The following is a 276452-nucleotide window of genomic DNA, read 5'->3' on the forward strand; positions in this document are numbered from 1 at the left end:
GGAACTGACCCTCAGGATCATTGAGTCCAACCATAATCTCACTCTGGCACTAAACCATGTCCCTAAGAACCTCATGTAAACACCTTTTAAACCTCTTCAGGGATGGTGACTCCACCACTGCCCTGGGCACCGTGTTCCAATGCCCAACAACCCTTTCTGTGAAGAATTTTTTCCTAATATCCAATCTGAACCTCCCCTGGTGCAACCTGAGGCCATTTCCTCTTGTCCTATCACTTGGGAGAAGAGACCAACCCCCTCCATGCTCCAATCTCCTTTCAGGCAGTTGCAGACAGCAATAAGGTCTCCCCTCAGCTCCTGTTCTCCAGGCTGAACAGCACCAGTTCTCTCAGCTGCTCCTCGTCACACTTATGCTCCAGCCCCTCACCAGCTTTGTCGCCTCCTCTGCACTCTCTCTAGTACCTCCATGTCCTCCTTATGATGAGGGGCCCAAAACTGAACACAGCACTGCTGTTAAGCTGGATCTTCCCTGGTGCAGACCCACGGGCCTGAGTGTCCTGTCCGTCCCTGCTGGAACCAAAGCAGGAGCCAAATGACCCCACACTCCTCCACAACTGCGGCAGCGTCAGGTACACAAGGGCATGGGAGATCTGGGCACAGCCCTGTGCCTGCAAACAAAGCAAAGGCTGGGAAAAGTATTTGGTGAGGGGCTGCTAGGTGCACCTGTACAGCTTCCTCACAAGGGGAGCAGGAGGGGCAGGCGCAAACTCTTCAGTGTCCCAACGACGGAACCCGAAGGAATGGCAGGAAGATGTCCCAGAGGTTTAGGTTGGACATTAGGAAAAGGTTCTTCACCCAGAGGGTGCTGGACACTGGAACAGGCTCGCCAGGGAGGTGTCACAGCCCCAAGCCTGACAGTGTTCAAGAAGAGGCAACGACGTCCTCAGACACATGGTGTGAACTGTGGGGTTGTCCTGTGCAGGGACAGGAGTTGGACTCGATGGTCCATGTGGGTCCGTTCCAACTCAGGACATTCTATCTACAGGCGCTTCCCTTTCTAAGGGAAGATGGGTGCGGGTGAGGCCTTTCCCCACAGCTGCAAGATGTGTGACAGGCCCTGGGGTCCAGGGGGTCGGCCTGCAAGACCGAGTGAAGCCCTGCGGGCTCGGTGTGAGGTCTGCGGAGTGTGCGGGGTTGGCGGGGAGCCCGTGGGTCCCGTGTGGGGTCCCGTGTGGGGTCCCGTATGGTGCTGGGAGTGACGGGAGCCGGGGAAGAAGCACACGGAGCAGGGAGGCCCCGGAAGGCACAGCTGTCCCGCTCGCGCCTGGCTCCTTCTCCGCCTCCTCGCGCAGGCGATCACCACGGGCAGCTTCGCCGGGAGCTGCGAGGTCCTGCCGGAAGGGGCCCTTCGCGGCACTTCCGGGCCGGGCGGCGACGGAGCGGTAGCGGCGCGGATCGGATACCGGGCGGTACCGGCAACACCGCAGCTGGGCCGCAGCGGCCGGACCGCAACCCCACCGGACCCCACCTCCCTCCGCGGGCCGGCCGGGCGGCACCATGATCACCTCAGCCGGTGAGGGAACGGCGCGGGGCAGCGTTGCCCGCCGGGGTTTCGCTGAGTCAGGGCCGTGACTGGGCACCGCCACAGGCCGCAGCGCTCCGCGGGGCCGCCCGTCATCGGGGCTCCCAGCCTCCCTGGGGACCCCCGGCCGGCAACCGCCGTGCGCGCTGGCGGGAGCAAAAGGGCCGCCCCGGTGCTTTGCTACAACCGGCACGTTAAGGCTGAGCCGCGGGAGGCGGCGGCGCTGCCCCGTGCCCGCCCGTCCCCGGGTGCTGCGGCGGCCTGAGCGGGGCCGACTCCTCGGCAGGCTCGGGGGGGACAGGCGGGGGGTAGAGGCGGCAGCTGCCCACCCGGGGGCCGTGTCCTCCTGCCGGCTCTGTGCGAGGGCTCCCGTGGCTTCGCCGGCACCTGGCGGACACGGGGCTGCTCCTGTGCCGCGGTTGTGAACGGGGGGTTTTCACTTCCTTAACGTGAATAACGCATAACAGGTATAAGCCGGTGGGCAGGAGGGCTCTGTAGGAGGCACAGTGGGAATAAGAAAAGGGGAAGAGGCAAACTTGAACTTGGAGGGGGTTGGAAATGCAAATGCCTTGCAGAGGAAGAGCCACCCTAAAGAGTCCAGGCTCATCAAGCGTGTGAGCAATTAAAAGTTAAACACTGTTTCTGGATCTAATGAGAGCTTCATAGTGTGAGAAGATATGAGGAGTGTTTACGAAAAGTACTCAGGCCAGAAACTAATATGTGACAGTGGCTGAGGATAATAACCCGCAAGTAGCTTTATTTTTCTGAACCCTTTGCATTATGTTTCAGCCTTATTTTGAGAAGTAGGAATTAATTTTAGAGGGTTTTTAAAAGATGAAACTAATATGTTGGATAGTAGTGAGATTGCTTCCTCCTGATAGATCAGGTAAATGCAGGAGCTTATTTAAAAAAAAAAAAATTACACATTTGGAGTATAGTTTCAGAAAACAGCTGGAAGGAGCCACAGTGGGGAAGCTGCTGAACCTGCTTTCCTTGCTGAAGGGCCACATCAGTGCTCCTTCAGTTGTTACTGATGGACATGTGTCTAACCTGGTTTTAAAAAATCTTTGATAATGGATGTTCTACAACCTTGTCAGGCAAAGTGAATATCTATCTTACTGTCAGAAAACTTTTCTTATCATCAAACCTCAATCTTTGACGCTCCAAATAAAGCTTGGTTCTACTGTTTCTGTTCATATCTGACACAAAGATCAGGTTATTTGCCTTCTGCTGGCAGCTGCCCTGTACAGGTATGAACTGTGTACCCTTCCCAGATTTCTGTAAACTAACCAATTACAGACCGCCAGTCAAACTTGTAAGTCCCGGTTGCTCGACCTCTTTGTTCATATTGCTCAGTTCTGAGCACCCTGGTTTGCTCATAACTCTTAAAACTCGGTGCCCAGCGCTGGGCACTGCAGTCTGGCTCAGGTGCCAAGCAGAGGGGAGGATTTGCCTCATCCGTCTGCCAAGAAACACTCTCCCTTACACATCTCAGTGTGAAGTTTGGGTTCTCTGCCTCCCACTGCAGCCACATGATATTATTGATTGTGTTTCATCTTATTCCACTGTACTCTTCGGATTCCTTTCTATATTTTTACATTATAGTTTGGAGCTGCACGTTCGCCTTTTAGATTTGTCAGGATCATTTGAAAGTCCAGTTCTGGCCTTTCTAATTTGATTTAGATTTTAAAAGGTTATCAATCTATACAACAGATGAAAGATTAAAAGCAGTGAATTGTGTTGGACCTATATCAAATCCTATTCCAGCCCTTACAGTTGTGTCCTTGCAGTCTGACAATGAAACACCCTACAACCACACTTCAGACTGGTCTCACCAAAAAACTGTGAAAATCTTGGTTATGTCAGTGGAACAATATTTCTGTAGCTGTTTGTAAAAATGTTCTGGTACAGTGTCAGGAGTCCTGCTAAAGCTGCAAGATAGGGTGTCTTTTCTCAGCCATGAGGTCTGTTTCCTTGGCATGAAAGTAGGATGTTTTGACATGATCTTGGTGCTCCTTGGGGAAGTGGGAAGTGACTCGCTAGAAGGCTGTCAGCAAACTATTGAGGTACCTGAAGGTAAATCCCAGATTCTCCGAGTTCCATCTCATATGTTTTCCTCTGAGAAGGATCATCTTTTATAAACAATGTACCTTTTCAGTTATAAATTCTGAACTATTTTGTATCATGCTTAATACAAACTTGAATCTGATATTTTAATTTTAATACTGAAGATTTAAAACTGACATTCCAGGGACAGCATTTTTTCCTGTCCTGTTGGCTTTGAACTAAATAACATGTTCACTTTTGAAACAGAGAGGGTCCAAAACTGACTGTGATCTTGTTTTGCAGCTGGAATTATCTCTCTTCTGGATGAAGAAGAGCCACAGCTCAAGGTAAACTCTTACATCAGGGAGCAAATAGCAGCAAATGCATTTTGTTGAGAGCTTAAAATCAGGAATGAATGGATCTCAATAATTAATGGTTGGAGAACAACAGGTGGGCTCTGAATCATATCTAGCCTGAAAACAGAAAGGAAAGGCTTAAATAACATGATACCAGATGGCAAACTTCCTTGTTTTGAATGTGGATCAAACTGGAGCTTCATGAGCCAAGATCTCTGTTCACCAAAGCTCCCAGCTCTCTGATGATAACAGGGCTTTGTCACTTAAAAGTGTTCCAGAGCCTGCATCTTGTTTGTGTAAATTTCAGCTGAAGAACATCTCAAGTGTTTTTTTTAATATTGGTAATCCCCTAAATGTTTTGCTTAGAAACAAACAAAGATGGTGGTAGATCCCAGCGAGCCCTGCTTTTCCTCTGAACTGATTACAAGTGGGCTGGTTCTAGTCCAGATATGGGTTATCTACTAAAGAACTGTGTCCAAAAAAAATAAATAGTGTTGGCTGGCATAGACCACAGGCCAGTTCTATGTGCTACACAAAGGTTGCCACAAAGCCTTCAAGAACTTTGCATTTTAAGGAATTTCACCTGTCAGTCGTTTTAGCCAGTCATTCTACAGAGAGAGGATGGGAAGTAATGTCAGGGTTGTCTTACCTGTTAAGTGAGCAGCCCTTTATTTGCAAAGGACTTCCAAAGATTAGTGAATGCTTGAAGAGATCTTTTAAAGTAGAATTTTCTATTGAAATGGGTCTGTGTTTATAATATCAGTCTTAGGTGATGCTTCATTTTTCTTGGGGAAGGGTAATAAATGCATTTTTTTAATGTAAATAATTTTATTATTTTTGTAGGAGTTTGCTCTTCACAAGTTGAATGCTGTTGTCAATGACTTCTGGGCAGAAATCTCTGAGTCAGTGGACAAAATGTAAGAGAAGACACTTATTGCTTCAGAGTGTGCTACTTAAAAAGAACGTGACATATGAAGTGGATGTAGTTCTGGTTGTTTGATACTTGCTGGTGCAACATCTAGCTGCATATTTTCCGGAACACACTAATACGAGTGAATGTGGAGTTGGAGCTGTAGTGCCAAAGATGCACGTTGTGTCAAGCTGTTATGTGGCCTTGGAGAGGAACGAGCACACAGAGCTGATGCTATTCTTTCTCTTCTTTGCAGTGAAGTTCTCTATGAAGATGAGGGCTTTCGGAGCCGGCAGTTTGCTGCTCTAGTTGCTTCTAAAGTTTTTTACCACTTGGGAGCTTTTGAGGAATCGCTGAACTATGCCCTGGGAGCAGGTGACCTCTTCAATGTCAACGACAACTCAGAATATGTGGAGACGATCATTGGTAAACAACCATTGCTGCAAAAGAAAAGCTCTTGTCAAAACTACTGTAACTTTGGGATTTTACTAGATTTATCTGCGTTTCTCTTCCTCTCCTTGTATTCGCTTAAACTGATGCTGCAGTTGGTTTTACACAGTTTATTTTTGCTTTGTTTCCCCTGCTTTGTGATTCTGTAACAGAACTGACTTAGGAGTTCTGGCAATATTTCCCAGTTCTTAACTGTTATTCCATTGCAAGTTTCTAATAGCAAGATTGCTTTTGTTTTTATTGTCCCTTCTCCCATTTATCTGCTAATGTTATTGCTGATGTCGGCATAACTTTGGAAATAATTGGCTAAGTGTAGGTGCACACCTAACTGAGGTTTTTTTAACCACCCTTAACAAGAAAGCAACTCAGATGTTGAATGCATGTATAACTTAGATGTTTTTTAACAGTTGCATCTGCTGGCATCACCCTGTACAGGATGCAGTGGATCAGAGTTGGCTTTCAGTCTCCCCAGCTACTGCTTTCAGGGGAGCTAATAAGTCTCCTACAGCTGTTTCCTCATTTATGTAAAATATTGTGGCACTTAAAGATCATTTGCTTGGTTCCATTTTAAAAATATGTACTGGCTTTTGGCACGAAAATCGGAGTTTATTACAAGAGAGTATAAGTATCTTCTGCTATTCTCTGTGTAGGACTACACTAATACTTCTTGTGCCTCACCTTTGCGCGGTTACCTATATGCTGTATGTGCTGGTGGAATGTGTATGCACATACTGGTCTTTTCATCTGGAAAAACACCTGCAAATATCTAGAAAGTTGACATTTTTCCCCCCTATATTTGTTCAATATCTTTTCAGCAAAATGTATCGACCACTATACTAAACAGTGTGTGGAGAATGCGGAACTGCCAGAAGGGGAGAAGAAACCTGTTGATGAAAGGCTAGAAGGGATCGTGAACAAAATGTTCCAGCGGTGCTTGGATGATCACAAGTACAAGCAGGCCATTGGCATTGCTCTGGAGACGCGCCGGCTGGACGTCTTTGAGAAAACTATCCTCGAATCGGTATGTGCAAGAGACAGGAGGCACCTGTAGCTCGTCCCTTCCTGGTGTGAATCCAGAAGTGAAGGGCAGGATCCAAGTCGCTCTGGAACTTGCCCCATTTTGTCTGAACAGAATAAAAGATGAAACTTGGGGGCGTTCAGTTCAGTGTGTTCATGGAAGGCAGAGCCACTCAGGGCTATCGAGTGTAGAGTGACCTCCTACATTGTGCCGCCTTCTTTAGGTATTCCCTGTCAACTACGAACAGAGGATTGATACTGGGCTAGGCAGACTTTAGCTCTGGTGTGATATTAGAACAGCTCTTATTTTTTTTTATGCTCTGATACACTGTGGGAAGGGATCCTTAGGGTTAGGTAACCGATTTAGTTATGGGAGGTAAACAATACCTTTGTAAAAAATCCTGTAGTTGGGTGAGCTGCTGTAATTTTCAGTAAGTGGCTGTGTGCAGTGTTAGCCTGCCCTGACTGCAGGGTGGTACCATCTGGCTTCAGCATCTTTCACCGAGGATTTAACTTGGACAGGGCTTTGAGCCACTTTTCTATTGGAAAACGTCCCTGCCCATGGTAGAGGTTGGAACCAACCAACCTCTTCCAACCCAAACATTTCTATTTTAAGTCATGTTACCTAGTAATGACATAAGAGAAACTCGCCTGTAGTCGTTTGCAGCAGCTCAGCAGTTGTGTGTAATCTTGTTGTGCTGCAATATTTCAATTATATACCAGAACACATGGTTTAAATCCTTTAAATTTTACCTCTTTTCAGTTTACAGCTTTCCCACATTTTTGGATGTGTCCCATTTCTGTATATGGGAGTGATAATCAAAAGGCATTCCTCTTTCTCTGTCCTGTTTGCTGTCCTATGAATTTGCAAACTTTGCCCTCTATAAATCCCTCATTTCAAATTACCTTTCCAAAGTCTAGTAGCCAAATCTGGTTGTCAGTCTCTAGCAGAAGGATTTGGGGATCTTTTCTTGGTACACCGTTTGTTTTGCTGACATTGTATGTTCATTAAATTTTGCTGCATTCAAGAATGATTATTCAAACAAGAGAGGTGAAGAAGGGGAAATAAGTATTGAACTTTTAAATTAATCTTTTGTATGTTTTAACTACTGAATTAAATATTTGCCCTGGACAGTTTTGGTAGTATTTTTTCTTTAAACAGCAATACACCTGCCTATAAGCTTTTCTGAAAATGGGAGATGAAACTGTGAAGGTTTTTATGTGCATGTCTTTTGCTCTGCTTTTTAAAATGGAAATGAGGGAGCTTTATTGTAATTTCTAAATCCTGCTTGTCAGTCCAAACCCAGACTTGATATCTCTGAATTTAATTTCAGAACGATGTTCCTGGGATGCTGGCCTACAGCTTGAAGCTCTGTATGTCTTTAATGCAGAATAAACAGTTCCGTAATAAAGTCTTGAGAGTTCTAGTTAAAATCTACATGAATCTGGAGAAACCAGACTTCATCAACGTGTGCCAGGTAAACCTCTCAGAGTGCTCTAAGAATCAATCAAAAGTTGCTCTTCTTCAGATGTATTTGACTTGACATCTACCTGATCTCTGTTATTTATGCAGTTAAGTATTTTTTCCTGGTTGTGTGCTTCAAATATATATCAAAGTAGGATCAACTTGAAAAAGAGATGCAAATATTGCACATTTGGTCAGTTTATAGAAAAAGAAACATGTTCAAAGGCAGTTTAGGAATGTAGGGAACCCTGACAGAATATTTCAAGCCTGTGTAGGGAGTATCAGATGGTAGTTTACAGCTTGGAATTTTGTTTATACCTCCAAAGAACATTTACATTTGTTTATTGGTAAGCCATTTGAACATTTGGTTTATGGTAAGCCATTGGCTGAAAGAGTTTAGACAACAAATTATGAAGTTACTCGGGTGTTCTCAGGCCTTCGCCAGTCTTGCTGTCTTGGGAGTGTTATACCTCTTCCGTTTTAGCTGAGACATCCCTTTGAGATGACTGATGCTTCTTTAATGTGCTCTTGAAATTTCTGTGTTTAGTAGGACATTTTCAGCTTCCAAAGATAAAGCTGCAGAAATAGGAAGACTTGAATATTGTGTCTTGAATTTGTAGTACTTGATCTCATTTATAAACTGACCTATGAAAACTCTTCAAAGATTAGTATTATGTCTTATGGGAGAGAGAGATTTTTTCTTTCTCTGAAGGGATGTTCTGTGGTAGCATCAGATGAGGTAAGAGGGAAAATGGAACATGGCGTGGGTAGTGTTGCTTTTTCATTCTGAAATACGCAATGTCTTCTCACGATTTATTTTTTTTCTGTTTTTCCCTTCCTCCTGCTCAGTGCCTGATATTCCTGGATGACCCACAGGCTGTGAGTGACATCTTAGAAAAACTGGTGAAGGAAGACAACCTTCTCATGGCCTACCAAATTTGTTTTGATCTGTATGAAAGCGCTAGCCAGCAGTTCTTGTCCTCGGTGATCCAGAATCTCCGTACTGTTGGCACTCCCATCGCCTCCGTGCCTGGATCCACCAACACCGGCACTGTCCCTGGATCAGAGAAAGACAGGTGGGAACACTGGGTTGAGAAGAGGTGCAATTGTTTGGTTACAGTTGTGCTCTGAGCCTCCTGTTCTGTGTGTGGATGTTCATTACAGTCGAGTTACTCTCTTTAATTTAAGCCAGGTTAATAGACAAGACATGGTATCTGCTGGGGGCAAAACTGTGTATTACTGGAATCCACTGTTTGAAAGAATGCATTTTCTTTTGCAGCTGAAGTAAGCATGATGCAGTTCCTGTTGCTCAGTTAATGAGCAGTAGTTCATTAAGTCATAGTGTGAATTGCTCAGGAACACTCTGATGTTGTGTCATCTTTGCAGCCACTTGTAAAGCTCAGGAAGGAGTGAGTTCAGGCAGAAAGCTCATCACAGCTCTGTGCAAGGTTGGTTTCATATCACAGCTGTGGTCTGCTGTCTGCTTGTGTGGAGAGTGAGCTCAGGTGATACTGTGTTGGCATAGACCCTTTTGTACTTGGAATTTAAAAGAGCTAATTCAAATCTAGTCTGAGTTTTGTTAAAGTCCTGACATTTAAAACCTGTTCAGTGGTCAACATCACTGGATCTTTGCTGCAGGAAGCTGCTGTTAAGAAAACCAAAGTTGTCACTAACCAGACCATCCTCCTTACTTCTTCTTTTGATGACTTACAGGTAACCGAGACAGTTTTGTTTTAAACCTGTTTTTAGAGGATTGGCCAATCCATGTTAAGGCTGCTGCCCATCTTGGGGGCAGCGTCTAAGAAGTCTGTGCTGCATCTGCTCTTTAATCAGCAGAGCTGTCATATCTGCACACAACCTGATCCCTGCACTGTCTGTGACAGTGTGTGATGGAGAATGCTGCCTGCAGCATGGCCGGCTTATGCAGCTGGGAGAACTGGGTCTGCATCAGTGAGACGGGCATAGCAAGCATTCTCCTTGCTGCTTTTCCAGTGAAGTGAAAGGCACCGAATAATTTGTAAGCCAGGCTGAAGCATTAGGACAAGGTGCTAACAACAGCTTATTATGTTTCATTTCCATTTCAACACTCTAACATCCATCCTGATAGTGAACTCAAGAATTCTGAGTGAGGATATAATTATCCTCACTGCCTTGTTTGTTGACCTTGTTTTCTCACCTATCTATCCCTGTTGATTCCCTAAAAACATCTCTAGTTTTGTTATCTCTAAAGATGGAATAAGAAGATGGGATTTTCTTGACCTTTGTCTTCAATTTCCCTGAAAATTGAATTGTGGAGGAGTTTGCTTTTCAGCAGTGACCTCCAGATAGTCAGCCCTTGTGCTGTCAAAGTCCTGTTTACAGTTGTCACCTCCAAATCCCAGACTATTCTTTCAGGACATAATTACAGCACTTGACTGGTTACAAGTGATGAACTGGGTTGCGTTTTTCATTTTTATTTTAAGTGATGCTATGGAAGCAGAAGAGAAACCAGGAAGCGCTTGTGCGGGGAAGTCTCCAGAAATTGTGAGTGCCATTTTGAAAATACACTTTGCTTAGTTTTTCTGATGTGTTCCATTTGTATCTCTGGGGTTGCTAAATTAGTTTGGTTAGTGAAAAATTGAATTCCACTTCTGTCTGCATTGGAGACAAGACAACAGATGGTCTCTGAGGACCGAATATCTGACAGTGTGAAAGTCCAGCGGTTTGGATACTGGAAGGTGGGGGAGAGTGGGAAGTGAGTACATTTTGGTGGGAATTACTGAGACCTGCAAAAGGGGACAGAAGGATCTGGTTCACATGTTTGCTTTTTGTTGATACTGAAATAATTTACTAATTCCAGAAGAAAAGGGCCTCAAATTTGATTGCTGCCAAGAACCTCAGCTGATGAATTAGCTTGATATATTTTTTTTCTTCTTCTGAAATCTGGCTGTAGTTCTGGCTGGATAGAACTGGTGCTGTTCCGCAAGAATGGCAGGAGGGGATGCTGTAGTGTCTTTTCCATGGAAGAGGAAGGCATTGTCTCTGGATGACATGGTGGCTATGTTGCTGGCTCATCTTTTTGTTTAGCTTCTTTTACCAAGAATCAGAGAAAGCAAGTTCACTTCTAACATGCATAGAAATTGCATTTCAGCATGTTGGATAGCAAATACAATTCTGACGCTTCTAATGCTGAGGAAAGGAAATGCCACTAGAGAAGAGAGTAAAACCCAATACAGTTTAGGGGTTTTCTTTGTGGTTTGTTTTTTGTTTGTTTTTCTTTTTCCCCATGATGCATGTTTGCAAAGTAGACTTGGGAATCTTTGAGGGATTCTTGCAGATCACTTAAAAATAATCAAGCACAAAAAGAAGCATTTTCTTGAAATTCTTTTCCACAAGGAAAACAAAAGGGGTGGAGTTTCTTACCCCATCCAGGAACCTGTAAGTAGTGCCTTTGTGCAGGAATGCAGTCTTGAATCAGTTTCTGCTGCTTTGGCATTGCTGACTGTGCCAAGGGACAAGTACATTAAAGTGATCTATGTGACCAGAAATGTTCTTGAGCTTAATCTTTCACAATTCAGAGAAATAATTGAGGGGATTAGTTTAAGGGCTGAATTACTCAAGCTTGGCTGGTCTCTAACCTGCTAACAAAGAGCTGCACTGTACTTTTCACCCTGTTCAGAAGGGGCTTCAGTTGGAACTTAATTTGTGGAAACTTCCATGGTGAAGAAGGTTTTCTCAAAGGACTTTGGAAGGTGAATGTGTTGGAGATTCCTAGTTCTGCTAGCCATTGTTCTAAATAAAGCCTTTAACTCACGAGAATGATGCTGCAGCTCAGCAGGGTCATGCAAAGTTTTGTGGCTTTGTAGTCCTCTCCATCAAAACTTCCATGGAAATACAGGTTCGCATTTATAAAACTCTTGCAGGATGCTCATTGTATCTGTAAGGCCAAACATAGGAGCTTGCAGAATATCAGATGTCACTCACATTGTTTTGCTTTCAATAAAAGAATGCGTTTATTTTCAAAGAGTCTCCTCTCCCACCCGTGCTGTTGTGCACAAAGGGACGTGGCTATCTGGGAGGTTTGGACTTGTGCAGCGAGGGCAGAAACAATGTCCTTTCAGTCAGTTCTAAAACCTGTCAGATTTTGGAATATGGTGATGGGAATACAGCAGAGTGGCTTCTTGTGAACTGTGTTTTAACAGAGCTGTAGTTGGGTTCTCATGTTTTTTCTTCTTTTTCCTTCTATGTGAAGAACCCAGAGCCTAAGGACCAGATCTCAAAGATGATTAAAATTTTAAGTGGGGAAATGGCCATTGAGTTACATCTGCAGTTTTTAATACGAAACAACAACACAGACCTCATGATTCTCAAAAACACAAAGGTAAGAGGTTTTGTTAGATACGGTTGTCTTGGATTCATCTGATTCATCTTGTGTTTGTTTTGACCACATTGCTGTTATTTTACATCATGTTATGTTTTAACATCGCCTCCTTGGGTTTTGATGATACAAATCTGTGTTTTGATCATGATAAATTAACCCTGTGAGGCTGAACAAGAGCTGATTACACCCAAAGAAGGCCATATAGTCAGATTGTTTCAGCTTAGAGCTGCTGTGACCTAATGACAGGCTACCATTAGTGCATTGATTTTTTTTGTTTGCCGATTGGTTATAGAAACTAATCCATTTATCCCCCTATTTTTTTGTGGGCTTGTTTTCCATCTGGTCAGTGAGATGGACCAATGCACCCTCCACCTTCATGTCTTGATCCAGTGCAAATGATGCTGGTTGGGGAGGGAGGGAAGCAGCCAGAGCTGTAGGTTGGTATCTTGGTTGAGGTGTTATTGAGAGCACACCTTCAGCTTGGCTAAAGAAATCCTGACCTGTGCTTAGGGGTTAGTTTTTCCACACTGAAGACAAGTCTGGTCAGATATTAAAGTGTAGGCAGTGCTAGTGAATTGAGTGACTGTTTTTGTTTTGCAAGATGCTACTCAAGGGTGGGCAAATGAAAACTTACAGGTAAATTAGACTCTCTGAAGCTAAATGACCATTAGAAACCCTAGGAAAAGTTTTTGTGTGTGGAGTGAGATGCAATGCTGGGGGATGCTTGTCAGTGGGCTCATTTATTTCAGGAGGCACTTCAAGTGTATTGGAAAACATTTTCCATCTGCTGCTTAAGTGCTTGGGAATGATGCTGCACAGTGGTCCAGGGATGGCTTGAAGATGTCAGCAGCACATGCTTTGCTGTGCCCAGTTCCTGGAACCAGAAGGGGGTTTCTCCAGTTAAGCTGCAATTCAAGGAATAGCATCTCTGACAGAATCTCCTAGAAAGGATTGTTTTGCACTGGGAAGATGAGTCGAAGATATATTAGAATATCTGAACAATCCATTAACTTTGATTAAAGGGAAATTGCTGGTTAAATTGAGCCTAATTACAACCTGTTTTTCTAGTGTACTGACAAACATGTTAAGTGACCCAGGACATGTCTTTTGCTGGTTGGTGATACCGATTGTTTTTGTTATTTCAGGATGCAGTGCGGAATTCCGTGTGTCATACAGCAACGGTTATAGCAAACTCCTTTATGCATTGTGGTACAACCAGTGACCAGTTCCTTAGGTAAATCTATGGCAAGGAAGCTCCAATGTCATTTTGAGGTGTTTGAACAACATGCTTGCCCTGCTAAGCTCGATACTTCCAAAAGGGTGGCTGCAGAACCCCATGGGCTTAAACAAGAGTAAACAAAAGATCTGAAAACTAATGAGGCACTTGCAGGGTGAGGAATGGGCTGTATGAAAAACTTTGTATAACCTTTCTGGTTTTGTCTTCCAGAGACAATTTGGAGTGGCTGGCCAGGGCCACTAACTGGGCTAAGTTTACTGCTACCGCCAGCTTGGGTGTTATACACAAGGTAATGTTGCATTCATTCCCCTCTGTGCAATATAAATGCTTGACTTGTGAACACTGAAAACATTTGAAGTGAGGGTTTGGAATGATGCCTGCACTCTAGCTGGTCTATTGCAAGGCACAGCTGTAACGTGGTTTGTGTCTTTGCACTGAAGAAATGCTGAGCTTGATCAAGTCCGCCTCATATGATACCCAGTCCAGTTTACAGCACGTTTTGCTGTAGGTGGTAGGATAACAGAGCTCAAGGAGAGTGTCTTCTTGCTAGTTCTTCTCTTCGTTTGTGAGTTGAACACAGTCAATGGTTTCTAGCTATTAAAATTGCAGGTGTGTATTTCCTAAGTGTATTTCCTGGCTTTGAGACAGTACCAAAGTCCTTACTGTACCAAGTTACAGTAAGTTTGAATGATGACCGAAGCCGTGGTCACTTTCTTCAAATTCATTCACAGAGAGGGTGTATTTAGAATCATAGAATCATTTAAACCTGTTTTGAAATAGCAAGAAGTCTTTGTAATTGTTTTGTGTGCCTCAACCCCCATTGAAGTGCTCTAGTGAATAAATCAGTGTGGATTCTGGCCAGATTTGTCCTGGTTTAGATTCTTCACCAAGTGATTGACACTACTTGTGTATTGGGGTTAATAAAACCCTAGTAAAGAAGGATTCTTGGCTGATTTTTGTGGAGAAAGTAATGGCTATAACATGTTTTCTCCTGACTTTTTAAACTATTGTGAAATGTTTGCATCCACTGTGTTTTTCACCTTTCACTTCCCACTGTCGGCCTTTCCTGCTGCGCCCTGGACATACAGGGTCATGAGAAAGAAGCGTTACAGCTCATGGCAACGTACCTACCCAAGGACACTTCTCCGGGGTCAGCCTACCAGGAAGGTGGAGGTCTCTATGCCTTGGGCCTCATTCATGCAAACCATGGTGGGGACATCATTGACTATTTGCTGAACCAGCTGAAGAATGCCAGCAATGATGTACGTACCGAGTTCAGTAATGAGCCTTTGTTTTGTTGGGAATACCCAGAAGGGTACCAGCTGGTGTAGAACTGGGGGTTCTAGGTAACCGAGACTGGCTGTGCCATGATGTTTATACCTTCTGCGAGCTTTAAATATGAAGTCTGGTTGTAACCTGTTGCTTAAGGTTTAAGTAAGATTTTTAGGAAATTCTTGTGTATTTGACAGTGAATCTGGCTTCAGTGTTCTTACTGCTTATATATCTATTTGGTTTTGTTCGTGGACCAGCAGTATTCAGGCACTGTTATTGCTTACACTGTAGCTGTCAAAGGAATAAGTCACAAAATACTTCTGCTGCTCTCTAGTTTTAATGCATCTTATACAAAAAGAAGTGTTTTACTTCACCACTTGATATTTGTAGATCTCTACAAAAAGTCTCTTAAATTTTGGGATAGATTAGTGTTTTTTTCCAGCATGTTCCCTTCTTTGGGTAATTTCTGACTGCATCTTTAAGAATTCTGAGTGCGGATCACCCTCATCTTATTGCAAATATACTGCTTTTCTTGTATCTGTTGTTAGAACAAAAGGGCATGTAGACTGTTTTAAGTGGGTACCGATTTACCTGTCCATTCAAAAGCTATTACTAGGCAGCAATTTTTACATATGGCACAGACTTGCCTTTTATTGCATAAATCACTCCGGGAAAAGGACCTTAAAAATACTAGGAAGTTTATTGTGCTGTTTGAAAAATTTCTGATAGTGCTTATGGGCTTTTGAACTGCTGTTTTTCCTCTATCTTCTGGTGGTTTGGGGCTTAAAGTTTGCAGCTTTATATTGGCAGAAAGATGTTTACTTTGGCTGAAGCCACATTGTTCCCTGTTTCATGGTGACTAAACTTGCATATGCTTCTCTAGATTGTCCGACATGGTGGCAGCCTGGGTCTGGGTCTGGCTGCCATGGGGACAGCACGTCAAGACGTGTACGATCTGCTGAAAACAAATCTATACCAGGATGATGCAGTGACAGGTAAATGTTCTGCTTTCAAAGCAAATAACCATCTGAGGCCTTATCAGGCATCTGGGTTTTTCTGCGTGTGTTTTTTTTTGTGTGTGTGTGGTGGGGTTTTTTTAGGTTTTTTGTTAGCATCATACATTGCTTTTAGGTTGCTTTAGCTGCGTTTTATTTAGTGACCTTATCCTGATCAACACAGTTGTTTTAGTTATGTGACAGTAATGTTCAGAGGTCCTATCAGGCCTGGTCTGTGGCACTAAGCCTAATATTGCTAAGACATGCTAGGTCTTTAAACAGTCCCTTATTTTGCTCTATTCTTTCCTTTGTCGTACACTTTTTATTTAGTGTGGTTGATCTCCAGAGCCATGTGCCCTTTTTGGCTGAGAGACAGGCTTGGAGAAGCTTGTGGGGGATACTGCTGCATTTACAGGGGTTTGCAGGAAAATTATCTCAGCAATTCTTGGCCCAAGGAAGAGAAAATTGAACTTGGTAGGGAAGAGGTCTAAGTTGTGGCTGGTAGGTTATCATTTCAAGCATATTTGGCCATGAATAATGGGATTGCTGGGCGTGGTGGTGTCCAAAAGTGATCTGTGAGCCTACATCTTGTGTGATTCTCTAACTAGAACATTTATTGCTTTTAGGAACAGAGTTTGCTTTACTTTTTTTTCTGTGCTGTACAGGTGAGGCAGCCGGGCTGGCGCTGGGACTGGTTATGTTGGGATCTAAAAATGCTCAGGCTATCGAGGACATGGTTGGCTACGCACAGGAAACCCAGCATGAAAAGATTTTGCGAGGCCTTGCGGTTGGAATCGCTCTGGTCATGTACGGGAGGATGGAGGAGGCAGATGCTCTCATTGAGAGTCTCTGCAGAGATAAGGTAAGTTCAGCTGCAACTTAATCCCCAGCCCTTTTGCTACATGGATGACCTTCCTATCTGTTTGTGAAATCTCTAGCTCTGGTGGTCTGGCTGTTTTGAACCAGGTCTGAAGTCGGGCAGTTTCACAGGTTGCTTTACTCTGATCAAAAATACAAGGACAATAGTGCTTACTCATGCATTTCTTTAGCCTTGTACTCAGTCTCCGTAGTCCTATGAGTAGCAACAGGGAACAGAACAGGGTGTAATGGTTAAAAACAGATGAGGCTCTCTGTAATTGGGTCATTCTCAAGGATCTAGTAGTGGTCAACAGCAGAGAGTGAATAAGAAGCAGAATGACACATTTACCAGATCCTCTTTGGCAGCCTGTGGTGTAGCAACTTTCTGCCCGCCTCAAATGGGTAGTTTCAGCCCTGCTTTGGTGATTGACCTCTTCCTCATCCCTAATGAACAATTAAGCACTGAGGCTGTTTGCAGATTCCAGGCCCAAGAATGGAACAGATTTAAAGTCAGAATTACTGAGTCCCTGTTTGGATGGATATTAAAAGTTGGTGTTTTCTCTTCCAGGATCCAATTCTCCGTCGTTCTGGCATGTACACTGTTGCTATGGCATACTGTGGCTCAGGGAACAACAAGGCTATCAGACGCCTGCTGCATGTGGCTGTAAGTAGGAGCACATAGCAAGAAATCTGTGAGAAGAGAGTAAGCATATCACTTTGCCAGGCTTTATGTCTACAGTGTTAATGTTCTGGTCCAAATCACGGACTTTAAAATGATTAAAACTTTCCTTAATACTATGATTGAAATAACAGGATCTTCTGACATTAGGATAAATAGACTTTCAATGAGAGCATATTCAGCCTGGTATCACAAAAAAGGACCTCATTGAAAAATAAAACTTGATCCTAAAGTAACTGCTAACAGGTTTGCATTGAATAGTCTGTGTAACGGTGGGCTGGGGAAAAAACAAGCTGTAAAAGATGAGATCTGCCTGCTTTTCAATAGACTTGCAATGTATGAACAAGGGTGAGGCTGTTTTGGTTAACTATCTTTCTCTGTGATCCCGTCTTCTTGATTAACTCATGTGCCTGACAGCTGGCCTGAGATGTTGCAGAGTCCTCACGTGTTTTAACTACATTCTGAATGTGCTGTTTTCCCTTTGTAGGTGAGTGATGTGAATGATGACGTGAGGCGGGCAGCTGTTGAGTCACTTGGTTTCATTCTGTTCAGGTACAGTATCTTCCTTGGTCACTTCCACAGCCTTCAATTTGATGTCTGTTACATTTTCAGGAAATGTGCATGCTATATGCTATTGCTTTCATAAAATGCCTCAATTGCTAACTGAACAGAGGTGGAAAAGTAAAAAAATTGAGAGAGAATAAAACTTGGTTCAGAATTAGTAGCCTTCCTTAATGTTCAGCAGATGCTTAATGAGCCTTTCTGTAGGTTTCTGGCTAAATTATCTGAATAGAGTTAGATGAACTTGACAAATAGAATGAAAAAATAATATTTGCAGGATGGAGAGTTAATTAAAAATCAAATATATAGTGTTTGTGCCAGGCCTCTTAAAAGCAGCAGTACTGAGACAAATATGTCTGCCTAATTGTTATTTAAAACATTCTAGGAAGTTGTGACTCTCGTAAAAATAACCTGAAGAAGGATGTTGAAAGAGTCTTGTGTTTGAAGTATCCACTGTTAAACCCTGTCAGGTTACTGGGCTTACGCTGTGGTAGTGTAAGCTCATCACAAAATAGTCATTATATTTGCTTTGGTTCTCCAACGTGAAATCTTTCACTGAACTGGTATTTTCTAGTGCTCTATAGTTCTCTAGGTAAGAGATGTTTGTGGGTTTTTTATGAGATTGGGGAATTAGGAGGCTCCCCAAGGACTAAACCTTCATCTGTTAATACAGTGATCTGTGTTCTGAGCACTGAGCCAGGCTGCAGCCTTTGAGTATGTTTGAGACAAGATACCGCCTACTTGGGGACTGTAATTTAAAAATCTTTGTTCTCATCTTCTTTGGGTTAGTGGCAGTCTGTAAGTTCATCCTAAAAGGCAGGATAGGAGATGCTTAAAGCTACTGTTAAAAAACCGGGTTACGGATACAATCAGTTACTTTGACCAAGTTGTTTGTCATGTAGAAATTACTCTGTTCCATTCCATCTTATTTGAAGCATATTCTAACTGCAATTAAATGTAGTTTACAAAGAGAACAAATTCTCGCCATGGGCAGCAGGCGTCTCCCAAGAGCTTCTGCTCTGTTGCTTTCCTGAGCACAGATCATCCCTCCCTGCGCAGGGATCTGTGTCTTTCCTGAAGCCAAAGGGTCTGTTTAACTGCCCTCTGTGTCTGTGTACAGAAGGAAGATTCCACACAGGCCTTCCAGAGTTTCAGGCATCTTCTTTTCCAAACAGGTTGTGAAAAAGCACTTTTGATCTTAGATTTCAATGTAATTTTTCCTTTCATCAAGTGCAAGGCATAATTGGACATTGAGAAACTTTCAGGGCTCTGAGCTAAACCGTTTACCATGTGCTGGTGTCTCGTTGGAGCAACGTAGTTCTTGGCCTGTTCTTTCCATATCCAGCAACAAGGAAATGAGTAACACCATGTTTGAGTATTTCACCTGCTCCGCAGTGGTTCAGATCTTGTCCTGTGTCTTCCCTCTGTGGAGAGGAACAGGCCAAAACCTGTTTGCACGATAGGGAGGAACACGTCATTGTAAATTCCAGTGTCCACCTTACTTGCTAGTATGGACTAAAACTTTTTAGCTGGTTATCGCTGGCTTCTGGAGGCAAAAGTCTCATGTTAGGCTGCTGTAATTGCAAATACTTGTCACTTGATAGCTGTCACAAAATACATGATCAATTGTTTTGCTTTAAGACACAGTTCTGGCAGGAGCCCTTGGTTTATCTGACCCAGAACCCTACGCTCACATGCAGCCATGGGAGGGTTTTCTGCTTAGAGGGCCCCACTCGTTACCCCCTGCAGTACTCTAATTATAAACCAAAAGCTGTGTTTCAATTCCTGGAGGAACTATTGGCCATCAGTGCAGGGATCTAGAAGCTGGTGTTACATTTACCTTCTTGTGTGCTGGTACTGCTTGTTATCGCTAATTGTGTGCTCTGGCCAATCTCAACATTGCAGGTGTCCAGAGACACAAAGAGCAGTGGACTGTGAGTTTGTCACAACTGAAGTGACGTCTCATTCTTAAGACTCTTGTTTGTTGAAGTCTAACTGGATTTACTTGTTTTAAAGGCCATTAATAGAGCACTGAATTCTGGCAAGTCTGTGGTTCCAGAAGGGGTCTACGTTTTTCTCAGGGAATTCATGCCATTACTGTAGGGATGAGCATGCTGGAGGTGTAAGTTCATCTGCTGGGTTGTACATCACAGCACCACAAGTATGCACAGACTTGTGCTTCTGTCTGTTCCTCCTGTAGGAATAATAATATCCATATGAAGGTGGAGGTTACACAGGCAGAGGGTGGTGATTTCAGTAAAGCAGCATTGGTGAATGTGACAGCTCTTGACAGAGCTAGAGCCCACAAATTTACTTTGTGTCATAAATACCTAAGTTTGTTTTCACCTTTTTTTGCAGCTATATGTGAATAAATGTTCTTCCTCTTGGATTTGAACTAAAAATGCCATAAATGTCACAAAGGCAGCTATTTTTAGGCAATACCTTTGCATAGCAGAACATTCTGTAAGGCTTTTCCGTCCTTGTTTACCCCTGTGAGTCTTCCTTGCTAGCGCGTACCTGCAATGCTGTGTACACTCAAGTGCACAGCTTTGTTTTTTAATAGCTAGAGTTAATGAAAGCAGCACAGTAACAGTAAATGTGATAGAACATAATGTAACAAAACATGACATTTGTTTTTAGAGTAACAAGGTTTTACTCTGACTTGAAGTTTAACTTTCTTTTTAAGCACAGATTTATTTTGGTTAGATTTTTTTTTTCACTTTTTAGTTACTGGAAAAGTCTACAGAAGAATGTGTGTGGCTGCTTCATTGTTCAAAGTTCAGGAATCAAGGTTTAGGATGTTCTAGTCTAGATTATTAAGCTTTGCCTGAGAATTGCAAGATGAAAATTTTTCAGTGTGTTATTAAAGATAGCAAATTGTCCAGTTAAACCATTCAGTATTTAGCATATAATTGCTTAAGAGAATTTCTATACTCCTAAACATATCAAGTGAAAACAGTCTATACGTATGACTCTTGTTAAATTAGCATCAGTTGGGGTTTTTTTGTAACTGCAATAGCTGTTATCTTCTCAGATAACTTAAAAAAATGTTAAAATGCACTTGCATGAGTTTTTTTCCTGCATTATTTTCCGAAGTCATCTCGTTTGCCTGGCGCAAAGGGGCAAACTTGGTGAAATTCTTGCTTCTGCAATGGGATCACTACTTGTGTTTGCTCAGCAAGTCCTGCGGTACCTTGGGGGGAAGATGTGTAAGGAGCAACTGATGGACTCTGCCAGTTGTTCAGAGCATCAGCTTTGGAGCTGTGAAGGATCAGGGTGTGGGGTTCATGCCGCTATAGCAATTACACACTTGGCTGTTGGCTGTGAGCTTTCCCGTCGTCTGCAGGGAATTCAATCCAGGGAGCAAAGCAGCAGCAATCGTACTGCTTGAGCTGCAGAGTACATTGGTGATGTTCAGACAGCACAAAACTAACTCCCTTGTTCTATTCAAGTCCGCAAAGCTTTCTAGGGGGCTACAGATATTGAAGCTTGTTGACCAGCAGTGTTGCTGCTGTTAATTGTGGTTTTGCTGACTGTTGAGAAGCAGTTCCACAGGTCTGCTGCCTGGGGATTGAAAGCACAGCTTGCCTGGCTACAGGACATGGGATGGCTCTTTTACCTCTTGGCTTAGTACCTTACAAAAATTAGGCACTAGTTATGTATTTTACAACTGACCATTTTCATGCCACTATATTAAATGACCAGAAAATGCTCTGGGTGCAAGAGAATTGTTTCAAACCTGTCTCATCCTTTCTTCCTCTTTGCAACTAGTAAGACAGTCCAAATAGTCTGACATAAAAACCTGAGGCTTTTCGCACCTTCCTTGTGTTTAAAAATGGGCACCTCTTACAGGAGACACTTTTAAGTTAAATGTTATTGTAAAATGGCGCAGAGGCATGAATAAACTCGAGATGTTGGAGACTGCAGTGTGGGTGCAGGGCTGTGCAAGAAGCTGGGTTGTGAAATAGCAAGAAGTGATGTATTGACTTGGCTACTGTGGCATGTCTCTGTTCTCCCAGTCCTGATACTTTTGCCAGTGATCACAGATAGCAAACTTACCTTATTTTTGATGTTTATACATTAGTCCTGCTTTCTACTCAAGTGCTGTATAAAATATTTATCATGGCTGTTGGAAAACAGCATTTAAGGCATTTGTGATTTCTCGTCAGCCCTTTTTTTTTAAAACTATTATCATGAGATGGAAAACACAATAAAATTCAAGTGTTTTTAAAAATGGAAAGAATTATTTTTATCTTAATTTTTACCACTTTAGATCATGAATTGGTATTTGTTTATATTGCAGAGCGAGATGTGATTGGTTATGTAGTCAGCTTTATTTTTACATTGTTAGAGCAGCACTGCAATGTATCTAAACACTTATACGGAATGAGGAGGTAGATGTTTTATAGATATAACAACACTGGTTAGGGAGAAAGCTTCAATGAGGGATGCAGCAATGCTTGAAAGCATGAACTAAAAAGATTTAATGATCTCACAGTTAAGTCGAGGGGAATAAGAGCCATGGGGATGCAGGACTTAAGTTGTGGGCTCCTGCTTCTGCCCTGGTGCAGTATTGTTGGGATGAGTCTAAGGGCAGAAGAGGGAACAGCGTGGCCTCTAGAATGTCCCAAAGGAAGATGTAGCCTTGTGTGAGCTACCCAAATGTGGCTTATGTTCAGATCTTCATTTGGGATGATGCAAGTGAAACAGTAATGCTTCCTGCTTATGTCTTCTTTGTGTTTACATAGCCTTTGATATTTTAACTCTATATATTTGTTTTAAAGCGAACACAGATCAGATACCAGGCTTTTGTTCCACGGAGGCCTGGGCAGTTTGTTTTCTTTAACTCTGGCAAGCCACCTTTATCCAGCAGGCAGATGGCAGATCTTCTGGGTAACCGATCACGAGGCCAACAGTCACTCTAAGGTGATCTGACCAGTGGCTTTTTCAGTGTGTCAGTTGTGAAGAAGAGGAATTTAGTGAAAATTCTTGTGTGCGAGAGATTAAAACGTTGTTTTTTTACCCTCCAACCCATTTTATCTTTGCCTTATTTAGACTTCCTGGGGGAGGAGAATGAGGGTCCCTTTCAGTGAAAGGTTAATGATAACAGAAATGTTACTATAATCAGGAGAAGCCTTGGACTTTCACTGAGGTTTTGTTGGATTTGAAAATGTCTTTATCTGTGGGTCTGAAACTGGAAGCAGAGCTGTGTGTCTTCACTGACCAAACTGTAGAGCCCTGGAGAAGTCCCTTGGCATCTCTGGCAAAACTAATCCAATTTGTGATGAAAATTGTACTTGTATGTCGTGTCGCACAAATAACATTTGCTGCTTCAAGCAATGCACTGTGACCTCTTGCATTAATTCTTTCCCTGCTACTGTTTTATCTTTGTTCTAGACTATTCGTGTACATGAGATTTTACTTACTTTGGAAAATAGGACTCAGAGCCCTATATCACTTAAGAGCTTTCGAAAATCTCAGCAAACATTTTAACTTCCTACTGTAAAATGGAATGTCTATGCAGATAAGTAAATGAATATCATTGGTTTAAATCTGATATAGTTTCTTCAAAGTTGTAATCAAAAATGCTGAGATTCTTTGAGCCATTAAATGAAGTTGGTGAATGTTTTTTATGGCAAAACCTTCCTGTTGTTTTATTAGGAAATGTTGATATGCATCTTGCAGAATAAAAGGCTCATTTGTTGTGTAGGGCCTAATTAATTTGAAAATGAGTTACTGTCACCTGTCTAGAGCATAAACAGGATCCTTCATAGAGTAAGAAAATTTTCATTTTTAAGAGGATATTGTGGTTTTCCAGAGATTGGGAAGGACCTGAATACCTGGATGCAAGGAATCTTAGGTGTGGCAAATAAGGTTTGATATGAACTATTAAATATAAGAGTAAAAATGGATGCTTCAGCAAACCATCTTTCCTGTTTTTGTAACTAGCTTCCCATTTAAAAATGAGAAAACCTCCTCTCCTGTTCTGCAGGGCAGAAGCCTCTGCAGCTGGAGAAAACTGTGTCTCATGGGAGTGAGCACTGGCAGTAAACACCAGGGTGTCGAATGCCAAAGCACAAGTGTGGAAGTTACTTCTCTCCTGACTGTTGTTTTGTTACCTAGAGAGCCAAAGGGGAGGTGTAAAACAAGGAGTCTCCTTAGCAATGGTACAAAAGCAGCATTATCAATACAATTACAGAAATCTAATACTTCACAGTGATGTTAACTATGTCCTGCGGGCTGGACAGAGTCTGGGACCCTGGCTCCAGCCAGCAGAGCTTTGGGGAGTGTCCTGCTGTTTTGGACTCCGGTGTCCCAGGTTGTGCAATATGCCTTTACAGGGTTTACTGTGCTTGCATTGCTTTACCTTTTAAGGCTGATGTTACATGTGACAACCTAGAAAAAGATGCAGGGGAGTAACGCTTTTGCTTTCTCCTGCCAGCTTGCAGTGCTGTGGATTTTTCCACAGTAAGAAAATGGTGTAGGAAAATGACATTTTCTGTGAAGCACCATGAGAAATCAGTGTGCCTCTTGTATGGTAGTGAACAGCTTTATAGCATCAGTCTCCTCAGTGTCTTGGCTTCTGCTTAACACTGGATTTTTTAAACTGGTTTTTGATGCATTTGATACTAGTATGATGTGGTTAGGAAGAGTTTTGCGCTTGGAGAATACAAAATGGGTGATGAACAGATTTTCCTGACTGCCTAAAAGTTTTCCGATAGGATCTGAACTAAAGGCTTGCAGCTTATAGAACCCCAGCTGGCTTGGGACTGGCTTCACAAAATGTGTTTTGTATCACCGCAGTTGAGATTAGCCGAATTTCTTGCTTCTCTTGTTTCTTAGAGTGGTTAAAGATTGGGATTTTATTTATTTTGCTTGATTTTTGTCCGGGTTTTTTTGTTGTTTTGTGTGTGGTGTTTGTTTTGTTTTGGTTTTTTAAGGTATTCCCTTTATTTGCATTTCAAGGCACTAATTCTGTTAGGCTCCAAACTTCATTATTTTCCTCTCTGCAAGACTACCGAGATGGATTATTTATAGGTAAGTCCTTATGTCCATGTCTGTGCTGTAATTTTTAATTAGATAAGCAGCCAGAACATTGACTAAGTATCTCCTAATGTATTTAAAATAATTAAATGACAAAAAATGCCGTACTTGGCTGTTGTTCCTCTAAAATGTATTTTTTCTCATAGCGCTTGGATGTCGCGGATCAGCTTTGGCTTTTGTGTGTTTTCTCGAGTAGTTTAAAAAGAAATACACTGGATAAAAGTTTCTGTGATAATGGGGAAAGCTGAACTAGGTAACTGTGTGAGTTGTTGTTCTGATTTTCTGTAGTAATTAAAGGCCAAGGAGCTGGCCGGGTGGTTGGTTTGGCATGGACCAGGTTCTGAAAGAGCTGAGAGCGTTTCACTCCAGAGAAAGGAACGTCTTCTTTTGGTTAAAAGGGAAGTGCAGAAAGGTCTTGTGTAAAAAGGTCTTGTGTTCGCTAGCAAGTGACTGCAAACCTTATATCAATTATTTTTTAGGCTGCTATCTTTGTAAAGGAAGCTGGAAGCTATAAAAATACTCTAACTTCACAGCATGTAAAAATACATTTTATATGTTTGCGTTACTTGAAGATGATGCTCGTGGATACAGTCCTGAGCCTCTTATTTCACTTGTCAGCACCACCAGAGCAGTGTTGTCCTTGGTTACCATACAACAAACTTGTGCTTTCTTACAGTAGCTTGCAGTGACTCTCTTATTTTCAGTCGTGTCTTGCTAATGAATGGAATGTCTTTGTTCAGGTCTGTTCTTGTAGATACAGTTGCTAAAACAAGATCTCTGCCGCCCATTATGTTGTCTTTTTATTTCATAGCTCTGCATCTTCTCTTCATCTTTTCTCTCTCTGTGTCCTTATGCTTTCCAAGACTGTTACTTGAATTCTTAGCTTGTTTGCTTTGTCAGCGGACAAGCAATTTCTTTTTACACTTTGTGTGTTAACTAGAATGTGAATGTTTTCTCGATGGTGTATTTCTGTCTATGGAGAAATTTCCTTTCTCTGTAGGAATCCTGGATTTTTGATTACTCACTAGTCCTTTTGATTGAGGTTTATTGTTGCTGACTACATTCAGTAACTGGAACATGTTGAGCTTCTATTTCTGGTTACTAAAATTGAGAAATCTATATGCTGGCTTGACAAAATACAGCTTTGGGTGAGACTTTTTCAAGGGTTGTTTCCTGTTGGTGGAGTGTAACCACTGACTATGAAAGAAGCCTTGGAATCTTTCTCTGTGGGACACTTAGGGCGAGTTTGCAGGCTGACAGTTGCAAAAGAACAGGGTCAGACAGAAGACAACCGAGTTACCTCTTGCTGTTTCCAGAGGCTGAGAACCAGCTGTTCCAGATGTTCCTGCTGGAAAGCAAATAAGTTGTTGCTGCAAGTAGACGACTGCTTCCTGCTGTATAAATGGGTTTTGTTTGATCTGCATGGATTTATTTAAGTAGCAAGATAAGAGTTTTCAAAGATGACTGCTTCTTGCTGTCTGGCTGCTGGGCAGTAACCCCTCAAGAACAGTGTTATTGCTCATCAAGGCTGGTTCCTGCATTGCAGATGACACTTTTAATTTGTTTGTTGTGATCACTCTGTGTATGGATGCGATTGCCCTTTTACCTTGTTCCAGAGCACCTGCTTTGGGCTAAATGATGCACTAGTCTGTGATATTTTCAGCTACATACCTGGAAGTTTTGGGGGGTTTGGAGGTTTGTTTTATTTCTACTTCTTCCCCCCAACCTTGGGCTTCAAAGTAATCCAGCTCTTATTGAAGGGTTTTGATTCTTTAGTACTTTTAGACACAGGCATCTTTCACAGCTATAGCAATCCGTCAATTCTGACTTCTAACTACAGGATTCTCTTAGACAAATTTTTATTGACGAAAGAGGACCAAGAGCAGATAAAGCTCATTCTGACTTAAGTGACTGGTGACTATCACCAAAAAGGGGAGGAAGGAGATAAATGACTGTAAGTCCCACAGAAATATTTTTAATGCTTTCTTCTGGAACTCCCTGGCAGTTGTTACGTTAGGCTCTGTTTCGACCTCGCATATGTTTTAAATTAAATATATAAAAATAAATGTTGGAAGGACATGTTATCTTTAGGACTTTCTGTTCTGTGGGTGAAAAAACCTAAGCCTTTCGCTGTACATAATTTTAGTATGTAGCTATAGAGCTCTGAAAACATTAAAAATGAAAATAAAGCCCAAGCTGAACATTTTACTGTAAACGGAAAGTATTAAAAAAAGTAAAGTGACCTGGCTGCTTATTGTAAGAACTCCAGTACTTTGGGGAAATCTGGTTTCCCTTCCCAAAGAGAAATGGTCTGGAAGTGTCTGAGGTTCCTGATTTCCCAGGTGATAGACTCTGGGAGCTGTTACAGATTGTGAGGAATGGTTCTTTCTATACGTTTCATGCTCTGATGGGAGGCTTGAGCGTGACTGAGAGAGTGAAGATTGGGACCCGTCATCTTACGCCGTTAGTCCAATGAAATTATTTTGAGCTAAGCTAAATTGTGAATGTGTGTGTATGTCTAGATAGTACTGTGGTCTATGCTGTCTCTTAAACACTTGCTTGTATTTTCAAGTGAAATAGCTATTCTATCTGTGATTTTTCTACTTCGTGTGAACTATATTGGCTGAGGGGAGGCTTTCACTGAAGTTCCAATGATCATAAAACAGGAAGTTTGTTCATATAAATTAAAGGGATGTTGCAGGCACTCTGTCCTATTTTGCTCATGATCATTCATGTGGTATTGTCCTATTTTGGTTAAACGCTCTCATTTTCTTAGTATGAAAAGAACAAACAGCAATTTTCTGTGACAAATCTGACAATACCAGGGTTATGTGTATGTGAGAGTAATGGAGATGAAATTTGGGTGGGTAAGAGATTCTGCCCACAAAGGGATGATTTCAGCACATGGAGGTTTTTCTCACCCTGCTAAAAACCAGTCTTACCCCTTGTGGAATGGACACAAACACCTTTTGGTCTCTGGAGCAAGTGATTCCCTCAGAGAAGAGAAGCTTGTACTTGGATACATAGTTTTAGCAGAGGAACCTGTCTGTAGGGAGCAATGCAGTGACCCTGTGTGCTGTTCTGTGTACACAGAGTAAAGGTTTTAATTTAAACCAGCAAGCTTCTGTCTCCTTGCTGACTTCATCACAGAGCATCAACCTGCAGCGTGTTCTGTCTTCCTGCCAGTGTGAACGTTAAATCAGTGTTTGCACAGAGATACTTTTCTTATAAAAATGTACTTTGAAGAGACTGAAGATGATGAGAACTGAAGTCAGATACTCAAACTGCTTTAGCTCTTCTTTATTTCCCTCTTCCTGTAGGCTACAGGCTGTAGATATTGGTAATTTATCATGGAATGAGGTTGTGGTTGCCACCACGGGGTTGGGATTAAAGTAGAGGAGACTTAGGAGGAGAGGAATTAATATAAATTTATAAGATATTGCTTGCATAAATAACAGAAAACAATAGTATTTATACCCTCTTACAGCACAGTTACCTAGAATAATACATACAGTAATACTATGATGGGACATGGCTGCCATTCCACTATACGTAGCTGACTTGTTCTTCTGTTTTATCAACTTCATTCTCTGTGAGCAGCAATGTATCCAGCAGAATGGCCGATGAGGTTTGGATGGGTGAGCTCCTCAGCCTCATTGGGCTCTGGTACATAATGGGGTTAATCCCATTTCTCATCCCATGCATGACAAAGAGCTTGGAATTTTCTGCCACAGAGCTTCTGAAAAAGATCCTGCTGGAGCGCTTCCGAAGGGCCTTGAGAGGCTTTGTGGTCCGATAGTTGCAAGTGATATACCTGCTGAAAGCTTCCCTAAATGTTTTGTTGAAGAGCGTATAGACAAGAGGGTTCACTCCTGAGGATACATATCCTATCCAAACAAATATCTCCATAAGCTTTTGAAAAACCTCCTTGTTGCAGGAGTTGCACAGAACTGAACTTATGTTTGTTATGAAGAACGGGCACCACATCAACAAGAAAAGAAAAAACACAATCCCCAGAACTTTTGATGCCCTTTGTTCATTGGTTATTGTTTGCATGGACTTCCTCCCAATCGTAGATGTTCTGCAGAGGGGCATGTCATTGGACAAAGTCTTGTCCTTTCTGGAGCCATTCAGCATGGCCACCTTTTCTGGCGAGGAGGCAGGTGTTGTGTCACGCTGAAACACTGTGGACACTGTGGACCAAGTGAAACGCTGAGGTGGCTTGTTGATCAGGTAGGCCTTCTTGCGCAGCACTTGGATTGTCAGAAAATAAGTCACTATCATGATAGCGAGGGGAATGAAGAACGCAGCCACTGATCCGTACAGAATGAAGTCAGGAAAACGATCTGGCGCCAGGACACACGTGATGTTCGTAGAGTTGCCATTTCCATCTTCAATGCCTCTGATAGGGACCGGAATAGCAATGCCTACAGGAGAAAAATCAAGTACTTCAGCTTATGGTATTTGCTTGCAATTTCTATTTTGAGGGGGCCTGAAGCCTCAGGGTCTCTAAAGAAAAGTAGTTCCTGAGCCCTGGGGCAGGCACACGGTGACAGAGAACGGGAATTGAGAGCATCATATGGGTAATTGGGCAAGCAGCTCTTTGTGAGACTTGGCAAGCTCCGCTTTAGCAGAGTGTCGTGTCTAAGGAGACTGGACCTAACCCGTAGTGATTGAGGAAGCCCTATGAAGTTGCCAACTTCTCAAGTGTAGAACACATTAATTGCTTTGACTCTAGTTGTTAGAGTTAATACGACTTTTCCTCCCGTGAAATGTGTTTCCCTAATGCTATCTGCTTTTATGTTTTTACCTCTCAGGGTAACCTTTGCACTTTTTGAAGGGCAGTTCTGCAAAAATGTAAAAGTTTTCTTTCCTTCTTATCTTAACCGCATCAAGTGAGTGGTCACAGACAGTTGATTTTTTTTTTCCCTGCTTCACTCTTTCATATATATATAAATAGTTAAACAAATGCCAGAATTATGCAGTGTGTGTTTGAGATAGATTCATTGTTTAAAGTCTCTTGCATATTTAAGAGTGTTTAAATGAGGCCAGCTAGCTCTGTAATTCACCACTCATTTAAAAAAAAAAAACCTTAACAGTCTTGTATTTTAAATGAATTTTTTATAACTGCTGAATTACAGTCAGCACTTCATTTGCCAGCAATCTGACATTACAACGAAAACAAAAGGTTCCTTGCTGTCTGGTGAAGGTTATTTGTGCTCTGTTTCCTGATACCACTTAATGAGGTCTGGGGATTTACCGTATTCCTCTGCTCCCCTGCTTACTGAAGTTGGTTGAGAGCAGCAAGAGGAAAATGGTTTACCCTTCAGCCACTTGATCCCTTTCTTGCTAAGAGGCACGTCAGATACAGCAAACATTTGCAATGAGGCTTGGGCCAAATTAGCCTTTGATTTGGAGAACCCTGGCTCAGCTGCAGAGTACTTTTGTGTTAGATAAAAAAAGAACCTCAAAAGTATAGCGCTGATTAATAACAATAAAATCAAGCATTAAACGGTCAGCTTGTGTCTTATCATGCTAGCAGTTTCCTACTTTTGTGATTAAATAAAGCATCTCTTCTGCTATCATCACAACTCTTCCATAAATTTTTTTCAAGTTGGAATTTCTGAGTGTGGGCACGTGTGCCTTGGCCTCAAAGGTGGATGTACCCGTTATCCTGTGCGTCATTGACCTTTATAATCCAGAATGATTTTGTTCTTTCTCTTGCACACAGAGTGTGCAGCACTATGCCTACGGCTGCCTGCAGCACGCCTTGACTTATTTGAATTAAGTGTTTTCACCTCCTTAGCTCACTTAACAGGTTTATTTTCTTAAGCATTAAAGACAGGTGAGGTGCTACATGCACATCGGAGACGTGCTCATGTCGTCAAAGTTTATACATTGGCATCCTGTATAGAAACCGTTCAGGGTTTGTTGTTTGGTTTATTTTTGCCTAGAAGTTAGCCCTTCTATATGCCATATTGCCTGGGCACCTCCGTCTGCAGTGTGAATGTTACCAGCCACTCATTTGTATTTCAATCTTTGATGTAAGTAATTAACCTTTTTTTTTTTACTTGCTTCGTGGGACAATTGTAAGGCACAGATTTTAGCAGCATCTTCTCAGGGCTTGAAATTGTGCTTGAGACAGAATATACTGCAACAGGAGACCGGCTATGCCTGCAGATATTGCCTTCTGAGTTTTGGACTTTTAGGACCATGAAGAAGAGCGATGATTATCCCTACTTAATCCGTGCCCTCTCTGGTAAACCTGATAAGGAGCAGCAGTTCTTAGGATGTGACCGTGTATGATCCAAGAGGTGGACTTAGGCCAGCCCAAGTGTTAGGGTCTAATAACCAATAGTGCTCTGCCGAATTTTCCATTTTGCCCAGCTTTCACCTATTATTTTGGACACAAAAAGCTTCTGCATTCCTTTTTGACTCTCCAAGTCTCACATACCTATTGAAATGAGCCAAACCACGATGATTTTGATGATTGTTGTAGCCCATGAATTGTACTGACTAGCCTGGATTGGCTTTTTAATGGCAATATAGCGGTCTAGTGAGATGGCACAGAGGTGCATGATGGAAGCTGTGGAAAAGAGGACGTCAAGGAACAGCCAGATGGGACACAAGGCAGTTGGGAGAGGCCAGGCGTTGTCTGAAAGAGAACAGAAAACTCATTAGAATCCAAGCTTTTGGAGAGTTTCCAGTGTGCGGTTTTCCCTCGGCATCAGTATTACAGGAACTGAGCTTTGCTGCCACCTCAGCAGGATTGTCTTATGGTTTAGGTAGCTCCCAAGTGGGATGGTTGCTGCCATCGTATTGATCAGGCTGTTTGTGCATTCTGAGCCTTTCCCAGTTTTTTTGTCCTTTTCAGATCATAAGCTCTTTGTGGCAAGGACTCTGGATACAAAAGTGTTTGAAATATGGGCCGTGACTGTGCTTGTTTCTTGTGCCCTGCTGTTAAACGGTTATTTTCAGCTATGTCTCCAGTGATTCAAGGTTGTATTAAATGAAGGAGATAATGGGTCATAAGCAATGTATATTAATCAATCATAGCAGAATCTCAGTGGTGATCTTGAAGAATCTGGTTCACAGTTTTGAAGTGGGTTTACTGCGTCACTTGGCCAGATACAACTGAGCACTAGTGTGGCAAGGCAGGGCTGTTCTGTCTCTGTAATGATTTTGTAGAAATTGAAGAGTTTTCTTGTGTGTCGTTAGTCGTCATTGTTTTTTCAAGAGGAATGGCTTGGATTTTAAGTCTCACATCCTGTTTCTTACAGTAGTTATCTGTCTTTAACGTTAATCTCTATAGTGAACATAGGTTCTGCCAGCTGCATTGTGTCCAAGATAAAGGGGATTTAATGTTCAGCTTTCCGAAAGGCTCGTATTTTTGAGAGCTGGGTCTCCCCTATCAACATTTACAATACCAAACCAAATGGATTTTAATGAAACAGTAATCATTTTTATTTCTTAGCTGCTTTATTTTCACTCACAAGTAGTTTGTATCGCAATCCAGTTCTAGCAGTGTTCAATTTAAGGTGCCCCTTAGTGTTGTGTGTCTATAAGAATGTGTGAACATTATTTTTTCTGTTTCTAATGGTAGAAGTTGATCTACTAAATATATTTTCCGTCTTTATAGAATTCAACTGTGCTCAGTTGGTAGGCACATTAATAGTATTGTCAGAGCTCTTTGTTGAATGACGATTAAGGAAACAAAATAACTAATCAGATTGGTTTTTATCTCCTCGCTCTGAATACACAGATCTGCGTGCTGAGAATGCCAGGTGAGTCGGGACTGTTGTAATGCCAAGTCTTATCAATGTGGTAATGTTGCGGTAGTTTGAGATTAAAACATTTTTTCATAGTGTAACTGATAGATGGAAGTGATAATGGCGCTGCTTTGACTTGAATTACAAATTCCAGAGGGTGGAAAATTTTATCAGGTCAGACATAGCACATGCTTGTCTGTTCTCCCCTGCATTGGGAAACCTCCCCTGTTAAACGGGTGGATGGAGCCCTGGACTCCAGGTGAGGGTGATGTTACCTCTGAGGCCAAAGGAAAAGAGTTGTTCTCTTTCCAAATCATTAACCAGTACATTTTAATATCTAGCTGCATATTTCCTAGAATAGATACAATGGTTGAAATTATGCTTCAAAAATCATTCAATCAAGTATGAGAAAGTTCTAATTACTCGTATTTAATTTTTCTACCTACACTTCAGCTGTCAGTAAGGTAGGGTGCCTTTCTGAATTTAAAAAAAGAACAGGAAAACCAAGATGTCTTGTGGTTCATGTAACCAGATGTTTAAAAAAAAAAAAAAAAAAAAGTTAAAAGAAATAATTGATTTGATGGGCTTTAAATGTTTTTGCCCACTCCAGAAAAACAAGACGACTTCTTTTGGCTCTGATGAAGGGTTAGTTCAGCTAAAATGTGAGCAATAAAACGTGACCTTTAAATAGTCTTGGAAACTGTTCTTCTGCTGTAAGGGTGCCGAAATGTGTTGCCTGTAAAGGATTTTGTTGCTGTTAGATAATGATGCATTTACGGAGATGGAAATTGGATATTTTTAATCACTGGCCAACTTAACCCTGAGCTTTGGTGTTCAGACTGGGGGTGTGTGGTGTTCACCCTGTGTCTGTGCTGAACTCATTCTATTTGTATTAGAGTTTCTCTGTGAGGAACAAACTTGTGTTTTCTTATTTATCTCTGGATTTGAAATTTTAGCAAGTGGCCCTCAATTAAAGCCTTATTCTCTGGTAGTTTTTACAAGCAATAAGGGAAGATTTGCTGTGGTTTGTCTTCAATAATGGAAGAAGCTTAAGATGGATAGTGCTTGTGATAGATATTTTTTTTTGAATAATGGTTTGCAGCCCAGGCCAATCAGCTTTACCTTCTGATTTTTAAGTGGATGAATATCAGAAACAGAGAACATATTTTAAAATAAGATGGTACACGCACTTTCTCCAAGTATCTCATTGCCCACCAAGCCATGGGCAGCAGAATCCTTCCTGCTGCAGGTTTTGCACCTGAGAGGATCTCTCAAGTTTATTTGCTAATTTCACTATCTGATGAATAGCAACATTTTTCTTTCCTTCTGTAGTTAGAGATGTGGCCAACTCTGACAGCTCGATTTCAGAGAATGCAGTTATTTCCTGTCATGCCCTCCTTCTTTCGGAAGAAATTAGAAGAATTTAGCAAGCAATAAAAGCAATGAACTGTTTGGATATTCTGACACTCGCTCTCCTAAATTAAAATCGCAGTGTGTATTATTACCAGAGTACATTTTGATCCCTGTGCTGAGAATAAATAATCTGCTGCTCGTGCTGTTATACCTGCGAGCGTGTTACAGATGCATTTATTAATTTGTTTGTGAAAGGGGTTGCTCTTTATTGCAGAGACAGTCAATTTCTGCAGATTTTTCTGCAAGCTCTGTCAGGGCACAGAGCCAATATCTGCAGTAGGTTTTGAATTGGAACGCTCTGACACGTTAGGTTTTACAGTCGGAATATTTATTGTGACTGTACTTCAGTTCACACCTTTTCCCTCAAATATCCTCCATGTAATTAGTTATCAGCCCCAAGTCGGAAGCATAATATTTGTGTTCTGTATCTAGAAGCTGCACCCAGCTATTTCATTATTATGGAAACATTCCTGTGTGGAAGTGCCAGGAGGTTGGATTTGTTTGGCTCTCTGGCTATTAATGATTATTCTATGTCCAAGTAGTTATCTGGCTAACGTAGCCTCAAGATTTAGACTTGTATGTATTTAAATATCTGTTCTAGCTACATTCCAGTAACTGCTCGTGTTTTGCTTGTGCTTTGAACTTCTATAAACACCTCAGCATCTTCTCCCAGTCCATGGAGAGGCAAAGCAGTTTTTCTGGTTGGCTGCCAGAGACTTGTATGCAAGAAATCTCAGTTTTAACCACTGCTGTGTGAAAGGTTGGTTGCAGTCTGTCTTAGTTAATTATAGCTAATTTTGCTATTTTCTTGTAAATTTCCTGCAACATGAAAGATGCTTTTGTTTGACTTTTAAATTAAGATTCCTAGCATGCTTTAAACTGTTGTAACCAGGGCTTAGCAGTGGATTGGGAGATTAAGGAGCGGTAGTCTCTTTATAAAGTTAAAAAAGAAAGTTTTATTAGCCTAGCAAAATGAAAGTAATAATAAAATCCAAACCAAAAAAACTCCACCACCACCAGAAAACAGCTCCACGAAATCCAGGATTCGCCTTTACTCGATGCTGATTGCTAGTCCAATGTTAGTACTTTTTATGGTTAGTAGTTTTATTATTAATGAGGCAGTTACAATAAGCAGTTACAATATCTGTGTGTATATATACCTGTTCCTTCCCTCTACACACACGTGCATCTACATGATATACCAAGGTTTTTTATAAGTTACTGTCTTGTTTTCAAGTTAGAAATTGCTGTCCTGGTCATGTATGTTCATTGTTCTTTTTAGAAACTGTTGCTTGAAAAAAGACTTTTATTATATCAGCACTGGATTCTGATCTCGAATTCAATCAGGGAGAAACAGTCTGTAATTGGTAGAAGTTCAGTCTCAAGGCATAAAGTGAATAAACACACTTGTTAATAAAGTGATACCAGGCTTCTGCAGCAAACAAAAGCCACTGATGGCCTTTCTGAAATAAAGTTTATGGTTGTGTTTGCTTGTTGCTCAGACAACTCTTAGAGATCCAGCATAGGAAAAATGAACTGCAACTTTTCGTTAGCTGAGGCCCAGTGGTATCTATACATTGAAGATAATTGTGTAAATCTGTAAGTTTATTGAAAAAACAGCCTCGTGCTGATTGTTGGTTTTTTTTCCATTTGTATGATATGAAAATAGACCATGTAAAATGCATTCGTAAAGATTTTTTAGGCATAAAAGAGAGAGATTTTTTCCCCTGAAGCTGCCTCTGATTAACTGTCAAAAGTAATATCTGAAAGAAAGCTGGGCATGAGAGGATATGAAAGAGTCACGCTTGTTCTGTAATGAGTAATCAGAAAGAAAAGATCTCACACGATGTATGTTCATGTAAAAAAATACCTATTTTATTCCATATGAACCAGGCTAACTGATAAATCTGAGCCTCAAACATTAGGAACAGGGATTGAAGCTCCCTTGGCTTGATTCTTTGGGACACTTTATGAACCTGCTGCTTTCCCAGGGGTGGGAGAGAATCAGTTTGTCTGAAACTGATACTGGTGGAGTTTGTTGTCACGGATGGTGCCCGAGACCATCTCTGGCTGTTCGTGGAGCCTCAATACTGAGGTACAGTCAGGTGCCTGACTCCTAGAAAGTTCAAAATAGTTCAGTGGACTGAACAGATACCTGTTCTTCATTTCACTTTTATTTTTAAGAGAAAACTGCAATTAATGTCATATCCAATAGAACAGATACCAAGATTGTGCTGATGTTGTTAAAAGTAATATTCCACTGTACAAAATGTAATTTCCTATGTCCAGCTCCAACTTAGTGTCAGTTCTAAGCCTCAGGTGATTTTTGAATGGTTAGTTTTAAAGGAAAGAATCTCCCCAGTGAGTATAATTCCCATAAAGACATTAAGCTATATTACAGTGAGAGGGAGAAAAGATTTAGCAGCCCTCATCCAAGTGATTTTTCAGTTTAAATTAGACCTCCCCAAATTTTACCCTGTATGCCAGCCTGATTAAACAGATGCGCTGTACTTACCAAATAATATTATGAGAAGGGCAATCGGCATCACAAACAGACCCACGAGCAAATCTGCCACCGCCAAGGACGTCAAAAAGTAGTTGGTGGCATATTGCAACTTCTTCTCCAGAGACACGGCCAGTATGACAAGTATGTTCCCCCCAATGGTGGGGATTATCACCAGGAGGATCAGTAACGCTGCCCAACACACTTTGTTTCCTTGTTCGTCACTTGGATCGTCCTGCTTGGGTTCTGCTGTTACTGAGAGAGGTGACAAAGATCCATTGCCAGCTCCAGACCCGTTCAAGAAATGTAAAGGATGGGACATTTTTGTGTCCAGCAGAAGGTATTCAGGAGCTGTATTTTGTGCAGGAATCGCGTCCGCTGTAAGAGTTCACTGTTCCTTACTGGTCCAGGATGGTCCTGAAGAAAGGCCAGCATGGTCAGTATGGCAAACTGGTCATCTGCTATTTTGAGATACAGTGACCACGTCCAAGCTGGTATCCAATTTTTTTTTTATCCTGTACCTTGCTGAGCACAATTAGGTCTTAAAACTGAAAGTCCTGTGTTGTGTCCATCTCTGGTTGGTAGGGTTCAGTGGTCTGGTCTCCCCCTTTATAGAGCGGTTCAGATTTCAGAAGATTATAGGACACAAATCAATAGCTGTAAAAAGTAAGCAGTGCATTAGCTTCCTTTTTTTTTCTCTCCCCCCCCCCCACCTTTCTGCAGCTGTAAATGCGATAGATGAATTTAGATCCCAAATGGTTTCCTTTAGATGCAGCGTACCTCATTTGCTCGTTCTAAGTACAAACTGATGCAAAGGCAGATGCTCACGTTATGTATCTGCAACTCCTCCTCTCCCGAGTGTCTCATCTCCAGCAGTGTGTGCGTAGGCAGATGGCAGGTCCCATATTTCCCCTTATTAAGAATCCTATTTCTCCACAGAGGGTCACCCCAAAAATATCTTGAGAAATGACGTATGCGGTTTCCGTTTTAGTGTCTACAGTTCCTAATTTATCAGGTGGGGGTCAGGAAGCTGTAGACAATAAAACACTGGCGACGCTCTCAAGGGTATCGTAAAGATTTATGGAACTGAGACATCTAAATTTACCCATTACTTGGAGGGAGAGGGGTGAGTAAACCGCTTGTTTTTGTAATCTGAGCGGGGCTTTTATTAAGCACAGCCTTTTCTCTCCCGCTCTCTTTCTCTTTCTGTCTCTCTCAACTCTGCCGAAGACTTAACGCTTACATTTTCCTTGCGAGCATAGGCTGAAACAGCTGTCACGGTGCTAATCTGAATGAACACTCTAGTTACTCAGAAGATCTCATGTGTTGCAGTTTTCAGGTGAAGAAAACCTTACCTCTTTCTCTTGCATTTTGGTAGCGTTTACTTTGCATCCAGGGAGATCCTTTGTAATTTTCTTTTTCATCACACAGTGGATTTTAAGATAAGATTTTTCACTGCTTTCTGGAAAACAAGTTGCTCATTTGGTTTTGGTTTTTATAATTTTTCTAAAGCTTGTCTCTTTGTGTGCTTTTGTTTAGCACTTAGGTTTCTTCTAAGACCAAGATGCAGAATTTCTATTTTGAGAAAACTTTATTTCTTACCCAGGTATTTTCTTCAACTCTTGAATGGGGGAGAAGAATCATTCTTGCCACGTTTAAAAAAAATATATAGAAATAAGCTTGTTCTTTTTTGCTGTCCTTTCTCTTCCATTCTTTTGATGACTTAAGTGATTAGCAGAGTCCATGTGCAGTTTTCTCTTTGTTCCTTAGCAAAGCTCTCAGGCTGCTGCTGCCCTCCTTTGCCTGTGGACACATTGCGGCGTATCCAGCTCCAGCGCTCGAAAAACAGGGAAGGGAAGAGTGGGAGTTTGGCTGGAGAGGAGCCAGAGAGGGTTAATTGATTCAGTTCTCCAGTGTGTGCTCTTTGTAGCTGTGTCAGGATGTGCAGATCCTGTAAACGACCCTTGGCTTTTCGAGATTGAAGCTCCACGCACCACAGCCCGTGTGTGCCTGCCGGCTCGCGCCTGCTTGCTTGCTCGCTGGACGGAAGCACAGTTAACCCTGAAAAGTGCTGCTGCCCTGTAAATACTCCAGTTTTTTTCTTGACTGATTTTGTAAAAGTATTGTCTAGCGGACTATTTCAAGTGTTACTTGAAATCTTTCTTCATGCAGCTGCTTTTTATTATCATGTTTTGTTATTTTTTGGTACCTTCCAACTTTCAGTCAGATGTGTGTATGGTCTCTAACTTCATCTTGCGGTTCTGCATTAAAATGAAAATAATGCTCACTTCCAAGGACTTTAGCTGGACAAGTATGTGATCGAGTCCTTCAGTTTAAGGCCAGAAGAGACCATGAGATTATGGTCTGACCCCCTGTATGTCACAGGCCATCACGTTCCATGAGTTGCTGGTGCTCACCAGGCTTGAGCTGGGAGTTGGCTGCTCAGTGACCTGTGAATCAATTTATATGTGTTTTTAAAAAAGGCATTTGTATCTTTAGGGTACAGCTACTTTGGGGCCAAAGAGAGAAAGCTGCTGCCAGAAATTTATAGAAATACTGGAGTTAAAGTGTGTTCAGGTCATACAATAGAGTTCCTAGCAAAGTAGTTTTCACTTGTTCCTTATTTTCCCTGTTTAAAGGAAACCTTTGGTAAGATTCCAGGCTGTGATCATTTGCAATTGACTTTAGATATCTTTATTCTTCAGAAATGTATATAGTAGAAAATCAATATTAATCCAGCTACGGTAATTCTATTTCCTTATCTGACCACCTCCCCATTGTCACCCTGACAGTACTGAGAGAAGAGCCCATGAAAACATGCAAAAAGCAGAAATCACGACAGGGCAATACTGTACTGGGCTAATGAGCATTTGGATTCAGTTTTTCTTAAGCTCATCTATGTCTAATCAGCTTCTGTTTTATTTTATAGATCTTGAAGGCTCTCCTGACATTAATCTAACTGTACTTGAAGTCTTTACCGAAATGTCCATTGGATTAAACGCAGCCAGTGTTCCCTCTTTCCCATTGTATGATGAAGCTTGTTTTCCTTCATCATTGAGCTGGTTTTTTTCCTTGTTGAAAAGCAGCTGGAGTTATTCCTGCTTTATGGAGATGGAGCTATTGGCAGTATATCTGCATCATAAACAACAAAAAAAAGGTTCCAATGTGTAAAAACACCAAAGTATCATAAAAGACAGATTAATCTTTTCATGTCAGTGGTCCGCTTGTGGGTGTGTGCCACATAGATCTTCATGTCTCATCTCTGAATTTAAAGAAGAGAATTAAAACTTGTGGGGGAAAAAAATAGGCAACACATCGAACACAACCATGTGCTAATAATCAGTTGCTGATGCAAGCCTGTGTTGGAACTGAAGCATTATCTTGAAAGAGCAGGGTTGGGGTTTGTTTTGGTTTGGTTTTGTGTTTGGTGGTTGTTTTGTGTTGTTGTTTTCTCTTCACGTTTTCTCTTTCACATGACATAGACACTATCCCTCTATCTCTTCAGTGCGGAGGAAGTGTCAGTGTTGCAGAAGTGGAATTTTGTCAACTCGAGTCCTGTATTGCCTCTTCATAAATTTTCTTTACAGATCTTACCATCTGAGGAGCATCATTGTTGGTTACTCGTGTAAAGACTTGCTTTGGTCAAGTGAAAACCAAGTGTTCCCACTTCTCTGGAATGCCTCAGTGGATGTTATAATGCAATTTATATGACAAAATCATCTCTTTAGCCACTAGAATGGCTAAATTAAATAAATTGGGAGGGAGGAGGCACTTTGACGAAGTACCAGATGAAGACTGTGCTGTTGCGTGCAGATCGCTCTGATGGACGCTCTATAAACGCATTCGTATCTAATTGAGAAGGAAATGATTTTTTAAAATACGGCTGTAAACAGAGTTTTCATAGGAACTTGCAGAGGAAGATGATAGGAGTTTAGTTGCATGTAGGCTTGCATAGCATACATGTCTGCTTGTTTCATTTCAGATGGCTAGAAAACTTACCTGCCTTCTGTGATGTTCTTTGAACTTGGCCAAGTGTGAATAATTTCTGAGGAGCACATCTTCCTGTTGAATATCTGTTCCAGACATGCAGCAGGTTCTTCACCACAAGCTCCTGGCCAGGCTTTTTGCACAGGCCCCTGTCCTGCCCCACGTCCAGATCTTCACCTGTGACAATGAGCGGTCAACCCAAAATCTTGGTAGGCCTCTCTCCTGGTCCACCATAACTGGGATATTTGAACCACACATAGGGTGATTTTTCCCACCCCTTGCTGTTTATTTCTGTTTTCCAATTGAAGGAGGCTGTGTTACATGTGAGATAATTGCAGGAAATTCCCGGCATGGGAATAACTCGGATCCTTTTTGTCTAGAGAGGAGATGGGCCGTACACCCCTGCTTAGTCTACTCTGAAATATGTCCCTTTGTTGCATCCTTTTTCTCTGTGGGTTTTTAATCCTCTGTGTTTTCCCCCCTCTGCCACACGCATCCTCTTCAGAAATGACTTCAAACTGTTCAATTAGATATCTGCATTCCTCCTTTATTAACTCATTCATGGATGAAACTCCTGTTAAGCTTTTTTTTTGTCTGTCACTGTGCTACAAAGCAACTCATGGAAATGGTTCTGTATCAAATGATTAATTAATGTCCAGTAGTTTATAAAGTCCTAAATACTTAGAATCCTTTGAAATAGGACTGGGGAGACTTAATGAAGAATTTAAAATATATATTTGATGATGTGCTTTAATTTTCTGACGTTTCATTTTTCACTGAGTTGTAAAGTCCTTAAATATTTAGACTGAAAAATAAGTGTATGTTAGCGATGCTTCAGACATTTCCATCTTTAGTCTCCGTCACAAAACCAATGTGATGGTTTATTTTCAGTATTCTGTTTATTTATTTATGCTACATTTTATACATATATAGGGTCTCATGTTCAAATATGGCCGAAACATAAACAGAAATGACAATAGTTCTCTAACCTTCAAGATGTCTGATTTACAGAACTGGAGATAAACTGCACAAAGGTATTTGGATGTGATTCAGACTGAGCTGTGATCTAAGAAACTACAGAAATATGTTTCAAGATATGGCAATCTGAGGTTTTAGTTTGTCTTGTGTTGCTGTGTGCCTTTTGGGGAAGAAGATTCAAGTGGATTGTTAAGCAGAGTCAATGTACCTGACTGTGTTCCACAACTTCCAATAGCTCAATAAGCTTTGATAGGCCAAGCCTACTAAGAACTACAAGTTTTTTAATCCGCAGATGTTACAGTTGTCATTACCTTCAGAAAAAGGGTGATTTTCTGTGCCTTACAGAGTCCTAGAAGAGCTGCTGTAAGAAACGGTTTGTGGTGAAAGGAAACACAATTTTGGGTGTCACTGCACACCATGCAGAGCATGGTCAGCATCATGGACTGGCAGGAAAACCAGCCACCTTCTGTGTCCAGCTGATCTGGGTGGGTTTGTTCATATTAGTCTGCGTTAGCAAGAATTGATTTCTTAGGGTTTATTTTGTGAATTTTTGTACTAAAAGTTTAAGAAAAATCTTTCCTCTTTTTATGGAAGTAACGAAGAATGCAAAACTTGTTTTGGTTTCTCAGAAATTCTTGGGCACTTAGAAGCTAAGTATCAGCTTTTATACCTACTATAATACAATACTTATTTTTATATAAATGTCACTTATATTTAATTCTGTCCAGGAGATTAACATCCCCAGGAATGAGATCAGAGCTGAACCTAAGGTTGGGGTCACTGGGTAGGAGTTGGGCAGCTCCTTTGTGTTCTCCCTGGTTCTGGTTTCAGTGAAGATTCAAAACCCTTAACCACATGGTCTGTTTGTCTCTCGTGGAGCTTTTGAGAGGAAACAGTGAGTAAAACTAATAAAATGCTAGCTAGTATGTTTTCCTGGGAATCTCTCATTAATGTTTTGGTTCTTCATGGTTTTCTTAACGACTTCTGAAACAAACAACGTGGATCTTGGATGAAATCCTTCGTCTGCAGCCCATATATCACAGCAGTAAAACTTCTGGCGTAGGGTGGAAACAAAGCAGAAGCCGACTGGCACAAAAGTCATATCAAAGAAACTTAGAGGCTTTTTTGGCTTCTTGATTTATTTAGTTTTCTGGTAACAGAGAGAACAACACTGAAGGTGATTGTGATGCTGTTTTTTTGTATATGGGCCTGGGTTCACTGACATCTGTGTTTTGATGGCTGATGGAGGAGCAGTTGAGCAATTTTCAGATGAAAATGAAGGAAATAATCAGGCTGTTGTTCTGTCATCATTTTGCTGTTGTAGTAAAATGTAATTGCAAAAGCAAACTGCTTGAGCAAAAGCAGTGTTAGGAAAAAAGGAAGGAACCAGTGCATTAAAGATAATTTGGTTTTAAAAAATAGACATTGCCTATCTTTCTAAGCTACACAGCCCCGTGTAGAGACATGCCTTAGGCTTAAAGGAGGAATTTTTGGATGGAATTACTGGACTGTGTTGTGGGAAGGTCAGATTAAGGGACTATGGTACATTGTTTCTCTCCTCAAAATACATTAAATATACTCCAGGTTTAGAATTTTGACTATGACTTTTAAGAGGGGGTGGAAATTGTGTCAGGGGATGAAACTTCTGCCCACTGAATCTCCAGATGTTGTTCTGGTATTTCATGTGATGTTATCTTCTATGTTTAACTTGTAGTAACGACCGATGTCCGTATTAGGACTAAGAGTAGCCTGTTGCTGAGTGTGACTTCTGATCAGCCATTAATCTTTTTTTAGTTGTGCTTTTAACGTTTTCTCATACTTTGCGACTTCTCTCCCTCTCCCACCGGAGGTTTCTCCTCAGTAACCACTTTGATGTAGTAATTTTTCTTTTGATCGCTTGACAGCGTTGTTTTTTGTGTTATTAATTTCATTAAGCACGGGTTGGGGTTTATATGGGCTGCCCTTTGGCAACAGCGTGTAGGACTTTGTCAAGTGTCTCAGCCATATAGCAAGCAAATGTTATTGCTTAAGCATTGGTGCCAGCGGGGCTCTTGAGCACTGAAGTCCTGTGCCTCTGATGAGCATTTTTCCAAGGCTTTTTAGCTTCCTCAACCCACTTGTGCTTTTGCCTTCTAGTTCTCCACTGAGTGGGAAGACACTTTTTGAAGATTGTGCCCTGGAGGAGACTCTGTTACTGGGGAAAGTGGTGGGACCTGTTAACTTCCATAGTGGATTTATGGAGGGCCCCCTTTCAAAATGTTTGACCGTTTTATGGATAGATTTGAGATAAAAACATTTAAGGCAATGGCCACAAGTAATGTAAATCTGGCTCAGAATTCCAGAATCAAATAGTACCCATTAATCTTGATTTTATAATAACAACTGTGTTGGAACTTCCGAACCATCAAACAGAAGGATGTGTCCAAGTTAATGATTCTATAAAATACAGCTTTCCGAACACAAATTTACTTATTAATGCTTCCAAGTGCATAATCACATCTTTGCCAGAAGATGTTTTCCTCTTCTTTGGCTCACAATCCACCTGTTTAATACTTGCTGAAGTAAAGAGAACACAAAGGTGTAAAGTCTTAGTGCAAGAGCTGAAGGGTTCTGTGCAGCTGCATGCTTGGGCTCATTTATTTTAGCATTTGTGACTTCTCATCTCCAATTCAGCTCATTTTTTAAAAACATTGTCAGCATCCAAGCTGTTATTTGAGCAAGAGACTGACAGGTAGTTTCAAATGTGTCTTTTAGTTTATAGTCTTCACTTGTACTGCTCACTTGAAGGACAGAACTGTTTGATTTCCCAGTTATTCCGCCTTTCTTAACATTTATCACCATGGCTGTGGAGTTTCCAGCAACTTTGTGTTTATTGCATGTATTTTTTTCCTGCTGTTTGGCCTTTTTGTTAAGGCGGTGGTAGTGGATGGGATTCTTTCCGCATGCGGGTGTTTTAGGACAACTCCTAAAGAAAGAAACGAGTTTGAGGTCGAAGGTTTGGGTCCTGGCTGTTACTGCTGAGGGGTTGAGGAGCCTCTTGGTGCCCTCAGTGATGGTCGAGGGGACCGGAGCCTGTGCGGTGGTGCTGCCTGTCTGCCAGAAACAGGAGCAGGAGAGAGAGCTGGAAAGAAGAGCTTAGGACTGGTTATCACAGGACACTATGGGAAAGAGTTGAAGAGGGAAGACATAATAGCTAAATAGAAATTAACAGATTTTGTATGTAGAGTATAACTGAAGGACAAGTACGTGGTTATGTGAGCACGTCTTCTGTCCCCATTCGCCGTGAAAGAAGAAAATGAATTTGATTATTGCTTAAGGTCTTTTTACTTCTGTTTTCTATCATTCAGGTATTCCCTTAAATAAAACCAATGCTGGAGCATATGCTATAGTGTTTTTTGCTGATTCTTGAGCTGTTGAGTACATCGACACTTAGCGATCCTGCATGATGCTGGATTTCCTGTGTACAACAGGAGCTGCCACCACCCTCCATCTCTCAGTATAGCAAACCTAAGAAGGGAAGCTAAAACTAAGGTGTTCTTTGCTCTTCCTTTGTACGTTTCAGTCTGAAATCAGTTTGTCGTTGAAGTAAATGGCTTGCAAGGCTGCTTTTAGGATTGTGAATGTGACAACTAAAAAGCTAGCCTGCGCTGCAAGACATAGAGAGATGGAGTGGAAACCAGATGATGAGCACTTTGAAAACAGACATAATTAAATCACTTGCAATTTATAGTTTCCCATTTTTCTTCTTCATGAGCATGTACTTGCCAACCATATTCCTGCATTCCTGTTGTGTTTATGGTGTCCTGAGATTGGGTAAATTTAGCAGATTAGCTGTGATGAATGTGTGTGTGAGTTCAGAATGCAGAGAGGCTTATTTTACAAACAACGTTGCACTGGCTGCATTAGAAATGCTGAAATTGGCAGTGTACGGTATTATGGAGTGGTTTGTATTGTATCAGAATTAACAAAGGGATAAATATGACTCTGAAGACAGGAGGGAAATTAATATATCCACACCTGCATGTGAGATCTGCCCTACTTCAGAAATACTCAAAATTCACAAGACTGGTTGCACTAGCAACATCACAAGACTGTTTGCATTAGCAACACATGCTTCTTGCCATAGGAAATTATGGGGTTCCTTTCCTCTGAGCACTGGGCTACAAGTTCTGTTTCTATAATGACCAACAGGATGCTGGTTCCCAGCTGGGGAGGCGTGGAACATATACTCTCGGATCTCTTAAAAGGCAGCAACATCACAGCATGATATTGTAAGGAGACATTGCTGATAAACTGGCTGGAAATGTGTATTTTATCAGTATTTCCTTGCGTGCTTTGGTTTACAGCTGTAGGTGGGGGCGAGGAGGAGTTGGCAGAAGCAGTGATTGCAAAAGGGAGTTTGGGACCCACCGACATTGAAGGTGATTGAACACTGGAGTTGGGTTGTGTGTCTGCTGATGAGAAATTCAGTACTGTGTCTCTCATGGAGAGCAAACCGCTGATAGTGGAAAGTCTGTCACAACCGCATGATTTCTAGAGATAAAGACCTCAGTCTCAATAGATGCGCCATTCTGCTGGGTAATCTGTTAAAGGCAGAAAATGTGGAATAAAAAGGAAGATTTTAATAGTGGGAACTGTGTGTGATATCTGCAGCGTTTGGGAAGTTTATTCATTTGTGCACCTCACTGTTTTCATCTCCGTCCATTTGTTCCATCCTTCTGGTTACATTTTGAAAAAGGCAAAACACACAATGTGGAAGGACACGTTTAGATTTTCCAGTATGAACAGAGTGAGGTCTCCATATTTTGAAGAACAATGATTCTGACATTCTTTTTTTCTATTTTAACCTCTCTTCAGGACTCCTGAGCAGTGTCCAAGCGTGGTTTCTTTGCTGTCAGAGAGCTACAATCCCCATGTGCGTTATGGGGCTGCCATGGCTTTGGGTATCTGCTGTGCAGGCACTGGAAACAAGGTGAGCACCAGAAGGCATCTGCTGCCAGGACGGTTTGATTTCTCCTTCCGCAGACACATTTGCGCAGAAACATCACACACAGAGATCAGATTTCTCACACACGCAGTTAGCCAGCTGGACCAGGGCACTGCTTTAGATTCCTGAACTGTCCTGGGCACAGAGATTCTTTTCCTGCTTGTGCAGAACAGATAAAGTAGAAGAATGTTTCATACATTATTGCCACATTCTTGGAATTTTGTCTTCAAAGCTTTTCTTAGAGTTTTCTTACTGTCAACGTGCCACGGAACTTTAAATGTATGCTCAGAATGTCAAAATCAATACTCCTTTGCCCTTGGAGTGGATCTTTTACAGATTGCTTTAGCGGGGAGCAAGGGAGTGCCAGTGACAGGAAAACAGCAGGTGTTTTGCATAATTTCTAGCTCCTTTCTTCTTTTCTGCGATACCAAATTCATGGAAGATCTCTGTAATAAAACCAAGAGCAATGAAATTTAATGAATGTTACTGTAGTTCCAGCTGTACAGTTCAGAGCCAGTAAATTTTATTATTGCTTTCTGAATGTCAGTGAAGGATAAGTATCACAGATGATAGCAGGGACCTTTTAGAGTAGAAGGATTCCCGCTTCTGCTGTGGAAGTGGGTGCTCAGTGGAGCAAGCAGCAAGTAAGCTTGGGATGAGCAGTTTCTGCTTCATCCACTTGTGTGTATAATCTGTACAGGTATGGAATCACAGTTCCAAAACTGGTGCACAGGCTGTGCACGTGGAAGCCATATTTCATGCTTCTGAGCCTTTGGTAAATCTCATGCTTATCTGTGTCGTTCCTTCATATGCTGACATTAAGCACTTGTTCTGTGGCTCTTGCACATGAGCGTTCCCCAGCATGTCCCTTGTGTTGTGAAGAGCTCAGATGCTGAGGTGCTCTGCCTGCTGGCTTTAGTATCTGAAGCGTGCAGCCTTGAAAGCAAACCCAAAGCCCTATTTTTATCCAGGTTGCTTTATTGTCAAGCAGAAGGTGGAATCAAGGAGCTAATTATTTTTAACCTGCTGCGTCTAACAATTTGATTTAAGTGGAAATGTTTTTAGTCACACAAAGAAGTCTGTTTTATTTCCAGATACGTTGTGTGATAAAGACCTAAACCATCTGATTATATGTAGACATGTCTCCCAGAGCTTATATTAATGGGTTTTGAAGGCACAAATATATTCAGCTTTGGAGATGGGAACGTTCAGCTCTTTGTCATAGCGGATGTTCCATAGATGGTGTTGAAGGAGTGAGTCACCTTCAGGTGGAGAAGCACGGCCCTCAAGACAGCTCAGTTGGCCAAAGCAGTCTAAGCGAAGGCATGATGTTATTCTAGAATAGTGTTTTGTGTAAGATCAACTGCTTTTTAAAAGCCTCACCCTGACAGAAGTAACACCCTGAGGTGTCTGTGCTGCGAGACTCATGCACTCAGTTGCATTTGCTCATGTCCTCAGTTTAAGTGTGGACAAGCAAGAGCTCAGTACAAGAGATTGCTGAGTGATTCTGTCTGACTTCTGGAATCAGAAGATCACATAATAGATGAAAAGCTCTTGAGTGTCTTGGAGTGGATGGCTGTTACCTCTCCAGTTCGTAGGAGTATCTAACAGCTTGCTTCAGAGTGCTTTTAGCCCCTGTGTTGCCACTGGCCAAATTTATCTGTGCAACCCATGGCTGTACAAACTGCTGTCTGAGGTTTACTCTGCTTAGATCTGAAGAGTGAGGCTGCTGCAGGCTGGCTCAGCCCACCGACAACTTGCTGCCGTTGAAATGAGTCGTCTTGGTCCTTCCTAGCACCTTTTGCTCTCTCTCATGTCCAGCTCCCTAATGCGCAGATTCAGACACAAGCTCGCAGAATGCTGACCCAGATAATGGCAGAAAAAAAGTTGAGTTATTGAGCTGGAAAAGCTCACTGAATGGTGAGGCAAGGACTGCAGCTAGCACAGGAAAATTGAGGAAGGAGAGGAATCTGATTTTAATTCTGTGAGTTTAGATGAGCTCAGTTGTCCTGTGTAACGTGCACTGAGGACTTGCATGGTTAGAAATTAATTGCGTCCATCATAATTCTATGTTTATTTAAGTCACGGCTTGTAAAGTGGCAGAACTGTAAATGGAGATTTAGTCTGAGATACCTGGAAGTTGCACATGCTGGTCTCGAGTTCAGCTAAGCAGCATTTATTACAATAAACTCTCTCACAGCTTTTTATAACCAATAACTGCAGCAGTGCTTATTGGTAGGTCGCAGTGGATCATGTTCCTGTTGCTCTTAGCTGAGAAATTACTGAATTCGAAGAAACAATAGAGTGTTTCAAAATGTTTAGTAACTTAGATGTACTATATGGGTGCTTGGAGGCAGCCTCACTTGGTGTAGGTTTGAAATGAATGCTTTTGTGTCATGCTAAATGTTACAGGTTCTAACAATAAAGTGTAAGGACAAGAATTTGGGGCCTGGATTGTTTTACTATCTCAGTTTATAACCTCCAACATATTGTTTCGTATCTCTGGTTCATTTATTCCTTAAGCAGAAGATGAAGATAACACTGTATTTTGTTGGGAAGAATAGCAAAGAAAATATACAAGTAATTTATGTGTACTATTAAAGACAGGTCAGTAGTTCTGATGTGCTGAATGCTTCTGTTGCTTACAACAGCTGTTGTGTATCTGTTGCCCTATTTCTGCAGGTAGATCTCGTTCCACCCATCATTTGGTTTTGGGGGTCGTTTTCTTCCCAGTTGCTGAAAATCCGTGGAAAAAGATTTCTACTTCATTTACCAAGAATGGACAAAATATGTTAAAAAGTATATTTGAGAGTATCAATCTGATAACCTTGCATTAGAGTACTGAATCCTAGGAAACTGAAAATAGTAGTATTAACTTTGTGACTGCTCATTTCTTTTTTTTTTTCTAGGAAGCAATTAATTTGCTTGAGCCAATGACAAACGATCCCGTGAACTATGTACGTCAGGGTGCTCTGATTGCATCTGCCCTAATCATGATCCAGCAGACTGAGATTACCTGCCCAAAGGTAACATGGTGTACCCTGCATAGTGGTGTGGTTGGCGAAAAATGGTCTTGGATGCCAGATCTTTCGTGCTTGGCAAGAGAGCGTGGGTGGCTTGGGAAGAGCCAGACCTGGATGCCCCGCAGGAAGCTCCTGCGTGGATCAGCACTTTGCAATGAGGGAGCAATGGATGCTGATAGAAACACGCCTGGTAGACGGCGGCATTTTAACTCTTCTTGCTCTTTCTTAAAAGGTCTAAAAGCATCTTGTAATGAAATGGAAGTGACTGTATTCCACCAGCACACACTGATGCCTGTATGCGCAGATTTTTGTGAACACTTACTTAGCAAATAGTGTAGAGTCTTACATCTGGGTAGGAACAACCCCAGGTTCCAGTATAAGTTGGGGAATGATCTATTAGAGAGCAGTCTAGGGGAAAGGGACCTTGGGGTCCTGGGGACAGCAGGGTGACCATGAGCCAGCACTGGGCCCTTGTGGCCAGGAAGGCCAATGGCATCCTGGCATGTATTAGAAGGGGGGTGGTTAATAGGTCGAGAGAGGTTCTCCTGCCCCTCTAATCTGCTGTGGTGAGACCACACCTGGAATATTGTGTCCAGTTGTGGCCTCTCAGTTCCAGAAGGACAGGGAACTGCTGGAGAGAGTCCAGCATAGGGCAACAAAGCTGATTAAGGGAGTGGAGCATCTCCCGTGTGAGTAAAGGCTGAGGGAGCTGGGGCTCTTTTGCTTGGAGGAGACTGAGGAGTGACCTCATTAATGTTTACAGGTATATAAAGGGTGAGTGTCAGGAGGATGGAGCCAGCCTCTTCTCGGTGACAACCAATGATAGGACAAGGGGCAATGGGTTCAAACTGGAACGCAAGAGGTTCCACTTAAATATGAGAAGAAACTTCTTCTCAGTGAGGGTGGCAGAGCCTGGCCCAGGCTGCCCAGGGAGGTTGTGGAGTCTCCTTCTCTGCAGCCATTCAAACCCGCCTGGACACCTTCCTGTGGAACCTCAGCTGGGTGTTCCTGCTCCGGTGGGGGGATTGCACTGGATGAGCTTTCCAGGTCCCTTCCAACCCCTGACACTCTGGGATTCTGGGATTCTGTGAAATAAGTTTTTTATGATAGTAAACTTAATTTAGGATGTGGTTGTAATGCAGGGAAGTCCTGCTATAACTGCATTTCTTTGGTAACTAGTCTTACACCTTTCAGATGAAACAGTTTCTGCTGTCACAACTGGCTTAGCGGCTTTACAGTAAATACATTTTTTAATGGAGTTTTTCTTTCTGCTCAGAAGGCAAAAAGGATTGCACATGCTGTGTTTAGCTTTTAAAAATAGATTGCACTGTGAGTATATGACAGATGATGATATGCAAACATTTGTACAGACTAAAAGTCGGCATTAATAGATGCTCTGAGGTTCCACATTTCATCTGCTCTGGTGAGTGCTGAGGCAGAGCTGTAGCTGGTACTTTACTACTCTGTCACATATGGGTGGCTTTTATTGATGTCAGTTTAGAAACTGAACTGTGGTAAAAACAGCCACTTTTTTACTGCATTTGGATGGGGAGAAAGGAAAAAAAAAACCTTCTTTGTCCAGTGGAAAATTTTACTTGGGAAAGTCAGCAAAGGAGATGCACAAATACAGGTGTTTGGGTATTTCCAAGTCACGGAACATGAAGTTTTACTGGCAGAAAGTTTGTTCCTTTGCATTCTTAAAAAATAATTTATGAAACGTTAGTTTTCACTGAGCAGAATCTGGGAGCATTGTTTATGTTATGAGAATTGTGGCACAACTGAATAAGCCATTGAACACTGAAGTTCTGTTGGATCCCTTCATCTTCCAAGATATGGTGGCTCTGTAATGTGAAACTGAATTATCTTTCTATGGAAAGAAAGTACTTGTTGTTTTTATCGTTTCTTCCTTGGCCAGGTGCTTGGAATGCCAGCCCTCAATACAGGAAATCAGGTTTAATCATTTATTGCTCCTTTAATGTTGGGCAATCCATATAGCTCTCTTGAGCCTCAGTTTCCCACCTGAAAGAAATACGGATTTTACTTTTCTTCTATGAAAGGACATTGTGAGAATAAATTAATTTTAATTTGCAAAGTACCATAATCCTTTTGGGATGAGAATGACAGCTCTGAATCGGTCAGACAGCTGAGACTGTTGTAGATTACTTGCTGAGTCCGTTGGGTTTTGAGCCCTTTTGAGATAAAAGGTGAAGTCATCTGTGTGTGCAGACAGGAGAACAGCCAGAAAAAATACAGATCATTTGAGGTGTGTAAATAAGTCAGATCTCTCTCCTGAAACAGGCCTGGTAACCTTGATTTCAGAAGTACGTGTAATACCCAGACTTGTTAAATGGGTGATTAAAATACTTGGCCAGGATGGGATGTGTATCGCCTGGGGTCAGGGGCTTATTTAAAAATGGGGAGAGGATCTGAAAAAGCTTTATGGCAAAGGCCTCTTTTGAGCCAAAACATGTGTGGCGTTACATAATGTAGATACAGATGCAGTTCTTTACCCGGTCATAGAAACACTGCAGATATTAAACAAACAAAACCCCTCCAAAAAAACTACAGATTATAAACTAATAATGAATCTCTGCAATAGTCTGCTAGTTTAGGAACTAAATACAGAATATATCAATTCTACTTCTTTTAACTCCCCAAATGTTAGAACCGCTGTAGTTTCTTGCGCAAAAGTAAAAGGAATATTTTGAGGAATATGTTACCAATTAAGTTATTTATTATCCATGGGAAAATTTTTTTGAGCTCTCTGCCAGTCTAAAGAAAAATTGTTTGACTCTGATGTGAAAGGGTAGAGCTCAGAAAAAAGCCATTTTTGGATTACAGTGACATATTTTGATGTGATCAGATTCCAAAATGGCACACTGGTGCCAAAGTGTCTGTCTAACCTGGTGTGTTCGCTGGATGAGCAGCGGGGCGGAGGGGCGGGATGGATTTCATATCCCACAAGCCATATTGGTGGTCTTGATGGGATTACAGAGACGCTGCGTTTTACATATCGTCATCACACTGCTGCTAAATATGCTGCTTTGCATGTGAGAGATGGTGATCTCCATAAAGGTTGTGGCTTATAGTCTGACCAACTGCTTCTTGTTATTTTTCACTTTTGTGTTTTCTGGGGTTTTGGTTTGTGGTTGGTTTTGGTTTTTATAGACTTTCTTGTTTGTGTGCTTTGGCTTAGAAAGACTTTAAATTCTCTGGTGATAATTTGTGATGAAGGTGGTAGCAAACAATACTCCTTAAGCAGATAGAGCAGTTCTGTGCTTTGTTTTACTTCCTGAGAGATTTTACATAAATTCTGTCTTAAGAATTTTCTGTTTCTTCCCTCCTTGTGCTTTAAAATCTGAGACATGGAGAATGGACAGTAATCTGCTCTTCAAACTGTTCTGGTAACGTGCTTGGCTTTACAGTTCATGTTCACGTGAGCACAATGAATAAGTGACCATGGAAATGCTCGTGGAAATGGCTCTGTTTCCCATAGGCTTTTCTGCTCAGCATCTGCTGCAGAACCATCAGTGCTGTTGCTGCCGGCTGCCTTCCCTTGGTACTGGTTGGGGTTGTAATTGCAAAGTGCGTTTAGCGCTGCCGCATCAATTTTTCATAGGCTAATAGGTCTGTTTAAAAAGTTTAAATGGGAAACAAGGCTTAAGAGCAATTTTTTTAATGATAAAAGTATTTACAGTTAATTGGAAAAAGGAAACTTTAGATTTTTCAGGAATAAAAAACTCGCTTCAGGGTTTTGAGTGGAGTGTTGCAAGGCTGAAATGCCAGCAATAAACAGAGATTTAACAATCAAACTATTGTGGTCTAAAAGCAACCATTTTTATCAGAGAGAATGCACATCTATGTATTTGAATCACCTTTCCTCTCTTGTTTCCTTTCTATTCATATTCCTCTTTATGCTCACTCTGTAGTTAAATAATTTAAACAGTTTAAATTTAAATAAAAAGTTTAGGAATTGTCATTATATGGAAGTTGCTTAAGTGCCAAAGGGAATAGGGAGTCTTGTGTAAAGCCGATTTGACCTCTTTGGAGTTGAAACGCAATTCCTCCATGTGCAGCCAGCGTGATTTTTCCTGACCCCTGTTGATACATTTAAGAACCATATTAGTGCAGGATATAGAACAGTAACAAGTTTATTTTGTGAAATGGAATCCTAAATTATAGATGTGATGAGATCATTGTAACAGAAATCAATGGCAACTTCATTATGTATTTGTGACCTGCAGGGCAATTAAGACAGCAATTTTGGAGACAACTCCATGTCTAACATCATGAATTGAATTTACTTTTCCCTGGTTTTGTGTTAGGATAGTCATCGTGGCAAAACGAGAAGATAATCAGCAAGGTCAGGGCTTTTCCTTCATCCTCCTTCGATCATCTTGACCTATTATCTTTAGGATACCATGGAAAAAAACAGGACCAGATTGCTTTTTCCCCCTTATTCTAGTAACATCTTTGCATTCCTTCATGTAGGCCCATTACTGTCAGATGCTTCTGCAGACTGGATGCTCTTTCAAGAGAGCCAGTGTACACAGAGTAACTTCAGCTCCTGAAGAAGATCAGTTGCACAAAACGGATTCCTAGATGCTCTTATTCTTAACAACTTGCGTTTGCAAAAAGCATCACGCACATCACCTGCCACTGTTGCCTTAGTTAACCGTTTAATTAAGTCTTATTCTTAAAAATCTCATGGGCTTCATGATGCACATAAATATTGACTGGGGGAGGGAGAAGTTATAAACAACTTGATAAATGACAACTGACGGCCCCTCGGGTTTGTGGTAGGAAGTGGTGCTGTATTATTCTTGGATCTTCAAGCCTGTGTTGCTTCCTCGGGGTTTCCAAGATTGCGCATTCAGCTTCATTTGGAATCGGCGGCATGCACTAATTATCAGAATGCTGTGTGTGTATTGTTGGTAAAGTTGACATGAGTCACTGCTGATGTTTTAGCGTTCCTCCTGGAAGTCGCCCAGATACATTTCTTGATAGCATTTCCAAATGCTATAAAATTGTTATGGTGCTTGAAGATTTCCAGGGAGCAACAGAGCCTGCGGGTTTCATAGCATATTAACTAAGCCTGTTCAGTAGTTTGGGATCTGCTCACTGCTGTGGTTTGCAGGAAAAATAGTAGCAGATTAAAGGGCTCTGCTAGACAAACTCCGGCAGATTTTGTTTCAACAGTTTTAGAAATTAAGCTGTCTGTTGATATTTTGCTCCATTCTGTAGGAGGCGAAGGCTCCAACAGCAAAGGCAGAACTGAGTTTTTGTCTGTACCACTCTTGCTTTCTCCAAAGAGATGGAGCAGCCGCTCCATGCCAGGACGATACCTCCCCGAACCGCTGCGGCTGCCCCAGCAGCAAGGAAGGTTTTACAGTTGGGACCTGGTCCCATCAAAAATCCGTTCTTGTGAAGCATTCGCTTTACAGGAGCAGCCTGAAAAAGCTATAAAATTAACTTGAGCTGTATTGTTGCTCCACTGTATATATTAAAAGACATACATTATTAATTAGTGATAAAGCCTTAGATATTGCTGAATGTGATACTGTTCTATCTCTTCAATGTGAACCAGTGAAAGATGAAGCTTTTTGAAGCAATGACAATAATATAAGCAAAAGTTTAGGTATTTCCCCTACTAATACACGCTTAAGATATTGTGGCGAGCATACCATGGCATAAACTGTTACTTTATTAAATATTTACATGAATGATTTTCACTTAAGAGGTAGGAGCGCAATAGCAAAATGTGCTGATGATGCACCATAGGAGCATTATCAATAGAGCAGAGATACCGTACAGGGAAAACCAAATAGGTTTTCAGCAGTAGGAATTGGAGGGAATTTAATAAGGTGCAGTGTCACGCACCTGAGAATGTACAGTAACTCTTGCTACAAACTCATCAGTCTTTTGTTCCAGGGACGCTCCAGAGGTTCTCAGGCTACTCCTATAAGACCTGCAAAATGTGGTTCAGAAATACATGTCCATCCTGTCTATTTTAAAATCGCTACATGGGTATCTTCAAGTGGGGAAAAACTCTGTAATTAATTATTTGTGGGATGACTTGTAACACCAGTGACTAAAGCTGATGAAAAGACAAATGTTGTCCTTGGATGCAGAAATCTAGGATGCTTCCATGAAAGACAAAATATTCAACTTATGCAGTCAGTTTTATAATCTCTCTTTTTTTCTTATTCTATTTATTTTTTTACCCAGGTCAGCCAGTTCAGACAGCTCTATTCCAAAGTGATCAATGATAAGCATGATGATGTTATGGCGAAGTTTGGAGCAATCCTGGCACAAGGCATTTTGGATGCAGGTAATTCCCCAAACACTTAAAGCAGTCAACATTTCTTAAACTTGTTTGGATACAATAGCTGTAATAGCAAATCTCATTTGGGAGATGAGGTGCTGGCTTTGTGCCTGTCATGTAATGGCAGCAAGAAATCTCAAATTTCAAGTAATTTTAGCTAATTAAAGAAATCCTATTTTGTAGTTTCAGCTTGTATGAGTGTGCTTGTTAGAAGAGACTCAACCCAGCCGTGGGGGCAGAATTCTTGTCCAGAGGTCTGGATTAATATGATCTTTTTGCTGTGTTTTGTCACCCTGAACGTTGATTTATAGCATAATAGGTTATTTTTTTATTTTTCAAAGTAAGTGCCTGCTCCAGAAATTTGAAAACCTTCTGGTATCCAGTCCTTGTATTTTGTGTTTTCTGTTAAAACTTGACATAACCAGTTCAATTATATATATATATATATATATATATATATATATATGTATTAAATATATTCTTAATAACGATGTTTTGCCTCTTTCCTGATTATTAAGAGGGAAGCGTAGTTAACTACATCAGTGTTACTTCAGGAAGACCCACTTAGTTTCACAGGCTACTTACCTTCTCCAGCTGAGGAGACATCATTTAATGATCGTCGATGAGTAAATATTGAGCCAAGGATTCTCGAAAGGAATGAGCCTTTCACAAGGGCCGAATTGCAGGGCCTATTAAGGAAGGTTTCTGTAAGTGAAGAGGACGGACAGTGTTTTGTTTTGAATTTCTCCTTCTGCTGGAGTTCAGGCTCGTGCAGTGCTGTGTGTCACTCGCACCCACCTCCCAAGTTTCCAGTTTCTCCCATCTGGTCTCTCATGCTGTGACCTTTTATTGCCGTGCACCCCCTTCCTCCCCGTGGCAGGCAGAAACAACCTGGTTTAAGGTTAGCCCTGAAGTCACGTAAGTAAAGAAGTCTCATACATTTGTCTCTGTGGCACGGCGTAAGCACAGCAGCGTGCACTGTGGTTACACGGTGTCTGTGTGAAATTATTACTACACCTTCCAGTTGTGTGGTGGGGGGAGAAAAACTTGGGGCTGCCCGCGCCAACCTCCGTGGAATTGTCCTTCAAACGCTCTTCTTGGTGGGCATGTGGCAGTCAGGCTGCCCCGTGCGGCGCGGGAGGAAGCAACAGGAACCACCTCCTCTGTCTTTCTTGCCTCCCCTCCTGGAGCTCAGACTGAGCGATATTCTTGGCACAATGCTGTCCCAATAACTTTCATCATTTCCATACTCGTACTGTGCCGCTGGGAAGGCAGAGCCCAGCTGGCTCGGAGATTTCTCTCCCTGTTTCAAATTCTTGCCTTTAAGACTAAATCATAAAAACCTTATTTGCTTCCCGTGTCACTAATGTATTGTATAATGACTTGAAAACCGGAAGCACCCACTTTGATGAAACTACATGTGAATTTGTGCCAACTTTAACCTCTTTATTTCTTGCCGAACAGCTGGGGGAAGGCTGTGCACTACCCTTTCTTAACCTACTGCTACTTTCATTAGAGCCTCTTAAAAGAATAAATTCTTTTTATCTCTCCCATACAACTACAAGTGCTTATCTGAAACAATGAGCTATAGAATTTAATTATCACTACCAGGAAGAAAAGGTTATTTATGTCATCTGCCACAGTTGGGACAATTGGGTTTGGGTTGTTTTTTTGTTGTTGTCGTTGGGGGTGGGGCAGAGAAAAGTATTTCATTAAAAGTACAAGATTAAAAGGATTTGATTAAAGGTACAAGATTTCCAGTGTGCAACTGGGAGGGGATGCACTGGAGGTGGGTTTTTCACTCTGACAATGATCAGTCATTAGACTGGTGGTGTCATGGAAGGAGCAGGGGACTTCAGGAGCACCGAAGCGGAAATGAAGAATTTGCTCATTTCCTAATTATTAGGCCCCAGCAGCTACATTTTTACTTCTTTAATAAAATAAGAAAAATGTAGACACTCAAAATTTAGCTTAGGTATTTTTTTTCCAAAAAAACCTCTGAACTTTCATAATATTCCCCTCCACGTACAAACATGCTCTCTTATTCCCGGCTGATGACTGCCTTTCTATTATTTGCTGGAGTATGGATTTGTAAGTGTGAGCTACAAAAGGGAGATACTGATCAAATTAGATGTCGGTGTTTTACCTGCTTGGAAACTGTTTTGCCCTCTGGACTCTAGGTATCTTCTCTGGTTCTTAATGCTAAATTTCTCAGTTGGTGAGAAAAAAGGAGGAGCTGCAGTTACTACACAAATATCTGTATAGTACATCTGGAAAATCCTCTCCTCAATATTTAGGAAAGGTTTGGGGGGTCAGTAGTGCAGGGGGTTGGGGACAGGATGTAGCAGAATGAAGCCAAGGAAGCTGTTGACAGCCTGGTGTGAACGGGCTGGATTCTCCACGGTTGTGAAGAAGAGGGATGGAAAAGTATCATCTGAATTAAAACGGAAAGAGTTGCCGGTTTCCTTGTTGCTGTCTCTCCAAACATGTATCTCACATGTTGTGTTACATTTTGAATGTTAAAGGCTTAAGTACAAAGTGTAAACTTAGATGCCTAAATCTGCTTTCTCACGTGTTGAATTTGGTGCCACTGTTTCCCGCCTTCCTCCTGCCTGTCGCTGCTCTTGGGCTCTTCATGTGAAGCTGGGTCTAACTCTGGTAGTTAGGGAAAAAAAGCCATTATGGTGTGCTAATGTTTTTGTCCATTAGGCAAGAGCTACCTTGTAGTTCATTGCTCGCTTTATCTGGGTTGTTGGCACATGCTGAAAGACACACTGCTGGCATTTTGATGGCTCATGCCATTGACTTTGCTGCTACTGCTAACAGTTCAGGTTGTCTTCGTTCACTGCATAGATCAAGTGAATTGTCTTTGCTGACAGCGAAAGAAACAGTATGATATTGTTTGAAAATGTGGTGCTGCCTGAGCCAGGGTTGGAAACTAATTTCCAAGATCCATGAAGCATCTTACCTAATGGTTATTGTCCTGGTGTGTTGACCTTGGCTATGCTGCCACCGTATTACCAAGTGCCACCATGACTATGTAAAGAGTGAGTTCATCCAAGTGTATAAGTCATCAGCATCTGCTTGCTGCAGTCCCCTCTCATTAACTGACATTAAACTTGGGCCAGCAAATCCTCCTAGCCTTCAGAATAGCCACCTGAATTCCAGCAAGCCTTGCCACAGTAGCGGTGTGAATTTTGGGAGATAGACCCTGTAGTACTGCCCAAGGAGCCCTTAACATTTTTCTCTTGTGTTTTTGGATTTTTTTTTTTCCGGGCATCATGTCACAGCTTTCATGCATCCAACCAGAGATCCAGGATGTGTTCCCTTCTGGATTGTCAGGGCTGCTGCTTAATCATGAAGATAAATCACAGTTGTGCAATATCGTGTCTTCCCACCTTTCCTGCTCCCTGCAGAGGGTGGGCTCTGTGTGGGTGTGAAGCAGCAGACAGGAGTAGCATGACAGTGTCTTTGGAATATGAAATCTGTTAGTCATCCAGGAAATTCCAGAGATTGGATAATAAATTTCTAAAGGTTAAAATAAATTCTGAAAATTAAAGTCCAGAAGTTTGATAAAGTCCTGCTAAGCTGCTTGTGCAACATTGAGTGGGCTGCTTGATCCAGAATATCTGCCGATTCCTGACCTGACCCTTGTACAGTGATGCAGTGAAGAAAAGTTCAAAGTAAAGATGGAGGAGAAGACCAGAAGTGTGAGTGTGCGATGTTTGACGTGTTTAAGGGTAGCATAAGACCTCAGGCAGTCCCTTCTTAGTGCTGTGGCAAAGTCAAGTACAAGGGTAGGAGATTGGTATTGGAGAAGATGAGAAGCAGAGCAGACCTAGCAGGAGTAAAAGATGAGACTGTATCATTGCCTTTCTTCAAAGAGAGTTCTCTAGTCAAACAGCAGGAGGTCTATTTGTACCACAGGAGGAGAAGCAAGGAGATTGTATGTATGCAGAGTATCCTACAGGAGAGCATCAAAATCCTCCGTCTTCCACTGCTTCTCCTGGGACTAACACAGACAGATACCTAAGATGACATTGTTGCTGCTTTCAGGACTTTCTTTAGTTTTGGCAGGAAAAATTAATTTTGCTTGTCTTCAGAACTCAGCTCATTGCTGCCTGGCCCTGTCAAGGTGGCTGTTTGTGCCAGAAGAATGTTGTGACAGAAGAATGCTGCTCCAACTTGGGATTTTCAGCTATAAAGTGTCCTGAGGTTGCAATGAGTGGGTGTTTGTATTTTAACAAAGTCAACCTTCCTGCACCTGGTCTTGTCAGCGGTAACGGACTTGTCTGGTGCCCTGTTCAACTCAGTTCACTGTGTTCATCAGAAGACTGGAGATCCGATTAACACTTTCTCACTCTGTCTGCAAGCCCAATCTTTCAATTTGATTTCTAACTGGACGTTTCTGCACTACATCAACGTATGGAGTTGTTTTGGTCTCTGCTTTGCAAGTACAAAGCTAAGACTTGGTTGTCTGGCAGAGATGTAATTTTGCTGCAAGGACTGCAGGAGTTTGTCTCTTTGCTGCTTAGACTGATAGCCTCTAGAAACAGCTTATGAAGTTGCTGCTGTTTACATTTTTTTCTACTGAGATGGTGTAGGATAAAAACCTAGGCGTATTTCTTCTGAATAAATGGTAGTTCAGGGAGGAAGACTCAAAAATAAATGTTTCTGTACACACTGCTTTAAATGCACTGTTTTCCTTGTGAGTCTTGTCTTGCAGATCATCTATATGCTATGTTTTAAAACTGCTTATGGCAAAGGTTTCCTTTTTTCTCCGCTCTCCCTGCCTTCTGCATTGTGCTTTCGTTTAACCTGTATCCTGACAAAATCAGCACTCAGGTGTCTTTGTGGAGTACAGAGGAACGCATTGAGTGATTTCATTTATGACTCTTTACAGGTGGCCATAACGTAACTATTTCACTGCAGTCGAGGACAGGACATACTCACATGCCTTCCGTGGTGGGCGTTCTGGTCTTCACCCAGTTCTGGTTCTGGTTCCCCCTGTCACACTTCTTGTCGCTGGCTTTCACCCCAACCTGTGTCATTGGTCTCAACAAGGATCTGAAGGTACGTCATGAGCAGAGAGGAGAGGAGGCACTGATGGCTGCTTGGAAGACTCGAGTGGTCTGGGAGGGCGTGCATGGATTTGTTGATTGACTTTGTGTGTCTGTGCTTGTTTGTGCCAGAAAAGGCTCTAACTGGAGGAAGTCTGACAAGCAGGCTTAAATTGGAGGTGGGAATAAGGACAAGAAAATGTAGAGAACAGGCTTTGACCTGACTTGGTAAGCTTCAAAGTAGCTTACAAAGAAAGGAACTCTAGTCAGTCTATGTGGGCAGAGACCAGCCCGTTATCTTTCCAGAAGATCAGGATTTTTGTTTTTTAAACTGTCACCTTCCCAAATATATAATAATATATTTTCCCCTAGGATATTTAGCAGTGGGAAAGCAGGATTTGTTTGGATTCCGTGGGGAGTAAAATTAAACCAAGCAGTCACGGGCACTGCACTTTTCATACCCCTCTACCAGCTGATCGGTTGTGGTGTGGTCCCTGCAAGCTGTGTACTGTGCTGGGGCTCCTGTGCTGGAGAACTGAGCTAGTAACTTCCACAAAAAGGCTCTGAATGTGGCAACCCAGGCACATGTAGCCCCCTCCTGTCACTGTTACAGGCTTATTCTGTGATGCGCAGAGCTCGCATTGGGCTGGGCTGCTCTGAGTCCTCCATGGGACTGAGCCAGCTTGCTGGATTGCAGCTTCTGGACCAGAACCTTTTGGCTCCATGTTGCTCTTCTCCACCTGTTTCAGGATGAGCATTGAGTTGATTTACACACAGCTCAAAGTTGTCACTCTGAAGAGAGGGGTTTCCATGAAAATGCCTTTTTTTCCCCCCTCTCTGTCCTGAATACATCACAGAGGCTGCATAGCTGGTTTTCTCTGTGCTCACGATGGGGACAGGCTCAGAACGTTTTTGGCTCCTTGGCTGAACTGCCATTTTGACCCCCTCTCCCCATCCCTTAGTTTCCAGGGAGCCCAAAAGGCTGTAGGTGAGGTTATGCTTTATAACTTACCTTGCACACTAAATGTATGTATGTAAATGTATGTAACGGCTGCACCACACCCACCTTGCATCCTCAGGGCAGTCCCTCTTCTTTTATTGCTCTGTGATGTGTCATAAAGGAAGAGAGCTGAGATACTGCAGAAATTAATTCAGTTTGAGAATATGGATTTGCTGGCCAAAGATGCTCTCTGCCCTTGCTTAATTAGCTGAGAGTACAACAATGTGTGAAATTGGTAAGCCACCCGCAAACTGTGCTGTCCTTTTGCAAGCAGTGGGTGTCAGGCAGTGCTTGGTTTGCCATAGCGTGCGCAGGCAGAGCAGATCTTCACTTAAATCTTAAACCAATTTTGTGGTAATACGAGCAGACGCAGCAACAACATCAAAACCACAAAAGCTTCGAAACTATGAAAACAGAGCATGGTGTGAATAGCGCGGAGTGCATGGAGAAGGCTGGGAGAACTTGCCAGAGTCAAATTATAGAATAATTAAATAACATTGTTCTAGTTGAACTGTTGGCACTGATAACAGTTTCTCAGCTTCCGGAGGGAGAGAAGGGGAAGCTTGTATTCTTTAGAGGATCTGTGTTTGTCTCTGCTGGAAGGAAAATGAAGCTAAAGTAATTACTCTGCTGTGGATTTTTTTCCCCTGTTTTTCTTGTCTCTAACCATTTTTTAACTGTTTATTGTAGATGCCAAAAGTCCAGTACAAGTCCAACTGTAAGCCGTCCACATTTGCCTACCCTCCACCTCTTGAGGTACCAAAGGAAAAGGAGAAAGAAAAGGTATTTAGGCAAGCTTTCTGTGTTCTAAAGACTAATCTCTTCTCCCTCCTAGTATAAACATTGACTTTGGTGGCACTAGCAGGGAATCTAAAGAGCAAAAGCAAAATTGGCAGGCACTATTGTCTCTGAAAGAGAATTCTAGCAATTTTTTCCTACTGTGCCTGGGTCTGTTGCTGATCGTGGCATAAAACTGCTGTGCTACTGAGTCGCTAAAACCTCCCTTGTCTCCAACGGTCAGGCAGAAGCATTGATTAATAAAACTGTTTTCCGTGCTCTACTGATTTGTATGTGTGTATCATCTTTGTGCAGCATCTAGCACAAAGGGCTCCTTGTTCATGACTTGGACTTCAAAATGCTACTGCAGTACAAGCATTGAGCGCATTACGTGTGGCACTTCTCAAATAGTCCCATAGGGAATGGCAGAAGTGTACCTGGGCCCATGTGCTAGAATAATAACTGTCAGGCCTGTGGATTGCAAAAAGGCAAGTGTGGAACTGAGAATATCTAACTATTGAAGAGATAAGACCTATGGGGTGACAAGTGGGACAATAGTGGAAGAAATTTGTCTCCTGGCATAAGATGGTGAAAGCTGTTGAGCAGACCAGAGCAGCCCCTGGGGAGCAACGGCAGCAGTGGAGGCCTCAGACATGTCATGCTGATGAATGGCATTGTATGAAAAATGTAAAACATTTTACCAGAATTGAATGCTGCACAGGGCAGATTTCTGAACCACCAAGAACCCAGAAATGAACTCTGATGAAAGGCAAAGCTCACTGTTCATAGCTGCTTTCTTGCCTTTGACATAGGATGAGAATTAGACAAATTTTTCCTCCTTTTAACTTCCTAGATCAAAATTAAAATGTGCCATGAGCCCACATGTAACCTAGAAAACTTCAGCAGCGATGTGACAAATGTGGTTGCTCCCTCTGAGCAATTTACTGCCTTAGAGAGACAGTTCCTGTGGATAGAGGTGCTTGCTGAAAAGATGATGTGCTGGATTTTTGTGTTTGAGTGCTGCCTCTAGGTATTTCTGGCTCAGAAGTGCCAAAGCCTCCTGAGGGCTGCTCCATGGGGCATTTGGTAAATGCACTTCTTCAGATCAATGAGAAACACAGCTGTCTGATTCACACACTGGAACAGCTTTAGGTCATTCTAAAGAGTATCTATATACATGTTTCTTCACCTTGGAGACTCTGGGAATAAGGTTTCCATTTGTTGCTTTGTTAAAAATAAATAAACCTCTCATATAGAGACCCAGACAGTAATGATTAATCTCTAAATTAAGAATTTTGCTCTCCTCCTGCATATATGGCTGCACACAGTTTGCATTCATGGCATTTTTTTTGTCCCATCTGTGCTGTTTGTTTGCTTTGGTGGTTCTGTAGGTGTCTCTTAAGCAGAGCAGTGGGTAGGAAGTGGAATTGATCTTATTGACACCTGCAGTGCACCTAACCCTGATTTCCCATTGTCCCCTGCCTGGGGAGCTGGGACGCAGCGCCCGGCGCTGCAGTCGCACTGAACGCCTCCTCTGTTGCCATATCCAGGTTTCCACTGCTGTGCTGTCCATCACCGCGAAAGCCAAGAAGAAGGAAAAGGAGAAGGAGAAAGAAAAGAAAGAAGAGGAGAAGATGGAAGTGGTGGGTGCAAACATTGAAACTTAAATGTCTTCATTCACCCCCCTTATAAATGTGGAAGGTGTGTCTGGAAAGCTGGCACCCTCTTAGTGCTGTCCCCCCGTACGAGTTGTGAGCAAAGCGTTAACAGAGGTTTCAATGTGCGGGTTAGCATCTTTACTCTGTGGTGTGTGCATTTTTAAAAGCCAAGTATTATTTGTGAATCTGTTATTTCTGAGAAATAAATCTTCTTCAATATTGTTAAGTAACTGACTTCCTGAAAGGCAGAAGCTTGTTTTGACAAACCTATGTGCCCTTAACTGCCCGCAACCTTTTGTGAATTATTTTGCTGTTTTTAGACCAAGGGAATTTTATTTCTTATCCATGTACTTTTCTTATTAATGTGGAAAAAGTCTTCATAATTCCATGTTGTTGGTACCTCTGACCTTTTAAAAAGGGCTCAGTGTTGTAGTAGTTGCTTGGTGGTGTCTAATTCAGTTGAGAGCACTGAAGAGTTTAAACTTTCCGGTTTTGCACGTGCTTAACTCCCTGTTCTGAAACGTTCACCTTTTTGGCAGCAATCTCTTATGCATTTTGCCCATCTATCAAAATGCCAAACATTTACCCAGACGCACCTTGGAACCAGCTGATCTGAGCGCTGGATCCATCCACTGCGCAGTGGTTATGATAATTGCTTTGGTCCTCTGGTGATTTCTTTCTGCTTAGAGACACTGGCACTTGTCATCCTCATCTGTGAATAGTGTGTCATCCTGGGGCAAGCTGAGGGATAGAGAAATGGCTGGATAATGAATTCTTTGTGGTTGCTGTAATTTGGAAAACATATGGCAGCTAAAATTCTCACTGTGCCCTGACAAAGGACTCTTCCTTTTGTGCTCTGCTAACAGATGCAAATATGCTAAGAGCAATTGTGAGCTGAAAGTGCGTTATGTTGACAAGCTCAGTAGAAACCTTTCTGATTCCACTTTAACATCTGTATGAGAAGAGAAGCCTGGTCAGGGAATTTTTGTTCTCTTTAATTTTAAAAAGAAACACACAAATGCTATGTGAAAGAGCTTGGGGTAGGATCAAAGGTGTATGTGTAAAATTACCTTCCTAGACCTACATGCAACCACGCTGTAGGCACTGACCTTTATACAGTTGGAGCAGAAGAGGAATCATCTTATGCTTTCAAGGTAGAATACCTGATTTTTGTCTTTTTGCTCTTTATCAATGTTTCCTTGTCATCAAACATTGCCTTTCTTTGAATTATTCTTACAACAGTATATACCAAGCAAAATGTGCTGAACAGATGCATGTTTCTTCTAAAATTGCTACAACCTACATTTAAGTACAGGCGTTAGGAGGAAGCGATGTATTAGATGGGATTCATGTGTCGTGTCTGTGTATGCTCCAGATGTCTGAAAAGTTCTTGAGCAGAAAAATGAGGATAGTGAAAAGGGAGCTTGCTGCCACCTGCTGTGTTTGAGTCGAGTGTTTTGCCATTGTCCTAATATTTTAGAGGTATGATTGCTTTCCTGTTTTTCTTTTATGCCTGTTGCAGGACTAGTAATCCATAGCTTCCAAGGGATGTGCACAGCACCAAGCAGCCACCGGGCCAGACAAAGTCCAGTCTGCTGTCACAGAACATGCCGTGCATTTAGTGATGTTCCTGGTCATTTCCTATTGATTTAATCTTTCTACAGTCTCCTTTGTTTGCAGCTCAGATGTTCCCAAGCAAGAGGCAAAACATGATTCATGTTCTTAAATATGTAAAGGATTCTGTGGTTTTTTTCCTTCTGAGCTTTTGCCTCCAGCTGCTGAGTCATCGGTAAAGGAAGGTTTAGCTGCAATTCCCTGGGGAGTCACTGAGACAGAGTCGTTTCAGTGGAGCTGCTGTCACTGACAGCTGTATAGCCCTGAAAATACAAGGGCAGCTTTTGGCAATTTTCATGTGCTTAGTAATGATATTAAAGGATCTTCAGCTGTGAACAAAAAGTGGTGAGTTTACAGAGGAAGTATTAGAAAGGGAAGCCAGAGGTAAACTGTTCTGCTGCCACCTCTTGTTGAACTTTTTTTCAGCTGCAACTGAGAGCAAGGTGTTGCTGTGAGTACTTAGAGTACTTGGATCCACGCTTGCACTGCCTGTGCAGCTGAGAGACACCCGCCAGCTTGTTCCCCAGCAGATTTTACCTTACCCTCCTAAGCTGTGAAAAGGTTAGAGGCTACTGTTAAAATCAGTTTGATGTTCTCCTCCCCTTCCACAGGATGAGACTGAAAAGAAGGATGAAAAAGAAAAGAAAAAGGAACCTGAACCCAACTTCCAGCTTCTGGACAACCCAGCCAGAGTCATGCCCGCTCAGCTCAAAGTTCTCACTATGACAGAGAGCTGCCGATACCAGCCCTTCAAACCAGTAAGCGTCACCTTCCTAGTCTGGGCACCTGACAGTGTCCCCAGTGCTGGGCTTGTGCATGAGGCCCAGAAGCTCAGTGTTTACATCAGAACACCACTCACAGCTGGGGCAGCACTGCAATGTGTTCGAGAGCTTTGCAACTTCACTGTTGTCGTATTTGCTTTTTGATGTCCCTCTCTCCAAATGATCACGTGCAGCTCTAGTTGGGGGAAAGCCAGAGCTTCTGCGAACCTTTTTGCCATGCTTACACATCTTCGTTTTTCTTTCTTCTCCTACTACTTTCTACTACTTTCTTCTTCTACTTCTTCTTTGTTTTTCTATGCCAAACAGTGTAACCTGGAAATCAGTTGGACATACTCTGTGTATTAATTACATTGCTGGGGACATGAAGGCTGAGCTGTGATCTCTACAGTGGGTTGAGAAGTTGTACAGGCTCATTATCAAAGCAATGAAATACGTTAGGACTTGCGCTTTATTATTCTAGAGTGGCATTTATACCTGAATGGAGTATTTTTTTCATTAAACAAATTTCTTAGTCAGTTACATCAGACCTTAGAAAATTGCCTTCATCTCCTGTTAACATAAAGAGATGGCATATAACTGTCAGATGGAGGATTAAAAAGACCTTTTAGCATTAGCCCAAGGGGTTAACTTTTCTCTAAGATGCTCAAATATATTGCAAAGCTAATAAGCTTGCTCCTGACCTCTGAATCTCCTGAGTAAAATTTTTCTGGCCTTTATTTTTGTTCAAGAAATAGCACCCTTGACTTCCCCCTTTTGCAGGATTATGCGTGGGAAAATGGTATTCAGAAGTAGTAATATTTTTTCCAGGAAAATAGTCATGTTTTTAATAAATTGATTTCCTGGAATTCTATCAGCACATTGGAATTCTCTGTGCTTCATCCCCTTTTGAAATTACTTCTTCAGCAAAGCTGTGGAAGGATTATTTCAGTTTCTACCCTTTAAAAAGCAGAGGTGACCCAACTGGTATTTGAATGGGGAAGATCTGCTATGTGGTCCAGTAAGTGTCCACTTGTGCAGCTGAAATGTGGCCATAAGCAGCTGTTTGCTTCGGTTTCCAAAGGAGCCAAGTCCTTGGTGAGGGCAATGCAGTTCATTGCCTTAACCTCAATGAATAGGTTTTGAAGAGAACAGAACAGTGCAGGTTTTTTGCTGGCATTTAGGGTGTGTAACCAAGGAGGCTTTTGAAATGGAGCTGTTGTGGAGCTTCGCTCTGCTTTGGGGAACACCAGAGTAAAAGGCTTCTTTGAAATGCTGTTTATAGCCTGGAATCCAGCTGTGGTCAAAGCTCTGATCCCAGCCAGGCGTGACACAGCGCTGCCACTTTGCACCTCCTGTTTCAGTCCTGGAGACACACCGATTTGCTTTAGCCTGCCAGAATGTTTGGTTATGATCTTTGTAATTAATTCTCCTTTGTTTTACAAGGTTCTGCTAATAGGATTCCTCAGTTGGTGAAAGCTGGTGATCAGATTAGTCTCTGTTTCAGATACTCTCCTGGGAGGTGGCTACACAGAGAAGCTTCACTAAGCTTTGTTACCCTGAAAAGATGAGCCTTATAAAACAATTACAGTTCAATTAGTTTTCATGTGAAAAGCCCTGGACTGGAGTAAAGCTGTGAATCCAGATGCCATTTTCTATCGAACTGAGACTTAGACAGTGGGAATACAACAGGTAGCCTGGCCAGGCTCTGTCTATTCCACCCTGATCAGGCAGGGATGCGGGTGGGTGTCAGACACTTTGCCCTCTGAAACTCACTCCCGCTGCCGTGTCTCGTGTGCTCTAAGATAAACAGTGCAGCCACAAACACTGCACCACGAGGCAGAGGTGAGCAGTTGTAATGCTCACTGCACTTGTCTTGCAGCTTTCCATCGGAGGCATCATCATTCTGAAGGACACCAGTGAGGATACGGAGGAGCTGGTTGAACCTGTGGCAGCTCACGGTCCAAAGATCGAGGAAGAGGAGCAGGAACCTGAACCACCAGAGCCCTTCGAGTACATTGATGATTAAGACCTGAGGTACAGTGTAGTGTGCAGTCACCTTCATTAATCCCAGTGGAGAAGCGTCTTTGGATCAACTGAAGCAGTTACCAGCACCCACCACTCTTGTTTTAGCTCTTTAATGGCTTTTGCACCAGGTTCAGATACATGCTCCATCCAAAGGTGAAGAGTTTGGCAGTAATAAAAGAGAAATCCACTGTGCTGGATCAGGTCTGAACCATTCGTACTGGATATGGTCTCTAATCTCGTAAACTTCATTATTCTTGAGTAGAGCCTCGCTGGGCAGAGTTAGAGCAGTGCACGGGGTCACAGACAGCTGCTGAGCTGGGAATAATCACCTCATGAAATGTGGTCCCAGAGGACAAGTGGTTCATTTAACAAAGTTGTCATCTACTTGACCTCAGTGTGGCAGGATTGGTTGAAAGAGAACTACTCTGCTTTGTGGGGTTGTCTTGTCTTCCCAGCGGTTCTTAGCAGAATTTAAATACACTCCAGTCCTGGGCTCTGTGGTGCTCTCTGAGCTCAGCCTAAGGATACTTACAGATCTGTTCCAGGCAGTTCTCAGGTTCCTCGATTAAAGTGCCTGAACTGATGTGCAAGTTTCTCGCTGAGAGGCAAAAACCCAGTTGCTTTATTTCCAAATATGGGCTGGCATGTCCCAGTGCTCCCAAGAGCAGAGATTATGCACTTGAATTGGTGGATGGGCAGGAAAACAAACTCCTTGCTAAAAACTGTAAATGTTGCGTCAGTGGCAGGCTCGGGTGAGTGTGTGGGGCCAACCACAAGATACCTCAGTTAAATACATTTGCTTTTCTGGTTTCTTCTTCCCCTTCCTCCAGGATCATGTCCTCTAAAGAAGACACTATGCTTAATGTCAGAAAGACAGACATGGAGACCTTCCTGTCAAGATCTGCCGTTCAGTGCATGCAGCCTCAATCTGTACTGAGCTAAAGCCGATAGTCCGCGTTTTATGGCTGAAGAACAGATATATGCTATTTAGTGTACTCTTTCACAAAACCTTTTCAAATAAATATATTAAAAACTCTTGACAGAAAATTTTCTGGTTTAGAAAACAAAAAGGAAGCCTAACAACCTTTTCCACTCACCCCAAATGTTAAAAACTAGACCCAAGTCGTGCGTCTTCCTCCAGCATAGCGTGGCTGACTCTGCTCCTCTGTAGAGTGGTTGGGATCTGTGCACATCTCTGCTTTCTCTAGAGCTCATTTGGGCTGAGCAAGGTCACCAGCTCCAGCCTGGCCCAGCTATAGCTCTGGAGCTGCAGAGAGCGCAGGTCTGTACCTGCCAGCAGCTGTTCGGCTGAGCTCTGCTTCCAAATTGTACCTCTGTGATACTGACTTTGCGCTGATCTTCCCCCTTGCTCATCCTGGTATTCATGTGACACTGTGGATGGAGCTCACAGAAGGGCTCTGGCTGTTAGTGATGGGAAAATGGGGCATGTTTCTCTTTGTTTCACAGAATCCCTTCTCATTTTTATGTGCTTTCACCCAATATGAGGATAATAACTGATGTGAGCAGGCAGCCAGGAAACACATTACAGGCCTAGATGGGGTGAATCCAGACATGCAGGCTGTTAGGCTGCTGTGCATCATTAGCCAAGGAGGGATTTACAGTCAGGGGGATGGAATGAGTTGCAGTCAGAAGGAAAGAATGCAGCCCAACCCTTCACTGTGGGCCCAGCCAGCGCTTCACCTGTTGGGCTGTAACACTTCCCGGTGATCTCTGCTCAGCTGCAAGCCAAATACTGGATGAAGCTCTAGTGTTTGAGACAGCACTTAAACAGAATCAGGTTTTTATTGTATGCATGTTGGGAATTATTTGCTCCGTGTTAACATACCACAAGCTCATGTGCATTGGTAATAGTGGAAGACAAATCTTGCATGCAGAGCCTGGGAGCTTTTCCAGCAGATGGTTTATTTTGGTGAATGTTAATATAGCAACAGAATAGTCTGCCTTTGTTCTCTGCAAAGCTTAATCCAGAGCAGAGGTGTAGGACTGAAAGCCAGTTTTGAGTCCTAGGCTTCAGTCAGAAGTCCCTGAAGGTGAAATGGTGTCTCAGGGTGCTGGTCAGATCTGCTTGCAGTTCTGTGTGATCCGGACCTGTTCTCCCATGGAACAGAGCCAAGAATGAACCTGGAATGGCTACAGACAGTATAACTGTCAGTAGAACTGGAAACAAAGAAGGAATCACTGCTCCACTCCCATGGTCATTCAAAGTGGGACCTGGTGTTACAGTGCAAGAAAGAGAAGCTGGACAAATATCCCTTCCATGGGAATGGGCGCCTGTATCCCTTACCCCTGCCTGTTCTGCTGATGCCAGCCAATGTGGTATGTGATATTTTCCAGGTAAATGGTAATGCCTTGTGTTATGTTAAAAAATACCATGGTGATGTGAGGACAAAAAATGAAAAGATCAGGTCACTCAGTGGGTGGAGATTTCTAGACTCTGAGAAGATCTGCTGGGAATAAGGGCTTAGATCGGATTGATGCCTTGGCGGAGCTGTGAACTGTCTGCTTCTATTCTCAGGACCTTTTGCTGAGCCTTTCGTGCTCTAACAGGCATTTTGGGGTAGCCAGTATATTCCTGACGCTTGCTGTAGGTTTGTTTCTCAGTGCGGCTGTGTAAATTCGTGTGCACAGAGCAGTTCCTGCTGAGCCATGTGCTGTCTGGGGCACCATCCAGGAGACCTGATTCTTGTCCTAAATGATTCCCTTGTGCCTCTAAGACCCCTCCTGCCCCTGGCAGCGATGTTTCCCAGAGCTTCCTTGGCACAAGCGAAAGTAAAAACCTCAGATAACCTTGAACTGATTTCTGATCTACTCTGGTGCCACACAGTAAGGTTACACTTGGGCAGTCAGGTTTTTAGGAGAACTTTTGGTGGATGTGGAAGAAAAAGGCCACGTGTGCCAGGCTGGAGATGCCAGGAGGGACATCTGGGAAGTGGCCCGTCCTTTCTTCCTTGGCTCTGCTGCTGGCTTGACCCACTGTGTAAATGCACATGGGAACTGCATGGTTTAGGATTGAGACCATACACAGAAAAGCATCTGCTGTCTTTGCTTTCCCCTACAGCTGTTCCGTGTTTTCCTGCTCGTGAAAATGTCCTGGACAAGAGTCCTGGGGATGGGGAAGAGGAGCTGGAGGAGCGTTGACAGAGGTGGCTGCTGGTTAGAGAGCGAAGCAAACAGATCAGCAATGTGAAGGAGGAGACGTGGCAGCCAAGCTGCAAATCTGGGTTGCTGTGAGCTGAGCGGGAAGGGGCAGCTCGCTGGGATGGTGCTTGAGGGAGCCCATGCTGCTCTTCTAGGCAGAACAACCATGAGGAGCATTTTTTAGCAGGTGCAAATCGACCATACATACAATACATACACGTGCAATTGTTTTTTTCTACCCTCAGCGTATTTCTTCAGTTTACTAATCAGGCTGGTGAGGATGCTGCTCTGTGAGCACCTGAGGTGTCACACGGTGCTGGGCTCTGTGGGCTTTGCCAAGGTGCCACTTGAGAAATCTGGAAACGTTCAACCTGTGACTTTGTAAAAATGATAGTAATTATGATGATTATAATATTAATAATAGGCAAAGAGGCTGTAACAGGTCCAGGACAGTTCAAGTAAACCTCTCCAAGAGTCTAGAAGTGTTCTGGAGATACAGCAGAAAACCTCTACAAGGCCTAGAAAAAATTCCAAGGAATGGCTAGGAAATCTCCAGAAATGTTCTGGAAAGGTGCTAGGAAACCTCTGAGAAGGCTCTAGAAAGCCTTCTGGGCTGGATCCTGCCCCCTTACTAAGGTGTCTGACCAGTTTCCCTGGGGATGGATGTGGCCAGTACCTGTGGGACTGGCTCAGTGTTGTGCCATTGGGACCGAAACCACCTCTGCCTTTCTGATCTCTGGTTTGGAGAAGGCATGGTGGGAGCCTGGAAAGCTTCACTGCTAATTTAAATCACATTATTTAGCCACAGTGACTAATTAGCCATGATTTCTTAGGAAGTGCTGCTCTCCTGGGCCTGTCTGGGGACGCTGTGGGGGGACCCACCCTGGGGTGTTTGCCAGGGGCTAATTGGACCTGATGCTCCTGGGTTTGCCGAGGGAGAGGCCGAGGTGGCAGGAAGCTACTCCCGTCCCTCCTGACTAATGGGCCTCATCCCCCTTAACCCTGGTGAGAAATAAATCACTTCTACAGCATGCTGCTCTGACAGGCCCCAGAGTCCCTCCAGGAGGCCCCGGACATGTCGTCAGTCTCTCCTTTCCACTCGTTTGCTCAGGTATGAGCCCCCTGCTTGGCACGGCACTGGGGATGGAGATGCTGGAGGCAATGCTCCCGGGGACAGGGGTCTTCAGGGACAGGGCTGACACTGGTGGGCACTCGGCAGATCTCGTCCTCCCACCTCTCTGTATCACAGCAGTGCCACCCTCCCTATCTCTCCCCTTCCTTCCAGGGCCGGGCGAAGCTTTTCCTCCCCACCACTCAACACAAAGGTTGGGCGCTGCTGATAACAATGATGATGTTGGCCATTTATCTGCCAGCGTCCTGGAGGCTGGAGCGTCCCCAACCCTCGCCCCTGCCAGACACCAGCCCACCCCAGGCTCTGCCCCTGCCTGCTGCTCTTGGCATTGGTGACAGGTCGGGTGTTCAGCCCAGCTCTGGGGACACCTTAACTCTGTGGCAGGAGCAGGATGGGGGAGATGGGGAGCACGGACACCACAGGACTGTGAAACGTTTGTGGTGTTTGCTTGCAGCCTTAATGGGACTACTCTGAAGGCCTCCACCCAAGGGCACTGATCTGTCCCCAGGGTGGCTTCACATGAGAGCAAGGCTCTTTGCACCCTCAGCGGAGATAATGGGTTTTGTCAGACCTGGTTCAATGTTTCTCCAGCACTGGTGGGACTGGGCTGGCCTGTGCTCTGTGCCCTAACCCCTGCTGCTGGGCTCCAGCTCAGAACTGGCTTGATTTGACCTCTGAAATCCTGCTCTGTGTGGGCAAATAGTCCAGCTGGCAGCAGCCTGGCTCCAGAGTTTTGTTTTGAGGTCTCTACTCCAGTTCCTGGCACTGGCTGCACAACTGAAGTTCTGCTTTTTGCCCAGAGCAAACACTGGGTGCTCAGGAGAGACATCGTTGTCCCTTCCAGGGCACGGGGAATCGGTGATACCCACATATTGCAGAGAGGTGACTTGAGGCAAATCCTGTTTCTGCCCAAGTCCTTTGGAGACCAGCTCAGCAGAGGTCCTGGAGACCATAACCTCAGACATCCCAACCCCGTGGGCTTGGTCTGACAGACCCTTTGTGTTTGCAAAGCATGTGCAGAAAGTGGACAGTGGAGGGTCTATAGTGTAAGGGTCTGGGTGAAGTGGGTCCTGGCGAGCAGGGCAGGGTGGTGGGGGACAGCCGGGGCTCGCTGGTGTGGGGCTGGCCCAGGGGAAGGGCAGCCATCCGGTGGCAACAGCATCCCTGGCCAAGGGTATAAATAGCTGGTCTGGTGACCCAGGGAAGCATTGCTGCAGAGGCGAGGTTAATTGTCAGCAGAAATTATGGGGACATTGTTCTTCCAAAGATAACCTGCGAGGGATGAGCCATCAAGCAATTTTTTCCCCTTCAGAGTGAAGGAAAAAGACCTGAAATATTGATGCGGTGTCTTTGTTCTCAGCTTTAGGCTGGCTCTCCCATTTAATTGTTTTTCTTCTTTCCTTGTCATTGAGAACCAAGATGGATTAACTTTTTGTTTCCCCACCATGTCCTCCCAGAGGAGAACCTGAGATAGCTCCTGTAGGGCTGGGCAAATTCTCCTTGTACTTGAACTTCACACAGAGATCTCTTATTTTTAGCTTAAGCACGAAATCAGGCTTTCAGGAATGAACAAGAAAGAGCTGGAAATAATTTGCTGGAATCATCTGCATTGGACAGCAGAGTTCATGGGCTCATTCAGAGATCAAACCTACTGCTTGCTCCTCTTGGGGGCCTGGAGGTTTTGCAGATTGTCCCCAAGTGATGGGGCAGGTGGCAATCGGTCTGTGTTGGTGGCATGGGACAGGTTGCCACCGGTCTGTGTCAGTGGCAGCATCAAATCTGTGCCCATGCAATGAAGGCACTGAGGCTCCCAGGCATGATTGCAGGGACTGGGGATGTTTCTCCTGATGATGAAGCTCCCTGTCCTGCTGTTTCTGTTCACCTGTTTTCCCAGGCTATTTTTCCTTTTGTTTGTTGGTTTGGTGGGTTGTTGTTGTGGGTTTTTTCTTTCTTGTTGTTCTTGTTTTTGACAGAGCATCTCTGGCTCTTCCCTCCTCCCAGCCCCCTGCCATTTTTGGCTGGAAACCCTTACTGTCGCTGCAAGCCAAGCTCTCTCACACCTTGGTGTTCACTTTGGCTGGGGGCTTAATGACCCGTGTCTTAGATCCTGTGGGGATCTCTGCCACAGCTGGAAAGGCACCACAGGCTGATCGGGCTTTGAGGGATGTGGGGGCTGACATTGCAGGGCAATATGTTGAGCCCTGAGTGCTCCTGTCCTCATCCACAAAGTCCCGCTGGGAGAAGAAAGCGCTGGCTTCTTCCACAGGGGGCTGCACAGTGCTTGGGAGTCTCCATCATTTTGCAATGGAGCTGAAAGAAGCTTTTTGGGGACCCACCAGCCACTCCCTCCTTCCTCTCTGCTCAGTGCTGAGCAGGGAAGTTGAGTTCACCCTCTTGCCTCCTTCATGCATCCCGTGGCACAAAATCAAAGTCTCCGTTGTGCCTCTCCTGGCCAGGGACTTTGATTACAGGAAATTACAGAAGAAGGGTCTGCATATAAACAGCCTGGCACAGGCTGACCGCATCCTTCTGGGTGAGGTGAAGCTCGAGGCTCGGCAGCAGCTAAACAAGCTCCGTTCGAGGGAGACAGAGCAGCTTTATGATAGCCTGATGCTGGCGGGAGCAGAGAGGTTTTGCAGTTCCTTTGCATGGGTTTTCTTTGCCAAAGGCCCTGGGGAAGCTTTGGTGTGTGACTCGGTATGTGAGCAGCGTCTGAACTGCCGGGCAAGCGCCCTGCCCAGGCGCAGGACGTCGGTCCAAGTAAAACCCCTCTGCCCCCCAGCCAGGTCCAGTAGGAGCCAGTCTGTGTGCCAGATGTGACCAGCAATGTGTCATCAGCTAAAAACTCTAATTAGAGTTCTTATTTATTGTCCAGAATGCTCCTTCAAAGTATTCGTTGAAAATCCAAACCAAGATCTTTTTTGGTGTCTAAAAGCTGAAGTTTGACTCAGAAAATAACAGGATATTTAAGCTTTAACAAATGTTCCCCTCTTGCCTACTTGCTTTTATTTTTAATGCGGACTCTTGGAAAGGCTACGGCAAGAAGGCATTTCCTGCAAAATCTTCCACTTGGGCACAGAGAGTACCCTTCTGTTTTTCAGTCAAGCAACAGGTTATGATCCAGCTCAGGACCTGCAGCTGGCAGAGTCGGTGGCCCAGCCACAGGAATGCTCAGCCCCCAGGGGAGGTGGCGGTGACAAGAAAAACCTCAACTGTGGGGCTGGGGTGATGCCCCAGGTGATGATGAATGTCCTCCCTTGGACACACAGGGCCGTGGAGTCTGGCTTTTCAGGTTTGAGGCGCAAGCTTTGCATCTTCTTGACCTTACCCCAGGTGCTGGTCGGTAGATGGGTGTTCACCCCTGGGCAGCACCTCCCCCAAAAAGGTGTCTCTGCCCAAGTGTCCTGGGAGCACAGCAAAGCCTGTGCAGGGCAGTGTGTGCACAGCAGCCTTGCCTGCCCACTGGAAGGGGACTTGTGCAAGAATGGGAGGAGAAAAAGAGGAAAAAATATGATCAAGCAAAGCCCAGATCCCACACAGCCCTTCCCACCATCCTGCCCACAAAACGATGTCGGTCCTGCTTGGCTGCTCGGAGGAGAAAGCCAGCTGGATGCACGTCTCCCTGAAGATGGGAAAAGGAGAAAATCGACATAAAATCCCTCTCCCTTCCCCAAGGGGCAGTGCCTGATGGCCACCAAATCAAAGCAGGAGAGAGGGAACACTGCGTAGTGCAGCTGCCTTGACAAGGTAGGGCAGCTGCATCTGATCTGCTCCAAAACCTTAGGGCCACTAAGATAATCCTTTGCTCCTTTAGAAAGTTAGAGAGACAGGTGGTAAACAGGAGGAGTTCACAGCCCCATCGCCTTCCTCCAGCTGGAGCAAGGGGCCCAGAGGGCTGCGCACACAGTGGAGATGAGTGGGCTGGAGATGGCCAAGGGACCCTGTCATTCCTCCCGCTGGGGACGGGCTAAATACCCAATAGGCAAAACTCAGCATAAAGATTGGAAGTTTGCTATTGTGGGATATCCATAGAAGTGTGTGCAATAGAAAGAAGAAACCTCTGGCCATAGACATACTCTATATATACGCAGAGTATATCTGCAATTTGTGTTACTAAGTATAGAAGTTTCACATGTATGAATGTTATACTCGCTTATATACGTAAAACTTTGGTATTTAGTATATAAATCACAAAATCCAGGCATTCCAGTTATCGTCTCAATCGCGTACCTACCTGACCATTTACCAGTGCACACAGTGACTACAAAGCCAGTTTGAATGCTGATTGTCACCCTCCTGCTGAGTAACAAGAGCACAACCCAATGCTCAGTTCTGCTTCCTAGGAATTCCCTGGTGCTCTCTAAAAACATTCGTGTACTTTCTAGAAATTTCAGTGGGCTTTCTGTGGGTTTTCAATGGGCTTTCTAGGAATTCAGTCTAGGAATTTTCCCTTTTTGGGAATATTTCTTTTTGCTTTCCAGGAATATCATTGTTCTTTCTAGGAATTGCAGAGATCTTTGTGGGGATTATAGACTTGAATTCCAGGGTGCTTTCTGAACATCACACAAAATGTAAGTAAGTAAAAACTGGGCGGTTTGGCACAACTTTGGCTAAAATTGTGGCTTTGTCGCTTACTGGGACAACCATAATTTGAAGAAGCAAGGCAGGGAGGGGGGTATATATTTGTCAGGCTGCTTGTTCCCTTTATAAGTTATTTAGGGTCCTCCTTTCTTTTCCCAAAAAGCAGCATTCTGCCTCAAATACCAGCACACAGCCGACTGGCCATGGGGCAGGGGTGAGAGAATTCCCATGGGTTATGGATGGAGTGCTAGTGACTGCTCACCATCTGCCATAACTCAGCTTCGCATCACCTCGCTGTTTCCAAACACTTCACTTAGTAAGCTGATAATTTTAGATCTGGCGAGAATATGCAAGGGAGCCTTTTTTATTTTTATTTTTTCTGTTCCTTAAATATATTTTTTTTTGATTGCATAAGAAGAGCAGCCTTAGATCATGAGCCAAAGGAAGGCTGTACCATGAAATGTGTTCACCCACACTGGTGTTGGAAAGTTAAGGTTTGGCTGGAGAGACCTCATCGTTGCCTACAAGTACGTGAAAGGAGGTTGGAGCATGGAGGGTATGGGTCTCTTCTCCCAAGTATCAAGTGATAGGACAAGAGGAAATGGCCTCAAGTTGCGCCAGGGGAGGTTCGGATTGCATATTAGGAAAAAACTCTTCATGGAAAGGGTTATTGGGCATTGGAACAGGCTGCCCAGGGCAGTGGTGGAGTCACCATCCCTTTAGGTGTTTAAAAGTCATTTAGACGAGGTTCTTAGGGATGTGGTTTAGTGCTAGAGTGAGGTTATGGTTGCACTCAATGATCCTGAAGGTCTCTTCCAACTGAAACAATTCTGTGAGTCTATGATTTGATGAAGTGGTCTCGGTGTAGAGCAGTGCCTCTGAGCTGGCTGGTGAGCTTAGCTTTTGGGTTTTGTGAGGTTATTAAGGATCAAAACCCATGTGTTGGGGGCAGACACAAATCTCTGTGTTTATTTTCAGCTGCCCACTTTAGGAACCTTTTGAAGGAAGAAAGGTGGATGTGAGTCTTCTTAGATGTTCATGGTGGAAAACTGCTGCATGGGCTGAGACCAAAACCCCGAGCAGGACATCGCTGATGATGTTTTGCTGCGTCTAGCAAATGCTTGCTGGAAAACTTGGTGTTAATGGCAAGAAGTTCACTAAGATGGCTGTTCATTAAAAATGAGACAAAGCCTGGATAAGGGGCTTGGCCAATCCTCCTGTTTGTTTTGGTCGGGCTTCCAGGAGGTGATGCCCGATCGGACACCTGCCGTGTGTGCACGGCTGGTCTGGGCGCCCCTCGCCCCGGCTGTGTTCATCCTCGCTCCTGGCAAGGCCCTGCCCTCTGTGCCCAACATCTTTTCCAAGATGGGCCGAGCGGAGCCGGCGGCCTCAGCCGCGCGCTGTTCTCACCAGAGCGGGAGTTACGCCCAGCGCCTCCGTCCCCTCAGGGAGCGCAGGGCCCGGTGTGGCAGGGGAAGGTACCGCTGGGTCAGTGTTAAGCTGAAATTAAGAAAATTGTGTTAATTGTGCATCTGGAAGCCACAGGGCTATGGGCAAGCGCATGGAGAAGACAGTGTGCAGAGTTTTTAGGAGACTTCTGGCCTGTACGGGGTGGGAGGAGGCTAAAAAAACGTATGTTAAGACAGTAGATGATTTTTTTTAATAAATGAACTTGATCCCAAACTCTCTTCGGGTGACGTCAGAGACTGGGAACCAGCAAAGAGCGGGAAGCTGCAGAACCCCACGCCGCCCTCCAGGGGGCGCTGCCCGCCGGCACGGTGTGTGTGGGGGGACCACCCCTATGTCACGTGACGCACCTTTCTCCGTCTGGGATTGGCTGGGAGGGATCATGTGGGGGGGGCGCGGTTGCCAAGGCGACGGGCGGCGGCGCGGGGCTGGGGCCAGGTAGGCCGTGCCGCGGCCGGGGGCTCTCGGGGTTTGGTCGCTTCCCTCCGGCTGGTTCGGGAGCCGGCGGGGCCGCGTGTTCTCGGCCCTGAGGGGGCGGCCGCAGCGCCCCGGCCAGGTTGGGGGTGGACGGCGGGCTGCTGTGTGCGGAGCCGGTGTGAGCGCCCCGCGGCCTGGAGAGAATCGCGGCTCGGGGCGGTTCGGGCCGGCTGGGAACTTCCCGGTGGTCGGGATGTCTTCTTCATGTGGTATGTTGGTATGTTGGTAGGTGAGGTGGGCGGTGGGCTGTGTGGACCTCTGTGCTCCCTGCTAACACTCCCTTTCTCTGCAGTTTTCAAGGTTTACTAACGATGAGACGTAACAGTGATGCTTAGCGATGGGTGATGTTCTAGCGTATGAAGCTGAGTTGCTCGGACTAGTGAGAGAGGTTGGTTTTCTCTCTCTTTTTTTTTTCCTTTGTTGCTGAAATGAAGAAGGCAAGATTTCATAATGCTTGTTTTCAGAGCTGGGTGTTGTAATTGTGGTCTAAATTCTGGAGTTCATCAAATCACAGAATAGTTTGGGTTGGAAGAGACCTTTAAAGGTCATCTAGTCCAACCTCCCTGCAATAAGTTGTTTGTCTGGTCAGCTGTTTGCTGCATCCTGAAATCATATTGGCTCCTGTCACGCTCTGTATATTCAAAAGGCTCAATTTTCATTAAATGTCAGCAATCTGACAGCAAATCAATCTAGAATTATCTATTGTTCATTGCAAATGTAGCTTTCCTTAAAGGAACAGTTAAGTTGATGAGATCTACAGACTGCTTTGCGGTTCAGGTTCAACCTGCGATAGTGGTGAGATCTCTAAAACACTGTGTAGCTGCCGCCTTGTTCTGTATGTGTATAAAATCACAGCAGCGTATAAAAACCTTAGAGCTGACAAAGCCCAGGCTGAAGTCCTGAGACCACTGCTCTCCGCGGTTTAATGCCTGAGCAGAAATTCCCACCCAGCCACTCTACCCACCTTGAATCTTCTGTGGACCTCAGAAAATAAATCTAAAAAGAGATTTGAGTACTTAATCATTACTATACTGCTGTTTATGTTAAGAGTGAAGAAAGTAAATGATTCTTGTTTTCTGTGACAATGTTGGGAACCCAGATCAAGTCTGCAAAATGAAGTGTGATGTCTTGCCACTGCAACCAATAACTAAAACTCCGGAGATGGGGGGAGGAGGCAAAAGTTGTGTGCAATATAGCGACTGTACATCGTGGGAGGAGGAGGCAGGGCTGTTCATCTCTTTTGTCAGAAGAACAGTGCTTGATTAGTTGGTTGTTAATTTGGCTTGCACAGCTTCAGGTGAGTGACGTGGCTTAGAATTCAAGCCGTCTGATCGCTGCTGTGGAGATGGGAATGACGTGTGAGAATTCTGCCCTCAGAATATTAATTGCAAGGAAGATATTTACTTGTTTCTTCAACCAAGGTATAGCATTAATGGATTTTAGTTCTTCTTCTTCTTTGGTTGAATGAAATTACTGGCTAAATCGAGGGGCATCGTTCTTCCAGAGAGGATGTACTGGGTTGTCAGTACTGGTCTCTAGGATGCAGGAGGAACTTTAATTGAGAGACAGTATATTCCTACCACATAGGGTACCAGTTCTTGGTTTGTTGCTGTGCACTCTTTCACATTTGTGGACCTTGCTACAGAGAAGGTTTAAAGGATTCTGTCAATTCATGGGTCGCTTATTGAAGCATTAATAATCTAAAAAAATATTCTTTCTGTGTGTTTTTATCTTGCAGTATTTGGATTTTGCTGAATTTGAAGAAACTGTGAAAGTATTTACAAAGGAATGTAAACTAAAAGGGAAGCCACTACCTAAACCAGCAGGTGTTTCCTCAAGAGATTCAAAAGCTTTGCCTGTTCAGGTAATGCATCATTTACACTTGTTTTGAGTAATACTAGAACCAGTTATAGGCCACTAACCGCTGTGTGAATGATTACAGCAGTGAGATTATCTGAACAGATTGTTGATTATTTGAAGAAGTCGCTAGCGGTCTTCTTCCAGAGCAGGAACTTTTTTTTTCAAAACTCCAGTCCTTTTGAACCTGAAACAGTAGCTTTGGTTCACACTATTTTAGGTTTTTAACTTGCCATGCTTTGGTAAGACTGATTTTCACACACCCTAGGCATGTGGTTTTGACTTATGGTAAAGGTGAGTCCGCAGATTAAGATGCTTGAAAATTTAGGCTTTACTTCTTGTACTGATGGTTGGTTCAGGCTCTTAAAGGTATTAAAGGTGGGTGGAGAAAGAATATTTAGATGTTCATTAAATGGTGAGAGATTTTTGGATAAAACTTTTAATTCAAAGCCTTCAGATGGCACTTGAATTTCTCATTCACTAACCAACTGTTGATAAAAATGTAGCTCTTCTGTGTTTAGTTTTTCACTGAATGCTTTTCCCCCTTGCAGAAAGATCTGCTTGCAGCATTTGACAATGGTGAGCAGAAAGTTTTCTTCCAGCTCTGGGAGGAGCATATTTCGTCTTCAGTCGAGGACAACGAACCAGCTGCCCAGAAGCTGGAGTTCTATCTTCACGTACACTTTGCCACCTGCCTCTTGAAACACTCGATGGGAAAGCCTGTAAGTTGAGTTCACACCTCAAACTTCAAATGATTTTTGTTTGTTTTACTTCGTTTATTTGTCTTTAGTGTGGATAAGGGTGGGATGTTTAGTAAGAAGAATTCCCAGAATATTAATCCAGTTTTTGGGTCACAGGCTGCATTTTAGTTGAACCAGACCCCTTGTATTGTCAAGTACAGAGATGAAGTCGGAGGTCTCCTTATCTTGGAGCTACTGAAGTATTTTAACTTGGAAAATACCAGCATACTGATACTTTCCCACCTCTAATTGTAGTCCACGTGAGATTCTTAAAACACTTACTTTGCTTCCAGTTTGGACTGAAGCCGTATGTTGAAATACAAACATTTCTGATAAAATGGCAAAACTGAATCTTGACCAGCTCAATGTATCATATTGAAAACTATAATTCCAAGCTGTCATAAAATAAAATCTGCATTACATGGGGCTTTTATGATGAAGAGGCATTTAAATAGCCTGGATTCATCCAGATCGAGCCTCTAAGGAGCTTTTGGTCTGTTCTGTGTGGGGCTCCCCTTCCTGGTGCTGTGTGAGTAGATCTCACGGTTCTGCACCTATCACTCAAATAAAGCACGTTTGAAGTAGGTGTTTCCTCTCTGCCCTGAGTGGGGAATGGCACTCTGCTTTAGAAATCTAACCTGAAGTGGGCAGGAATCATTTACATTCAAAAAGCAATTGTTCCTCTCTTCTTTTGTTGCACTTAGACAACCAAAACAACATTGGTTTAAATTTTCTCTTTTGAGTGGTGAAAACAGGATATAATGCTCTCTAGTTAAATAAACATTGGTTTTTATATAACAAATATTCTGGGCTTTCAAACTTGATATGAATGCATTTAGGTCTCTGCTTGTATCTGCCAGCTTTACAGTGCATTCAGAGTGGTAGTTTTCTAAACAAATATGCTGCTTTATTTCCTAGGACAAAGCTGAATTCGAGGAAAGGATTTCTCATTTTAAGTCATACCTGGAAACAAAAGGAGCTGCACTGAGCCAGACGACAGAGTTTCTCCCTTTCTATGCTTTGCCTTTTGTTCCGAACCCCATGGTACATCCTTCATTTAAAGAACTTTTCCAGGTCAGTATCTGTATTGCAGAAATGATAGTTATGATGATTTTTCTCATCGAGTAATAGATATTGGATGATGTTTATTTTGGTAATCGCTTTTATCATTTCTTTTAATAGAAACTATACAATAATAAAAGAACATGTATTTGATGGAGGAAGAGTTGTGAGAGTGCTATCAATAACAGAGTACCATCTTAAATATCTATTCTATATTCACTGGAGTCCTAAATGGTACACCAGCTTTGTGTCCATAAATAAGAGTTGCTGCCCCTCTTTGCTTTCCACATAGCCCAGAAGCACACATGCTTCTGGGAGTTGCTATATAGTAGTTCAAGCCCACCTACTTTTTTTGAGGTTGTTACCCAACACGTGTAAATGTGTATATGTAGCTGGATTTAAAATATGATAGCTGGGCATAAGGAGGCTGAAGCAGTTTAATTTGATGTGGAAAAGAGAAAGTCAAGTTTATAAGTGATCCTCCTTTAGCAGAAAATGAGTCAGTGTTGTCTGTGTTCTGAGAAAAGAATGCTGGAGGAGCATAGCTGTGCTTTGTGGTTTGGTGACTCTTGCCACGGACATTTTCCTGGTTAATTTTTTTGTTAAATATGTTTCAGCCTTTGCCTTTTGAATGGCTATTTGAGAGTTCTTAGGCCTGCATGTACAAGGTGAGAAGAGTGCAAAAGTTAGTACTTGAACTTCCAAATAGATCTCATTTGGAGGTGCAGCTTCAATGTGATGATGATCTACAGTTATTCTGTCAGTAGTAAAACACCTTTACTTTAACCCTCACATCAGCTGCTTGCTGGGCACTATGCAGGTAGCTGGTTAGGAAATGATGTCCAGAGCTGTGGTTTGACGTTCCAAAGCATTCGTGGCAATACCTGTGGGGAAAGTGCCCCCACCACTTCACCTGCTGACTGTTCCTATGGTACAAAACTACACCTAAACTTCTTGGTTACGCTGAAAAGAGCTGGTTGTGTGGTTGCACTTGGACTGGATCAAGGAATTGATCTGCATTATTGCCCGTGAATGTGTGTGTATGCAGCTCGCACGTACACACACATACACAAATTTGTTTGTAAAAGATGGATAGCGTTTTGCCCGCTGTACTCTGCACTGGTGTGGCCTCACCTGGAGCACTGTGTGAAGTTCTGGGTGCCACAGGATAAAAAAGATACAAAGCTACTGGAGAGTTGGTGAAGGGTTTGGAGAGGAAGACAGATGAGAAGCAGCGGAAGTAATTTGGTTTGTTCAGCCTGGAGAAAAGGAGACTTAAGGGGAGACCTCCTCATGGTTACAGCTTCCTCACAAGGGGAGCAGGAAGAGTAGGAGCCGATCTCTTCTCTTTAGTGACCAATGACAGAACCTGAGGGAATAGCAGGAAGGTGTCCCAGGGGAGGTTTAGTCTGGACATGAGGAAAAGGTTCTTCACCCAGAGGGTGCTGGAGACTGGAACAGGGAGGTGTCATGGCCCCAAGCCTGACAGTGTTCAAGAAGAGACTGGACAACGCCCTCAGACACATGGTGTGAACTGTGGGGTTGTTCTGTGCAGGGACAGGAGTTGGACTTGATGGTCCATGTGGGTCCCTTCCAACTCAGGACATTCTGTGATTCTATGATGCTGTCCTACCACCTGTACAGCTGTGCTGGCTTATCTAGCCAGCTGTGGCAGTTATTGCAGGGGAGGAGATCTCTTCAGCCTGCAGTGCTGCCACATGCTTTTTGATGTCAAATGCAAACTTAAGTGATACTTGCCCTAGGGCTGGCTTTGGGTGTACCAGCTGATGAGGAGCTCCAGTTTAATGCCAAAAAAAGGCATATACTGCCATTTTCCTATGGGACTGGCTATAAATAATGAGATGTACTGGTTGGCCTCAGAGATGGGATATGACCACTCTTTTTCAATTATACTTAGCAGCTTTTTTTTAATGCCTTATCTAAGATGAAGTCCTCAGGTTTATTCATAGTAACCCAGTGTCCAAGCTCTTAATCCACAATCACTCATATTTTCTTGTGGGAATTGTACAGCTCATTCCATATGAGTGTTGAAACAGAGATTGTTTTACATTTGAGAAAGAACAGCAGTGAGTCACTAGTCTACTAAGCAGTGTTCTTACGGCATTTTTTTTTCTCAGGCGTCTGATGCTTTATATAGCTGGAGTTCCTGTCTGTTTGTGTAATACATCTTGAAAAATAATGTATACTACTCTCTGTAGGAGACATGGTTCCTTTCATAAGATACAGCACACTGTGGTGCACCACTGTCTGGATACTGAATTGGTAAATGCAGCAAGTAAATTCTGTACACTCTCCAGAATGGTGAAATAAGGGGAGATCTGAGCTGTGAGAGCAGCTTACAACATGTACATATACAGCAGTAAATTTAGGAAGCTGCTGCTACTTGTTGCAAGATACTCCTTTTTCATCTGTTAGCTAGCTTTTTGTCAAGCAGAAGCTAACTTAACTGAAGGTTTGAAATAGAAGAAGTGAGTACTCAGTGAATTCTTACATGTAGTTTGACTTTTTTCCTTCACCACTATTTTCTTGTGCTTCTGAGACGCTAAGTCAGGCAGAAGACATCATTCCTGTTAGTGGCTGATCGGTTGGTCTATTTTTCATATGTGAGTTGTTTTTCTCCAAATCCTTGTTTTAGAAATGTTGTACCCTGATGACTGATGTCACATCATGACGTTTGCAATAGTTGTTGACAACATTTACCATTCCCTGATTTTGTTCGGAGTGAAAGCTGACTACAGTGATTACTTTTTGAAAATTGAGCAATGGAAAATGATTAATTCAGTACTCTATTTACTAATTTAAAAGTCATCCTCCTCATTTTGTCTGGTTTCTCAAGTTGCTTTTATTTTAAAGGTGCTTCTAATTTAGGGGAAGTTTTTGTATGTTGTTGCATGCAAGACAACATTACGTGATAGCTCTACACTTGCAATAAGGCTGCATGGTGGTTTTGGAATTCTTTTCTAGGAATAATACTGAACTCTCGTCTAACTTCGTACACTTGTTTACTCGTGGAAGGTTGCTCTGATCCAAACAGTACTTTCCGCAGAGTGTACATATTTGGCGAACAACTGTCATCATTTGTTTTTCTTTTCAAGGATTCTTGGACATTGGATTTAAGGACAAGATTGGAAAAGTTCCTGTCTGTGACTCTCAAAGCCAGACAGACTCCTCGGCTTCTCACTTTATTTGTATCCTTTTGAGAAAACATTTTGAAGATAATTAGAGTTACCATAAAGAAGCAGTAAAACTTATTGGAAGGGTGTGCTGCTAAGATTTATTGCAGTCATGTTGCAGTTCGGTGTTTTTATGGTAGGAAACATTGTTTACATTCCACATTCAAAAAAACCTTCTGAAAAAGTTATAGATAGATGCGTACAAACCTGCATAATTATCATATGTATAAAGTATAGGATACCCAAAGGCACCGACCTGACCTGATTGCTTTCTTATAGTTTTTAAAGTTGTTAGTCTTTTAATTGGCCATTTCAGGGGCTAGCTGAAAGTTTCCCAGGGCTTTTAAGCACTCCAGAAATTATTGTTTTACTCATGGCTTGTGCTTCACACTGTATTGTTCTTCGAACAATATTGTTTAAGCTGTGTTGCCGGGCCTAATTTGCAAACTAACTAGCTAAACGACAAATATTCTTCTGAGTTTTTGGTCAACACAGTTAAAGGCAAGGTAGACAGAACTGGAGTCTTTATTTATGACTTTTTTCTTGTTTTTTTTTTTTTTAAATGGGAGAAGTTGAAAGTCCTTTTCCTGCTATATCTTACTTGATTCTAAAGCAGCACGTTGCCATGGTGGTATTGAATGATGAGCTGGAAATTACATTCCTTCTGATCCATTCCTGCCCATTTGCCAGGATGAGTGATCAGAACAGTGCTTTCAATCACGTGTTATGGATCTCTGTAAGGGATTCTGGCATAGAACAATTGAAGGAAAGCTTTTCCCTGCTTATTCCTCTTAATCAAGTAGTGGGCTGGATCTTAGTTGAGCTCTGAATGTTTCTTAGATATAAAACAGCACTTGCCCTAAAACACTTGCATATGGTGATTTTATATAAAATCAGTGGTTTGACTTTTGATTTTTGTGTTAATACATTTAGACTGGAGTTACTGTATCTTAAATTTCAGAGCTGGATCTAGTATCTTTAAAGGTCAGCAAATGTCTCAAGTCTCCGTGCAACATTGTACATTGTGCACTTACGAGATTTTTATGTATTTATTATTGATTTATTTACTCTTGCTCTTCTGTGAAGCGTCAGGCCTGGGACAGTAGGAATATTTGGCTTGGTTGGGTTTGCCAGTGGCTGAATTTCCCATTCTGTGTCTCTGGGACAGACACGTACTGAAAGGATGCATGTTTTCCTGAACTGCTTCTACTTGTACGACAGAAGGAGAATGGACAGTGCAACAAAGGTAAAAGCTGAGATGTGGTAAGGATATTCCAAAAGATGATAAGGGGCTTTAATAGTAGTGGAAAGCACACCTGCAATGACAGGGAAACAAGTGATGCGTGGCAAAAAGTCCTTTGAATGCTGAGAGCTCCACTGCATTGTGTGCAGGAGCTTGACCTGACCAGTCAGCGCTTCTAACAAAGTGTGTGAGAGTGGGCTGAGATCCGAGACAGACAGAGCACAAGGTCAGGGAGCGTGTCTGAGGTATAGGTGAGTTGTTGTAAACACTAATGACTGATATGTCACTTAGAGAAAAAAACTTATTGTGGAATTACGTATGTATGTGTAACTCCTTGGCTGCTCATAGGAACTGGACTCAAAACATTAAAAAGGCTTGACAATGACTTACATGAGGGGAGAACTTATCGCTATCTACATCTACCTGAAAGGAGGTTGGAGCATGGAGAGTATTGGTCTCTTCTCCTAAGTAGCGAGTGATAGGACAAGAGGAAATGGCCTCAAGTTGTGCCAGGGGAGGTTTAGATTGGATATTGGAAAAAAATTCTTCCCGGAAAGGGTTGTCAGGCGTTGGAACAGGGTGCCCAGGGCAGTGGTGAAGTCGCCATCCCTGGAGGGGTTTAAAAGGCATTTAGACAAGGTTCATGGTTTGGTGCTAGGATTAGGTTATGGTTGAATTTGATTGTATTGAGGGTCTCTTCCAACCAAAATGATTCTGTGATTCTATGAAAGAGGATAATGGTTTCCACGACGATCTTGGGCAAAGTCTGTTCAAAGCCAGGAACAGGAATGAGTTTTTCTAGTTTCCAACTTTGCATTTTAGCTACTTTGGTTTTCTTCCCTTTGGGTCTGTTTGGAATGCTTTACTCTAACCCCCCCAAAAATCTAAATCTGTGAAAACAAATCCTTCTTCTGTCTGAAACTCTGTAGTCAGGCTGATTCCTGCCCATTGTTTAAGAGAAAATCCTATGGTAAATGTTCAGCCTATTTGCAGATGGGCACGATGCCATTTTCACGAGCAATACTGGCTTCTCAGCAAACTAATCGAAAACATCATGTTCTAGCAAAATACATAAACATCGGCAGTAACAATAGAATTATTGTGCCTCCCTTCATGGTTTTGTCCAGCCATGAAGATGTGCTCTGCGGTACCCAGCTCCAGATTCTGTGCTTGACTTCCATGTAGGATGCTAATTTGGCTGGGTCTGAGAGGGGGATAGAGGATACAGATTTTGGTGTGTAGTTTGCTTCTTTCATCTCTGAAGTAATTGAACCTGAAGAAACAAAATGTATCTGGAATGTAACTTTTTAAAAAAATTAGACATAGAGGAAAATGTGAAGTATTTTCAGAAACTGAAGGTACTGAAAGTGAGTAACGTAGCTTACCATCAAACAGTGAATGCTGGAATCACCTGAAAAATTTGGTATAGAAGTATAAAATTGACTGCAACTTGGAAGAATTCGATGAATATTTTAATAGCAGACGAGGAACTGGACAACTTGAATGTTGATTGTTTCTGTTGTACCATTTTCCTTAAAAGATACAAGACTTTGTATTTACTTTCAAATAAGCAAAGCACTACATAACCTAAGTCTCAGTGGTGTATTTCTACAAGTTAACTGGAGAAAACACCCACCCTCACAACATGATCTAACAAACACTGGCATGAATCTCTGGGTACTGTCATTCTGCTGTTCTGTTGTTTTATCTATGAAGTGGCAGCTTGACCTTTCCAGTTGCTCGGTGTGATAATATTTTTTAGCCACTGTTACTTTAATGAATGTAGAAGATAGTGCGTGGATCTCATCTGCAGGGAGCAAGTTCAGTTAACCAAGTCTGACCTTCGTTTTGTCAGATATTCTTCTGATTTGACGCTCACAGCCTCGTTTTGTCTCCGATAGCACAGAACTTGTATTAACAGACCTTTAAAGCAGTATCCTCCTCACAAATATATTCAATGATGTTTACTGTCTAATAGTTGTAGTGCTGCTGTAACTGTGAAGCAATTACTTTGGGCAATTAAGGCAAAATAAACACTTGTAGCTGCTGCGATGCAGTGAAATCACGCTAGTAGTGTAGAGTTATCCTTGCAGTGAAATTCCACCCCTTGGATAAAAGTAGCAGCAGTTGAAGTTGTCCCTTCAGAACAGTAAAAATGCCTGTGGGTTCTTCTGTCCTTTGGGTTGAAAAGGTGATGTTATTTCATTTTTATTATTCTCTTGATAGAAATGTTGCAACATCTTCATCAGCAGTTAGTGGAATCTGAGCACAGGGCCATGGCCTACCTGAAACGATTTAACAAAATGCAGGCGGACTACCGTAATCTCATTGGGGTCACTGCAGAGCTGGTGGATTCCTTGGAGGCCACAGTCAGTGGGAAGATGGTAAGAGATGACTCAGGTGTGTACTTGCTTCCCCACCCCTCAGATAATGGAGAGAGAATGCCACTAAAATGTGAATTAAACCTTGTAGTGATGAGCATTTCTGTAAGTACTGGGTCTCTTTGCTAATGAAACACAGCACTTGGAATGAGCGATTCTTCCGTCACCCTGTGTACAAGGATAAAGGTAGCACAGAGATGGGTTAAACTGTACTGGCTCAGAAATCTTGAAGACACCATCACCACCTCACAAGACATCTTGTATCTCTTGTGAGAGTCCCCTTGTGAGCTTTGAGATCAGCAGAAATTAGAGGACATTTCTGTGATAACTGACTGCAATCCAGCACACCAGAGGTGGTTGTATATTTAAAACTGCTGCCAGGTCTGTTTTAAGTTATGCTGTAGTGGAAACAGTCTTCTCATCCAAAATTTCGGTGGGGAAAAGCTTTGCTCTTTGTTCTACCAAGCAGGAACATCTTGTTGTTTGTTACTCTGCATCGGGGATCACTGCCTGCTAACATCATTACTGCAGGGGAGAGCTTGCCTGTAGGTGTGGATTTGGCTTTACAGCAGACTAGGAAAGGTATCCGCTCACGTGAGCTTTGCTAACAATAAGAAACACGTAGTCATGTATTTGCTGCCTCCCATTTCACACGTCATTGCTGTCCAAGGTGATATCCTCTTACCCTCTGCGGTGAAGGAACCGTGCACGTGTTATTTGTTCTTGCAGATGCTTGTTTAATTTTCCTTGTAAGCTTTGTCCTGGACAGTCATTTGATCCTTCCCAAGTGTGTCCAGCTGAGGGTGCTCTTTCGTTATGCATCTTGGTTACTGATAAAATCAAGTTGAAGTTACAGCATTCAGAATTTGAAGGGTTTTGTTGTCTTGCTACAGGTCTGAGAATATCAGGAGTGTCCCCTTTCCCATTGCTATAATCTGTTTTCTCACCTCTGTTCTGGGGAAGCTAAATTCTGAAATTTGGCAGTTCTACTGTGGTGTAGATTTCCCAAAATAAAACCTAAACCCACTGAGATGTTTTGCACTGAAACATGATGTCCCATGCTGTATAATTCGTATTTATTCTCTCTGCCGTACAAGAGAGTTGTGTAAGTTCTGCTCTTTAGCTGGACAACACATCAGTAAATCATTGCGTAAGTCTAAAGCATAAAACCGCTTCATACTTACTGTTGGAGAACTTACCTTTTGATTGAGGAAAATCTGTATGCCAACACAGGTGACAAATTCCATTTTAATTCTAGACTCTCAGAAAGTGTTCAGTGTTTGTTTTGTGAATAGCATAACTATCCCCAGATGTAGAGATTTTACAGGTTTTAAGTTTCTGAACAGAACTGTAATTACACTGTATACTTTGTGCTTGTGTCAATGAGTCTCAGGTGTGTGGTTTTTGTTTTTTAATCTTAAACAAAACAAAAAACCAAAGAACAACAACAACAAAGAACTTACCGTAGAAAGTGTAACTTTTATTTAATCCTGTTCTCTCTTATGTTTCCTAATTTTTAGATCACACCAGAGTATCTTCAAAGTGTTTGTGTTCGCTTGTTCAGCAATCAGATGAGACAAAGTGTAGCTCACAGTATTGACTTCACAAGGCCTGGAACTGTAAGTATTAATGTTTGGGGGTTTATACATAACTGTCTCAAAAGACAATACCACTTAAGCTCTATATTGAACAGTGAATGTGAGATAGTAAAAGCAAAACATAATGTATCCAAACTTGTGTAAGAATATGGTGATACATAAGGTTTTATTGATCTCAAATGCTGGTGAATAAGTTATGCAGTCATAGCTGCAGAAGTGCCATTAATTCTGTTGTTATGATAACACTAAGTTGTGTATCTGTTAAAATGCTAACTGGATGTTTTAAAAGAAACCCAAACCCTAAAACTAATGTACTGACTGTGGTTTGATGGCACATCTTAGCCATTTAATTTAGCTGAATGGTGTTGCTCTGTTCCTTTCTGCTGTCAGTGGTGCTCCTATAACGCTATGGTGAATTGGCTTAGCCATCAGACAGGATCATGAGAACAAGCAAGGAAAACAGGAGGAAGGGAGGACTTGCCTTTTTTGTAAGAGTTAGTTGTTAGATGCCAGACCTAAGCCACCTTGTTGATGTACATGATGGACTTTAACACCTCATACCTTAGGATCTTTGCTCTTATTGATAAGCAGCTCAGGATGCCCCAGGGATTTTTTTTCCCATTCCACCAGCTTCTTGTTCCTTTTTAGGTGGGTGCCATGCCCATTGATGTTCTGCTCAATCTCTTCTGCTGAAATGGAGAGGGAGCGTTTTGGGTTTTTTCAGCATCAGAACCAGCTTAGGATAGTTTCTAGTGTCTGTGAAATGTGCCTGTGAAATTTTATAGGACTTAATGATGGTATAAGAGCTCTTCAGTGGTACAACCTTTTTTAATACCTAGCTTGTTCAAATTTTTCAGATAAATGTTACATTAAAATGCATTAAAACATTTTAATATTTAAAATATTGTGTGCCACCACTTTACAAAGCCAAGCCAAAGTCACGAACTATGCTTACTATTTTTGCCATGGCAGACATTCACGTGTACTTAACTTTGTAGTAGGAGAGCTTGGTGAAGTGTCAAAGGAAAAGCAGAATAAGATAAGATTCTTGGTCCTTATTCTAGCCAAAGTTTTTCATAACGATGACACCATGGGTACATCTTGTTCCTCTTGAAAGTCTGTTACAGAATGATGAAGAGATAACAAAAATGCTCTCTTTTTTTTTCCTATGTGCTAGTATTTTCAGAGATAAATGTTATTCCTCATTGCTCTTCAAGCTGTTCTAAATGCCCTCATTTCCCTGTTAGTGGTCAGAAGTCCTTTGTCTGACTAGCGGTGGATTTAGGAGGTGCACTCTTAGCAGCTTTTGCCAACTGCATATCCCAGAGTTTTGGGAAGGAACTGTTTGTCTGCTACCTGAACATGAGGGGCTGCCTGGAACTCCTCTCTCCTCAGTTTTACACCACGTCCGTGGTGCATGGTTATACCATCTCCCACCTCATATTGTAGCCCCCCCCTTTTTATTCTAACCAACAATTTTCAGGGGTCTTCCCTTTTACCCTGCCAATGGCTTTCTGAGATAAGGCTTTATATAGCCCCAAAGTCTTCTGCAGTTTTGCCAACTGTGTGTCTCCCAGTTCCCCTTCTCTGTACTGAGAGCATCCATTCTGCACAACCAAGTCCCCTCTTCTGTCTGTTCCTGCTCTCTGCTTGCATCAAGGCTTCTCTTTTTCTCCTGGGCTTTCAAGGTGCTCCACTTGCCCAGGGTTTCACTCCTATTGTTTCTTTTCTTTCATAAGTTGATCCTCTGATCTCTTGAACCTTTTTGGGAAGTGGGCAGAGGGCAGTGTGTCATCCTTGTGCAAGGTGCTGATTCTCTGCAAAGAGCTCAGAAGTGGCACAGAAGTGGCTGAAGCTGTGTCTTCACTGATAAAAGCAGGTGGATTATTGCTAGGCTGCATATGCCTTTCTGCACCCCCATCACATATGCTATTTTAGCATAAGCACCTGTCCTTGTATGGTTTAGCCTTCAGGTATAGGCATCTGTTTCCTTCTCTATGGAAAAAAAAAAGACTTTCAAGAGTTTTAAGAACAATAAGGGATTGTTGAAGAGGTGGGTAAGCAACAGTGTATAAGCACAATATTTCACCCAAAATCTCTGTCACTGGAGGTTTTTAGGAACAAGGTAGACCAACAGTTACCATTTAGCAGGGATGGCTGATGCTTTGGCTGCTCCTCCAGGGCAGGTTAGCTGAGCACTCACAATCTCTTGCAGCCATATTTTCCGTGCTTCCTTCTGCTAAAAGATGCTCAACTGTGGAATTATTGTTCATCTTATGCATTGTGTTTGTTTACTCCTGCTTCTGTAAAAGTGTCGCTAAAAGCATTTCTGTTCCAGAAGCACATTTGCCACTATATTTATGCCACTATAGCCATTTTAGCACCGTTTCCAGCTATGTAGGTAGGTCAGAGAAAGAGGATTTGGTGGTGGTTGATTTTTTTTCTCTCCTGGAAGCAAATTTTTGCCTCCTTTCTGTCCCAAATTAGCCAGGTTAAGCTGAGTAAAGCTGTGTTCTTCTGACACAGTTGTATCTATTTTTATATGGAGGTTTTACTGGCATAACTATTTCTGTGTGCCTTTATGGCTCCTTTACCCGCACTATTTGAGGCAGTTGCTGTGTTAGCAAAGTTGTCCAGCGAAGGACCAGGACAGTTATAGCAGTCATTCTGTTTAGATCAAGGGTTTAGGTCACTCCATGACAGTGAGGTTATAGTAGCTACTGCGGTCAAAATCCGATGTTGTTTCTATAAGCAAACCCACACACTCAGGCTGTCTGAGGCATTAGCCTTATTTTGGAGAGCTAATGGCAGCCTTCACTTATAGACCTTTGCTGCATCACAATCCAGTTTCCTCATCTTATCCTTTTGTCCACACTTGATTGGTTGTATTTCCTTGTTTATTTATCATGTACAGAGTTCTGGTTTTATACATGAACAGCAAACACTTGAGACACGAATGAGTACAAGAAGAAAAAATACAGCTCATCTTCTGAGAAGAAAAATGAGGCTCTTTCCTCATCATCCCAAAATACTTCTAACCACTCCCTGCCTCTTTTGATTCAGGAAGGCAGATACAATAGACTAAAAACCAAATTCTGACTGTTGGCCACTAAGGCATCCCATTACTTTTTCTTCAAGGTTTCCAAGTACCTCATTGTTATACACTTAGATGTTATTGTTCTGTTCTTAAGTGGTTTCAGGTTTTTGCGTAAGTTTTGGAATAAAGCTGGAGGCATCGTGACCCAGACTAAGTAGTAGCATGAGTTTGCAGCATCTGTGCTGGATTTGTGTTGGAAGGTCCCTTCCAGTTTTGCTCAAAACTAATTAGAGACACTGGAGTGTGTTCTTTCCAGCTACTCCATTTCACAAAACTACTCCTGCTGTAAGGGGCAGTCCCCTGTATAATTGCAGAGGGAAGAGACTAGCAGAGGGGCAGCTCTTCTGCTCATCCTTACCATTAGATCACTTTGAAGGCAAGAGAAGTGAGAGGTTTAAAAGTCAACATCTATAGAGTTTCAGCAGGCATTAAATATGGTGGTTTGTTGGGGTTTTTTTCCCCACGAGTATTCAGGATTTGAACCTATCCCACTGACCTCACGAATGTCAGAAGCAAATCCTTAAATAAATTAGTTTTGGCAGATCAGTATCTCTAAATCCAAGAGCAGAAAATAAAATCATTAACAAAGAAATAATTACTTTTTTGTTGTACTGACATGCAGCCTTAAATTTCTACCAGTTTTACTTAGGGGATGAGCGGATGTGCATGACATAGTTTGGAAAGAAGAGGTGCTGGAGTTCACAGTCAGCTATACTGGCACAACTCGGGACAATCCAGGTTTGGGAGCAGGTTCTGAGAGCATAAAATGCTCAAGTGGCATCATTCTCTGAGGTGCCCCTGAAGATGTTTAAAAGGTGTGTGGATGAGGTTCTTAAGGACATGGTTTAGAGGTTGATTTGGCAGCGTTAGCTTAATGGTTGGACTTGATGATCTTAAAGGTCTTTTCCAACCAAAATTATTCTATGTGTACTTGACCTTTACAGTGTATTTTGTTAAATCAGCTACACTACACTGGTACTTTTAAGTTATACTGGGAAGGAGGGCTGTACCAGCATTGTAACCAAAATGGAGTATTGCCCAAGGAAATGAAAGGGTATGCCTTGGATTATATCCCTGGTAGCATTATTTGTCTGCAAACTTGATTTTGTTCCCAGTGCATTGTACTCTGTGCTCAATTTTTAATGTCAGGAAAGTAGTATTGTGTAATATAAAGCCTTGAGGTCTCAGGCTTTGAAATTACAATCAAGGTAGCATGTATCACTTACTAATGTGTGCAGTTATTGTACAAACATCAGCTTCCTGGTTTGCCCTCCTCTGTGGCTGTGTCCTTTCACACTGGAATAAATTGGTGTAGGGAGGACAGATCCCAGAACAAGTCTGTCCTACCAAACTGCCTTTAAGACCTGAGGCAGTGATGTCTCTCAACCAAAATACTTTCCCAGTGTAATCATACCCATGAAATCTTACTTAGCAAGGGCTTCTGGTGCTGACTGGTGCTCCGTGCTCTCTGGTGAGTTGGCTTGGATCTCACTCTTCCACAGAGTAGCTTCGTGTCTCTTGCCAGCTCTGTGACCTCCTGGGTCAGCTCCTGAGCCTGATCTACAACCCACGGACAGGATACATCTGCTGCGTGTAGTCGAGAGAGGCCACACTACTGTGTCACAGTTGGGAGATGTTTCCAAGGCTTCTCTAAAGCCCTGTTTTACCATAAAGCTTTTTTCCTAGCTGCAGTTGAATGTTATCGCCATCTTCCATCATGTCATTTGGCATGTGTGGTCCTGAATTGGGAGATAAGAAACCTGAGAGAATTGTCAGAGCAAAAGGTCTGGATCTAAGAATAGGAGATCAGAGCACCAGGTCCGACAAGTTGAGGAAACATTCATTCGAAGATTTAATTGGATTCCTGACTTTCTAGTGTTAGTTTGGACATAGTCCCCTATATCTTTTAGATGAGAGATAAGTTTTAGTTTGTTGGGTTTTTTTTCCTTTTTTTCTTTCTCATAGTGATTTGTCAGGTGGGTAAGATGGGTGTCTTGTAGTTTTTTGATGCCTGCAATTTTCTGTTTAATACACATGATGAAGCCAAGCGGATTCTGGCTCTTGATCACTGAAGTGTCGTGTATTCATTCCACATCGAAAGCAGCTCTTAAGCACAGGCTCAAGTCTTCAACCCATGAATAAATTTTCTGATTCAAGTAAGATGTACACCTTCCTGGAATTTCTGGAATTAGGGATAATGTAATAAGATTCTTTCAAGTTTGGATTAAAGGGAAGATGGGAACTGCTCGTTCAGGTGCACAGTCTGTCAATAGTCAAGGTGTGTGTTAACTACTGGAGAACCTTTCTGTGACTAGAAAGCTGGATAATTCTTTGCATACATTGCTCCTGTGTCATGGAATAGAGTAAATGCCCATTATGTTTTTACAGCTATTAAGTTTGCTTATATTTACCTGTAGCTACAATTAATTGAATTAATGTCCCTTGCAAGTCGTAGGTCTCTGTTGGCACAACTCCTGAAGGTGTGGAAAAATTACTGGTTTAGTTCTGTCACTGGACAAAAGCAGCAGCTCTTCTGTGAAGTTAAGCTGTAATTTACAAACTGTAAACAATTAGGAGTGTTTTAAACTTGCTGGTCTGTGTTTTTTCCCCTCAAATATGCTTTTTACTGCAAATGTGAACATGCCACCAAACTCTAATAGTTGGTGGCAGGTATTCTGCTTCTTGTGAAAGAGTTTTCTGCACCAGATGACCACGTGAAACCTGGGAGACAGGGTACAGAAGTTTTTCAGAGTAGTCATTCAGAGTAGATTCACCAAGTATTACATGGATGTGCGCTCTTTCTTTTAAAAATGATATGCACATTACAGCAAACAGCGTCTGCCCTAAGCAAGCGTTTTCTTAGGATGACATATATCAGTTTTCTCCATCCCTGTCCATGGGATGATTCTTCTATGTTGCCACTTAGATATGGTAAAGAAGAAATAAACTTACTTCTTTAGTTAAGCAAAGGGAGGTTCTTTTTTTCTGCTGGTGGGGTATGTGATGCCTTTTGCACAAGTTGCTGCAGGTGGTAAAACTGCCTGCGGCAACTTGGGTGAGTTTTTTGTTTGGATGAATTCCTCACCTCTAAAGTGCTGCCATCAGTAGGGGTTCCACAACCTTCTCCTGTTAATGTCATCAAATCATAGAACAGCCCAGGTTGAAAGGGACCTTGAAAGGTCTTCTGGTCCAACCTTTCACGGTTTCCTTTAATGTTAACATTTTCCTTTAGTATCATCTTTGTCTTGATGCCTGTGTACCTTTTCACTGGCTCAGGTCATGTGTGTGTTGAAATGTTCTCTCGTCGTGGTATAGGTGATTTCCTGATTTCTTTGCTCGCTTATCGATCTCTATCAATGTTGTATTTTGTCATAAATTTAAGTTTAAAATGTCTTTGCAAGGAACTGTCATATGTGTGTATAGCACTTTGAAAGCTAAAGTACTCATTCACGTCAGGGAGTTCTGAGTGTGATGGTAATAAAGAGAATAATGTCAGATTTTTAAAATTGGTTAAAGAATAGAAGGAACTTTCTTTTCTGCTCACAGTGAGGAGTGGCAAGTTTTGTATACCTTCTATATAAAGCTGTATATGTCTGTTAAAGAGGAATCTGCTGTATACAGTGTCTATGTGCTTATTCATGTGCGCAAATGTGTCTTCTAAAGTAAGTATTGGCAGGTTTGCACAAAAAGACCAGAAGCAGAGTAATTAATGTTGGTCTTATTTCATTTTGTTGAACTGTGTACTTTTATTTTGAATTAAGACTGTTCTTTTTAAATGTGAAGCTGTTCTAAGTTAAATATTTTAGTCTAAGTGAAGGGAACGTGGCATATTTTGTACTAAACCACTCAAACCATGAATTATCACTTTTTTTTTTTTAAATTATAGTAGCTAAATCTTAGGTTTCCTTCCAGAGACTTTTTCTTAATTTATCCTTGGAGCCTTTGAGGATGGGGAATTGATAACATCGCTAGAACACCTTAATTTCTCCCTCAGCTTTCATTATGTGCTGGTGAGAAACTCCGGCCAAAGCAAGTGTGGAGAACACTTGCAGCTGCTTCCTCGGGAGCTGAGCTCTCCTGATCCACACCACCATTGGTATCTCTGAGCTGCTTCAGTGTAGTGAACAACAGAGGTCACATATTCACGTAAATGTCTCAGTGCTTGGTACACAGCAATTCTCACAGTTATCACGGAATAATGTGCGGACTGGGTGTGCTTGCCAGTTGTTGAAAGGAGAACTCGTAATGTAAATATATAAAGAGAAACATGCTGATTTCAGTTCTAAACATATAGTTACATATATTAGGAGAAGAAGGTGCTTGTACTTGCCAAAGCAAATAGTTTGTTAATTTATAGCTAGTTTTGATTTATTGGTTTGGGGTTTTTTTTAGAACTGTGCATTTCTCTGTGATTTATTTCTGTTAACTTTTTTTTTTAATCTTCTTTATTTTAACGTGTGCCTGTTTGCCCATAAAGGGATATTACTCTATGAGCCCTTGTGATGACGAATATGTAAGTGTCTATATCTTTATATCCTTTCACATTGCCTGCTGCAGTCTGTCACCATCTATATTTCTCTTCATTTCCTACTGTGTAACCATTTTCAGTGCATTTTAACTTGTCGTGACATGAGCTGTATTGTTTATCAAAAGCCAAAAAATGTACAAAGCTTGGGATTTCTGCATGGAGAACACAATAGAAGTTCTAAGTAACCTCATTGCTTCATATTATGTGTAACAGCATGTCAACAAAGGAGTAGCTTTGTCCACAAGTTTTACATGTGCAATAATGTGCAATAATGTGCAAAAAGCAATTATTTCTTCTACATGAACATCAGTATATATAGCATATGCTGTCTCTGAATGTGCCCACACCAGCTGATCCCACGACACCTTTGATAACTATTATTCCTTTAGATAATACAGGAAATTGAGTTGTGCTTTTCAGAGGTGCGTCTTATTTTACACATTTGTATTCTTAATTTGTAAAGTGAAACTGCCTCTCTGTAGCAAAGATTATCAAATCGTTTCATGCAATTAAAACGGATCTTCTTCCATTGAAAACTGAAAAAGCAAGACAGTGTTCTGTATACTGCCTGGGACTTCTGTACCCCAGATGGAGGTTTGTGTTCTGGCCATGTTACAAGTACACCATAAGTATCTAATTTTGCCCGTAGTCAGCTCATTCTTTGCAAAGAGAGGAAATGAGTCCACTTCTAAGTAACTTGGTATGTAATCAATTCATAAGAGTGATTGACACCCATTCTGAAAAATGTCAATCAGTATTCTGCTTTAAAATCATCCATATTTATATTTTTTCAGCTTCCTTAGGTAAAACAAAATTTCACTTTTCAAGAAAAATTGTACCTTTTTTTTCTTTTCCAAATGTGTTCCTCACTGAATTACAGGAACCTCTGTGGGTGCTCAGCTGCCCACTTAAAACAAGATTTTGTTTTGACCGATAGTTATAGGATTAAATGGACTATTCCTTATGTGCTTTCTTTTGTCTTGACGCAGAGAACACTGCCCACATTCACCTGTGTTAAAACATCACCTGTTCCTGTTGACAAGGTGGATGGACATAATGGCCACCTTTTGCTTGATATTCAGCATTCTGCTCCCTAGCACAATGCTCTGGTTTGAGATTGAGGAAAGGTGATTGCAGATAAGAAATTCTGAATGAAATTCTCTGCTAAGCAAAAGTGTTACCTTTATCCAGGTAGCCTTAGTTATATGTAACTTCATATACGATATAGAATGTAAGAACTTGCAAGGCAGAGGTTTTATAAACTTTTTTAAAGCTATCTGACTCTAATTCAGAGGTATTTCTTGACTAGATCGTTTTCCTCTAACCTCCCCTCACTGCTTATATATAGTACTTTATTATTTTTCTGACATTTTTGTTTTGTCATTACATTATCACATAGTATTACAGTGTGACTTCTAGGTACACTTCAGCTGTGTTAGAGAACCTTTTCCATATGCCAAGTGGGAATTTTTCTAACAGGATATCTCTAGTATAAGTAAGGAAAAAAATATTGAAAACATTTGCAGATCTCTTATGAAATAAATTTGCATAGCTCCAGCAGACCTGCCAGCTTACATAAGCTCAGTCTAACCCATCCGGGGCTGCATGTAGCGGTCTTGTTGTCATTAACATATGACAAATGAGCTCAACATAAATTTGTGAGTTCTAATGGTATCTATAAATTTGCTCAAACTTCGGGTTTACTGTTCACATATTCATAATGTATCTTAGATTGTTAATTCTGAATCTGCATTGAATTTACACTGACTTCTTAAAGCACGTTTTCAGAGTGCTAACTTAGGACAGATCCTGGCTTTCAGCATTAGCCTTCAGCATATTATGAATATATACATTAAATAGCAAAGTGGAGCTGGTTTGAATGCAGAGCTACAGCATTTGATAAAATCAGTTGTGGTTTTGGCTTGCACATGCAATGCATCTGTTTTCTTTTATAAATATTGATTTTATTTTCTTTTCCCCTTTGAACTTCTTTGTTTTATTCCATGCTGTTCATATTCATACCTCGCTTGGTTCAGAAATGAAGGGCTGCCATCTGTGGCTAATCTGCATCGTGACAGAATTACTTGACTTAATACGGCACCTGGTTTGGCTTTGGCGAGAACCAGCACAAACAAAAGTCCTGCGCCATGATCCTACCAGAATGAGCTGTGCTTGGGCTGTTGTTTCCTTGTGTTTGCTTCTTTTCCTTCCCTTAAGAGCCCTTGTTTCTGCATGTGTTTCAGTTATGACAAATGATTCTGTCGCAAGATAAGCTTTGCATGAAAAGTACTTACTTTGAGATTAAGTCCACGAATGCCAAGAATCAATTACAGATGAGTCGTAAACACCCCATGTTCTTCCCACTGTTTTATTCACTGGCAATTTAAGGAATACTGTTACTCGAAAGGTTGAATTAATATTTAACCTGTTCCAGGAAAGGTAAGATTGGGGAAAGGGGTTAGGAGAGGGTACTGAGGAAATAAGTGCTTTTTAATCTGATAAAACTAAGAGGAGCTGTGTACGCATGTTGCTTGGGGCATTGTCTAGTGGTTGACATGATGATTGTGTAACGGGAAGTTACCGTTGCTATTGCAAGTACCTTGAACTCTGTTTCCCTTTCGGCCTTGGATTCATCACTTGGAGATGAAGATGATAATGTTTCTACTAGCCTTATAAGACTATTAAGAATTTACTTACTATATAGAGTGCTTTGAGGGCTATGAATGCACAGTGCTAATGGTTTTAATGAGCCCCAACTTCTTGCATCCAAATACTCTCTCAAAAACACAGTACATTTGGAGGTCTTGCACTATTGCCACAGAAATGACAAGATATCAGACTTCAGTATGTAGATTTAAGAGTGAACACTAGGAAAGAGAACAGGTTCTATAAGGATAAAAAAAGGCTGAACTGGGCTCTCTTCTAGATTTCAATATTAACCTTTTCCTCAGTTAAACGTATCCCTTTGTTCCTAAAAATAATTTTTAAAGGTTTCGCGTTTTTGTGTGTATCTGCAACACAGAAGCCCATTTTTCAAAGCACACGGCTGAAGTTTTGCAGATAATTTTAAAAGGGTTTTGTTATTAATTTGGCAGAGGGGCAGGTTTTTGTTCCTGAGAATCTCTTGCTCGTGCTTTCCATGGCAGCAGCGTGTTGAGAGGGGTGAAGGCTGGTTCAGCTGGCAGCCCCACCAGAAGTATTGCTGGGGAAAGCTTGGCTTTGGGTCAGCTGTGTGCAGAGAAGATGGTGAAGATGATCACCTTTTTGCATTGGCTAGAATATATGTCTTAAATGGCTGGAGTGTGCTGATGTAAGTAAGCCCAAGAAGTGATTTGTAGGACCCAGCTGTATTTGAGGTGTGGTTTTCATTTTGCTAAAGCTAATGCACAATTTGACAACTAAAACTTAAGGCAGCTTTGAGGGGTTAGGTTATGTAAAGATATTTAACTTGGTAAATATCCTGAGATTGGGACATCTCAGATCCATCCCAAAGAGGAGAAATGGAAGCAAACAAACAAATACTGCCTAGTGAAATGCAAAAGGAGGCGCTGGGGACAAAGAGTATTTGTTTAGGTGGGCTGACTGATAGGGAATTTATAATGTGCATTTACCCTTCCCTGTGGGGAGGAGGGCAAGGCACCTTGAATAGGAGTTAAACCAAGTTCAAGTGAAATGTTAGGATGGGTTTGTATTTCACTGTTTTAATTAGAAATGTTTATGTAAAGGGAACCATGAAATTTTCAGCAGAGTATGGGTTGTATTCTCCAGGCTTTATCTCCACCGATGTCCGTAACCCAGATATCCCATTGCCGAGAGGTAGCCTGGATGTTAAGTTGAATGGTCAGCGCTCAGTGGCACTGCATTTGGATCACTTGTTTGAAAACTAAACTGATGGAGAACCTCTTCAGACCCATTTAACGATAGATGGAGAGCGATGCTGTCCCTCGGCCCGCTGCTGCACAGAGCGCCTGTCTGACCTGAGGTGGTGTGGACCTTGACATCGTAGCCCTGCGAGCCACAGGAGAGCTGCTGGATTGCATAACTGCCAAAAAATGACCAGAAATAGAATTCTCTAGCAATATTTTACTGAAATTCTCATTCCCAGAATATTACTTAAAATAGAGGCCTAAGTAAGTTCCAAATTGGGAAATACACATACCAGAGTTGTTACTATACTCTATCTACTGTTTTTACCTTATTTTGCAGAATTATTCTCTCATAATCAAACACTGAATCTGTTGGTTTTCTGCTTGTGGTGGTTGTGTTGTGCCATGATAATTTGACTGTTTAATCACAAAATAATACTTTTTAGCTCCTGCAGACTGCCATTCATTGGCAGATCTCAAAAAACCAGCTTATTCAAGACATGGATGCCTGTATCTACTTTCCAGATGAGAAAAATGGAGGCCCAGAGATGTGAAATGACATGTTTCAGTTCTCTCTGCAGTTGGTAGCTGAATCAGGACTAGAAGCTGGTTCCTGAGACCCAGTGTGCTCTGCTGGACCAATACAGATTAGCTTATTTATGACTAATCACAATCATGTAGATGAAGCTGAAGAAAGGAAATCTCTGCCTATCACACAGTTGCATTCTTTCTGCGTATCAGTGGTGCCAACCATAGTCAGATTCAGAAACAAAGGTGCAGTGAAGGACAAACTAGCCCTGAAAAACTTCTCACCATTTCTGTTTTGCTTCATTGAACCTGACACAATATGAACTGTATCCTTATTGCTTTCCCAGAAATACCTGAGAGTGCTTCCTCCCTCCCGTGCACATTCTAGACTGATGAACTTGGGTCTGATCAGTAAAGTGTGTGCTGGACAAGAAGCTTCTCCATCTCGGTGGTCCTGTCCTCCGAGCTCCAGTGCAGGGTCCACCTCACTGTGTGGTGCCTTTTTGGTGTAGGCAAACTGCAGAGCCAAACCCTACTAAACGCTTTGCTGCGCTCTATCTGCCAGCTTGAAAAAGTAATTTGGGAATTAATAGGACTTTGTCCTCCTTGATCTGATTGATTTTTAAAAATCCAAATTTATAAAAGCTTACAAAATCTTGCCCACAAGTTGTATTTGTGTGGAAGGGTGATGCGTGTACCTTTCCCAATTATATATCCTTTGGTTAGACTTCGGTTGGACCACATTTTTCTTTCTAAAATAGCAAAGGAGTGATGGGCAAAAAGGACTTTGCTGAGAAGCAGAGAGCTTTTACATCTACACATAAATATGTCTGTTAGTGACCTGCTCTGTTGCGTTGCTCACCACTGTTCTTTGTCTTTTCATCTTCAAAGGCTCTGTCATTTCTGTAGCTTTAACATACTACAGTCACTTTCTTCCCAGTTTCCTTTAATGGAGAAGAGTGCTGGGGAAGCCAACAGAAATGATTTGCGATTTCATTGCACACTCAGGTACAAGATGATAGATTTTGACTGGAAAAACAGTTTTGTTTAAACAAAAGTTAACTGTTGATACTTATCAAAAATGCTAAGGAAAATGAATAAAAGTAAATGAGGGGAAAACAGTTTAGGTAGATAGGATGCTTTGAAAGATACATCTGTTGTGGAAAATAAACTATGATTTGAACTGCTGTCAAGACAGCTTAATTCTGAAGTGTGTGACCTATTAATTGTTTATTGTGTACAAGTCATTCATTGACTTAAATGTAATATAAATGCTTTCCAGTGTGTGTATAAGCTTATTTCACTTCTAAGAGAACAGTTCCTTGTATTACGGAGGATACCCATGCACTGGTGTGTTCAATAATATGTCAGCTGGGGTAATTCAATATTCTCTATGGTATTTCATGCTTTTTGTCTCCCAAATCCCTGTTTTAAATCTGACAATAGACATCAATTATATAGCTCCCATTGAAAGAGGGTAGGTTAGAAGAGAAGACCAGTTTTAAAGGCATAAGTGGTAATGAGAGCTTTTTTTAGAAAGTGAGCAGGTAGGTCAACACAAAGAGATGACACTGAATATTCTGCGAATATGGCATGTAGATGACATCAGAATGCATGATATGAAGCACTCTTATGCCAGAACTGCTGCTTTTTGGCTGACCCACAATTAGCTCTAGCAAAAAACATTTACTGAGGCAGACAGCTTTTGTATGGAAACTTTATATGGTGTTGACATATTTAAGTTTCATCTTATTCAGCAGTGGTGCTGTCTATGCTCCGTGCCAACTGCAGCAGAGAGGAAATATCCAGGCTTAAACTGGACTTGCCTTGGGCAGAACCACTGAGAAATGCCATGCTGTTCCATATTTGTTTTATCTGTACTAGAATACACAGTCTTATCTTTACATATTAATAGTTACATATAGGGGTACATATTAGTAGCAGCAGGCACTCTGATAACATTAGCATCAAAACAAAGAACTATGGCAAGTTTGGATGCTGTAACGTGTGCCAGGTCTCCCGTGAAATATAATTACAACTTTAAGGTATGAAAGTTTTTGAAGTCAGTAAATGTGTTTAGAAAGTTCTTAATACTCATCAGTGGGCTTTGGATGGTAGTTTCTACTCACTTCTTCTATTTTTTTCTATGCTTCAAGTGTAGGTAATTTTTAGAGTATGACAGTGAAGGTAACATAGCCAGATCATAGCAAAAGAGGTTTTTACCTGTGTGACGCTTTAAGGGAGAAGAAAGATAAACACTGCAATCTTCTCTTCCTTTAGCTGTGTTTCTATTTTGCAACATAGGTTTTATAGTAAAAGAACGCCAAAACCTCAGTGAGAGGATTCACTGTGGACATCAGTAGTAACAGTGTTGGTGTGGAATTTGGACTAATCTAGAATTTGGACTAATCTGTTGTGGTTTCTTTCTTTTCTCTCTTTTTCTGATCCAGGCTTCCACAATGTTAAGAGCATCTTTAGCCCCTGCGTAAGTATTTACTGCTGAGCTTCAGGTACATCTGTAGAGAAGAGGAGGAAGGGTTTCGGAGCTGGAGTGCGCTGCCCCTTGTCTGCAAATGGGAATCGCTCATCCTCTGTGCGCTTCCTCTGATCTCAGTGTAACCCTGCAGGCAGATATTGTGTGATCTGTATTCTTCTGTTGGGCAGGCTCAGTAACATCCAAATTTCAGCAGGATGTTGCTAATCCAGTAAATTTGCTGCTCCACACCTGTGAGCTGGTTGCTGTGTTTTCTTTACAGTTTCCGCACAGCACGGTCCTGTTATTGTAATTGGTTTGCTTCTCACAAATCCAGGAAAAGGGGAATCAATCACGTGGATTTTTGGGTGCCTCAAGTTCAATTTTTTTTGTGACTAACTTAATAATTTTTTTGCTTATAAGATTACATAGAGATGGTATATCTGAGGTGAAGGTTTTATTTTTGAGGTAATGTTTTGATCCTTCTGTTGTTTACAATATATTTAAAGAGACAATTATATGTATAACAGAAAATCTGTTTTGAAAAGTAGTAGGATAGGAAGATAGGAGTAAAAAATGTTTAGTGGAATATATTTAAATATTAAAAGTAGAGCATTGACTGGAAGCAATTTTTTAAAGTGAAACTTCTGTTGCAATGTTAAAACTCAAAATAGAAAGATAGTACTGGTGCATGGAAAGTGGTCTTGTATGAAGTCTTACATTAAGCCAGCATAGCCCAGCCTGTAAAAGTCCGACCTTCCACCTTTGCCTTGGAGAAGACATTTCTGTGTGCACGGGGGCTCAGTGCTGAAGTTGGAGCTGCAGCTTGTTACCGTGTCTTTTTATACCCAAGTGCTAAGAGGCACAACCTCGTGATCCACACAGAGCAAAAAGGATGTTGCTGTACTGTCCTGTGCCACTAAAAAGCTCAGAGCATCAATTGAAAAAGTCTGTTCTCACACGGTAATGGTAATAAAAGCAACAAAGGTGTAAAAAAGTGGAAGCTCTTTTCCTGAAGCAGCCTTCCTGTTTTGGCTCTTCTCACCTCGGTAACATCAACTGTGCTGAATAAGGAGAGTTTTGATTAATGTATCTCCCATTTGCATTGTAGGAAGATGCAGGATGTGCCATTGTTGCCCTCGTTGGATTACGAGAAGCTGAAGAAAGATTTGATTACAGGGAACGATCGTCTCAAGGCCTTCTTGCTGCAGGCTCTGCGCTGGGTAAGGGAGAGGAAGAGGCCTCTGCAGAAATAAAGAAATAGGTCCCTTCCGGAGGGATCCAGTATTAAAATCCATCTTAAGAGCAGGATGATGGTTCTGGTGATCAGTTCAGCATTACAGGCAACTTCTCTCTTTGTCAGTGAAGCTGGCTAAGGCTCTTCAGATGGTGAAGAAAGCCCAGTCAAGTAGGCATCTATTTCTAGCAGTTTTGTTCTTATCTGAGGAAAGCCAGAGAAGAATTCCTGGGATCTTCAGTGAAAGTAATTTCTGATGTTTCTTCAAATAAATTGTTGTTGGTTTAGGCAGTTCATTTTCCCATGTGTTGCCCCATTTTAAATTTATGTAAGTATTGCTGTATCCAAGACATGCCTGACTCTAATCACCAATTGTCCTTTATAATCAAAGTATCCTACAAGAGCATATGATTTGGTTGACTCAGATCATATAACGATATTTCAGAAAAATTAAAGGTGACAACAGGAAGTTACCTTTTCCTGCTGAAAAGGAAGCTGATGGGTCTGAAACGACAGATGTGAAAGATGATCATAGTGGAATTCTGATCAAGCTTCAGTGTTCATTTTCACATAAGAAAACACCTGACCGCTGGTTCTTCTAGCCCGGTACTCTGTCTCAGATGTTTTAGAAAGGACCACATCTGAGCTATTAAAGGGGGTTTTTAACTTTATGGGAAGTAATGCTGCATCCTTCCTGTATGGAGAGAGATGGCAGCTCCCAAGTAGCAGTTTAGTAATGGATCATTGAGCTGAGGTCAGGTCAGTCCATCTCTTTCCCTTAGATCACTGAGGCAGAATTCCTTCTCCCTGTGAGAAGAGGTTTCTCAATTATGGGGTATCGGCACCTTTAAAATCTTGAGTGGTCATCAATTCGCGTTGCCATTTATTCTTTTGACTGGTTGTTATTTATCTTAGCGCTTGACAACATCACATCCTGGAGAGCAGAGAGACACTGTCCTGCAAGCCTACATCAATAACGACCTCCTAGACTGCCACAGCAACTCTCAGGTCAGCTGGAAAGGGTTTTCCCCCAACTTGCCTCTGATATTGCTCATTTGTTTCTGTAAAGTGCTGACCAGAAAAATTTATCACTCTGGAAGGGGGGAAAAAAAAGTAGTAATGCCAGAATTATAGGATATGTTTAACTTCTGCATCCCAGTCTTTAAATGCGATGGGCAGAGCTTTGCATTACAAGAGCTCTCAGTGTGGATACAACTCTTGTAGACAGGTGGAAGTTTGTCACTGTGCTTGATGCCAGTGAGTTGAGCAGAAGCCTCCTGAGCCCCTTACTTAGAAATAAACTCTTGCATATCAGATGCTGTATCTCTTTTTGAGTGATTGTGTATTGTTAGATAATACTTTCAATCCATTCCACTGATCTAGGATAAGAACTAAATTAGGACTTCAGTCTCAATAGCCCTATCAAATATCTGATTATGTGCTTGTAATAACATGTTCAATAGTATTTAAATGAATTTGGAACAAATTGTTACCTTTATTTAGAAGGGGGAATTGCGGGTGTGTTGATTTTGAAAGATTGCTTCGGTCACTTGTAATCCACTACTATTACTAACAAAAGTGCAACTTTTTAATTTGTAATAGTGAATTTTGTGCACAGTTGATTTCCCCAGTTGTTTGAAGCAATGGACCTACTTGTTACATTGTGGGACCCATTGTGGTTGCAACAGTAACTTGTACCACTTTAAAAGTTAAAAGGGTTATTAAACCAATGATCTGTTTTTCTCCCTGTAAATTTCCATAAGAGGGAAGTTATGTGTAGGTAATGCCTGAAGTAAAACAGATTAAAAATCATTTGCAATGTGATGTTCTTGCTAAGTTACTGAGCTGCTTTCCCCTGCTCTTAGTTGTCAAACAAAAGCATTCCTATTCAGGTATCATTACTACATTTAAACTCGTCACAAAATTAGATATTTACTTTTGTCACTGACTAAATATTAATTTTAGATACCAGCTTTAACTGATAACTGTGTTGGTTCATTATAATGCTCACCCTGCACCATGGAGCTTAATAGTGTTTTAACACACAGAACTGAGGAGCTGAAATGTGCTTATTTGTTCATTTTCCATCTCTCCCTCAGCCCCTTGCCAATAAAACAATATATATATATTAAGATAAAAATATATTAAGACAAAAATATATTAAGATATTGATATGCATTCAAAGTTTGTTTAGTGTGAAAATTTAATGAAGCTTTTCAAACATTATAGAAGACTAGCTTTGGTTTTTTCCTCCTTTGAGTTTTTATTAATGTTTGTTTTTTCAGAGAAGTGTTCTCAAATTACTACATTCGAAGAGTGAGGTAGTCAGACAGTATATGGCAAGGCTCATCAATGCTTTTGCTTCACTGGCAGAAGGTAAGAGATTCACTGCAAAGAAAGCGAGCATTTTCATATAATGCAGGGTTATAGATACTTCACAAATACATGTCACTGCATGTGGAGATTTAGAGCCCTATTGGCACCCTTTTCCTAGGGATTCACTGACTTTTGTTACATGCATTCCAGACAGTTTTTCAGTATCTGGAAAGTTTTCATTTTGACACTGTATATTCAGCATTTCTGACTCCTTTTGATGATTTGCGGTCTATGTGGGAATTTACTCAGGTGCTGCCTTTAATATAGTCTTCAGTCTCTTCAGGAGGGTGAAAATAATAATAATTACAAAATCCATGTTAATTAAAGGTCCTATAGGCAGAACTGCTACCAGGCTGTATAACAGTAGTTAGTGCAGCTGCTCTTTTATCTTCCTGGTACTCACCTGAATAAACCTTTGTGTGTCACTGCTATTTGAGATATATACATACATATATATATATATATATGTATGTATGTATATGCAGTTTTGTATCTCTGCCTGTCCCAAATTAGCCCTTGGTCTGGTGCCACTTAAGGAACTAACTATTGCTAGGAGCTGCAATCCCATTTGAAGTCAATAGCAGTAGGGCACTTCACTTTCCCAAGCTCTTGGAACATCTCTGCTTTTTTCCTAGAGCGTACAGAACTGTGACAGGTCAGAAAGCATGTCCTGAAAGAGGAATGGTGGATTCTTTGCGATACTAATTTGGTCTCTAATGCCCCAAGTGGCTGCGTTGAATGCAATTGGTCTGCTAGATTACTTATTCGTACAGGTTTGTTTGGGTCTTGGCACCACATTGTGGCTTGTCAAGAAGACACTGAGGTCAATCCTGCTTGCTTTTCCAAGGAGAGGGAGCTCTTCTGTCATGAGCTGATATCTCAGCATCTGTTCTTTCACTGCTTTTGCACCAGGTCGTGTCTACCTTTCTCAGAACCCCATGTTGCTGCAAATGCTGGAGGAGAGACTGAAAGCTGAAGACAAGGATTCCCTTACATGGGAGAATGTTCTGGGGGCTCTGCAGAAATTCAGCCTCAGGTGATGAAAGCACAGCACACAGTGGTGACAGCAGGAGAGGAAATGCAGGCTATTTGGGCTCTGTTCAGGGAGAAAGAAGAGCACTTGATTTTCCCATAACAATCATCAGAACCTCTGCTGACTGATGAAAGCAGTGTCATTTATTATGGAGGAGAACTCAGTTTTGCTGACTGAATTAACCTGACTTCCTACCAGCTGTCAAGACTCAAGTAAATGTACATCTCCTGCCACAGCCTTCTGTGCTTTATGTGTATTCCTTAACTGAACAAAGTTAAAATCTTAATGGAGAAAGTTCTGAAGACACCACATAGAAAAAAGAGTTACATTACATTCCAAAGCATAAGGTTTTCATTATCCTTTCTGCAAACATTTTTCAGGGATTTCATCCTCATCCTGTTGATCCTCTTTCCTGGAGCTGTCTATGGATGGGCTGTGTTCTCTCTTATTTTTGCCCTAGCAGTCTGTCTCAAGTGCCCACCACAAAAGGAATACACAAAAGCAGTAAAGGGCATGATGTTGCTGTCATTTATCAAATAAATATGATCTAGGAACTCTGTTTTCACCGTACTTGGGAAGACTGTTCAGCACTGAATAGTTAACTAAATGTGAGGAGGTATATGGATGTATTACGCTTTTGTTATTCTCATTCATGCTTCTTCTGAATTAAGACTGCAAGCGTTGGTTTGGGATTCTTTAAAATTATTTGTTTCTTTGGCTGTGTTGAAGAATGAAGGCTGCTTTTGGATTTGCTTCATTTAGAACTTGTCTAGATGAAGCACATGTAAACGTGCTTTGGGTAGAATTCTGCACTGCTTCCTGACACGATACCTTATACTGCTTGAAATCCTAGCCCAGTCTTAGAGAAAATTATGTTTTGATTAAAGCAGTTGTTCGTAGTACAAGTCATTTTGAATTTTGTGGCCTAGACATTAAGCTACTTAAAATCTGAAAGTTTTTTACTTTCTAAAAAATAACAGTTAATCTTATAAAGGTTAATTCCAGATACTTGACATGATGGACTTTCTTGCTTTGAATGTGTGGTGGGATGCTCCCTTGTTTTGCTCAGTCCATCCCATAGACCTGCTGCAAGATCCAGGACTGAGGAAGCATATGAACTTTCAAGAGTAATCCAGATCCCAAGTACCAAAACCAGGAAAATACCTGCTTTGATTTTTGTACCTTAGACTTACTGCCAATTGGAAATAATGTTTTTAAAGATGGTGTTCTTCAGTAAAACCTTTCTACCAGTATATAATTATTTTTTTCTATTGTAAAGTGAGGAATTTCTGCAGTAGGAGAGCACAGTTGACCACCTGGCACTTTATTCAGTGTACTCTTCAATGGCACCTGCAGGTTGAGTTAAAAGAATACATGCTTTAAGAATCTCTAGAGGAAAGAGCAAATAGATTTAAGCAAAAAATCTCATTTGTCAAATCAGCAGTACAAAAGTGCTATAGTGCTACGGGTACCTATGGCAGAAGTAGTAATTAATTTGTTTTATGGGTCTGTTCTGTGTAGCTGGCTTTTTTTACCACTTTGAAGACAATTGAAAATGCAGTTTTAGGTGGTTAGAAGCCTTAGAAAACAATGAAGAAAGCTACCTCAGTAGCCTGCAGGTTTAAAAAAACCCAAAACAAACCACAAAAAAAACAACTCACCCAACAACCTTTTAGTGCTCTAACCCTGCGGGAATCCGCATCTTCCATTTCTTCAGGCTTTGTTAATTCCTTAGTTTAGTTGATTCTGCCAAAATGGATAGTTGGGGGGTGGTTTGTTGACAGGCTAGTGTATAGCGGGTAGATGAAGTAGGGTTTTAATGTGCTTATATTTGCTATAAATGTATTTGCAAGCTTTTTGTCTGATGTTTGTGGGCCTTTTGTTCTTTCGACCGTAGGCGTGCGCTGCAGTCGGCCATGATCAGCGATGGGCTCATCTTCTGGCTGGTCGATGTTCTCAGGGACTCGGATTGCCTGTCGGATTACACGCTGGAGTATTCCGTTGCCTTGCTCATGAATCTTTGTCTGCGCAGTGCAGGTGTCTCACATTTTGAATTACAACCTTATTCCAAGGAATGGATAGGGAAGGTTGTGAATCTTTTTTTTCTGGTATACATGGATTCTTTCAAGTGACTGCAATTAGTAGCAGGGACTTATGTGACCAGAGATATCTGGGTGTTATAACCAATGTTTTTGAGCAGATCTCTTTCCCAATAATCCCAAACAATGGAGGTCAGCTTCACCAAAATCTAAAGAATTAAGTAAGCAGTTAATCAATGGAACCCTCTAAGATTCTTTTTTTGTATCCGTATGTGTGGACTGCCATTCCTGTATGCAAGGCCCACTTTTCAAAGGACGCTTTATACTTGTATTAGAGATTCATCTGTATAAAAGAAGGTCAGAACTGAGTGATGAATAATGGCGAGAAACGTAACCTTCACTTGCATGCTTCACTTCTACAATACAAAGATTACCCCACCCCCAGAAAATAAGGTCCTGTCAACGTCCAAGAGACTTAAAAGGAGCTTAAAGTAAGTTTTGTTTCAAAAACGAAAGTAAGGTAGGGTGAAGAATTAACTGCTTGCCATAAGCAAGATAATGGCTTTGTTAAACTGCTAAAAATCCCTTTGTATTGCATCCTGTCCAAGACTAAAACTGTGTAAATCCAGAGTAACTCCACTGGTTTCAGCTCAGTTATACTGAGCAGCATTTGGCAGGAACAAGGAACAATCTTGCTCCCTGTAAATTATATTTAGTACTGATTTTAAGAAGCAAGTAAGAAGCTTGCTCTGATCATTATATTTTTTTCAAGCACATTTATGTTTTCTCACTTTGCAGGAAAGAAAACGTGTGCAAGGATCGCAAACCATGTGCTCAAAGTTCTCTCTGATCTTCTTGGCCATGAGAATCATGAGGTATTTGTACAGCAAACTCTGGGTTAATGAGAAAGTACAAAGAAAAAATAAAGACAAAGCAAGAAAGGAAGAAATTAAAATAAGTAAATTGTTTTTGTTTCCCTTGTGTAATTAAGTTGTGTGAAGTTTTCCTAAAATTCACAATTATGTAAATTTTATTTCATCGGGCGCTGGTCTTTCTAGGCATAATTATGTCTTCCATCAGCAAATGTTGGCAGCTAAGAATGAAAGTCTTTTAGATGCATAGTTAGAATGCAATCCACGTGCCTTCCTGATTGCAGTTTCTGATGCTGTTTAAATGTCATCTCACACCAAATCATCTCAAGCTTAACTAGTTCATGAGATGAACAATGTGTGGTGCAAGCCCATTATGCAAAACGTCAGGTGCAAAGAAGCAAATTTGCTAGTAGTTTTAAGGAATATTACGAGAAAGCAGTACGCTTGTGACATTGAACCCTTATGATCTTTTTATCTGTCACTTCATTTAACCTGCTATTAACCCTTTTGTGCTTTTTTCTTTTCTGTCTCCAGACACACTTGCAGCTTAGGTGCTAAATTAAACTAGCTCAAAGAAAAATGTTAAAAACTATTAGTTATGTCTACCTTATGCGTTCTGGAACATCACTCTGGTATCCGCTATGTAAAGCATTACTTCAGCTCTCTCTGCAGAGGGGAACTTCTTAACCATGGAGTAAAATTCAAGGCACAAAAAAATGTAGGCAAATATTGTATGAAGCTGAAATCAGGAAGGCAGAATTTTTACTGGAGTATTCTGGAATGATCCTTTGTGCAAGGTGTTTGGGGACTTCTTGTAAAGATGAAATATAAACTCTGGTGTCTTATGTTTATATACAATGATTGTATCATCAGTGGTTTTTTGTTTATAGCTTAAACTGAAAATATACTGTTGAATTCTGTGCCTTAGAATTACCTTGAAATCTCCCTATGCGGGTGCGTTCTTACAACCTAGTTCGCACCAGTGCAGCCGATAGAGGTTTTGTTGTCAATGTCGAAGGCAGAAGGCCGGGAGAGCTTCCTGAGAAGCTGTGTAACCCCCGTGTAAATCCCGGTTCCTTCCCTTTCCTTGCTTGCCCTGCTCCCAGCCCAGCTCACTGTTCATTGTTCCAAGCTTATAGACAGAAGATGAGTCGGAATCTTAGTGCTCCAAAAGTAACTGGCCAATACCAAGGGTCACATAAGTGCTGATGAAACTAGTTTGACAGATCTGGTGGCAGAGCTTTCAGGCTGGGTGTTTTTTTGCCTCTGCTGAGGGACAGTAACACGCTGCAGAGTGAGAGGATGTTTTGAGTAACCTTCTACGGCTTTTATCATCCTGCCTAAGGCTGTAATGCTTGAAGCCTATCTTGAGTTCATGCTGACACAGTCTTGTGCCTGTTCTTTGTCCTATTTTTTGTATTGCCACTAGTGTTTGTCAGAAATTAACCTTCTTCGTCTGCCTTTTTTTTGTTTTAGGGCTAGTTCAATTTGCAAGAATACAGTTTCAGAAGTGGGGGCGGGGAGAGGATCAGCGTGCAGCAGTACTGATTTAAATAAACCATATCACAGGATATTTGCATCCTGAAAGTTCCCTGCTTCCCAAGTGGGCATTTTTGCAAGTGCAGACCAGCCTGACTAAACTCTCTGCAAGTAGTTGTTCTGCACCTTCACTCTGAAATTTTGCTTGTAGTCAGCCAGGGTGTATGTAAGAGTTTTTCTTAGTGGTATGGCTATTTCTTCCTCTTAGATACAACCGTATGTGAACGGAGCACTGTACAGCATTCTGGCCATCCCTTCTGTCCGAGAAGAAGCCAGAGCAATGGTAAGAAGTGCTGCTTTGAACAGCACAGAGATCAACGCGTACAGGTCGCACACAGGTAGCTGGTGAGCAGTGCGCAGCAGGATTGTGAGGTCGGAGCCATGGCATTTTGAGAAGGGAATCCACAAGAGGTCCTACACCTTTGATTTTGAGGCAGATACGAATGTATGTCTCAAACACTTCTGCCGTATTTGCTGGTCTTTTCCCAGAAGTGGAGCCCCAGCAGAGTGAAGGATTCAGTCTAAATTATAAGTTAAATGCGTTACTTTAGAATAGTGTTGTCCATCTAGCATTTCATAGACTGGATGTGGCCCAGGATGTGCTTTCATTTGTCCTGCTGCTTCTTCCCCTTATTTTACTCATTCTGAACCCGTGAATAGCCACTAAGAGGATGAGCTCCTCATGCTGCTTTTGTTTCTACCTGGTGTAGATATGATTTGCTGGGCAAGGCAGCAGGAGGAAGGTTTTAGCAGAACTGGGAGTTGTTCTTCTGTGAAAGTCTGATGGTAATGAAAGTGGTTTAACTTCTGGATTTCAGGAAGCTGTTCCTGGGATAGCTGTGTATCCTTGTATCTTAGAACTAACCTAGTTATATGGCAGGCATAAATTGTTGTCAGATGTTTTACCTCACAGTGCACAGAGGATTGGAAGTCATTTTAAATGATTAAAGACACAATATCCATCCCATAAGGGGCCACAAAGAAAGAAACTGGGTTTAAGGGAAGGTCAAAGTTAGTCCTGCTTTTTGCTTCTCTGAACCTTGCACTGATGTCTCTGCCAATGCAGATTTTCCCTTTTCCGCTGGCTGCTGTGTATTGAGTTCAGAAGGCAGAAGCAGTACATCTATTGTAAAACTTTGCTGTTCATCATGGATACTTCTGTATTCAAACCTAGAAGCAATCTAGACAGCATATTTTTTTGTCTTTGAGAAGTGTATGGACAGAATGGAGTGTTTAGAGCTGGCACAGTGGTTTGTTCCACACCGCCTCTATTTCTCCCAACAAAACAATGACATTTTAGCTAACAAAACTCTGTCACTGTGCTCACATGAAATACTAATCTAGCAATATTTTCCACTACATCCAGGGAATGGAAGAAATTCTGCGCTGCTTTATCAAGGAAGGAAATGCAGAGATGATCCGACAGATTGAATTTATTATCAAGCAGCTCAATTCAGGTCAGAAGAACAGATGCAGCTATCTGAGCTGTAAATCTTTCACAAAAGCCACAAGAAAGCTCGTGTTTTTACTTGGCATTGAAACTCTCAAAGAATAACAATAGTGTGATGGTCTGAGAGAGGGTGAATAGTGAATGTCAGGATTTGAATGTCACATGTATTTTAAAATTTCCTTTTGTGTTACAATCATAAAGAAGTAAAAGGCTGAATAGGTCTTAATCCCAAAGTCTTAGAACTGTAAATATGATGACCTCGACTGTTTTATTTCATGCCTCACAGTAATGAGACACTGCTGTCAACTGCAAAAATAAACAGGTAATACAATTTATAAAGCAGGATTTAGGGAACACGTCTGTCTCTGCTCTTCTTATCTCTTGAGGAGTGTGGCTTTGTTATCTGAAATGGCCCGTCCTAAATAGGGGGCAGAGAAAAGCCTTTTTGGACAGTATGTTGATGGGTCCCAGGAGTTGTAGGTGCAGTGTTAATACAGATAAATATGAGGATGTGGACTATTTATTGTATTTTCTGTTCCTTGTGGCTGCAATGAAGGCTGAAGAAAGAGAAGACAAATAACGAAAAGAAGATGAATTCTGATTAAATCTTTCTGTACCGTAAAAGTAGGACAAGTTTGACTGCTTTCTTTGGCTTTTGGAAAGAGCAGAAGACTGCATCACTTATGGTCTTAGCTTCTAAAAGAAAAAATGAAGTATTTAAACACTATATTGCCACTATGCAATATTTGTTCATCCAGATTATAGAATTGTTCCTCTTCTACCAGTGAATCATATTTTTAAAAGGTTTTGTCTGGTTGGTGAGTAAAAGCTGAGTGTGCACATGTCCAGTACAAGCCTGGCTGCTTTTTCCTACATAAATTAGTTTGTCCAAAAGTTACAATAAGTATTCCACTATCTTTTTACTTATAAAAGCAGTGTAATATTGAAGCGCTTGTAGGGAGAAGTAGCATCTTTTATTTAAAATGAGTTAAAAAAATGCATGAACTTGCAAGTGCACACATTTTCGTTCAAGTCTTGTCAGTAAATACACTGAGAGCTTATAGTGGGATTTATGAGAAAATAAATATTCCACAGTGTTTCTGTTTCTGCCATTTTCCCCGATTTCAGTGGTTTCTAGAATGCTTTATTAGAAGCAAATACTTCCAATAGTTGTCCTTTAAAACACCAGGATGTCTGTGTGAGAAGCAAACTAAATCTTACTGTTGCAAAAGAGAAGCAATAACTAGAGATCCTGTGAAGTTGCACGTGTACTCTTACATCATTTTGTTTTGCTTCTTTCTAGAAGAGCCATTAAATGATAGTATCGTGTCTGATGATGAAGAGGAAGAAGAGGATGAGGAAGTAAGTTTAAAGGCCTTGTGGCACCTTTTAGAAAAATCTTTAACCTTTTAGACGGGAAATGTTTGTGTCAATAAGCCAGACTTTCGTGTTTTGTTTTGTTGGTTGGTTTTAGTTTTCATTTGGGTTTTTTTGGTTTGGGGCTTTTATTTTATTTAATTGCCAAGGTGTATTAATATTAACAAGAAAATTGGATCTGGTTTAATTCCCTTATCTTCACGTGAAGTCCTACTCTTTTATTTGGGCAAGTCACCACCTCTGTGATAAAGGATTATAACTGGAAATAAGTGAAGAGATTAAAAGTTGCTTTTAAGCAGATGCATTTCAGCAGTTAAAAATAAAGGAACCAAATGAACCAGTTTATCACCAGAATATTTTATGAACATGTTGTTACTTTTTCTTAACGTACCATGATCTGTCCAGGGTGTGACTTCTTTTGCTGTTTAGAAACTTAGACAATTTATTAAATATATTTCAATATGTAATGAATGAAAACAGTAATTACAAATTAAGAAATAAATCCCATAAAAGAGAAAAGAAAAAAGAAAGTACTCATGAGAAGCTATGTCATAGTAAATATGGACTGGTTAGCTGGGTATTTGCCTTTGCTAATAAATGCATTTTATACTAATACTTCAGCATTTTTTTAAGAAGCTGTCTGCACAGAATAATGGCATCCCAGGTGTAGACAACCCAGCATATTTGATCCTCTAAATTAACAAGAAAAGCAAGGTGTAAATGATGTGAAGGAAATGTTAAACCCAGTCTTCACTGGTGATGTTGTCATAAGTGCATGGGGGACGTTGAAACTAAACCATACCATACCATACCATACCAGGGAGTTTTATCTCAAATAAGTCTACCACATAATGCTTGTATCTTATTGAAAAATCTTGCTTGAGAAATTTAAAATAACAGCTATAGTAAAAGTTCTTGGAATAGCATTTGTACGTATTTAGGTGGGTGTGTATATGCACAAACATATATATCATGTACCTGCTCTGAAGAAGTCAGTGACGTTGAGAGTGATCTCTGCAAAACATGCTTGTATTATAAATATTACTGGAGAACATAAATTTACTGAAAAACAAGTTTTTAGAGAAAAAGTTTTTGTCCTGAACCAACAAAGAACAAACCACATGAAATTTACCAAGTCAGTTGTATCCATGTTCTACCAGCTTGTTGCACTTCATCGCCAATGCTGCTGAGCAGTGACAACCGTGCGACAGTCTGAGACTTGCCCTGGTCCTGCAGGGGACTGAGTGCATTCTCAAGTGCACGTTGAACCTTTTATGTTTGGAATGCAGAGGAAAAAGCGTGTCCCAATTGTTCGAGGTGTGGTGTGTCCTCAACTGCCAGGGGTGCAGCACCTTGCAGGATCCAGCCTTTGCCTGGCAGTGTCCGGGGAGGTTTATGCACTACTTGCATTATTTAGCAAATTTCTGTGTTGTGGCACAATAGCTGTCGAACACGTGAACTGATTACCCTCGTGACTTTGCCTAAATTTAGAGCTATGTGGAAATTCTAAGTTTAGAGCTACAAGGAAGTTTTATTTAACAATTGACTCTCCCTCTTTTGTTCTAAGGGGGTACAGCAAACTGTTTGGTTTTGTTTTGTTGTTTTTTTCCTAATAGGATTATAGTATTGTAATTGCTTCACCTCCTGCAGTCCTGAAGTGAGTTTTCTATAATCTTTCCACTCCTTCCAGCCCAAACCAATGCTTGATGTACAAGACGTGGGATTAGTCATTATAACTTCCCTTTGTTTAATACGCCGCTTCACACTCTTTGACTGACGTTCCAAGACTTTGAGCATCTTAGGTGTATTGTGAGAATCCAAAGTACTCATATTTTTGCTTGAACTCTAGTATACTTTGTTGGAGGATACTGTGCTCTGTTGGGAAAGCAGAGATAAGGAGCTCCTTCATGAAAGGTGCGACACTGAATTGCCTGATAGTGTTGAACATTTTCATTACTTTACCCCCTCTTGGGAATGAAAGGAAGGTGAGTTCTCCAGTCATACCCCTTCCACAAGCTGCTGCTCGCAATCCCACCCAACACTCTAGGTCAAATAATTTTGTAATGCGTTTTTACCGCTGAACCATCATGTGATTAAAAGAGACTTCTGTCACTTCTTATTATTTGACTCAAAAATAACTGTAGGCATTTGAAACAGAAGTGTCTGATTCCAGCTGCAAGGAGGCCCAGTTTCTTAACCCCCAGTTTAGAAAATATAGCATATAAACAGCATGGCAGCAAAATGCTACACAAAACGCATAAAGTTCTTAGTTGGTTAAATAAGCAAAGATTTGTCGGCTCGCTGCCTCAGTGCTTGGAGCCCTTTTGTATTTTGGAAATGCAGTGAGTTATTGTTCTTTGATGAGGTTCTGTGATAACATCTGATGATGTGATCTGGCAACAGAAAGTTTTGGAAAACTTTATCAGAAGTATTGTCTTTACGTAACTTTGAAAAACTACGGCAGACTGAATGTCTTTCAGAGCATGTCCTTGTACTGGCAATTTAATGATGCGCATTCAGACTGCTTACTGATATTATAATTTGTTGCCGATCTACGTATATATCAATATTTGTGCGTTCACAACTTAGACAACAAAGGGACTCTTATGCAGACTTAGTTTTCAGGTTTTGCCCCAACTTTTCTTGTTTCTAAGAGTGTGTGAAGGTTCCCCATGCTGTTACTATTGCCTTTGATAGCTTTTTTAATTTTATCTGTGTTTAATTTAGCGTTGTTGAATTCTGTCTTGGCTTTGAGCAGACCTTGTGGTGATGACTACTTTCTCCTAAACACAAGCTCCAAGCTGTGGTTTAGCCTGTTGGAGGATAATTCTGGCATTTCTAAGAGCATCATACACTCAGAAACCTAAGATTCTGTAATGTGTGATGACACTGGAGCATATAAACCAAACTAAAAACGTCAACATATATACCATTATTCATAAATAAATCGGCTTTCATGTTTGTCTGCTGTGCTTTAAATTAACTAGTGCAGAGGTCAGGATGCTTCTGGAGTACATACCCACCTTCATTATGTGCCATCTGTGGCGTGTTGACACCCACCGTCACAGTGCATAATATTTTCTGGTTGCTTAGTATTTAACAGAACAGCTGAGAGAATATTAACTTAGCGTATCTTCAGTATTTGATCTTTACATTTGCTTTTTGATTGACTTGGACCGTCTTTAAAAGCTGCTTGTAAAAGTGAGTATGCGATATCGTAGCTCTAATTCAAATAGCTACAAACTTGAGCTACACTATATAACTGAACAGTGACATTTTAACAGATGTCCTCTGATCCCTTGTCAGCACCTGGCAATAAAACCAGTAAACTGCAGTGTGAAAATACACTTCAGCTAGATAAGATATCTAAAGGAAGAGTGCTTAATCCCAGAATGATTGGGGAGACAATCTAGTCCAACACACCTGCTACAGCGGGTTCACCAGAGCAGATCACACAGGAAGGTGTCCAGGCGGGTTTGAATGTCTGCAGAGAAGGAGACTCCACAGCCTCTCTGGGCAGCCTGGGCCAGGCTCTGCCACCCTCAGAGTAAAGAAGTTTCTCCTCATATTCAGATGGAACCTCCTGTGCTTCAGTCTGTGCCCATTGCCCCTCATCCGATCATTGGTCCATCCTCTTGACACCCACCCGTGAGATATTTATAAACGTTGATGAGATCCCCTCAAAAATACTGCCTTGTTCTTGTGTTACAACTTCCGGTTTGCTGCAAGAGTCCCTCAAAAAATTTCCTGGCTTGTTGATCTGAAGAGTGAGTTCTTTGTACTTTTCACTTGAGAAGTTGATTGCAACAGGATTGTTGCCTTCTTGTATGATATTTGTATCCTTAAATACCGATTCCAATAATTTTTTACTGTCCCATGTTGTCAGCTTTAAAGCTTCTTTGCAAACCTGAGTTACAGCGCTGCTTCACATTGCAGCACAAACTGCTGTCAGACAAGCGCGCCCTCACCCTACAGGAACCGCAGCTTGGGGAGGGGTTTTCAGTGCCCAGCAATAAGGATTTTTATTGTGCTTTTGTTTCTTGAAAATGCGTAATTAAATGTTTTAGGGAATATATAGCAATAAATTAACTGCAGTGATATGTCAAGGTAGAGGGACATACCCCAGAGTGCTGAATATTCACGTGAGCATTTCAATCTCATGGAGTGCTGGTGTTATGTTTAAGAAAGGCTATGAAATGTTTTAAAGTGTGCTTGCTTTATTTTTACTACTAGTTGTTATAGTGTAACTTAAATTTATGATCAGATGATAGTGACTCATAAAAAGATCAGACAACTTTCCTGTCAAGTTTCCTACCATCCTCTTTCCTTGAATGGTAACTTTCCTTGGTGGTTTTGTTGTTGGTTTTGTTTGGGGGGAGGAGGTTGTGGGATTGTGAGTTATTTGGTTGGTTGTTTTTTGTTAGAATTGACTTACCTTAAGTTTGGGGTTTGTGTTTTTGCTGGTTTGTCTTATTTTCACCACAAAAATACCCCAAACAAACAAACAAACAAGGGAGACCTTTTCTCGGCCTCCCATGTGGCTGAGAAATGCCATCTTTTGTTTTTTTCAGCCTGTACTGTATGACTAGATTCACTTGGGCAGATCCACAGAAACTAAACCTCCCTATTTCACACCGGGTGCTAGTTAAGCATTGCATGCTGAAGAGTGTTGCATCTCTTCACAGCAGCATGCAGTGTTCTACAAAGGTGCTAATGACTGAGATTTTTCCTCTGCCTTTATTAAGTCAAGCAAGGAATAGTTGTTTGGGGTTGGAAATTTGAAGGAGGACAACTTTGAAATGAATACTGTGCATTTTGGTGAAGCATTTGTGGTTTTTTATGCTCTAAGGATTCTTTGGTTTCTAGTTATATCACAAGGTTAGGTTACTTTTTTGATAGAAAATGCTTGTACCTTACAACATACATGTGCAGCACTAACAGTACTGGAAAGTTCTTATCATCTAAGTGACTGCTGAAGGGAGAACTATATTTGAAATGAAAACTACTTGGAACCTGGGCTCAAATAACATGTGTGCTGCTGTTGCAGGAGGACCATGACATCATGGAGTCTGATCTGGACAAAGACGAGGTGTTGCAGCCTCAACTGGGAGAGCTTGCAGGAGAGAAGCTGCTGACAACTGAGTACCTGGGAGTGAGTACCACTCATTGGCACCTTGAAATAAATTAATTTGCTAGATTAAGTGTTAAATTTCAGCAGTTTCTTTACTTTCTAAAATCTTTTCTTCTTCAAACTGTTGCTTGAAGATCCAGGTTCTACCCACACAGCAGTCCAAATCTTCCACAGTCTGTTGTATTAGCTGCTGTTCAGTGGAATAAGTTTGAGCTACCCTTTCACAGGCCATGGCTTAATAATAAGCTAAAGTCAGCCTTAGGGTTCCAGTGCTACCTCAGTGATTCTGAGCACACAAAGCAAAGTGATGAGCAAGTTATTGATTCTGGAACACTCAGCTGGTCTGAATATATATTTTTTTAAGCTGAAAAGTAAACTGTTCCTGCAGGCATTACACCAGATCATGCATTGTATGTCTTACCTCAAGCAGCAAAAGCGCGTTAAGTAAAAGACGTGTAAGGCTGACATAAATGCGCCATTTAGCGTGCTGTGACTAATTTGAGATAAATGTGACTGTATGCCTTCTGGACTCTATAGGTCTACCTGTGTGATGTTGGAAATGTAACATGAGATAAGATGTCATAGAACAGCCTACAGTGATTCCAGGAATTTTATCTAGTGACACAAGAATGTAATGTAGTTTCTGATGCAATGTATCTATGGAATTTTCTCTATGGGTTCACTTACCTGTCTTTCCACTGCATTTTTATTGCTCTATTTCCCTTGTATCAGATAATGACTCATACTCCAAAAACCAAGAAGAAACTGTTTCCTGGTGTCCATCAGAGTGTAGATGAGCCTCTCCAGAGACCTGTGACACCAGGTTATCACAGAACTATGTGCCTAATGTAAGTCAAATCAAATGAGACAAGCTGGATTTATTTTTAAACTCCTTTAAAACAAACAAATAAAAAACCCCACCTTCTCTACCTAAAAGTGCATTGTCATTGATCGTTCCTTAAAGATAATTTCAAAACACAAAAAAAGGAGAGGAATATTGTACACAGAGGAAAGTCCACTGGCTTAGGTCACATACTTGGAATAGTTGAGTATATGTTTACTGATCAGTTTGGTTTAAATTTGTATGATATCCTGTGTGTTCATAGACGTTTCATCTTCTCATATGTTAATGTTAAGTTGCATGGAGTGTCTAAAAGGTCAGAGATCTTCCACTTTATACACAAGAAACTATATTGCTCTGGAGAGGTTGGCTACCCACCCATAAGAGAACAGATTAAAAAGAAAATGGGAAAGGCAAAAATCTTACTATGTCCGGTTTCCTGCTTTGGAAGAAATCCTTTTTCCAGCGGGCAGGTCTGTGGCACCTTGGTCTTGACGTGACTGGGGTCAGAGGTAGAAGGCTGCGTTGTAAATGGAATTAAGAAATCTTACAGCATAGAGCTCCTGCAATATGCTGTGCCTTCTGTTAGAGCAACTATATCTCAATCTTTTTGTTTTCTGAGATGAGACTTCTTTTCACTGTCTTGACTGAAGAAGCAAAATACCAATGAGAACTCATATTCAAATGATTTTTACTTTCAGTTGCATGCAGTTTTAGATTTGATCAAATCCAGGTAGCTATGATACAGGCAACGGTTTATCATGAGGATTTAATGTTTTCATTTCTGCAGATGCTTAAGCTGAGAGACCACAAATCAATCCAACAAAATATAGATAACAGCACTCAGAAGTCACAGAATTGGTATAGCTAAGTATGTTAAAATGTGTGGGTAATACAACAGTGTAGTGAGGTGGTTCTTAGAAGAGCGTATCAGCATCCCATGTCATACCCCCTGCCATTCTTTCATGTTCGTATTTTCTATTTCTTAAAATACACTTCTTCCCCACTTTAGTGTGGAAGATCCATACAGAAAACAGTGAGGACCGATTTATTCTGTAGTTACACAGGTGTAGTTGAATGTGATGTAAGTCAGATCTGTCCCAGCTTTGTCTTACCCATATTTATTGCTCCCGCTCTCTTGGGCTGGCATCAGCATTCATACAAGCAGGTGATCTGACCAGGAGCCCTCCTGAGTCGCCCAAATACCATCACAAACATACACTTCCGAAGCAGAAAAAAAGAACCATTGCCTATCCCAGGGCAGAATTTGTCTTGCACAATCTTGATTTTAATTCTGAATACTAGCCCGGAAAAAAATGGCACCTGTTTGAGTGTGGCGCTTCCTTCTTGTGCCTGCTGTAGCCTAAATGCAGATTGGGAGTTCGTTCTTTGTTACTTGGTGTCCTTTCTCACAGTGGTGAACTTTTGCACCATCATAATGTCCACAGCTTTTGCAAGCCCTCTCTCTATCTATTATTTGTGTGTGTAAGAAGAAAACAGCAGTTAATCAATATAAGCTCATATTAGTAACATAGTGATTATCTAATAATTTTCCTGCAGTCCTCCAAACGAACTGCAAGCCTTAAAAATCTAAACTGACTGATACATGACAAATATACATTGCTGCTTTACTGTGAAGTCAGCATTACTGAGTTTAAGGTCCCACGTTCCCTGCACAGTATTTTGCTCATAGCGGGCTCAGAGACCTGGACTGATTCTGTGGAACTGGCTGCTAGGGGTGGCCTTACAGCCTATTTATGAAGTATTTTTCAGTAATAAATCCTGGTTACCACTGGAGTGTCTAAACATTACATTCCTGCTTTATAAGTGGAGAGAAAAATAAGCTTGTAAAAATGAAGTGACTTTTGCTACCGGCAGTCAGAAAAGCGGTGGCACACGTTGGGGAGTGGCTTGAATTTCTTGGTTCCATGTAATGTGCTGCCATTTATGCGTCAGAAATAATCTCTAGAGGTGATCGCGTGCCTCCCCGTACCACCAGCTCCCCAGACCGTACGTTTGCTCAGCAGTATCCTGGATACCACAGTGACGCTGGTCCCGGCTTTTGTCAAAACTCGAATCTCCTTATGAACAGCCGTGCAGCTCGTGCCTCTGCGAGACAGGTTCAAGTCACTGCTGGACGCAAATTAAAACCACTCCTGCTCATGCTGGTTCTGGTAGCTTTGGGTCTAAGAGAAGCTTTGCTTTGGTGGTGGGAAGCAGACTTTACAGGTTGCCTCGCTGGGTAAACTAAGGAGGAAAACTGTAAACAGCTGAAATCTAATACAGTGAAAATATGTGAAAATCAATTTCCCTGCTGCTCTGGCCAAATGGTAGAAATAATGTGAGTGTTTGGTGCTCCTGTGTTTTAAGGAGGAAGCGTGAGATACTACCCAGAATGAGAAGTCTGTATTTTGTGTCTAACTAATTTGTGTGCAAGAAAACTGCAGTAAATAGATGAAGGTGTTCCACATTACCTTCTACAACAGAAAAGAACAAGCTTTGGCTATTATGCTGTTCTAATTTTAGTAAGAATTCACTTACTAAAATGAGGAAATACTCTGTTAGGAAGTATTGCAAGAGGAAGAGAATAAAAGTGACCAAATCTTAGCTGCCTCAATTTGAAAGCAATATCTGAACTGAATGTAGTTCATATTTTGAATAATTTAAGTGGTTTCTGTTTGTATCAGATGAAATGGCATTAAAAACATCAGCATTTTTATTCTTGTATGCATCTTGTCTGATTGGGGACAATCCAGGACAGTTGATCTGTTTGGATTCAGCAGAGTAGTTAAACTACATTAAACATGTATTATATCATATCATATTTTTAAAACCTTGTGAAAGAGGAAGCAATTGATGGAGATACTATAACATATATCTTTATGAGTTGTTGGTTCATACCTTTAAAAGGGGGAGTAGATTTCCAGTGCTGAATGGAAGTATTCACACAGCAAACTGATGCAGAATAGCCCCTGCACATGTGGCAGCTATTCCATGCTAATTTTTCTATGACTTCTCAGTGCAGACAAGGCTCTACTTACTTCAGATTAATTATCATGGGATCCCTACATGGACAAACTCTTCCTGTACTGAGCTGAGGGAGTCAGGAAATACTGGAAAGCTGCTCTTTTGGGTTTTTTTTGGGGGGGGTGGGGGGCGCTTTTTTCTTTTCTTTTCCCCTCCTCTTTAAAGACTCTCAGGCTGAGATCACTCAAGGGGGACTGAACTGCTTAATATTCTGCTAGCTGTTTCCTTAGAAACGGATTTAGCTGTGAAATCATTAACTACCTCCTTGGACTGCATCCTTTCTAACTAGAAATACAGTCTAGTTGCCTTAGCCTGGTAGTGGGCAGGGAAACTTTCTGCGTCTGCCAACTTCTTTTCACACACGTTTCGCGCTTCTCTTGCTGCTCCTGTGCTTTATTGCTTATTACTAAGTGATCTTGTCCCTGTCCTGTCCTTTAGCTACTTTAGTTCCTCATTGATCCACCTCACTTGGGAAACCAACAGTTCTACTTCTTATCTGCTTGGTTTTAAGTTTGTGTTGCATATTTCTCTGTAAAATGAAATCTTTGTAATGCTCAGGAGCAAATCTTAAATCCCTTAAAAAGTTTAGTACTGGAGACCTCTCAGGCCCACTGCTGCAGTCTTTTTCTCTGTGTCCTGCTGGTATTTTGGGTCTTCAGACTGCAAGGAGTTACAGTTTCCTTTCCTCAGCTATTTTATTGCAGTAGGAAAAAATGTTCATTTCAAATACGTCTACCATCAGCTAGTTTGGGGCAGCTACAGTTATGCAGTCAAATTATGTCCTTAGAACTAGTTTGCAATATGAAATATAAAATAATTTTAGTATCTTCTATGTCATTACAGACAATTAGAAGAAATCAGAATTTACTCTCATGCAACTTTTTATACTGCGAACATTCATCACCCTGCATTTTCCTTTCTCCTTCAGGCCAGAAAATGACACCAATTCTTGTCATGATACGGATGAGAAGCTGCAGTCTCTGCCAAGTGGTCATCCTCCCATTTGTGGTGGCAGCAAGTCCAGCATCTCTGACCTCTGCATTTCCCCTTCATGTAAGGATATTCTGTTGTTGCTAACTGCTGCTGTCTTTCTTGACTGGGGCAGGTGTTTGAGGCAGAGCTTCTGTGTTGTAAGTTGTTTTATTAGGTTTCTTTGTTTAAATGTGGTCTTGGAATTGTCCCAGGGTGGTCTGCAAGACCTTGGGGCACATGGTTGGTATTTTGGCTCGAGCTAAATGAATGTCCACAGAACATAATGTGTGGTCAGCAGAGACCTATGGTCTCACTTGCTTTGCTCCATCTTGCTCCCTGTGGAAGGGCCAAGGATCATACCCAGGGCTTCCAATGCGCAAAGTTTACTGTATTTCACTCCACCGCGTCCTCTGCCTGGGGAAAAAACTGCAACCCAAGAGACAGTGTGCTTCCCAACAGGCAAAGCCCCTTCCTTGATCAAATATACCCTTGTTTGGATCTAAATGAATCACTGTCTGCTGGCACCTGCAGGCTCCATTGGCCAGACCTCTGTATTAAAGTTCAAGGCAGCTGCAGTTATCTGCTTAGATTTGGAACTACATTCAAACCCTAAAAGGCTGGGGAGGATGGGAGGCCCTGTGCTGTATAGCTGCATTGTGGGTGATGCTGCTAAAGATTCTGTCCTTGCAGCTTAAGCTGAAATTAATGCAAACTCAGCTGAACCCAAGCGTTCAGAAACAAGGGATGGAATTTAAAAGGTTATAGACTTATGAAATACTGGATTTCTGAACTTCTGATGTGCACAGGATCATGGATGTTGGAGTTTCAACTTTTTTGCAGGGATTCATTAACATTTCCAATTAGGGATTTGAGGCAAAATGGTCTGAAGTCTTAGATAAAGGATCTTGCAGAATATCCGGTACAGAATTATTAGTAAGTGACTTGACTTAGCTGAAAAAATATGCTTTGAAGCCATAAAGGAATAGCATACTTTTTTTCTCTCTCTTCTTTTTTTTAAATTTCCTAGAGGAAATGAAAAAGGATTCTGAGAAAAGTAACCAGCGTCTTTCAGACAGGAATCTGCTTGCGTAATGCCTCGAGCTGATAAATAGAACATGCTAAACGAAAGCCATGTGATAGAAGCAGATGAAGCTCCTGTTCAAGATGGGCATTTGGGTTCTTACTGTCGAGTAGGAGTGAGAGCTGCTGTCCTCAAGCCTCACTTGGTGCTGCACCAGGAGAGCAGCTGAGTCCATTCTACGGGGAGCTCACCTGGCCAGGGGCAGCAACGCAGCACAACAGAGGTTGTAAACTGATCAAAAGCAAAGTTTTCCTCTGTAGAAGAAAAAAAAAGAGATGTTTTACATAGTCATGCTCCTTAAAGGACGTTAAGCCAAGCAGGTATTAAAGCTGTTCCTATCTGCTGGTTTAAAGTGTTGTTGGTTGCCGTTTCTAAGGCATTATGCAGCCACCAGCGTGCCATCTGAAACGCATTTTGATAATATTTTGCCATTCAAATGCATTCACTCACCTTTTTCACCTTTTCTGTTCCGCCGCTGCTGTCTGACAGTTTTTTTATAGAGATCTGTGCAAAGGTTTAAACAGAGAACCTGAGTAAGTCAGCAAAGTAAATGTTGTTCAATTTTGATGGATGATTTTGATATAAAGCCTTAATGCTGAAGAAGTTCCTGCCAACTTTAGTGTTTCATTTTGTCAGAACTTTACTTCTAGCCTCTGTCTAAAACAGTTTGTTGGCTGTTTTCAGTCAAAATTATATGCAGGTGGATCCTAACTAGAGAAGTAGGCTATAGTATTTTTTTTCTTGCAGAAATATCTTGTAGGTCGGAATATATAGGATATTGCAAGTTTGCATGCATTATACATGTAAAAGACAATTTTTGTGTGTCAGAGACAATTCTTGCTAGCACTAATTCAGGCTATAAAACAGCACTGAGCTACTTGAAGGATTGCCAGAGGTTTATTTCAGGTTTCTGTGAGCAGCCAGTGAAATACATGCTTGTTTTTTGTACCTTTGGGGATTTAAAAATGAGGATTAACAGAAGAGACAGACTGTGCTGCTGAAGCCCCTGGTTGTTCCTATCAGTGACAGGACTTTCGTTCTGTCTGATGATTGGACTGGGTCTTTGGACATCCCCTGTTTTCCAAAAGGCAGTGGGTTTAGTAATTCTTAAATTGAAATCCTTTTATTGAAGACAGTGGAAGATAAACCCTCTCTCTTTTAGTGCCTTCTAAGGTATGTCAGGGAACAGTTCATAGCAGAAAAGCATAAAAATAATTGCACTCCTCCTAGAGACACTCATCATGCCCTGCCGAACATCTTTGCTGTGAAATAAATATGCCGTTTATTGAGTTCTGATGGTTGTTATGCAGTACCAGGAACCCGCTCACTTCAGAATATGTATTTTTCAGCATGACATGAATACTTTGGGATTCGGAGTTTCATGCAGTCAAGCCATTAAATGAATAGTAAGAGACCAAGAGTGAAAAAACAGAATAAAAGCTTCATATGGGCGGTTACTATCATTGAGGTCATATCTCAAAGCAGCAAAGTTCAGCCTCAAGAAACCTTCATCCTCTTTTGTTTTCTAAAAATGAAAGCAGTTCTTAATGTTCTGCATGCCTGGATTCATTCAGCCATTCTTGAGTCAGTCTGCTTTAGTCTCGGTCTATCCTCTGGTTTTAGCACTTTGCTGGAGAATCAGTAATCCTGGCTCTTTTTTCTGGTTTGTCTCCTGTGAGCAGAAAACTTGTGGACTAAAGATGAACCCTGGTCATCTTGCTGCACATATTATACTGGATGTCAGACAAAACGTGTGCTGGGCACTGAAATGCTTGTCTAGGAGAGACCCGATCTGCATCCGTATCATGCGTGGGAGCGAGTCAGCATGGGAGGAATGGAGCTAGAGATTTCCCTACACTCATGTTGAACTTGCACATCTTGATAGCCTCGTGTCTCTCAGCAAAGTGTCCTTCCCTTCTCCAATAGTGCAAGGCAGAAAGTGAGGTGTATTGAACAAATGTACCAGACCTGAAGGCTGACAGAAGTGTCGAACACTGCCTGTTACTATAGATATGCACAGGCAACCACAAGTGGTGGCTGTAATGAGATATCAGTCATTAGCCGATAGGTGTTAACTGATGGTCTGCACGCTCCCAGCCCATTGCACATGCAGATTGTAGCTGTCTGACAACAACACAAGCACGTTTTACTTTCCAGCTGCGAAGGGCTGGACGCAGGCACACTTGCAGTTTGCTGGGCTCAGCTGCCAAGCTGCAGCGTGCTCTGCCACACGCCTGCTCGTCTCAGGGTTTCCTTCTTACTGCAGGAACTGGGACTTGATTGTGTTTCTAGTAAAACCCTGAAGAGACAAATCCTTACTGAGCTGTGTTGGGTTTTTTTTAACAGCAGTTGAAATGAAGTCATCTGAAGTATTCCTATCAGGCCACAGAATGGACAGAAGCATCCCAGCTGGTGACAATATCTTGTCTTCCGGATCTACTGACTTGACCCACGACAAAGAAAATGGGCAATCTCATAGGTATGATTTATCCAGATGAGTATCTAAAAGTGCAGGAGTAGTCTGAGGGGACTTACCAGCTAATTCCATGCTGCTGTAAAGACAATCTGTGAAGTCACTTGATATATGATGTAGTCTGGTCTGAGACAGCTGTAGTGGTACTTGCCAAAAAAAATACCCTTAGCTGTGCCAGAGGCAGCTATTCAATTTCTAAGCATCTGGTCCAGAATGGGAACAATCTCAAGCAAGACATAATTAATGAACTTTACATGTATGCACAACGCGGTCTTCTGCAAATAAAACTTCCTGATTGCTTCCTTAGATGACTCGACTCTAACCCATGAAAAGTCATGTACTAGTAAAGAAATAGGTAGGGCTGTGGGAACAGGGCAGGAATTAACTTGCAGAAGGAAGAAAAATTTAGCATTTAAGTGGATTCAAAGTGTTTAAACACGCTGAGCTGCTAGCACTGCTGACTGGAGCTTCTGATTTATCCACTAGACAGGTATAGCAAGGGAGGCAATATTAGGAGTTCTCTCAGCAATGGTTTTCATCTCTTATTTGAAATACTTTCTGTCAAAGGAAGGTGAAAGATCTTGCTCTTCATCTCCTGACCATACCTTGAGCCCTCTGTGGAGCCTTTGTCACATGTAGGACTGTGATGTTACATCTTGGATGAGAACTAGGAATTCATTAGCAATCGGACCACAGTTTACCAACGTTATTCAGGGCCCGCATGTGTCCTTCAGACATTAACAGCTTTTTCCTATAGCTAATTTGATTGGGCCAAGTTTTAAACAGTGAGTGCAGAGAAACTTTAAAAGCAAGTACATTCCAAAACTAAAACACAGAATGGGTGGAGATGTGGTAAAGGAAAGGTTTTACCAACTCTTTATAGACTTGAATTTTCAGAAGTGCTTAATTGTTTGCATCAGTTAAAGCTCTAGCACTTTGAAAACTGGAGTCTACTTAGAGCTTTGTTTCCTTCTGGCCTACAGATGCTTGTAGGTTTGGGGTTTCGGGGGTGCTTGGTGTGGTTTTGTTGTTTGTTTTTGCCTTCCTTCCTTCCTAGTTGTGCTGTTTCCATGGTGAGATCTGAGAAATTTCATATTGTCAACAAATTACAACTGGTTGGCAGCTGAAGTGCGGAGTAGTCATACCCCCACCCCAGCGCTACTGGTTTTATTTCTGTTGCCTGTCCTAGCAGTAGCTACGCACATACTACAAGTACAAATAGACCTTGAAAAATTTATGGCCAAATTGCTTGCTTTGCGATGGAGAGAGAGATAATTTTTCAGAGCTTGGCTTGCAAGAAGTCATAAATTGGCAGCATCTTGCCCCCACCTTGGCTTTGCTTCTCTACAGTCATAATCTATTATTAAAAAGATGCATCCCCACTAACCTTTAGTTTTTGTTCATGAATATGTGTAAATGTCAGTAATAGATGGACTGAAGGCACAGGTGCAGTATCCTGCAGAAGAAGATAATATCTTCTCATTGCGTGCTTCCTTAGCATGCACACAGTAATTTGGATTTACAAATGCAGCCTCAAGTTACGGATATGGGAATGTAGCCATCCACAGTCCAAGCAAGCACAGGGTTTCCTATATCAAGGATCTTTTGTTAATATGTTGGTGTTGCAATACCTAGACCTGCCTTTTCATTCTTTCATTCTTGGGAGCATACTTTAATTTGTTTGCAAAACAAACGGAGCTAATAAATCACTGCTTTGGTCAGAGTTTTGACCACTGTAAGAGGTGGCTCCTTCCTACGTATGAAAAGGGCTGTGGTGAGGAAGGGGTCGCTGCTGTATTTCCCCTCTTCCTTAGCAGGATAAATTAGGAATTTAACTGCACAGAGATCAGTGAAATTACACTAAATCAGTCGAAGAGAAGAATGAGGCCTTAGTGCTGACATGTCTATTGCAGTTGTTTTATTTCCACTGGAACAAATGATTGTTCTAGCTGATGAATGTCAGACTGGCAGCTGCCCTGCATTGCTATTCCCTGCTGCATTTTGGTCATATGAAAATACAGATTTTTTTTTGTGCTTTGTAGCTAACTGAGGTTAAATTTGTAATAGGCTCGAGTTTACAATTGTGGCTGGCTGAAAAAAGCCCTTTATTTTTTTTTATTGTGACTATGGCCAGTATCATCATAATAGAGTTTAAACTCTGCAGGGCCGCCTTAGGTCTGTAATGGTCTTGATTTTCTGATAATCTGGTAAAAACGGCCAAAAGTCCAAGTGTATTTCTCTTGGAAAAAATGATCTAACTCATCTTTGTATGTTGAAGTCCTGTCACATCTCCTGGTTGATTTTTCCAATCCCAGTGTCAGTCGGTTATGTACTTTTTTACAGACAATTATTTACATTTTTTCCAAGTAAACAGTTTTCTTTCTTCTCAATACACATGTAGGTTTCTGTGTTTGTTATGGGTTTGCTTTTTTTGTTTGGTGTGGTGTGGTTTGGGGTTTTTTTTGTTTGAGTACTTGCTCTCAAATAACCACACCTTGTCATAAATGAGTCCTTTACCAAATCCTATGGAACATTTTCCCACAGGAGATTTTGCTGCTTCTTTCTTGATCTCCTCACATTCTAAAGGATGCCGAATAGCAGTTTTCTGTGTTCTTCTGAGGTTTAATTATTTTCTGTTGATCTAGGCTTATTTATTGACATAGTAAAGTTGAGGTGGTTCAGTGACACCTGGGCACAGGGGGACTGAGATTTGCTCTGCGCTCTGTCAGAAAAACAGCAGTTTTTAAAAAACTTTAGTGTTTGCTACCAGCTTGTTTCATATAATCCTTTTCCTGGAGAGTCTGCAAAGGTGTGAGCCGCACTGTGAGACCTTTGTGCATTTATTTTCTTTTTGGTGTGAAGCACAGTGATTTTGGTGACATTACTTTCTCTCCAAAGCGCTTATCGTCTACCTGCCCTGGGTTATTGCAGTGAAACCATGAAGATTGTTCATGGCTATAAAAGCGCTTCTTAGTGTACAGGAATACAAATCCGGGGATTTGTTATCCATTGCTGAATAAGCAAAAGCAGCTCATTTATGGGTTAAAAATCTTGCTTTTTTTGTCTACATTGGCATATCATAATACACATAAGATTAGTAGTGAGTTGAAAATCCGGCTCTTGAAGTGAGGTGATTAAAATGACAAGAAATAACAATGACAGTATTTTATGGAGAGATATTTCACTATGTCTGTGATCCACTGCTTGGGGTTTTATCTAGCCCATCTTACTTCTTTTGGTTTTGTTATGCTACTGTGTTTTTGCTGCCATCTGCCACCTCTTGTTTTGAAAGGAGACAGGTGTAATCCTTGTAATGCTCAGAGGGCTGCAGAGATGGCTCTGAGCAGACAAACTAGCATGTCTCTGTCCTTAACAGTTAGCATATACATATGTAAAATACAGACAATTAATGCTATTTCAAATACAAAAGAAACACTTGCTCAGATCTCCCTGCAAAGTGGAGCAGGGGAATGGAAGGGCTAATCAGCACTGACTCAGCAGCATTCCCAGGGGAGGAGGGGAGATTAAATGTCTCGAAAATCCTCCTAATCACTCCTTCTGATGGCCACAAAGGGTTCTTTTGATGGAGCTAGTAGCACGGAGACTTTCCATTTTAATCGTCTGTCTTTAGATGGCACCTTTTTTGATCTCCTGCCTTTGGCTCTGCTCTTTTCCCCCTTTCAATATGATGAGCTTTTTCACGTAGCTGTTATTTCAGTTTAACCTTTTATCTGTTTAAGAGAAAATTTACTCACTAGAGCAAACATGAATATAGATTCAGAATTATTTTAGAGGCTATTTCCTGGTAGCCTCTATTTTTGTACCTGGAAAAGGTACAAAAAAGGGGGAAGGACAGTGTACCCCCACACAGCCATGGACTACATGTTAAAGACTGGTATTCTTGCAGCACATGCAGACTGTGAAACAGCAGTAGCTGCTTCATGTTCTCAGTGTGACCAAGGAACCTGTGTGCGTAGGGGATTTATTTCATAGATACCGTCACAGCTTTTTGCTCTTTTGACAAAGCTTTCAGGGAGTTGTACAAATCTCATCACAGCTGGGAGTTAGGGAGGCTGCCTCTGTCTGCTGAGATTGTGACCTATACCTGGGAGAAATAATAGTGTCTGTGCCCTAAAAGGACGTGTTCCTGTGCTGCAGCATATCTGTGTTTTTTGCACCTCAGATTGAGTCTGTATGTATGATAAATAAAACAAAAAACAAGCTAAAGCTCTGTTACTTGTTTGCAGGGGACATAGCTGAACCTTTTCAATCCTGTTGTCCAAAGAATCAGGTTTGGGTAGGACAGACAGGTCCATAGAGCCAGGTTTAGAGGCTCTGCGGTGAGTTCTTGCCCCAGGGCAGTACCTGTGGTGCCATGTTCCTTTTCATGTGCAGTCTCCCTGAATTTTGAGCGCTCTGTCACAGCACATACTGCAGATTTCACTTGATTGTGGACTCACTAAGCGTACATATTCCTCCATGCATTGCTAACCCTGTCCCTCTCCTCCTGCAGCGAGTTTCCCTCGGCCTTCACCAGCAAGCCCAAGATCCCTCGCACTCCCGAAGTGCTGAGTACCAGCCCTAGAAAAGGGAAGGTCCCAGCCATTGCCCCCCAGTTCTCTCAGTCTGGACCCCAACAAACAAGCCGTCCCAGCTCCTCCGGATCATCCACCAGGAGCAGACAGAGTAAGTGAAAAAAGCCATCATTCTGTTTGTCAGGCCTTGGGGTGGGAGAGGAGGGAGTGCTGGAGTAGCTCTCCAGGAATGAAGTCGAATGCTCCACACGTGCCAGGAGTCTATGACATTGTACTTGTCATCTGCAGGACATACAACCATGTAATTATATCCTGCTGGACTCCGCTCCTATTTGCAGGCTGTCATGTGAGCAGTTGAGACAGGCTTTTTCCTGTCTCTGAGTGGAGAAAAGTGGCCTGAATTCTCCAAAGTTTGGGGGAGAAGCTTCCCGTCTCAGATCAGACTTTCTCTAGATGTCATAGACTATTTCCTTTTCTTTAGATACTTGTTCGCTCCGCTGTGTGACTTGTCTGATGTTCTTGAATTGGATCTTTGGGTGTGTCTACATTGCAACTGAATGCAGACCAGATGTCAGGCAGTTCAGAGACAGGCTCAGGGCAGCCAAGCACGGTGTGCTGCTCGTGGCAGTCAGCATTCTGCTGGAGACTTGTATTTAAGAACCAGATGGATGTGTCGCTGCCTGAAGAACTGTAAGCAGTCAATAGACTCAGAAGAGATGAGAGCTGTGGTCTAGAGGTTGGAGGGAAAAGATGGATGGTTGCTTTAAGCCAGCCAACACAAACCCAATGAGGTGGAAACGTTGATGTCAGATGCTCGCACACCAATAAATGTGTACAGTGTACAGACTGGCGATTTTTGGTGAGAGAGGGGGAAGAAAGATGCATTCTTCAGTAAGGAGTAAGCTTTTTCTCTGGAATTCAAATACACCTCTGGGGCCAGCATCAATGAAAATGGCAGGAGTTATGTGGTGTATATTCTTATTCCAAACGTATCATGAATTTAGTGATAATTGTTTGATCACAATGTAACATCAGCTCTACTCCTTAGCTGTAACCGTTGTCTTTAAACACTTCACAGAAACACAGAAGCTCATAATACTTGTAAACCTTCCCGAGAAATTTAGGATATGTGTGTTATCATTAGCTCCTCATTACAGGTAGGGAAAATGAAACACAGGGAATTGAAATACTCTAGTAAATCATCAGGAGAGCTGGAAAGAGCTTCCAAAGTCGTCTGTGTTGCTCACTCACTGTCATTCCCTGCAGTTGCATGTGCAGGGACACGTGGTGGTTTCATTCAGGGAGTGCAGGTGAGCTGATGCCAGGGATGTCCTTGGTGGTTGAGGGAGGTGACCCAGAGAGCACTTGAGCAGTGCTGTGCTCAGATAACACTGCCAGCTCTTTCGGCTTTACTTGTGCCGCACATGCCCTGTGGTTTACCTCTGACATCAGTGCTTTCTGTTTCCTGTGATAGGAACACTGTTCTGCCCTGAATGAATGTGCTGTTAACACCCGATAGTCTGTCCCTGGTTCCTGTTTCGGTTCATTTATAAAAGCATTAGGCCATTGAAAAGGCGCAGCTCTGATGAAGAAAGGAAAGGCACGCTGGATGTGTGCGTAAAACCTCAAAGAATTGCAGAGTGGTTGGGCTTGGAAGGGACATTCTGAGACACCGGTCCAACCCACCTGCTACAGCAGGTTCAACAGAGCAGGAATGTGTCCAGGTGGGTTTGAATGTCTCCAGAGAAGGAGACTCCACAACCTCTCTGGGCAGCCTGGTCCAGGCTCTGGCACCCTCAAAGTGAAGACATTTCTCCTCAGACTCCTTCACGTGTTCTAGTTTCTCCAGGGCAGCTTTACACTCCTGGGTTTGTGTGTCCAATGAAAGATGTGACATACACGTGTTGCCCTCGGGCTCTGGAGTAAGTTCCTTTTCCAGCGGCACAGTGTATAACGTATCTTATTTTGAAACTGCGTTAAAGCAGAGTGTAATTGGGTTCTACATCACTTGGGTTTCCCTGTTGATTCAGTATATGTAATTTGTCAGGCCAGACTCTTGTGCTCTTTTAATTTTTATTAGGTAGTATTTGTCTGACAATATACCTCTTATCTTTGCTGTGTCTGTGCATCCTAAAACTGAATATATAGTGGGCATCACATCTTACTATGTGTCCATTTACCTTTTATCCACAGTTTTTTATTAAGGTTCCGGGTAATTGTTTTCTGTCTGTCCACATATGTCATGAGACAGACTTGATGTCAGCAATTGAATGTTAAACTCCCATCTTCCTGCTAAAAACAGTAAAGAAAGTCTTTTGCAAACAAGTCGTCTTCCATTCACTCTGTATATCAGTCCTGCGTTGTCTGCTGTCACAGCACACAGTCATTGACCATCTTGCAGGGCCTTTCACACAGATTTTGGTGACTTGGAAAAGTGAGAGGAAGGTGGTAAAGACCAGATTTTTAAAGAACTAAAAAGGACTTTAAGCACCTATGTCCAAACTTGAGGTTCTCAAAAGTAATTAAATTCCCAGTTGTTACTTAAAGGCGCAAGGAGGCATCTGACACAGGAGACCCCAAATGTTTCCCTATTAAAGTTCTGTGGTACTGATGTTTTAATTTCCTAGCCAACTTATCTGAAAGTCAAAAATGGTATCAGGTGCACAGATATCACAATCAGGAGGTTTCAGCAGCTGCTGCCTTCCATTTGCCTGCTGCATAGCTATGTAGGTTTTTACATACGGAGAGGCTCTGCCCCAGTGAAAGGCTGTTTTTAGTATGTAGATTTGTTGGTATTTCGGAAAGGGTAGTGAAGCACTGGAACAGGCTGCCCAGGGCAGTGGTGGCGTCACCATCCCTGGAGGGGTTGAACAGACATAGAGATGAGGTTCTTAGGGACTGGTTAGTGCCAGAGTTAGGTTAAGGTTGGACTTGGTGATCTTAAGGGTCTCTTCCAATCAAAATGCTTCTATGATTCTATGATTTCTGGAGGAATACAAGCTTTTATAGCTGATGGGCATGGTGAGAAAAAGATTAATTTCTGATTGTACTTACTTGAGGTGTTCACTTATTTTAAAGACACATTTTTAACTTGCTTTTAATATTTATTACGAGTGTATTTTCTAGAAATAAGTTACTTTTACATATTCCTAGCTGAAGTAGCTGGACTGCCCCTCTTGGAGCACGGAGTGTGTGGAATGCGTGAGGAATGCAGAGGAAGCACAGGTACTTATGCTGCTGGGCCTGGGGCCAGATTCCTGCCTGAGATGTAGCCGGCTGCCCTTAGCCAAGCTCTAAAGCTGTACCTTAAAGCAAAACCAAGCTCCTCCAAATAACATCAGCCGTGCTGTGATTTTCTGTGGATTCCACTTGCTATCTGGGACAGTGATGACACTGTTAGCACAGTTAGAACATAAGGTGGACTCCAAATCTGGACTTTTTCACCTGTGCGGATGTGCTCCTTGTGGTTGGATGGTTTAATCGATCTTGTTCCTTGCTCTGCATCAGTTCCAAATTCCTCTGCACGGGCATGAGCTGTTTGCAGTGTACCAAGTTCTGTCTAGGGCACAGTGGGGCTGCAGTAATACAAAAATCTGTACCAGAAGAATGAAGAATGATTTTTGTCGGGAGTGCAACCCTGCCCTGGTAACTCCCTGCTCCTCCACAGGTTCTTTAAGTGTCCCCTAACAAGTGGTTGCCATAAATACATTCTGCATTTTTAAGTTGCAACGTCAGTGGTTAAGGTGCCTTTGTGCGTGTTCTTTGTGGTGTTTGTGTCACTGTACAGGTTGAACAAGTGTTGCTCTCCGGCAGCTCCTGTCTTGTAATCAATCCTGGTTTCAGCTGACAGACCCTTTCGTGCTGTTTTCTGCAGGCAGCCAGTCCTACAGGAAGTGAGAACAGTTCCTTTCCTCGAGAATCACCTGTCACATCGCTGAAGGACACAGCCAGCTTCCTGTAATGAGTTTCACTGGCAACCTGCTGAGAAGAGAGCGAGGTTACTGACATGGCACGGCGTACGCCTTGCACCGTGATGTGAGGATTATCTGATGGGACGCATCTGTTGTCTCTAAAGCCGGCTAAGACAAGGGCCTTGTTATTACAATTCAAGGTCTCAGCAGCAGCCCAGGACTGATATGGGAGATGGATACAGTCCCAGTGTCTCTGATGGTTTACTCTAAAGTAACATTGCCACCTTGAGAAGAAACTCTTGCTCTCTGCCTTCTGTGTCAGAGTGAGCGGCCTTTGGAAGATGGTACGTGGGGCTCAGCACAGGAGCACTTGTCTTGTTTACACATTGCTTGCTGAACTAGCCTGCCATTTGCTTTTTTAAAATCGTGCCTTTTTGAATAAGTTGGGAGATACATGCATTCAAAATACCTGCACTAGCAGGGAAAGCAACATTACCAGCATGTGCAGAACTTCATTGCCTGGAGCAGTTTTGTGTGGAGTGAGATCTGTGTTCAGCCACTGCATACTGGAGAGAATATTTCATCAGCTTCTGATTGACCTGTGGCAGTTGAAAAATGCTGTACTGGTGCCCAAGGCAGCATCCATGCTCACCTCTGGGCAGCTGATTAGCAGCTTTAGCTGCAGCAATTGCTCTTATTCCTTCTTCCTATGTTGTGGGTTTTTTTTTTTTTTCTTAATTCTACTGTTCAACATTTGTGAAATGAATAATCCATTTTTTCCACTGGAGTGAAGAACTTGATTTCTTCATTCGCAGAAGAAACCGTGAGAATGTGAACAGATCAGAAGCAACTTTCTCTTCACTTGTGCCCGTGGACAATCTTCTTTGGTCTGTGTAGCTTATGTTCTTTACTTCTGAGCAATGACTAGTCATGTCTTTATGGAATTTGTGCTGGTCTTCAATGAACGTGGAGCCCTGGCCAGGCAAGAGAGATCAGGAAGCCCTCCACTACTCCACTAAATAAAAGACCGGCAGTTCTGCCAGTGAGTTATGAAGCTAGTGTTGTTTGTTGTTCTTTCTCTCAAAAGTGACAGTGACCGGGAAACGCTGGAGTCTTCACTGTGTGTTGGCTTTTCAGTAACATCCCCTCGTGTGACACAGCTGTTAGGACAGCGGCAACAGCTTTTCCGGAAATGCACTTTACATTTGAGCTTGGCTACCACTGAGGCAGAAAGACACATAAAGGTGGAAGTGTATTTGCCATGGGCAGCCGTCAAAAGGAAATGTTTTAACAGGTACAAACAGGACGAAGGTAAGGCCTTTGTTTTGGAGTTTCACCTTGAGAAACAAACAAGTGGAAGGCAACCTGAAAAGTAAAGCAACTCCAACAGAGACATTACCTTCCCCTGGAGTTATATAACTCTGTTATAAAGACACCAATTGTTTCTGTAGGACCAGGAAAAAGCTTTATGCTTGTGCTGAAACATTGAATTGTGCCTCTTGGTATGTGGTGGCAACTGAAGAGCCCTGGGCATTTCCTCCTGTGAGATCGTTGCCCTGAGCCCCACCAGGATCAGTGACACTGAGTCAGGTGTTTGCAGAAAGGGCTCCCACACACAATAACCCCTTTGGATAACAGGCTTTAAATGGGAACCAGGATCTTTTGTAGGAAAAGACATCCCCCAGTTTAAAATCTAGCCATATTCACATGGAAGTTACTATTTACCGCTTGGTAACTTCAGGCCTAACACAAAGCAAGCAGAGTATAGGTGTTGCTTTAACTCCCAAACCACATAGGACAGACATAAAGTGATTATCGACACCTGATACCCCCTTTCCCATAGATCTCCATGCTAGACAAAAAAATTGCAGAAAATCTATGACTCGTACTTAGATTGGCCCACCTCCTCTCCAAGCTGATAAACGCAATTAACGGGAAAACGTCCTCTGGTTCACAGAAGGGAAGTAATGGAAAACAGCCATAAAAACTCACCTGGTGGTTTTTCTCTTTCCTCTGACATGCTGTCTTTTTCCCAGCGTGTAATAGCAATGGCCAGGTTGTTAACGCTGGAGTGCTAAGCACGTTCGTTTGCATATGTGCATGACACAGAATGCTCCGGCGGTGGAGCTGTATTTATTTTACAGCAGCGCTGACTTTCATGTTGGAGCAGATCTCATTCTCTGAGATGCAGAGCAGCTTTTGAAAAGTGTCAGGTGCAGACTGGGGGTTTATTTGAGAGGGATGGTGGTAGGAGGGGAAAAAAGATCCAAAGCCTCACTGGGTTTACCAATAGTTGAGTTAAAAACTGTATCACTCCTTACAAGTCCACTGAAGGTGGTTGGTAAGTACAGCTACAACTGCTCCAGCAGATGAAGATTTGTGAAAAAACAAAGTGCATCTTGCAGAGCCGGACCGAAAGGAACCCACCAAAGCTTATGTACTTGTGTGTTTGTTTCTCTCTCAGACCTGTTGCAATGCAGAACTCTGTATGTATGTTTTTCCATGTTCCACTCTTAGATGTTTTGGAGTGTGAGTATAGACTTTGAAAACTGAGATTATTTTTTATATTAATGCTTGAGAAATGTCATTTTCCAAATACTTGAGAGAAACTGTGGATATAATAAATTATCAGCTGATCAGTAATTTGGGAGGCCGACTAAGTATCATGTCCTTTTCTGTGTCTTGTTTGTGAAAAGCCCCTGTGATGCCAGGCGGAAGGTTTTGAAGCTAATGAAAGATGTTGGTTCTGTCTTTGTTAGTAGGACTCCACTATCCTGCGTTGTAAGGTCCCAGGGTAAAGGTCAGTAACACACACATGGCAAATTCTGCACCTCCCTCTTAAAAGTTCTTAGGTATTTTTTATGTATGCCATGTAGAGGCTGTTGCTGGATACAACACCACTCTGGTAAATTAGTAATGGGAGCAGAGGAAATTGCTGGCCTGAATGAGAGGGGTGTGATTGTGCTTAAAGCAACTGTGATTTACAAGAAGCAAATACAGTGCATATGACACACAGATCTGAAAAGGAAGTTTTTCTGGGACCAAAGCACGATGTGGTGCTACAACTGGGGTACAACTTCTCTATATACAGTCTAATTTTGTTTACGGACAGTGTTATGAGAGACATAAACTGCGTAAGTCTATTTAAATTGGCATGGAGGGCTCATTCTGTTCAGGTGTTTTAAAATCATTTGTCAGTGACTGGGTAAAAATGCTTCTAAGGGGACTTTTTTTTCTCTTTTTGGTAGGTTTGTTTGGGTTTCCATGGGCTCTTGTTTACATTTCACTCCAGTTTATCCACAAGTTCTGTCCCCAAGAGTTTTGTCTCCACCTGAGTTGCAATGGCAGCTCCCTCCTGTTCAGGCTGGAGGGACCATTGTTCACTGGGAGTGTTGCAAAGCAGGCGTGAACCGCTCATTGTTCCTGACCTCTCATGAGGAGAGCCCAGGCACGTGGGATGCCACCGGTTGGTGTCAGAAATACTGATTGTCGGAGGATTTAAGTGTGTAGGGGAGGACAAGCAAGGAAGTTCTCTGGAGGTAAAATATTGCTGTGATGGGGAGGGACAGTGGTTGCTTGGTTGGCTCTGAGTTGTTTCCTTCTGAAAGTTCCACTAGTCTTTATAAATCATGGTGGAGGTTACAGCGTAGAGATAAAAGGTGCTGTGTTGCATTCACGCACACCTTTGAGCAGCGGTAGCAGGAAAGCAAACAGGCTGCCTTCCCCCTGGGTATTTCAGTACATCCAGACTTACCTTTTAGCTTGCAGCTTGAATTCATCTTTGAGCCAGAACTTTGTGGCAGTGTGGACCATCCTCATTCTTGCAGCCCAGCTCAGTATTGGAACAAGCCCTTTTCCACAAGACGAAATGTAGGAGAGCCAGGAGGTCCACCCGTCATCTAACCAGGGGTGCGAGAGCCCCGCAGACCACCTTGCACACACCATGGCACGCTGAGCCCGAGGACATGTGGGCATGGCCACCAAAGAGGACATAGGCGTAGCCTCGCAAACCTCCACTGACTCCCCAGGGAACAAAGTACCGAAATACCTCTGTGACTGAGCCACGTGAGCTTCTCCAGGCCATGCTGTACTTTCCTACCCTCTGCGTCTCAAATACATTGTAAAAGGAGTGGGACTCTTGAAAATCTATTGATGGGTGAGAAACAACAAGATGATTCAAGGCAAACGAAACAGACTGTTCTTGCCAAGCTGTATGGGAATCAGCTGCTCATAAAATTTAACAAGAAACCACCTTCTGGGTGCAGAAAAATTGTCCTCCTGCATTATCAGACCAGTAATTCTTCCAGCCTGGCGTTTTGTCAGTGGTTCAGACCTGATGTTTCAAAACAAGTTTCTTCCCATATGGTGCAAGTTTTCAATAAACTAGGGCAGTAATGTATTGCAGTGATAGTGAAAACACTTCGCACAAGCAATAAGAGATCAAGGTGACAGCTTTAAATGTGTGTTTTGTTCTTATCTTCTTCAAATACGGGAAATGATGTTCTGATATGATTTTACGCCGGCAGGTTTGGGAGTGTCCATTATTTTGATCTCTCAGAGTGTGAGTGACCAGCACTCAATTTAAAAAATAGTTTCCAGTATATCGTGCTGGTTTTAATTTTAAAAGCCTTTAATGTGTTGCTTCAATTTATTTCTTTTTCTTTTAATGATGTTGAGAGCTAATAAACAGGACAAATAAAGAAGAGTGGATACCTGAAACAATAACATTCATCCTACAGATGTTCAAAGTGCCGTTTATATTAGGCTGTAGCTGACAGCTGTGAATGCAGGGGCTGTCTGAAAATCAGACCACCTACTGAGGGGTTTTAGGAGGTGAAGACGCCTCCCTCCGCTGCTCTCAAGGAAAAAATTCTGGCCTTTGCAGATCCAGATTTCATTACAGACACATAGGCCTCCTTCTCTGAGGAGTTAAAAAGTTGAGCTAACAGGAGGATGGGATGTAAGTGCTGGAAATAGCAGCTCCGTGCCAAGTGATACAGTTCCTCCTTCGGTCTGCCATGTGCCGGTCTGACGGCCCTGGCCCTTGTCTGGATCCGGTTGAGTGTTGGCAGAGGTTGAATGCTTCCTGAGAACAAATCGCTTTATTGTTCATGTCTGCTCATGCACTGCCTTTTGGGAGCGTGGTTCATGTTGGTAGCAAGAAGCAGGACCATTAGCACGAAATGAATTCTTTGTCAAGCAGCACGTCTCACTGAAATTTTTATGCTTTTCTCCAACTGCTTTCCCCCTGGGTTGAATTTGCAAGTATCCTAATGGACCGGCTTCTATTAAGCAGATGACTGGTTTGGCTTTTTGTTGTTGTCGTTGTTAACTTGGCAGATCGTGGCCTACCATGATTTTCCACAAATCTGGCTCCTTTCTTTTTCCTCCTCTTCCAAGAAAGCAGCTGGGAACTGAAATGAGGCAGCTCTGGGACTTGAGGAAAACAGTTCTATTTCAATTAAGCCCCTTCCATCCTCAAGCCCTGTGGAAATTGGGCTGTTTGAAACAGCCAAAATTTCCATCCTGACTATCTGCCCCAAAAGCTCCATGCCAGGAAGCTCCTGCTGATGAGCCACCACCCCAGGGAGTGCTCCAGAGCTGAAGTACAACAGCAGTTTTCAAGGGTCCCATCACGCCATCCATGCCCTGGTGACACCAGTGACAGCAGCGTCACCATCCTGGTTCTGCCCTTGCAGCCGCACTGAGGGACAAGTGATGGACTGTGAGCCAGCACAACTGGTCCCATAGCTCACAGTCAGCCTCAGTGCTTATGTGACATGAGGACACGAGCAGCTTGACCCATAACGAAGGTTTTTAGGCGCTGCCACAATACACAGTAACAGCAAGATGAATTTGGCTTGCTTCTCCCAAAACTTAAAAACCGGTCTGGTTGAGTTTTCACTCGTTTAGGTGGAGCCGACCTGAAGTTTAGTGTCATCTTCTCCCTCCAATTCAGGACCTGACCATGTCAGAGTGTGTGTGGTTCCCCATTCGTGGAGAATGGGAGAGAAATAATTTACCTTTGATAGATTTTCCACATAAATGAAAAACTTTGAGTAGCTAAATGGATGTTTTCTGTACCGTAGTTTAGAACCTCAGTGAGCTTTGGGCAAGGAGAGAGCATCGTAAGACTGTTTCCGTCCAACCCTTGTTATCCTCATGACTTTGAAGGTGCAGGTTTTCACAAAGCTGTGCTGAGGGTGAGTCCAAGTGATGTTGAACTTCCACAAAGCTTGTTGGGGCTTCCAAGGTTCTCTGAAGCCACATTTGCAGCAACTAAAGTAGAAGCCAGTGTCAGTAACTGTGTCACTTCCCAAGTCACCCAGAAATGGCAGCGAGGAGAATCAATTCCATCTCGAGTCCCAGTGGGTTCTCTTGGTTCCTGGACCAACCCAGGTGATCTTGCACATTTCTGGTAACAGCAACACCTTTGTGTCTGTGGAATCCAATCTGAAAAGAGGCGTATCATGGCCGTAAGTCTCATTATTTTCAATACGTTTTGCTGACGAGATAGAAATATATCCTGTATTTCAAGTGAGTCACCTGAGCGGCTGTGAGGAGGCAGCTAGCTTTCCACAAGCACTCTGATGGCAGCAGATGGTTGAGCCCTTGTGGAAAATGGACTGTGTTGTTCAGGTGCCTAAATGTGGAGTTTCGGAAGGATTTGCCTCTGATCGCAGCACATGCAGAAAAATCTGGCCCTTTATCCTGCAGCAGTGGCCTCTCTGAAGAGCGTCCCTGCAGTTTCCTGTTGTGCTTCCTTCCCTCGCTCTAACGTTTTGTTTTGTTTGGGGGGGGTTTCCGTATTTTTTTCCTGCAAAGGGAATTATTCCGTAGGGCTGGATCATGTTTGGGCATTACAGAGGCAAAGGAGGCTTTGGAAGGGTGCTTGTCCCTGGCTAGAGCCCTCCAAAAACTGGCTGGATGTTTGGTGCCTGCTGGCTGTAAGCCCTTTCCTTCACCTGTACCACAGCCAATTCCTGCAGCGCAGACCTGATCCCAAAGAGATCCCAAAGGAGAAGGTTTCCATCTCTGTTATTATGCAGGAATCATCTTCTTTTTGGGCTGGGGATGATTAAAACTTCTCTTTAGTTTTACCTTCTGACACCAGTGCTTTAGGTAAAACCATTTCCTAATGAGAACAGTTTAGGACCTGTCAGCCTCTCAGGTGTCACAATGCCAACAGTGAGACCTCGATGCCTCCCAAACCATCCCTGAGCAATGGGGATGGGACCTCAGGTTTCCAGGTGAGCTGGCAGAATATTTTGCCTCTTTCTCACATCACCAGTTGTTGCTCTGGGCAAAGCAGCAAGTCCCAGGCTGCCTTATCTCCTGTGAAGCTGACTGGTCCTGCTGCCTGGCACGGTTACCGGCGCTGCCCACGTGTTTCTTCAAATGACCTTCCTCTGGGCTGTGAGTGTGGTTTGTACCGGGAGTACCCTGTCCTTGCCAGAAAATCAGCTCCTGGGTAAGTACGTCCTTGCTTAGGTGAGTTGGAGATGATGGAGGGGGTGTTATTGCCATGAGCGGAGGGGCATGTTGTGGGGTAACCCTGGAGGCAGCTCAGCCCACACAGCCACTCACTCACTGCCCCCCACAGTGGGATAGGGAGAGAAAAGCAAGGGTAAAAGTGAGAAAACTCATGGACTGAGATAAAGGCGGTTTAATAGGTAAAGCAAAAGCTGTGTGCAGCAGCAAAGCAAAATTAGGAATTCATTCGCTGCTTCCATGGGCAGCCATTTTCAGGAAAGCTGGCACATTTACTTCATCATGCATAAATGTTGCTTGGGAAGACAGACACCATAACTCCTTCTTTCCCCCAGTTTTTATTGCTGAGCACATCAGACGGTCTGGGATATCCCTTTGGGGTCAACTGTCCCAGCTGTGAACCCTCCCAGCTTCTTGTTCACCCCCCAGCCCACTCCCTTGCCGGACAGTGTGAGAAGCAGAGGTGGCCTTCACGCTGTGTAAGCAACAGCTCAAACATCCCTGCCTTATCAGTACTGTTTTGGTCACAAATCCAAAACACAGCCCCATACCAGCTACTATGGAGAAAATTAACTCTGTCCCAGCCACAGCCAGGATGGGGTACAATTGCGTTTGTTTGCATGGAGGTGGTGAGACCAGAGCACCCTGTGAGCAGAAGCACAGTCATAAAATCATAGAATGTCCTGAGTTGGAAGGGACCCACAAGGATCATTGAGTCCAACTCCTGTCCCTGCACAGGACACCCCACAGTCCACACCATGTGCCAGAGGATGTTGTCCAGTCTCTTCTTGAACGCTGTCAGGCCTGGGGCTGTGACACCTCCCTGGGGAGCCTGTTCCAGTGTCCAGCACCTCTGGGTGAAGAACCTTTTGGAGCCCGGCTGTGCCCCAGAGGAACTGGGTGGGTGGCAGCAGGGGCTGGCGTGGGGTTGGCACCCAGTGACCAGGCACAGCTCACAGGGTAGAAATGGGGGTTTCCTTAACACTTGTGAGGGCATCTGAGAGGATGTTCTATACAGCCCTGGCAGGAGGGAGGGCTGTTGGTCATCTGCTCCATCTCCAGGCAGCTCCCACCAGGTGCCCATAAAGCCCCCGTTTGGACAGGGGGCAAGGTTACCCAAGGCACCAGGGATGGGGGTCTTTGTGCAGGACTCTGCATAAGGCTTTTCCCCCAACACCACCACTCTGTTGGTCATTATCTTGTGCACCGAGGCTGGATTAAAGAGGAAAACCACACTAGGAGGTGATGCTCCCCTTCTGCCACTTCAGCAAAGGTTTCTGCTACTGCAGCAGCTCTTCCAAGTCAGGCTGTCACTGCCCGACTGTGCCTGAGCTGTTGCAGGCTCCTTTTCAGCCCTAAGGAGCAAGATAACAGTTTTTTAATCAATAAGAACTTTTCTTCTGTGTCTTGTCATGAATTGAGGCAATAAAGCAGCAACTGCCCCAGGTATCCTGCTGCTATGCCCAACTTTCTGTGCAGGCTTGTGCTCTGAAGCAAAACGAAGGGCAAAGCAAAGAAGCTAAGAGCTGTGGTTTGGTAACGTAACACCAGACGGTAAGAAAGCTGTGATTCAGCCTGTTTTATTACCCAGTGGCACTTTTTTGTGTCGATTTTCTTACAGCAGCTCAAATCTGGAGTTTAACCTGCACACCTCTAAGCGTATTGGCACCAATTAGTTTCTGTTAGGCTCCTAACCGTGGACAAGGTCATACGATAATCTAAGTGCATTGAATCAATATGAAACTGAGGTTGTTCCTGACAAGGTAAGAATCAGGAATGGAAACTTTACCACCACACCCACTTTCAGACCTCCTTGAACATCACAAAGAAGTTGAGAAATACCTTTGTGGCTCCAGTGCTGGGTGGTTGTCTCAAATGTAAATGCAGCAGCTTAAAAGTGTCTCCTTATTTTAACTCCTTCCAGCCTGAGAGGGTTTTGCACCTGTCTCAGGTAGATGGGGGGACGGCCAGAGGCATTGGAGGGGAGATGTGGGGCTGGAGTGTGGGCGGCTGGGATCGGGCAGGGTTGTGGGCAGGAGTGCCGCAAAAATGCGGAGAGTGAGTTTTGTGGATAGTCCTGCTTTAATCATTATTTAATCTGAGGTTTCCATTTATCATTGGTAGGGGTGGCCCTTGTGATCCCTTGGTGTTGTCACATAGGGTAACAGGGTTTGTGCAGGTGAAGGTGTGAGGGTTGCCCTGCACATGGGAAGGGTGTAGATGGGAACACCAGAGCTGGGAGCCCTGTCATGGTGCGCTGGGGGGGCTGCAGCCTGAGGTGGCCTGGAAACTTAAAATGTTAAGACGATCAGTACTAGCTTGTGCTTATTTTCTTTTCCAGGCACAGTTTGAAGCTGGTATTTGTGACCCTGAGGGCTAGAAATAGATTTTGTTTGTCAGGACAACTGCATGTGTCCCCCACTCGTGTGCTTCAGAGGGAGGTGAGAGGGGACTAGCTCCTATTTCCTATTAGTTTCACAGTGAAATCGCAAAACCTTTGGTCCTGCATCTACATAAACTTGGCGCATGCTGTACCTGCATCAGCCAAGAGCTGTTACATGGGATCTGACATTCCCTCCACATCCACTGCACCCCATACCAAAGATTGGGCCTCCATAAACCCAGGCCAGGTTTTCCTTTGTTATGCCACCCACAGCTAATGGGGTGCAACGTACTGGTGCAACACAATGCCAGGTCACCTCCTTGCAGGGACTAATGCATGTCCCCTTTGCTCCCTGCCTGAATTTTATGTTTTTCGGCCACACTGTTTTATGCCAGCAGCATCTGGTCAGGTTTCTGTTGCTTCAGTGTGTTTGCTGGGTGTTACTCAGGCAATTTATTCCGGCACGAAGGAGGGAGTGGGTTAGAGCAGGTTGGAGCTGTCTGGCCTGGCCATGCAGGAACCAGTGACAAGGAAAAGCTCCATACAGCGTATATTCTTCTGCCTCTCCCCTTCCTCCACACGTATGTGCAACAGTTGCTTTTCCAGATGATTGAGAAAAGGATCTCTGTAATCCCTGGGTTGTGAAATCTTTCCTGTGCAATCTACTCTAGGTGAAGCCGCTTTAGAAGTGGGTTGGACTAGGTGATCTCTAGAGGTCCCTTCCAACCCTAATCATTCCGTGGTTCTGTGAAATGTATTGGTGCTCCCTTTGCAAGCAAGGAGGGTAATTTTGCTGGCAGTGCGGTGGCTCTGCCAGAGGCTCTGCTGCTGAACGGCTGATCCCAAGGCTGATGGGAGCAGCGGAGATACCAGCCCTACCCCTGTGAGCGTAGGGCAGGCGCCTCTGGACCGCTCCGGTGGACTGGGACCCACCTGGGACGCAGGACCAGCCCAGGACGGAGCTGGCTGCAGGGACAGGGCTCCCCGCTCCCTTCCCACCCCAGCACCCCCTGCCCTGCACAGCTGGGACCTGGGAAATGTACTCTGTCCCTTTCCCCAGTTCTGCAACACTGGGCTTGGGAAGGGGTCATAGGATCCATCCCCCCGCTCCACAGCAAACCAGGTGATGGTGGAAGGACAGACAGGAGGGAGTGGGGAAAAAGCTTTGCCTGGTGTTGTTTCTGCCACAGCCCAATGCAGCAGCGATGCAGCCGTGCTCACTGCTGTGATGTGCAGGGTGCGGGTGAAAAGCCACATCCTTCCCCTGCGCTGGGGCTGTGGAACCATTGCCTGGGTCCCAGGGCTCTCTGGCTGCTGGTCCTGGTCTCCACATACCAGCGGCTTGAGCTGGTGTCCAGCAACCTGGCTACTGGGTGACCTTTCCCAGGTTAAGCACAGCTTGCAAAACCCTCATCCTTCTCTATAGGCCTATAAAATACAACTTTGTTTGTTGTGTCAAACGTTTCACTGGAGACAGGAGCTGAGGAGGGACCTCAGGGCTCCTGAAACCTGGCAAACACCCAGAGGGCGGCTGCGATGCACATCTCAGCCCTTCAGATACCACGTTCCTCCAGGCAAGATTTTTGAGATTTCTTCTCTCTGTCCTGGCTTCTGGTAGAGAACAAACAAGCCCGAGTCCTTGGGCGGCATCCTTCTGCTGTCCCCTCCAAGGAGCGATGCCTGGGCGACAGCGGAGCCTCCTCAGAGAGTCGGTGACAAACCCTGTCTGGAGGTTCCTCTCAAGCCTGGCAACCTGCCTCTTGTGGGTTTTCACAGTCAGGGTTGTCGGTTTTTCCCCTTTTTTCTTAGCCCCGTTCTTCAGCCCAGAGCTGAGCTTGATGCTGGTCCATGTACTCCACAGATGTGAACTGCTGCAGCTGCAACATCATCGGGGACCTGCGATGCTGCCCGGGGTGCGTGGGTCTGGTCTGCACTGAGAGCTGCCATGACGATGAACCCCTGCACAGACAGACACACGCGCGTTTCTGCCTCTGCCACAGAGGAGCTTGTGACTTTTTTCAGGTATTTTGGCAAACCAGATGGAAAATCATGGTCAAAAAAGGTGGTGCGGGCAAGAGGAAGGCAAGACAGGAGACACTTTCGCAGCCTTGTGCACAGGGGTTCCCACTGGGTTTGTGTGTCCCTGCTGTGTGGTCACAAGAGTTCACCTTTCTGTGTCCCTTGGGGTGTGTGCACCTTGCTGGAGAGGCTGTGACAGCCGAAAACCCCTGGTGCTGGGCTGTGGTAGGTGGGTAAGGCTCTTTTTGGGGTACATCTGAGCCCCACCCTCCCCTGCAACACCACACATGGACTTTCCCAGGCTCCAACACTTTACCTCAGGCCATGAGACTCAAGTCCCAAGGGAGGGTGACAAGTCCCTTTGCACAAGTAGGACCCAGTGGGGTGCAGGGGACAGTGTTGCCCGCAGGCATCGTGCCTCCAGCCCGCTCTCTGTGCAGCCCCGAGAACTCCTGCAAACGGCTTTTCCAGCAGCTCCTTCCATGGCGGATTTTGCAGCGTTTCCAGGCAAAGGGGTGGTTTGTACAGCGGTGACCACCCTGCTGCCAGCCGGGGCACAGAGGAGCCCCTTCTGTGCCGCCATCCCCGCAGAGCAGACAGAGCCCGGCTGTTGGTTGGAGAAAGTTTGGTAGTTTGGTGAAGGCAGGAAAAGGCTCCTGGCAGGTTTCATCTGTTGGAGCCAAGAACAGTCCTGTTAGGCGCTTGTGATCCTTTTTGCTTTTTCTTCTCCAATATATCTATTTATTATTTTTCTTACGCTGCTGGCCGTTGCTCAAAGGGATTGGTGCTGCGAGTCCGTCCCAGCCAGCTGACCGCTTGCTTGCTCGCGCCCCATCCCGGCCCCCAGCGCTGGGCAGGGCTTCGGCTCCGGCGCCGTGAAAGCCGCTTTCTGAGCGAGGGCGCGGATGTCCCCCTTGGCCGGGAGCCTGTGCCGGCAGCGGGTGCTGGGGGGGCTCGGCACGCCGGCGCTGGGAAGACTGGGGCAGTGTTCGGGGCCGAGGGCTGCTGAAAGGGCTCAGTGTGTGCTGAGCGTGAGTCACCCGGGCTGCATGGCAGCTGGGAGGAGAGCGGCAGAGCTGCTGCAGCAGGGGCCGGCGCCCCAGGAAAAGGCAGTTAAATTAATATTATTAGCGTGGAGTGGAAGCAGAAGGATCTGAGGAAAGAGGGAGAATGGGAGGCAGCGGTTCCAGGGGTTTGAGGGCCCGTCACGCACCTGGGGGTGTGTTTGGGGTCAGGGATGGGAGCGGGGAGGGATGGGTCCGTCTGTCCCCGCAGCTATCATGGAATCATTGGGTTGGAAGAGACCCTCAGGATCATTGAGGCCAACCATAACCTAACCCTAGCACTAAACCATGTCCCTAAGAACCTCGTCTAAACGCCTTTTAAATCCCTCCAGGGATGGTGACTCCACCACTTCCTTGGACAGCCTGTTCCTATGTCACTTAACCTTCATGAGGCTCTGGGTGTCAGACTGAAATGAAGTCTGGGAGAGCCCTGGAAAGCTTTGTGGGGTCCTGAAGGCAGGGACCTGTCTTGTGTCTCCCTTCGGTGCCCCGTGTGCCAGTTTGCAGGGCTGCTGCTCCACCCCGGCTGGTGCCAAACAGCCCTGGAGCCGCTGGTTTTCTGTGCCCGTAGCTCAGGCTTGGTCTGGCTGCGTGTTTCCCGCTCTGGCCGATACACACCCAGGCGGCTGCCGGGCTGTGCCAGCCCCTTACGCATCCTGAGCATCAGCTCTGGGTCTCCAGGGATGTCACCTGCGGTGGCAGACCCAGGAGGCAGCTTTTCCACTCCTGGAGCAGGGGACATTGCTGGTGGCTCAGTGCCAGCCCCTGCATGACATGTGGCTTCCTGGTGACATCCCAGCTAGGATGTCAGGGTCTGGCTGCACGTGACATGAGAAGCAGGGAGAGTTTTCTGGTTTAGATTGAACACAAACCTGTGTGGGAAGGTCTGGGTCCATCTCAGAAGCACACAGACTTATGCATGGGGGTGCCAGCACCCAGAGAGGTCCCCCATGAGGTGTCTGGGGGGTTAGCTGAGTCCTACTGTCTTCCAGAGGCATTTTGTGCTCGGGTAGGACACCAGCATGTGTGGAAGAGAAGAGTAGATGCCCCTTAAGGTTCAGCTTGCCCCATCCTCAAGCCCACAGCCACTGAGGACAGCAGGAGGCTGGGACTGGTGCAAAAAGTGCTCCAGAGGTGGTTGATCAGGAGATGCGTCCTAAGCAGATGTGCTTTTTAATGGGGTTTTAGCTGACTGAACTGCAAAGGAGCTGATCTTTGCTGGAAAGTCACATTGGGGACATTTCCCTCTAGCACAAGTAAGAGCGGCCCAAAAGCACAGGGTCTCCCCAGCGAAGCAAATGAGGAGGGCAGCAGATGGCCCTGGGCAGTGTGGCCACATTTCTGTGCCTCCAACGCTGCACAAAACCACTCCAGAGGCTGGGAATAGTCAGTTTACTGGCTGCTGTCCCAGGGCCAGTTCCTCCACCACACCTCTGGTCCATTGATCCTTGGGGCCCCATAGCCGACCTCTGCAGCCGTGTGCCCGGTGCTGGCACCGCCAGCTGCTGCCAAAGAGTGTCCCTGCCATCCTGCTCTTCCTGCGCCATCCAGCTCTCCATCCTTCACCACCTCTCCCTAATGCTGGACAGATCTTTAAGGCTTTGGGCCCGCGGAAGTGACCCCTAAGGGTGTTGCTGCTTTGTTCTGTTGTCACCAGTGGGAGCAGTAGGATGAAGGAGAAGTAAAACATTATGGGCAGCATGAGGTGGTGATACAAATGGGCTGGAAGGACCCACGAGAGCCATCATTTTGGCCCTCCACCCTGTGGCAGGATCTGGTTTCCCACGTGAGGCAGGGATCAACCCAGCAGCAGCGTCTGGGGCCTCCCCACGCCGAGACACCAGAAACGCCAGAGCCGCAGCAGAACCATCGGCCCGACGGACGGCTGTAGCCACAACCTGCTGTGAATCAGGGCAGGAGCTGGATCTGTGCATTAACTCACTTGCCATGGCAGCCCACAGCATGACTTCACCGTCGGGTGAACATCCCACCATGGAAACCAAACCTCAGGAATGCAGCTGGGTGTGCCGGCTCTCTTCTGCTCTCCCAAGGGCTCTTGCATGGCTAAAATGCTCCCAGGCTAGCAAATTGCTGTTGCTGTCTCTCCCACCCATGGGCTGGGGAGAGATGCCCATGCAAGGGCCGTACCCTGTGCTGAGTGCTGCCCTCCCTTCTTGCACACATAGAAGCAAAGTGCTTTGCTGTGGCATTAATCCAGCAGCCCCAGCCAAGGGCGAGAAAATCCATGGCCGTGTGCCCTCCTTCTCCCTCTCTCCATCTCTTGCTGGAGATGGACCCACCAGTGGCTGTAGCAGGGACCAGGCTTTGGCACAGGCGATGAGCAGCAGCGGAGCGATGATTAACGGCGAGCAGAGCAGCAGGGCCAGGGATGTCTGAGTCGCCTCTGCCTCTCTCCTAAGGCCAAAAAAGGCTAACGTGAGTGTTTCCGCATCGGCCGGGCCGGGAGGGGGCCCGGCCGGAGCTCAGGGTCCCAGCAGGCGTGTGCTGTGCCAGGACTGTATGTTTTTCCACTCGGGCTGGAGAGGGGCTGCAGGCAGCAGCCAGGCTCAGGTGACTCCTTGAACCGCCCTTTCCATCTGACTCATGAGAGACGTTGCGAGCGCTCTCCTGCCCAACGGAAAGCACGTCGCCTCGCAGCAGCTCGTGGCTTCTGGGTCTGTGCCAGCCGCGCAGGCAGCAGGGCTTCCCGGGGCTGCCAGCGCAGCACAGCACAGCGCGCCCGTGCCCCGAGCCCCGTCCTTCCCCGGCTGGAGCTGGCGCCTGACCGCGACTCCGAGTTCAGCCTGTGCCCGTGGTTGGCTCTGCGGCACAGCTGGGGCTGAGCAGGACAGGTCTGTGGTCCCTGTGGTGGGCAGGAGCAGCTCTGTGGGGCCATGGGTTTCAGTGCTGACTGCTGGTGTGACATTGCTTTTCCAACCCTCCAACCTGGGGACTTCGCCCTCTTGGTTCTCTCTCTTCCACATTTGCTCTTTTGGAGTGTCCAGGATGTGAGTGGTCCCCTCCGGCAGCAGGACGGGTCCTTTCCCTTCCCTCCCAGAGCCAAGCGCTCCAATATCCTCCTCCCTCCTTTCTGAATCTGGGCAGAATGACATGTCTCTCTTCTTAACCCCACATTTCCATCCCTGTAGGCTTTCTCCATCCTGCCTGGATGCCATCCTGCGATGGATTCATAGCAAAAACCTAGACCTTGGTGCTTTCTACATGAGACTGAACTGAGTAGAGACAAAGGGAAACTGAGGCACACTGGGCTAAGCACTTCTCGCAGAGGCATGCTGGGCTAGGAGGGACAAGCCATGGCCTCTGGCTCACTGTGCCCAGCACAAGGCTGTTTCCATCAAGCTGCAGAGACAGCCCCACAAGCCATCTGCTCCCCCCATGCCCGCTGCTGGAGCTGCAGCATCAGGCTCCCCCTGCTCCTTTTGGAAGGGAAATGTTTTCCCTTTCCCCTCCCTCCCCTGCTCACCAGCGTGAGTCCGGTTTCCCCCAGGCGCTGCCGCCAAGCGCCTCTGGAACCACTGGAAAAAGCATAAAAGCCCTGGGCAAGGCTGTGGGGAGGGTTACTCGCAGTCACAGCTGGATCCAGCTGCTGATTTAAAGCAACAGCACAGCCACACCGTGCTCCCCAGGAGACCCAGGCATTCCCAGGGTGCAAATATCCCAAATAATGCAACTGTGGGCTCCATGTCCGCTCACCGAGCACCGCGGCCTTGCGGGGTGGCCCAGAGGCAGCTTGGGGACCCCTGAGCAGGGGGTCTGGCCCAGCCATCGCCCTGCAAAGCAACTTCCACTCGTCCCCCATTTCTGGAAGAAATAATGCAAATCCGAGGGGATATGACTCTGAGCAGGGCAGCAGACATTGCATTTGGCTGTGGCTCAGGTCGTTTCAGCAGCCTCCAGTGTTTCGGGGTGAGCTGCGGAGGCTGATGGAGCGGGAGGCAGAGTCCGGCTTTGAGAAGGCAGAAACCTCTTCCCGCCTTCCACCTACGGCCCCGCTCTGGTGAGCTGCTGGGACAGGAATCTCCACAGGGCCCTGGAGTTAATGTATAAAATAATCCACCCCGTGCTGTGGGTCTGGTTTATGGCCCTGTTAACAATGGGTGAGTGGAGGAAACTTTCTAGGGAGGTGGCTGTCCCTCCTGACATCTCACGTCAGACCCGGATGGTACATGACATCTGCCCCAGCTTCCAAGCTCAGCAATCAACCAGTGTAATAATTAATCCTAACTGCCCAAGGGCGCTTTCTGTGGGCAAGGACTGGGGCAGAGGCTTTGCCTGCGCCCGGGTGTAGCCCGCAATGTCCCACGTGGGAGCAGCAGTGGTGGGCAGCTGTCCGGGGCTTACTCTACCTGTTGGAACAGCCCAAGGTGCTTAGAAAATGAATGTGCAATGAGAAATGGACGTTCCCCATCCTATTGCATCCAGGATGTTTGCCTGCAAGTGCGTGCAAAGTTCTGACGTGGTGTAGGTCTGACCCAGCTAAACAAACAGAGACCTCAGCGGGATGCCGCAGCCTCGGTCTCCCTCGCTGCTCCGGGATATGTTGCAGGTGAGTGGTTTAATGAAGAAAGAGCTATAAATGTGACCACCCTGTGCTGCTGGTGTCGGGTCAGGCTGAGTACTTGGTCCTGCTCCAGGTGCTCAGAGGTTTGGGAAGGAGAGGGTTGGTCTGGGTGTCCCCACAGGTCACAGGGCGACGGGACCTTGTCTTGTGTGGGAAACCCAGCGTGGAGACAGCAGTGCTGACACGAGCGGTCAGGAGGCGTGAGAGTTGCCAGGAGAAAAGATGAGACTTTTTTCTCGTCATGTGTGTATAATTTGCAAGAACAGAGAGAAATCAGAATAAAATACAGACCAGAAAAAAAAAAACTTGTAGCAAAGAAATGCAGGCAGCTTTTCCCAGTGAAACAAAACCCAAACCATTGGTGGGAAAACATTGGCTGGGTCAACCTGCCACAAGCCAGTCTTCTGGGATTACATAAACTTCAGAAAAAAAAGCTCACTTCTTTCTTTGTACTTACATTTTTTTTATAAAACATTTAAATTCAGGTCTGCTTTGAAATGAAAAGAGGCTTCTTGAAACAAAAAAAATCGTTGTGGTTTGCTTTGAGAACATCTAAACGAACCACTTTGGCATCACTCGGTTCTTGTCCTTTCCGTGTGCCCCAGACAATGCCCCGCAGCCCCATTAGATGCCAGCTCCAAAGACTTGTGTCCCCACCAGTTGTTTGTCACGATCTCCAGAGGTGACACCGGGAAGGATGCCTGGGTGGGAGGTGAGCCTGTGGCACTGGTACTGACTGTCCCCAAATGGGTCCTCAGAGCCAGTGGCTGTGTTGGTGGCTGCTGTCTGGAAGAAGCCAATGTCACCCTGGCCATGACTGGGGTGTCACCTGGGAAAGTTCATGCATTACTTTCCCTTCTGCCTCCTTGCACAATGCATAATATGTCAGACTGTTATTTCTTGCAGGTCCCCTGCCAGCTCTCATGGAACCATGGTGGCTCAGCACGCCTTGGAATGTCATCGGTGTTGTGCAAGACGAAGGAGCTGGGCTTTCCCATGTCGAGCAGTCCCTGGCACCCAAGAGCCTTTCTCCAGACACCCACAGCTCTGCGCTGCTGCCAAAAAGGTGCCCATTGCCTCCAAACTTCAGTCTAATGGCTTAGCCCTAAGAAATAAGGATACTGAGTGCTGCACTGAGGGAGGGGCAGGGTGAGGGATCCGGCCGATCGCTGAAGGCAGGGGCAGCGGAATGGCCGGGATCTGCTGGTGGTGCAGTGATGCTGCCCTTGGCTCCACTCTTGGGCAAACAAAAAAATTCAGGTTTTGCATTTTCAGGTTTCGCCCTTCCAGGTGTCACTCTCAGCAGAGGGTTGTGGCTTCTGAGGTAAAACCTGTTCTTGCTGGGAAATGGAAAGAGGTAAGGAGATGATGTGTGGAGGAAGACTTTTTGAAAGAAAAATGCTTTCAGTTTGGTTTTAGCCTTCTGCTGCCTTTGTGCTTTCCCAGGGTGAAACCGGAGGGCATGAAAACTTGGGTTTGTTCTAAACTTTTCTATGTGATGATGTAACAAATGTAAACAACACTGCTTTGTCTGAAGATTCAGCCTTGAAACAGGAGCCAGTGGTGCCTAGGACAGCGATGGTCTCTCTAGCCCCAGACCCGACACTGATTATTTAATGAACATCAGCAGTGAAGCTTTGCACAGCCATGCCCCCCCAGGCCTGCAGCGCTCCCAGGCAGCGGGACGTGGGGGAGGTGGGAGCGGGGTCTGCCTGCGCAGAGCGGGTTATTTGAGCCAAAACCCCGCGCAGCAGCACAGGAGCATCCGGGAAGTCCCCGTGCTGGCGGCTCTGCCGCTTCCCTGCATGGAAGTGTCCGCCGGCGAGGCGGGAGCCCGGGGCAGGGCTGGCGGAGCTCCCTGCCGCCAGGAGCCCTGGGCGCCCCGGGCAGAGCCACTCGGTGCCGGAGCAGCACAGCCTCGGGCACGCTGCACCACGCCGGCCCTGGGCTTGCCAGCTGGATGTGCTGGGCGATCCAGAGCACTCCAGCAGCATCACACGCCCACAGCAGCTGGGCATCCTCTGCGGCTGCAGCAGCCGCTCCAGGGCTGTGGTTTGGGTTTTGCTCCGGCACCCCGTGGCAGGAATGCTGCTGTTCCTGTCCCAGGGTGCGTTGCAAGGAGGGGATGGTGGTTGAGCTTTCGGGGCTTTGCTGTTTGCATCCCTTTGTGCTTGTTTGTGAGGTGGGGTCCCCCTCGCCCCGCTGTGCAGAGTGGGGTGAATTCCTGGTCGTGGACTGGTGTGCACCCACCATTCCTGTGCTACAGGGATGAGGTGAATCCTTCTTTTATCTGACTCCGGTTGAGCTGCTGCTCAGTGTGAATCTTTAAAATGCCCTGACACTTTCTCTGTGCACCTCACAGCCATGACTTTCTCAGGTCAGGAGTTCAGCAGATACAAACTTTCCTGCATGCAGTGGGAACAAACTAAAGAGAAATCAGAGGAGGTGTGCAGGGACCTTTGGTGGTGATAAGGTTGTGCTGCAGAGCTGGCACAGCCTGTTTGGTCAATGTTTCCCGGGGAGCTTTCACAGCCCCCAGAATGTGGAGCTGCAGGGCATCTGCTGAGCTGCTGTGGTGGGAAAGTGATAAGCTGAGATAAGGAGAAGCCAGTCTGGGGAAAACAATGCAATTTTCCTCCTCAAACTGAGCTCGACTTGGGGGCTTCTTGCAGTGGGGCCAAATGCTGTTTGAGTAGCAGAGGTTGCATGGGTCTCACCACGTGTCCAGCGTCAGAACAGAAGAGCCTTTCCCATGACAAGTGCAGTGTGTCTGGGGACTGTGGGAGAGCCTGACCCTCGGCACTTGTGCAAAATGCAGAGGGGTTGGTGGGGAAAAGGTCTGCGATATCTCTGCTGGGCAGAAAAGTAAATATCCCAAAGGATTTCCTGCAGGCTTTTCAGCCTGGCTTCGTGGTTGATACAAGCAGCTGGTAGTGTTGGCTGGACAGCAAAAAGGGAGACATCTGAAATGATGGGAGCTGATTTTCACAGCTGTTAAAGGCCCTCAAATGAAATGCTATGTTTAAGAGGAATGGAAGGTCTTAAATCTGCTTCTCAATGGGCAATGAGCTGTAGCAAGGATGCTGCAGAAAAACTGATCTAAATCAGGGCTGAAGGAAGAGTTCGGAAGGACACCTCACCTGCCTGTGGTGCTGGAAGAAATTTGACCTATGAGACAGGTCCTGACATGCCGAGCAGGCACCTTCCTGCTGCAGTCACCCTTACCTTTGGCTCCCTGCAGCCCCAGATGAGGTGTGGGTCCCAGGAGACGTGTGGGTCCTGGGCAGAGCATGGTTGCCTGGTGAGGCGGGAGTGAGGCAGAGTGTTGGTCCCTGACAAGACATGGAGCCCGAGTGGAATATGGGTCCTGGGAGAAATGTGTGTCCCAAGCAAGGTGTGCCTCCCAGGAGAGGGGCTGCAGGATCCCAAACCACACTGAACACAGAGACAAAGCTGGGATCTCAGCATCCCTGTGAGAAACTGGGGATGGGCCCCAGCTCCCTTTTGGGGTTCATCCCAAAGTAAGCAGAACAGACCCACATTCCTTCCTCAGAAATCAAATCCCAGCTGCCAGAATCACCTCTCCTGGTGAGCACTGGAATCTTCTTCCCATGACTTTGCAGTTAACAGCTATGGGGCAGGGCTAACACACCCCAGAGTGGGCGCTGTGCCTGGGGTGCTGAAGACCCTGCAGCGTGCTGGGGTGGGATCCCCAGTCTGCTGATGGGTGAGTGTCCCATCAGCAGCGCGCCAAGGGGGGGGTCCCAGGGGAAAGTGTAGGGTGTCACCCTTAAACCCCTGCGTCCACTTTCCCTGCCAGCACTGGGGAGCTCTCCGCCCGCTGGTGCCGCTGGGGGCGGGGGGCAGAGGGGCAGGGCAAGAGTTAACCTACCTGCTCTGCCATCCCTTTTGGCTCCACCTCGGAGAGCGAGGGGAGGGAAAAGGGAAAAGTAGGAAAAGAGGAAAAAAAAACAGAAGAGGAGGAGGAAGAGGGCAGAGAGAAGCGCCGGACCGCGGGCAGCCCGGCCAGCAGCGGAGCGACCGCCCCGTCCCACTCCCAGCATGTTCCAGTGGTGAGTGACTGGCGGGGAGCGGGGACCCCCAACCCCACTCTTGTCCCGTCCGATACCCTCTGTCCCCTGCCCTTCGCTCCCGCGTCCTGCCCGGACCCCTTTTGCAACGGGTCCCTGCCGAGGGGTTCCCCGTTCCCCTCCTCACCGGCTCCCTTCCGAAGGGTCCCCATCCCACCGAGTGTCTCCCGAGGGGTGCCCCGGGAGCGGCTGACTGGGAAAGGGCTGCTTGGCTGGGGACGTTGCGGATGGGAAAGGGACAAAGGACGGCGTCTGTCCCCTGTCCGTCTGTCCCCGTCCCGGGAGCGCCGCTCGCCCCAGCCGCAGCTCTGCAGAGAGCTCCCGGGGGGGGTCCTCGCCCGTCATCCCCGGGCCGGGAAACCCCGGGAACGGGTTTTTGGGGTGTCCGCTTCCAGCGCAAAGCTCGTCCGGCCCCGGGGACACCGGGCAGGGCTGGCTGTCGGTCCCGCTGCCCACCCCGGGGCTGCCCGTCCCCGCAAAGGGCTGGTTCGGGTGGCAGGGCCGGGGAGAGCGGGGTCGTGGGGAGCAGCCAGATATACCCGTCCCACGGCAGAGCCAGCCTGGGGCCAGATGCCCACTGGGGGAAACATCCACCTTTTGCCTTTTCCCAAACTCTGTGTTTTTGCCGCGTTGTGTTTAAACCAGACATCTTCTATAAGAAGGGGATGTGTCCCCAGACAGCTCAGGATTGGGGACAACTGTCGTGAGTTGGGGCTCTGCTTGCACCCAGCCGGGGTGGGCTGATTTTGGAGACATTTGGGTGCTTTCCAATTTGGAGACATTTAGGTACTAGGAGCATCTGCTCCTAGATGAGGTCCCGCTCTCCCAAACCCTTGGCACTGCCAACAGAAAGGGCTCTATATTCTATATGGCAGTGCCTCCCCGGCTCAGTGACTGCATCTAATTGAGGAGCCAGAAAAATCCAAATAAATAGATAGCCCTGGCCGATAAAAGAGGTTTTCATTGCGGATCAAAAGTGGCTGTGTGCCTCTCCGGGGACGGAGAGTCCCAGTCTCCTGTGGCCTCGCCTGCCCCACAGCATCACCACCTGAAAGAGAAACTGCCCACCTCTAATTTGGGGGATTATATTTAACCACCCGGGGCACAGCAGTGGCCTGGCCGTCTCACAAGGCAGCTTTTCAGCTTTTCCTGGTGGAGAAAAGGGAGGAGGAGGAGCAGGCAGGGACCTTTTCAAAGCTCTCTCGATGGCACCGACACGGCCGTTGGGGCAGCTGGTCCCGGTTGGCACCGGTGGGAGCTCCGCTGGGACGGGCACGGGTTGTTGCTGTCCCCGGATGCCCCAGGGTTTTGGGGACACTGGTGGGGCCAGGCTGGGGGTTGTGCCCCAGACCAGAGTGCTGGGGCTCAGCAGGGTGATTTCTCTGTGGAGGCGGTGAACCCAAAGCACCTACCTAGTCTCCTGCAAAGCAGTGGTTCTTAGGCTCTCCAGAGACCACAATCTTTTTTCTCCAAAGTACTTTCCATCTGAGGAGACCACAGAGCAGAAAGACTCAAGATCAGAAAAGGTGTGCACGCGATTATCACTCTTTTGCTGCCCCAAATCCTTGGTTTGGTGTGGGAATTGCCTGCGGTTGTGGCTCAGGGTCCCCCCGGTCCCCATCGCTTTCCTGCCAGTGGAGGAACAGGGTTTCTTCAGGGCAGAACCTGGTGGTGCCCCCGTAGTTTGCGGAGTCAGACCCATAGGAAAAATCCCAAATAGGTTTTTGTGAAAAAGCAAAAACTGTACTGGTGAGAGCTGGGAAGTGGTGTCCGCTGAAGGAAGGAGAAATAAGTTTCTGTGCTGTTGTGCAATACCTCACCGATATACCTAGCTGTACCCAGGCTGTTCCACCTCTTAGTAGAAGATGGAGCTATTCCCTCACCCCCAGGATAGTGTCTTCTGCCCGAGCTGAAGTAAAAGGCAGCGACTCAAGGAGGGTAATGGGGGTGAGTGGCTCCATGCGGCTCCTGCCTATGGCAGAGCCTCCCCAGGCTGGAACATGTCCGTGCCAGTTAGCGACAGCCCTACTTATGCAAATTGTTGAAATTATATCAGTAATTCCCTGCCTGCGGTTTCTGGGGAACCTCTGGGCATCCTTCAAGGTGGGTATGTTATCACGTTGTCCTTGTGGTGGTGGGGAGTGCAAGGATGGGGTGGGAGCAGGGCTGGGCTCTCAGGATGGGTTTGGGGCAACTGGGGTTACTATACAAGGGTGACTGGCTTTATTTCTGCTCAGTGCCAGGTACTGATGACAGGTTTTACACGTTGCTTCGCTGTGCAGGGGTTAAAGTTGCTGCTTTATCAGACCCAAGGGTTTCTAGGAACAACCTCAGAGCTGTGCGGCCAGGCTGGAGAGGGTTAAGGGAATGGTGAGATCTAATCAGAACTGCTCCCTCATCAGTCGCAGATGAGTGGCCACATATAAAACCGGATGGGGAATATCTATCCATTTACCCGTAATTACTTATTTCCACCCTTGCTCTCACAGTCCACGCTGGCGATCACAGTTTTCCCACGTAAACATGGGTCTGAAAAGTTCTTTGTACTTGAGGGTGAAGCCGGAGACAGGAGCTCCCGAAAGATCCTGGTTCCCCCGTTCCCGTTTGGGGCTCCTGCATTTCAGGGTGGCCAGAGTCCCCTAGTGCAATGCTGTCCCCTGCTCTCGGGGTGCCCCACCGAGCAGGTGCTTTGGTACAGCCTGTGCCCCAAAACTCCAGCAGCTTCCTGGTGGTCCTGATCACAGTCTGGTCCCCAGGGCCAGGAGAGTGTCAAGGTTTTGGTTTTTTATTCTATCTGGAAATTACTTGGGTTGAAAGTCTCAGATTTCAACCCCGAGCTCCTTCTCTGTATTGTCCAAAAGTGAAGGTGTCATCTGCCAGGTAGAGACACTCTTGGATCTTTCTGGCTCTAATGGGGAGGGGGAAGCTGAGGGGCTGTCCCCAGTGGGTGGCACCTAGACTGGGACATGCTTCTGTCACCAAATGCACAGGTGTAGGAGAGCTGTGAGACTGGTGCCACATCCTCCTCCTTCGGCTCCCAAACTGAGGTCCCCTATACCTGCTGGCAGGGAAAGGGGCTCTGGGGGCCCCCAAGCACCTCAGATGTCCCCTCAGCGCAGGAGCGGCTGGAGATGGGGCTGCCCTTGGGATGCTGTTAGGACACCGGTGGGCACGTGGAGCCCAGCCGTCACACCAGTGCCCGCTGCACATCTGCATGGGGACATGGCCCGAGGCAGCTGGAGCAAGCAGGGCTGAGACGGGAGGAAATTGGTGCAGATGTGCCAGCTGTGGAGGGGAGCTCGGAGGCAACACGGTGCAGATGGGCAGAGCGGGCAGCTCCTCTCCTCCATGGCAGCAGGGGGAGAGATGCACCTTTAACTGCATGGAAAAGCAGGTTGGGGGTATTTGGTGCATCAGTAACCTCTGGGTGCAGCCTTCCCGCTGTCCCAAGGACCACAGGAGGGTCCCTCCCAAGCCCCCGGTGAGCTCCAGGGTTTGTCCCAGGAGCCATCAGCTTCCCAGGTGATGGGTCTGCAGCGGGGAGGTGGGCTGACCCTACAAGGGGCTTGTTTTGATCTACCACCCCCAGTCCCCCCAGATCCTGGCCATGCAGGTATGATTGGCTGCAGGTTGGGAAAAATCTGCTCCCAAACTTGAGATCTGCAGTGGTGCAAATCCCCAGCGGTGCATCCACCATCCTTATCCTTACATCACAAATGACAACTTTTTTTGTCCCAATCTGCCATTGTGAAATGAAACAGCAATGCCTGTTCCGTGCTGATTTTCCATGGTCTTCCCGGCTCCTGTTTCTCACTGTTGTATAACCTGTGATGCCAGTTTAGAGCCACAGGCAGTAGGTCTGTGTTTTGGAGCTAGGGCTTCTGTGGAAAAGACAATTCCCTTCTGCTCTTGTCCTAAATGGCAACTTCCAGGTGGCTGAAACACAGCTTTTCCTTGGGACTTTCCTTCAAAACAGCTGCTTTTCTGAAGCTCTCATCCTGACTTCATCTCTCTTGCTCAACCCGTTTTCTTGTTTCCCGTGAACACTTCCTGGCAAACCTGGGGTCACCAGGTGACACTGCAGTCACCTGCCACGTGCCTTATGCCTGTCCCTGTGGTTAAGTGTGGCCCCAGAGCTGCCCCACAAGTGGGATGCAGGTGGGAAGAGCATGCGTGGACATGTCCCACAGCTCTTCCCACAAGGTTGCTGCCCATTCGGATGGTAATGGGACACAGATTATGAGCATCCTGTGACCTCTCCAGGAGGTGCTTTTGCAGACAAACCGCTCACCTGTAGTTTCCTCTCCATAACCCCCGTGTCTCGTCCCTTTAGGAAGAAGACCATCTACAAAACAGGCTGCCTGTCCTTCTTGCTGGTGATCACAGTGATGGTGCTGCAACGGGGAATGGCGCCCAGCCAGTTCATGCAGGGCCAGCAGCAAAAAGAGCTGACCCTGCTGGAGCCCCTGAAAATGCAGAAGAGAGACAACGACAACACATTCTCCATGACCAGCACTTTCTGGAAGAGCAAGAAGGAGAAAGCTCCTCTGAAGGAGGAGGAGAGTGTGACGGCAAAGCAAGTGAAATCCTGGGATGTCACCACTACCAACTGCTCCGCCAACCAGAATTTCAGCAAGATGGACTGGTTCAAAGGGATGGAGCCCAACTTCCAGCAGTTCCTGCTCTATCGGCACTGCCGCTACTTCCCCATGCTGATCAACCACCCCGAGAAATGCAGCGGGGACGTCTACCTGCTCATCGTGGTCAAGTCTATCATCACACAGCACGACCGCCGTGAGGCCATCCGGAGGACCTGGGGCCAGGAGAAGGAGGTGGATGGCAAGAAGATCAGGGTGCTGTTCTTACTGGGCATCGCCTCCAAGGAGGAGGAGAGAGCCAACTACCAGAAACTGCTGGATTATGAGAACCACATCTATGGGGACATCTTGCAGTGGGATTTCCTAGACAGCTTCTTCAACCTCACCCTCAAAGAGGTCCATTTCCTGAAGTGGTTGAACATCTACTGTGACAACGTCCGCTTCATCTTCAAAGGTGACGACGATGTGTTTGTGAGTCCCAGCAACATCCTGGAGTTCCTGGAGGACAAGAGGGAGGGAGAGGACCTCTTTGTGGGGGATGTCCTCTACAAGGCCAGGCCAATTCGGAAGAAGGAGAACAAATACTACATCCCCAGCGCTCTCTACAGCAAAAACAACTACCCACCTTATGCAGGAGGTGGGGGCTTCGTCATGGATGGGCCCCTGGCCAAGAAGCTGCACAAGGCCTCAGAGACGCTGGAGCTGTACCCCATCGACGACGTCTTCCTAGGGATGTGCTTGGAGGTCCTCAAAGTATCACCTGTTGGGCACGAGGGCTTTAAAACTTTTGGCATTGTGAAGAACAAGAACAGCAAGATGAACAAGGAGCCGTGTTTTTACCGGGGTATGTTGGTGGTTCATAAACTGCTGCCTCCGGAGTTGCTGCAAATGTGGGACTTGGTCCATAGTAACTTGACGTGCTCAAGAAAACTCAATGTCCTTTAGCCCAGTCTCTCTGGAGAGCTGGGACTGGAGGGGCTGGACGACTGATCCCTGCTCTGGGATGGGATGAGCCTCTGCTGGTGGCACTAAAGTCCTTCAGGGGCATCTCCCTCCGGGGCAAGGCGGGCAGAGACATTGCGCTCACGGACAGGGTTTGTGATTGATAGTGTTTGTTCCTGTACTGTAATGTGGTTCACTCATCTCCAGCTGGGTTGGGGGTTGTTGAAAAGAGGAAAAAAAAAAAACAAAAAAAAAAAAGAAAAAGAAAAAACGAATCTAGCACAAAATGAAGAGAGAGAGAGAGGGCAGAGGGGTCTGTGCCCTGCTTTAGGTACTACCTCCACCAGAGTGATGAACAGCGGGGTGGGGGAAGGCAGGGAGGAATGTGACACAGGCATTTTTTGGACATTTGCAGGGTCTGGCTATCCAGGGAAGCCACTCCAAGGGAGCTAAGTGGTTTTGAAGTATGTGAGGCCCCAGGACTTAAAAGTCAAGGGGATTTTATTTGTTATCTCATCTCAAATTTCTCCTACGTGCAAGATTTTAATGACGTTGAACCTGTGCGCATTGGGTTCAGCCCTGCCAAAGTCCTCTCTGTGTCCCCACCATGCGGCTGGGGAAAGGTCCTCTCCCCGTTACAACTGCTGGGTTTCAGCTGGGCAGTCAGGGGATTTGGGGTCTTTGTTGCCTATAGATGGACCCAGACGATGGTGGCTCCCAGCACCAGCCCGGGCTGTGCTTGGTTCCTCAGCTGCACTGTGCGTGCACTCAGAGGAATGCAAGCAGCCAAAATTCCTCAGGGATTTGTTCCTTCTGGCAGGAAAGGACGGGACCGGCTGCCCTTGCCCACGGCCAAGGAAGCAACAGAGAAACTTGGTTGTCCCCAGCTGGAGCAGCCCAGGGGTTTATCATACCTGGGACCCAGCTTAGGTCACAGGGGTTTGGTGCTGGGACACCCTCCCCTTGCATCAGGTCTGCTCTGGTGGGGTTGTTTTGGAGGGGACAACAGCCCCCAGAGACCCTGCACATGCCCATGTTGGACTCAGCCCCAGTTTTGCAGCAAGCGTGATGCTCCAGGGCAGGTTGGAGAGCACTGATCCCACCCTGGCACGCAGAGCAGGGTCCAAGGCTGGTGTTACGCGCCACGTCTGCTGCTCTCAGGATTGTTGCAGTGCTTGTTTTGACAGGATGATGCCGAGGAACACGACAGGGAGCAGTATCATGAGACATGACCCTTTTTCTTCGGGCCGAAAGGGCCACTGGAGCTGGAGTGCAGCCCCGAGCCAGCTGCCGTGATGGAAAACCCCTGATGCAGAGACGCGTGGCCACGCCGGGGCCACAGATGCTCTTCAGCCGCTGATTGAAGGCGTGAAAAATGCCACAGGCGTGTTCAAAGCCACCTGTGTGCACGGTCCCCGACATGCCAGCCCATGGGCTCTGCACACGCTGATGTCCCCGTACACAGGGCTTGCACCCTCAGGTGTCCCTGCACAAGGGTGGACACACAGCACCCCCAGCCCCGCTCCCGCTGTGAAACACGGACACGTGCTCTCGCTCTCTCTCCCTCTCTGGTGCCAGATATTGAAAGGAAAAAATTTTTACTACCTCAAAGGTCCCCCTGTGCAGTGCCTTTTTATTTTCCCCCCTTTCCTTTTCTTAATGTGTTCTGGAAATGGGCCTGTTTCATTTACTCCGAGTCTGTGTGTTCCCCAGGTTAGAAAACAAACAAAAAAAAGGGCATAAACCAGCCAAAAAAGACACCCTTGTGCCAAGCTACACCGCTTCTCAGCAAATGTCCCTCATCTGCTCAGACAAGATGTAAATTTGAAAAGCGGGGAGAGAACGACCTCGTTGCTGCCCTGGGCTCGGCCGCTGGTGACAGGGCCGGTGACAATACTGTGAGGTTTTGTTTTCTGAGGCACCCAGTGGCACCGTGTCCCTGGGGCAAGTGCCACCAGTGCCGGGCAGAGCCCCAAGGGCATTTTCAGTCCTTGCTGGGCTGAGGCGGCACACACGCTCCTTCACTTTCCTGTCCCCTCCTTCCTTCCAATGGGACAATGTTCAGAAATACTTTCCACATTGACACCTCTGTAGTTTATGTCAGGTACATTAGGCTGTATGTTTATCCTACATGCAGGGACAGCTCTCGCTCTCCATAGCAATGTGTACATTGAGCCAGGGCTGCATGCAGAAATCTCTCCATGTCGCTCTTCACCTGGTGGGACCTGTACAGAGAAACCCTGTAGATTGGTGAATATTCCAGTTTCTAAATAAAGGTTGAAAGAAGGAGAAGAAAAAAAGAATAACAGAACAAACAAGAAGCAAACCCTCACCTTGTATCATTGCTAGCGGGTTTCTGCTGGTAATGGGTTCCAGTGGCCAAGCTGCTGCTCGGAGCGGGCGTTTGGGGCTGTGGCTGCTGTGCTTGGCTTGGCACGGTTCCTTGTGGAGCCTGACATGGTGTTTAACACAGGCCAGTGGATTTTTTTTCCTCTGTTCCATACACTCGTCCAGCTGCACTTCAAACCCAGGTAAACTTCAGGTCGCCCTGGCACCCTGCAGCAATGCGCTCCATACCTCACCTTTGGGAAGAGCTGCTTCGGCAGGTTTGGAAACTCACCTGTTTTGTGGAGCACCCTCTCCTCACGTTGAAGGAGATCTCCACCTTGCTGTCCCCACCAACCTCTCCATGGCAGGACCGTGCTTGCTTTTTGTTACCCCAGCCAAAGCACAATGGGATACGTGTGTCCACAGTGACCTCGCAGTGGAGTAAATCATCTGCAAGGACCAACCTGCGTCAGGTTTGAGCCTGGCTGGGGTGAGAAGGAGGAAAGCCCTGGATGAGCCCATGGGTCTCACCTCGGTGTTCGGGTGCTGGCGGCTCAGTTTCCAGGGCTTGCACCCAGTTTGGCTGCTTGCCTGACGATAGGGAGCAGAGAGGCCAGCAAAGGGGACTGGGACATGCTGGACTTGGCAGGTTGGGCCACCTGCCAGCAGGTCCAACTTCTCTGTGGTATGTAAGATGTCATGGTTAGGGACAAAAAGCAAACGCTGAGTAGATGCATTTGTGGCAGTTGTTGCCCTTTCTCTCCCCAAGGTGATGCAGGGCTCTCCTGCTGCTGTGGGACTCCTCGCAGGGTACCAGTGTGCGAGCAAACACTCCAGCCAGGGATCGAGTGGGAGCAGGACCCGTGTTCTGGTGTGGAAGTGGGGCTGAGCCTTACAGTGCAGGGACAGGGGGTGGGAAGGTTCGGTGCACCCCAAAACCCCGTTGTTCGGCGTCCGCCACGTGTGGCCAGGGCACACACAGACACGCACACTGACACACACACACCCCAACACGGACACGCAGTGACCCGCGGGCGGCTGCTGCCCCCTGGCGGCCGGGCCCGGCGCCGCGCTCCGACCATTTGCCGGCGGGGCTGGCGAGCTAAGATGGCTGATGGGCAAGCGCTAGGGGGAATGGCAAACGACACAAGCAGCTCCTGGTGTCACACACACAGCCAGAGCAGAGGTTTAAGGTCAGTGTCCACTCCTGGGAAGCAAAAGCCCACAGGACGCCAGCCAGCTACACCACTTGCCACCAAGACTGCCCCAAAACAGCACCTGCCCCCGTGTTTTCTGCTCTCAGGTGCCAGCATTGTCCCTTCACAGCTGCCACCGCTGCAAAAAGCAGCCAGTAACTAGTGCCAGGGGACTGGGCAGGACCCCCTGCCTTCACCCCTTCTCTGGTGAGGGCATTCACCCTTCCCAAACCTGAGGAACATCCAAGGGAGGCAGTTGTGTAAGGCAGCAAGCACAGGTTCTTCTCCAACCCCATGTTTCCATGGATTCGCTTCACACTTGACAAGCCAAGAGAAGAGGCAATGCCTGCGAGAGCATGAGTGAGGTGCATGGCCTTGGTACAAGATCCAATTTACTCATTTGTTTTTAAAAAAAAACAATTAAAAAAGCAATTGGCTGGCATGCAACATTACACACATCTTCAAGTATGGGTTGTGGGCATTGGGCTTACCTCGACTATCCTATTCCTTCCCGCAAGCAGCACACATGGACGCAGTGGGAGCCGGTGCTGAGCAGGAACCGCACCAGGAGCTGCTGCCTGTGGTGTTAATGACCTTGAGAGGCAAGGCTGCCCTAGACAGACCATTTCTCACAGCCCTGCCTCATTTAGTGGCACAGAAGTAACACGAACCAGTTTAGGTCCTTTAATCTGTCCAAGACAGGGTGCTGAAGCACAAATGATAAAACATTCTGCATTTTTACAGCAAAAATGCTACAGAAGTTTATAGGAAAAAAAAAAAATTTGTACATGGGTAAAACATTATAAATTCAAGACAACTCACAGACAAGGGCTAAACTCCCACATCTATCGCTTGTTTTTTAAAAAGTTCATGTGAATAAGCAAGCAGTCAAAATGGCTTGCTCTCTCTTCCTTGAAATGAAAATTGTATCTTCCAAGTCGCTCACAGCACTGCTTCGCACCTTGGAATGTCCTCCAAAGGCTCCGCCAAGATAAAAGGAGAATAAAAACCCCCGGAGTCCTTTCAGATAGTCTCAGAGAGCAGGAGAAGGGAGAGAAAAGGGGAAGTTTATTCAAATTTTATCTTCTTCCCTTGTGGCTTGTGGTCTCCACCTCCTCCTCTGCCTCCTCGGAAGCCACCTCCTCTACCTAGAAAGAAAATTAAGCCAAGAATCAGAGCTACAGGTCTCCTTGCACAGATACCGTTGCCCTTTCAAACCCATTTTGATTCAAATTGAGCACTCTGTGGCAGTGCTACACCACAATCCCCAGAATGGCTTGGGATTAAGTTTTAAGCACGCCCCCTTACTACAGCAGCACCTCTCTCTTCTTACCTCCGAATCCTCTGCCACCACCTCTGCCACCAAATCCACCTCTTCCTCCTCGGCCGCCGCCTCTGCCGCCACGACCACCAAATCCACCTCCACCGCCACGCTGAAATTCACCCTTGGGCTTGGCAAAATCCAGGATCACTTTGTTTCCATCTATCTCTCCATCTTCCATGGCTTCTTTAGCTGCTTTGGCATCTTCTGGGGAGCTGAAGTCCACAAACCCAAACCTAGGAAACGCGTTAGGACAAGTCAGACTCCACAAGCTGTAGCGCCACCAACAGGTACTCCATCATAATCCCTTCAGAAACAAACACCTGCCCTGTGCAACCACAGAGGGGTCAGGGCTGTGTCGCTTTGTAGAACAGCAGCGGCTCATCACAACCGATGAAGCCCCATTGTGAGTGCGCCAGTGCTGAACAGTTAATATTCTTCTCGTGCGAATCCATAGGCTGCCACGGATTTGTCGGCAGGAAGGAGCTCATTGAGAAGTGAGCGCACGCTGCGCTCTACAAACACACACGAAGCTCTAGGCTTGTTCTATGCAAGTCACTGCCTTCAAACACCCACCCACATAAGCATGAGAAACACCCCGCATTGCATAAATCCATTCAAGTGAGGCTCTTTGTAGAAACGGAACTAATCCCAGGTGATGTTTAACGTACCCTTTAGATGATCCAGTGTCTCTGTCTGTGACTATTCTAGCGCTGATAGAGCCTTCAAATGATTCCCTTAGTGTCTCCTCCGTGGTGTCCTCAGAAAGGCCTCTGACAAACAATGTTTTGCTTTGTTCTGCGGAAAGAGAACACATTCCAAGATCATTAAGCCTGAGCAAGGCAACCATCAGTTTCCTAACATCACATCCCACTTCCACTACTGGCTCCTGGGACACCTCTCAGGGCTGAGGGGTTTGTTTTGAAGTCACAGGTCAGGCACTTTAGAGTCCTTGAAAACTTTCTCAAGACTGCAGTTAGAACCTGATGTCAAAGTATCTCCATAGCCAACCTGGTTCTGCCAAAATAAATCTTTTATTTGTTACTTAGATGCTCGCATCAATAGGGATGCTGCTAACTGGACAGACACTGCTGGATCAGCACTTGACTATCTAGAGGACTTTGGCTATAGTTTCATCAGCGTTTCAGATAATCAGTCATCATTTCCAGCACATTCACTTATGGTACAAGTCTTTCACTCCACAGGCACGCTTTTTTCCTAAAAATAATTTAAAAAGCAGGATCAAATGATCAAACACTTACGATTGAATCCTCCTCTTGCATTCATGTTCCCTTTCTGCCATCCTTGTGAACTGAACTCCAGCCTGATTGCTCTGCCTTCGATCTCTGTGTTGTTACAGGAATTCAACGCCTCTTTGGCATCCTCGGTTGTGGGAAATTCTACAAACGCGTACCTGTGCGGAGAGAAGAGTTCAGTCAGCCTGGGAGCACAAGGAATTTGTGGAGGTAAGTCATTAACAACGCCGAGGCAGGAGACAGGGACAGCGTACCCTTTAGGCCTGCCCTGGTTGTTCTGTGGCATCTTGATGGAAGAAGCTTTCTTAAAGAGTTCTTGGAGAGCCTCTTCTGAAGCTGCGTATGCAAGGTTGTTGACGATTAAGGTCTTCGACTCCCTCTCTCCACCTCCTGTGGAGAAAACTCAGTGCTGTAGGTGCAAGTTTGGATAAGGACAACTCTCTCCTCCACTAGGCACATCCTCTCTAGCGTGAAAGTAGCACTGCTCCCCCTCCACCTCAAGCTGAGGCACAAGGTTAAGTGCAACATTGTTTTGGTCCAAAACACCCAGTAGAGACAGGAAATGCACAGGATGTAGAGCACAAGTTCGGCAAAAGGTCCCTTCCCAATACCTTACAGCTTTCCTGCAGTGCCTTTCTGTTACTCAACCCCCCGCAAACTTCTGAAACAAGTGGATTTAACATCCAAGTGTCATTTGAATGTACATTACTTGTCTGGAAAAGTACCTTTCTGATGTTCTTGATGGCTCTTCTCACCCGTGAAGTCTATGACCATGGCACGACCATCGATCTCTGTGCCCTGCTTCTCCTCCAGAGCTTTGTTTGCCTCAGCTTCTGTTTTAAATTCAATATAGGCCATCCTGCAGCACAGAAAAGCACATAAGCAAACGCCTCCTTCCAGAAACAATTAAGTTCATGAATGGGGGGGGAAGGAAGGATGTGAAATAGAACTGCTTCAGAAATTAGCACTTTGTGTACACCTAATGCAGCAGGTTCATGAAGGTAGCTAAGAGGCACAAGCTTATCAAAATATGCCAGGAGTCTGAAGAACAGTAAAAATCCAACAGTCCTCCAAGCTACATACCCTTTGCTGTTTCCCTCCTTGTTCATTACTATTCGGATTTCTATTGCGTTTTCAAACACATCTTTCATTTCATCTTCAGTTAAGCGGTAGGGCAGGTTCTTCACAAACAGTGTTCTAGCATCTCTCTCTGCAAATAAAGAAAAAACAGTTACTTTCACACTACCAGCTAAAAATTCTCTCTCATCTACACTGCCAGTTCAGTGAGAACCAGAGTGAGTTAATCCAGCAAACAATAAATCACAATTAACATCCTCATTTTCAGAAGATGAAAAAGCAACTACTATGAAAGTGAATTAGGTTGCCATTGTACTTCTCTTAAAAGCACCAAGTTCAGAAAAACAGGTCCTAAAGCTTCAGAAAGAGCCACATTTTCCTCCTCGGACCGACCTCCCAAAATGCACTATTTCTTGAGATCACATTTCCAGACAACCCAGTCTGAACTTGCACATCTGTATATTAGCAGGTCAGGGTTATCTGCCTTAAAATAAGCAGAATAGTGGCCATCAGTAACACTGCCAGCTTGCTCCAAGGCCCAGTTATGACAGCTTTTTTTGGATATGCACAGGTATTCAGAGTTATGGGCTGTACCTTTCTTATTTTCTTTCATTGTCTCCTTGCTCTTTGCCTTTTCCAGTTTGACTTCCAAACCCATTAGCTTCTTTCCATTCAGTTGGAGAGCTTTATCCAGTTCTTCAGCAGATGAGAAGTCTACGTAGCCAAACCGCCTGGAAGAGTAACCTTACTGTTTAAACTGATCTTTCTTTAGTAGCAGAAAACAGAAACCCAGAACCAGAGAGGTTCTCATGGGTCAAGTTAAGAGTGTAAATCAAATGAATGCTAACTGGCCCATGCAACCGAAACAGTAGAGAACAACAAAAGCTGCATGCCAGCAAGTGTTACACTCTTGTCAGGCCTGTGCCTCTTCCAGCTTCCATCCACTATCAACCAACCATCCCAGCATCAGCACAGTTATACCCCTCCAACCAAATTACTGCCAATTAAAAGAAATAAGCAGCAAAATTCTACTAAGGAACTCACTTGGAAGCACCAATTCTGACATCTAAAGCTTCAATGTTCTTCTTCCCAAAGAATTCTTTGATGCCAGTCTTCAGTTCTTCAAAGTCCTTGGTGGAGACCAGATTTCCCACAAAGACAGAGAAAGCTGAAGTGGGACCTTTGAATGTAAAGATTAAAGTTTTTGTTTGCTTGTTTAAGAACTGGAAACCAGCCTCCAAAAGCTTTAGCACATCAGTTTCTGCTCAAAAAAGTGACATCACACTTCAGTATTAAGTCCCTTATAATCATCATTTGTGCTGGAAAACAAACCCACTCAGCATGCTGTCCCTTCACAGTTATGTGCCTCACCAACAGTCCAGTAACAGTCCACCAAACCAGAATCGTTTGATGACCACAAGCTACTTACCGTCTGTTTTCTTTTTCTTGGCCTCTGGTGCACTTTTATTGGCCATTTCTTTCTTCCTCTTTCCAGGCGCTTCCTTGACAGGTTCTGTGACAGAGAACAAAACACTGAAATAAAAGCAGAAAACTTTTCCTATACTCAATCAACACAAGAGCATTAATCTTTACAACAGTCACGCATGAGACTTGTCACTACAGCAACTGCTCCTTTGCCCAAAAGACCACAATATAGGACAAAGGTTTTGTTCAGGCATCTTTCCTGTTATTAGAGAGTTATAGTCTCAAAAACATTTAAACTCACTTTCATCCTCACTTTCCTCTTCAGCATCCTCTTCATCCTCCTCCTCCTCATCTTCATCCTCATCTTCATCATCATCCTCTTCATCTTCCTCATCTTCAGACTCTGCCTTGGCTTTCACTGGTGCAGCCTTTGCTGGAGTGGGTTTCTTCACCTGAACAGGGGTTGTGTCCATGGCTTCATCTTCAGACTCTGAAACAAGTTGAGCACAATATTTCAGACATGTTCAAGATTACACACCTTTTGAGACTAAGGAAATAATCTTTTGAAGTAAAACAGTGCTTTTCATGCCTTCTTAAGTTTGTATGTTCTCGAAATAGGAGTTTAATATATTTATAGTGTTTCTCAAAAGCTGCCTCTTCCTCAAATCTTAATGCAATTAAGGCAAATACCTGTTCCCCAGGAGTAAAACATTTTACTAGCAATAGAGAAATAAACACCCACTCAGCCCACGTCAGCTGGGCACTAAATGCATACAGACACACACTCTGCATCACTCTCACTAATCCATTACGTTACTCCCCTCTTAAGTCCCAATAAGCATTTATTAGTTTAACATCTATTTTAAGAGTCACACAAAGATTTCCTAAATCCCACATACCATCATCTTCCTCCTCCTCATCATCCTCCTCGTCATCATCTTCTTCTTCAGATTCTTGCTTTGCTGGCACAGCCGCAGGCTTCTTGGCTGGTACTGCTGCAGGTTTCTTGGCTGCAGGTTTCACAGGCACTGCTGGTTCCTCCTCATCTGCACCAACAGGACAGCAAGTGTTTACCCACAGCGCTCAGCCTGCAAACTTCACTAATAAAGTACTCTGTTTCACAAGGTTTTGGCAAAGCTCAGGAAGGAATGATCAGGATACTAGATGCTTCACATTCTGCATGTAATGCAGCTGCAGCCCAAGTTCTCCAGACTTCAGTGATTCCCCACCTTTCTTTCCTCGCTACCTCTCAATCAACAACCCCCACTCTCACAAGTATTAAATCATACTAAGCTTCCAATTCCAAATGTACTCAAATTCAGCAACTTTATTGGACCAGCTTTAGTCAACATATACAAGGAGAAACGCATTTCAACAGTAACTTACCAGACTCTTCTTCCTCTTCTTCATCATCCTCTTCCTCCTCATCATCATCCTCCTCATCATCTTCATCTTCCTCCTCACTCTCTTCCTTCTTGGCATTCTTTCCATTTTTCGCTCCCTTGGTTAGGACAGCAGCCTTTTTAGGCGATGGAACAACAGCCTTTTTAGCTGGAGTAGCCACAGCCTTTTTGGCGGGGGTAACTGCCTTTTTCGCAGGAGTTACCGCCTTCTTTGCAGGGGTGGCAGCCTTCTTGGCTGGTGTAACTGCTGCTTTTTGCTGTTTCTTCGGAGGGATCATCTGAAATACACACTAGTGTAAGACTCTTATGCTGGCCCTTTAAGCTACTGTTACTTCAATAGTAGACAAATATACAGTAACTGTACTCTAAAACCTTAATTGCCTGTTCTGTTCAATTAATACAGCTCAAAAACAGCTTTTCCATGCTTTTAACAGCATTAAACCATCTCCAAATTACTTGGTTCTGAAGTGATCTCTCTAGTAGCATTCAGCAGCTTGAAACTTTTAATCTTGCACATTATTTGTGATAAATCACTTACTGCTCATGCTCTGTTGAATTAATCATTCACTTTTTCATTAGTATTAGGAACAGCTTTAAGATCCCAGCAGCCCTTCCCAAGCCTTAAAGTACAGACCTAGGCAGTCAGTTTTCGCACGTTACTTTCTTCCTATGAAATCTAGTTTATTCATTAACCAGTTAGCTGACAGAAGCCCAATTATTTAATAGTGTTGATTTTCTATCACATAATATGTGCCCCCAAACCTCATGAGACTTTTATAACACATGAGTCCTTTTGCTTAAGGAATCTTCTTCTCCTTAGGTTTCCTGAAGCAGAGTCTCAGGCATGACCCAAGTGAGTTATGCTCTGTGAGAGCTATGAACAGGTTCTAAGCAAGTTCTGTAAGAAGCAGTACACCAGATATTTCAATAACTTAAGACCCGAACATATGCTAAGACAGTGTGCAATTCCTAATATATCTGACTTCATTTCCAGCTCAATCACCTCTTCTCCACTGCTTTCCTCTAGCTCAGAGGACTCTTCTTCCTCGCTTTCCTCGACCTTTTTTGGGGGAGGAGCCATTTTTTTCTGTTTGGTCTGATTCTTGGGAGTCTGAAAAAAAAAACCGTAAGAGCACGATCTGTTAGGCAGCGTTCACTCCCCTGCCCGGGCACAAGCAGCGCACGGACGCCCCGAGGCGCCCCGGCCACCGGCGGACAATCGTCCCCACCACGTGGCGGCCCAGCCCGCTCCCGCGGCGCCCAGCACGGCCCTGCGCGGGGAGGGGGTCCCGGTCTCGCCGGTGCTGCCCCCGCCGCTCCGTGGGCGCTCCCGGGGGCGCCCCGCGCTCCCACGTGCTCGCTCTCCCCGCGCACCGCGTGGCCGCGTAGCCCCGCCCCCCCCGGGCTGCGCGCGCTCGCACGCGGCGCGCGCGGAGGTGCTTCTCTCCCCCCCCCCCCCCAACTTCACACACACACCCCGGGCCCCCCAGTGTCCCCCCGCTTTCGTTCCCCGCTCCCCCTCCCGCCACCGGGCCCCCGCGCCCGCCAACATGGAGATCGGAACAGGGGGAGGCTTGAAACCGCTCCCGGCGGCCGCGGCCCCTCCCCTCGCCGCCATCTTCACGCTCAGGGACAGGCCTGGAAAGCGCGGCGCGGCCTGAGGAGGCGGCGGCGGGAAGGCGGCCCGGTTCCCCCCCCACCCCGCTGCCAGCCATCGCCCCCCGTGCGCCCCGCCATGGCGGCGGCCGCTCGTTCCCCGCCTGGCGGTTGAGCGCGGCTGCGCCCGGCGCCCTCACCTTGGCGATCTTCACCATGATGGCGGCGGTGCCTGGCGGCGCTGGGGCGGCGGCCGAGCTGGCTCAGGAGGGGGATTAGGCACGTCCGGCGGGGCGGCGGCGAGGAGCGGAGCGGGCCCCGGGGGGTCGGCGGGAGCGGCGGCGAGGCGCTAGCAACCCGGACCGGGGACTGATACGAAAGAGCGAGCGCAGGCCCCTTCCGCTCGCTTGCCTAGCCCTGCGCTACGCCACGCCTCCTCCGCCCCCGCTTCGGCCAATCGCCGCGCTCTCCGCGCCGCCCAGCCAATCACAGCCCCCGCCCCTCGACCCTCTCCGCCAATCTTCCCCGCTTTGCGATCAGCCAACGGGAGAGCGCGTTACAGCCGCCGGCGAGAGCGAGTCTGTGAGGTGGGGGCAAGAACGGGGGGGGACGCGCTGGCCCCCGGGAGGCATCGACGTTAGCCAATGAGAGGGCGGCAGCTCGGCGCTTGCGCCCTGATTGGGCGGCGGGACTCAGGGGAGTGTGGGCGTGGCCGGGGTCCGCGGGAGAGCACGTGGCGGCCGGATGGCCACGTGGTGGAGCGGGGCCGGGGGTCGTGGGGGCGGCCCCGCGGTGTGCGCGGCACCGAGCGGCCCTGCGGCGGCTCCAGGGGCGGGGCTCGGCCGGAGCACGCTTTTGCCGTGTTGTTTGGCCTTGCCAAAGGGACTGGCCTAGGGTCTCCTCAGCATTGCCGCTGCCCCCCCGGCCCCCGGCGTCCCCTCCCCGGCCCTCGGGCGGCACTGAGCCCCCTTGCACGGCTTGAGGGAGCATCCGGAAGCGCTGCTCAGTGTGCAGCTGCTGGCGCTGCAGTTGGCACAGGAGCACCCAGCAGCTGCTGCCCTGCACTGGCTCCCAGCAGGGAGAAAAGGCCCAGCGCTGTGAAGGAAATAAAGCTCTGCATGCTTGATGAATGCTTTTTAATTTATTGATTGAAAGATTACACCAGCTTTCATCCTGAGGAATTTCACCCCCGTGGCTATCAATTTGCCAGTCTGCTGGTAGGTCTGTCCCCGCCTGACATGTGTTCCCCAAGGACCTGAGTGGCCTCTATTGCGGGGACTTCCCCAGTGCCTCACATCCCCTCCTGCTTCAGCCTGGGCATCCAGCCAGCTCCTGGAGGCTCCTGACAAATGTGACTAAAGCAGTTTGTCCTTCCCAGGCCTGCTTGAGAGAAGCCCCTGACTTGGGGAACTCCTGATCCTAGGGAACCCTGAAGAAAAAAACCCCACAGACTCTCAATTAATGCAGTCCTTCAGGGGACACCACTGGGTTCCTCAGTGCCACCTGAAAGCAAGGAACGTACTGTGGGTGAGACAATATACCCAGTTTCCAGGCTGTCCTGGTGCCTCTCTCCTCTGCTGGGTGAGGAGACACAGCTTCCAGGCAGGCAGAGCCATAGCTGATGGAGAGGTGAGGGGGAGTCACCCTTGCCAGGAGTGAGCCCGCCTGTGGAGAGGTTGCCACCATCAGCCAGTATGGGAAGGGAGGAAGGTGGGATGGGGTGGGGGACATTGCCCATGTCTCAGCCCTGGTCACATACAGAGGCAGATGGGCATCCCACCTGGGAAAACCCCTTGTATAGGGCAGCTGGGCTGTGTGTGTGAAACAGCAACGTCTGGATCACATCCCACAGTGTGCTGCTGGAGCTGTCCCCAAGTGCCCAGGGCAAGCAGCAACACAGACCCAGGTGGCAGCGGGGCCAGGTGGCCCACAGGGATGCAGGGTGACTGAGGTGGTGGAAGCAGAGGCCTGGGAGGAGCTTTTAACTGTCTGAAGCAAGAGCTGATTGCTCCCTCCTTACCATACCTGCATGTGGTGCGACAAAATCCCATATTATCGCTACTCACACAGCTCTGCTGCCAGTGCTGGGGTTGGCCTTGGTTCCTCCATGCAGCAGGAGGGCTGGTTTGCCATGGGAAAGGGACAACTGTTGCTTCAACCAGGGGCAGTTTTGGCAGCCGGGACCCTGCGTGTGTCTAGTGACATAGTGCCAGCGGTGGGATCGGCAGAGGGCTGAGCTGGCAGCTGGCCAGTCCTGGTTCCCAGCCTGGCAGGGGCTGTCTCGGCATGGCCTGTGCTCCATCTCTTCTCCAACAACACGCTCCGGTGCTGCCAGGTTGTCCTCGGCGCTGGCACCTCTGAGGCTGCAGCTGGACCAGAACTGGTGCTGCCCACAGCGCTGCATTAGCACATGCACCGTGGAAATCCGTGCGCCGTGTTCATTTCTGCACTATTGCACATGTCAGGGCTCTGGATACAGCCCAACCCTGCCAGCACTGCTGTGCCCATAGAGAGCCAGGGATGCTGGGGGGAGGAAGGTACTGCAGATGCTGGCATTTAGGCTGGGCTATTCCCCGTATCCCACCTGTGGTCAGGACCTTTGTGCAGTGGGCAGGAGGATGATGGAATGGCTGCCCAGCTTTTTCCTGGGGACACAGCACACCGCAAGGCTGTCCCCATGGTGCAGCACAGCCCTGCTCCTCTGCAGGCACCACCAGAAATATCAGGGCCAAGGGACATCTGCAGAGCAGCATCAGTGAGGAGTAATTTGGCCAAAAGAGCAGGTTTAACAGCCCTGTTTGTGGAGTAAATATATATTAGGTGCTCTTATTGTAGCACATCTGCACTTTGGGACTGTTGATCTAATTCCACAGTTAAAGGGAATTTGGCTGGTTTAATGCAGACACCAGGAGGGCTTTGCCAAGGATTCAGAGTTTCTTGCACAGCAGAGATTCATCCCCTGTGCTTGTTCCCTGGGGACACCTTGTCTGGCTCTCACTGCCCAGGGCTGGGAGGCAAATGTGGCTCCCCAAAAACCAGACAAGATGGGTGACCAGCCCTGGGCAGACACCCCAACAGGGACAGCAGGTGTGGGGTGTGTGTCCCTAAATGTCCTCTTCAGCCTGTGCCTGGTCACAGCTGCGGGTTTCCACTAGGTGGTGACAAAAAGCTGCAGCGCAGGTCCCGAATGGGAGCCTGCGGGGTCACCCTGGCTCCCCAAAACAGCCCCCGTGGGTGCACCAGGACATCCCAACCTATCTGCCGAGCCTCTCCCAGGGGACTGTGGGACACAGAGCAAGGTCTAAGATGATCTCTGCATTTGATACCCACCAGATATAAGAAGCAGCAAACAAGCACAGTCGGGAGAGGAAAAGTTTTATCTGTGGCTCGTGCAAGTGTTTGCTGCCAGAAAACCATCAGCGATCTCCAACCAAACATCTCACGGATGCTCAGAGAGGGGGAAAACGAGCTAGAGAAACCATCAAATGTGGCCCGGAGTTCCCCAGCCCCAGCCTTGCTTCCCTGGCATCGTGTCAAGGTTAATGTGGAACGGGGTCCAGACAAGCACCAGGTCCCCGGGAATGACTGTTGAGGGACTCGAGTAAAACATCTGCAAACTGCTTGTGGCTCAACACATCTGCCCCTTGGCACAGGCCCACCGTGCCTGACCCGGGGCTTTGCCTCTCCTTGCTCACGTTTGACTTGCTGGGAGCTCCCTGTGCTCACAGGCTTGCGTTGGGCTGTTTCCATCTCAGCAGCTCCTGGGCACGCAGCCAGCAGAAGGCAGATGCTCTGCACAGAACAAACCCAAAACAAGGGATCTCTTTTTCCCTTTTCAAGCAAAAAACCTGGATCTTTGTTGAGTCCAGACTGGAAAAGCAGGAGTCTCCCTCCATTCTCCCTATTTTTGTGTTTGTATTGGAGCGAGGGGTGAGCTCAGCCCTGCTTTGGGAGCTGCGTGCACCCACGGCTCAGTGAGGGCGGTGAGCAGCATGGCATGGCAAACCCAGGGCTTCCCCATGTCTTTGCTTCTAAAACCAGGACAGAGCTAAATGCCAGCAGGGAGAGCAGACCCACAGTGTGCTACTGTTCCCTGGAGCCCCCCTTGCAGCCCCCAGACACACACACACCCCCCAATATAACGTGTCCCAGCCTCTGTTGGGGAGCTTGCAGGTCCCCACCAGCTGAGCCAAGTCAGAACTGTCCTTGGAAACTGGAATTAGTACTGGTGGAAAGCGTGCTGGATGGCTGCTTTATCTCAGTGAGAAATGGCCCGATGTTTCCCCTGGGAGCTGCCGTGCTGTGTTGCCCCAGCAGAAGTTGCCCACTGAGCCCCATCCATGAGGTTCACAAAGCTCCCGCCCCAACTTGCCAGCATAAGGAGCCAGCCACCCCGAGGGCTTTTGTGGTTGCATCGGGAGGTGCAACCAGGAGACAACCTTTTTGGAAAGGGTCACTCTGTGCTTGGCTGGCCCTGCAGAGCTCAAGGGACCTGGGCTGTACCAACCACCCACAATTTCAGGGAAGGGCAGAGCTCAGGAGTCGCCAGCGCGGTGCCAGCGATGCTGAGCCCCCCAGCTTTCACCCTTTGCCTGCTCCGACCTCTGCAGTGAGCTCTGTCCAAAGAAGGCTGAAAAAAATAGGAGCTGGAAGTACTTCCCCAGCCCCTCTCGGGCTGTTTGTGCCTCGTCCCAGCAGCACATTGGGCTGTTTCACTTACCAGCACTCACCACCAGAAATTCCCACCGGCAAGGTGCAAGTTAAAACCACTGCTTTCAAACTTCTTATGACTGTAGTTAAACGTAAGACTCGGAGCAATAATTTTCCCGCTGTTGGTGTTGTCAGACCCAAAACCTGGTCCTGAATGACCCAGTGGTGCCCCATTAAGTCAGGCAAGAGTGTGATCGTGACATCCACATCCTGGGAGCGAGGCGAGAACATGGTTTCTTGGGGAAAAGTCCTCTCCTTCCCATCCCTTACAAGCCATCGGCTCATCTCCCTGCGCATGAAACAACCGAGGAAGATTAAAGCAGACTGAAAATTACACTGCATGTCTCCCGCTTAGTTTTAACTGTAGAGCAAAGAAAGAAGAACATCAATTCATCCCACTGGGTAATTAAATGCTTAATGCTATTGACTATAAAGACATTATGGTTCAGCAGCCCAACACTAATGCATTAATAATTGCTTATATTGTGGCGAGGAAGGGACATGAGCTGCTCCTGGGACACATGAGAGTTACGTGGGATGGGAGCTTGCAGCGAAAAACCTTAGAACCTGAATTAGTGCCATGGTGTCCTGCAGAAGTGAGAGCTTCTCCCAGGGAGCTTGGGGTCAGGGAAGGGTTAGAAGGACCGTGAAGGGCACAGGTGACCCCTGTTCTGGGGCAGCCCCCCCAGCCACACAATGGATGGGTGGTGGGGACAGAGTTCGGACTCCGAGCACCAGTGCTGCCCAGGCACAGCTCTGGCATGTTGTCAGCCATGGGATCAGGAAGATAAATCTGAGCAGAGCAACCCTTTATTGTAAGCTGTAGCTCAAGCGTAAGCAGGGTCTGCCCACCTCCTGCCAGGCTCTGTATTTTCAATATTTAGCCGGCTGCTTTACCATATTCATGATGTACACGATGTGGAGTGCAGGGCAGAGCCTGCACACTGCCTGGGGTTAACCACACCAAAGCATGGCCAAGTGAGTGCTGCTTCAAGCTGGAGAGGTCAATTTTCTCACTGGAAAAGGCAGCAGCGACCCTCAGAGCATGGCGTGCCCGTGGGGACCATGTGCTCCCTGAGGGGTCTCAGCCAGGGAAGGAAGGAGATTGCTGAGATGGCTGCACAGCATCCCACCTGGGGGGGCTTCACAGCCCAGCACGTGGCTGGAGTCTCGTGTCCCATGGCCAGGCAGGCTGGATAAGGCCCATTTATAGAAGGGGGAGGAAGGACCTGCAGCAGCATCAGGAGAGGGGACCCTTCTCCAGACCATCCACTGCGGAAGCTTTTCCCACCTTCCCATGAGTGAGGCATCGTCTCCATCCATGAGGCCACAGTGCCCTGGGTTAACCCAGCAGCTCAGCTGCAGTCACTTCCAGGGACAGAGCAGACGTGGCCTAAGAAGCCACCAGAGGCACAATTTCCATCTAAGCTCTCAAGTCCGTGTCAGCAGCCCAAGAATACGGGGAGACCACGCAGCTCTTCCTGGTGTCCAACACAAAGACCAAAAGCACTTGCAGTTTGTTCTGAACAAATATAAGTGCAGATCACGCTGTCAAAGCCTTATTTGATCTATTTTTTCTGGCGGATCTGCACCATTTGCCTTCATTACTTTCTATGCCCCATGCCATAGTGCAATAATGTAGTATCTGCCCAATAAAATGTCTGATAATATAATTCACAAGTAGTTGGCACTTTCTGCCTTGCGTGGGAGAAGGAGTTCCCTGAGTAACCTGTTACTTGGAAAAAGAGGGGTTTTTACAGTTATTCTGAGCAGGATAAGTAACCTCTGGGTACTGTTTATTGCCTGATTTACCTTTGTGAAGTTACATTTCTCCTGAAGATTTGATTCATGGCTTGAAATCCAGCCTCTTTAAGTGTTTTTCTTTAAAGAGTCTTGGAAAAAAATAAGGCTGGAAAGAAAGAGAAGGGAACATTGTTTCCTACAGCCCCCAGGGATGAAGAAGAAGGTGCCTCTGGCTCTTTCGAAATGGCTGAACGGAGACACCAAGTCAGGGGAGTACAAACGCCTGGTGGTCCTGGCCTCCCACCTCGCCAGGCAAGGCAGCCCTGACTGGGTGAGCCACCACATTTTGTCTCAAAAAGCCTTTCTGAGACCAAGGTCAGCGCAAATACACACCTACGTTGGTACATATGTGTGTGCAACAACCTCGGTAAGCACTTGTTGGGATATTAGGAGCAGAACATGTTTCCTGAGGATGCCGTGAAGGCAAGGGAAGCGCATTGCTGTCACTGGGTCACTGCACCCTCTTGTTCTGAGGCTTTGGGATGTGCCCATGCAGCAATGAGCAGAGGTCGGGCTCTGTGCCCTTTTTCAGGAGAAAATTAATCATCACCGCTATGGGTGCCAAACCTGGTACCCTCAGGCTATGAGCCTCGTAGTCTATGAGCCTCGTAGTCTCGTGCCTAAACTTGCTGAAATGGGTTGGGGCTCCTGTGGCATCGCCCTGCATCTTTCGGCTGAGGAGCACCCAAACCGGTCCCACCGCCTCGCTGGGGTTTGCTCTGCACCTGCATCCTCACCCTGGCTCGGGGCATCACTCCTGGGGAAAGCGGGCTTCTCCGCACCAGGCGCTTCCCACCACGGGGCCAGCATCACCCAGACCTTGAAGGTGACGAAACACTCCTGGCAGATGAGCCACAGCCTGGGAGGGGGAAAAATCTGTCTGCAAAAGGAGCTAGTGCTGGGAGAAAGGTCCAGAAGGGAAAGGGGAAGTTTCAGGGTAAGCCCAAATATCTCCAGCCACAGCAGTGCCAGGTTTCTTTGTTTAACTGAGTTTTCCTTGGCCTTCAGTTTTCAAGCAGCCCCATCACACTGCAGGTGAGGGCTGCCTGTCCCAGGAGGAGACAGGCGGTTTCTGCACGGGACTGGCCTGAGCCCCTCACACACCGGGCAGCGACAACGCAGGGGTGAACACGGAGCCTTGCATCATCACCCACCTTCCACCAAAGCCTTGGCCAAAAACTGACTTGGGGCTAACAAAATGATTCTGCAAATCAGCCAAGCGGGGGGGTCTGAGAGCTGCTCCCAGCCCTGGCAAAGGCAGGGGAGACAAGTGCATCCCAGGCCCCTGCCCCGGGCACTGGCTTTGCTGGAAAACTAGCTCAAGACAAATTTTAATGGGTCTAAAAGAGCACCGAGCTGTACTTGCACTGTCATTAGTGCAGGATTTGTCCAGTTCTGTATAGCCTAAACCTTCACCTTCAGGGTATTAAAAGGTATATTTAGACCTGAAAGCACCAGGGGGTGCAAAAATGCACCAAACAGAGAGAGTGCCACTTTGCCCACCCATATTCAACCCTTTCTCTTTTCCCTCAGTGCCTTGAGCCCAACGGGGTATTTGCACAAAATCAGGATCTATTTTTCTATGTCTGATGGTCCCCTTGCTTTCACCTGTGGAAAGGAGATTCTCCTCCTGCCAGTGCTGAGGCTGGAGTGAAGGCAGCAAACCAGGGGGGTTCAGACGGGACAGCAACAACGTGGTGGCTCTCCACAAAATGCACAGCTGCTTTCTGGAGAAAAAACCATTAAATCCTTCTCTTAGGGGACGAGCCTGTTTTGTGGGGCTGTCACCAGGCACAGAGCAGCCTCCTGGATGAGGGAACATGAGACTAGAACATCCCAAAGATGCTGGTAAGTGCCCGTCAACCACACCACACCTGCAAGTGTCGCAGGTGCCAAGACCTGCTACCCTGGGGTGACCCGTGAACTCGCGCCTACTGGTGCTGCGGCACAGGAGAGGACCCATCGTCACCAGCACGGAGGACACACAGTGACACCAGCCCCGCGGCAGAGCAGGCTGCGGTGGGACCGTGTCTCCCTGCAGCTTGTGCTTGGAGATGCTCCGGCTCCCTCCTCCAGGTCCTAAATTGAAAGGATACCAGATTGCTTGGCCTGGCCATTCCTGTAGTTTTACATCGTTTTCGCAGTTACTGGCTTGGGCACAGTCAGGCTTTGTGGCCAAAATTATCATTGATACAGAAAAGCCAGGTGTTGGGACTTCATGGATGGGACTGGAGATCCCCAAAACTGTTCCTAGTAAGTTTTTGGGGAAAACCATGAGCGATGCACAGTGTCTAACCACTGACCCCAGCCTCTCCCAACCCACACGTGCAGATTAAAATTGCACAAGTTTTGCTGTTGCTCCAAGGGGATGTTAAACTTCTGGGGCAAGGAAGCGGCCCAGGAGCTTTCATGGGCTGGTGCTCTCAGCAGGGGAGGAGATGCTCACTAGTATGACCCACCAGACCAATCTCAGCTCCAAGGATGGTGCTTTCTTAATGCAACTGGTGACTTCTGGAATAGGGATAAACTCTATTAGGTATCCCAGTTACATCTGCACAGGGACAATCAGCAGAGAGACACAAATCCTCTTTCCAGGAGGAAAAACCTTTGAAGCACCAATGGCCACACTCACCCACTCTGGGTGCAAATGGGTGCTTTTCAGTCCCATTATCACCACTTACTGTCTTGTCTTTCTTTTACATTTTGCTGCTGTATATTTAATTCAACCATCCACCACACAGTCAGTAGAAGTCGCTCTCATCTATCTCTCTTCTTCCATGGCAAGAGGCTGAAGAAGTCGTCACCCAGCCTTCATCTTGTCGGGTGCCCGGCTCATGTAGATGATGCTTTTCCACAGCACTTGCTGCTGTTGTCTTTCAGGCTCCTACCAGATGGACTCACCGCCTGTGAGCTGTGATTGCTGTAGAAAAAATAGGAAAGAAACCCAGCTCAAACCATTTGCTTTTCCATCTGTGTGTGGCGGTTGTTTAAAACAGCCCCGGCAGAGAGGTTTGGAGCTTGGGCCAGGATGAGTTTGGACAACAGAAGAACTGGAGAGAGGTGTGGAGCTTCCTTTAACCAGAGCAGAAATCACTTAAAAACACCAGGAGGAGCAAAGAGCTCTTGAACAGAGTGGCCCAGGCCAGGAGTAAATACACAGTACCTGGAAAAAGGCAGCTTGAGCCTGGGATGGCTAATGGGCTCCTGAGATGGCTGGGGGCTGTAGGTATGGGAGAGAACAGGGCAAGCAGCAGCAGCACCTTCCCCTGTTCCTCATTAATACAGCAATGAGGCTTGATGGGTCTCCTAAATTATAATTACTTTCTTGTCATTAACTTGATTTCTTTCTGGTGACAGCAGCAGCGAATTGGTCCCAGCTGTTCAGAGCACGGGATGAGAAATGAAAAGGAATTAAACCAGCTGAGTGCTGGGGGGTTGGTGTGCAGGGGAGGGGGTGCTTTGGGCCAGCGGTCATGGGGGTAGGGGGAGATGTCCGAAAGGGAGAAGAGGGCTCAGGGCTTAAGTTTCTCCCTGCAGTGAGGACACTGAAAAGCAGATGTCTGCCACAGTGGGGTCTGGCTGGGGAGGGGACACTGATGTATGTGATGAGGCCACTGCCATGGGAGAGGACACATGGAGACTGATGGTTTGTGGCATCTGGCCCTGTCAAGAGAGACAGGCTACATATCGGGATATATTTTTGGGTGAAAGTTCCCTGAAAGCCATTTGGACCAACAAGCCAAAAGCCTGCCCTGAGGAAAGCAGGACCTTGGCCACCACTTGCTGTAAGGAGCCGTTGAAGGAGGAATGCTGTTTTTACAAAACTGGGGACCTGGCGCCTGACCCCAGTCGGGGGAAAGGACTGAGAGACATCACACTATGAATCCTAACTGTAAAACAAAGTCTCTTCGAACCAATCCCAGAATGCAAACTGATTACTGTATTTTCAAAGTTAAGCTGGGGGAAGGCTAACCAAAGATCCAGGAATCCGTATTTTAAATAAATCAATAAGTTGTTATAATTAGATAAATGAGACAGGTAAACTGAAGCAGATGTCGGGTAGTCTGTAAACCCTGAAGTACCAACCAGTATACTGGCAAGGTAACCGTTTCCCACGTTGCCATAAACCTGCAGCTCCCCAGGGATTTCTCCTCCCAGGAGCATCCCTGGGCTGGGGACAAAGGCGGGCAGGGGTGCTGAGCTTCTTTCCAAGCCTGCACAGGCAAGTGTCGGGCAGCAAAGGGTTTTTATCAGCTGTCCCTGCAGAGTTCAGGCACAGGAGCTGAGAAAAAAACCAGATTTCTGTGACTATTTTCTGCTGTCTGTTGGTATCTCTTGTGTCTGCAGGCACTTGTCTGCCAGGGCTTGGAGAGCAGCTTGCTTGGGGAAGCCACTCATTCCTGTCACTGCCAAATGCCCACTGGGGAACTGTGTCCTCCCCTCCTGGCAGCCCCAGGTTGATTCCTGTGTGCAATAGAGCTTTTGGCCTGGCTTCTATCCCCAGGGCCAGCTGGGACCATCCTGCACATGACATGAGCTTGGGCAGGGGGGGAATGTCTCACCCTTGGTCTCAGCATCATTAAAGTGAGATGGTCATTAATGTGAGACAGTCACTCTACCTGCGCAGGAAAGATAACAAGAAAGATGCCTTTGGCTTCCAAATGCCTCTCAGATGGCTTTTTCCAATGTGCCACATTAAATAGTCCTGAAATGAGAAGGCAAACTTGCCCTGGCTGGTGTGATAAGCAGAAAGAGTGATAAAAACCTGTAATTAAAGTCTGCTGCTATAATAACATTGCAACAGGGACAGCTGGGGTCTAGCCCTGAGCACAGGTCCATGTCTTGTTTTCATTGCAAACTCGTTTTGCAAGGGGTCAGCCCAGGTACCACTGGTGCTTTGGATGCCAGGAGGGAAGATGCTGTCTGGGCATGGTGGAGCGAGGAGCAAGGGCTGTCCTTCCCTTCCTGACTCTGTATCATAGACGGGATCCTTAGCAGGAGCAAATATCCTCAAAACTGCATTTGAAAAGGAGGTACATGCCCCTGGGGGCTCTAGAGGACTTGTCAAGAAAGCCACTTTACCCTTGCTGGTCAGGAGGAACGCAGGAAATTCAATGAGGACCCAAGAACTGGTGTCCCCTCATCCTCTACATCCCACAAAGGGGACCAGGGCAGATCCCTGGGATATGTGTGCTGGGGACACCAAGCACAGCTTTTGTTGGCTGTGGAGAAACCCTTTGCAGAATGTTGTCCTCCAAGTCAGTCTTGGGGTCCAGCACCCACAGCCTTGGGGACCTGCTTGGGGACGATGCTCAGGGATGATGTGGGGAAGCTGGGCTGAACCTGATCCCCCCTCAGCCCTGCCAGAAATCACAGCCAGTCAGTAGCCGTTCCCGCTTGCCCTGGAGCTCTGTCATCCAGCCAGCTTTAATCCATGTACCGCCGTGCTAATTACACATGGCTTTCATTTCTTAACCAAAGTGTCCTCATGAACCAAATTAAGCATCACACAGGCTCCTCTGGCATCAATTCTGTCATCTTTATCAACAACACGTCGTGACGGGAGAAGACACGGGCTAACCAGGCTGTCTCCTCTAACCCATTGTGGTGGGTTTTTAATGCTTGCGAAGGTGACTGGTGGCTTTAATGGGCTACTTTGCCCAAACTGTATTCCCTGTTGTGATTACTTTTACCGACCCTGCTTTCCAGGATGGTAGGATTTCAGGCAGGGGGGTTCTTAACACATAGACCTTCGCTTCTTGGAGATGCCCTTTGCCCAGCTAGCCCCAGCGCGTCCCCTACCAAATTCACACTGTATGAGTTTTCCCCATACCATGGTTGTGTGAAGGAAGCAAAAAACAACCCTTCCCTTGGCTTATTGAAAAAGGGCAGCAAACAATCCACTGGCATTCTCTCCGCAGCCGTCTATCATGGCTCTAAATATACAAGGCAATTGCTGTAAAACTTGAGTTTGGCTCCATAAAGGAAAAAAAACCCCACCCCCATGCCTGTTGCAAACAACCACAGCACAAAAAAAAAAGCCTTACAAGGCTGGGACAGCCTCATAGATGGATTGCTTTTTAATCCCCAAAGCTGCAGTGATAAATCTTTTTATTGGAAGCTCCAGAGATACTGTGTCATTCAGGTCGTGCGGCAGCGCGGGGGGAAAACAGCTCCACGAGTCTCCTGGGAGTGGGGCCGGAGGTGATGCAGGAGGGATGGGTGCTGGCTGTGGGGGTGCTGAGCGGGCACAGGGGGGGCAGGAGGTTCCCCCAGGATCCGGAGTGGGTGGTTAGGCAGGAATCAGCCATTAGACAGGTGCTGCCCTAAATCTGGGAGGACAGATGGACAGCTTTTGGGGAACAGCTCTTTGGAAACAAAGCATTTGGAGGGGAGATGGTGGCGTGGTGCCCAACTCAGCCGTGTGCTCCGTGATGCAGGACAGAGGGGTAGTTGTCCCCGCAAAGACCTGGAACAACAGCATCCGCATCTTCCCCCCAGCTCCCATCGTTTGGCTCTGTCCCCTTGGGTCCTGAAAGGATTATTCAGTTGGTGAGAGCTCCCAGGCAGTGTTTTGGGATCCTCCTTCCCTCACGGCCATTCTGAAGCACCATTCAATCCCCCTGGCCAGTTACACGGGTGGGAGCAATAAACCTCATCCCCAGATTCTGCTGCCTCCTCCCCCTGCAGGGCTCTTTGCTTCTATATCACCTCCCTGGCTGGAATAACCCCTCTGATTTATGCCGGCAAGGTGACAGGGGACCAGCCTGACCCCGAGGGCGCAGGGCAGTGGGGAGCATTGTCCTTGGAGAAAACAGGATCTGTAATTCCCTTCCTGGAGGCTGCAACATGCCCAAGGCAGGCAGGAGCCAGCAGCCACTGCGTTCCAGGTGATGGAGAGGTGTAAAACCCTCTCCATGGAACTGTTCTCCCCCAGGACATCAGTTCCTTTTTTATTAGGTTTCATGTCCTGACTGCTGCTGTTAGTAAAATTAACTATGGGATTGAAGGACTTGCCTGGGAGCCTTCAGTTGCAGCATCTCTTGTGAGCCCAGCCAGCACACGGTACCTGGGTACTTGGGGTTGTCTCTACAAGCTGTTGCAAAACCCCAGCTGGGAGAGCAAAGTTTGTCCACACATCTCCATCTGTGAGGTGCCATCAGCTGTGCTGCAGCTGCAGCTTTGACAGGCCTTCAGCATGCTTTTCAAGGTGGTCCCTGGCCCAGCTGTGTGTGGGGCGGGCAGTGGGGGAGCCCCCAGCATCACTGCCTGAGGCACAGGGTCTCAGCAGCACATTTCCCCTCCTGCATCTCAGGGAGGGGAATCTGGTGTTGCCAAGGAGGATGGGGAGTCCCAGATCAGGGGACAGCAAGGCAGCTGGGGACACAAGGCTGAATGAAGGCAAATCCAGTGCCTCACCTTTCTGGCTGCTCTGAACTCCACTGCAGCTGTGCTGAGCCCCAGGAGTGCCCCCCAAAAACCCCAGAGGGACACACGCTGTCCTCTGGCGCTGGCCAAGGAGCTCAAGCTGCAGCGGCCACAGCCTCGCACAGCCCAGCTGTTCACAAGCAGGGGAACATGTCCCTCTGACTCGCAGCACAAGGGACCCTGAAGCTCGACGCAGGCGGCTGTCACTGCGTGATAAAATGCTATTGACTGCCTATTAAAAAGCCATTCCCTAGAGATTTGTGCTGGGGAAGCAGCCGGGTGAAGTAAGATGGGGCAATAACAGCCATCAAGAAGGCATCAGTCATGTCCACCCACATAGCAGTAACGAGGGGACCCACATGGCTTCCAGGGTGCTGTCCCCTGCCGGGACCACCAGTGATGGGAGCTGGAGAGGGAAGGAAGTGTATGGATCTCAGTGCCCTTGGCCATGCTGATGTCCTCTGGAGAGAACCTGCGAGCGGCTGGCAGGACCCTGAAGTGAAAATGCTCAGCAGCCCTACACCCACCCTCACCCAGCAGGAGCCCACAGTGGCCAAGGAAGGGCTTTGCCCACAGCAGACCCTGATGTGGGGGTGGAGAGTCAGGGGGGGAACCAGCCACACTGCTCCTGAGCCACAGACTAGGTCAATGCGGGCAGGAGGGAGGTTGCAAGCCCTAAATCCTGCCCATTCTTGGTTGCTGACCTGGCCCGGTGTGGTGTGCTGAGGAGGGGCTGGCAGCAGAGCAGCAGCAGCGATGCCCCTGCCAGCGCTCTGCCTGGGGCTGGTTCCTCCAGTGCTTCTGCTCAGGTCCCCAGCTGAGCCCCACTGGCACATCCATGGGCCACCGAGCCAGGAAGCCTCCTTGGCTGGCCAGAGTGGGGAACAGGGGTTGGGGATGTCATGTGAGGCAAGAGGAGCTCAAGCAGCTCAGACAGCCCCTCAGGTGGCATTTCAGAGCCTCAACATTTCATCCTGTGTGCAGACCCGGCGTATGCTGGGAAGTCAGCGGCATCGATCTCAGACAGTAAATCGATGGGTCCTTCCAGCCCAGGGGAGCACGACCGGTCAGCCCGCGCTCCCTGGCATTTTCATGACATTTCCCCAGCCGTGTGTCTGGGGATGGATTGATCATCACCGTTCCAGGGGCAGGTCCCCCTCTGCAACGGCCCCAGCTCAGCCCAAGCACCTCAGAGACTGGGATGGGTGCATGGATCCCGCTCACACCTCCCCTGCTATATCCTGAGCCCACCCAGCCCCACACACCCCCTGTGGCAGCAGAACCCACAAGCCAGCCCTGGTGCCCATCACCCTGGCACACGGCCTGCCTGTCACCCCCCCAGGAGGACGGCACAGGTTCAGTCCCACGCTGAGAGCAGAGCTGGGTCCTTGGGGATGCAACCAGGGCACAAATCAAGCCAACAGCTTTTTTTAATTCTCAGTGAGGTTTGGCCCACACAGGGCAGGGATGGAGAAGAGTTCCCCACATTCCCTAGGGATGCAGGGAGCCACGGCAGGCTGAAGAAGAGCAGGGTCACACCCACAAGAGATGTGCTGGAGGGGGAGAGTGGGGCACAGGGAAGGTGCAGAGCTGAGCCTCACCACTGCCAGCAGCCTGGGGCTCCCATTGTCCTGGATTTTCCCCTGCAGGCTGTGGCTCTGGAGGGAGGGGCCATGCTGCTTCTCTCGCCCTTGGGAGGGCTGTGGTGGGAGGAAGGCTGTGAGCAAGGAGCTGCACCAGCTCTCTGCAGCCGGGCAGGGGCTGGCACCATGGAAAGGATGTGCAAGAATATCAGGGGCACACGAGTGCCAGAGAGCCCTGGGGAGGTCTCGAGGGAGAAGGCACCCACAGACTATTTTTTCCCCATTCCATCCCGTGCAAACCTCTCCTGGCCCTGTGGATCTCAGTCCAGCTGTGAGCACCTCTCATGTCCCAAAACAGCCCAGGGTGCCTGACACCTGCTGGGCTGGGAGTGCCGAGATATTTTGGGGGATTGCTGGCGTATCCCCAATATAGAAGCCAACCATCTACGCACCCTGAGGGATGCCCTGGCCTTGCCCAGCCCCGGTACTGAGCACAGTAGGTGCAACACATCCAGGGCACAGCATGGCCACTGCCACCATGTCCACAGTGCAGCACTGCCCAGAAAACCAGCCTTTGCATCCCGGCAGGATGGCACAGAGAGATGGGAAACCCCCCATCACTCCTCGCCCCACACTCCCCACCACAGGATGGGTGCCACAGTCAGATGGATGCTGGTGGTGGGGAAAGGTGGTCCTGGTCCCCCCGTATCCTCCTCCTGCTCATCAGCAGAGGGACGTTGCGTGGGTGGTGGCCTGGCCCCCCTCCACCTCCTCCAGCTCGTACTCCTCAGCGTCGGAGAGGGGCAGCCCGTTGGTGCTGGGCATGGGCTCGCACTCGGTGCTGCGGGTGGTGGCGCGGGTGACACTGGGTGAGTATTTCCATGACTGTGGCAGGCGGTGGCTGGGGTGGCACATCACCTCCTTGAACATCTCCCGAAAGCGGGTGGACATCAGGTTGTAGAGGATGGGGTTGGCGGCCGAGCTCAGGTAGAAGAAGACACCTGAGATGATGTGGACGTACTGGAACATGTGGAGCATGTGGCTGGTCCAGGTGGAGATGAAGCTCCAGACGAGGCGGTCGGTGTGAAAGGGGGCCCAGCAGATCCCAAACACCACCACCAGCACAACTGTGGAGAGCCAAGGAGTTGGTGTTACTGAGGGGAACCTCACCCCTCTGGGGACCTCCAGTCCCTGGCCAAGCACTGCCTTGTGTCAGCTTCGGCCACAGGGAAGAACACCCAAAAAAAGCACCGGAAAGAGGAAAAAGGAGAGAGGAAGGGCCCCCCAATGCCTTGTTGAGCTGCCGTGGAGGAGCTAGATGCCTGAGCAGGATCTTCCTCCCACCATCTCCTGCCAGTGCTGCTCCATGTGCTCCTGCTCCACGTCTCTGCTCCCCATCGTCAGGCAGCCACCCCACCACAGCCCCACGGCATGGCTGAGGGACACCTCTGCAGGCATCCAGCCTCCAGGTACCCCATCACCTCTTCCAGCAAAGCAAAAGTGCTCCCAGCTAACCCAGTAACCCATGGGGCATGGCCAAGTCTGGGGAGCAGGAGCTATTTGTACCCTCTCCTTGTCATCCGTTGATTTTTTTTAATAACGCAGCTCTGCTGATGCATACCCACATGATGTCATACCTGTGCCATACTGCATCTCCGTGGCACATGGGGACAAGTCCCTCATTGTCCCTCTTCCAGCCATGGTGCTTAGAGAAGCTGGAGAGCACTTGCCACTTATCTGGGATGCAGCAGAGAAGCAGCCCTGGCCCCACTGATGGACGGGGCTGGGCAACCCGCCACCACTGTTCCATTACGGGGCTGGGAGCACGCAGAGGTCAGCGTGCCGGGAGGAGATGGCTCGCCAAGGGCAGCCAGCTCCTGCTGCTGGGATGGGGGCCAGAGGCTGTGAGGATGGGGCTGGGAGAGCAGCAAGGATGCACAGGGTGGTGGGACAGAGGGATGGTCCGGTCCAGCCTTGGGTCAGTGCATCATCCCCCCCAGGCTGCACAGGCTGCAGGGCTGGGTAGGAACTGGTCCCTCTTTGGGAAATCCCACCACCACCAGCACATGGGGTCTGGGCTGGGGGAGAGGGAGCTGGTTCACACATCCCACTTCCTTTCCCGTTCTCACCCCGCACATTCCCAGAGCAGGGGAGGTCTCACGGCTATGAGGGACCTGGCACGAGCAACCCCCATGGCTAGACTGGACCCACCAGATCTGCCTTTGCCCTGACACCCCACGGGCCAGCCCTGCAGCCTTCCTCTGGGATGACCCAGCAGCTCTGTACTGGCTGTGCCTCAGTTTCCCTCCAGCACCCTCCCAACACAGCCTTGGGAGATACTCCCTGGTTCTGCCCATCCCCAGCAATGCACTCACACAGCATCTTTGTGACCTGCCTCCTCTTGACTTTCTTCTGCCCCCGGGCATTGTGGCGGTCTTGGCCACTGCTAGACTTGGCTCCCAAGGCCTCCAGCATCTTTTCTTTCTTGAGCTGCAGGCCGATGAGCAGGTAGAGGACACTGATGGTCCCCATGGGAAGGAAGAAGAAGACAATGGTGGTGATCTGGATGATGAGGTTGTAGGTCAAGCGCGGCTTCACCAGAGTACAGATCTCTGAATCGGGCACTCGCCCTCGGCCAGGCACATAGAGAGGCTGCAGCCCATGGAGGCTGGTGTTGGGGATGGAGCATATAACCGACAAGATCCAGATGGTGACAATAACCTTCTTGGCATGATTCCTGGTCACCACGTACTTGGCCTTGAGTGGGTGCACCACAGCGATGTAGCGCTCCACGCTCAGGGCCGTGACGTTGAGGATGGAGGCAAAGCAAACGGCCTCAAAGAGCAATGTCTTGAAATAGCAGCCGCTGGCACCCAGCAGGAAGGGGTAGTTGCTCCACATGTCGTACAGCTCCAGCGGCATCCCCAGCAGCAGCACCAGCAGATCAGACACCGCCAGGCTGAACAGATAGTAGTTGGTGGGCGTCCTCATGAACCGGTGCCGGAGGATGACGATGCAGGTGAGCGTGTTGCCCACAGCCCCCACCACAAAGATCAGCAGGTAGATGACACAAACAGGGACAAAGAAACTGGACCGCCGAGGTCCCAAGTACTTATCCCGCAGCTGCTCCTCTGTCAGGTTGGCATCCTTGGGGTCAAACAAGGTCTCTGGGTGAGTCCTGTTGCAGAGATCAGGGCTGATGGGCTCCACAGGAAAGTCTTGCTGGGGCAGGGGGAACTCTGGGCCGGAGCAGTTGCCGTAGGGATTCATGGCTGCAGATAGACAGGGAGGTTCACAGGATGCTTTCCCAATCCCTCTGCTGCCCCTGCTCCCTCTGCCCCTCTCCCCATTGGTGTCAGGGTGCTAGGATGCCGCTGATCACCACGGCTCTGCACCCTCACCCCCCTCCTGTGCCAGCCTGTCCTTTGGGAAACCACACAAAATCTCCCCAAACCTCCCTCCAGGGTTCGCAAGCACTCCTTGCCCCATTTCCCATCCACAAACAACCCCGGCAGCTCCCCAGCCCACCTCAGCCCCTTTGCCCCACCATCGGGGAGCTGTCAGCAGGGCTGTCCCCTCTCCCTGCTCCAAAAGCACAGCAGGATATAGCCCCACAGCCAACCCCCAAAATCAATCCCATCTCCAACTTTACCGGCTGTGCAGAGGGGTTGATGGGGCAAGCATAAAACGGCCAGAGGGAAAATTGATTTTCTAATCCAAAAAGGACTTACAGCTTGTTGGGGAGCTCCAGATGAAGGCTGAGGTCCCAGCACCCCTGCGCCAGACAGGGTCGGGCTGGGGAGGGAGCGTGGGAGGGGATGGAGACTTCACTGCCTTAAGAGGCAGGCTAATGAAATCCTGCTGCTGTTCTCCCCTCGGAGCTCAGCTTGGAGAAGCTGCCTGTCCTTATGCACCTTCTCCCTCTCGTCCTCTGTCAGCAGAGAGGCTGGTGGGCAAGCCGGGGGTGCCGGGAGCTTCCTCTCCTACTGCTGGCCAAGCAAAGCCTACTGCTGGCCAAGCAAAGCCTACTGCTGAGACCCTACCCCTGCCAAGGGCTGGCTCCTCGTTTGCAAAGCAGCGCTGACAAAAAGATGCTCTTCAGAGAGAAGAAATATCGTTAAAGTAATAAACTCCATTGACTTAGTCTAAGAGAGTCCCAGGGGAGAGTAGAGCGGTCGTCTCCAGCCCCACCAGCAGCCTTCGTGATGCAGGGATTTGCCATCTGCATGGCCTCTGTGGTGAGTAAGGCATCGATCAGCCCTGCTGCCTTCCCGACACTGCCAGGCGTGGGGGCCCACGCAGCCCCAAGTTGTCTGAGCTCATCTGGGGGAGATTCAGACAGACCCAGAGGCTTCCTGGGGTCTCCCCACTTGCAGATGTGCAACTCCCAGATCACCCAAGTCACCTCCTCACGGAGCAGGTGACTCCAGCCAGCTCCCATCACACTCCAGCACGAGGAAGTTGCTGTGCTCACAGCATCATCCCTCACTCCACGCTGGCATCCACTGCCTCCCTGTACCCAATGTCTGTCTGCCTGTGTTCCTGCGTGTCCTCTGCACTGGCACCCCCATCCTCCTGATGCCCCCTGGCTGTAGGGCAACACTCCTGCTCCATAGTGGCACACAAACCCCTACACGCAAACATGTACACAGACAGGCATGCACATATATACAGACATATATGCATTCACACAACACACATGCACGCACACAGACACTCACGCGTTCCTGCGCTCCACGGACGCGCGGCAGAGCTGCGTGTCCCCGCTCCACCCGCGGCTCCGCTCTCCTCCAACACGTGCTTTACCGGTCCCAGCCCAGCGCGGAGCCGGCGGAGCCCACGGGCCCCCGCCCCCGGCCCCTCTGCACCGCCCCGGCCCCCGCCGCTCGCTCCCGCCCCAGCTCCGCCACCACCGGGCTCTCCAGCCCGCCCCGGCCCCCCGGAGGTGGCGGCGGAGGGGGGCTGTCGAGGTAAAGGGGTGACACCGCGGGGGGCTGTGCCTGGAGAGGGGGAGGCGGCTGCGCATCGCTCCGTGCGGCGGCAGAGGGCACGGCCACACGCTGCAGTCCCTTCGTCCCCTCCGAGGGTGGCAGGGCACATGGGGACCCGATCCCCCGGCGGGGATGGCACCGTGAAGGGTTCTGGTATCTCGGGGTCCCTCCTCGACTCAGCCTCTCCCAGCGCCATCCTCACCATGCACAGAGGCGTTTGGCTGAGCTGGGTGGGTTGGGGCTGGAAGAATCTCCAGCAGGGCTGGATTCAAGCAGGCAGGACGGGGATCTTGGAGAAGGAGCCTGGAGAGACTTGGACCTGACTCCAGCCCTGCACCCCCACTCACACCCAGCTGAGCCCCAGCACAGCTCACTGCACTGCTGAGCCCAGCACTTGTAGCCAGGCCATGAGGAGCTGCCCAGATCAAGTGGCTTCCAGCCCCAGGACACTGCCCCTGGAGTTCTGCACCCTCAAATCCCCCTTCTGATGCCAGAGCACCCAGCAGCAGCACTGCTCACCCCCCACCTCCTGCAGGCAGCCCAAAGGGGAAACTGAGGCACCAAGTTCCCATCAGTGCCGTCAGTGTCCACAGGAGCGCTCTGCCTCACCGCTGTTGCACAGGCAAGCAAACAGAGCCTGGTTGCAACCAGAGACAGTCAGCAGCACGCAGCTGGGCACAAATGTCCCCATGGCCACCAGGCACAGCCTGACACTGGAGCAGAGCACCCAGGACACCCCCATCTTAGGAACCACTCCTGCAGGTCATGCACCCTGGCACACTGTCCCAGGGCACCCTTGGGCTGCAGTGTGCTGGCTGCACACCAGGGGGGATGTGGCACCCTATTTCCCTGCTGACTGGTGAAATAAAGCCAAAGGAGAACAGTGATGGACAGTGTAAAGAGAGAAGAGGGTGGCAGGTGGGACAGTGTATTCAGACCAGCCCAAAGGATCCCCCAAATCCCTGGAGACATTTTTCCTCTCCTGTTTAATAAGACACAAAGATCCTAAAAGTCTTGAGAATGCCTGCCCTGGCCTCTGCACACCTTGCCCCTCCACACGGGCTGGCAGCAAAGGCAAAACCTGCATGGCCTCCTTGGCCTGCAGCTCTGGAGTGATGTATCTGTGCCCAGCTCCATCCCTGCTGGGTGATGATTATGTGGGGAGGAAGGCCACAGGGACACCAACAGAGCCATTGCTGTGGCACTGCACATCAGTGACAGCCCCAAAGATCCATGTGTCTGGGTCTGTAGCAAAGCTCAATGCTTTTGCTCAAACAAACTTCAGAGCAGGTGAGGGATGATAGGACAAGACGAGCAAATCTCTGGGCTGGCTTGGTAGCCCTAGGCTGGCCCTGCCTCTGCTCCTGGCAGCAAACAGACTGCGAGTAGAGGAGAGCTTGCGGAATGAACACACAGAGGCCAGGACGGGTCCAAGGCTGCCCTGAGACGTGATGTACCTCTGGAAATCATCTCCCACAGCAGAGAGAGACACTACTGAAGCCAAAGGGCTGGAGGGTAATGGGTGTAAACAAGACATTACGCAAGGGAAAAAAACAAGATGGAAATAGTGTCTGAAACTAGGAGGGAGAAGAGGTGCTGCCCTCTCCTATGGGAGTGACGAAGGCAAAGAAACCTCATCCCCTCTGGGAATGGAGACACGCTAAAACCCAGAGGCTGATGTCACAGGGCTGGTGACAACAGAACAGGACACGGGGGGGAGCAGATGGGTGATGCTGGCAGGGACTCAGCAGGGCTGGCTGAGCAGATGCTGGGGTGGGCGACGGTGCCGGGGAGCTGGCACGTTGCAGGCCAGAGCCCCTCAGTGACAGAGCCAGAAATGGTAGCTGATGAGCGCAGACTTCCGTCCCTGCCTCCAGATTGTTCACAGGCTGCTTTTTCCCTGGGGAATGTCCAGGGCAGGAGACAGATCTGTGCCGGTGCAGGTTGTGCTGTACCACAGAGGCATCAGGAGCCCAAGCAAAAGCCTCACTTGACGGAATGCACTGTGGAATGAAGCATCCCTAGACAAATAACTCATTCTCTATCCTTTCTCTCTCCCTTCCAGCCCTTGTGCGGCTCCCCTCATTCTCTGGCCACCCTGCTGAGCATGCACACACGCAGCCAGCTCCCAACACACTCCCAGCTCCCACCTGGGCTCCATGCACTGTGCCACAGCCACGTCCTGCATCCTTGGGGCAGAGCCTGCTCCCTGCATACAGCCACAATGCCTCCCCTCCCTGTCCCCCTCCTCACCCCAGCCTGGGCTTTGCTGCAGTTCAGTCCCTGGGGAGCCCCAAGAGCTCTGCACCTGCATCCTTGTCCCTGCAGAGACCTCCACGGGGGTGAGGGGACATCTGCTGGGACTGGGGTGTTTGGACCTTACTTGGGTTGGAGCAGAGCAACGGAGATGTTGCCGAGCTCTTACCAAACTTTGGCATCTGTTTCCCTGCAATCTCTTTCCCTACCTGAAGACACCAGGCCTGTGGGTAAGGACGGCCTGTGAGGAACAAGGACCAGACAGAGCTGAACCATGGGTTTATCCACCCCCCTCAATTTAACAATCTGGCTTCCAGGTGGCAACAGACCCCTGTCATGCTCACCCACCATCCAGCTCTCCCTGCCTCAATTTTGCTGCAACTCCAGAACTACTGGACATGGAGGAAAAGGGGAACCAAAAGGACATGGACCCCACCACCCCAATCAGCCTGCTGGGGCATCCCCCATAACCAGCCACAACAGCTGGTCCCACACTACCTGCTGTCACATCTCTTTGAGGGGAGTTTGTGACTCTCATAGACTGCACATCACTCCTTTCCCTCGGCATCTGTTTCTTGCCACTCCCCCAAGACCCCTCAGGCCTGACTACACTTCAGAGTGATCCATTCTGGTTTTCAGTTTTCAGATAAACCAGATAACCAGGAGATGACCACCCCCTTCCTCTACTGCTCCCACTTCCAAAACGCAGCAAACTGCACATAGGAGCACAACCCTTGAGCCTATTCCCCTTGCCAGGCACTTTACTGTATTAACCCTACCCGGGGAGGCAGTGTACTCCTCCTGCTCCACATCCGTCCCTCCCCACGAGCCAGCCAGTGCAGAACATGTCCCTGCCCATGGAGATCCCTCCACATACAGGTTAAGGCCAGCACACAGAGCTTGAGAGATGCCTGCCCTACAGCACCACCAGGAGAATTAAGAGGCCAAAAGAGAGGACAAACAGTGGCTTTGAAGCTCAAGAGCTGCAGCCCTGATAACCAACTGCATCCACTCCTGGTCTTTTTCAAGGACATGTCACTCACGGTAATTGCAGGGCAGACCAGTGCAGCCTTTTAACAGAGCTGTCTGCGCTCTGTCCTCCACATTGCAAAGCCCCATGCAAGCAGGGGAAGCAATTTTAATTAAGATCAGCTGGTCCTGAGCACAAAAATCCACAGAATGACACTGCATTTGAGAGGGAAACTGAGGCACAGACAGTTGCTTGTCTCCTTCAAGAGGTGAGAGCCCCCAGGATCCATCCCTTGCTGCCAGTGAAACAAACAGCTGAGCAGCCCCTTTGTGGGGTATTGCTGCAGCAGATCTTGCCAGGCAGGGGTAACCAGCAGAGAGAATGTGGTTTTGAATATTTGGGACAGGAGTAAACCCATTTCCCTTGCAGAAGAATCAAACCTGTTGGTCATGAGGATGTAAGAGGAGCTTCTGTCCCTGCTGGGAGCTGCCTACTCAAAGGTGCCCTTCTTCGGTCACCTGGAAGTGATGTGTCTGGAGGGTGCATCTCACAGAGCAGGAGGATGCTCATTTTGATCCCTGGGGCTGGGAGGGCACCAAACTGAGACCTGGTCTGGGTGACTTTGCAGTAACATAGCTGTGGTCAGTGCAGGTAGGTGGGTGGCCTTTCCAAAGCAGCACTACTGCCATTTACCCAGCAGAGCCCACCCACACATCTTTGTCTGGTGTGGGACACCCTCCTCTCATAATTTTTTGGCCATCACTACCCTGTGTTTTTCCAATCACTCTCCAGAGGCCTTTTTTCACTGTGTAAAAGCTGTACCCACTCCCAAAATCTCACCTCAGCATTGTTACCTCCTCATTCCCTCCCACACAGCCAAGCAGCTGACATCTTAACTTCTCCTGGTAGTGGTAGCTATCTCTAGATCTCCAGGTCCCCTTTTCTGAGCCGGTCATAACTTGCCAGCACCTTTTCCAGGGTGCAGGCACCCAGCGAAGAGGCCTTGTTCCCCAGGACAGCTGACCACATCGCTGTGGGATGCTGGGCTGGTACCCAGCTCACAGCCCAGGGATTCTCCCTGCAACAGCCGCTGCACCTAAAGCCCCAAAGCTCATCTGAGGAATTGCTGGGAATGGGCATTTCTCCTCCATCCCAAACAGAGCTGAAAGGAGTAATTTAAAAAAATAAACCAAAATCAAACCACACTCTCACCAAACCCATTTCCATGTTCACTGGGACAAGAGCAATCAGTTTTCTAAAGAACAGCAAAATTGGCCTCTGTTCCATGGCATTCCCCTCCAGGTCTGCTGGGGGGACAGGGAAGGCAGGCACTCTTAGCAGGTATTCGGGCTCCATGGCAACCATAATGTAATTTTGCTAATCAGGACGAGCACAGATGAAAAGCAGTTTTTTACCCGGCAGGAGCACTGAGTTTTCACAGGTCCCCATCAGGCTGCCCAGGGATGCTCTCTTGGCCATGTCCCCACACAGCGATGGAGCAGGATGAGGGCTGGCTGCAGCCAGGCCATCCTGATGACACACCAGAGAGCCTCAACGCTGCATCCCTCATCCAGCACAAGGCTGGAGATTGTGGTTTTCTGCTGAGGCCAGAATGAATCACCCAAGATCAAAAAAAGCATCAGGTTATTTCTCCCTGAACCACAGATGTCTTTGTCAGCTGGGGCTTTGCTAATGACACAACATTTTCCTGCCTCCCCCTTGCTACCTCCTTCAGCTCCTGACACTACCCCATGGATCTACATGGGAACCAGCCGAGGTGGGAGAGCTGATGCTGGTATCACAACCACTGATGGAGATGGGATTTAGCAGCCAGAGAGCAGAGGTGCAGCTGCAAGAAGTGGGGTCTTGCAGCCCCACGGTCAGAGCACGGCTACCACTGTGTCTTCCCAAACCTGAAAAATCCTCACATGGGGAGGATGAGAGTCAGCCCACAGCAGGTCCCGGGGCTGTGGCAGGGCACTCTGTGAGCCCAAACGAGCCGTGATGGAAACCCTTTGCTCTGGTTGAAATCCATTCTGTGTGAAAGGCTGCGGTGTGCTCAGTGGGCACCCGGCCAAACCAGTCCTGCCTTTGCTCAGTCAAGTCAGTGGATGCCCAAAGAGAACTTCACCAGCTGAAAACATCCCCACCAACCCAAAATTAGCTTGGGATCACCTTAACTGCAGCAAGACTTTCTCACAAGCACAATTAAAAGAAGCATGGATCCAAGCCATCTTCCCAAGCATCGAGAAGTTACTTTATAGGCTCTGTATATTCCTTTTCACTCCTCCTCCTTTGTGAGTTATCAAGAATCAATAACTACATGGCATGGTGCAGGGATGGCCTCTTTCTCTGATCCTTGGTTCAGAGTCACTTTGCATTCACAGGTTGATTTAAGGCCCTCCCGAGGTCTCCGAGGACTGATTGCCAGGACTTTTATTAGCTCTGCCACCTGGTGATGCTCACGGTAGATATTAATTCCCTGCCTGTGTATTGCTCTCAGCACCTCATTCATAAGCCTTTAAATGGGACTGGGAAGCATCTTCCAGCTGGAAGGAAAGACAGCCACTCAAGTTACTCCAAACTTTATTTGTGAAGAACACCAGGTGAGGAAACAACGTCTGTGACAGGATCCCATTTGCCATCTAGTGGCTCACTGTGAGCCACAATCAGACCGTCCAGCCATAAAAAACCCCCAACCAGCTACAACAGCAACATCCCAACAAAACATAAGCATGGCAGCAAATAGAAGGGAAACTCATAATAGGGTCTGCAGCACTGGCCCCAAAGTCATTTGCTAACAAGAATCTCCCAGGTCCAGCACAGGGCAGGGCTGAGGGTACAGGGTCTGCTGCAAGTGCCTTGTTTTTCATGGTGCCACCCCCAGACACTGATTTAATCATCATATTATTGGCACTGCGGTTTTCCTTATCGCTTTGTGCCTTGCAGTGCGACCACCAGTAGCTGGGGAGAGTGGGAGTATTTTATGCTGTGTGCTGGCACCTTTACTGGTTCACTGGGAGAAGAAAAGGGCTGGGGGTAAGAGGGTGGCTGCCCCACATCTGCAGTATCCTCTTCTAGGGCACAGTAAAAGTTGTATGGGGCAGGTGGGAGAGGTGAGAAGGCTTTGAAGAGGGTCACCCTGTCACATGAAAAGTCACAGCAGTCCCAGACACAGCATTTCAACCACATATGGACCTATGTGCTGACAGTAAGCAGGGGAATCTACCAGCAGATCTGGGTTCAGGGTGCCCAGTGAAATTAAACTCAAAAAAAGGGACATGAGCACACACATTATTTCCAGTAGAAAGTTCGTGCTTCAGCTAGAGAGAATCAATGCTCAACACACACCACAAGCTCTTGGGGATGACAACAGGGTATCTAGAAGAAATCATCTAGCAAGTTTGCAGAGGGTTAATCTCTGAGGACAGGTGGAAAATAGCACCTCAATTTGCAAGGTGGCTACCAGCATTGCTCCTGTGCTAGAGAGTGGGGATGCTCAGGCTCCACTGGGGAGGATCATCAGTCCAGCTCCTTCAGAAATCTGTAGTGTTTTGCTGCCAGTAAACTAGAGCTGGATATGAGAAGAGCTCCAGGGGGAGCTCCTTGTACAACCTGACTGACTGTCCCCTTGGGTCATGGAGAAAGGGCCATTGAAGAGGCCAAGGAGAATGAACCATCCAGAAAAATCTCATTTCTGCTCTGGGACAGGATAGAGAAGGAGCAGAAATGGGAGAAATGCAGAGTGCTCACCTGCACCTCCCATGGCTGTTGGTGTCACCTCTCCACCCCCATCTGCAAACCAGAGGTGGGGACATGGGCACTAACAGGTTAAGTGGGCATGTGCAGGGTGGCAGGACCAGGTGACACTCACCCTGGGGAGCCACAGCAAGACACCAAAGTCACCCTGCCTTTGACTGAGACCTTAGGGACACCCAGGGGAGAGAAGAAGATTAGAGATGATAATTCTCTCTAAGTGGAGGGATAGAGATGAGAGACTCTCAGCCTGATTTCCACACTCAGAAAGAAACCAGAATGAATAATTAAGCATCTCACCTGCAAGCACTGAGCATAACCCCAAATCCACATCTCACCAGCGCAGCAGATCCAACCAGTACAGTCCCCCTCTGTCAGGACAGCAGTCAGTGGGTCAAAGCCATCAGGCTGGCACAGCCTCACCACAAGAAAACTCCCAGTGCTGCCTGGTACAACATGCTCCCAAACCTGGGAACATGCTCTGGGGTGACTGCATGCACCCCCACTTCTGCCCAGACCCCACCAGCCACTCAATTCCCAAGCCTGCAGTAACAGCCCCCAACTACACCATTAACACCCCCTCCTACAGGCTCCCCCAGACCCCTTTATAGCCCTGGGAAGCCCCCGCAGCTGGGCAGCACCTGGGTGATGGGGTGGGCTGAGTTAACCCTCTATTTACCAGCCATCAGCCTAATGCTGCCCTTACCAGCAGGGGAGTTTTTTTCTTTCCTAGAGAAGGTTTGGGACAGTTGTGCATCCACATGTTTCAACTGCCCTGTCCTACCTCATCCCATCAGTCCGCTTTCCTGTGCCTTAGTTTCCCGGTGTTCCTGCTTGCCTCTGCTAGCCTAAGGAATTCCTCTCTTCCTTGAGATGTTTCACAGACAGGCAAGCATCTCTCTCCATCCCAGCTGGGGCAGGCACACTCTGCTTCCAGCATCTCCAGCTGGTGGGAAGGATCTGGAGTTACAAACCCAGCCCCTGAAAGGGTTTCCCTCCTGCTGACCCTGAAGCTCACAGATGGGGCTCCCCAGCCAGGCTTGGTGGCCTCCCAGCAGCATCTTGCCCCCTGTTCACTTCCCATGCCCCAAAGTCCCCAGGAGCTGAGCATTTCCAGCCGCTCCACCGAGAAGACAGGATTAGACGCTGGAGCTGGCTGGGGTTTCCTGTCCCTGGCTGTGCCAGGCTGCTCTGGCAGCAGTGCTGAGCGGCAGCCTGGCACTGCCCGCCTGCATTTGGCCCAGATCCCATTTACCCCGTGCTTTTCTCTGGCCCACAGCCTCTCTCCGTCTTGCTGTCACTGTGGCAGAGCCCTGCACTGAGCCTCAGCCTCGGGTGTGCCCAAAATCTCCCACGTGGCACGTGCTGGAACCCACAGACCTCCCAGCCACTGCAGAAAGCCGCAGTTTTCAGTGGAAAGCAGGAATTTGGAGAGGACTATGGTGGATTAGACAAATGGCCAAAACATGGCATCTAATTCACTCGGGACTGGTGCGAATCCCATCCCACATGGCTGCCGCTAATGACAGGCTTTAAATAAACGAACAAATGCTGGGCAAATGGGAGAGATTTTCCTCTGGCACCATGTGGCATTGCCTGCGATATTTCTTCTCCGATGCTCCCTCTGTGCACTTCTCGTTCCCATCTGGCAGGCTGTTTCCATCCTTCTCCCTTTTCCCACCAATAATGTGACCGGTGCTACCCAAATCCCAGGAACAGGGAGGTGTGAATGGGAAAGAGCTTCTGGTGAGATGCCATAAGCTGCCGGTCCAAGAGCACCATGAGCATAATTTCAAAGTCTCCCTTGCTGGTGCCTTCTGCCTGCATTAATTTAGACTAATTATGTCCACTATAAAGTGATCAAAGCAGATTTTCTTTATCCCAGCTCTGGATTTGGACACGGTGCCGGGTGATGATTTGAACTGTGAGAAACCCGCTTGTCAGAGACTCGATTCAGGGCCACAGCAGGGTGCGGGGAACCCCCTCTTTGCTGCTGCACTCGCTGTTTGCAGACACAACCACCCTCAAATTCACTACATGGGCAGCTGGTCTGGGGGAAAGTGCTGGCGGTGGGGTACGACCCCCAGAACAAGGGCTATGAGCCCCCGACCGGCTCACAGAGGGACAAACACGGGTTTTGTCGCTGGGGTGTGTGGCAGCTGGAAGGGGGTTTCTTTGCAGGCCACACGGCGGGGTGACAGTCCCCGTTTGGCCTCGTAGGGCTGTGGTGTGGCCCGGTGCCCCGACGCCGCGATGATGGGCGGCCGTGACCGCGCCGTGGCCAGCATTCGTGGCATTTTGGCTCCCTCTGGTGGAAACACGTGGGAGCTCCGGTGTGTCCCACGGTCACGGGCCACCACGGGCCGCCACCAGCTGGCCCCGCTGGTGTGAGTCTCCCCGGCAGGGCAGGCACCCTGGGGACATGCTGGCACGGTGACCCCCTGGGGAAATGGGGGGGTTTGGAGTAGGTCTGGGCTTGTGCATGGAAGGGTGTGTTGGGGTTTGGTGGAATAAAGGGTATGAAAGAGGGGGAGAAGGGGTGCAAAAGGTTTGCATGCAGGGGAGAGCCTCTCTCAGGGCGGGTGGGGGACAGAGACGGACCTCCCCAGCCCTGCCACATCCCTCTGTGTCTGGCTACTTGTGGTCATCTATTGTCCCTCTTTCCCTTTGCCAAGGGGCCTTGAAGGGGTGGATCCTCACCAGATCAGCTTGGTCCTTTAATGCAGTCATGGTTTGGGGAAGGCCAGAGCAGGTGGGGTACAGCAGTGGGGGTGATGGCGTGGGGACAGAGGGCACAGCACCAGTGGCTGAGAGGGAAAGGCAGGCAGTGGAGAAGGTTTTGGGGGACATGGAGTGGTGGGAGGGGGACGTAAACCGCCTTGGTGTTCAGGACAGCCTGGGAAAGCAGCGCTGCCAAGCCTGGTCCCTCCGGCTGGGGAAGGCTGTGGAGCACAGGGATGGGGACAAGGGGTTTGTGGAAGTGTCGTGTGTCCACACGATGGCACCAGACCCAGCGCAGCGTCCCCAGCCTGGATGGCATGGCAGGACATTGTCCCCGAGTTACAGGGCCAAGGGACTCAGGGCTGTGTGACCCCACACCCGGGAGAGACGACTTTTTTGGCGGTGTTCCACTTGTAAAGGGGATTTAGAGTCAGAGCTGTGCAACAGCCCTCTAGCAGCAGCCCCTCTCAGCATCCCTCCAGCTTTGGATGCTCCTGCTATAAAAAGGAAGGAAGTGTCTAAAACATGGTCCTTGTTTCTCTGTTCCATGCCCTGGTGTCATCTGCTGCCTCATCTCTGTCTACAATCCTCACCCGACTCAGTGTGCAGAGAGACACCCTGCCTGGCACGCACCTCCCCGCGGCAGGGACAGAGCCTCCCACCTCCCCACGCTTCCAGACAAACCAGAGCCCCCTCCCCTGGGGCAGGGGGAGGCAGAGGCATGGGAGTGGGGGCAGTGGGACAGATCCTGCCTCGTCCTTGAGCAGCTGGCAGGACACGTGGGGGCTGCTCACTGGGGACCAGGATCTGTTACTCGGGGTCTGGCAGATGAGGGTTTTGACCATCCTGTTCCATCCCACAGTAGCCTGGGCGAGGAGAAAGGAACAGGCTGGAGGGCACAGCATGATGACCATGCTGATGGCATCCCTAAAAATCACCCGCATTAAACCACATGCTATGCAGCTGATCCTGCACGGGCTCAGCACCAATGCAATTATACCCCAAACCTCTCAGCAGGCACCCAGGCTCTCCTCCATCTCCAGCGCAGCCCTGTGTCCTGGGCTGTGGGTCAGGATCCCCTCGCTCTTCAACTGCTGAATTCTTCCCACAGACTATGGGGTCCTTCCTCTCCCCACACCACAGCCAGATTTTCACCTGGGCCTCTCCCCACAACACAATGCGCATTAGTAAAGGATGAAGTCTCCAGAGAGGACTTTGGAGGGCCCAGGGCAGGCTCAGGGTCCCTTTGATGGAGCTCCCTCTTTGCCTATGTGCTTTGGCTTTCTGCTGCTCACGGCTCTGCCTGCTGCAGCTTGTGTAGGCTTGGTGGTGAGTCTTCCTTGTTGGTCTCTGCAGTGGTCCAGGGGTCCAACGCAGCGGTGATGCACACAACACTCGTGCCACCAGCAGGACAGGCATGTGTCCTGGAATGGGGCTGCAAGCCCCCTCCACCCCCTGCTCCATCCTCCAGCCACAGCTCCAGCCAGACCCATCATCTCCACGATTTTAGGAGAGAAGCCCTCCTCCCACCTGCCCCCATACTGGGGAGTAACCCAAGCGCCCCATCACCATCCCTGTCCCTGTCCTCATCCCGTCCCCTTCCGTTCCCAGGAGCCCTGCAGCCCCCCCAGTCCCTATAAGCTTAGCAGCTGTTTAACCAGCAGTGAGCTAAGGTCCCATTGCAATAAACAGCATCTCAGTCCACCCTTGTGTTCCTCCATCTGCCCACCTCCATCTGCCAGCTCTTGTCCCACATCTGACTGGCAGTGCCCTGCAAGTGGGGTTTGCCCTTGCCACATCCCTCCATCTCCCCTGCGCAGGACAGAGATTTGGCTCAATGGTCTCTACAGGGCTTTGGAAACAACACAGAGGCCAGGGCCTCGCTGGAAAGAAGGAAGACTCTGCAGAAGAGCCAGTTTGGCCAAACCCAGTGTTTCACCACACGATGCTGAGCTATTAGCCCCAGGTAACCCCTTCCCTTTCCCACTCAGCATCCTTATGAGGGCTCAGGCCGCATATCCCGGCTTTCCCTGTCTCCCTCTATCCAACTAAGCTGGGCTGCTGCCTGCCCTGCGCTGCTCTAAGTAGCTTTGGCTAAATCCCCGCTTGGAAGAAGCTGTTAATCCCTGCAGCTTCGTGGCCAGCAGGATCACCGGCAGCACTGGAGCAGGCAGTGGACTTAGGGGCACCATGGCGGAGGGGCAGGATAGGTCCCCAGGGAAAATGGGCAGCGAGCAGTCATGCCCACGGGCTCACTGCTGCCAGCCCGGCGGAGCAAAGCCACCAGCTGTGACATTGCCTGGACCAGCCTGGGTCCCAGAGCTGGCGGGAGGAGGGGAGCAGGGATTTGTGCCTCGGAAGGAGCAGCTCCATCGCTTTCCGAGAAGCAGATGTCAGGATTTAAGAATAAATCGCCTCCAGCAGGAACGCAAGCTGGAGGAAACGTAAAACCCCCAACCTCGCAGCAGCCACGGGGACTGGGAGCAGAGCGGAAACTGGGCTGCAGCTTTAGCACTGGTGCGTGGCCCACGCCACCCCAGCGGGTCCCATGGTCCCCAGCCCGCCCTGGCCCACCCGTGCCCCGCTCCCCACGGAGCCCAGCCCCACCGCCGCCTGTTTCCACGGGGAAGCGCGTTTCCCGTGGAATGAGAGGACGTTCCGGACGCGGGCCGCTTTTCCGCCAGGATTTCTAAAAATAACAACTCAAGCCAAGCCAAAAAAGCTTTATTTTCCTTCCCTCCCCCCTCGTTTTAATGAGCAGCTTCTGCTCTTCCCCCGGGAGGAACCGCCCCCCCGGAATGGGGGCAGCGCCGCGGTCCGTGCCGGGGGGGCGGCACCGGCTCCGGGACCGCCCTCCCGACCCCCCCGTAGCCCCCCCCGCACCGACCTGTCGCCATGGCGACAGTGACCTCACGCGGGGACGGACGAACGGACCGGTCGCGTAGCAACCGCCCCGGTGACATCAGAAGCCCGGTCCGGTTCCCACGGCAACCCGCGGGGCAGGGAGGGAGGCCGGGGCCGTTCGCGGGGGGGCCGGGGCAGCGGCGGGTTCCTCCCCCCGGCAGCCACCGCCTCCCCATGGGCCCCCGAGCCCCGCGGGAAAAGGGCTAACGCGCATAAATCAGCATATTTTAGTGACGGCGAGGGCCCCCTGCAGCCAACCGCGGGGGGGTGGATAAAGAAAGGAGCCCCAGCCGGCCCCCGTGGGGTTTCTGGGGGGTAAAAAGGGGCAGTGCATCCCTCCTAGAAAGCCCCAGCATTGCTCAGCCGCACCCCAACCCTGCCCGGGGGGTCGGCACTAACCCAAACATGGATCTCCTGCCCTGCTGAGTAAGGGGACTGGGGTTGATGCACCCTGGGGGACGTTGCAGTGACAGCTCTTGAGGGAGAAGCACAAAAGGCCAGGTGCTCATTGTGGTGCAGTGGGGTGAGAGCATGACCTGGATGACACATCTGGCGTGAGATGCTTCCTGCACCCCAAAAAACACATGTGCACACCTCCAATGGGCATCCTTCCCTCCCATATAATGTGGGCACCCCTCATGCGGGTCGTGCACGCTCTGTCCCGTGGCTCCAAGCCCTGGATGTCCCTCCCACCTCAAGTGAGACCAGAGCAAAAATCAGGTTTTTTTGGACCCTGGATAAGCTTCTCATCACCCCAGGCTACCAGTCCCCGAACTCGGGTGGTAAGGCTACGCTCATAGATGTGATTGGTGTCACCAGAGGCCTTTGCAGAAATTAATCCCTAGCGTCACTGGTGTCCCCAGTGGGATTAGCCACTAGATAGCACTCTTGCTTTTCACACGGGCAAGCGAGCTGGCAGGTATTTGGCAGCAGGGAGAGGGGATGCTGAAGGCAGCCTGTTCACCCATGTGCTACCCACCACGCAAGACGTAATCTCAAACGGGGTGCGCTGCAGTGGCTGGGAGACAGCCAGCTCCTCCGGCCCTGCCGCCAGCCGAAAATAACCATGGAGGGGTGACTTTTAGCGATGAAGTGATCTGCACAGCTGTACGGGCAGGGCGAAACACAGCCGCCTCCATGGCGGTGACTGCTCATCCCATGGGATGAAAGCGGGAAGGATCGAGGGATGCTTTTTGGTGGGGGAAAGGGCTGGATCTTCGTTTTGCAGCTCGCTGGACACGGTCCCATCAGTGGGATAATGACTCCTTCGTGGGACCACCAGCTCCACAGGGAAGCACCTACATAGAAGGCACTGACTGTCGCTGGGAGAGTCTGGGCTTATCCCCATGACCCAACACATGCTGAAATTCCCCTCGTGCATTTATTTCCCTCTTGGATGTTGTGACTCATGCTCTCCGGCTGCCTGTTTACAGGCTGTTTTCCCAAAGCCCCTGCAGACGCAATGACCAGTTGAGAGGAACTGGGCTGCTTGCCCAGGTCCTTGAGGGAAACCCCTGTGTGAAGGTCTGGGAGTGCGAGGGAAGGGGCAGGAGTAGGACGGAGGCCACCGTGTATCCCACAGACTGGCTACACCCAGGAGCCCAGGGCAATGCCAGTACTGGTACCACCACCCTGCCCGGCATTGCTCTGGCAGCCGGTGCCTGCAGGGCAGAGGTGGGTACCACCCACACAGCTCCATCTCCAAAAGGTCAAGCGTCACTAGCCTGGAAACGATCCCTGTTCTGCCTCCTTTCATCTCCCATCAGTGGGTGCCCAGTGTTCCAAGCCCCTTTTGGGACAGGGATCAGGGGGAAGGACCCCAAGAGGGTCCCAAAGGGATGGGAAGGCAGGGGAAGGGCAGGAGGCTGGAGGGAGCCCCAAAGGCTGTCAGTTTGTCCTTGAAATAGCCCCAGAAGGAGGTTCCTGGTGTGTGCATCCCAGCCCTGCCTCCCTGGGGATGGTGAGGCGCTGGGGAGGGGGAGTGGGGGGAAGCTGTGTTTTGTGGTTTCACGGTGCATCTGTGCCCTTTGAATCCCCATGTGAATGTGGAGGTGGTAAAATGTCACCAGCTGGGCCACAGAGAAGGGGGCCGAGCATGTAAAACCCCAACAATGGGCGGCCATTGTCTGGGGAGATGCAGTGGGGGGCCCGCGGGGGAGCCCACTTGTGCGCCCCTTGAACCTCCCAGCCCCCGCCACCCCACAACTCAGGTGCCTGATGAAAAGGCAGCTTTATCCGCCTCCTGAGGCCCCCATGGGAGGTGATACAGATCCCCGGCTTCTCAGGGCATGGCCAAAGCGTGTTCCTTGCAGGGGGCAGAGGGGAACGTGGTGTGTGCCCCAGCCCCTTGACTCTGCTCTGGGCTGTCGGGGCTGTTCTCCTCCCTCCAGGCCCCCGTTCCCACATCCTGGCAAGCCTGGCCTGCGTGGGCAGATAGGACAATCCTGCTCAGGCGTGAGGAGTAGCCTGGCCCCCCCGTCCAGCTCCATTTCAGGGCCTTTTATGGCCATTGGCTCCGGCAGGGCGGCAGCCGGGGTGGCTTCCCAGCCAGCCCAGTCCCTGCCAGGCAGCGGGAAGGGACACTGATCAGGGCCCATGGGGATGCCCCGAAGGCAGTGCACCCTCTGCAACCCCAGGGCATCAGGTCCTGCCATGGAACAGCAGCATTTTGGGGATGCCATGTCCAGCATGCTGCCAAGTTTACTTTGTGCCTGTTGCCATGCACTGGGATGGATCAAGAAAGGGATACTCACAAATATTCAACAAGGGTGTTGTGAGCTCCACAGGGTCCCAAGGCAGTGGGAACTACGGCACAAAGACCCCCTCACCCCATGGAGCAGGGCTGAACACCCCAGTCCAGCTTTGGGGCAAGGTGCTGCGGAGCTGGAGTGCACCACAGTCGAGGTGGATGGAGGGAGGCAAAAGCGTTCCCAAGCCCTCACCTCCATCCCCGGGCTGACGAGTTCCCGCACTCCATCCCAGCCCCAGCTGCGTGTAGGCAGAGCCAAAGCAGCCCCCCAGCCCTGGGATGAAAGGTGCTGCCGCAAACAGCTCCCGTCATTTCCTCCTCTGTGGCAGGAGCTATGGAACAGGTTCTTCAGCAACACTCTGGCAGAGCAACAGGATGGGGAGAGGCTGGGAAAGATGCCAGCCGAGACTTGGCACCACTGGCCAGAGCTGCCCTGCGTGCCGCCGGGAGAGGGGCCCCTGGACCATGACCATGCTGTGGGAAGCCGAGCTGGCTGGGTGCAGAAGGGTGCTCTGTGGCCACTAACCTGGGACAACCCCCCCCGTGAGGAAGCTGTAGGGCAAAACATGCTGGATTTTGTGCATTCATGGGGTTCAGACCCAAATCTACCCATGAGTTCCAGCAAACATCCAGGGACAGAGATGCCCATGACAGCTGAGTGGCCAATGGTGCAAGGCTGCACCCTTTCCTGCTGGGCTTGGCACTGAGATTCCCCCTCCCAGCTGCAAACCTGGGTTCCAAATGGGGTCCCCATCCCCACTCCCAGGCTGGGGGCTGCTGGGGAGGGGGCGCAGACATGCCGGCAGCTCCGCAGCACATGTATCCCAGTGTGAGCCCAGTGTGGGAGTGTACAGGGCTTTGACGCAGGACGTGTGTGATGGGAGAACTGTTGCCAGGCTCAGGGAGGGATCCAATCGCACCGGGGTTGTCTCGGCAGATTAAGGATTGGAAAGCTCTGGTAATTACTTTGCAGTATAAAAATAGGCCCGCCTTTATCCCTCGCCCTGATCTCCCGCTCCCGCCTCGCCCTGCCCCACTCCTCCCCCCCACCCAAGGGTGAGCAGATGCCGCCCACCCAGCAAGCACGGCAGGAGGGCAGAAAACAGCTGCCAGCCTGGCGCTGTTGTTTCTAGGGTAGAGAGGGTAAAAAAGAGGGTGAGGAGGGCCGGGATGGGGTGGTGACAGCAGCACGGCGATGGCATCTGGCTGGCACGTGCAAACCCTGCAGATCAGGCAGCTGGGAGAGGAGCTGGGGCACGCACAGAGGCCTCCCCATGTACCGCAGGGCATCGTGCCAGGGGAGGGACGAGCCCGGAGACACCAGCAGAGCACATGTCCAGTCAGAAGAGGACCATGTCTGTAGGACCCTTTGACACAAGGAGGGAGCAGAGTCCTGACTCTGACCATCCCCACTCCCTGATGGCTCCAGGAGGACCCAAGAGAAGGCTGCTCGAGACACAGAGTGTGGAGTGGCATGGATTGACTCCCCAGACCTCCCGTTTCCCTTTGCTGGGGCCTGGGGACACCTGGTGTTTGGAGCCACACGGACAAAGCATGTGGCAAATGCTCCCGGACATGTCGTCCAGCCCGTCTTCTCACCTTCTTCCGCAGGCTGCAATAGCTCGGGCCAAACTATACCTAACAGCAAAGCCAAAACGTGGCCTCTCCCTCCTGTTCCCATCCTCTGGCCCAGGTCAAAGGAAAAGCTGCTCCCTGCGAGGCCTCTGCAGCGGCCAGCATGCAGCCAGCACGCAGGCGGCAGAGCCGGCAGCAGAGCACGCCGGAACCTGTAGTCTGGCAGCAAGCCCCAGCGTCTTGCATTGCAACCCGTTTAACCCTGCAGGCTCCCACCCAGCCCAGCCCCGCCGGGGAAACAGCTCAGCTGCATCCAGACGCTCCTGGGTGTGCAGGCGGCAGGTGCCACCCCGTTCCAGGCTGTGCAAACCTCAGGCTAGTACTATAAGGCAGTACTATAAATACGTCCTTTTGCGAGACTTGATCACGCAGCCGAGATCACGTAAGGGGAAGCGCTGCCCCGGTGCGAGTCCTCCGCAGCCGCGGTGCCTGCGCAGCGCAGCCCGCTCTGCCCCAGTCTCCCCATCTCCGGGTTCACGGGGAGGGCACTGGGCTGCAGAGCAGGGAGGCGGCCGGCAGAGCAGCGGGTGGATAGTGCAGGCAAGCGCAGGCGACATTTCTGCCACCAGCACAGAGAGGGGACAATGCCAGCCCCATGAATCCCACTTCTGCCCTCTCCAGCCACCCTTTTTTTTCTGCACTGCCACCCACACTTCCCTTCACAAGCACAGCAGCCCTAAAACCACCTCGTACAGAGCTGCAAAGCCCCTGCAAAGGCACCCCTATGCCCACACACATATTCACACACATCCCCCCCCAACATGCCGCACACTGGGCTTTCTGCATCTCTTAACCCATGTGCAAATCCTGTATCCCCCCTGTACCCCGAAACCTGCGGCAGGATGGCTGGGGAGAGCAAAGCCCCCTCCCTCCATGCCTCGGGATGGCTGCAGCCCCAGTTCCATGCAGCTCCACAACCCGGGGGGATGCTGCGGGCAGGATGCCCCAACACCCCCAGCCACCGCACGATGCACCGTCGCCCCCAGCCCGGTTTGCAGTCGAACAACCCTCCCCTCCCGCCAGTATTTTTCCACCACCCCCCTCCTCCGCTCTTTTGTTCTTTGCAAATCCTGGATCCGGTCCCCTCCCGGCAAGGGGGTTCCATGCACCCCCCTGGAATCCACCCCCCCGGCGAATCCCTCCGGGGTGCCCCGTTGCCCTCGGTGGGGGAGCGGGTGGGGGGTGCCGGGGGAGGGAGCTGAGCCCCGACCCGGCCGACCCCGCCCGCTTGCCTGGCTGCGGCCGCTGCTTCCTTCGCCGCTGCCCTGTGCGCCGGAGCCGCCATGAGGCACCGGAGCCGCTGCGGTACCGGAGCCTCCGGGGGTACCGGAGGTACCGAGCTGCCCGGGTGCGGAGCGGCATGGAGGTACCGGACCCGCCGCGGTGCCGGAGCCCGCCGGAGCCGGTCTCGGCGCCGCCGCTCTCCGCTCCTCCCCGCCCTGCGCCGCTGCCTCCCGCTCCCCCGGGCCGCCACCGCGGGGCCCGGCCGGGGGAAATGCGTGCTCCCCGCCCCGCTACCGGCCGGCCGGGGAGCGGGACTGTGGCTGGGGAAGGACCCCGATCCTCGTTCTCCCCTCCAATACCTGCTTCAGTGGGGGATGTGGTCTCATCCCCCCCTCCCGCTGTAATCCTCCCCCCCCACGCCCCAAATTTCTGCTCCTGCGAGGACTGCCCCCCGCCCTTTTCTCGCCCATGTGCTGCTGTCTCCTGCACCACTGGTCTCCGCTCCCCAGCATCCCCGTAACACAGCTCTGCTCTTACCAGACCACTTTCTTCCACCTGCCCTTCAACCTCTGTTTCCAGAGCTGCTGCTGGCAGAGTCCCCCCACACACCTCTCCCCTCTCTGGGGTGTAGTTGACGTCCCCCCCATCACCACGATGCCCCATCAGCAGGGTTCAGTCCCACCACAGCGACACAGTCCCATCCATATCCCCCACCCTGGGGAAGGGGGACTCACAGCCCACCCAAAACAGATTTCACTTCCCTTACAATAAGGACCCCCCCGACCATCTGTGCTGTGGGGAGAGGTTGCTCTGCATCTGGAGCAAGCAGGACCCCAAGCTGTGAGCAGGGTGGGATGCCAAGGGAGCTGGGGAGAGGGGCGCAGAGTCAGCCCCCTGTGCAAACCAGTAGGGTCTCCCTGCGTGCAGTAATGGACGTGCTGAGTCTGTCCCAAGAACAGAGGGAGCAACAAGTACCTGAGGAGCAGAGGGGAGGGATGACTAGTCCCTCCTGATTGGCCTGGGACGAGTTATTAATTGCCCTGTGCCGTCATGAGAGGGGTCCCCTGGCCCCGAGCTTCCTACAGCAGGCGATGTGGGGGTGCGGACTGATTGGGGAGGGATCACATTGGGGCTGCAGGAGCCTCAGCTCGAGCACTGAGCTGCTGTGAAATTCAAACCCGACCCGGCAGGCTCATTGCTTGCCTTGGCAGTGCCCCCCGCTCGGCAAAGCACCCACAGGCAGCCGTGCTGCCAGCCACAGCCCACCCGCGAATCCAACCTGTCCCTGGCCACCCACCTCCAGAGCCCAGCTCTGGGTCATGGGTCTGCCACCCCATCCCTGCCCCAGAACTGCTGAGGACGAGCCACTCCAATCTCCTCTCCATGGCAGAGAAGGACTTGCCGGAAGGACGGAAAGCTGAGCTGCTCTGGCAGGGAAAACGGAAGTTAAACCTCCCTCCTCCCTCCCTGTTTTGATGGGGAAATCTGCACAAATCCAGTGTTATCCTGGTGCTTTGGGGCTGGGGCTGTGCCCAGCTGCTGGCAGAGCCCACACAGCCTGGCACAGCCCTCTCTGGCCACCCGGCCGCTGCGCTGACACCGTGCCAACTCGTTTCACCCAGGCTGCTTCGCAGCCTTGCTTGGCTTTGCCTGCTGGAATGAACGGAGGAGGAGGAGGAAGAGGAAGAGGAGGAGGAAGAGGAGGAGGAGGAGGAAGAGGAGGAGGGCTGGTGCCCCAGCAGAGAGGAGGGACCATCACTGGTCTCCTGGTGACACTCGGTAGACTCATTGCATCTGGTCTCTGCCCTCCTCTTCCAGCTGCCTGGGAGCTCTGCTGCCCTGCTAGCCACATGTCCCCAGGCACTTGTTAGGGACAAGGGACACCCTGGACACCCAGGAGGCGAGCGTGGCAGCTCTGGGCCATTTGGGAGGTGGAGGGAGCTGGATGACAGGGGCTGGATGGGGGATGACACCATAGCACATTGCGCAGGAGGGAAACTGAGGCACAGCAGCTGCAGGGGCTGCACCCAGAAGCCGGTGGGAGGTTCTGCCCGGCTCTCTGGAGGGCAGTGCCCGGGTGGAGCGGGCACAGCGCTTCCTGGGAGGGCGGCAGAGCCGATGGCAGTGGAGATAACGCTAAAAATACACCAGCTGCTTTGTTGCCGGCGACAATAGCCTGCAGTATTTTTAGCTGTTGTGGCGTTAGTGGTTTCTCCGGTCCCGCTGCTGCCCCATCCTGCACTTGGTGCTGTCGGGCCCCCCGCAGCCCCCTGGGGCTGCTTCCCGGTGCTGTGGAAACAGTAACGTTAGAAACCAAATACAAATGCCTCACCCGCTGCCACCCCCGGCTGAGTCACAGAGCTGCCTGCTCCCCTCGCCCCTGCATCCACCTCCCATCCCCAACCCCAAAAGCTGTACCTGGTGTCCCCCCATCCAGCCCCACTCCTGGTTACAGGGGGATTGCCTCTCCTGGGACCAAGCTTGGGGCTGATTTCATTTTCCATTATCCCAGGACTCCAGTAGCTGGGGATTTATGGAGCAAACCTTGCAGGGTGGCATTGCTGTCCTTAACTCCATGATGTCCCCTTGCTTCCCCACTGCAGAGGGACAGACCCTGAGTGGTGCCCAGTTTGGCAGCGCTGCCCCTGCCCTCGCCCCCTGACCCGCTGGCAGCTGCGGTTCTGGCACAGCCCCTGCCCACTGCCGGCGATAAAAACAGCCGGGCAGGAGCAGGCGGAGGCAGAAAGAGCTGCTTTGCACCCCATGGCGAGGGCCAGGCTGGGGTGCTGTGCCTGGCCCCCCCACCCCATCAAAGGGAAATGGGGTGCATGAGCAGGGGAACAGGGTTTTGGGGTAACAGCAGTGGTGGGACGAGGAAACGAGGAAGCTCTGCTCTGCCCTCCAGGGGAGTGTCAGTGCTGGGTTACTGCCAGCCCAGCACATCAGTGCCCTCATCCCACCTCGTGAGGGGACAAGGGATGCGCGAGACCCCCTCCCACCTCTCAGGGTGAGGGGATGTCCCGCCACAGTACCAATGCGGTGCCGCCCCAGTCCCCACAGAGGTTTTGGGGTGGTTTTAGGAGAGCTGGCAGGCTGCCATAGGGCAAGCGGGTCTGTAGCCCCATAACCAGTGCTGCAGCCCCACTGCTGGGGCTGTGCACACTGGGACTGCCCTCCCTCCATCACCCATGTCCCAAAGGCCCCGGCACCCACAGAAGCAGCAAATTGCGTTTGCAGGCCAGGAGAGCGGCCACACCATCTTCTCCTTAAAATAAGACAGCGGCCAGCAGCCAGGCTGGGGCGGGCGGCCGCGGCTGTGACTATGTTAGGATGTTCTGGGGCTGAGGGCAGATCACGTCGCGGGTACGAATTAATTAACGCTAAGCAGTTCTGGACGGCATCCCAGGCTTTTTTTATTCTATTTTCATTTTAGCCAACTCCAAGCCTGCCAGCATCTGCTGGGTCCTGGGTCTGGTGGGAGCTGCAGGGTACAGGAGCACCCATGTAACTGCCCTAGAGCCTGCGGGTGCTGGGGGGGCATCACAGGCACCCCACTGGCTCAGTGCCTCCCCACTCCCCAAAATATGGGTGCTCCCGCTGACCCCAGGGCTTCCTGGCTTTGCAGGCCAGTGTGACCAAAGGCAGATTTTTGGGCCAAATATGGCCCCCACTTTTTGGCTGTGAGGTTTTTTTACCCCTCCTCTGCGCCTGTCAGAGGCTCACACACACGCTTAATGCCTGGCTCACAGCCCTGAAAATTATCTTGGAATGGGATTTTTAAATAAAAGTTGTAAGCATCATCATATGGCACTTTTATTACTCAAAATGCTGGGGGGGGGGTATGTGAAGGACCAAGGCTACAGGCAGCATGAAGGAGGGTGCGTGTGCACCCAGCGCCTGCAGTGGGAGGGGGGCTGGCCCTGGGCGAGAGGGTCTGGGGGGGTGTGAGTGTGTCCAGCTGTGCATGTCCAGCTGTGCGTGTGCACGTGTGTCAGGCTGTGCATGAGTGTGTCTGGGTGCACGCACTAGGGATGCTGGAGGGTGCGGGTGCCCGTGGGTGCTGTGACGGGTCAGGCCGGGCAGGGAAGGGACATCCCCGCTGGGGCGCGCAGCACCGCTCAAGCTCGAGCCCCGGCCTCAGTTCCCGCTGATGAAACAGTCACTTCTCCCTGCCAGGCCTTTAACTCCCCAATGAGAAAGAGGGTGCGGCAGCTGAAAACATGCCTGCGCCCCACGCCTCCAGCGCAGGCGGCCAGAGAGAAGCCCTGCGCCAGCCGGCCCCCCCAGACGCCTTTAAATTTAGCTCTTCTTCCGTCTCCAGTTGTGCGAGCCGGGCCGGCAGCCAAAACCTCTGCAGTCGTACGCGCTCCTTGGAGAGCATCTGCCCATCCCTCAGGGTTTTGGGGTCCCAAGAAGGACCCGCACCCTGTCCTTGCTCCCCATGGCTGCCCCTCCAGCACCGTGATACCCCACACCTGCAGCCACCCCACCCCCTGCCCACCCCCCAGGGAAGTGCGAGGGGATGGGAAGGGTTAAGTGACATGCCCAAGGTCCCTCCAGGGAAGTTGTGGCAGAGCTGAAAATGACCCCAGGCTTGAGTGGCAGCAGCGAGGGAAGCAGGGAAATCCTGCTCAGGCTTAAGAAATAAAAGCCCCGACCAGCCGGAGAAGACAGGAATTGGGCAGGCATGCTGCACACACGTGTTCCCTCTATCGGTGCTGCCCACCAGGCTGAAAATTGGAGAGTGTGGCACCATTCGCCTGCACGCACACACCATCACCCCACGTGTCTGTGCATGCTCACACACACAGCCCACGCGTGGGTCCAGGTGTCCTGCTGAGCCCTGCACTCACCCCACATCTGTCTGTGCAACTGTGGGCTCGCCTGTGCACCCACCTGTGTGTGCCTGTGCATGGCGGTGTGCACCATGGGCACAGCGGGTCTGCGGACACGGAGGTGTGTGTTTACCTGTGCGGTTGTGTGCCTATGTGTGTCTTGTGTGTGCACACATGTGTGCGGTGGAGCCCCACGGTGTGAGTGTGAGTGGGTGTGGGCCTGTGTGGGTGGGCAGCATGTGTGGGCTTGTGTGTGCTGTGCCCAGGCACCAGCAGATGGTGCCCTGCCTCCACGTCACCTTTCCAGGACCCAAACCTGCACCCTGTGGAGGTACATGGGCTGGCACTGCCCTCGCTGGGGTGATGACATTGCCCAGTGCTGGCCCATGGGTGCTTGGCGTCTCCAGCCAGGCAGCGACCCTCACCACAGCCAGGGGAGGGTGACAGCCACAGTGACACCTGCCAGTGACACTGCTGTGTACGGAGGTGATCAGGGTGGCAGATCAGCCCCTTGGTGGCACTGGAGGAGAGGGCTTTGCTGCAGAGGGAACCAAGCAAAGCTTGCGAAAGCTGCAGGGTCCATACATGGTTTGGGTGGGTGGGCAGCAACTCCAAACCCACCCAGAGCTGGAGATGCTTGATTCCCACCTGAGCCCATGGGATGGGGGCTACACTCCGGCCCCATCCTCATCTCCATAAGGCTGACATCTGATCAAACTCATCACATGTGGGCGCAGCAGAGATGAAGGGGGCAAATAAAAGGGGTTGGGAGTGGTGATTTCTGGTCCATCCTCCTCCCGGCTCTGTGGGCTTCAGCGCCTACAGCCCCAGCCAGCCTGCCCCACACATGAGTGGGCCTCAATCCCCCCACCAGCTCCCTGCTGTGGGTGCCACAGGCCCTGTGGAGCTGCCATTGGGCCAGGTGGGAGGCTCAATGCCAACCGGGAGCCACCCTGGCCCCGCAGCTCCTCTGAACCGGCTGAACCTGCCAAGGAAGCCAGACCTGCTGGGGGACCCAGGCTTTCCCGCTTGGCGGGTCCCCCCCTCCCCACCGCCAGCCGCTCCCCAGGAAGGGCCCCATCCCCAAAAGCGAAGGGACCAGCCTCTGCAGCAACACACGAGCTCCTTACCTGGGGCTGGGAGGGGGCACAGTGCCCATGGGGTGCCAGCCTTGGAGCACTTTTTGACCACCTAGGAAAGAGCCCTTCAGACAAAGAGCCCAGCACAAAGCCGCTTTGTGCCCGGACTTGCCGAGTTTTCCCTGCCTGCTGGAGCACGGTTTTGTCCGGGGGGAAGCCAGGGCATGCATGGGCATGAGTGCGTCCCAGCACCCATCGGCACCCGCTTGACGGCTCTGCTGCCATGATGCACCAGTGCTGGGCACACAGCCCTCCCCAGTGGGATGGAGCCGTGGGTGCTGGGCACCCTGCCGGGCTGGGGTGCAGGAGCAGCAGAGGTGGCCAGATCCTGCTCGCGGTGGTGCTCACCCAGCTGCAGCACAGGCACAGGACATCAGCCAGCTGGGCATCCCATGTTCCCCCTGGTGGGGACAAGGGATGAGCCCAGAGACAGGGGCTGTGGGGGCACTTTGCCACCACTGGTTGGGGCAACGGAGCAAAACCCTCCTCATCCATCCATCCATCCATCCATCCATCCATCCATCCATCCATCCATCCATCCATCCCCGCCCCCACGGAGCAGCCTTGTGCCGGCCCCGCTTCACACCCCGCTGCCAGTTCGCGGCCCCATCCCTCACTCGGGGCTGTCCCAGGTTGGGGGGTGTCCCACCTCCCCGCCGCGGTCCCGGGGTGCAGCCCCGTACCGGGGCACCGCGCAGGCCGCTCCGCACGACACGCCGCTGCCCTCCGTGTTTTCCCTGCAGCCTTTTGTGTGCACGGCGGCGTGCGCGGGGAGGGCGCCCGGCCTTCCCCTCCTCCTCTTCCTCTCCTCCTCCCCCCGATCCCCGCCTCCCCGGCCGCCATTTCGCAGCGCCGGCCTCGCCCGCGTTCTCTCCACATCATGGAGGACCGGCGGCGGGAGGAACAAAGAGCCCCCACCCGCCCCGTTCCGCGGGGCCGCGGACACGCGTGTCCCCCAGGCCGCTCCCGCGCCACGGCCACCCCCGCCGTGTCCGTTTGGAGGAGGCGCGCTGGTTCACACCTGGTTCACGGCCACGTGTGATGAGTTTGTTCCGGCCTCAGCCCGGTGGAAACGGCACCACGGCCCCCCCGAGTCCCATCCTGCCCTCCCGGTCTCATCCTGCCCTCCCGGTCTCATCCTGCCCTCCCGGTCTCATCCTGCCCTCCCGGTCTCATCCTGCCCCGGCACTGCAGCCCCAGGGCCACAGCGGTCCCCAAGGGACATGGCACATGTGCAAGGGAGGCACGGAGAGATGCTGTGTGTGCACAGGTGATGTGTGCACGTGTGACTGTGTGCACACGTCTTGGGCACTCGTGTGACAGTTTGTGCACGCATGATGATGCACATGGCAGAGTACATGCTCATGAGTTGCATGTATGGGCGTGTGATGCTGTGACGTGTGGCTGTGCATACAGGGCACCGTGTGTGCTCACATGGCTGTGCACACATGCGTGTGCCAGGCCATGTGGGTGTGACAGCAAGAGCGTGTACCAGAGTGCACACGTGCGTGTGTGAGCATCTGGGGGTACATGTGGGAGTCAGTGTGTGGCTCAGAGTGTGGGGGCACACGCGTGTGGCACCTGCACTGTGCGCCCCGGCTGTGCCCCGTTTCCTCCTGAGTGTGCGAGCAAGGGCTCAGTGTGAGGGTGCAGATGTGTGTGCTTGTGTTTGCAGCCCAGAGGCAGGCAGCAGATGGAAGGACACCCCAAGCGCGATTTGGGGTGCTGCAAAAGCTGCTTCAGCCCCTCACAGCCTCCCAGGACCTCCCAGGTCCCCTCCCGGGGTGCTGTGTGGGGTGCGTCCAGCAGGGGCTGGGGGGGGCAACCCGTTGTTTTGAGGACAGCAACCAGTGCGGGGCGCTGTGCCCCCAGTCCGGTGCCAGGAGGGACAGCCCGATCCCAGCCGTGCCTCCCGTTGCTGGTCAATCAGCATCAGGAGCGGGGTCCGGGAAGGGGGGTCCGGGAAGGGGAGCCCGGTGTCTCCGCTGCCCTGTCCCGCTCCCCGGTGCCCGCAGGGGGACGGCAGCAGCGGAGCCGGGCTGGAAGCGGCTCCCGGCCGCTGCCGGGAAGAGGAGGGAGCGGGCGGCGCTGGAGGGCGTGCGAGGCCGGGGAACGAGGGGAGGCGGGTGGGATGTTGCTCCCAGCCTTTGCCTAGTCCTCCCCACCACGGCCCCGAGACCCGCCTGCAAGGGCCTCATCCTACCTCCCAAAACCCTGCTGCAGGCGCTGCTCTCGGCTCCTTCGCTTGTCTTCCACCTGCTTTTTATTCTGTTCCCCCTTTCTGGTTTATCGTGTCCTGGCAATGACAGCCCTGTCTCTAATGCCTCCCACTTCTCAAGAGCTTTTCCCAGCTCTCCCTGGCTTTTGGCACCAGCCAACATTTAAGTTGGATGCAACCAGCGTCCCGAGGTTTGCATTGCTCCCCATAGCCCTGCAAGGAGGAATCAAACCAAGCAGGGCATGGCTCACCTGCAAATAGTTTGGGGTCAGACCCTGGTGCCTTTCTCAGCCCCAGAGCCCCTGCTTTTGTGTGCACCAGCCGCCAGCACCTGTCGTGCTCCCCCTCCTCTGCCCCACGGTGCCCACGTATACTTGCTGGGTGCCTTGCAACCCGTGCCTTCATCCGCAGAGGGGCCAAAAAACCGAGGCAGAGGACACAGCAGGTGCACTGGTGCCACTGTGCGCCACGCAAGCTGCCGGAGGTGAGCAGTACTCTGCTCACGGCTCCTGTCCCCTCCCCAGTGCCTTCCAGCCACCATCATCAAGGCACTTTGCCGGCATTAAATATTCAGCTCTCTTCTCCATCCCTTCCCTGTGAAGGAGTTCAGCATCACAATGAACCCGCTGGCCTGCCCGTGCCCTGTACTGGCAGGACGTGTCTGGGTGGATGCTGCGTGCCAACCTCCTGCAGAAGCGACTGGGAGGGGAGGAGAGCCCCGTCCCCCAGCACATGGCTGAGCAATGGCCCTGGGGACCAGGGTCACCTTCCTCCCCACTGGCTGCTCTCCTGTGTATCTGCCTGCTGCAATGCGGGGTCCAGCTCTCCCCGCATCTCACCTCCAGGCTTGGATCTGGCCAGGAGCTGTGCCCTCTTCCCTACCCTCATTCCCCTCCAGCCCTCAAGTACCAGCTGGCCTGTTCCCTGAGTCGCCTGTTGAGCTCAGATTAATAACCATGGGGCTCCAAACAAGGTCACACAGGTGGGAGTGGGCTGGGTGGCTGTGCCCCCGCTGAGATCCCGTGGGATGGCCGGCAGGTGCAGGGAGCAGAGCTAATGAGGGTCTGCAAGGAGAGACGTTATTTGGGGGGTCAACTCCGAGTGCTAGACAAGTGCTGGGGCTTGAGGTCCCTTCTCTAGGGCAGAGCAGCAGCAAACGGTGACGCAGAGCCAAGGCTGGAGAAACAGGGAGTGGGTGCCCGTGGATGGGGGGAGGTGGAGTGTGAGCACCCCCAGCCTCAGGAGCCCTGGGGTACAAGGGAGGGAAGCTGGCCAAGAGACACAATCCCAGTATGCACCAGTGCAACTGGGAACCCAGGGCATCAGTACTGGGCAGGAATAGAGGGAGGGCGGTGGGAAGAAGCAGCTGTTGCAGTGTGGCAGGGACCGTGTCTTGTGTCCTGAATGCACAGCAGGGCCAGAGGTGACAATGGCAGCAGGGGTGTTCTTGAGAGAGAAATAAACGTTATAGCTGGGGAAAGATAAGTGAATTCTGGTTGAGGAGAGGCCGGAAAGAACCATACCAGGTCACACCACCACAGCTATCTTCAGCCCCCTGGGAGAAAGCACCAGCCCAAGGGGCTCCTTTTCACCTTGAAGTCTGTTTTCAAGCTTCCCTGTGCAGCCACAAAGACCAGGAACGTGCCATGTGTTATCAAAATGACAGCCCGAATCCTGCTCACTGGACCAAAGCACCCTGGGGAATGGGACACCAGGTCATGGGAACGTCCCCATGGGGTGCACCCCACATATGCACTTACCGCAAGGCAAAAGTGCCCTTCTTGTAGCTGGGAGGGGAAACATCCAGGACAGCACTAGGCTGGGGTTGGGGGGTCACAGCTGGGAAGATTCAGGACCCCCCACGAGGGCTGGGAGGACCTGACGTGGGGCACGGCTGGATGAGCCCTGTCCCAGCCTGGTGGCTCCCGCGAGCTGCGGGAGCAGAGACGAGCCACCCCTGCCATTCCTGCCGCATGGCATCATCGCTGCGCACGATCCGGCGGAGTAATTGCTGCTGGGCTGGGTGCCAGAGCAGCGCCCGCCTTCGCTCCCCCCGCCCCGGCAGAGGGGATAAGTCGATCTGTCCCCTCCTGCCTCCGTGCAACGGGGCGGCCATCAGGACCCCACCTTGCTCAGCCCAGGGGGCCTCACAGGCTGGGACAGAGGGAGGAGGGCGATGGGGGGGACTGGAGCAGCCTCGTGGTGCTCAAAGGCCACTTCCCTGCAGCCCACTACCCTAATTTCAGGCAAGTGCTTGGTGAAGCCCTCACACTTCCCGCTGCAAAGGCTGCCGGAGCTTTTTAAGAGCGTGCTTTAGCCCAGCTTCCTTCCTGGGAATAAACCACGTCCTGGTGATAGTGTGTAAAAAAAGTAGGGTAAATGGTCAGTGGCCAAAGCTGGCAGGCGGCAGAGCTGCAGCCTCCCCAGCTGCCGGGGGGGACACGACCTGCCGGAGCCCCGCCATGTGCACGGCCCCACGGCCGTTGCAAAACAGGATGCAATAAAACCCCATTTGGAGCCCGTGTGACAGCGGGAAGGGCGGAGGGACGGCTGGCTCGTGCCGGGCGCCTGCGTGCCGAGCCACGGGCAGCACACGTGGCGGCCGTGCCGTGGGAGAGGCGTGGAGCAACACGGCAGCCGTGGGGGGCTGTGGGCCAGGGCTCGGCGTAGGGCTGCCCCATCTCCCCGTGCCTGGCAGCTCTCGTTTGCCCAGGAGTGGGAGGCACAGCCCCAGAGGAGCCACGTCCCGGGAAGAGAAGCCTGGTCCTTACCGAGTGCCTCCCCCTGAGGCGGCAGCCAGGGGACAGAAAGGGGACACTTTTCCTGAGCCGTGCCTGGCAGTCACACCTCCACCGTTGACCCTCCAGACTCACCATTGCCATGCAGCCTGGGAGGGTTTTGTCCTTACCCGCTCAACATAAAGCTCTTCCCAAAGTGTGTTTTAATAATGAAACTATTTTTTAGGCTGAACAGGATGAAGGAAGTGTGGCCCAAAGGGCAAGGTAGGTTACCTGCTCGTTGTCACCAGCCCACAGGCAGCTCTGGTGCTGTCCTGAGCTCTGCCGAGCATGGTGCAGGCGGAAGCCACCGTCCCCACCGGCACCCCGCTGCTGAGACAGCACGGAAACACTGCGGCCATGCCAAGTCCAGAGTGGAAGTTTCTGGAAAACTACAGCAGATAAGTCACTGCAACGCCTGCACTCTCAACCTGGATACTGATGGGTGGATTTTGCAGTGGGTTGGGGGCAGTTGGGGCTTCTTTTTTGGAGAGGAGATGGAGTGCAGAGTTGTAGAATGAGCATGTTTGGTGGCAACTCGCTGCCGCTGGGTTGGTGAAGCTCAGCTTCCCCCTAAGCAGGATCTCTGGGGTACGTGTGGCAGAGGTTGGGGCTGCTGGGAGGTTTGGGAGCCAGGTGACACCAGGCTCAGATGCGGAGCCTCATTGCCCCATTCCCAGCCAGGGTTCAATGTGGGGATTTTCTGAATCAGGGTGGGCATGAGCACAGCTCCCCGGCGCTCCTGCCCTGCCAGCGCTTAAAACGCATCTGAGGAGACGTGGGGAGAGGACACGGTTTTGGTGGAGGGCACAGGTGCTGGCCAGAGAGTGAGGAGGGACACATTCCCATTCTGCATGAAAGAAAACTGGCATTTTTAGATACCAGCAGATACCCCTCAGAGAAAAAAAAAAAACAAACGTGTATACTTATATCCAGCATCTCAGTTCCTCCCCAGCCATGAAATGAGTCTGTTTGGGCTCAGCCCCAGGTGAGTGGGATAAAGGTGGGGTGTGCTGGGTGCCCCATGTGTCACTTCTCCCCTGTCTAATAAGGGCTTGAGCTGCAGAGCAGCCCAGTTCTGTGCTAAAGGAAAGGAAAGGAAAGGAGAGAGGAAAGGAGAGAGGAAAGGAGAGAGGAAAGGAGAGAGGAAAGGAGAGAGGAAAGGAGAGAGGAAAGGAGAGAGGAAAGGAGAGAGGAAAGGAGAGAGGAAAGGAGAGAGGAAAGGAGAGAGGAAAGGAAAGGAGAGCCTCTCTGTCCCCCTCACCCAGTTGCTCGTTTTTGCCAGCCCGGTTGACACGTGCATGTTTGCAGATTGCCGCCCCTCTGTCCACCGGGAGGGAACTGCGGTCAAAGTTTATTAGAAGAGCACCAGCCACACATGCACATGTGTGTGTGTGTGTTTGCATGTACATATAGGCAAAGCGTGACAGCGCGACCTTTGTTTTCTTAGGAAACCACACTGAAGAGCAAGGCCAGGAGCAGAGGAAGCAAACAGGCAGGAAGGGAGGACCTGGGGGTGTATTTGCAGCGTGGGAAGGAGGGCACAAACGGCTGCAGCAGGAGACAGAGCCCAGAGAGCGATGCAGGGCTTGTCCTGTGCACCCCACTTACAGCAGCAAAACTGGTCACCATGTCCCACTGAAGCAATGGTGCTAGTCTGTGGGCAGCATCACGGGACCATGTGGTGCCTGGCCTGTGTCACCCAAAGGCATGAATACAGGATGAATACAGGGCATTTCTCCTGTGGAAGACAGCCCAGGGCTGTGCACCCCCCATCCTGCCAGGACACCCCTCTCCCCTGCCACAAGGGCATTTCCTCGCTGGTGTTTCGCCCATCTGGAGGAAATGTGCCTGCCAGGGACATGCCAGCAGGCACTGGGGCAGAGTGGGCAGTGATGGGGACCTTAGCTGCTGTGAACCAATTGTTTTCCCCATGCTAGGCCAGGCTCCTGGTGAGCTTCTTCCTTTCCAGTGCACCAGGAGCTGCTCCAAGGTCTGGGCTGGGCTCCTCCATGCAAGGCAGGTGACATCCCATGTGCTCACCTGTGGCTTGCTCTGCAGGGAGGAAGGATGCTGGCAAGCTGGCCACAGCAAGGTGGCGTGGTTGGTGATGACCATCACACAGACCTGGGCCACCATGTCCCTCCTGTGGGACAAGGAAGTGGCCAAAGCTTGGGTGGCCTCTGCTGCAGCTCTTGTTCACACACATGCACTCTTCCTCATTTGTGGCATGCAAAGTGATGCCTTTTGTATCTGACAGCAGGCATCTGTGTCCAGCCAGGCCACTGCTTGCATGCGAAACCACAGGGTTCCCCAGCATGTGATTCCCAGGGGACAGCCTCTGCCCGTGTCCCTTTTGGCACATCCCTGGGGTCTCTCAGGCCACCAGGCTGCCTGGGTGCAAACAGCAGGGCAGAGCATGGCAGTGCTGCCGTGATGGCACCTGGAACATTGCCCCCCACTATTGCCACAGGGGCTGTGACAAAGGACACAGTGTGAGAGGACTGTCCTGGGGCAGAGCAGAGGGGAACCAGCCTCTGCCCTCTGGGGGGATGGCACCCTCCCCAAAGTCACTGCTTATCCCTGGTACCCCCAGGAATGTGCCAAAAGGAAGGAACCAGGGTGGCTTTCAGGAGACTGTATGAGGGCCAAATCTTTGGGCATTTCACGCTTGCAGCCATTACTGCCCCTTTTCCAGGTTCTTTCTTCCCAAAGAGCTCATCTGCCCCTTTGCATCCCATGGTAGATGTGCCACACGGGTCCCCTCCGTCAGGGCCCTGCAGCAGTCCCACTGTTCTCAGAGGCTGTCATGGAGCCATGCGTGTAAGGACCCCAGGAACAAAGACTGAGCTGAGAACAGCCAGAATCAGTCCTTTCCCAGGACTGCCTCAAGTCTGTCCCACCACCAGCTCCCCACAGCCAGTCACCACCCCACACTGCTCCCAGCTCCTGCCCAAAACAGCTGTAGGTCCTGGCCACGGCTGCAGCAGCCAGAGCCAGCATGGGGACCACGGGGCTGTGCCATCCTTGGGGACCAGAAGCAGGGGACCCTTGGTGCCCAGAACTGTCCATCCACAGGCACAAGAACGATCCTGTCCAAAGCTCTCAGCATGCACTTCCACAGCATCTCAAAGCTATGGAAGTCATGCCCGGTGACTCAGAGGAAAGAAGGGAAATTCAGACACACTCCCCTGCTCTCCACAGCCCTTTGACCAGTTTCCTGACTCTTCTTGATTTGTGTAACAGCCCCCAGACTGGTCCCTGGGGCCACTGGCCCCCCTGCAGCAACTGGGCCCCCCGTGGCCTCCGCAGGCTCTTGCGGTCAGCCCTGGCTCTTGCTCATGCAAACAGCCACACTGCACGTGACATCCAGGGCTTGTCCCCATCCCAAGCACCGTGGGTAAGGCTGCAAGCTCCACTGGGGTGCACTGAGCTGCAAGTGGACTGGTTGCATCCCTGTAACAGGGGTGAGGAGAGGTGGCTTCCACAGGGTGGCTCTGACTGAGAGCTCATGCAAGGCCGCTGGCTTTGGCACAGAAGTGCCACGCTGGCATCCAAGTTCACCACAGTTCACTGGTTAACGTCCCACGGTGCAAAGGTTGAGGCCCCTCATGCTTCCCAGCCAAACCTGCCACTTCCCCAGCACTCCCAGGTCCTCACCAGGATTGGGGCTCCCTCAGCAGCAAAAAGAAAAACCAGGTGGGATGACTGACCCGTCCCCGTTCCTGTCTCCCAGCTCCAGCTTGAGTCACCAGCGTGTCCCCTCCCAGCCCAGCACTGGGGTCAGGGACATGGAGGAAAATGTGACACAGACCAGATCCAGTGCCTGTGGTGCTGTCAGCTGGCTCCAGATGTCACTGCTCATCCCAGGAGGGAGTTTTTCAGCTTTCAAAGACAGGATCCAGTTCTGGGGTAGAACAGGGCTTTGACCAAAATGTGGAGGAGGACCAGGGCTGAGCTGGGGGATGCAGGCAGGCCCTACTGCAGCGGGGCTGGCTGGGGACAGAGCAAGGCTGCAGCCCCTGCCCAGAGCTTGTAGCACCATGTGGTGACAAGGCAGCTGCAGGGACACGCTGGGTCAGGTTTGACCCACCCCAAAGGTGGTATCTGGGAAGAGACTGAGCTGGGCTGCAGGTCTGTTCAGGGCTAAATTTCAAAGGGTTTGAGGGGTCTTGGCCATGGACACTGGAAGGAGAGCTTGGAGGTGCATCTGCAGCACCCGGCCTGGGGCAGCAGTGATGGGCAGTGCTGATCCCATGCCCTCGAGTGACCCTACAATAACAGGCAGGTCCTAGGGAGCATCTCTGTGCTTACCCCAACCTGCAAGCAGCCAGTGACACCAAGCTGTCCCCAACGAGCCCCAACACCTCCACCAGCGGGCAGCACCGTTAGCTCCACCAGCAGCCCCCATCACCCCAGCCTGCTCTACCAGTACCACACACAACCCCACCTGGTAGACCCTATCATAACAAACCAGCAGGTGCAAAGGAGGAAGGAAACACGACGGTTAAAGAAAGAAAAAAAAAAAATCAGAAAACCCCAAAACACCCCAGACCCGGCAAAACGGCGAGTGGGACAAGCCGGGCTGCCACACGTTTATTTGGGTGCGGGGAAGGGGGGAAGAAATACCTGCCGAGGGGGGAAGCTGGGGTCCTGATGCCGCCGGGGCAGCGCGATCCAGGGCTCCTCCCGGCGGCGGCGGCGCATCGCGGCGGCGCATCCCGGTCGCGCATCCCGGTCGCGCATCCCGGCCCCGCCGGCTGCCGGTGCGGGGCCCCCGCCGGGCTCCGGCGCACAAAGGGCTCCGCTTTTAAAGCCCACGGCCCGATTCCCCCAACCCCACAGGGCCCTGATTGGTCGGCCTGGGGCAGCGGGGCCCCCCCACGCGGGGAGAGGGAGGGGGGGAGGAAGAAGAATTTAAAAAAAAAAAAAAAGAAAAAGGGAAAAACAAAAGCAAAGAGCGGAGGGGAAAGTGCAAGCCAAGTCCAAGCACCGGAAAAACCAGCCCCGGGGATGCCCCATGCAGGGCTCCCCCCGTGCCTGCGGAGGTCAGAGGAGGCTCGCAGGGGGTGCCGTGTGTTGCACGGAGAAGCCGGCCGGGAAAGGCTGGAAACCGCAAACCTCCTGTGGAAAACACCGTGCTAACGCCGGGCCTGGCGACCCGGGGATGGGCGGGTGTCGGGGGTGGCGCCGGCCCGGCCCCTCTCCAGCCACTGCCCTTCGCCCCTGGGCCGCCGCGACACCGCCGGTTTTAACCTCCGGTTTTAGATTATTATATATATATTTTTTTAGGGGGTATCCGGGGAGCTGTGTTCTTCCAGCTCGTCGGCAGGGGGTATTCTTGTACCGAATAATTCAGCCCTTTTGTCCAGGATGCTGGCCCCCATCCCGGTCCCCGTCCCCACCCCTGTCGCCCACCTGCCGGCTCCTCGGGGCTGCGGGTGGGTAGGAGCCCTGCGAGCTGCCAGAGCCCGGGGTTGCGGGGAACCTGCCCTGCCCACGCCGGCACGGCGGAGCTGAGCTGCTGCTGGGTGCACCCCACAGGTGATGGGTGAGCAGAACAACCCCTTCGCCCCATCCCACCTGGGGAAGGTGCCTCCGACCCTGCCGGAGGTCCTACTAAGAGTACCGGGGAGGAGGGGGATGTTCAGGGCTTGGTGGCCCGGCCAGAGCATATTTAGTGTTTAGGTGGCTGCTGCAGAGAGACAGAGCACGGTCTGCACCGGGCACAGTCAGAGATTCTGCTGGTGGTGTGTCATGCCTTTTCAGGAGCCACGTTATTTAGTTTCACAGGCCCTGAACACATGATTGACCCAGATACAGAGAGGGAAACTGAGGCACAAGGAAAATGTTACACACAGAGAGCCCAGGACAGCCTCAGGCCCCTGTTGCCATCCCTGTCCCCAGCCTGGAGCCCTGCAGATCAGAGCTGTGTTCCTCACTGGCTCTCATCTGACATCCTCATGAAGAATTCCCTTGGGCAATACCAACAGAGATGGAGTTGGCTGCTTTGCTCCCTTCCCCTGTCTGTGTATCTTCTGCTGGACTCATGGGCAGCCCTGCCCAAGCAGCTGGTATTCACTGGGGCAGGAAAACCGAGGCACAGAAGCCAGGCTGACACCAGCCAGCCTGTGCTGAGCCTGCTCACCTACCAAAAAACCCAGATTTTAATTCAAAGTGGTGCCCCGAGATCTCTCCCCTCCATACCCTCTTCAGCCCCTGTACCTGTTCCCAGAGCAGGGACCCATGTGAAGGGCAAGCGGGCTCCTCTGGCTGCTGACAGAGGGGCAGACCCATCTGGAAGATCAGGGTATACAGAAAATAAAACAAGGCCACATCATACCCAGACTCTATTCAGGCTCCGTTTCTTCGATTTCTTTTTCTCTTTTCCTGTAGGGAACCTGACCAGCTCTGGATTTCTGCTGCTACTTTGCAGGCAGGTAAAACCATCGAGGGATTTTGATCAGGCTGGCTTCTCAGGGATGGGAATTAACCCTGGAGCTGAACTGTCTGGGTTAGCAGTGCTTGGGGCTCCCCAACAGACAGCACTAATGGTGGCACAGCATCACCCCTGAGACACCTTAAAACCCCCACTTTAATGAGACCACCATGTATATAAAAACATGCAGCCCTTTTGCAGCGCCCATGTGTGAACCTGGACCTGCTCAGAAACACATCCAAAAACCTTCTTGGTGGCTACGGCAGGTCTCCAGGTACAAGTGGGACAAGGCAAGGAGGGTGCCAGGGGTTTGAAGGGTCCTGGGCACTACTTGGGTGGGCATGCAGGCAGGGAAGGGCAGCACAGTGTTTTGGGATGCCCCGTCCATCCCCAGGGCTGACCTCACCACTTAAACCTGCCCCAGGCTGATGGAAGTCACTGCCCGGTCCAGGCCGTGCACAGTAAGTTCACCCTCAGCTGTGCATGGCCCAAAATGGGCTGGAGCCTGAAGGAGACAGATGCCACTGAACCCAGCTGCTTTTTTTCTTCTGAAGATAGATCTCCCCCAATAGCCCCGGCAACAGGGAGAAAACAAACACAAATACCAAGCGGGGAAATTTTGGCTGGAGCTGGCTAGAGCATCCTGGCAAAGCAAACGCTCCCACTAGTGTCTGTTCCAGCTTTCGTGCGAAGCCCCTTTTTTTTATTAAGCGGGGTCCTGCCGAGTTTGCTTTGCCGTCCGCCGGAGCATCCCTGCGGGGCCAGGCTGGCTGCAGGAGGGAGATGCGGAGCCAGAAAGTCCTGACCCCACCCAGGACCTCTAGTGCTTCCTTCAGCAAGAAGTGCAACAGCATCACGGCCCTTGGTGACATTGAGGGACTGTTTGTCACTGGGAAACGTGCACATGATGTCACTGGCAGGAGGAGAGCCAAAGGCTGCAGAAAAGCACAAGGTGGCCAGTCCTTTGCTCGCTGGTGAGCAGGCAGGGGTGGGTGCAGGCAGGACTCCAGCATCCCAGCACCGTGTGCTGCCTGCACTCGGCTCCTGCCTTCGCTGCTCTCATGTGAGTTGGGTGAGAATGGGGCAAGGCTCTGCCTGCACACAGAGACGTGCACACGTGTGCACCACCTCCATCAGGACACTGTGGGTGAATCTGGCAGTCTGGCTGAGACTGGGAGCCAAACCAGGGCTGGTTTGGCCCTGAGAATGCAAGTGACCCAATGAGGAGCTAGTGCTGGCATCATGTTAGGGCCAGACTCCTCTGTAATACCAACTTGGCTGTTTCTCTGCCTCTGGCGATATCTTCCCAAGGACTGCAGCTTTGCAGTTGCTGCACTGACGGAGAGGGATTCCTCCCCTCCAACACACCACAGCTGGGTGGCTGGGCTGGGCAGTGCTGGCTTGCAGAAAACTTGAGTCAAGCATTCGAAGCAGGAATAGGTCTTTTGAAATCCTCTCAAAGTGATGGGAGAAGGAGTCAGGTCTGCTCAGGGCTCTTCAGCCAGACCCTGGGCCAGTGCCCAACTCCACCCATGATTCTGCGGGATTTCAAGGCTGAGACAGCCAGGAAACCAATTTGGAGATGGTCTTTCATGTCATTTACACACTGCTGGGACTGAGTTCCAGCCAGCCACGATGAAACTTCACTGGAACATGGTTGGCTTGCGGTTTGGAGTGGGAGACAAGCACGGTGATGCTCCAGCTAGGAGCTGGAGCCCACAGGGGAGCTTGACCGCCACCCCTGAACATGCTCTTCTCCACATCACCTCCAGGATGAGCTCTCTTCTCTCCTCTTGTTAACCTAATAGCTGTCCCGCAGATCACTTAGGAGCAAGTGTGTGTGGGAAGCACGTATCTCTTTGTACGTGTCCATCCAGGTCTGGACAGCAGGTCTGGTCTCTGCTCCTGCTTTTTCTTTGGCATCATTCGCTTCCTTTTGTTTTTGAAGCAGCTCATCTGGATGAGGCCCCTCACCAGCCTCTCTGTAATGTGCACACGTGTTCCTGTGCATTCAGCAGCTTCTCCTGGGCTTTCCTCCTGCTCTATTTAATTAAGCACCAAGGGAGAGGGACAGTAACCAACAATTAGGTGAGCTGGAGAAGTGCCCTGGTTTCCTGGCCTCACTGCTCTGAGCACCTTGGGAAGCACTTTCCCCGGAGAGAGGAGGAGAAGAGGCTCTCGGAAAGATGGAGTGAAGCAGTGTCAGCTGGGAAGAGCAGGTGCTGGGTTAAACTGTATGGCCACAGTGGGACGGGGCAGGTTAACCCCCTGGGAAGGGGTGAGCCCGTGGGGTTTGCTCCTGGCTCTGAATTGGTGGGGCTATTAGACTGTCACCAGGCAGCATCATTCTGGATAGAGGAACATTGCAATTGCCTTCCCCATGGCTGAAGGATCACTGGCATCCCTGGGGAGGGATTTCCTCCACCACCGGCTCTGTGCCTGGCCCAGTTGGAAACAGCCCCAAGCAGCTTCTGCCTCTCTGTTGCCAATTCAGGGCCTTGGAGCTAATCTCAGCATCGCCTAGAGATCAGGTCTTGGCGCTGCTGGTAATGGTGTGATCCCAAAACATTTTGGAAACAGAACTTGAGATGCTGAGCCAGACACCGAGATCGTGGAGAAGACAGTGAGGGACGGGGTTCTGACTGTAGCCAGGTGAGGCTGGAGGTGGTGACTGGGTGGCTGAGAGACAGAGGTAACCCTGACCAAGAGCAGCATGGAAATGCCATGGAACCAGCTGGAGCACAGCAGTCCAAGGCTTGGGAGCAGCTCTCTGCTCTCCTCACTGGCTGGGAGCTCCCTGAGAGGTGCTGCAGGAGCCCCACGAACAGGCTGCTGCAGAGCAGGAGGAAGCTCGAGCCGTTAACTGGAGCCCTGGTACCTGCATTCCCCTGGAAGTCCAAGGCAATCAAAGACTTTCTTGGACCTGGCATCTCTGAAAGGTTCAGCGTTGGCCTTGCCAAGGCCAGAGCTGTGTCTACGTCTGGCCAAGAATTCCCTGCCAAGATGTTATTTGGCCAAAGTCCTAGAGGCAGGATAAATCCATCTGGATTTGCAAACCCCAGGCAAGTGGCTGTGCGTGTGCTCAGACACGCACCCCTAGGAGAGGCCATTCCTTATCCGCATCTGCCTCTGCTGATCCCCCTTCGCTCGAGGTTGTCTAAGCCCTTGCTCCTGCTCCTGGCTCAGCTCCCTTAGCTTCAAATCCCATTAGGCTTTGGCGACACCCTCTCAGAGGGCTTTTCAGAAGGGTTGTGCCCTGCTCCCCCTCACATGCGGAGCTCTGCCTGGTGACTCAGCATCCAAGGGGGATGTGCGATGAAAATCACCTGTTTGTTCCCATAACAAATGGCCTGGTGGTGGCAGGAGGCTGCTCTCCCATTCATGAAGTGCATGCAGCTCCTCAGGGGCTGATCCTGCCTTCTCTGTCTCCTGATGGAGCTGCTCCTGCATTCCCAGGTCCATGTTCTCCTCTGGCTGAGATCACTGGATATGAATATCCTGTCCCTGCTGCTGTGGGAGAGTTACCTGATGGTGAACTGTTCCTTGCAGGGAAACCCTTGGTGGGGTGGAAGGTCCTGGATCTGCCCAGTTTTGCATTGTAAACAGGATATGAAATGATCCACGGAGCCAGTCCCCTGCTTGGCCATGGCCACTGGTGCCTCTGACTCGACTTCCCCACCAGATGTGAGTCCCAGCCATCCTTGCATGCTGCCACCAGTGAACGAGTGACAAGCATTGGCGGGTCCAGCTGTGCAGAACGAGAAAGGCGCTGGGGGAAGTCTGGGGAGAGGAGGCGAGTCCATCTGGGTGAGGTGCATCGATCGGAGGCATCCGATACATTATTCATGACTGACCTGGGCTGCAGCTCAGGAGAAAGTGGTGAGCATGTACTTCTTGGGAAATACACCTGAGAGAACTGAAGAACCCCCATCTGAGGCTGGAGGCCTTTTGAGGGAGAAGCCAAGATGCTGAATATCTCACTCTTCTGCAACAGCTCCTCGGGCCAGCTGCCTGCGATGAGCCGGGGATGGAGCGTGGTGGCCTGGTCTGCCCATGGCGAGGAAGGGGAGAAAGCTCCAGCGCTGCAAAGCTTTGCAGCCAAATGATCTCCATCTCGTGCAACACTCTGGTGGGCAGTCATGATGTACCAGCTTCCTTTTGGCTTTTCATCCCCAAATCCACTGATGCTTGGGGCACCCAAGACTGGTCAGTGAGTTCCATCACCCAGCAGCATGTAGCACCAGGGAATGTTTCTATCCAGCATTGCTCGCTCTAAGGGCAGAGCAGCTTCTCCTTGCTGCGACCCCATCCCTGGTCCTTGTTGCAAGCATGTGCAACTCATTTGAAAGAGATGTTGCACCTTGACCAGCCAGTTAAGGATGTTCTGCTTCCCAGCCTGGACACAAGCACAAGGCTCAGCAGCAAGGGATGAGGGCCATGTCGGTCTTGCCTGAGAGAAGGGAAGAGTGACTGAGAGGAAGGCAGGGCCACTCGATGAGGACATCTGCATGGTGTCACATCAGGGGCAATGCAGTGTAGGAGTCACAGCCTGAGATGGGTGCAATCCCCAGGGCTGACTGCATCTGGAAGACTTTGGGGAGGATACTAAGAAAGAGACCTTCCTCTCAAAATGTCCAAGCAGCCAAAGCACCTGGACAGCGCATCCCTGGGCAGCCGGTGCTTCTCCAAGACCCATGTTCCCATCCAGTGGGATGCAACGTTCACACCAACTTCAGCCCAGCTGCCCAGAGGAGCCATGGTCACGGCAGCGAGGGGCAGTGGTGTGACAGCAGCATCGCCCATGGGACCCACTCCCCTCCGCTGCAGACATCCCTTGGGACGGGAGGAAGATGGGGTGACCTCTGTGTTCACTGTGGCACTTGGCATGATGCCACCACACTGCGGAGGGACCAGGACTGGGAAGAGAATCTGGGCTGGGGGTGTTGGGCTGGAAGTGCTTTGACTTTGGGGCTCAGGGGTGTCCTAATGGGGGCAAAACTGGGCTGAGAGAGTCATCAAGGACAGCCACATTCTACATTTCAAGGCGGGCCCTTAGAGATTCCAGGCTCTGGGTTTTAGACCCCTCTGCCTATGGGGCTGGGGGGGCTCACACCCACCTCTCTGATCCTGCAAGTATCCTCTGTGATGCCACTTCTCTTCCTGAATCCATTTCCTCGCCTTTTCGCTACCCAAGGATACACTGCCTCTCTGGAGGCTACAAATAAACCCGCCAGACCCGGGACACCGTCTTCCTCCCTGGAAACATGGCCGCTGTAATTCCCAGCAGAGCCGAGGTCGGCTCCACATGGCCGCGGTCTCCCCTCCCCTCCGCTCCGCTCCCAGCCTCCTCGGCCCGGTTGCTCGCAGCTCCTCACCAGTGCAATGTGGTACCTCACTTCCCAACGCCAGCGCTGGGGGATCAGCTCTTTTTCTGTTGTTGTTGTTGCTTTATTAGCTTAACATAACGAGGTAGCATTTGTGCTGGCCCTCGAGGGTAGGTCCGCGATTTACGACTGCAGCGCTGCCGGGTGACCTGGAGCAGAGACAGGCGTGTAATGCAGGGTGAAGGAGACCAGCAGCCACATCCCTGGGGATGCTGGGAGGACTGGGCAGCTGTGATGCCCAGCGACCTTTGCCGAAGCCGTGTTTGCACTGAGAGCGGGCAGCCGTGGTGCGAGGGTATTCACTGGCATCGCTCACGCCAGAGCTGGCAAGGACGCTGTGCCATGCTGAGAGAGCACCCGCCTTGTGAGAGTCACAGCTGGCACGGGCACGGCACGGCTCTGAAGGGGCATTTCACTGCTCAGACGGCCACTGCGCATGAAAAGGGCATTGTAGGGGAGCGTGTGTGGCTGGAGAGCAGCTGGTGTTGGCAAAGCATCACTGCGTCTTAAAGGCACACAAAGACCACCGCCTCCTTCCCCAAAGGGCAGTTTTGGAGCTGGGGTGGGGGAGAGGGTAGAACATCGCTGGGGGGGGCAGCAGACATACATCACTTTGAGGATGAGTGTAAAGGGGACAGTTACACAGGTCCTGGCTGCAATTTGGAGCCGGCTGGGTCTCTACCCTAGGCATGCTGTGACTCAAGAGGGGTAGGTGCTGCCCAGTGCCCCATGCTGCTTCCCACCGGGTGCTGTGGGATGCTGCATCCCCAGAGCAGTGACACCCAGATCTGCCTAGGTGGAGGGGAACTTGGGGACTTAGTAAAAGCCCCTTCGCTCCCTTTCTTCTAAGCCATCCTCAGTGAGCCCCTGCCCGTGGTCCCTTACAGAACCCCCTGCCTCCACAGCTGACTGCATCCCTGCTGTGAGCAGTCCTCCCATGCCCTGCCCGGGGGTGCAGCATGTCCCCATATCTGTCTGCATGGGCCTGGTTCACACCAAGGGATCACAGAAGTTTCCTCCTGAAACTGGTTTTTGAACAGGCTCGGCTTACCCAGCGTGAAGAGCAGGACGGGCAACGTTTTATTTCAGGCGGCAGCATAAATCAACCCGCGGCTGGTGTCGGGCTCTGCCAGACGTTCCCCTGGGGAAGCAGAGGCAGCCGCAGGGGATGTTTCTCCAAGCTTGAGTTTGCAGCTCGGGGCCTGAGTACAGATCCATGGCCACATTCAGGTTCAAAAAAGGGACTGGGGACATGGAAGGGACACGCAGGCCCCTCTGGCAGTGGAGGAGAGGAGCCAGCTGGACGCTGTGATGTCCCCAGCTCACTGCTGCCAGCTTTGCTGGAGCTGGTTTGCCAAACCAGTGCGCATGAAGTGGCTTGGGGATGCTTGGAAGGATGCACAGCTCCCTCTGAGGAGGGACCCCGTGTGTGAGGAGGTTTGGGAGGCAGTGGAGCGTGAGGGAAGGAGCCACACGAGACAAAAATCCCTCGGAAAAGTCCTCAGCAGCCAAACTCACTAGCCCAGACACGCCGCAGAGCACCTCTCAATGGGAGCCGTGGCTTGAAGGAGCCTTTGAGGAAAAGCCGGGGAACACAAACACGGTTCTCCTCCTTCCCCTGGGGGATAGGCCCCACTCCATGGCAGAGTGCTGCACCCCGTGCGGAGAACACTTGTGGGGGACTTGTCACGGCATCCTTGGTTGGGAATGGGGGGCCGGGGGTGAGAATGAGGAGGGGGCTAAGGGGAGTCCAGCCTCTCCAAGTGGTCGCTGCAGTGGAGGAAGACTCAGTCTCCGTGCCCACCCTTCCGTCCTAGTGGGGCTGCCCGTTCCCCCCCCGCACCGCCCCGGGTCCGCTCGCCCCGCTCCCGGCAGCCCCGCTCTCCCACGGCAGAGGGCGCCCCGCTCCACGCTTGGGAGTCGCGGCGGGACGGGGGGACGGAGGGGGACGAGGGGGGGTGGCCGGTTCCCAAAGCCCCGAGCAAACCACACTGCCTCCCGAAACAGGAACCCCGGCACGGCCTCAGACCCTGCCCCGCGGAGGACGAGGTGGTTTGCAGCCCGCATCCCTGCATCTCTGCATTCTCGCATCCCTGCATCCTTGCATCTCTGTATCCCTGCATCCTTGCATCTCTGTGTTCCTTCCTCCCTGCATCCTTGCATCCCTACATCCTTGCATGTCTGTATCCCTTCATCCCTGCATCTTTACATCACTGCATCCTTGGATCCCTGCTCCACGGAGGGCAAGGAAGGTGGTTTGCATCCTGCATCCCTGCCCATGGCAGGTCCTGCTCCCGTCACTCCAGTCATCACATTTCCTAAGGATTCCCTAGGGCTGGATGAGGCTCTGAGTGATGCTTCAGGGATGTTCTGTGCAGGGAATGGCACCCATGTGGATGAAGAGACACCAAAGGGAGATGAGAGAAGGTTAAAATATCCCAAGTGGCAAGGAAAAGGCGAGGAGGGCCGATTGCTGTCATCAACAGAAGCGTGCTTGGGACAGCAAATGGAGACTGAAGGTGGAGATTTGAAAGGGGTGGTGGATGTCACGCAAGAACTCCCCCGAGGACTCCCCACTGCAGGAGGCCCTGGGTGTTTGAAGTTTTGCATATGGCTGATAAACAAGTGGACAAAGCCATAGAAGAACCATCCATGGAACTGTGCTGCTGGTGCCTAGAGGTTGGAGGACCACCTGGTCAACCACAGCCTGCAGTTCTTGCTGCTGCACCGTTCCCTGGGCACCTGGGAGGCATCCAGGCTGCTGAGTGTGGGGCAGCGGTGGAGATGGACCTCTGTGCTGCCCTGCGCTACCTCCCTTCCCTTCTCGCGCAGTCTGGATTTCCTGCTGCGCTATATCCTATCAAGCCTCCCCCCATCTCAAAAGTGAATGTCGTTATCTGGGACTGATTTTTATTTCGTGTGTGCCTAGAAGAGGCTAGTTGCTCCTGCCTGGGAATACCTGTCCCATCTGGCTTCTGGGTTGTTCATTTTCATCACATGAGCCAAGGACCAAGAAATAGACCATAAGCATAACTGTCCACAGCTGAACCTCTCTGGGAAGCTGAGATACACAAAGGAGGTGGCTTTAGGGGAATCTGATGTCATAGGATCTAGACTACAAACCACCTCCTTCCTCTGCAGGGGCAGAGGCCCGTGTTGTGCAGAGTGCCGATAGGTGCTGCAACTCAGATACTTTTGCAATTGCAGAGTGTGTTAGCACTGGGAAACCCCCAAAGCTCATTGCCAGATTAAGAATTAGCTCCAGATTGTAGCGAGATGGATCGGCATCCTGGCATGGTACCCTCCGGCAGCCTGCCCTATCCGCTGCTGATGCTACGTGATGTGGTTGGTCCCCGCTGCCTAAGGGAAGGACAAGTTAGGGAAGTGACTCAAACAAGTGGCTGAGGAACCGGCACAGTGCCTGATCCTGAGGGTCCCAGCCCCAAGCTGATTACCAGCAGCTCGATCTTTCCTTCTACACTGCAACCTGGTGCCCGCATGGGGCTGCCCTTGGGGAGCGGGCTGTACCCCGCTGCACCCGGCTGCGTGCTTGCATGGATGCAGGGGTTTCCAGTTGGGCTTTGCTGGCCACACGTTGTATTCCTCACCATCCCTGGCAATGCAGTGCACAGGGCAGGGAGAGAGAAATCTTCATGCTGAGCCACCTTCCTTTGCCAGGCTGTGCTGCCCAGACGCCCTGGCAAGCTTTTGGCCATCCGCCTGGAGGCCAGGAGTCACCAGCACAACTCAGGACTGAGAAAGGTCCCTTGGGGACAGGACTGGGGTGATAGAGGACACCGCGGGAAAAGCCACTTTGCAGAAGGCAGCACTTGGGACACAACGGCTGGCATCACAGCGAGGGAGCAGCCAGACTGGAACATGGGCTGCGTGTCCCCTCCAAGCAACAGCCCTCTCTGCTCTGAGGTCCCCTCCGTCCTCCTGTCTGTCCCTCTCCGAGGCTGGGAAGGATTTGTTGCAATTTTCCATGCAAGACTGTTGGCAGAATGTTTTGTTGGGCAGGAAACCTCGCAGAGGGGACAGAGAGGGGTGAGAGACGTCCCTCTTGGGAGCTGTTTGGCCCTGAGGGGGAAGGAGCTCACAGCAGGTCAAGCAGACCACCCTGCGGGTGGGCCCTGGTGCCCTGGGCTGCAGTCTCCTGTTTGTAGAAGACAGACCACCACCCCTCGGCTGCCGGCCTTTCCTGGCAAGCCAAGGCACACTGAGCCTGGCCAGGCTGTGATCTGAATCGCAACAGCCTGCACGCACGGGGAGAGTGGAGGATGCTGCTCTACCCTCCTCTGCGCTCCTCTGGTCTCCCAGAGCTGCCAGGAGATGCTCCAGGCTTTTTTCCCACTCCCTGGTTTCTTCTCCCCCCAGCAGACTGCTTGCAGCTCCAGGCAAGAGCCCATCTACTTGGCCTCTTGGCTGCAGGGCTGGGAGGTTCCCACACGCCCTTTGCCAGCCTGGGGCTGAGGCATTTGTTCTGGAAATGGCCCTCTGCCCTTTTTTTTTGTCCCATTAATCACCCCACAGCCTGGCCAGGTGGCAGTTAAATACCACCTACACCCTGTGCTTGCTATGCCACGAGGTGCCCATGGTGTCTGGTCCAGTACTGAGACACCCCAGGGAGCTCAGGAGTTTAAGGATCCCCCAAACAGCCCAGGGAAAGGGGGAGAAGCTCCAGACCAGGAGGTACCTGCCCCCCAGCCCAGGAGATAGAGCTCCAGGGATAGGCTGGAGCCACTACGGAGACCCTCTGGGCACCCAGAAAAGTGGTGCCACAGGCATTTTGAGGAGGAGAAGGATTATACACTGGAGAAGGAGAATTAGAGTCTGGGACTGAGAGGTGAAAAGTAAACAGAGATGTTTAAATAGCCCAGGAACTATAGGACATGCTGTGCTTTCTCCTGGAAGAAAAGATGTAAGACGTAGTGGTGAGGCCAGGTGGGATTTTGAAGTAAACTGACGAGTCTTTGTTGGTGTTAACACACACCAGTGCGGTGGACATCGTATGGAATAAAGTCCAAGGGGGATTTGTAGAGACTCTTCCAGCCCCAAAAGAAAATGAAGAAGGTGTTGGATGTGACCGGCTGTGTTGGTTTTGCCAGGTGAAGCCCTGGGCTGTGCAGGAGACAAAGCTACGTGTAGACCAGGGCTCTTCGGGTGACTGCTGGAGCTTTGAGACAAGCCGGTGACAGTCTGGAGAAGGGCTGGGCTGACAGTGCAAGGCAAAGACGCCGAGGAGATAAAAGCAGTTGAAATACAACGTGTTACCAACAGAATGAGCCCATGTGGCAGAGGACACGGCTGGAAGAGATCTTGGTTGCACACGCGATGTGTGCTCGCCAGGCCAGAGGCACGGGAAGCCCTCCCAGATGAGGAAAATCCTGATGCCGTTGGTAAGAATAGAAGTCACTGGTGTGGTTGATGTGAGGGGAACTGCTCAATAAGGGATGGGCTGCATGGGTTGTGTGGGAGGGAGCCTTTAGTGAATGGGCTGTTTCCTCGGTTTATAAGTATTGATAATTGCAAAGTGCGAGGTCTGGACCGCACATGGAGCGATGTGCTAACGCCAACAGGCGAGAGCGGTCCGGGGGGGAGCAGGGACATGGGCTGCTCCTTGGCCTGCTGTCCGGGGAACCAGGTAAAACATGGGTTGTCCGGAGAAATTACACCTGCGTGGAGACCATCCTGAAGGCCCAACACATCTGCTAGTTAAAAAACAAAGAATGAAGGTTGTGGAAACCGTAGGTGATAGTCTGATGTGAAAGGGAATGCACAGGACACAAAATAACGTGACTCTGGACCTTGTTATGACAGATACAGATGAACTAATCACTGGGCTGGGAGGCAGTGATTGCCTGGGACTGGTCAGCATGACCTGATTCTGCTTGTTTTGGGTGAAAAAGGCAATTCTGGCTCATTTATACGTGATGCTCCAAAGAGTTAATTTTTTCAAAGCTGAGAGAAACTGGTTGGGAGGAATAATTTACAAAAAAATGTGAGAAAATATTGTGAGCTCTTCATAAAGAGTTTTTGATAGCTGGCAGGTCACAGTGCAAATGGGGAGGAAACGGGTTTGGCCACAAGCCCATTCTGATTCAGTGGCGAACTGGAAACCAAAGAGCTACAGAACACAACTGGAGCAGAGGGAGGACACTAAGAATCAGTCAGTAAAATGGAAACCTAAGATATTGACTAGGAAAGCTAAAAAAGAGCAAGGAAAATAATCCATGTTGGGCAGGGGTGAGGATGATGGGACTTGGAGGTAGATGGAAAACAAAAGAATCAACAGCATTGATACAGTTTCCACCCAACACTGTGGACATGATGAAACTATAATAATAGTGGTATGTAGAAGTTGTTCTGCTTGGTAAGTAACTCCATTTGGAGCGCAGGAGGGATATACTTGTATCAGACAAGATACTGTATAGACCACTGGAATCTTGGAAAGATATTAGAGCACAAACAAGATTAAATTCGCAAGCCCAGAAGAGTCCTTAGAGACCTGGCAGAGGTGTCCTGCCTTACTAATCTTTATTTGCAAGAAGATCAGAGAAATGCTAATGTTTTGCCAGAATTTCTGAAAAAGGCAAATGAGATCGCTGGATAACTCAGACCTGTTAACCTGGCATCATGCAAAAGAGTGGAGGAAAATCTGAGCTTTAACCAGCACAGAACTAACAGGCAAGAACATAAACGACGAATCGCTGTGTTTTTTGTGGCAATGAGGTTTGGTGTATAAAAATGATCCAGGGTTTGGCAAGTGAAGGTCAGTGTATGATCCCCACGTTGTTCTTGTGAAAGGCTTCAGAGATAGTTGACTTCTGCTGACACACAGGCTTCCCCCGGCAGAAGGGTGCTCCTGAATCCTTCTCACCACTGATAATGCTGGCACATGGCAGAAAGGCGAGTGATGAGATAAGGGCATCACAGTCCTGCTCAGTGGTTTGCTTCTTTGGTGAACTCAACCCATTCAAACCAAATGCAAGGAGCAGACTGTGGACTTCATGTATTGAGTGGGAGGATGGAAAGGTTCAGAGCAACCAGGCCAACCAGAGCTCTCACTGTGATACGGGAATACAAGGAGCAGCACCATTTTTTGGATGTTTAAATAGAAAGCAATGACATGGCTGATGCAGAAGTCCTGCCTATGCTTTTCAGTTTTGTTGTGTTGTTTTGTCTTGTTCTGTTTTTAATGGGGATGAAACATGGGAGAAGAAAATAATTACTTCAAGGAAGCCTGAGCATGGGAGAGAACAAGAGCACACATGCCTAGTCTGGTTATCTAAATGAAACAGAGATTAAGAGGTGTATGAGTGTTTTCCTAAGGCCACAGAAAAGCTAATTTCAGTTGTTGTAGGTAACACCGAACATTTACAGAGGAGAAACCAACAAGACACAAACTCCATAGCTTGTTGCCGACACGAAGGACACGTTCTAACAAAGTAAAACCTCCATCCGTTTCTCATCGAGTTCCCAATCTCTCTGGCTTGGCAGCAGGAAGATGCACCGCAGGTGTCGGAGACCTTACCCTGGGAAACAAAACCCTCAGACACACCCTTTGATCCCCTACAGCAATCCAGACGTAAATTTTCATCTCAACATACCCCAAACAGGTATCCCACAGCGCATACCTGGGATACCTGCCTCTGCTGGCTAACACCACATTCGTATCAGTTCCGCCTTAGCTGGAGTATTAGGGCCACTTAATGTATCGTTATCGGTGCTTGATCTCACAAGTGTCTTAAAGAAGGGGGTGTTCGTGCAGCCTGACTTTGTTCATGTCTTATGAGGACAGCTGATGCTAAAATAGCCTTATTGCTCCGTCTACACCCATTTTAATCTACTGCCTTTACACACTGAGAGATTTATTGCTTTATTGCTTCATTAACAGAATCATATGCCTTAGTCTTCATCTGAGGTCCTGTGACTCTTTCCTTTATACTAACTAAACATTAACTAGGAGATGATTTTTTTTAAGTTAAAAGTCTCTCAGGAGCCTAATTGCCTCCATTTCGATGCTAAATGCTTTAATACGAGCAACAAACCTATGGCTAAATTCCAAAGCCAGGTAAACCCACATTAGAAATGATCAGGCTTTTTCAACAAGAAGCAGGATTACTCATCAGGGCCAACCAGCTAACAAGAGACCAATACTCTCTGGGTTTATCTCCAGATCAAGACTTGGTTCCCTTCTGGAACAGGTGTTGCTGTCAAAACCCAGATTTGGCATCCATGGTAGGAGGGAGTGGGCAAAATACAATGGCCTGTGGTGTAAAAGAAGCCACAAGGGAGGGGTGGTGATTCTTCGTGGCCTGGTCCTCCCAAATGCACTGCAGCTCCATCTACTTCACCATGATCCAGAGGGGAGCAAATGGGCTCCCTGAAATCATGGCTGGGGAGGCAACTCATCCAGCTTGCCCTCCTCTCTGCCTTCAAGGGATCTCTTCATATGCAGTGTAAGACAGCCAAGGGTGGAGGGCCAAAGCGTGGCTAACCCCAGCCCAGAGTCAGCGAAGCCTGGGAGCCTCTCGGATACGTAAATCTTTGGCAGGTGTCCGGAACTGCCACCCACCTGAAAGACCAAACAGGTCCCATCACATCAAAGCTGCTCACGTGCCTTACGGCAGCTATGCCAGGATTGTCTTCTTGCACGTGGCCCAACATTTTGTCTTGTGATGGCTTATTAACCGAGAGGTGCCTGCGGACAGAGTGCCCTGTCCCGCTTGTTACAGAGGAGGAGGGAGAAGTGGAGAACTGTTTTTCTTGCCTTCTTGGTGAAGACACACTAACACGATGGGATGGGTGAAAGGTGGGAGGAAGAGAAGGATAAACTGTGCACTGAGGCTGCTTTTCCACCCTGCTTGATGACAGCGGTCAGCTTAGATGGTTATATTAGGGGAGGTAAAATCTCACATTCAGCTCTCACGTCGCAGCATCCCTCAGTAAAGCTTTGCCTCTATCTGGCAGACTTCATCTTGACCCTCTGGATGTGGCCACATCTCTACCATGTCCTTCCTTTCTCACCACCACTTCTGGCTGCTCCATAGCAGCACAGTCCCCTCGACATGAGGACGTGCCCTGAGGAGACAGCGGTGAGCAAGAACTGTTGCCACATTTATCTCCACCAACTCACACGATGTACGTCAAACCCGTCCTATGTTTTCCATGCCAGCATCTCAAGGTTGGAGGCCACACGGACCGATGCGGGTGAATGATTTGCCCTCGATGCTGTCACAGAAATGATAATTGCACCTTTGAAATGGAAGCGAGCCCTTGATTTCCGAAAGAACACACTTTCGACATCTTTACTGAGGTGAGTTCAAGCTTTCCTTGTCTTCAGGTGCTCCATGGTGTGAGGCTGTGGTAGCACCTGAAAGCCACGGTCAGGGCCATTATCTGTTCCTTTGAGACAAAATATTCGAGGTCGACTACAACGTTAAACTGGGGTGTGGGCTAGAACCTCCTCAGAACCCAAAATGGTGGAATTGACTTCTCCAAGAGAAACCCCCTCTGTTTCCTGGGCCATTTGTTTCTTGCCACATGAGCTCAGAGCAAGGGGCATTGATGTGAAAGACGTGCAGGTGTTGACTACCAAAACATGACTCTCTGCCACGGACTCACCGCTCCCGGGGAGCGCACAGCAGAGCAACCAAAGCCGTGTCACTTTGGGGAGGGTCTCCCGGACCCTGCTTCTCTGCCAGAAAGGAGAAGCTGGATGGGAATGGGTGTGCGGGATGGGTGCGGGTGCACCCGCAGGTGTTCAGGAGCAGAGCTGCCCCGTGCACTCAGAGCTGCAGCCCCACACACTTAATCAGGACCAAACGTGCATTAAATGAACAGAGGGAAAGCCTTTGTCAGGCAACAGCAACTGCCGCTGCGGAAACAGTCAGAGAACCCTTTTCCCCTTGAAGTTTACTACTTTTACTACTAGCCTGGCCTGGAAGCTTTTATTGCTTCCAGTGAAGCCGGGACTTTGCTCTACAGCCAACCAACGAGAAGCGTCAGAAAACTTGTGCCTATATACATAAGCGCGCATGCACCTTTGTGTATGCATTCCTGTGTGTGTGGGTGCCCGTGTGTGTGAGCATGCCGAGGGGTGTGAGCGTGGGTTTGGGTGGAGCGGGAGCTCACCTCACCCCCCCGGTGAGGGGAGCCCGGTGGGGGGTGCCGTCTGCCGAGAGGCTCAGGGGGGAAATTCGGCACTTCTGCAAACAGAGGCTGCTCTCAGAAACGCCGGCAGCCACTTCAGGGGCAGGTTTGCAAAGGAGCTCTGTGTCCTGTTGCAGGGCTGGAAGGAACAGGCAGCTTCTGCAGGGTGCCTGTCACCATGAGCCCCTTGCCAAGCCCTGTGGAGGGTCTGCCCTCCCAGCATCCCCCCGCCATGCCATGCTCCCCTGCAACTCAGAAACGCAGCTGGGAGCTCTTTGGAGAGCCCAGGTGAAGCTGTTTGGTGTGGACATCTGTACACAGATGCAGATCCAGTGGGTGCGGAGTAGCTCAGCAGGGCAGGGTTGGTGCTTGAGCTGCCCCCGGCAGACCCCTGGCAGAACCTCTGCTCTTGGTGTCCAGTGAGCCCCAGCCAGGATCGGAGTGTCCCAACAACAGGGAGGTGTGAAAGGTGCTGAGGCTGTCTGGAAGGGATGTTATCTTTTCTGACGCAGAGAGAAAACCTCCCCCAGATCCAGAGGATTGAGCCACCAGCAGCCCGTGGCAGCCCGAGCATAGTGACCGTCCTCACCGCTCCGTCTGTCAGCCCTTCCCTGGTGGCAGGGCAGGTGCCTGGTGGCTCTTGGCCAAAGGGTCACTCCTGCAGCTCGAGACCTCAGCCCTGCCACGTGTCCTGTGCACTCACTGGGACACCCAGAGCTGGAGCATCCCCTGGGTCTGCGCGGCCCCATGGACCTGACTCCTGTCCTTGGGGTGCTTTTCCGGGACTCACACCAAGCCTCTTGTGCCCATAGCAAGCAGAGGTGCTCACCCACAGATTTCATCCACTGGTCCAGGCTGGCAAGAGAAGGCTGAAGCTGAAACCTGGCTTCCTCTGCTGCTTGCAGCCCTCCCATGGCTCACAGCATCTGGGAGCCATGGCAGGCATGTCTGCCACACCACGCGGTGTTTCTGCAGGCAAGGAGGTCTTTGAGAGGCTGGGATAATGGCTAATAGTGCTGTTTTCCTCTGCTCTGCTTTCCTTCAAGTGAATTACCAGGGTCTTGCTGGGAATTATCCTGCCATTACCCAGCACTCTGGGGAGCTGCCAGTGATTTACTTAACAGCAAACAACACAAAGAGCCGGACACGGCAGGAGCTACGCAACCAAACAAGCTGGGGAACGTGCAAGTGGAAGCAAAATGCTCTAACAGCAACTGGGACGCAGGGATCCGGTGAGGGCTGCCAGCCAGAGATGGGCACGAGGATGCCCCCAAGAGTCACCCTCTGTTTGCACGTGGAGTAACGGAGCTGCTCTCCCCTGAGGGCAGATTTGGTCCATGGTGTAGCTAGAAATGTCAAAGGGTGATGGCCCTGAGGTGCTGTGCCCATCTGGCCAGGGGGGAGCCCACGGCTGTGGCACAGGAGGAAAATCGAGTCGTCCCTGCTCCTGGAGAGCTGTGGGGCTTGGGGATGGTCAGGAGGCTGTGGGTGGGTCAGCAGAGGAGCCAGGGCTGACCCCCAGCTCTCACAGGGGGTACCACAGGGACAAAGAGTCTTGATCCCTCCTCAATGTCCTTTCAACTCCTTTCCTCTTCACACTCTCCAGACTTTGTTCATGTCACCCTTTCTTGTCCCGTGGGTGAGCACAAACCCTCAGACACCCATGGCCTGTCTTGTCCCAGCCACAACACTGCCTGTGACAAGCTCTGCTCCGGGGGACCACCACGGTGTGACTCTGCCCAGGGCTGCTCCTTTCTCCCTCCGGGACCTGCTCTCTGTGTGCGACCAGGCACCCCTGGGCCCCCCGGCACCCATGCAGCCCCCTCGTCCTCCCACCCCGCGCCTGCTCCCACCCAGCTCTGCACACACACACTCTCCTCTTGACACTCCGCAGGCGCCGGCCGAAGGAGGGGCTCCGTCGAGTGCTAGAAAGTTGTTCCTACTCTGCGCTGGGAGCAACCACATTACTCACGAGTCCCTTTTTAGTGCGGGTATGTGTTTCCCCCCTTCCATCTCCAGTCCATTAGCTACTATGGAAACAACATGTCATTGCCCGGAGGTGGAGTTCAGCCACAGCCAAAACAGCCGCGGATAAATTCCAGCACCCAAATTCACATCCCGGGGCAAAGCCCTCGCAGTTCAGCCAGGCAATAGGAGCGGAGTCCCAGCCGTGTTGAGGGAGCGGATCTCAGCCCGGGCTTGCCGGCTGCGGGATGCGTGGGGTGCGGAAAGTGCTGGAGGGGACCCCGCTGTCCCAGCCGGGGCTGAAACGGTGTGGCTGGGGAGGGCCGGAGTGATTTACTCTTCCGGAGCCCGACCGAGGGCGTGCGAGCGGCGTGAAGATAAAGAGCAGATCTGCAGGGCCTCGGCTGCCTCATTTCCGCCGGGTCCTTTGGCTCCTGCTGCCCAGCCCGGGACTGACCTGCCCGGGCGGCCATGGAGGGGAGGGGATAGCTCAGCGGTGAGGCCGGAGGGGCCACGGGAACCCATCTATCCCCAGCATGGGCTGAGCTTGTTGGCCCCAGGGGCATCTGTCACAAGGATGCAGTGGCAGGGTGTAGCATCCCTTGAATTCATCCATATGGGCTGATCTCCAAGCGCTCAGCGCCATACTGCTCCCCTGCCTCCCCGACCCCTCCTCCTGATGTGTTTTTGGAGCATCGTGTGTGCCCAGGCCTCCCTGGCTTGTGCACACGGGGTGCCAAGTCCCTGCTGCTGTGGCCTTGGGAAGGTTTGTCCCCGGGGGGGTGGCACATGTCAGAGGGGAGAGGCAGCGGGGTGAGGGCTGCAAGGTGCTCAGAGCGGTCTCATCCCCCAGCAGTGCCTTTGGGTCCTGCTTGCTCCCAGCTCCCCCCATGGCCTTTCCAAGCAGGTGCCCATCGCAGCCCTCAGGTGCAGATTTGGGCTGTGACAAGGTGTCCAGACTTCGAGCACCTCACACAGGCCTCCATCGCAGAAAGACATGAAGGGGCTGGTCCTTGTTGCACCAGGGTGGTGACCCAAGGGAGTCACTGTTTGAGTGTGGTCGGTCCTTGTTGCAGCTCCTAGGGACCCTGGGGAGAAAGAAGGCTGCAGGCAGGGATGGTGGCACGTCCTGCCTAGAGGCTTTCACATCAAGGGTGAGTCCTGACCCTGGTCTCCCCTGGCAGATGGAAAATGCTGGAGATAGGAAGAAAAGCCTTTGGAAGGTGGAACTTTCCAGCCAGCAGTCTGTGACATGACTGTCCCACCCATGGGCACCCTTCCAGCCCAGACTGCCCCGGAGTGCCATGTCCCACCTCGGTGGCTTTGCCACCCTCCAGTGCCAGTGCCTGGGGCAGGGAAGAGCTACCCCAGTGCCCGAACAGCTCACCCAAAGACAGGCACTGGAGCGACCTCTGGCCCCAGCTCAGACCCCCCCTTCTCCTTCCCAGCTTCTCCAGGAGATGGAGCAGGAAAACCTGTTAGTCCCTAGGGCAGGTTGGGAGTGATCCACCAGCTTCCGAATCGGAGTAGTGGCCTGCGTAAGTGGCTGCCGGGATCAGGGCCAGCAGGAGCAAACTCTGGCCATGAAACTCCTTCAGAGGAAGGAGGGAGAGATCAGAGGTAAGCAGGGATGTCTTTCCAAAGCTGGCAGAGAAACTGCCCATCAGCAAGGCTTCTCCGCAAAGAGGCAAGCACTGTCCTGAGAAATAATGGAACGAACCTTGGAAGAAGGAAAAAAATAATGCAGGTTCACAGAGCAGGGATTTTGAACCTGTTCTGCTTTGCTGATCTACAAAAACATCGCACCAGAGATGTGAGTTCCTTTGCAGCAAACTGACACCAGCTGGCAAGACGCTTGCTGTCCTCAGTTTCCCTTCTTTAAAAGCAGTCCCTGGAGCCACAGGGATTCCCCAGCCACGAGAGCTGATGCTCTCGGGAGTGCTGGAAACACATAACAAACCAGGCTGGTTTACAGAAAACCCGTAGCCCAAAACCCCAGGCCTGCCAGGGCACGGCCTTTACAAGAGCAGTGTTTGCCCCACATCCCTAAGGAAGGGCCAAGAGGGTGTCTTGTGAAGCTGGGAGAAGCTAAGCTGCACCCCCAGGGATGAGCAGCGCTGGGGAAACTGCAGCTTCAAACCCCTGCTTCAGCCATGGTGCTTGGTGTGGATTCTCTGGTAATTGATAAAAAAACCGTGTTTGCAGAGGCCAATCTCTCTGGGGGGGTGCTAGTGAGCATCCTCCCTCTGCTTAGCCACTTGTTTCCAGGACGCTTGCAAGAAGATCTAGGATCTCCTGCTCAAATTTGTTTAAAATTGGTCCCATGGATTTGCAACTATTAGAAGGGAATGGGCAGCAAAATGGGAGGAAGATTCCCTTGCTTTGGGAACCAATGTGGAAAGTAGCTAGAAAAATGCTGGGGAATGAGGGAGGGAGGAAAGAAGTAGGAAGACAGTGGTCCTGCTCCTAAAAGAGGAGGTTGAACTATCCCTCTTCTCTCAAATCCTGCGTATCACAGGTGTCTCCACTGAAGCAGGATGCCTGAGCATCCCATCCCAGCAGAGGACAGTCCTGACATACAGATTGGTGCCAGTGTTCCAAATCACATCCTTGTCCAGGATCTGAGAAATGCCACACAAGAAAACACCTTCCAGGCAGGGATCTTGCAGGTGTTCCCACCCTGGGGTTAGAGGTATGAACACAGCCCCCATCAGCTCTGCAGTGAGCTGTGTGACACAGGGGACACGCACCCACCTGTGACACCACGGACACGGCATTTCCCCTCACATGCCCTTTGCCTCTGGTCTCTCTGGTGTACGGAGCATCATTACAACACACCTCTCAGATCAGACAAGCCTCCTCTCCTCTCAAGCCTGCACAGCTGTGAGACGAGTTGGCCGAATTAATTTGGTTGAAAATCAACCCCTCCCCTTAAAAAACAATAATAAAAAAGAGCCTGTCAGGGTTTGTTTTCAGCCTGATCCGTTCCTTAATTTAACTCTGGTTGCACAGGGAGGGAGCGAAGCCACTCACCAGCAGGGCTGGACGGTTCTTTGGGCAGCGGCACAGATTTCGATCAGCTCGAAGCAACCGTGAAACTGCAGCCTGAACTTCCAGTGACTCACCCAGCGAAGGGAAACTTCCTGGCTTGTGTGTTTGAGCATTTCTGGAAAAACTGCTATATTTGGCATGGAAAATAGGAAGGATTCCTCCGGCTGCTTGAAATAGGAGCAACAGAAATGACTCAATGGGCAGTTTAAGAGAGATGAACAAGGATGCTCTCTAAATTATTCATTGTGATTCTCCACTTTGTGTGTTTTGCCCACAACAGGCTCAACAGTGCCTGCACACAGGATGGTCCAGGCTCTGCCAGGAAGACACACGATTTATTGCTTCGACAGTGCACGTTTGCTGTATATTATTGACTACGGACATTATAGGGCAGCTTTGCATCTGTTTACCAACAAATACTGCTCCTAAAGGTATGGTGTCGTGCTTATCGCTACACGTTGACCCAGCGTGAAAAATCTGCCAATTTATATTTTCATGACATCGGTAGCTAGAAATGCATTTCTTGCCAGCTTCAAACACTTTCAACTGTTTCATCTAATGTGCTGGGGAAAAAAATGAAGAAACTTCTCTGCTGCAAATTACTGAAGTTGGTGGAGGGGGGGATATTTCTGAGGATTTGAAATGGATTCTTATTCTCTCTCTTTTTGTTTTCTTTTAAAATACTTGTCCAAATGGTTATTCGAACAGCTTGTTTGTTAAACTCCTGAGCTGGTAAATGCAAATCGTCATTTTCAGATCATAACAGCATCACTTAAAAGAAAAAAAAAAGATGTGCATAAATCCCAAGAAAAAAAAATCAACAACTTTTCATGAAAAATCAGTTAAAAAGAGAGGGCTGCAAACATTTCCCATTGGGTGAAATGCCAGCCAGCTCCTGGTTAGCCCGTATTAAATTAAATACTCATTTTGGTCATGCACTGCTTTTATTGGTGGGTTAAATATTGACAAATACGTCTAGCAGGGAGATGCTTCACGCTGCAGCCTGAACAAAACCCGTGGCAGCTCTGTGTCAGCATTTCGGGTGGGAAAACCTTTCCCTCCTGCCGCTGAAATCTTGTGAGGCTGATGTGTGGGATCTGCATGGCCAAAGCCACTGCAGGGGGGCCTCTCCTCTCCCCTTGGGACCCCCCGACGCTCAGCGCGGCTGTGCCAGTAGTGGGTGACGAGCCCTTCTGTCCTGATGCTCAGGGCAGGGACGATCAGGTAGTGATGGGCTTTGGGGTCGAGGCACCTCTTAGAGCAGGGCAGTTGGATTTAATTCCTGCTGATTTCTATGCCAAATTCATCCAGTTGTTTTTCTCTGTAAATTTTAAAGCCTTCCTCCATGCTCCCGCAGCAAGGAGGCCACAGCTTGGCTATGGCAGAAGAGCCGTTCCTTTCGCTGGTGTGGAGCTTGCTGCTTGCTGGTGGCCTCACGCTCCTGTGCAGGGAAGACCTAGGCACTCACCTTGATTTTGCAGGCTTTTTTCTGCTCTTTCTGAGGGTGCTGCCGAGGGGGAGCCGTCCCATACAGGAGGGTTTCAGCCTGGAACTGGTGGCCTCTGTCCCCTGGCTGGGAGATGACCAGTCCCTCCAGTGCTCTGGCAGCACGGGGGGCGAGCAGGGAGGTGAGGGGAGCAGGGGAGCACTCCCATCCCTGGCACCCCACGTGTTCAGCCCACCAGAAGCCCTAGGAAGGAGTAAGACATGCTGGCATCGTATCAGAGAGAAGGGGCTTGTCCAGGGCTCTGCATTTGCCTCTCAAATGCTGCCCCTGGAGATTCAGTAGCTGCTCAAGACTTCTGGCCCATCAATTATTTAATTCCCTCCAGCCATGTGGTCTTCAGCCCCGAGTGCTCCTCTCCTCTGAACGCAGAAGCCTGTGTGTGAGGAGTGCAGGAGGATGTGGTGACAGGGCTGGGCAGAGGGTCCCTGCTGGGAAGCCAAGCAGAGGCACGGGGGACAGGTCTCACCAGCCGAAGCGTTGAGCCGAGTGCTTCAACCAGCAACTGCTCACCCAGCCACACATCGGCTGTAGGGGCAGGTTCTTCTTCCGATCTCCCAGGATGACTCCAGGCAAGTCACCTCCCCGCTCCGTGCTTCACTTTCCCCACCCATAAAATGAGGCCGAAGATTTCACAACCAGGATGAGCTTTGGTGGCATCCACCACCCACCACAGCAGCACACAAATGTGTGTGCGACATGGTGCTTTGCAATAAAACAACAGCGTGGCTCTCGCTCCTGCTCACAGGGGCTACACCATCACGATGCCTCTTCAGTGGGTCACTTAAGGCCGGTGGTCCCTGTTTGCTGCCGCTGCCCGTGCTGGCTCATGCTAAAGCAGCACGGCATGGCACGGCACGGCACGGCACGGCACGGCACGGCACGGCACGGCACGGCACGGCACAGCGGGCGTTGCTGGGTAGGCAGGACAAGCCGCGACACGCGGGCAGGCAGGCGGCTGGAGCTGGGTAGGTGTGTCGCTGTTACCCAATAAATAACTCAAGCCCTAAAGCAGCCCATTGTAATTACAGGGGCCCCGCGCAGATTGAAAACGAAGAAGAAGGAGAGAAAAAAAGGAAATCAAGGTTCAGTCTTCCCCAGGAGGTAACGCACCACGGGGGAAGCAATAGAGGGGAGCGGTGATTTATATCACTCCAGAGGAATTCTCCTTTCCAGGGCCGCCCCAGGCGCCGAACTGCCGCCAGGTTCAGCCGAGTTTCTCATCTGAATATGCATGAGCCAGTAATTAATTCTCTCTGATACTGATCCAGATTTGGGGTTGGTTTTGTGAGTGTGTGCGTGCGCACTGTGTCTGGCTTTTCCCAGGTGTGCCCTGACGACGCAGCAAGGAGGGACGAGATGAAGGTCTCCATGCGGCTGTCCCTGCAGGGTGATGGCCATTGGGGCAGGAGGGTGGCCCCAGCTGGGTGGTGAGGCCCAAGGGGTGGCTCTGGGCGATGTCCTGCTGGGGACAGCAGGAGGAAGGGGGACGGAGAGCAGGACATGACTTGGGTCATGTGCCTGGGACTGGCAAAACCTGCCCCAGCACACATCCAGCCTTGGGCACGTGCAGGAGAGTGTTTTCCCTCCTCCTGAGGACATTGCAAAGCCCTCGTGTTTGCAAAGCGCTGGGAGAGGCAGGGAGGGAAGAGAATCTGGCCTCGCCTCCTCCCTCCCACCTTCCTCTCTTGCTCTCCTTTTAAATGTCTTCCGCACATCATTTGAGCAGTGGGATGGGAGCCCCGAGGAGGGAAACCACGTCTCTGGCCCAAGGCCCAGGCCCGGGGCAGGGTGTGGGTGTGTAATCTCTGTGTGATAGGCCCTTGGCCTGAGTCTGGTGTTGTTCACTCGGGCTCATAGTCACAATCAGCCTTCAAACCAGGGGAAAAAAATAGAAAACTTACTAAAAGAGAAGAACAACTGTTTTCCAAGTTCCCCAAGCCCACGCCCTGGGGCACAGGCTTTTTCTCTTTGCCCCTGCGGCAGGTTGCCCCCATACCCTCCTCACACTTCGCTTGAGAGAAAGGCAATAATCAGCTTTGCTGCCTTTAAACCCGGCCATGGGGCCCCGGCAGCCTGCCAGGGGTGAGCTGGGGCCATCCTGGCACGCAGGCAGGGAAGGACAGGGATTTGAGTGCTGAGCCCCAGGCCACGGCATCGCCCGTGCCAGCCCTCGGCAGCCAGGAAGGTGATGCTGGGTCTCCACCTGCTGTTGTGGGCTCCCTGGAAAAGCCAGTGTCCCAAAACAAGGGCTTCCCCTGTCACCCCTGTCACATTCCGTAGGCAGGAGTGAGATTAGCAGGAGCACTAGGGTGTATTACCACCCTCAACCTGGCCCTGGCTCCTGGCAGCACCCAGCTGAGGGAGGCAGAGCAGGGTGCTCCCAGCTGGCTGGGTTGGTGGCTTCCTGGTGCCATGGAGAAGCCAGGGAGCATCCTGGACATCAAGGGACCATGGTGGCATTGCCTGCTGGGGCCAGGGGACCTGGGGAGGACACCCTTTCTCATATCCACCAATCACGAAGGATAACTCCACTTGAAACCTGTCCTCACCCTGTGGCTCCAGGCAGAGGCCCGAGGGGACATCGTCGGGACGGTGCCACGTCCTGCCTGCCACGTCCCGCTCTGGGTGCTGGCAGCAGGGTGCAGAGCAGCCAGACTCCCCACATCCCTCTGAGGGATCCCTGCAAACGTCTCCAGGCTCGGTGAGGCCGGTGAGTCAGAGCCCTGTTTTGCAACGCAGGGGGCAGAGCAGGGAGCAGGGACGGCCACGAGCTGAAGTGTGGGGCCTGTCTGGGCCTTTTGCAATCCCATGGGGAAAGGCGAAGTTGGTGTCTCCATCCCTTAATTAAAGCGCACCACAGGGATCTGCTCCCTCCTGTTCACGTGGTTCGTGGAGACAGAGGAGCAGCAGCTGGGGACGTGGGGAAGAGGGTGGCCTTGCCAGCCCTGCCATGGGGCAGCTGGTGCTCTCCAAGTGCAGCCTCTGCCTCCTGCGACGAGGTCTCAGTCTTGGCCCCATCATCTCGTCAAGATGCTTTTCGGACGTGTGAGCTGGCCCGAGTGCTCTACACACCTCCACTCCCCTTCTCTGAGTGAACACGAAGCTCCTTCCCACCTCCCCAACATCCTCCAGCCCCTCCAGCCGTGCTCCTCCATGCCCCACAGAGCAAGCGGCCAGAAAGCCAGGGCCCCTGCACGCAACCCCTGTCCATCGAGGAACAGAAGGTGACACAGTCAGGATGTCATCTGTGCCGGCTTCACGTCCCGCATCACCAGCCTGACCTAGAAACACCACCACGTCTCGTGCGCCGGAGCCCGCGGATGCTGCAGGCTCATCCCTCTGTTTTTTCCAGCGCGGCTGAGTGACAGTCGCCCCTCCCCTGCCTCTCCGATGAGCGTAATGAGAATTTCCTCCGAGAAGCAGCTTGCTGCGATGAAATAATCGCCCGAGCAGCAGGATCTTTGCTGGGGATTAGAGAGGCTGCTACTTGCTGAGCTAGAGAAACGGACGGCGAGGAGGAAAAACTCCTACTGTTGCCTCTGGCACCTCGACCCCTTTGCCAAAGTGATCGCCTGCCGCAGACGGAGCGAGGTCTCCAGCCCTGGAAACTTCTGCCCCCGACGCTTGAGCACTTTTGCAAAGTCCCCTTCCGCCCTCCTCCTCCTCTCCCGCTCCCTGCCATGGCGCTCCCCAGCCCAGGCCAGCGGGAGGGGTGGAGAAGAGGTAAAGCAGCAGCTGCCTTTTACAGGCAACAGTTTTTTTTGTCGTTTCTTTTTGGACTGCTGAGGCATAAAACGCCTGTTTCTCCCTGGCTTACACGCCAGGGCACTCACCAGCTGGGCTGTCCCACTGCACAGAGGGACAGCAGCAAGTTCTATACATGGATTTTCAACGCAGAGTGGTTTAAAGCATTTTTTATTCCATTCTAGGCTCGTTTTTATTTTTTTCCTTCTTCCTTTCTCTGGCTTCTGTGGATCCTGGTGTGTCCATCCCTTGAGGATTCCTCATTTTCTTCCCCAAATACCCCAAGTCTTCTTTTAACTGTTTGTGAAACGTGGGAACCCCAAGCCTGAAGGAACATCCCTGGTTTGAGGAGGAGGGTTAAAGCCCAGTTATACCAGAAGTGCTTTACTTGAGGGCTGGGCTTGAGTGTGTTGGTTTTTTTTCTTTCCTCTTTTGGACACATTTAGACTCACCATCCGGCAGCTCCCCAGCTGGGCTGCGGCAGAGGGTGCTCCAGCCGTGTTAGCGACCTGCCCCAAACCCACAGCCGCTGCCGAGTGTTTATGGGAACAGCCGGCAGCTTCCCTTGTCTTGAGCACACCAAGCCAGAGGTGAAGCCAGCAGCGATACAAAACCCTGGGTTCCACTGCCCTGTCATCCCCCTGTGTGCTGGGAGAGGCTCTCACCCTGCTCCCAGTGCCAGGTCAGAGCGGGACACCCAACGTGAGAAACTCACTGTCCCCAAAAGGCCCCTCCTGAGAAAACAGCGGCTGTGAGCGGGGCACGGCTGTGCTGAGAGCGGCTCTGATGCAAAACGAGAGTTTCACAGGCTGGCAGCTGGCGAGGCGGCCCCCGTGCTGGGGAGGACACAGCCATCCCTGGCAAAAGGTCGGTTGGGGGGTCAGCAGCTGACACGAGGTCGTGGCCACCACGGTGCTTCCCGCTCCTGCCACTGACCCCCCATGGTCACCTCTGGGCTGCTCCTGCGAGGGGCAGGGTGCCATGGCTGAGGACAAAAGTCCTCCATGGTGCAACCAGCCTGTTTGTGATGCTACTGTGTTTTGTGGGAGGAACATTTTATCCTGTGGCCTCAGTGTCCAGTCAGCGGGTGTGTGCGGGGTGGCTGGCGCCATGACGCCTCGTGCTGTGATGCCTGGTGCCAGGCGGCATGGAAGCTGCTGTGGCTTCTCCACAGCTTTCCTGAAGCTGTGGGGAGGAGCCCGGGGGTCAGCCCGGCTCTCAGTCCCCGGGAGAATGCCACCAGCGGCCCGCGGCTGCCCCCACGGGAGTTGTGCCCCTGCGGGGTGCCCCATACCTCCGGCCAGGTGGCCCCGGCTCCGCTCCAGCACTCCGCCGCACTCCCGCTCCGGGTTTTCAAAACTACTCTAACTTCAACAGGCAGGCGCTTCAGCCAATAAAAAGCCGCAAAGCGTCAGCACAGCGTTCGCTCAGCGCTGACGGCCAATCCTCATCGCCCGTTCCCTATATCCCGCCCTCCGAGGGCATGCTCTCCCGACTATTGCCTCGGCTTGGCGGCCATATTGAGTGTGGCAACAGGCGCCTCTCCGTCCGGGGCGGCTTTTCCTCACCCCCTCGCCCCTTTTTTCGCGCCGTCCGCACCGGGAAGCGCTTAAGCGCGGCGCTGCCTCACCCGCGGGGCCGTCGCGGGCTGCGGAGCAGCTCCCGGAATGTAGCAAAACCGTGTGGTTGCCTCACGAAGGGCTCTCGGCGCCATCTTGAGTGTGGCACAGCCCCCCGCTCTCCGCGCCGGTGCCCCGTTACCCCGCGGGGGCAGGAGGGTCTGGGGGGTCCCCGGTGCCCGCGGGCGGAGGGGTTCCGCGGCCCGGTGTAGCGGCTGTCTGCGGTGGGGCTGCTGCCTGTGCGTGTCAAACCTTGAACTCGCGAAAGGTGTGCGTGTGTGGGCAGACGGGCGGCCAGGCTGTTGTTTTTGTTGTGTGTTTTCTTTTTTTTTTTTTTAATTGTCAAATAAGCAAACGGGTGGGAAACCCGCATTTCAGCGCGGCCGCCCTACCCCCCCGCGCCCGCTCCCCCGGGGGCGGCGGTTGTTGTTGTGGCACAAGTTTCCGCGACGCCGAGAACACGGCGCAGGTCGGGGGTGGAGGAAGGAAAAGGGACCCCGGCGGCCACCGGGGGGACGGGGCTCCCCCGCACCACCCCACTGCTCCGGTACTACCGGGCGGACGCCGCTCCCCGGGCGGGGGGAGCAGCGCCGGTTCTCCTACATTACTATTATTATTTTTAACTCTTATTATTTTTCCTCCCCTCCGCGGGCGGGCGCGCACGCCTCCCGCCCCTCCGCAGGCATGCGGGCTGGCTACGGCGGGGAACGGGAGGGGGAGAAGCACTGAACTCCTACCCCCCTGCCCGCCGCCTCACGGGGCGGGGCGGAGGCGGCGGGGGCGGAGGCAGCGCGGAGAAAGGGGCGGGCAGGGGGCGGGGGCTCCGCCTCCCACCGTCCCGCGCCTCGCCCACGCTGAGGCCGGGCCTGAACTCATCGCCGCAGTGTCGGCGGCGCCGGCTCTGCCGCTTTAAGCGGCCGTGCCCATTGTTTGCGCCGCGGCCAATGGGCGCCGGCGGCCGCGGCGCGCGCGGCCAATGGGCGCGGCGCGGGGCAGCGCGCGCGCCGCCCCCGGCTCTATAAGAGGGCCCGTGGCGCCGCGTGAGTCCCCACTGGCTCGCGCAAAGCCATTTTGCCATTGTTCTGCCTGCGCCGCCGCCCGCGCCGCCACAGCCCCGCACGCCCCCGCCATGTCCGACACGGCCGTGGACACCAGCGCCGAGATCTCCGCCAAGGTGAGCCGCCGCCCCGCGCGTCGCCCCCCGCTCGCCGCTGCTTTTTTTTTTCCTTTATTTTTTTCTAAGCTTTTTTTTTTTCCGCATTTTTTTTAAACCTTTTTCCCTTTTTAATTTTTTTTTATCCCCTTCGCTTTCCCGCTTGTCTTGCCCCCGCCTTCCCCCCTCCCCCCCCGCCCCCTGCGTTGAAGTTGGCGGTGGGGCTCGGTGCGGAGCCGCCGCCGCCGCGCTCACTGTGCGGAGCAGCCTGCGCTGTTTCTTTGTCTCCAGCGTGTGGGAAACGTGCTCGCCGCCCTCGCCGGTGCTGCGAGTCTCGCCGCGCTGGGCTCCGCGGCCCGCTGCCTCCCGGGGACCCCAGCGGCTGCGGGGCCGTCCCGCCGCGGAGGGGCTCGGTGTGTGTAGAGCACGGTTTACGCCCCGGCCTCCGTCTCCGTTGCGGGGATGGCGGCGGCGGGCAGCGCTCGCCTTATTCAGTCCGCTGCGGGAGCTTGACAGCCCCGTCAAACTTGGATCGCGCTCGGCGCCGTCGGTGCGGGGCGGGGGGGAGCGCTCCGAAACGTGCACAGGAGGGTTGGGGGGGGCGGAGGGTAAGTGACTGTTGTGGAGTTGCTCCTTATAAGCCGAGGGGGTTGTGGATGCTGTTTCGGAGTTGCACCTGGTTGATGCGGGGTGAAGGGGGGGCAATTGCTGTGTCGGTGTTACCCCCGGAGTGTGGGGGGGGCAGTTACTATTTCGGAACTGCCCCGGATGGTGGGGGTGGTATTTCGAAGTCGCCCCCGGAGGCGATGCGGTGGGGGCAGAGGGCTTTGCCGGTGCTGCCCCCGGAGGCGGGGGAGGGGAGCAGTTGCTATTTTCGGAGTTGCCCCAGCAGTAGATCCCGCGGTGGAACTGCCCCGGGTGCGCTTGGGCAGCGGGGCTGGGGGCTTCGGGTCGAGCTCCTCGCAGCGGGTTAATTTTGCGAGTCGCGGATGGGAAGCGCCGGTACCGGTCGGGAGAGACTCTCCCGGGAGTCCCCGCTGCGGCTCCCGGCGCCCGCCTTTGTCTGTGTGCGGCGGCGGAGCGTCCCCCGGGGGCGCCGGGCACTCGAGCGGGCTGCGCTCCCGACCGGGCCGCGGCGGCGATGCGCCCTGTCGAGCCCGGGGCCACGGCCGGGTCTCCTCGCCGCTGCCGGGAAAGTTGCGGGAGGAGACTCGATTCGAGCTGGGTGGGTGAGTGGGTTGAGGGCGGCCGTGCTCGGGGGCCTCCTCACCCTGCCCCCCGGCCGGCACCAGGTCGTGCCGCTCCCGGGGGAAGCGGGGCTGGAGGGGGGAAGAATCCGAACAAGGAGGAGGGTTTACGAAAAACAACCAACAATACGCCGTTTCTGGCAGATTTCGATTTCACTTCTGTTTCCCGCTCCCGCAGCCGTACCCCTCCCCCCCCCAACCCGCCCTGCCTCCGCTCCGGGGCCGCGGAGCCGTCCCCGCTGCCTCTGGTTCTCTCGGAGCTGGGGAGCGACGAAGCGGGTCGATCCCCATCCCTCCCCGGGGGAACGGGGCCAAGTTTGCCGTTAACCTTCCCCTGCCCTTTAGAGCGGTGGAAAGGGGGCCCTCGTTGCCGGCTCGCCCTCCCGGGGCGTCGGGGATCCGTGCTGCGGGGCGGGCGGAGGCGCGCACGGCCGCAAGGTGACCCTCCACACTCACACACATACCCCCGGTGGCGGGGGCAAAGCGCGGAGGCACCGGGGCCGTTCGCCCTCGTCCCGCCTTGCCGTCCGGCGCGCTCTCGGGAGGCGGGGAAAGGGCGGGGGGGATCCCGCCCCGCCCGGGCGGTGGCTCCGCTCCGAGCGCCGCCCCCGGCTGCGCCGCCGTGCCGCGGGGCGCCCACCACGTGCGGCCCTGCCCGCGCCGCCCCCTGGGAGCCGGAGTCCTCCGCGCCGTCCCGGCCGGGACTACACTTCCCGGCAACCCGCGGGGCGCCGGGCCGGCGCGCTGGCGAGCGGCCAATCAGAGAGGCGCGGAGAGTGGCGCGCGGTTTGAACGGCGGCCGCGCGCGTGGCGGCGCGGGGGCGCCCCCTGCCGGCGGGAGGCGGCTCCTCCGCGCACACGGGTGAACGCGGCTCCGGGGTGGGGGGCACCGGCATCCTGCCCTCTTCCCACCGGGAGCCTCAGCTGCGCCCCGGGAGCAGAGCAGGAGCGAAGGTAGAGCTCCCAGGGCAGCTGGTGTATGACTAAACACCATCGCTATTTTATGGACAAACAGCCTTGCCACACCTATAATTAGAGGCTCTGTCAAAGCTTTGGAGCTAAAGCAGTCCTGCCGCACGGACTCCTGCTTTGGAGGCTGCTGCACACATCTGTTTGTATTGGACTGGGCCTGGGGAAAGAGAAAGCTGTGGTCCTCTCTGCAACCCTGTTGCAAGCACAAACTTCATGACCTGGCATCCAGATGGTTGTTAAACTGAGAGTGTCTTTGGTACAGGAAAGGTCAAGGCTGGAGATTTGTCCAGCTAAAATCCCCGAGAATGAGTTGTTCCTTCACCGGGAGAATTGCTTACGTTTTGTGAACGGCTCTCTTTGAAAAGAACCATTGGGCACAGTGAGCCGTGGAAACTCTGACTGCCTGATTCACCCTGTGTTTAACTTAGGAAATGCTTGGTCGCCCTCATGCCTGATCTGAGGCAGTGGCTGCCGAACGAAGCAGTGCAGCGGTGCCTGAGAGGTTAAACGGTTGTGATCGGCCTCTGGGGAATAGGGGACCAGGAGCTGCTGATGGTGTGAAACTGGTGGAACTGGGCAGTGTGGGGGAGATGGCCTGGGATTCGTGTGTGAGCACTGAAACAGGAGGGAGCTCATGGTTTTGTTTCACCCCAAACTCCCAGGATGCTGGTTTGATTGGATGAGGTTCAATCAACAGGTGTAACCTCCCCAAAGCTCACTTCCAAATTAAGTCCTTCCTCGGTGGGCTGGTAAGCTGGATTTAAATAACCTGGTGGTCTAAAACCTCTGAGCTGTCTCACCTAAGTGCAGCCTGTGGGGTGTTGGAAATCCTCCCAAAACAGGGCTGTGCTCTCACCCCGGTTCCCACGAGGAAGTGACAGTGGTGACAGTGGCTCGGTGGGAGTGAAAGTGCCTGCGGGGAGGGGGCAGAGCAGCAGAGGAGGAGGAGGAAGCTGCCAGCGACTTTTAAACAGCTCATGGTCGCTGCTGAAGCCGATGGTGCCGCTGGCCCCGGGGAAGGGCCTCTCTGCTTTCCTTGGCTGCGGAAACGCTCCTTGTGCTGAAGGATCTCGCTCCAGCTGATGGAGGAACAGAAGGGGAGGAGGATGCAAGCGGAGATGCCAGTGTTAAATCCAAGCGCTCTTTATGCGGGAACATAAAGTTGGATCCTCTCAGCCTGTTTGCCGAGCGACTTGGCATGACATTTTGACAGTGATCAATAGCAAAAGCACACAATCTCCTGCTCTCCTCGCGGTGGAGATTTAAACTGAACTAGCCAGGAGCAGTGTAAAAATAGACCTTTTTGTAAATTTCTTTTTTTTCCCCCCACCCCATCGTGTTACACTTAAAGCCACGGGCCGGATCCTGGAGTCTCCTCCCTGCTGCTGCGAGAAACACCAGGCGTGTGTTATTTGCTGTGTGATTTTCCACGGGCAGGGCAGACACCGCTGTCTCTGCTGACGGGCGCTGGGGTTTGTTCCTATTGTGGACATGGGGGTGGTGGAGCCCGAGTGTTGGCCGGGGCTGCCGGCTCTCCGTGGCGTTGCAGGAGCTTGCGTGGACTGTGCTAAGATGGGCAATCCGCCAGCGCTGCTGCTGTTGAGCATACGCAGGCGGCCAGCTCTGTGTGTTTGGGAGCTCCGAGGTGAAACAGAGCGGTCTCTTTTTTGGACAGCTGCTCTCCCAGCAAGGCTGATTTGGATTGAGGTTCGCCCCAATGCTCTCCCATTCCTAAGGAGGAGCCGGAACGTGGCGACCAGATCGCAGAGCAAATCGGTGTAGGGAAACCAGCTCCCGTGCACTCTCAGACTGTGCTTTTCACGCTTAATCTGCAGCTTTTCTGACCCAGGCACCTGGAATTGGAGTGACTTCTCTGCTTTTCTGCTCCTTCCAGGATCTAAAAGAGAAGAAGGAAGTTGTTGAAGAAACAGAAAATGGCAGAGATGCACCAGCCAACGGCAACGCTGTGAGTATGGCTGAGATCTGCAGGGAGAGGCAGCCCTATTGCCAGTGCTCTTATTTTCCTCCCCTTTCTTGCTTTGTGGTGGGCTTGTCCCCAGCCCTGCCGGAGAGGGGACCCCTCCAAAGGGCAGCACTATGCTGTGCAGAGCCTCCAGCCTTTGGGGCTTCAAGTCCAACAGACGTTCTGAGCCTGTGGGCAGTTGATGTGTGCGCAGAAGGGACAGCTGGGCTCAAATCCTCTCCCCAAAAGCCGTGTGAGGCTGTGTCCAGTGCTACCTGCTTCCTACGCGCTGGGAAAGGAGAGGAAGAAAGAGAAAAGGAAACAAACAAACAAAAAAAACCCCCAAACCCTACGGTTACAGTGTTACAATCAGTTGAGCAGGGGAAACACATTGTGTACAAGTAAACCCGGTTGGTTTCCTATTTTTAACACTCCGGGGGAAATTCACTCTGCTGCATTTCTGTGTGTCACAAGAGCCTTTGCAGTCTTTGTCTTGGCATCAAAGCTGCAGCTCCGAGTTACTCTGGACTCGATCCTTCGTACCTGGGCTGCCCGTGTCGTGCGGAGGCGGGTGGGATGTGGGACGCGGGTCTGGGGCTCCGGTGGGCTGGTGCTTTGGGCAGGAAAGGTGGGATGCACGCTTCTGCCCAACAGCTCTTCCCCCTTCCCCCTTCTCCCTTCCCTGGCGCATTTTTTTAAGTGATGTTTTGTCTTGCCAAGGAGAACGAGGAAAACGGAGAGCAGGAGGCTGACAACGAAGTAGATGAAGAGGAAGAGGAAGGTGGCGAGGAAGAGGACGAGGAGGAAGAGGGTGATGGTAACTTTCTTTGTTCCCCCCACCCCTGCCCTGGACAGCGGGCTCCCCGGAGCACCTGCCCCTTGCCACTGCGGCCGGGCAGCTCTTGCCAGCTGGTCTCAGTCCTTCCTTGCTCGCCAGTGCTACCAACACTGGGAGTGAAGTCAGCTTTGAATCCGTTCCAGCAGGCTGAGGGCAGATTCCTTCCGTCCTCCCTCCTCTGGCCAGACGGCACCGTGCCGCCGCGCTGAATAAGCGCATTAGCCCTTCTGTGCGAGTCGTAAAACCTGCCCTTGACTCTTGCGATCGCAACTGCTGCTGCAGATGCGAGTTCTGGCCGGTGGGACGGGGACAGCCCTGGACGGCTGTGCCTTGGCACGAGGGATAGGTCACCATCCTTGTTCATGGAGCAGCGTGAGCGGGGGCCAGTCCCCTCTCCCAGCCCTTCTCTGGGCTGGGTGCCATGAGCAGTGGGCAGGGGAACCTGCAGTGCTTCCCCGCTCCTCCAGCGGGAGCAGGCGGCCTTGCTTTAATCCCGGCCTGTCCGCAGTGTCCTGCGTCTCCCTGCCCTTCCCTGCTCCCTGACCCGGCCCAGCCTGGAGGTGGGTTTTGGCAGCAGTGACCAGAAATCCAGCAGTGACTTGCCGAATCACTTCTCACCCTCCCCACTATTATTTTTTTGTTTCCTCCCCAAGATCTACTTGGATGAATAACATTGTTTATTTTTATCACTCGTTAAGGCTGGCAGAAAACCATTCTTGTTATGCTGAGATGAACTCGAGGCCCTTGATTAGCTGTTACTAGGTTAATCCCCTATGAATTTTTGGTTTATGTGCTGACCTACTAACCTGTGGGTTGGTTTTGGGAGATGGGGACAGGCTTGAAATGTACCAAGTGTTAGGCCAGTGCCTGTTTGGATGGTGTAAGCAGGTAAAGCTGCCTCCTTTGGGGTTGCGCTCTGCTCTCCGCAGCCTGCCGTGTGTGCCCTTTGGTGTGAACTGGCTCGCTGGGGGAAAACTGGGAATTGTGGCCCTGTTCATACTTGGGATTTTAAGCCCTGGGGACAGGGCACAGTGCGGTTATGTGCTGTCCTGAGCTCATCTACCTCCAACCCTGCTTCGGGGTGGAAAAGCGAGGAACACTCGCCTCTCCCTGCTCACCTCGGGCAGGAGGGGGATGCAGCAGGTGCGTGTGTGGAGTGGAAGTGTTGCTTGGATACTGCTGTGACAAGCCTGGGAGCTTCGGTCCCGCAGCGCCAGCCTTGCTCTCGCCAGCCCGAGCACAGGCACGGTTTGGCAGGCGGTGCTGGAGGTGTGAACACCGTGCTGGGATCGTGCACGGGTTCTGTCTGTCCGTGCCCACTGCCCTTGAGTGATCCCTGCCCAAGAGCCGCACCTGAGCTGCTGAACGCTGCAGGAAAGAGATTTAAAGGCAGTGAGTGCAGCTTGCATCAGCTTTTTTTTTCCCAACCCTCGAGGCCAAACTTCATCCTAGAGTTTGACAGCAGAGGGGAGCTTGAGGGTGTATTTTTCTCACCCTTCTCCCCATCCCATCTCGTTATTTGCTTTGCTTAAAGCAGCTCAAAGAACTAAAAATGCTCCCAATCAGCTTGTCGCTGTCACCTGACCCGCCGGCCGGCCCGGTGCGTGTGGTGGCTGCCGGGGTGTTGATCCATCACCAGGAGCTAATCTTGGCCCTTCCCGCCGCAGGGGCCGCGCTCTGGCTGAGCACACGCCGGGAAGGGAGGATGGGCTGACCTTAATCCCCCCGGCTGTCTATACGTGTGGCTCGTGGCGGTGGTTTAAAGCCAGCTTACAGGCCTTAGCGCTCTAAGTTTTAGTAGGGTCTCCTGTTACACAAGAGGTTTGTCTCGGCAGCCGAGAGGTTGTTCCTCCTCCAGGGCCTCCGGTCTTGCCCCTGACCCCCCCAAAACTGGCCGACTGTGGTAGACTTGGTTGTTCTGATCCACTGGCCTACTTGAGCTCGAAGTGGGTCAAAGCCCAGAGCTCTGCTCATGCTCTCTGACTGCAAGATAACTTGGTAGCATTTGTTTGCTGTTCTGATAATTAGAAAGTGTTCTGACTCAGAACTAATGCGTTCTGGCTCTCTTAACTCATTAAAGATGGACTAATAGCTGCGAAGGGAAGCAGAAGTAATCTGGAGCAGTTAGGCAGAGCAGCTACTAGATGTGTTTTTCCTTTTTTTTCCTCTTTTCCTGTGATTTCAGCATTCATGCTAGGTGCTGCTTTCGCTGTCTTGTTGCCTGTGGTATAAATGCAGCGTGATCCAGGCTCAGAGCTGCAAATCCTTGTTTCCCCTTTGGGTCACGTCAGTTGGGAGGTGCCCCAAAAGCCCCCGTTTCTTCAGGCACTCGCTGTCCTGAGACGGGTCACTGGGCATCACTATGGGGGGGCTGAGCCAGGATTAAACCTAGAGGTGCTGGACCCTTGCGAGAGGATCTTATGTTCCTGTCCTTCTCCATGCAGGTGAGGAAGAAGACGGTGATGAAGATGACGAAGCCGAGGGAGCCACAGGCAAACGGGCAGCTGAGGATGACGAGGTAGGGAAGACTGGCCAGCCCCTCGCAGCCACCCCGAGGGTTTGGGGGGTGTCGGTGGGGCCAGGCTGGCTCTGGGGCTGGGATGCCGTATCCATGCGCTCCCTGTGCCTCTCTGGGGACACGTCCCTGTTCTGTTTATACGCTGGCCTCATTAGTGGGGTGTCCGCTCTGGCTGTGGGAAACCCCGGGGAGCTCCCCGAGCTGGCTGCGAGAGACCATCTTGCACGGGGAAGACACTTGTGTTGCTCTGTCCTCGTCCCCAAGCAGGAGAGGGACCCAGAACCCTTTCTTGATGTGGCTCTCACCAGCCCCCCCTGTTCCCCATCCCCTCTCCTAACGCCTTTGCTTTCCCCCCCAGGATGACGACGTCGATCCCAAGAAGCAGAAAACCGATGAAGATGACTAGGCAGCAAATTATTATTATTATTGTTTGTTTGTTTGTTTTTTTTTTTAAATAAGGAGGAAAACAACAAAAAAGGCCAGCGCGTCCTCTTCACCCTTGGGAGCCCCCTTCCCTCCCAGTGCAACCCCCTCCCCACACACACCCCCTTTCCCCCCTCCGCCGTGGTCATCCTCACCAAGTAGAGTGAACCCCGTCCCTGGCCCCCCCGGCGCGGCGCTGCCACTCAACCAACATACGAAACGATTCGCCCGTTAGCAGGGAGAGAAAACCCCCCTTTCCCCACACACCCCCTCCCCCCCAAGCACCAAAACTTCAAGGCCCTGCTTTCTTTCTTAAAAGTACTTTAAAGGAGAATTTGTTTGTATTTTTTATTTACATTTTATATTTTTGTACATATTGTTAGGAGGTCCGCCATTTTTAAGTGATCTCGGATTGACCAAAAGGGGGGCTTTGAAGTGTATATCTCTCTTGTTACCTATCTCTGACTTTACTTGTGGTGTGACCAGGCCCAAACCATTATCTCAAAGGAGAATAAAACAAAACCTTGTAAAAAAAAAAATTAAAAAAAAAAGACAAAAATGCAAAAAAAAAAAAATTTACAATCTTATTCTGAGCATTCCAGTAACTTTTTTTTTGTGTATGTACTTTAGCTGTACCATAGATCGTGGTTTGTATGAGGTGGCAAGGCCAAAGATAAAAAGGTTTTCTTTTTTTTTTTTTTTGTTGTTTTTTTTCTGTCTATGAAGTTGCTGTTTATTTTTTTTCTCTTTTTTTTTGGCCTGTTTGATGTATGTGTGAAACAATGTTGTCCAACAATAAACCGGAATTTTATTTTGCTGAGTTGTCCTAACAAGGCTGCCTCCCAACTGCTGCTTTTTGGTTTAGTTTTCATTTGTTTTGGTTTATTTTATTTTAATTTTATTTATTTATTTCTCCCCTTTATCTTCTTTCTTTGTTTTGCTTTGGGCTTGGGCTGGGAAGAGAGTTGGACAGAGGGGGTGCGGGGTGTTCATGGGGGTGCCTGGGCGATGCGGTCCCGCTGGTGTCTGCAGTGCTGTGATGTCCCTTGTTGGGGGGACACTTAGGGCTGTCCATGGGGGAGAAGAGACCCTCAGGATCATAGAGTCCAACCATAACCTAACTAGCACTAACCCGTGTCCCTAAGAACCTGTCGCTGTGCCCACGGCATGGCCTCTGTGCTGTCCTGCTGTTTTTTTTGGGGGGTATTGGTGGGGATGAGTTAGACTGGGAAACCATGGGAGATCCAGGCTAAATGGATGTGAGGTGGGGTACAGGGTGCTCAGCAATCCTGTCCATCTAGGATCAGGCTTAGGGGTTGCATTTGGATGATGTGGGGATGAGGAACCAATCCCCACTGTCTGCTGTGGGTGAGTGACCCTCTGGTTTTGGGGTGGTGGGTGCTGAGGCCACACAAGTGCCTTTGGCTTGTTCACACCTGTGTGCTTTGACAGTGCCCAGCAGGGATTGAATTCAGCCAGAACTGCTCCCTGGGGGATGCTCCAGCCCCCCCAGCAACTCCTGGGGTGCCAGCTCATGGAGGTTTGGTGGTGGAGCCCTGGGGTTTGTCTGCTTTAACCAAACCATAACGCTGTAACTTAACCCAGACCTCTGCTGCTTTGCTCTTAACCTTCCTCCAACTAATTTTTCCTCCCTTCTCTAGGGCATTGCAGCCCGGAATAGCTCAGCCTGCTTTGCCAGGTGTGCGGAGACCGATTGCAGGAACCCGCCTTGCATCTGCCTCCCATCTCCTCGTCCTGGCTCAGGCGGGTCCCCTTTCGCTGACCTGGACTGTGCTGAAGTCAAAGCCACACCGTATGGTCTTGTTTCCTTCTCAAGCTGCAATCCCAGCGGTTGATGTTGAGATAGTGCAGGAGTGATCTCTATTTTACCTTTTTTTAAAATAAAAGAGGAACCATCGTGCATTTAATGCACTGGCTGTGAGGGTCACAGCTCCTGATCCCCTGGAGCAGCCAGGTCACTTACTCTGTATTTACACCAGTGGCAAATAAGCTCAAAATCTGGTTCCTTGTCCTTAATTATCCAGCTAATCACAGCGCTAGGTGATAGATAGCTTATCAGATTTACCGCCTTGCTTCGCGGGCCATATCCAGCCCTGCCTCTTGCCTGCCTGGGTGCTGGTGGCAGGGCTGGAGGCCAGCGCCAGGTTTGATAAGCAGGTGCTCTGATGTCCCCGATGGGACGTGACAACACGGGAGTGGCAGTGTGGCTGTCACTGGGTGTCACCGTGTGGCTGGGTGCTGCTTTGTTGTGCTGTGCTCATGTCCCCCGCCATGGCTGCCCCGTGCATTGCGATGGGTCTGACAGCATGTGATTGACCACCTGCGGTTCGAACTGGCGCTTGCAGATTTGTGAGGCAAATTATTCAAATAAGCTTCTGCAGCTGAGGAGCTGGGGGAGCAGGCTCTGCCTGTCACCAAGATGTGGGGACCCTGCATTCACAGCTGGGGAGATTTTTGGGGAAGCAGTGGCCTCACTTCCCCCTGCTACAGAGCAGGACCTGTCCTGCAGGCCCCCAAAACCTGGGGGTCTTGGGTAGTAGGGTCCTCTTGGGTTTGGGGTGTGGGGGATGCACAGGGCGCTCAGGGGGTGAGGAGAGGACAAGGTTGGGTGACCCCCAATCCTACAGCTCCTGGTCCTCGCCCAGCTGCTGATGTCCCCATGGACACTGGTGATGGAGAGGCCAAACCCCACTGTGGAGGGCAGCCTGCGTGTTTCTGCACTGCACCCCCTCTTGGTGGGGTCCTGGGGGTTTGGCAGCCCCCCCCCACCCTGTGACCCCTGGTTGTGCTCCCACATTTTGGGTGCAGAGGGGGCAGATGTCGCCCCTGGTGCAGACAGAGAGTGGAGGGTTGAGACAGAGCACAGCTCAGTGCATGGGCCACCCCAGGGAGCCCCTCCCAGCCTGATCACAGCCAATCCCCGCACACCAGGACAGCCTGCCAGCCAATCCCACGCTGCCACCTGTCCCTCACTGCCCCTCCCACCTCATGCTGCCTCCACCAATCACAATCAAGCAATGCCTAAGTCTGACCAATCCTAGTTTGCCACCTGTGCCTACCCCCAGCCAACCACGTGCTGCCACCTGTCTCAGCCTTCACAGCAGCTGCCCACCAATCACAGGGTGAGGGAGACTGTGCTCAGCCAATCCAGAGCTGCTACCTCTCATCTATCCCAGCCAATCAGGGGCAGCCACACCCCACTGAGGGGTATAAAGGCCCCTCGGTGCTGGGTTTCTCTCTGTGATTTGGGGTTGATCTGGGTTGGAGATGGCTGCTTGGAAGTTCCTCTTGCTTCTGTAGTTCTGGAGGGGGTGAAGGCTTGAAGGTGGCTTTTCATGTCATTTGGTGCTCAATGCCATGTGGGGTCTTCTGGGTGCAGTCAAAATGCTGCAGGGATTGCTCAGCTGGATGTTGTCTTTGGATGAGGACCAGGAGCAAGCAGGTCCTCCTCAGCAGGAGAGGGCTTGGGGAGTCATGCCAGCTGAAAGCACCTCCAAGGATCTTAGAAATGGTGTTCGTGGTGAGCTGGGCCTGTGCCAGCAGCTGCCTGCTGGGACCTGGGGAGTCCTACCTGCCTCTGGTGTGCAGAAGATGATCTCCAGCACTGCCTGGTGGCCAGAGCCAGGCTGGTGCACAGAACTGGAGGTGAAGAGGACATGGCTGCTGTGTGCTTCCAGGCATGGTGTTGTGATCCTGGGTCCCTCACCTGGAGCTTCACAGGTCACACATTCAGCTGTAGTGTGCGGAGCAGAGGTGCTGCTTGTTCTGTTCCTCCTCTGCAGGTGTGACCTGTCTGTCACAGGTGATTTGAACCCTGGTTGGAGTGCTGATCACATTGCTCCTGGAGACCATGGGGTGAGTGGCTGAAGCTGTTCTGGGCTGTGCTGGCTCACTGCTGAAGATAGCCCAGGAACCTCCCGAATGTAGCCATCAGTAGAGCTGCAGGGTGCCTTGTACAAGTCTGGAAGGACTCAAGCCTGGCCGATGTGTAGAGGTGACCCCTTCAACCAAGGGCAACCCTTCCTAAGGCCTCTGATGTGGCTGGGCCTCGGCTGGAGCAACAATGTCCTGTGAGCGGCTGAACAACAAGCTGAATTGAGAGCAGCTTCCATATGGTCGTCTTGAAATGTGGTGCCCTGTGGAGCTGTGCTACCAAAGGTCACAAGCCAATATAACCAGTGGGGCTGAGCCTGTGCCCTGCGGGCAACTGGGCTAGGTCTGGACCAGCAGACCCATCTCCAGTCCTGACCTCTTGCCTGTGGTAGGTTAGGACCTGTTCCATGAGCTTGAGCTTGTCCTGCACCAGCCGTAGCTTTTGGTTATCCTCCTCCAAAATCGTTCTTGTTGCATCTTGACAACCTTCATGAAATTTGGAGCAACCTGAGGGCTCGGTGGAGAACCTGCCTGTGGGGAATGCAGGGCTTGGACTCCACACTAGACACAGGCTGGGGTTACTGGTGCAGTTTGTGTCTGGGCAAATAATTGGCATCTGCTTAAGAGACTGAGTGAAACTGCCTGCCAGGCATTGGCTCCTCAAGATCACAAACGCAGAAGCGCTTCTGGGGCATTGCTGCTGAAAATAGACGTGAAGAGCTGTTCCTCTGGCAGAGCAATTGCCACCCAGCTCCGTGTGAGGTGTCCCAAGGGAGCAGACCCTTGGGGAGCGAGCTGGGGATGCCTGGGGCCCTTGGCCAGCCTTGGTTCATCCCACGGAGCAAAGATGCATCTCCGAAGTGGCGTAGGGATGTTTGTGCCTGCTCCGGGAGCTGGCTGGTGTGGGCAGGAAAGCCTGGCCCGTGCTGAGGAGCAGATGTGGGAGATCCAGTTCCTGTCTTGTCCCTGGCTGTCACGTGCCCCACAGCCTGTCCCCCTCGGTGACCTCTGGTCCTGGACCCTGACTTGGTAGCTGCTGGTCCCCAACCCAGTGGAGGTCCTCAAGATCTGAAACCCATCTGGATGCTAATCCCCGCTGCCAGGTCTCCTTGAGGCCACCACCCCAATCCTTCCCTGCTGTGGGGTGGGAGCAGGGCTGAGG

General features: G+C 48.9%; 7 protein-coding genes and 2 non-coding genes across 20 annotated transcripts; 4 read left to right on the forward strand and 5 right to left on the reverse strand.

Annotated features, from left to right (window-relative positions):
• Positions 1-1355: 1355 nt before the first annotated feature.
• PSMD1 (proteasome 26S subunit, non-ATPase 1) lies at positions 1356-69717 on the forward strand. Its single transcript, XM_065844897.2, has 25 exons — positions 1356-1531; positions 3890-3933; positions 4786-4859; positions 5109-5278; positions 6118-6323; positions 7654-7797; positions 8634-8860; positions 10247-10307; positions 12016-12144; positions 13290-13378; positions 13592-13670; positions 14470-14643; positions 15537-15648; positions 16314-16510; positions 17075-17170; positions 17673-17737; positions 46298-46412; positions 49337-49453; positions 55679-55781; positions 60679-60848; positions 62526-62618; positions 64163-64255; positions 66496-66642; positions 68525-68679; positions 69501-69717. The coding sequence occupies exons 1-24, from the start codon at positions 1516-1518 to the stop codon at positions 68669-68671; spliced, it is 2868 nt and encodes a 955-aa protein (XP_065700969.1). The 5' UTR covers positions 1356-1515; the 3' UTR covers positions 68672-68679; positions 69501-69717.
• HTR2B (5-hydroxytryptamine receptor 2B) lies at positions 28199-38534 on the reverse strand. Of its 3 annotated transcripts, none has more exons than XM_065844846.2 (4): positions 37831-38534; positions 36488-37132; positions 31245-31445; positions 28199-29217 (listed from the first exon to the last, which is right to left on the reverse strand). In XM_065844846.2, exons 2-4 carry the CDS (start codon positions 36795-36797, stop codon positions 28337-28339), a joined length of 1392 nt encoding a protein of 463 aa, XP_065700918.1. In that variant the 5' UTR covers positions 36798-37132; positions 37831-38534; the 3' UTR covers positions 28199-28336. The 3 variants fall into 3 exon arrangements, with proteins under 3 accessions (XP_065700918.1, XP_071668806.1, XP_071668807.1); XM_071812705.1 differs by having other exon boundaries at positions 37256-38534; XM_071812706.1 differs by lacking the exons at positions 31245-31445; positions 37831-38534 and having other exon boundaries at positions 36488-37245.
• Positions 69718-70831: 1114 nt separating the features above from the next.
• Positions 70832-141001, forward strand: ARMC9 (armadillo repeat containing 9). Of its 8 annotated transcripts, none has more exons than XM_071812708.1 (26): positions 79399-79447; positions 79779-79874; positions 81225-81350; positions 81895-82065; positions 83002-83157; positions 86262-86354; positions 87561-87585; positions 89809-89966; positions 91484-91582; positions 99136-99171; positions 106031-106065; positions 107165-107276; positions 108206-108298; positions 109576-109666; positions 110579-110702; positions 112597-112736; positions 113537-113613; positions 115358-115432; positions 116516-116606; positions 117903-117961; positions 123024-123128; positions 123840-123955; positions 127904-128028; positions 131375-131507; positions 136015-136187; positions 139190-139323. In XM_071812708.1, exons 2-26 carry the CDS (start codon positions 79824-79826, stop codon positions 139306-139308), a joined length of 2583 nt encoding a protein of 860 aa, XP_071668809.1. In that variant the 5' UTR covers positions 79399-79447; positions 79779-79823; the 3' UTR covers positions 139309-139323. The 8 variants fall into 8 exon arrangements, with proteins under 8 accessions (XP_071668812.1, XP_071668809.1, XP_065700975.1 ...); XM_065844903.2 differs by lacking the exons at positions 79399-79447; positions 139190-139323 and adding exons at positions 79456-79695; positions 139911-141001; XM_071812709.1 differs by lacking the exon at positions 79399-79447 and adding an exon at positions 79456-79703.
• A 6329-nt stretch (positions 141002-147330) lies between these two features.
• B3GNT7 (UDP-GlcNAc:betaGal beta-1,3-N-acetylglucosaminyltransferase 7) lies at positions 147331-169443 on the forward strand. Of its 2 annotated transcripts, none has more exons than XM_071812714.1 (4): positions 147331-147418; positions 151683-151843; positions 158393-161559; positions 165911-169443. In XM_071812714.1, exons 3-4 carry the CDS (start codon positions 161549-161551, stop codon positions 167118-167120), a joined length of 1221 nt encoding a protein of 406 aa, XP_071668815.1. In that variant the 5' UTR covers positions 147331-147418; positions 151683-151843; positions 158393-161548; the 3' UTR covers positions 167121-169443. The 2 variants fall into 2 exon arrangements, with proteins under 2 accessions (XP_071668815.1, XP_065700701.1); XM_065844629.2 differs by lacking the exons at positions 147331-147418; positions 151683-151843 and adding an exon at positions 157156-157471 and having other exon boundaries at positions 158393-158552; positions 158762-161559.
• Positions 169444-171311: 1868 nt separating this feature from the next.
• NCL (nucleolin) lies at positions 171312-179146 on the reverse strand. The gene is made up of 15 exons (XM_065844565.2): positions 178920-179146; positions 178127-178234; positions 177107-177401; positions 176620-176766; positions 176022-176210; positions 175725-175808; positions 175340-175475; positions 174890-175026; positions 174302-174428; positions 173944-174077; positions 173473-173608; positions 173225-173376; positions 172634-172760; positions 171975-172198; positions 171312-171789 (listed from the first exon to the last, which is right to left on the reverse strand). Exons 1-15 carry the CDS (start codon positions 178935-178937, stop codon positions 171710-171712), a joined length of 2094 nt encoding a protein of 697 aa, XP_065700637.1. The 5' UTR covers positions 178938-179146; the 3' UTR covers positions 171312-171709.
• Positions 173054-173130, reverse strand: LOC136105519 (small nucleolar RNA SNORD20). Its single transcript, XR_010651966.1, has one exon. It is a non-coding gene; the product is annotated as a small nucleolar RNA SNORD20 (small nucleolar RNA).
• LOC136105517 (small nucleolar RNA SNORD82) lies at positions 175545-175616 on the reverse strand. The gene has a single exon (XR_010651964.1). It is a non-coding gene; the product is annotated as a small nucleolar RNA SNORD82 (small nucleolar RNA).
• Positions 179147-194089: 14943 nt separating the features above from the next.
• NMUR1 (neuromedin U receptor 1) lies at positions 194090-199070 on the reverse strand. 2 transcript variants are annotated; one of them, XM_065844910.2, is made up of 3 exons: positions 198965-199070; positions 196619-197515; positions 194090-195370 (listed from the first exon to the last, which is right to left on the reverse strand). In XM_065844910.2, the coding sequence occupies exons 2-3, from the start codon at positions 197511-197513 to the stop codon at positions 194967-194969; spliced, it is 1299 nt and encodes a 432-aa protein (XP_065700982.1). In that variant the 5' UTR covers positions 197514-197515; positions 198965-199070; the 3' UTR covers positions 194090-194966. The 2 variants fall into 2 exon arrangements, with proteins under 2 accessions (XP_065700982.1, XP_065700983.1); XM_065844911.2 differs by lacking the exon at positions 198965-199070 and adding an exon at positions 197975-198940.
• A 64173-nt stretch (positions 199071-263243) lies between these two features.
• PTMA (prothymosin alpha) lies at positions 263244-272229 on the forward strand. The gene is made up of 5 exons (XM_065844817.2): positions 263244-263456; positions 267549-267620; positions 268341-268434; positions 270900-270973; positions 271332-272229. Exons 1-5 carry the CDS (start codon positions 263259-263261, stop codon positions 271377-271379), a joined length of 486 nt encoding a protein of 161 aa, XP_065700889.1. The 5' UTR covers positions 263244-263258; the 3' UTR covers positions 271380-272229.
• Positions 272230-276452: the final 4223 nt, after the last annotated feature.

This window comes from Patagioenas fasciata, chromosome 9 (assembly GCF_037038585.1).
Source record: "Patagioenas fasciata isolate bPatFas1 chromosome 9, bPatFas1.hap1, whole genome shotgun sequence".
Lineage (NCBI taxonomy): Eukaryota > Metazoa > Chordata > Aves > Columbiformes > Columbidae > Patagioenas > Patagioenas fasciata.

Excerpts from the sequence above, each read along its gene's own strand:
- NCL (XM_065844565.2), bottom strand. Across the intron at positions 175,476-175,724 it reads CAAGAAAAAGAAAACAGACG|GTCCCACTTCAGCTTTCTCT; the intron begins GTAAGTAGCTTG and ends TTACATTCAAAG. Across the intron at positions 174,429-174,889 it reads AATGAAAGAAAATAAGAAAG|AGAGAGATGCTAGAACACTG; the intron begins GTACAGCCCATA and ends CTTTATTTGCAG.
- PSMD1 (XM_065844897.2), top strand. Across the intron at positions 6,324-7,653 it reads AGAAAACTATCCTCGAATCG|AACGATGTTCCTGGGATGCT; the intron begins GTATGTGCAAGA and ends ATTTAATTTCAG. Across the intron at positions 15,649-16,313 it reads CCAGGATGATGCAGTGACAG|GTGAGGCAGCCGGGCTGGCG; the intron begins GTAAATGTTCTG and ends TGTGCTGTACAG.
- HTR2B (XM_065844846.2), bottom strand. The coding sequence starts at position 36,797 with ATGTCCCATCCTTTACATTTCTTGAACGGGTCTGGAGCTGGCAATGGA. Across the intron at positions 31,446-36,487 it reads CCTTCTCATAATATTATTTG|ACAACGCCTGGCCTCTCCCA; the intron begins GTAAGTACAGCG and ends GTTCTCTTTCAG. Across the intron at positions 29,218-31,244 it reads GGTTTGGCTCATTTCAATAG|GCATTGCTATTCCGGTCCCT; the intron begins GTATGTGAGACT and ends TTTCTCCTGTAG.
- NMUR1 (XM_065844910.2), bottom strand. The coding sequence starts at position 197,513 with ATGAATCCCTACGGCAACTGCTCCGGCCCAGAGTTCCCCCTGCCCCAG. Across the intron at positions 195,371-196,618 it reads GCAGGTCACAAAGATGCTGT|TTGTGCTGGTGGTGGTGTTT; the intron begins GTGAGTGCATTG and ends GGCTCTCCACAG.
- PTMA (XM_065844817.2), top strand. The coding sequence starts at position 263,259 with ATGGGCGCGGCGCGGGGCAGCGCGCGCGCCGCCCCCGGCTCTATAAGA. Across the intron at positions 263,457-267,548 it reads GCGCCGAGATCTCCGCCAAG|GATCTAAAAGAGAAGAAGGA; the intron begins GTGAGCCGCCGC and ends TGCTCCTTCCAG. Across the intron at positions 267,621-268,340 it reads CACCAGCCAACGGCAACGCT|AACGAGGAAAACGGAGAGCA; the intron begins GTGAGTATGGCT and ends CTTGCCAAGGAG.
- ARMC9 (XM_071812708.1), top strand. The coding sequence starts at position 79,824 with ATGGGTGATGTTCTAGCGTATGAAGCTGAGTTGCTCGGACTAGTGAGA. Across the intron at positions 89,967-91,483 it reads CCACAGTCAGTGGGAAGATG|ATCACACCAGAGTATCTTCA; the intron begins GTAAGAGATGAC and ends CCTAATTTTTAG. Across the intron at positions 136,188-139,189 it reads ATCCACCAGGAGCAGACAGA|CTGAAGTAGCTGGACTGCCC; the intron begins GTAAGTGAAAAA and ends ACATATTCCTAG.